Source organism: Heptranchias perlo, chromosome 13, assembly GCF_035084215.1.
Source record: "Heptranchias perlo isolate sHepPer1 chromosome 13, sHepPer1.hap1, whole genome shotgun sequence".
In the NCBI taxonomy this organism is placed as follows: Eukaryota; Metazoa; Chordata; class Chondrichthyes; order Hexanchiformes; family Hexanchidae; genus Heptranchias; species Heptranchias perlo.
Window position 1 is genome coordinate 21,883,645 of NC_090337.1, and position 243,154 is coordinate 22,126,798.

Sequence of the window (243,154 nt, forward strand, 5' to 3'; positions counted from 1 at the left end):
CAAACCATTCCCTATTGAGCATAAATCTTCCCATAGTTTGGTAGTCTTACTAAAGAAAGCCAAAGCATATCTGGTAAGGGTAATGGAATGTCACATCATTTCTCTTCTGGCTTTAAGGTTTAGATAATATGGAACTTTACTGTGGGTCTAACTCATGCAATATAGGACAGTGTTTAATGGTATTACTCTGTGTGTGTGTGTGTGTGTGTGTGTGTGTGTGTGTGGAGGGGGAATTTTATTATATCTGATCTATGCAATTCATAGCCTGGGATTGCTTTTTGCTGACACCAGGTTGAAAAAATGTTCCTTTCCCTTGAACAAATATCCTCACCTTGGTGAACACAAAAGTAAAACCATCTCATTTTAAAAAATTTTAATTTTTTAAACGATACGATATACGATAACTTAAGCAATCAATGATCTTTCATTAGTTTATTTTTTGTCAAAGTACAGCATTAAATATAATTCACAGCCCTAGTGACTGTGGGAAACAATATGCCTTAGTCTTGAAAAGAGAGTCAATTGTTAGAATGTGGAATTAATAAGCAAACAAAAACAAATCAAATAGATATCATTTAGGTGGATACAAGTAAGGGACATGATACTACAATAACTGATAATGAACAAAGCAATTGAAAGTGACACAGGGAATGAGTAACCACACTTGCTTGTATGAATTCATTTTGCAATATCATGCTGCTTGCTAGTCAATTCTATTTCTACCACACATCGTTAAATTTTAAAAAATCCCTAGCAAATGATCCAGCCCCTTATGGGGGATGGCCCTGGGATCCTGGTAGCACTGGAGAATGGTCTTGCGGATCCTGGTGTTTGACATCTGTTTATTTTGGATTTAGTGCTTTTTTAAATAATATATATCCATGTCTATCACTGTCACATCTGTAAGAAAACAAGAACATTCTAATTACTATCAACAAAACAGGGAGTAATTAAAGCTTTCAAAATGTAACCATTTTTTTGTTTGAAAAAACAAATTAAATAAGGAAAAACACAGTGTCTCTCTCTCCCTGGCGACTGTTGGTACTTAAAATGTTTACATTTTCTAACTGTCAACATAACAGATGATAATCAGGTGAGATAATTAGAGGTGGTTTGCTTCAAAATCAACTTTTTTTGAAAGATGAAAAAATGGGGAAAACACTGTTTCATTTCCTGAAGTTTATAGAGCACAAAAGCTACAACAGGTGTCTGATCACTAGTCTCTTTTTCTTCCGTCTCACACATACAGTCTTTCTGTTTAAAAAAAAATCAATATAAATTTTACATGAATAAAGATTTTGAAATTTGTCCTCTAGCTTTTATTCAAATAACTTTTTGAAAAACCTTTGAGCAGAAATCCTTATTTTAGACATTAGAAATTTCAGTTACTGAGGAAAAAAAGGTGATTTTATTTTCAGAAAGCATCACGAGAGATTTGTGGGAACTTAGTGGCCAGATTGCTTTGATAAATTTACAGAGGGAAAACCTATTATAAGCTTATTAAAAATGTGGACAGAGAAATTTGTAGTGGGAAAAAGTAGATAGAAAAAATGACAAAAACATGACAACAGGAAGTTAAGTTGTACAGACAGGGAGTGTGTGCAGACATAAGATTCTTAATATATTATAGATAGATATAGATATCAGTCAACAGTTTAGCATTAAATCTAAGTCACAGATTTTTCAATTGCCCTTTTCTCATCTGAATTTCATTCATGCACAGACATCAAATAATCTTAAGGACAAGTCAACTGGTAGGTTGCCATAGCATGCAACTTATCCTCACTTAAGTCTGCTGATGGGAGTTTGTTAAATTCTCAGTTGGCATCAGTCAATGCAGATCAGAGATGGAATCCTGCACCTTGTGCAAGTTATAACCATAGAATACAAAAGCAAGGAAGTTATGGTAAACCTTTATAAATCACTGATTAGACCTCAGCTAGAGCATTGTGTCCAATTCTGGGCACCACACATTAGGAAGGAAGTCAAGGCCTTGGAGAGGGTACAGAGGAGATTTACCAGAATGGTACCAGGGATGAGGGACTTCAGTTATGTGGAGAGACTGGATAAGCTGAGATTGTTCTCCACAGTGAAACGGCTCTTATCAAAGTCACAAATGACATTCTATGTGACTGTGACCGTGGTAAACTATCCCTCCTCATCCTTCTTGACCTGTCTGCAGCCTTTGACACGGTTGACCACACTATCCTCCTCCAATGCCTCTCCTCCGTCATCCAGCTGGCAGGGACTGCCCTCGCCCACTTCCATTCCTACCTGTTTAGTTGGGAAGAGCAAAGCCATTGTGTCCGGTTTCTGCCACAAACTCCGTCCCCGAGCCACCGACTCCATCCTTCTCCATGGCTGTCTGAGGCTGAACCAGACCACTTGCAATCTTGGCGTCCGATATGACTCTGAGATGTGCTTATGAACCCATATCTGCTCCATCACCAAGACTGCCTACTTGTTTTTTATTTGTTCATGGGATATGGGCATCGCTGGCGAGGCCAGCATTTATTGCCCATCCCTAATTGCCCTTGAGAAGGTGGTGGCGAGCTGCCTTCTTGAACCACTGCAGTCTGTGCGGTGAAGGTTCTCCCACAGTGCTGTTAGGAAGGGAGTTCCAGGATTTTGAGCAGCGACAATGAAGGAACGGCAATATATTTCCAAGTCGGGATGGTGTGTGACTTGGAGGGGATCGTGCAGGTGGTGTTGTTCCCATGTGCCTGCTGCTCTTGTTCTTCTAGGTGGTAGAGGTCGTGGGTTTGGGAGGTGCTGTCGAAGAAGCCTTGGCGAGTTGCTGCAGTGCATCCTGTGGATGGTACACACTGCAGCCACAGTGCGCCGGTGGTGAAGGGAGTGAATGTTTAGGGTGCTGGATGGGGGTGCCAATCAAGCGGGATGCTTTGTCCTGGATGGTGTCGAGCTTCTTGAGTGTTGTTGGAGCTGCACTCATCCAAGCAAGTGGAGAGTATTCTATCACACTCCTGAATTGTGCCTTGAAGATGGTGGAAAGGCTTTGGGGAGTCAGGAGGTGAGTCACTCGCCGCAGAATATCCAGCCTCTGACTTGCTCTTGTAGCTACAGTATTTATATGGCTGGTCCAAATAAGTTTCTGGTCAATGGTGACCCCCAGGACGTTGATGGTGGAGGATTCGGCGATGGTAATGCTGTTGAATGTCAAGGGAAGGTGGTTAGACTCTGTCTTGTTGGAGATGGTCATTGCCTGGCGCGAATGTTAAGTTATCAGCCCAAGCCTGGATGTTGTCCAGGTCTTGCTGCATGCGGGCATGGACTGCTTCATTATCTGAGGGGTTGCGAATGGAACTGAACACAGTGCAATCAGCAGCGAACATCCCCATTTCTGACCTTAAGATGGAGGGAAGATCATTGATGAAGCAGCTGAAGATGGTTGGGCCTAGGACACTGCCCTGAGGAACTCCTGCAGCAATGTCCTGGGGCTGAGATGATTGGCCTCCAACAACCACTACCATCTTCCTTTGTGCTAGGTACGACTCCAGCCACTGGAGAGTTTTCCCCCTGATTCCCATTGACTTCAATTTTACTCGGGCTCCTTGGTGCCACACTCGGTCAAATACTGCCTTGATGTTCAGGGCAGTCACTCTCACCTCACCTCTGGAATTCAGCTCTTTTGTCCATGTTTGGATCAAGAGTGTAATGAGGTCTGGAGCCGAGTGGTCCTGGCAGAACCCAGACTGATCATCGGTGAGCAGGTTATTGGTGAGTAAGTGCCGTTTGATAGCACTGTCAACGACACCTTCCATCACTTTGCTGATGATTGAGAGTAGACTGATGGGACAGTACTTGGCCGGATTGGATATTTCCTGCTTTTTGTGTACAGGACATACCTGTGCAATTCTCCACATTGTCAGGTAGATGCCAGTGTTGTAGCTGTACTGGAACAGTTTGGCTCGAGGCACGGCTAGTTCTGGAGCACAAGTCTTCAGCACTACAGCCGGGATGTTGTCGGGGCCCATTGCCTTTGCTGTATCCAGTGCACTCAGCCATTTCTTGATATCACGTGGAGTGAATTGAATTGGCTGAAGGCTGGCTTCTGTGATGGTGGGGATATCGGGAGGAGGCTGAGATGGATTATCCACTCGGCCCTTCTGGCTGAAGATGGTTGCAAACGCTTCAGCCTTGTCTTTTGGCCTCACGTGCTGGTCTCCGCCATCATTGAGGATGGGGCTGTTTACAGAGCCCCCTCCTCCCGTTAGTTGTTTAATTGTCCACCACCATTCACGACTGGATGTGGCAGGACTGCAGAGCTTTGATTTGATCCGTTGGTTGTGGAATCACTTAGCTCTGTCTATAGCATGTTGCTTCCGCTGTTTAGCATGCATGTAGTCCTGAGTTGTAGCTTCACCAGGTTGGCACCTCATTTTTAGGTAAGCCTGGTGCTGCTCCTGGCATACTCTTCTACACTCCTCATTGAACCAGGGTTGATCCTCTGGCTTGTTGGTAATGGTAGAGTGAGGAATATGCCAGGCCATGAGGTTACAGATTGTGCTGGAATACAATTCTGCTGCTGCTGATGGCCCACAACGCCTCATGGATGCCCAGTCTTGAGTTGCTAGATCTGTTCTGAATCTATCCCATTTAGCACGGTGGTAGTGCCACACAACACGTTGGATGGTGTCCTCAGTGCAAAGACGGGACTTAGTCTCCACGAGGACTGTGTGGTGGTCACTCCTACCAATGCTGTCAAGGACAGATGCATTTGCGACAGGTAAATTGGTGAGGATGAGGTCAAGTAAGTTTTTACCTCATGTTGGTTCGCTCACCACCTGCTGCAGGCCCAGTCTGGCAGCTATGTCCTTCAGGACTCAGCCAGCTCGGTCAGTAGTGGTGCTACCAAGCCACTCTTGGTCATGGACATTGAAGTCCCCCACCCAGAGTACATTCTGTGCCCTTGCTACCCTCAGTGCTTCCTCCAAGTGGTGCTCAACATGGAGGAGGACTGACATCAGCTGAGGGAGGGCAGTAGGTGGTAATCAGCAGGAGGTTTCCTTGCCCATGTTTGACCTGATGCCATGAGATTTCATGGGGTCCGGAGTCAATGTTGAGGACTCCCAGGGCCACTCCCTCCTGACTGTATATCACTGTACCGCCACCTCTGGTGGGTCTATCCTGCCCGTGGGACAGGACATACCCAGGGATGGGAATGGAAGAGTCTGGGACGTTGGCTGAAAGGTATGATTCTGAGAGTACAGCAATGTCAGGCTACAACTGTACAGGGTGCTGGTGAGACCACACCTGGAGTACTGCGTACAGTTCTGGTGCCCTTATTTAAGGAAGGACATATTTGCATTGGAGGCAGGTCAGAGAAGGTTCACTCGGTTGATCCCGGGTATGGAAGGCTTATCTTATGAGGAAAGATTGAACAGGTTGGGTCTATAGTCATTGGAGTTTCGAAGAACGAGAGGAGACCTTATTGAAACATACAAAATTCTGAGGGGACTCGATAGAGTAGATGCTGAGAGGATGTTACCCCTCATGGGGGAATCTAAAACTGGGGGACATAGTCTCAGAATAAGGGGTCGCCCTTTTAAGACAGAAATGAGGAGGAATTTCTTCTCCCAGATTGTCGTGATTCTTTGGAATTCTTTATCCCAAAAAGCTGTGGAGGCTGAGGTATTGAATACATTCAAGGCTGAGTTAGACAAATTTTTGATCAGCAAGGGAGTCAAAGGATATGGGGAAAGGGCAGGAAAGTGGAGTGGAGGTAAAAATCAGATCAGCCATGATCTCATTGAATGGCGGAGCAGTATCGAGGGCCGAATGACCTTCTCCTGCTCCTATCTCTTATGATCTTATCGGCTGTTGCTTGACTAACCTGTGGGACAGCTCTCCCAATTTTGGCACAAGTCCCCAGATGTTAGTGAGGAGGACTTTGCAGGGTCGATTGGGCTTGGTTTGCCTTTGTCGTGTCCAGTGCCTAGTGATCCGTCCAGTTTTATTCTTGTGACTTTTTTAAAGCGAGATTGTACAACTGAGTGGCTTGCTAGGCCATTTCAGAGGGCAATTAAGAATCAACCACATTGCTGTGGGTCTGGAGTCACGTGAAGGCCAGATGGGGTAAGGACGGCAGGTTTCCCTCCCTGAAGGACATTAGTGAACCAGATGGGTTTTTACGATAATCCGGTAGTTTCATGGCTACCATTATTGATACTAGTTTTTTAATTCCAGATTTTATTTAATTAATTGAATTTAAATTCCCCAGCTGCCGTGGTGGGATTTGAACTCATGACTCCGGATTATTAGTCCAGGCCTCTGGATTACTAGTCCGGTAACATAACCACTATGCTAGCGTACCCGTACTTCTACCTCCATAACATCGCCCGTCTCTGCCTCTGCTCATCCGCTACTGAAACCCACATCTATGCCTTTGTAACCCCTAGACTTGACTATTCCAATGCTTACCTGGCTGGCTTCCCATCTTCCATCTCCATAAACTGGAGCTCATCCAAAACTCTGCTGCCCGTATCCCAACTCACACCAAGTCCCATTCTCCCATCACCCCTGTGTTCGCTGACCTACAGTGGCTCCCGGTCCGGCAACACCTTGATTTTAAAATTCTCATCCCTGTATTCAAATCCCTCCATGGCCTCGCCCCTCCCTATCTCTGTAACCTCCACCAATCCTACAACCCTCCGAGATCTCTGCGCTCCTCCAATTCTGGCCTCTTGCGCATCCCTGATTTTAATCGCTCCACCATTGGCAGCAGTACCTTCAGCTGCCTAGGCCCCAAGCTCTGGAATTCCCTCCCTCAACCTCTCTACTTCTCTCTCCTCTAGGAAGCTCCTTAAAACCCACCTCTTTGACCAAGCTTTTGGTCACCTGTCCTATATCTCCTTGTGGCTCAGTGTCAAATTTTGTTTGATAACACGCCTGTGAAGCGCCTTGGGACATTTTACTACATTAAAGGCACTATATAAATGCAAGTTGTTGTTGTTAAGGTTAAAGGGAAATTTAATGGAGGTGTTCAAAATTATGAGGGGTTTGATAGAGTAGATAGGGAGAAACTATGTCCACTGGCAGGAGGATCAGTAACCGTAGGACACAGATTTTAGATAATTGACAAAAAAGCCAGGGTGGGGGAGATGAGAATTTCTTTTTCACAGCGAGTCATGATAATCTGAAATGCATTGTCTGAAAGGGTGGTGAAGCAGATTCAAAAGAAACTTTCAAAAGGGAATTGGATATATACTTTAAAAAGGAAACATTTGTAGGGCCACAGGGAAAGACCAGGGGAGAGAGAGTAATTGGAAAGCTCTTCTAAACAGGCATGATGGCCTCCTTCTGTGCTGTATGATTCTATCTCCCTCATCTGTCCAGAATTTCCCTTCCATTTCCCTCCCACAATAAGGGGGCCTATAGTACAACCCAACTAATATTTCCACTCCTCTTTTCTTACCTAATCTCTCTCCTAATAGTCACCCAATGTTTATTTCCACTTCTGCCAAGTTTGCAGCCACATTTATGTTAGTGCTATTAAATCCCTATCTTTGTATCATAATTTTTTTCAAATTCCCCCAGTTTTTATCCACCCTGAGCATTGCAACACATGCAGTTTTTTGTATTTAACACTACCCTTTGTCCAAGTTAACACCTATTCCTTGATTTCAATTTTTCCCCTGCTTTTAACTGGTCAATTTGATTTTCCTCCTCTATTCCTACTGTATGTTATCCTTATTGCTATTCTTTTTATTTGCATATTTACCTCATTTATTTCTACCTTCTAAAATTGCTCCTTCTGATAGTTTTTATTTACTGCCTCCCAGCTAGTTTAAATGACTTTTCACTTCCCTATTTGTGTTTCTCCAGTTCATTAGCTCCCTTTCTGATCAGACATAGCCCATCCTTGTGGAATAACTCCCAGCTTCCCCAGAACTGTACCAACGCCCTTCAGCCGTGTATTGAGCTCCCTAATCGTCCTATCCTTCCAATTCAAGCATGTGGCTGGGGGAGTAATTCAATGAGTTCCACCCTTAAAGTTCAGTTCCTAACTCCTGCTGCATTTACCAAACTCCTTTTGCAGGGCTTCAAGCCTTTTCTATATCATTAGCTACCACGGCAACCATGATGATTGGCTGCTTCCCCACCTCTCCTCCCCCCCCCAACCCATAATATTTTCCAGTGTTTCCAAAATGTCCCTTACTGTAGCACTTAGAAGACACGTGAGACACTCAGTCCATGTAGTTCAATACAATCAAAAGCAAAACACTGCGGATGCTGGAAATCTGAAATAAATAAATGCTGGAGAAGCTCAGCAAGTCAGGCAGCATCTGTGAAGAAAGAAACAGTTAACGTTTCAGGGCGAAGACCTTTCGTCGGAACTGGAAGATGTTAAAAGAGTGATGGGGGATAGAGGTATAGAGGGACTTTACAACCTTCCGGACTCAACACTGATTTCAATAACTTCATATGCATAACCACTGCTCCCATTTTTTTTAGTCAGCTAGTGCTGGTAATGGTTCTGCTGCTGCCATTTGCAGCTACTCCTGATCAATCTTTTGTTTCTTAATCTTGTCCTATTACCACCCTCCTTGCCTTGCACCATCATCCCTTTTGTCATTTAATCACTCGTGCCCTCCACCCTATCACAGACCTTCTCTTTTGATCTTTCCTCCCCTCCCCTCTTTCCCTGGCTCTGTACTTGCTCTCAAATACTTTTAACTCTTAACATCTTCCAGTTCTGACGAGAGGTCTTTGACCTGAAACGTTAACTCTGTTTCTTTCTCCACAAATGCTCCCTGACTTGCTGAGCTTCTCCAACATTTGCTGTTTTTGGCTCAATACAGTGTCTGAGGCTGGCACTCCTTTCATGGGACTGAGCCCAAAATTTTAGACTCTTTATTTGAGGTGTTACTGTCTGTAATCCAGCAAATGTGGACCCAGTTTTTAGGCCACGAGAGAAGATGGCCCATGAATGACATGATCCAGGCCCCTGGAAGGTGGTGGTCTTGGTAGTGAGTGCCAACGCAGGATTGCAGGATCTTGTTTCCAATGTAAGAATATCACTGAGATTACCATGAAAGAAGATGACCACGTTCTGGTAGGGACCAGGTGGAAATCACTCAGGCAATAGGGTCTTACAGTCTCTAGCATTTGATTCTCATCCCAGACCCGTAGTGATCATTCACCCACACCTGAAGAAAGCTCCAACTAAAAGAAGCAGGAAGAAAGTTCAACCTATGTAAACTGGATCTTCAAATCCTTCATCACAGAACAGTGTCAAAGAGGAATGGCATGGAAAGTCCCAGAGGCAGTCAAAATGCTGGTTTCTGAGCCATAACAAATGGCATAATAATAATAGCATCAGAGACTTTAAAAAAAGTATGAAATTAAACAAAGGATGAGAAGAACAGAGTAAAATTTGTATTATTTGTACTAAAGCAATGTCTACGTTTCTGATGCCCTGCAAAATAGTATCAACAACATACTGGTGCTAACTCTGCCCTGAGTTTTATAGCTATTTAGAGGTTGTCATTTCAGGTTACATCTGGGTTTGAGTGGTGTAACCTCCACTCCCTAGAGGACTGAACTGGAATTTCTTAATGTTTTGCCTTGATAGCTTTGCTCATAACCGACTGGAAAGGGGGCATCACGTGTTATTTCCCAGAGTTTGGTAAAACTAAAACAATGTCAGCATTTACATGACGTCTGATCCCGAACATGCATAACAGTGTTAAGTGATAACACAGATGAGGAAAGATTCCATTGCTGAACTGAGATTCCCACAGTCACTGAACACCATATTCCTTTGAGCTGCAGAGATGACTGAGTTCGTTCAGTTTAATGCAGCTGTCTTGTGTAAACTGATTATAATAAAACCTTACCTGCAGGTATGTTTTTCATTTATTAAAAAATTAGCCCAAGGGCACCCTGAAATTGCTGGCTATGCTAGCCCGATGTGGCTGCCTGTAACAATAAACGCCAAGATCACAGGCTTGACAATGGGAGGGTGAAACTGCCTTTATTTCCCTGTTCAACTGCTTAGAAACCCACTCCCAGTCTACAAAAGATTAACGGTGCAAGCAGCGTAGCGGAAAGGCTAGACTCCCCACTGGTTACTTTCTAACTGGTTTTGTTCCTCAGCGTCAACTTCATTTTATAAACTTGCAGAGGCCACCGTGTTAGTTCTGTACATTCGGAGAGGGATTTACTGAGCTTTTGGGGATATTTCAACTCAAAGGGTTATGGTTACTATGAGATTGGTAACATTGAAGTCTTATTATACAATGCTGGTTGATTAATACAAAAAGTGACTTCTCCTTTAAGAAGAAATGGGGCCTACCTGCAGATGGCACTCATGAAACAATTCCACAGGTCGCTGTAAAGACTAGACCGCCATTATCAACTGCAGGGAATTAGTCCTGCATTAACAAATTTAAGATTAAAACCCTTGTAGCAAGAAAAAAATCCCCTTTTTCCCCAACATTTAGGAGGTAGCCGTTTAAACTGCTGAAATTAATATGCATATATCAAACTTATAAAAACTTACAACAATTTTATATCTGTAATGTTATAGTGCAGATTTCAGGGTACCTCAATTCAATCATGCAGATAACAGCTTCATAAAAATACTTCTAGACACAGTACCCAAAATTGAGTTTAAGGTGGACTGGAGGTGTGTTTGGATGCACTGACGTAACAGGATTTGTAAGCACACGCAGGCCCTGTGTCAAACAATGTTTTATATTCAAATACACATCATACTGAGACAGAACAGTGTAATCCATATCATTTTCAGTTACACACAGCACAATTAACCAAAAACTTCAGATAGCGAACATAAAGTATATTAAAAAAAAGCCCCAAAAAGAGGAAGGTCACACCACACACTAAGGACAAAGAAAACAGATTTGAGGGCAAAGAGAAGACAGTAACAAAGAAAGGGTAAGATACTCCTCAAATACTTTATTGTCCAATCTCCATTACAACATAGAACTAATTACAACAGTTCTCCTTGGGCGAGTAAAAAAGGTTTCTCCTACTTTACTCACAACTTCTATTATTGCACTAATGTTTATAACGTAACATATCTTTCATCTCCTAACCTGTAAAAGACTTGGTGGGGTTCTGGATACAATACCATGAATAATGTACCGAGAATAGTTTTAGCTCAGTACAAAGCAGCTCTTATAAATATTTAGTTGCATCCTTGCGTCCTCCTAAAGAAGGATTAGCCATAGGATGCAATGCCGTTGCTAAACTCCATGAATGTAGGTTCAGTACAACTAGATCACTACCTCAACTGGCATGGCACCCATAAGGGTCTGGAAATTCAGATTAAAAAGCTCCTTCAAGGATTGTGAAAACACAGTACCAAAATAAGGCAGTTTATTCCCAGAATCATAACCATAACTTCCATATGCAAGTTTCCAGAATGAAAAGGTGAGGAAAAGATCAATTTCTGACTGAAATACTTAGGAAGCACCAAAGAGGCATTTAACTATCACAGGAGAAGGAAGTTTTGATCATTTTCTACTTACAGATTTGATTTAACATAATTGGGTCAAATGACTCTGCCGCAATAGAATATATTCGTTCTTTATCAAATTATTGGAATATGAAAGCATGAATATATTGACTTCTAGAGTTACTATCTGAGTTCAGACTGTAAAGTTAATGGGGCAAAGTTTTGCAGAGATTTAACTATGGAAGAAAAATTAAAATACTGAAAATCTGAAATCTATTTGCAGTATTGTTGCAGAGCACAGTACGAGGGTAGCAGTCTACACTTTTCACTATATTTCAAAACTGTGCATTATCTAGAATAATTCTCACCCTCACACACTGACTCAATTCATCTTCAAGAATTCCTTCACTTAGTTTCCATTTTTTAAAAAAAGACAGACAAAATAAAAAAAAGTTCACACCGGTCACAAACCAGTTTTCTAGGTTATAAAACACATACTTTTACCATTTTGTCAAAAATAAAAAGTAACAAAATATTAAAGGAAAAATGGAACTAAAGAAGTAGGAACAGAGTACAGTAGTGTAATGGTCACGTTACTGGACTAATAATTCAGAGAATGTGAGCTCAAATTCCACCATGACAGTTTGTGAATTTAAATTCAGGTTAAAAAAAAAATCAGTAAAATGAGCATGAAGGTGTCAGATTGTCGTAAAAAGAGTAGAAAGCCTGGGCGTCCTTACCCGCTTTGGCCTATACGTGACTATAGTCCCATACCAATGTGGTTGATTCAAATGCCCTCCGTTGTATCAAACCACATGCGGTTTAAGAGAGCTCACCACTACCTTCTCAGGGCAACTATGGATGGACTATAAATGCTAACCATGCCAGTGAATCCCACATTCCAAAAATGAATTAAAAAAAGGTTCAGTTTACAGTACCCAGGTTTGCATTACCTGAATACACCTCAGGTATTCCATGTTTAAAATGAAAGAATTTCCACACTGAGCCTGATTAGTCCTTCATCTTTCAGAGTAAACCTGTGATACCCCCTCAAAATACCTCACTCCCAAAGTTAGCAGCAGTAAGTAAAATACCACAAAACAAAAGACAGACTGAAAAATATTTTTGTTTAAACAGAAAGGGAAAGGGCTTTCAATCAGTATTGAGACAGGTAACACATTCACCAACTCTGAGAATAGAATATAATTATGTCACTCCAGCAAATCCATTCCATTGTTTCACTAATGAAACAGAGAAGTAACACGGCTTCACAGGGGAGCCCATTATGCAAAATTCGGAGAAAATTAACAGATGGGAAATATACCTTGGGTTAAACATGTAAGATTTATAGTACTGATGCCCAGTGTTACCATCGCCTCTGACATTCACAGTACTGACCACCAGAGTTACTGTGTTTTTTTGAATGAAACTACTTTCAAATTTTTTTAAACATGCTGCAGCCCAACACAATGACCTAATGGTCATTAAACATCTGTGGAAAAAGTGAAAATCTCCCCAGTGGATATGAAGAGGGGGCGCTCAGTTAATAATACCTGGAACGATTTCTACACTAAGACTTCTGTTTTCCCCCTAAGTTAATGTAAATTTTACTACTTCCTTTACTTAGAGGTTCTCAAAATATGCAGACAATGAGGAAGTCTAAATTTATAGTCTACTGCTACATGCAATTTGTCAGCAACAGGCCAATCGAGCAAAGTTGTGCTTTTATTAAGTCTGAAGGTGCTCAGGCCATGCATGCACCTGGAAAGGAGGTAAACGCTGCTACTGTTCCTTCAGTACTCCCTCCCTGCCTTCTCTCTCCTCTCCTTCCAGACGTCATGTAACAATACTGGCCACACCGATCTCCTGGAATGCAATTTCCTATGAGGAGTTTCAGTCAGCTCCTTCCTGCTAGCTCACTCCAAAAGCTTGCACTCGCACAGTTCTCTGTAGATCAGTTTTCTTACTTCAGGCATGTCTTTCTGAGAAAACTGAAAGGGTCTTCCTAGAGCCAGGCACTTGCAGTACTAGAGAGGCAACGGAAATACAGTGTCAGCACATTGAAAAAGGTTTCAAATTCTTTGAACAATGAATTAGCGAGTAAAAGTGCTGCAGTTGGCAGGAGTTGGGAAAACACATCACTCATGCCAATTCAACAGAGAACATAGGAACCAGGACAGGTCAGAACAGAAAGGAAAAGGAGAAAAAAGTATTTATATAGCACTATCACATTTCTCAGAAACAGATGTACAATTAATACAATAGGTTAATGTGGCAGCCATTTTGTGCACACCAAGAATGTAGAAACAGCAATGAAATCAATGACCTACTAACTTTTTTTTTGGTAGTGTTGGTTGAGGGAGGAATTTTGGCCGAGACACTGGAATAACCCCCTGCTTTAGCATCTTTGACACACACCAGCGGAACAGACAGAGAGGCCTTGATCTGATATCTCATCTGAAGGATGGCACCGCTGACAGTGCAGCACTCTCCTGGTAAAGCACAGGAGTGTCAACCTTGGTTATACACTGGAGTGGGGCTTGAACCCATAACCCTCGGACTCAGTGCTACCAACTGAGCCAAGATGACACATTGACAAGCTGAAATGGTTTACTTGGGTTCGGTACATGTACCTAAATGACAGGGGTAGGTTGAAGTACCTTTACTTATTTGTACCTACACATTTCAAACCTCAACAACTTATCACTCCTTTTCTCACTCCTCTTGCCTGAGTCTGTCCACTTTGTTCAGGCTCTCGAGGGATGCCATGACAATTTTGCACTTTAGTCTTTTGTAGGATTATTTTCCTCTAGTTAAAGTTCCAATAACAATTTTTGACGAGTGGATTTAGGAAAACGAGTCTACTCCAAGCAGCAATTTTTTCTAGTGTCATAAAACAAGGGCAAGATGCATCCAAACTGATACTGCAACACAACCGGACTCAGACAGTAATGTGTGAGTGTCAACGTAATCAACACGAGTTAGGTTTACCACAGATGGTCAAAAATAAAAGTAAAATCAAGAACGTTATAGGTAGCCAAGGAATCTTTAATCTGTTGTCCGGTTTCAGGTCACCCAACTCCTTGGGTCACTTTAGTTGTCTCAGGAAGCCCTTGGAATGCTCAACAATGGCCTGGACATGTTAAGTTTCATGTGGTCACTCCAACGACGTGACTAGATCAAACTTTTAATCTCAATTTTCTGAGAATAAAAAAAATCAGCCAGAAATCAAATGCTACTCATGTGGGCCACAGCTTCCGAGCAAATGGAGATACTGGAGGGAAACAGGCAAGTTTGTTTAAACAATAATATTAAATAAACTTCAGAGAAATCAGGCCAAAGCAGATGGAACAGGTTTTTAAAACTTTAAATTGATGGGTTTACTGAAATGTGTATTTTAGTAGGATTACAGTAATCCTGCTAATTCAGCAGCATTACCACCACAAGCTATGGCAATCCTTCAGCATCACAGTATGTGTTCTGAAATGTTAAAAATGGCCATTTCAGAGAGTCCAGAATTCCCTGGGTCTTTTGGCACTCAATTTCCTTTTGTATGCTTGTGTGGGGAAATACTGGTTTAACCAAGTATCTTATTGTGACAGGAAAAAAATGGAAAATGCTGGAAATACTCTCACATCTGAAAAGAGAAATGATAGCTTAATGTTTCAAATCTTGTCAAACATTAACCTGTCTTATCAGATGCTGATAGACTTGTGTATTTTCAGCATTTTCTGATTTCACATTTTACATTCTAGCATTTGTAGCTTTTTTTCTTATTTTGAGTTATTTATTTTGACCAAAAAACACCATGAAATCATTTTCTTGCACTACAAAAACTACTGAATTAATACAGTAACATAAGATCAGCCTGTAATTTATTTCATTTGGATTTTCTCCCCCCTCCCCAGTTCCCCAAACAGTCACTTCAAAGTGGGACATCGCATATGAAGCGTTTTGAGATATTTCCAAGACCCCTGATATGGTAATATGTAAATGAAAAGCTTTATATCCCCTCTCTTCCTGTGAAGCTGATATCCATTGCTGGGCTACAGTTCCACTTGGACCAGTAGCTCTACAGAACCCCAAGCATATTCAAAATTTAATCAGTTAAAATCCACTACATGATAGAATATGTTTTGAAAAGCAACGAGACAAGATAAATTCCCCCGCCCATAATGCTGAATATAATCCACCTCTGACCTTGTTCCTAGTATGTATCCAGTCTGCTTCATATGCAGAGGTGTCTATCACTGCTAGGAAGGAACTAGCCTTTACCCTTTACTCTCAGGCGATTTGAACATTTTATTAGTCACTATGCTTCACAACCTCTTATTTCAATTACACAATTAAATCAGGGAAGATGGGGAGTCACCCTACCTGAAGAACAAACACACCACAGTCGCTATCATTTTTCTGTTGAGGAATGCACTATTATGGGAGGGGGGGTGGGTGGGGAGAAGAGAACAGAAGAACACAGGCATTAAATACAGTACATAAGCAGCTCATTTTCTGAACTACAGTAATTTTAAAATCATTCTGCCTTTTTTTAAACCCTCCCTCCAAATTTCTTCCCTGCATTACTGTTACGTCCATGGGGAAAGGCAGTGACATCACAGTCAAACCTATCCCTTCCCTCAAATGACATCCCCACACAAGCACTGCCCAGCCAGATCTACAAACCAACCTTCTATGTCCCAGCGCAGAGGCTCTGAAGTTAATTGTAGCAACTCTATTACCAACCTGATTGAGGGTCAGATAATTCAGCACAGCACAAGGACTAAACATCTAGTCTGTCTGTTTTAGTATCATATCATGCTACTGGAGGAAGTTAGTCTGTTATGAGGAATATGCTAGAAAGCTGTAGTTTACAGCCAATTTCACAAGGAATGAGGGTAGGCAAAGTTTACTCTTTCATATCAAAAGTTTAAACTATCTAATTTGTACAGATTGATAATATTACAAACACAAAAATCAAACTCCAAAACAGGAGAAAGAGCTTAGAAATTATGAAATTTACTGGTGTCAGAGAATTTGACTGCACACCCCATGTTTGGAATGGAAAATACCCCACCTCCACCAAAAGCAATATGAAGACAGAATACTTTAAAGCTTAGTTTTTACTAAGTAAAATAAGCACGTGTACAATTTATGGCTGCATCTGAAGCAGTTTTAGTTGCAATCTGGAAGCTGCTATAGTTGAACCGTATATACTTCTGAAAACTGACAACAATGAAACTTCTGGAGATTGACATGATTTAATTTAATTTAAAAACATCACTTTATTATGACCTCAGATTCTGCAAGTTGTGTTAATTTCAAAGTTGGTACTAAGCCAGGAAAGGAACCACAATGCTCACAGTTTAATCAGGGATCAATTCAGGCTTTTATTACTTTTTGTAAGGACACAAATGATTAAAATTTATTAGGTTTTTAAACATGTGCTTGCACAATACCATACCGTAACTTGAAGAATCTTCTAAAATTTAAATGGAACCTACAAATTGTTTCTTGCAGACATTTTAATTTTAATTTTTAAACCATCTATTTTTGTTTGACGTTTTCCTCTTCGCCATGGACTCTGAACAAGGTCTCAATTATCTCCACGACTATTACCAAAGCTATGCTTAAACTTCAACCGCCTGCTGATGTTTCCTACTTCCTTGGACCACAAGTTGCTGGTCTTGTATAGCCTTGAGGCAGGGTGTCTTTCTTAGTGTGGCAGTAGAAGCAAGCAGATTGGGTTCCATTTCATCTCATGATTCCAGCACTCCATACTGGCTAACTAAAGATACACAAAGTGCCATGAGATGCTCACACCCACTTCAGCCAGATGACAAATGGCGACAATATATTGGGGGGGGGGGGGGGGGGGGTGTACATAAAACTACTGTATAAAGAAAGCATTTAAGCTAATAGCAGCAAATGGATTTCTTATTAAAGCCACCAAAACTCCGAAACTAGACCATATATTTTATTGCCATAATTTTTCTGTTGCTCTCCTCTTCTGGTATCAAGATGTTTCCCTGAGTGACGTGATCATGAAAACATATTTTGGAAGAAGCATGGCAGAGACACAACATCTGAATGAGCTACCCATGAAGTGGGAGAAACAAGATAAACTGACTATAAATTAATTCAGATATAGTGGGGATTTTAAACAACTGATCATCATTTTGATGATATATCTTTTCAGAACTTTTAGGTCCTATATGTGAAAATGTGGAGGCATCAGATTGCATTCAGACAACTTGTCTAAAACAGGTTAGTCAGTCAGTCAGAACCTTACCGTCGTGGCAAAAGCTTTCCACCCTTCCAGGAATGCGGGCCGATTCCTCTCACCAGCTTCTGTCTTTAAATACCTTAGAATGTTCTGTGAAGCAGAAAAGTTGGGCAAAATCAGACGGACAGCAAGAAACAAGAAGCAAAAACGTGCAGCATTTCAAAACTGCTGCTCCAGGATACTGCCTTGGGACTGGAGAAATCAAACCTACCCTCCCCCCTCCCCATTTTAATTCCTTCCCTGAAAGTGTTTACTTCTGGCTGCGATATGATTCCACAGGTGCTAGTTATCCTCCAGTACCTTATCCCATTTGGCTGCACGGGAGACATAGCCAAGCCCAATTCTGTATGGCTCAAGTTATTCACCAAGATCACTAAAAGTAGTGACGCGGGTTAATAAGACCATAAAAAAAACCGAGCACTGGGGTTTATTTCTAGAGGGATAGAATTGAAAAACAGAGAAGTTATGTTAAACTTGTACACACCACACTTGGAGTACTGCGAACAGTTCTGATCTCCACACTATACAAAGGTTATAGAGGCACTCGAGAAGGTGTAAAAAATGATTTACTAGGATAACACCAGAAATAAGAGGTCATACCTATCAGGAAAGATTGAGCAGATTCTAGAAAAAAGGCTGAGGGGCTGACTTGATGGAGGTCTTTAAGATTACGAAAGGGTTTGATGGGGTAGTGATGTTTCCAATTGTGGGGGGAGACCAGAACTAGAGGCCATAAATATAAGATAGTCACTAATAAATCCAATCGGGAATTCAGGAGAAACTTCTTTACTTAGAGAACGATTAGAATGTGGAATTCGCTACCACAAGGAGCAGTTGAAGCGACCAGCATAGATACATTTAAGGGGAAGCTAGATAAACACATGAGGCAGAAGGGAATAGAAGGATACATTGATAGGGTTAAAAGGGTGGAAGGAGGCTCACGTGGAGCATAAACACTGGCATGGACCTGTTGTTGTGCTGTACATTCTTTGTAAGATCTTGCGTATTAATTTTTAAAAATCAGACTGCAGTTCCGGCAATATCACAGATAACGGAGTTGCACGATCTTCATTTTTTTTTAAAGCTACAATTTTCCATTATAAAAAACCCACATCAAAATTATTAAAATAAACAGCAATTTAGTTTAATTCAGCTTTGTGTGGAACTTGATACTGAAACTTGATGCAGCTACACCCTCAGTATGAAAAGGGCAACCAGAATCCCAGGACACCCTACACATATTTCAGTGGCGTTCAGTGTCAAATTCGCACGGTCAACAGACAAATTGTGGCCATTTTTGTTCAACACCTGGAAGCAGTGAGTCAAAAAAGTTTTGATTTCCATCTAAAAAGGTCAGTGTTTCCTTTTAAAAAGGAAAGCAAAGCCAGAGTCAGATCTGACTACTTGAGTCTGATTTTTGTATCGCTCAGCAGTTCGTAGAGCATTCCTTTAAACCAAAAATGTTTCAAGAACAACTTCACTGTAACTATGGATGTGTTGAAATGTCGAAGACAAGAGATTATAACTAGATTATAACAACGTGCCTTACTAGCTGGTGCTATGGTGCCACGATGTACCAATGCACCATGCCAAAATAGGGTGGTACCAGTTTGTGTCCATGATTCTTCAAATGTCCAGCTCCTAATCTTGGCCAGGCCATCATGGAAGTTGGCAAATGGAGCCTGAGGCATTTCCACAGAGGCAGGAAGGTTTAAGAAATATATCAGTACTTGACAACAATTATGCTTTGAGGCTGCTCTCTTGCTCATAGTGGCTGAAGCAACAGAGACACAGAACATATCGCCTAACTATAAAGTGAGAGCACTGAAGTAAAATAATGCCATTAAAAAAAGATCAATTATAAAAAAGTATTGTGAATGAACATTCTGAATTCTGGAGATGTTACCGGACAAATCAGTGCAAAAGCAAATTGTTCCGTGCTCGGTGCTTAACAGTTTTCTTTCTTGTCAAGGAATTTCCTCTAATAACATCTCAGTCTGAGTACCTCTGTTTGGGATTACTTCACTGGGATGATTTCACAACCTTCTGTTAGAATAACTTTATGCCTATAATTCATCAGAACCCTAGAACCAAAGGATTTATCACCTAATTGCCCATCGCTAGCATGTAAAAATATCCTGCTGCTCACCTGATTCTTTTGGGGACACGGTGCTCGCCATTTGGCCCGTCTTCTTCACAGCCCCATTAGTTCCTTTACACCACTTCCTGTTTTGGGAATAACCAACCAAAAAGCTGGAATGTTTTTAGACTTGGATATTAATTGCATTGTTTTGTTCACGCATATTGGGTGTACCCAGGATTCTTATACAGGGATCAAGGAGACCGCCCCCTCCCCCACTCCAAATTTTATGAGATTGACTGTCTAACTCAACCATGGGATGTGATACAGGACTTTCCCCTTCCCCCTTTTCTGGTTTCTGCATCTTTTATCTCTCTCTTTCTCATTCAACCTTTCTGTTCATAACCTTTGCCTCTTTCATTTCCATTTCCCCTTACTCTACTTTCCCCACTTAAGACCCAATTCTCTTCAAGACCTAATACTTTATTTCTTTTGGGATGATGGGCAGCACAATCCAAATAGGTTAAAAATGAAATAATTAACATTTAGTTAGTTATCACAAATAGACGATAGCCTCAGCTAGATCATCCAACTGATTCTTGATACCTTGTTACTGGATTGGCCTACCTGGTTGCACTATGTCGTTTTCTCAGATTTCTACAAAGGAATAAAACAGGAAACTATGCCAGGAGTTCTGCCAGCAGCACATTACAAGGGGAAGGCAGACCAGAGTAACTCAGGAACAAAGGTCAGATGCCGTTTTGAGGCAACATATGTGGGTATACATTACATAAATTAGTGGCCTAGACTCTCCTGTCCCAATAGGATTCCATAAATAAAGCAAGACACAACAGCAATACAATTTTGATTTACTGCAGGAAGTGATGCAAAGGAACTTCCTGTGCATTTTAAGATAGCTTTAAACCCCCTCCCAGTACACATACAATGTTTGAAAGCAATACTTTTACATTGCTAGACAGCATCCTCCATATTTATAAATATTAAACAGCAGTTGTTTAAGAAACACATACAATATTAGATGGTTTGTGAAGAGCACACTGAGGACAACTGGGCGATGCTTACTGTTCTTGCTCACACTCTGTTTGAATCCAATTTAGACTGATGAAATGAAAACTTCCTCTTTCTATCAGTCATATGGAAGCTAAGTGAAGTAAGTTTGAGCAGTCTTGATCCAGTTCTGAATGATTGTGCATCCACATTGCATAATTGGGCACAAATTGGCAATCTCACTAGAGGCCACAAGGGTAGCTGGTTTGGCAAATGGAAAAGTGCCCTTCTGAAATTGGGGTTAGGGCACATTCTTGGGGGGGGGGGGGGGGAAGCAGAAAGAGCTTTGCTCTGAATTCAATCTGTGCTCCACCTGACTTTGAGGTGATGGATGGTGACACTGTAAAATTCTCCATTTCCTTAGTTAAGATCCCTCACCTTGATTACCACAAAAATTCATTCTCCTCCGACAAAGAATAAAATAATTAGCACTCTCTCAAAGACTGATCAATGGGTTACTTGGGTGAATTACAGATGTGTATACTGTTCTCATCTGGTTTGCAGGCCAGTGGACACAACCCAGAAAAAACAATGATGTTTCAATGCCCAGTAAATTCTTTCTCTAGTCCAGTAACTTCAGTTCCATTTGGGGGAGATCACCAACTCACTACCACTAACCCTCATCCTCGATCACTCTTATGGGACCATGACACAAAGTACTGTTGTGTTTTGTCACCCCTACGGGGATCACCCCTACGGATTAATAGAACTGAAAATTAAAACAAACGCAGCTTCGACATTGGGGGAAAAAGTCACCTACTGTTATCCATTACATTGCACTGTAGCACTCAACCAACCAGAAGAGTCAAAGGTTCAAACTCTGAGTTCACAATGAATAAATAAGAACAGTGACATTTAATTATTGTTGCAGTATGGAGCAGGTCTGGGATTTAACACTAGTTTATTAGATTATGACCAGTATATTTAGCGGTGCACCAATAACAGTGATTGACCAGCAAATGGATTCAGACATTAAACCTTTAGAGCTCTGTTCCCACAGACAGGAACCTTCCTGTGGAGCTGTACGTGGATAAAGCACAACACACACAGATTTTGTTTCTATCTCCTTGGTGGAGCATGGACTAATCTTCCGGCTAGTGGCTTTTATATGGCATCTTGCTACAAGGGTACAACGTTTATTTGACCTTATATAGTGGTGTCTGATAACATCCCTTAACTCAACACAGATGCATTTTAAAACACTGGAGGAACAAAATATATCCCAGACGCAAATGTGAAATGCACATATGTAAATTACATATTTCTACATCTAAGTAGCTGAAAGGACCTTTATCATCAATCAGAACTCCACTTGATCATTTTTCAACCTAGAAGAAACTTCTGGAGAATGATATGCTGTGCAAGAAAGGTTCGATCCCTGGCCTGCACTGAATTAACTGATCACAGTGGGAATGCTACAACTGGCTTCACTATCCCTGGACTAGAAAGGGAGGAAAAAGAAAAAAATATCAGGCAGGGTCCCTCCTCTCGTGGTTGATATCCAGCAACATGAAATGTGCATGTGAGGGGAGCGTCATGCCCATTGGTTAAATAATCCATTACTACTCACTGTGTGGACTTATACATGAAACACTGCCACTCAGGAGGGCTCTTACCAGCACTCGTGGAACCAGATTCCAGCATAAGTCACTGCCTTCACTAAAGGAGGACAAAAAGAAAAAGGGATAAAAATGTGACCAGAAATGATTTGAATGATTTTCTTACCTGAACACAGGAATTAAAATGGATGCCTTGAGAATCATAGAGGCAAATTTTCCGATTTGGAAGATCAACTGTTAGCAATGACCAATGGATTTCCAAATGAATAGGGATTAGTAACAGGGCTTTACTGAATAAATCCACCTGGACAGAAAAGAAGAAAAAAGTTCTTCCAGTTAGGCAGGCAGATCACTTAAAGAAAACCAGAGCCGACAGCTTGAGCATCACAGATTAGAGGCTTGGAACCAAACCTATGAGAACGTAACAGAAAAAATGGTACTGGGGGTTTTACAGCTGGCTTTGGGGGGGGGGGGGGGGGAAGGAGGAAAAAGACAACATGCAAGTTTTCTTTTAAAATCTTGAACTGGGAATGTGAGGTATCTTTGTGTAGAATTAGGAGACATGATTAGATGCTCAGGATAGCCTGAATTTAATTTCATACTTAGGAGTGAATGGTATGCATTTTTAGCATGTCTTATCTATTCTGATCTACTGTACTTTAGTATGTTGATCCACTGAATCACTAAAGGAGGCAATCTTAATGCCATTTTGGTCCACGTTGTTGATGGAATTTTCACCCAAGAGGTAGCAACCACAATAAAATGAGACCCCCGATTCATTCATGACTAATTTTTATAATGTTAACACTCCCTGGGGCATACGAGAGTGAGAGCGAGAGAAGCTATTCTGCGCATAGCTTGTCACAGCTCGAGTCTGCAATGGAGAAACACTCTTAAGATTGGGGATTTTAAAATCTACATATTACATTGGTTAAAATTTTCACATGCCTGTCAGGTTAATTGTTACAATATGGAAGTCTGAAACAATGTGCCGAGTTACTCTCAAGGTTCATCCTTTTCAGTGCTCATACCTAGAAGGACCTAAAACCCAAAGCACCAAAACCCTCATAGTAATTAAACTGTAAAATATGAAAGTGCCAGTTTAGATCGACTATGCAACAACAACAACCATGAAAATCTGCAATGTTTTTTTAAATCATGCCGGTGATCAACAGTTTATATTATAAGGGTTTTGCTCGTGTCAGAACAATCACCAATATCCAAATGTCTGTCACAGCGTTGCTGCGACTGGATGCTTTCTAGTCTAATTTGAAGACATGCTTCCATCAAGACTGGTCAAGTAAAATTCCAAATGACATTGGGTCAGTCACACAAGTGGAAGATATAATCTTTATGTAGAGGTGCACAGTGGACAACATTACAATTTGAAAATAAATGTCCCGTTTGAGTATACCAAAGAATTCACCAGTCACAACGCCGATAGATTCCACAACAATTCAATAGCTGCTTATACTGAAACCCCACCAAACCTGCAAAAACGCTGATTGCTGCTACGATCCACTCCACTCCCCCCGCCCCCTCCATGACCCACCTTTTTCGTCCACCGCTTCACTCCATTGTATCCTTTAGTTTGAAGCTGTTTGTAAAAGAAGCTATTGAAGAAGTGAACCTAGAAAGGGGAAAAAGCAAAATTAATAAAAACAGAAGCCAGTTTGAACATGAGATTTTTGCTTCTCCAGCCATCTAGAGTTTACATAGAGCATTACACAATACCCACTTTTGGCCAGATGTAAGGAATCTTACAACACCAGGTTATAGTCAACAGTTTTATTTGAAAATCACAAGCTTTCAGAGGCTTTCTCCTTCGTCAGGTGAGTGTTGGATTCCTTGAAAATTACCGCATATATAGTCACAGAACAATGCCTGGTGATTACATATAATCTTTCCAACTGCCCGTTATCAAGGCAATCAAAGGAATTGAATAGTGTTCAGACAGAAAAACATTAGATACCAGAAAAACATTAGATACCAGACTACTGAATATACAAACGGCCAGAACCAAAGACAGGGAGGGAGAGAGAGAGAGAAACATCCGAAAGGAAGAGAAAGAGAGAGAATGACCAGTTGTATTAAAAACAGATAACTTTTTTTTCACTGGTGGGGTTACGTGTAGCGCGACATGAACCCAAGATCCCGGTTGAGGCCGTCCTCATGGGTGCGGAACTTGGCTATCAATTTCTGCTCGACGATTTTGCGTTGTCTTGTGTCTCGAAGGCCGCCTTGGAGAACGCTTACCCGAAGATCAGTGGCTGAATGTCCTTGACTGCTGAAGTGTTCCCCGGCTGGGAGGGAACCCTCCTGTCTGGCGATTGTTGCGCGGTGTCCGTTCATCCGTTGTCGCAGTGTCTGCATGGTCTCGCCAATGTACCATGCTCCGGGGCATCCTTTCCTGCAACGAATGAGGTAGACAACGTTGGCCGAGTCACAGGAGTATGAACCATGTAACTGGTGGGTGGTGTCCTCTCGTGTGATGGTGGTATCTGTGTCGATGATCTGGCATGTCTTGCAGAGGTTGCCGTTGCAGGGTTGTGTGGTGTCGTGGACGCTGTTCTCCTGAAAGCTGGGTAATTTGCTGTGAACGACTGTCTGTTTGAGGTTGAGTGGCTGTTTAAAGGCGAGTAGTGGAGGCGTGGGGATGACCTTAGCGAGGTGTTCGTCGTCATCGATGACATGTTGAAAGTTGCGGAGAACATGGCGTAGTTTCTCCGCTCCGGGGAAGTACTGGACGACAAAGGGTACTCTGTTGGTTGCGTCCCATGTTTGTCTTCTGAGGAGGTCTATGCGATTTTTCGCTGTGGCCCGTTGGAACTGTCGATCGACGAGTCGAGCGTCATATCCCGTTCTTACGAGGGCGTCTTTCAGCGTCTGTAGGTGTCCATCGCGTTCCTCCTCGTCTGAGCAGATCCTGTGTATTCGCAGGGCCTGTTCATAGGGGATGGCCTCTTTGACGTGGTTAGGGTGGAAGCTGGAAAAGTGGAGCATCGTGAGGTTGTCCGTGGGCTTGCGGTAGAGTGAGGTGCTGAGGTGCCCGTCTTTGATGGAGATTCGTGTGTCTAAGAAAGAAACCGATTCTGAGGAGTAGTCCATGGTGAGTTTGATGGTGGGATGGAACTTGTTGATGTTATTGTGTAGTCTCTTCGGTGATTCTTCGCCGTGGGTCCATAGGAAGAAAATGTCGTCGATGTATCTGGTGTATAGCGTTGGTTGGAGGTCCTGTGCAGTGAAGAAGTCGTGCTCGAACCCGTGCATGAAACCCCACCAGCGGAAAAAAAAGTTATCTGTTTTTAATACAACTGGTCATTCTCTCTCTTTCTCTTCCTTTCGGATGTTTCTCTCTCTCTCTCTCTCTCTCTCTTTGGTTCTGGCCGTTTGTATATTCAGTAGTCTGGTATCTAATGTTTTTCTGTCTGAACACTATTCAATTCTTTTGATTGCCTGGATAACAGGCAGTTGGAAAGATTATATGTAATCACCAGGCATTGTTCTGTAACTATATGTGCGGTAATTTTCAAGGAATCCGACACTCACCTGACGAAGAAGAAAGCCTCCGAAAGCTTGTGATTTTCAAATAAAACTGTTGGACTATAACCTGGTGTTGTAAGATTCCTTACATTTGTACACCCCAGTCCATCACCGGCATCTCCACATCATCACTTTTGGCCAGACCAGATTTGCGCCCCTACCTCTTCTGAAGACATTGATAGATGCTAAGGTACAGTTCAACACAAATGCCAACCACCCTTAGTACCTTACCTAAATGGCTGGCTCCTTGACTGCATCACAGCTGAACCCGATCCTGTCCTCACAGGCAAGTCCACACACGTGCAACTCCAGCAGGGATTGCTGGATAGCAATCAGGGGAAGCAATCTCACTGGTTTTCCCCTTTCTAGCCAGGGGCAATGAGGTAAACTGCAGCACCAGTACTGCCCCTCCAGGTCCAATCAGCTAACTTGGAACAGATTGCAGACCAAACCAGGACCCTTCCTACTATGTACAGATTAGCTACTCATTGCTTTAACCAGCTGAGGCAATGTGGGAGGTGAACCTTTGTGTTTTTTTTAAAAAAGGTATTTTTTTTTCTCTTCCTCAGTGACACTCCCAATCAATCAGGAAGGCAACTTAGGGCTTTGTTGGTACTTTCTAGAGGTGCACGAGGTGGGTCCTGGATGACTCATTCCCACCATCTTAGTTTGTTGTAATTGAAAGATATGGACAACCATGAATTTCTATTAATGAAAGAGTGAGGCAACAACATATTTATATAGCACCTTTAACGTAGTAAAACATCCCATGGCACTTCACAGGAGCGTTATCATACAAAATTTGACACCGAGCCACATTGGGAGATATTAGGACAGGTGACCAAAAGCTTGGGCAAAGAGGTAGATTTTAAGGAGCATCGTATAGGAGGAGAGATAGAGAGGTGGAGAGGTTAAGGGAAGGAATTCCAGAGCTCAGGGCCTAGGCAGCTGGAGGCACAGCCGCCAATGATGGAGCGAAGAAAATCTGGGATGCGCAAGCCAGAATTGGAGGGTCACAGAGATCTCGAAGGGTTGTAGGGCTGGAGGAGGTTAGAGAGATAGGGAGCAGCGAGGCCATGGAAGGATTTGAAAACAAGATGAGAATTTTAAAATTGAGGCGTTGTTGGACTAGAAGCCAATGTAGGTCAGCAAGCACAGGGGCGATGGGTGAACGGGACTTGATGCGAGTTAGGATACAGGCTGCGGAGTTTTGGATATGCTCAAGTTTACGGAGGGTGCAAGGTGGGAGGCCAGCCAGAAGATCATTGGAATAGTCAAGCCTAGAGGGAACAAAAGCATGGACGAGGGTTTCAGCAGCAGATGAGCTGAGGCGGGGCAGAGATGGACGATGTTACAGAGGTGGAAGTAGGTGGTCTTGGTGATGCCATCAACACTATAATAATGCACCTTCCACCAAAGGTCAGCCTTTTGGCCTTTAGTATTATGGTCCATAAACCCACCTTATCTGGTACTGCATCCACAATCAGTTCTCCATACATGTTTATTACCTGCAAGGAAATAGGACACTTGGTTAGTAAACTTAAACAACTTGTTCAGATGGTACCTGCAATCTCACTAATGTAGAATGAAATATATTACGCTAGCACAAGAGAATATACATAGCTGTGAGGGGTGGATGGTGGATACTTAAAAGATCCTAACCCTCCTTTAATCAAGAAATAGCTCACGTTCCTTATTTACACGCCAACCTCACTTACACCAATAAACCAAGCTGTCACTTTTGTGAGGTCCATTTAACTGTCACACAGATCAGTTACAGATAAACATCTCTGGCACAATACATCCTCTTCTCTGACCTGATCATTCAGCCAGTTCTCTCCATAAAGCGTGGCTAGGTCGTCCAAAGTCAAAACGTGCTTGTTGTAAACCACTTGGAAACTGGACACTGGTTTGTTCACCTGTGCCTTCTGGTACTTTCGGATTTCCATCCGGATGAAGACCTTCCTGATGCACATGGAACAGGGAGGATACAATTTAACACTGCTTCTGTACTGCAGATGACCATATCTGCCAGTGTGCAAGGCACTTAGAGGACAGCCTTAATAGTCATATTTTTCATAAAAGTACAAAGAAGAGCTTTTTGCTAGATATACTTGACAGGTACTAAAAAAAGTTTTTTTTTGGTCCAATTTTCTTCCCTCCTTTCCTGAAAGCACTGACTGTCACCAGGTTTGGCTGCAAAAGCAGTGGCAGCCCTCCAGTACCTCGCACAAGTGGTCTTTACATGTAAGCCTAGACCCATCTTGGCTGGCTATTTAGCTGTGGACAACATCACAGCCAAGCCTCACTCATCTTTTTCAGCTGAAAGAAAGAGATAGGTTTGTGCGTTTGGAGGGTGGGGTGGAGGATGGAAGATTGATAAGATTTTTTTAGGCAAGGGTATTAAGGGTTACAGAATCAAGGTGGGTAGATGGAATTAAGATACAGATCAGCCATGATCTAACTGAATGGCAGAACAGGGTTGAGGGACTGAATGGCCTACTCCTGTTCCTCTGGAAGAGAAAGAGTTTGGTCTATAACTGTAAATGGTGCTGCACTTACCCACACAACAACAGTGGCTGCATTTCAGAAGTAATTCAGTGGATATTAAGCACTTTGAAACGCCCCAAGAGACGCGATAAGGCGCGATATAAATGCAAGTTCTTCTCAATCTCAAAATTCCATTAAGAGACACATTCTTGCCAGTTGTTACAATTGTTGCATACAACACAACGAAGGGCATCTGCTCTTGCAGACAAATCATAGCAGAAAGATCTATTTGTTACCGATACAGTTTCTTATGTAACATCTAGCAGCTCCAACACAACACAGTTTAATACTGCTTTGGGTACTTTGCTATAAATCTAACTGCTGAAGTGAGGAAGCAAGCAAAAACAGACATGCATGCAAGGGGGGAGAAGGGGGGTGGGGGGAAGAAAGAGGAGAATAAGGGAAGAGAGAGAAATTAATAGTGTGGGAAGTAAATGAGGGAGTAAAGATAATCATCAACCCAACATAACAAAAACAATGCATTCCTTACATTACACTCGTTTTGAGGCAATTTGTCAATATGTAGCAGAAGCTTCTTTAATGTGTCAGCACAGTACAATGTGCATGCTTTGGTAGTGGACAGTGTTCATTGGTGCTCACCACCATCACTACTCTATCATCTGATGTACTTGGTGCAGCCAAGTGGAGCAGCAATGATTTTGAACCCTGGAGTTTGTGAAATATTTGCTAGATGAAGCTATTTTATCAAATAAAACATTCCCCCTTTACAAAAAAAAACGAATCTCGAGAATGCAGTGCAACTCAAACTTTTCAAATGAAGGACATCAAACAATTCAAGGACTCATCACGAGGCGCTCTCTACCATGCATACCTGTCGTGGAAATCCTGATGAAAGATCTGCTCTAGCTTCATCAGAACATCACCCTCAGTAAGTGGGATGAGACTCCCGTACTTTCTCAAAAACTCATCCAGGAAAGCTGAGAAAAACAAAATAAAGATCAGGAAAGAACATGTCCAACATTACCTACAGTCAGTAAGTAGCCAACCATCTGTTAAATCACGTGGCAGAAACAATGAGTTTTAGTGTTCACTGAGCAGCTGTCTCCCTCACTGGCTGTTGGAAGAAACCTTTGGACCCTACTGGGTTGACGCCCTTATTGTGACAGATTGCTTCTGGTACAGTTTCAAATATAATTTGTAGTTGTGCTTTTTCAACCCTGGCTTCCAGGCAGCGCATGGCTCAGTGAGAGATGCTATGTGCTTACTATTATATCTGTAACTCCACTCGACCCTAAACATAGCATAGGAAGAGGGAGAAAGTGTTATGGGAATGATACGCCCAAGCCACTAAAATTTGATTAGGGTGCCTCCCATGAGAGGGTAGCTGAGAATGTGAATGATAGTAACATTTCTGATAAGGGGAAGATTTTTAAAATCAATCAAAAATATTGTTAAACTATAAAAGGAAGAGATAAACGTCCCCAAGACACAAAATAGTGATTTAGCTTATAAACACAAAAACATGCCCTACTACTCCTTTTTCTCATTATCAAGATTCTGAATACTTCTGATTCATTCATACTGATTAAAACAAACATAACTCTGGAAACGGTCAAGGCAGGCTAAAAGAACATTTTACTTTCAAACTGAAAAGTTTCAGTGACCCTCCATCATTAAAAACCCCACCATACTTAAATAGGTCTGGCCCAAAAGTTAAAATTCTAAATTGGGGAAAGGCCAATTTTGATGGTATTAGACAGGAACTTTCAGAAGTTGATTGGGAGAGTCTGTTGGCAGGCAAAGGGACGTCTGGTAAGTGGGAGGCTTTCAAAAGTGTGTTAACCAGGGTTCAGGGTAAGCACATTCCTTATAAAGTGAAGGGCAAGGCTGGTAGAAGTAGGGAACCTTGGATGACTTGGGAGATTGAGGCCCTAGTCAAAAAGAAGAAGGAGGCATATGACATGCATAGACAGCTGGGATCAAGTGGATCCCTTGAAGAGTATAGAGATTGCCGGAGTATAGTTAAGAGAGAAATCAGGAGGGCAAAAAGGGGACATGAGATTGCTTTGGCAGATAAGGCAAAGGAGAATCCAAAGAGCTTCTACAAATACATAAAGGGCAAAAGAGTAACTAGGGATAGAGTAGGGCCTCTTAAGGATCAACAAGGTCATCTATCTGCGGAACCACAAGAGATGGGTGAGATCCTAAATGAATATTTCACATCGGTATTTACGGTTGAGAAAGGCATGGATGTTAGGGAACTTGGGGAAATAAATAGTGATGTCTTGAGGAGTGTACATATTACAGAGAGGGAGGTGCTGGAAGTCTTAACGCGCATCAAGGTAGATAAATCTCCGGGACCTGATGAAATGTATCCCAGGACGTTATGGGAGGTTAGGGAGGAAATTGCGGGTCCTCTAGCAGAGATATTTGAATCATCGACAGCTACAGGTGAGGTGCCTGAAGATTGGAGGGTAGCAAATGTTGCGCCTTTGTTGAAGAAGGGTGGCAGGGAAAAGCCTGGGAACTACAGACCGGTGAGCCTGACATCTGTAGTGGGTAAGTTGTTAGAGGGTATTCTGAGAGACAGGATCTACAGGCATTTGGAGAGGCAGGGACTGATTAGGAACAGTCAGCATGGTTTTGTGAGAGGAAAATCATGTCTCACAAATTTGATTGAGTTTTTTGAAGGGGTAACCAAGAAGATAGATGAGGGCTGTGCAGTAGACGTGGTCTACATGGACTTTAGCAAAGCCTTTGACAAGGTACCGCATGGTAGGTTGTTACATAAGGTTAAATCTCACGGGATCCAAGGTGAGGTAGCCAATTGGATACAAAATTGGATTGACGACAGAAGACACAGGGTGGTTGTAGAGGGCTGTTTTTCAAACTGGAGGCCTGTGACCAGCGGTGTGCCTCAGGGATCGATGCTGGGTCCACTGTTATTTGTTATTTATATTAATGATTTGGATGAGAATTTAGGAGGCATGGTTAGTAAGTTTGCAGATGACACCAAGATTGGTGGCATTGTGGACAGTGAAGGTAGTTATCTAGGATTGCAACGGGATCTTGATAAATTGGGCCAGTGGGCCGATGAATGGCAGATGGAGTTTAATTTAGATAAATGTGAGGTGATGCATTTTGGTAGGGCGTTGGGGAGAGTTATAGAACAAAGAGATCTAGGAGTACAGGTTCATAGCTCCTTGAAAGTGGAGTCACAGGTGGATAGGGTGGTGAAGAAGGCATTCAGCATGCTTGGTTTCATTGGTCAGAACATTGAATACAGGAGTTGGGATGTCTTGTTGAAGTTGTACAAGACATTAGTAAGGCCACACTTGGAATACTGTGTACAGTTCTGGTCACCCTATTATAGAAAGGATATTATTAAACTAGAAAGAGTGCAGAAAAGATTTACTAGGATGCTACCGGGACTTGATGGTTTGACTTATAGGGAGAGGTTGGATAGACTGAGACTTTTTTCCCTGGAGAGTAGGAGGTTTAGGGGTGATCTTATAGAAGTCTATAAAATAATGAGGGGCATAGATAAGGTAGATAGTCAAAATCTTTTCGCAAAGGTAGGGGAGTCTATAACGAGGGGGCATAGATTTAAGGTGAGAGGGGAGAGATACAAAAGGGTCCAGAGGGGCAATATTTTCACTCAAAGGGTGGTGAGTATCTGGAACAAGCTGCCAGAGGCAGTAGTAGAGGCGGGTACAATTTTGTCTTTTAAAAAGCATTTGGACAGTTACATGGGTAAGATGGGTATAGAGGGTAATGGGCCAAGTGCAGGCAATTGGGACTAGCTTAGTGGTATAAACTGGGCGACATGGACATGTTGGGCCGAAGGGCCTGTTTCCATGTTGTAAACTTCTATGATTCTATACTTATGGGCGAGAAGCTCTCCCAACGTGGAACTGAGCTACATAGATCGCAACGGTCCATGGTTCAATCCAAGGCTGTTGCTGAGATGGCCTGGGTGACAGTTGGGCGCTATAATTGACCATAGTGCCCTTGGCTAAGGAGAGGAGCAAAAAGGTTATCGGCCAAGGAGTTGTGGGGGGGGCGGGGGGGGGGGGGGGTGGGGGAAAGAGGAAAAAGAAAGCAGCCAGATTTCCCACTCCTGATCACCATCCAGTGTGCACGTGTGAATGGTGGGTCAGACTTGGCTGACACTAATGGTCTATGCTCACACATGAAGATTGGTCGCCTCGGCGATGGGACAATGCTACCCCTTCAGTCAGAACCATCAGGACACAAGGTTCAAAAATGGGAAAAGCCTTCAAGTTGAAATATCAAGTGACTAGTCACAGCTGATTCAACATCATGACCCTGAAATTCCTGAGCCTGGGAGGGTGGTACTGGGGGCATAATCCAGTTCCACGGGATATCTGCCCCTTTAACCCCAAGAACAAATTTTCTGATTGGGGGGAGGGGGGAAGAGTGGGCACTTCTTGCTCTTCTGACTGAACATCACTGAAAGAAGCAAAACTGGCAGGATGACATCCCCCCGCCAGAAATTCTGTCTTTCTTGCGGCCAACGAAAAGTACGCCTGATACAGACACATTTACCTGACTAAGGTGGAAGTGGAGCGATCAATTGCCATTGCCAACAGTAGAATCAATTTTTGGCTGAATGGCTTGCTTCCCCCAATGGAGCAGCAAGGTGCTGCTCCGTAATTCCTACTCTCTCCCCCCATGGGTCGAACATCCAGCGAGCACCATAAATGCTGTGGGCGTTCACCCCCTTTATGTAAATGACCTGTCGCCACGAATTTTGGACTGGGTCAATGTTAGGGCCGAGTGGTGGCCAGATATACCACCCTGCCACACATTTCAGGTTCCACATCTTTACAGCAAGATACTACACAGCTTGTCTGCCATGAATGTTGGGAGATTACTTGGAGAACACCAGCTAAAAAAAACTAGTCACCATCAGTAACTGTTTTACAAAAGTGCACACAGTTACAAAGGATTATGTTCAACTTTAACAACCTCTGTTTCTGACTTTTTCTGTACTTTTAAAATATTTTTGTTCAAACAACTTCATAGGAAATAATGCCACGGTGTTACTGAGCCCAAGGGACGAGGAAGGCCACTTAATGCTCACAATTAAAATGAAGCTTCCAGGTTGTAACTTGGGCGTCAATGCAACTCCCTCACAATGTCAGGCTTAGTAACTCCTCTGGGCCTGCCTCCCATCCCACAATGCCACCGACATTCAACCAAACATTTTGCCAGAAACAAGCTGCAGGAAACAGACACGAACAGGATATCAAAGCAGCGGAATTCCTTGATAGGGACTTCTGATCGTAGAATTGCAATATGTGACTCACCAACCATCTGCTAAATATAAGAAAGTTATCCCCCCATTAGAGCGAGACTCCTGCTCATCTTTTAGGGCTCTATTTTCTACTTTGGTAGGCTGAGGATAATCCTGCCCTGTCACAGACTAATCCCTTTCTACCAGATGCCAGTGGGATAACAACGAGGCATACAAGGCTAACACCGACATCGGACAGTGCAACCAGCTGCAGAGACGTGGAACATTTTTTTAAAAAAAGTTTTTTTTAAACCCTTCACTTAAAAAGGTAAAAAGTACAATACACCCTCAATACAGTTCTTTTTTCAAAATAGAGGGGGTTATGGGAGCACTTCCTTTTTAAAGTGACGCACTTTTCTTAGCCCACTTGTATCTCATTTCCAGAATAATTGTGCCAATTAAGAGTCCAACACCCTGGGTCGATGATTAAATTCTACACTGCTCATCAAACTATTCTTAAAAAGTCGGCACTGTATAATCTTAGGAAGAAATAGAAAAAGAAAAATGGTTTTCTTAAACCAGCAACTGTACCATGAATACAGGATATTAATTGTTCACTGGCAACAGAACAGGTCCGAGATTCATTTTCCTTCCCCTTTTCGGCCTGACTTCTACCTGGCTGTTCAGTCCTCACCGATGCATGCCCGGCACGTTCCTCGGTAGATCTATAGTAAATGTGGTCCAGCAGCTGCGGCTGAAGCACAGGACATGGCTCACCACTTTGCAAACATACCGGCTGGCCGGATTCATTAACAGAAGCTTCGGTGTGTGTACATGATACTGGACTCGAGTCCGTTACGGCATTGATGACCTGCATCTCCCCGTCACAGACTGGGGTTTGGTTCGAAAGTCTTCCCTGCGAGACGGCAACCAGCTGGGATGTCCCATCGGTCTTGTGCCACTTATCAGCAGCTACAAGCTGGTTGACACAAGTAGTATTCAACCCAAGAGGGCTTGAGGGAGGGCATACTGCTTTAGAGTTCTCATCGACTGTTTTATTATTAAGTTCAACAAACTCTTCAGTTGAATGAACAAAATGAGGCATTGCCTCCTGCGCTTGTGAAGTGTCCATCCCTTCCCCAACGGGTGTACAAGAAATTTCACAGCAATTAGACAGGCACAAATTCTTCTCTTGCTTCATTGTCTTTGATGTACCACTATTCTGATCTGAAGCAAACTGCACGTTCTGGCTGGATTCTTCACCTTTGGCAGCTGGCTGCGAAGACATATCGCATGCCATTTTATCCAAACATTGGCCGGCCCTTTTTGGATTTGCACAAACAATATCTGAAGATTGCATCTGCTTTAGCTTCTCTTGCCTCTGGCTGCTAGTTTTTTTCCGCCTGTTTTGAGTATTAAATATTCTACAACGGAAGTTAAAGAGAGAAGAAGGTTTCCCATAGAGCAGACAGATTTTGTGTCCTTTCAGCTGCCGCTTTGTCTTGCGAGGTAAATTATTGGGTATAAAATCTCCTTTGCTCTCTTGGAAGTCTATTTTTTTATAACCGTTTGATAGCTTCTGATTTATAATATCCTGAAGTCCAATATTTTCCTTCCGCGGGGATTTGGGGAAAGTCACCTTTGCAGGTGCATCAGTTAGATTTCTCGAAACTGCTTTACAATATAAAATGGTTGGTTTACAGTCGGAATCTGGGGCTACAGCATTGCTGTTCCAAACTTCACAAATTTCATGCCCCTTACTCTCTCCGTCCTCATGGGGTGCCAAAGGTGCTGGTGTACATGCTTCCTCAGTTGGCGCGTCATTGACTCCTGAGGTCAACGACGCCTTTTCCTTGCGCGTCGCTTTCAAGCATTCGGTGCTTTTCACTGATCTGCACTGTTGACAATCCAGAAGGGTCTTTCTTAGCACAGACTTGACCCGTTTTTTCCTGATTGACAACCACAGACGCTGCTTCTGTTGATAATAAAACTGTCTTTGGGAGCACAACGAGCCTTCCAGTCGCTTCCATTTGCTGTGGTGGGACCTCAGCTGCTCTCTAAGGTTTGCCTTTAAGAATCTTTTACAGCATTTGCCATTGCTGTGCTCCTTCATACTCTGACAGTTTGGCTGTGAAAAAACATTAAAACAAAACTTTTTTATATATACGCATATATCAATTATTTCTTAAATATCAGAAAGGGAATGGTGATTTAAAACTTTTTGTTTTGAAAGGGACAGTTGATGTGCACCCTCAATTGGTTTCATGGATCCTACATGAAGCAAGTATGAATTATCTTACAACACCAGGTTATATATAGTCCAACAGTTTTATTTGAAAATCACAAGCTTACGGAGGCTTTCTCCTTCACCTGACGAAGGAGAAAGCCTCCGAAAGCTTGTGATTTTCAAATAAAACTGTTGGACTATAACCTGGTGTTGTAAGATTCCTTACATTTGTCCACCCCAGTCCATCACCGGCATCTCCACATCATAAGATAAGGACAGCATAGGGAGAAATGCAACCTTGTTGTACCACTGAGCAAAATGGACATTTAATTTTTTTCCCCCCAATATTGAGACAAGGTACTAGGTTATTAACTACAGTTGCATTACAAATTACACCATGAACTGGCTAATACGTTAATCACTTTTTCCTTTTCTTAAGAAAAATCTGCTCAATGTGAAAGAAAGACTTGCATTTCCATACCCCCATTGACAACCTCAGGACACCCCAAAATGCTTTAAAGCCAGTTAAGTACTTTTGAAGTGTAATCACTGTTGAAATGTAGGAAACATGGCAGCCAATTTATGCACAGCAAAGTCCCATAAACAGCAATGACATAATGGCCAGATAATGTGTTTTAGTGATGTTGGTTGAGGGGTAAATATTGGCCAGGACACCAGGGATAACTCCCCAGCTCTTCTTCGAATAGCTCCATGGGATCACTTACGTCCACCTGAGAGGGCAGACCAGGCCTCGGTTTAATGTCTCATGTGAATGTGAGTGTTAGTGCTGGGGAATGGAACTCTTCCCACTGCAGGCACCCAGTGTCAGGCAGAACACAGCCAGATGCAGAGTAAAGCTCTCTCTACTTTGCCCCAACAACCTGTGTCAGCCCTAACCTGAGATGAACACCACCTACTGCACGAGTCTGACATTCCCCTCCCCATCCCCCCATTTCCTTCTCCAAGTGAGATTGCCAGTTAGTGCCAAATTAGGGGCAGCTTTGTGCTGAAGGACAATGCCTATTAACAACTGGATTGAAACTGTCCAAACTTATTTCACATAGGACCCATAATTGGCAGACAGAGGAGACTTTCATCCAGTCAGTTTGAGCAGGATTTGAACCCAGGTTCCAGAGGCGAAAGGCCAATATTCCACCCACTCCACCACCCAGTTCCCATAACCTCTCTCTCCAATTTCAAAAGATGTTGCAAATATCATTGCCACAGGCTTTCTCGTACTCTTGCTTGTTACAGGAGGCAAGCAAAGGATACCCTCTGACAACTGAGTAACCTCAGGCAATTGTGCCCTGCTGGTTGTACAACTATTACATTTACAGGATACGTTCTCATCAACTGCGCAACCACACAAGGTATAAAAATTAAAACTGGGCTGCTGGCTGGAAAGGCAGCGTATGTTTAAAATTAAATTTTGTTACAAGAAAGGGCCACTTGCAGCACTGAAATAAGGACAATAGAAATTCCAAGACGAAGCACTCACAAATATCCTACAATGAACTACTATTCCAAAATTTTAAAAGCCATAACTTAAGATGAGGGGCAAACAATTTCATTAGAAAATGTATTGTTATTATGCTTAGACATGTTTGCATGTGTTTTTACAATCTTGAAGCCTTCAAGTTTAGAAAGAATATAAGAGCTAGCTGGATATAGATATTAAAAATAAGAATGTTTTGGAAACTTATGCTGTAGTTATTTGGATAATGAGGCAATCATTCTCAAATTCACTTACATTGACCTAATTATGGTGCTTTACACAGGATGCTCATTTCAGACAGTTACATGTTGTGGAAATACACATACACCATTCTCTGGTTACACAAGGCCATTCAAAGAAAAGGTTATTCAAACTAACAGCCTGTACTGTTTATCCAGTCATTTCTACTGCAGTTTTTTTAAAAAACATAATCATGTATCTTTTATTACTACAGCCTATAATTCACGCTCAGGTTTCCATTATTACAGGCATTATATTCTTGGAACATTCTGATATTGCAATTTTTTGTGAAATTATGGTTGTTAAAGATCACTATCTGTGACAAATTCTAACTAAAATATTTTACTTGCCATCAGAGTGCTCACAAAGCAAAACTCTTAAAACTGCTGCACTAACATTTGTCACCAAATATCCACGGGCCAGCGAGCGAGCTGGTTAATTTGTTATCTTCCAGTGCTGTTCACTTAGAACATAACCAACTTCACAGAGCAGATCGAGGTCCACCACACGTACCCATGCATCTGGATCTGCTCTTAGACCCCACACTCAATCTCAGTGACTGGATTGAAGTCAGTGTGACAGAGGAGGTTAATCACGAGTACCTAAACCACACATTCTTCAATCTGGCTTCGGGCAAATTAAAGAACTTTAGAACAAGCAGTGCTGGCACAAGTCATTTTTAACAGCTCTGGACTTTGATTCTTACCAATAGGGCAGAAATACGTAACTGTGGGGAACATGTACAGCTCTGTATTTTCTTGCCCCACCTGTATCTAAAGCAGCACAATAACTTCTGCTGCTCCAGGATCTAATAATCCAAATTTCAACTTTTGTACTCATTTTACCATATCTTTATACTTCATGGTCAGAACCAGACTGACCACTGACAATTCTTATTAACACTGAATCAAAGAGCACAGAAGGCGGCCATTCGGCCCATAGTATCACAGAGATTGGAAAGAAGTATGTGACACACATCCATACAGAATCCCCTCTGTACACACACACACACAGCCTGTCATCCTCTCCTCCACCCATTCGGCTGTCTCTGCACACTGTGAATCCCCCCTCCTATCCATGGGACTGCCTGCACACTTTATGCATCTCCCCCTTCATCCCCTTATCCATGGGACTGTATCTGCACATGCTGCATTCCTCCCCCCATCCATGAAGCTCTCTGCACTGTGCATTCCCTCTCATCTATGGGGCTTTCTCTTCACACTGTGCACCCCTCATCACGCTGTGCATCTCTCCTCCATTCCAGAGGGCTCGCTCTGCATGCTGAGCATCCCTCCTCCGTTCCAGGGGGCTTTCTCTGCACTGTGCACCCCTCCTCCGATCCAGCGGACTCTCTCTGCACACTGTGCATCCCTCCTCCTCCGATCCAGGGGGCTCTCGCTGCACACTGTGCATCTCTCCTCCGTTCCAGGGGGCTCGCTCTGCACACTGTGCATCTCTCCTCCGTTCCAGGGGGCTCGCTCTGCACACTGTGCATCCCTCCTCCGATCCAGCAAACTCTCTCTGCACATTGTGCATCCCTCCTCCAATCCAGCAAACTCTCGCTGCACACTGTGCATCCCTCCTCCTCCGATCCAGGGGACTCTCCCTGCACACTGTGCATCCCCCCTCCTATCCAGAGGGCTCGCTCTGCAAACTGTGCATCCTCCCTCCTATCCAGGGGGCTCTCTGTGCACACTGTGCATCCCTCCTCCACCGATCCAGCGAACTCTCTCTGCACACTGTGCATCCCCCCCCCTCCTATCCAGAGGGCTCTCTATGCACACTGTACATTCCCCCTCCTATCCAGGGGGCTCTCTATGCACACTGTGCATCCCCCCCTCCTATCCAGGGGGCTCTCTCTGCACACTGTGCATCCTCCCCCTCCTATCCAGGGGGGCTCTCTCTGCACACTGTGCATCCTCCCCCTCCTATCCAGGGGGGCTCTCTCTGCACACTGTGCATCCCCCCCCTCCTATCCAGGGGGCTCTCTCTGCACACTGTGCATCCTCCCCCTCCTATCCAGGGGGCTCTCTCTGCACACTGTGCATCCTCCCCCTCCTATCCAGGGGGCTCTCTCTGCACACTGTGCATCCCCCCCTCCTATCCAGGGGGCTCTCTCTGCACACTGTGCATCCCCCCCCTCCTATCCAGGGGGGCTCTCTCTGCACACTGTGCATCCTCCCCCTCCTATCCAGGGGGCTCTCTCTGCACACTGTGCATCCCCCCCTCCTATCCAGGGGGCTCTCTCTGCACACTGTGCATCCCCCCCCCTCCTATCCAGGGGGCTCTCTCTGCACACTGTGCATCCCCCCCCTCCTATCCAGGGGGGCTCTCTATGCACACTGTGCATCCTCCCCCTCCTATCCAGGGGGCTCTCTCTGCACACTGTGCATCCTCCCCCTCCTATCCAGGGGGCTCTCTCTGCACACTGTGCATCCCCCCCCCTCCTATCCAGGGGGCTCTCTCTGCACACTGTGCATCCCCCCCCCTCCTATCCAGGGGGCTCTCTCTGCACACTGTACATTCCCCCTCCTATCCAGGGGGCTCTCTCTGCACACTGTGCATCCCCCCCCTCCTATCCAGGGGGGCTCTCTATGCACACTGTGCATCCTCCCCCTCCTATCCAGGGGGCTCTCTCTGCACACTGTGCATCCTCCCCCTCCTATCCAGGGGGCTCTCTCTGCACACTGTGCATCCCCCCCCTCCTATCCAGGGGGCTCTCTCTGCACACTGTGCTTCCCCCCCCCTCCTATCCAGGGGGCTCTCTCTGCACACTGTGCATCCTCTAACCGCAGGCCAGCGCGATAGAGCGGACCCGGACCCGGAGGCCGCTTTCAGCTGCTGCAGGTTTATAGACAAAGGCATGTACCAGGGGCAGGGTTGACGGACCCTTCCCTCGGACTCTGACTGCAGCTGTTACCTGAGCGCAGCCGCTACTCCTGCCGCCTCCGGCGTTCCTCCCGGGAAGACGCCATGTGTCGACTCACGCTCCTGCCCAGGGCCCGGCGCGCGCACGCGCACGTGTCTAGGCCCCGCCCCTAGACTCGCGGCGCGCCATTCATGCGTCATCGATAGGAACAACGATCCATGAGAGGGCAGCAAGATAGTACTTGGTGCGGGGCGGGGCGGGGGGGGAGGCAGCAGGGGAGCGCGCCCCCTGTCGGGACCAGCCGACAATGATCTGAAGAGGCTGCACAGCGCAGTGGGAGAATCAGACTGACAACTTGTTGATCGTCGACTCACTGGAAGAATTGCTGCTGGATCCCAAACACTAACCTTTTATTCCAATGTCACCGGATAGATACAGATGGGGAAGGGCACTCAATCCATCTTAGTTCATCCTGTTAGGCCCTACGGTCGTCTCTCTCACATCATTCACTGGTCCATTAACTTACCCAATAACGCATAGCATGTGTTGATCACTCTTTGTGTGAAGAAGACTAAATGTGCCTTTAATTAGTTTGAACTTGTGAGCCTTTGTCCTACTCTCATGGTTTAGTTTCTAGCCCTGTTTCATATTTATGTTTCAATACTGTTTACTATCTTGCTTAACTCTATGAGGTCATCTCCCAGTTACTCCTTTTCAATGATGAAAAGCCAAAGTTTCTCCAGTATTTCCTCATAATTCAGTCCTTTGACTGTAGGGACCAGCCTCATAGCTTGAATGACTCTCATGTCTTGCGGACCAGAACTAGACTTCGTATTCAAGGTGCGGTCTGACAAGAGTACTATTGAGATATTTACTCTTAAGAGAGTTCCAGGTGGGCAGTGGAAATTTGGAACTCTCTCCCCCAAAAAGCTGTTGAGGCTAGATCAATTGATTGGTTTTTGCATGGTAAGGGGTATTAAGGGATATGGTACCAAGGTGGGTAAACGGATTTAAGATACAGATCAACAATTGAATGGTGAATCAGGCTTAAGGGGCTGATAGGAGCCAGATCCTATGTTTCCTTAGTTCCTACACTATAATATGTTAAAATCTGAGAGTTTTTTTGCATTTGTCACACTTGCACTAATTGTGTGACAATTGGTAATATTCCTGTGAGACTTCCCAGAACATAATTTCAATGGGATACGGTTGCAGTGACAAGTGATACTTGCAGTATACACTTTCTCTATTGGTGGTGCCATTGCACTTCTGTTCACTGCATGAAGCCGTCTCAGCCTTTTTGACAAAAATAAATGGCCTCTTTCCAACTTTAGTCTCTAGAGCTCCAAACCTACAGGTATTTTCAAACCTACAGCTTTGTTACTCATTTTATTTTACCCAGGAAATAATTTATGTTATTTTCAGCTTCAATTTTGCCCCAGGCTCTGTCCCTGCCACCTAAATAATTAAATTGTGGCTTTCCGCAGTCCACGAAATATAAATAAATTACCACTTTTAAACATTCTTGCTTATAGCTCCATCTCCTGAATGCGCTGTGACTCTTGCCATCTTTGGGCCTTTCTGGTGCTGGACTGCTTGTTTGATTGCAAATATTTCATTTCACTCTTAGATCTGCCTTTGGGGCTGGAGGAGGAGGGGGAGCACCAAAGAAGACAGGAGTGAGCAGGAGCAGTTGTGGGACGACTTCATCGTCGCTGGGTCAAAATCCTGGAACTCCCTTCCTAACAGCACTGTGGGAGAACCGTCACCACACGGACTGCAGCGGTTCAAGAAGGCGGCTCACCACCACCTTCTCAAGGGCAATTAGGGATGGGCAATAAATGCCGGCCTTGCCAGTGACGCCCACATCCCATGAACGAATTAAAAAAAAGAGGCAGGATGAGGGTGCTGCGCAGGAGGCCTTATTCATACCAGATAATCAGGGAACACATTTCCTACATTAATCTGACTGAGGAACAATGTGTGAGGCACCTATATATCAACAAGGAGGCTGTGAGAAGAGGGAGGATGAGGGCACTGTGCAGGAGGTCTTATTCGTACCAGGTAATTAGGGAATACATTTCCTATATCAATCTGACTGAGGAACAATGTGTGAGGCACCTATATATCAACAAGGAGGCTGTAAAGGAGCTCTGTCATCTGGTGTAACCTCAGCCTTGAATATATTCAACGATTCAGCATCCACAGCCCCCTGGGGTAGAGAATTCCAAAGATCCACAACCCTCTGAGTGAAGAAATCCTCCTCATCTCAGTCTTAAATGACCGACCCCTTATCCTGCGACTATGCCCCCTAGTTCTAGACTCTCCAACCTCTCAGCATCTATCTTGTCAAGCCCCCTCATAATATTATATGTTTCAATTATATCACCTCTCATTCTTCTAAACTCCAGAGAGTATAGGCCCATTCTACTCAACCTCTCCTCAGAGGACAATCCTCCCATCCGAGGAATTAATCTAGTGAACCTTCGCTGCACCACCTCTAGGGCAAGTATATCCTTCCTTAGATAAGGAGACCAAAACTGTACACTGTACTCCAGGTGAGGTCTCACCAAAGCCCTGAACAATTGTAGTAAGACTTCCTTACTTTTGTACTCCAACCCCCTTGCAATAAAGGCCAACATTCCATTTGCTTTCCTAATTGCTTGCTGTAACTGTATGCTAACTTTTTGTGTTTCTTGTACGAGGACACTCAAGTCTCTCTCAACACCAACATTTAATAGTCTCTCACCATTTAAAAAATGCTCTTTTTCTATTCTTCCTACCAAAGTGAATAACCTCACATTTCCACACATTATACTCCATCTGCCACCTTCTTGCCCACTCATTTAACCTATATATATCCCTTTGCAGACTCTTTGGGGTCGATTTTCGGGTGATGGAGAGGGTGCATTGGGGGCGGGGGGGTCTCCGAAAATCGCTGAAATGCCGAGCGGGTTCGGAGCCCGGCTCCAACCCGCTGACTTCCGGGTTCCCCAGTGACACGTCCGGGTGCGCGCACACCTCCCGAATGCGGGAATCCCAGCAGCAAGTAAAGCCGGCGGGATGATAATTTGCATAGTTTGTCCAATAGTTGAGGTACTTGACCTACTAGATTGACTCGACATTTTGGCAGGGGTGCGATTTTGAAGGATCCTCAGCGTGTTTCCCGTGCTGTGGGAGACACTCCCTGTTGCAACAGACATGTTTCAGCCAGCAGCCAGTGGGAGATGCAAATACTTATTTGACAGGTGGGGAGAAAACGTAATTTATTGCAGCAGGGCACTCTGTCACTTCAGACAAAGATTTGACTGCAAGACCTTTGGGTTTTCACTCAAAATTCTTACTTTCCACCCAAAATCTGCTGTTCAAACATATTTAACTACTTTGCGGACCCCCTCAAACTCACACCATCAGGATGGAGGGGGGAGGGGGGGGTGCCATGGCTGCATTCACCACTACATCCGAGGACGAGCAACATCACCAGCCTCGCCAGGCATGGCGTCAACCTCTGTCACTTGGAGCTCAACAACACAGTGCTGTGCCACAGGCACCTGCGCAAGAGCATGGAGGGCAACAACAGAGAGAGCGACGTCGCAGGAGGCACTACCCTCACAACAGGGTCTACAGACTGAGGCTCAGCTTCCTGGACCTCTCTGAGGAGCAGTGCATACGGAGGCTCAGAGTCAGTCGCCAGGTAGTCACAGACATCTGCAGCCTCCTTCATGCCGAGCTGCTCCCGGCTGGGCCGAGCATCATCTCCTTATCTGTCGCTGTCAAAGTCACCACTGCCCTCAACTTCTTCACCTCTGGATCATTCCAGGGTGCCACCGGAGACGTCGCTGGGGTCTCAGTCGTCTGTACACAAGTGCATAAGGCAGGTCTCCGACGGCTTGTTTCGCAGGGCCTCGCGCTACGTCAACTTCCCCATGGACGTCCTCAGCCAGACGGAGAAGACAGTGGGATTCCATTCTGTGGCTGGCTTCCCACGGGTGCATGGGTGAAATCGATTGCACCCATATAGCAATACGAGCACCTCCGCATGAGCCAGGACTCCTCATCAACAGGAAAGGCTATCTCTCCATCAACACTCAGCTCGTTTGTGACTACCACAAGAGATTCCTTCACGTGTGCGCCAGATACTCTGGCAGCTGCCACGATTCCTTCATCCTCCGGGAGTCCAACATCCCGCCCCTCTTCCATGCACCGAACACCTGTCAGGGCAGGCTCCTCGGGGACAAGGGATACCCCCTGCACATGTGGCTCATGACACCTCTCAGGAACCCCACCACCGAGCAACAGCATCGATATAACGACAGCCTCATCGCTACCAGGTCTACAACTGAGCAGGCTATGGGGCTGCTCAAGATGCGCTTCAGGCGCCTTGATCGTTCTGGGGGAGCGCTTCGATATGCACCAGACAGAGTGGGACCCATTATAGTCGTGTGTTGTGCCCTGCACAACATGGCACAACAAAGAGGGGTGCCGCTTGAGGAGGCCCCATCCACATCTGCCACCCATATTGAGGAGGAGGAGCAGGAGCAACCCATGGGCAGAACAGTGGCTCACCAGGCTGCTCATGAGGCCAGGGAGCCACCGATATTTGAACGGTTCTCCTAACATCAGACAGTGTGAAGAGTCCAGTCTTCACACCACCTGGATAGAGCAGCACCCACACCAGCACCGCCCCCCCACACCCCGCACAAAGCAGTCCTGTAACTACACATACACCCACTGTAGAGTGACCCAATGGGTGGCATCAAGTGTCGTTGTTCATGTTGAACCTCATGAAAGGGATTTATTACAGAAGCCAGTCAAGAATGGCCAAGCTGTGGCAGTAGTGGTGACAATAATAATATTTAATGTGAGTTTAACAAAAAGCAAATATAAATAAAAAAACATGACAAACCGTCAAACACCCTTGTGCATCCCCTTCATGCTGACAAAACCTTCGCCTTTTGCTTCCGACTACTTCTCGTGGTGCATCCCCTGTGGCTGCAGCAGAGGTAGTGGCAGGTTGCTCTTGTTCATGCCCTGACCGATTAGATGCTTTGGGCCTACGCCCTCTGGGTTTTGGTGCCTGTGAGGACCTCTTCATAGTTTGGTCCACCTGCACCTGTGCAGAGGCAGACTCAGCCACCTGAAGAGGAGGCAGCATTGTGGGTACTGGTTGAGAGGGGGGCAACGGGTGAAACGTGGGGGCGCTTTGAGTGGTGTCCCCACTTTCATGTCCCCTTTCGCCATCATCCCTCCCCTGGGCCAGGCCCACACCACTCCTACCACTCTGCTGGACGACAGTTTGGAGGACATGTGTGAAGCCTTGGAAGGCTAATGCTAGTGTATCTGCCTGCCTGTTTAAGGCGGCAGAATGTTATTCACCCTGAGTCCGAACGGCCGTCGTCAGGGTCTGAATGGACTCATTTGTGAGGCGTGCTTGAAGCTCCATAGAGGCTAGCTTTCCCTCCATCGCAGACATTCGCGCACTTACACGCGACACTACCTCAGAGATGCCCTCACGTCCCTGTGACAGTATCTCAGAGATTCCCTCCGGTACCTGTGCCACCATTCTACTCATACAGGAGTTGGACTCCTCCATCCTCTGCGCAATTGTGGAGAGTGCGCGTGGCACCTGTTCCAGCACCTCGCAAATGTGCTGCTGCCCCTCGATCATTCTCCTTTTAAAGGATGGCCCCCAAGGTTTAGCCTATGTGTCCAACTGAGCAGAGCTTGGAGAGGAGTGCTCCCACCGACGCGGACTCTCCACAGCTGCCCCTGCCACCCAGTGTCTGCTCGTGCTCACGTGTGTGATAATTCACCATGTGCGACCCCAACTAACTGCGGACTGGGACCCACCGAGGTGTGTGAATCTGCGCTGGTGGATGGCTCGCTCAGATGTGACCGTGCACCCTCAGAGGCCGGCAGGTCCTCTGAGGAATCGCCTTCTGCCGTCACAGCGGTCGCTGAAGGTCCTGTAAGAGAACGGAAGGCAATATTAAGCATGATCACAGATGTGTCATATTGCGATGAGCATACTGAGGTGCTGAAGATGGCGGGGCATGTTAACCTCAATTCATATTGTGTGTGCTGAATGTTAAAGTTCTGTCACCAGATGTTTGTCGGGTGCCAGTCTCGGCATCCCCAACGGACGGGCACTCGAGTGTTCGGCTGAGTTCCAGCGCCTCCTGCTCCGCGCCTGTGAGGACAACGATCTGTTGCGGCCCCCCTGCGGTCCTCACCCTCTCCCGTGCATTCTGGGCTCTCTTCTCCTATGAGGGTAGAAAGTACAGACGTGTGAGTGAGTGATGGTGACGTGGCCAACTGACGAATGCATTGGTTTGGGTGCGGCTGACCGTGAACAAGATGCATCAGAGGGTGAGTATGAGACAGAGCCATGACATTGTATGAGGATTGGGTTGAGTGGTAGTGGTGGGGTGACTAATGGGGAGGTGAGGAAGTACAGAGGAAGTGCAGGTAAGTTGAGGATGAGCTTTGAGTGGGTGTGAGGAGTGATGTGATAGAGTAGTGTTGGCAGCGCAGAATGTGTTGGGGGCGGTGACGTGGAAGACGATATGTAGGAGAATGAGTAAGTGTACTCACTTTGGCTGACCTAGTTAGATCATTGAAGTGCTTCCTGCACTGGATCCAGGTTCGGGAGATGTTGCTGCTGCTGGTGACCTGCTCTTCCACCTCAAGCCAGGCCTTCTTGGTGGCAGAGGTAGGCCACTTCCTCCCGTCCGCCGGGTAGAAGACATCCCTCCTCCTCCTCACCCCATCCAGTAGCACATGGAGCGTGGCATCACTAAATCTAGGAGCAGCCTTTCCCCTCTGCTGCTCCATTGTGCTGTGTGGGTGTTTGCTCCAGGAGCAGCCATTGGAGGACTGCCCCTTTAAATAGAGCTCCTCCAGCCTGTGATGCAGGTGCGCAGTCCACCTGCCGTGCAGCTTTCGGATGGCAAACCCGGAAACCACGTTAAGCAGCTCCAATTGACCTGTGATCATGTGGGGAACGGACAGATTTTATTGGGTGGGTTACCCACACGCCCAATAACCCCCCCCTGCTGCCATCCCGCCTCCCCGCTACTATCGGGGCCTTTGTGTCCTCTTCACAGCTTACTTTCCCACCTAGCTTTGCATCATCAGCAAACTTGGATACATTACACTTGGTCCCTTCATCTAAGTCATTAATATAGATCGAAAATAGCTGGGACCCAAGCACTGATCCTTGCAGCACCCCACTAGTAACAGTTTATCCCTACTCTCTGTTTTGTGTCCGTTGACCAATCCTCCATCCATGCTAATATATTGCCCCCAATCCCATAAGTCCTTATCTTGTGCAACAATCTTTTGTGTGGCACCTTATCGAATGCCTTTTGAAAATCCAAATATACGACATCCACTGGTTCCCCTTTATCTACCCTGCTAGTTACATCCTCAAAAAACTCTAATAGGTTTGTCAAACACAATTTTCTTTTCATAATATGATTAGGCAGAGTCAACATGGTTTTAAGATTTTCTAAGTGCCCTGTTACCATTTCCTTAATAATGGATTCCAGCATTTTCTCGATGACTGATGTCAGGTTAACTGGCCTGTAGTTCCCTGTTTTCTCTCTCCCTCCTTTCTTGAATAGCAGGGTTACATTTGCTACCTTCCAATCCTCTGGGACCGTTTGAGAATCTAGGGAATTTTGGAAGATCAAAACCAATGCATCCACTATCTCTGCAGCCACCTCTTTTAGAACCCTCGGATATAGGCCATCAGGACCAGGGGATTTATCAGCTTTTAGTCCCATTAGTTTCTCAGGTACTTTTTCTCTACTGATATTAATTACTTTAAGTTCCTCGCTCACATTAGACCCTTGGTTCCCCACTATTTCTGGTATTTTTTTGTGGCTTCTATTGTGAAGACAGATACAAAATACTTGTTTAATGGATCTGCCATTTCCTGATTCCTCATTATAATTTCTCTTGTCTCAGCCTCTTTACTTTTGCAACTCCCCTCCTTTTACATATTTGTAGAAGCTCTTACAATCCATTTATATATTTCTTGCTAGTTTACTTTCATATTCTATTTTCTGTCATCAATTTTTTGGTCCTTTGCTGGTTTCTAAAACTCTCCCAATCCTCAGGCTTACTACTCTTCTTGGCAACATTATAGGCCTCTTCTTTTAATCTAATACTATCCTTAACTTCTTTAGTTAGCCATGCTGAATCACTTTTCCCGTGGAGTTTTTATTTCTCAATGGAATATATATTTGTTGAGACTATTGAAATATTTCTTTAAATGTTTGCCATTGCTTTTCAAACGTAATATCCTTTAATTTGGTTTCCCAATCTACCTTAGCCAACTCGCCCCTCATACCTACGTAATTGGCTTGATTTAAGTTTAAGACTCTAGTTTCTGACTTGAGTATGTCACCCTCAAACTCAGTGTGAAATTCTATCATATTATGATCACTCTTCCCCAGAGGATCTCTTACTGAGATATTACTAATTAACCCTGTCTCATTACATTATACAAGGTCTAAAATAGCCTGATCCCTGGTTGGTTCCATGACGTATTGCTCTAGGATACCATCTCAAATGCATTCCATAAAGAGTGTATTACTTGATTTGAAGAAGCTACTGAGAAATGCCAACTTGTTCGATCCCAGAAGCTGATAATGTTACTATGTGTTCAAACTTAGCATTCAATTTCAGTTGATTTAGACGTTCTTTGTTATATGTGGGATGAAATTTGATGTATTGTTTGCTAACCTGTTGCTGTATCTTAATCAACTCCTATGATCTTAGTTGACACTTCAGTCCTCCATCCAAATCTGTTAATCAGAAGGATTAGACTAGGGAAGGAGCTCTAATGATGTCCTGAAAGCACGTGGCAGTGAAGCCATAGATTCTATTATAACACATGGCAAAAATTCCAGCATAGCTATAGTCTGGACCAATTTGGGTCAGCTATTCTTTTCATGGTGTTGTAAACCACCTGAACTCCTCATAGATGGAGCTTACATAACTCACTGAGCTGTCATTTACAATTTTTCACTTTTCTATATCCCTTCTTTTGTTCCTGAATATGCCATTACCATTTCATGAGTGAAATGATGGGTGTGAATTGGTCTCTGCTAACATGGCTTTGGAGCAGAATCCTAGGAATTTTTATCCGAGATGAAGTTTTTCCATTGGCAGAATTTGTTGTGTTCTCATACTTCACAAAGGGGAATAGTGGACAGATTTTTCTCACTGAAACCTAAATCGCAAGGTTCAATATCCAGTTTGTCCTCCAATTTATTCTCTCTCCTATATTTTTTAGATGCTTCTTTCTCACTTGTGCAAGCAACCATTTTTAAGCTATGAAGGTAAGCAGGTGATCTGCTCTAAGGCACCTGCCTACATGACTTTCTACTGGCCGCTGGGAGCAGTGTGAATGTGGGTCAGAAGTAGAAGGACATGAGCTCTTACTTTCCTTCTGTTTCTGTTCAGAAGCACCTCCGGTGTCCTGACTAATATAAGTAGACCATGATGCAAATGACAAAGGGTAACCCACATCATGGCTCAATTCGTCAACTCCTTGCACTGCCCCTCCCTTCTAGGCACCAAATCAAATGAGGGAAAAAGAGAGTTGTGTACACACAGAACTATCTTGTCCGCATTTGCGTTCACAGGTCACAAGAGCTTTCTCCCTTTCCCCCATGAGTGCTGCTGTGCTGCATACTTCATTTGAACTTCAACAACCTCCTCATTCCCTCTCCCATCACCATCTGCCACATGGACTGCAGCGGTTCAAGGCGGCGGCTCACCACCATCTTCTCAAGGGCAATAAATGCTGGCCTCGCCAGCGATGCCCACATCCCATGAACGAATAAAAAAACCCTCATTTACTCACACACCTCAGGAGAAAACTATTGCAAATGAGCAACATTTTAGTCTGTCATTTATCAAAACAGGTTTATTGTTAGAAAGTTTACATGCATGAAACGGACACTTATAAAGAAAAAAGTATCAGAAACTTGAGCACTTCAAGGACAAGGTGTCCTGTTTCTGTACATAAAAGGCAACACAATACTTACAGGTCCTGGAAAAAATACACAAAACACTAACAAGGTCACAATTTGTCACATATATAAAATATATAAATATCAGACCAGCAGTAAATTATCACTAAATAAAACAAATACAAAAACTAAATGGTATAAAACAGTATATTATGAAGATGTAGCAAAATTAAGTTCTCTTTTTAAAAGTAAGACTGCCTACCGTTGATATATTCTTCCTAATTCTCTAATACATGTACTCGAAATACCTTAGGAGTGGCTCACTGGGAACAGTGTCTTTTCAATTTTTTTTAAACTGTCTGAAGTCTCACTCAAGTCACATATCCTTGTCTTCTGCCCCTACCCTGACCACATACCAGTTCGGTTCCTTGCCGGAGGCAGCACACATTATAACCTTTACTTAACCGGAGTCACAAATAATCCCTCCACTGCTTCTGTACTATCAGCGTGCTTGTCTGACATCAAGTCTTGGATGAGCCTCAATTTCCTCCAGCTAAACATTGAGAAGACCAAAACCATTGTCTTCGGCTCCCACCACAAACACCGTACCCTTGCCACTGACTCCATTCCGTTTCCGGCTGAACCAGACTGTTCGCGTCCTCAGCATTCTATCCAACACCGAGCTGAGCTTTTTGCTCCCATTTTCTCTCCATTACGTCCACCTCTGTAACATCTCCTGCCTCCCCACCCCCAGCCCATTTGCTGCCAAAGTCATCATCCATGCCTTTACCCCCTCCAGACTTGGCTATTCCAATGCTCATTCTCCACCCTCCGTGAACTTAGCATATTCAAAACTCTGCTGCCCATAACCTATTTTGCACCAAGTCCTGCTTGTCCATTACCCGTCTTCACTGACCTACACTCGTTCCCGGTTCACCTCAAATGTAAAATTCTCATCCTTGTGTTTAAATCCGTCCATGGTTTCACCCCTCCTATCTATGTAACCTCCTCCAGTGCTACAACCAGTATGCTCTGAACTTTCTGTTCCTCTGATTCAGGCTTCTTATGCATCCCCTTTCCTTTCAGCCCACTGTTGGCAACTGTGCATTCAACTGCGTAGGCCCGGCAATCTGGAATTCCCTTCCTAAACCCCTCTGTCCTCTCCTTTTAAGATCCTCCTTAAAACTCACCTCTGACCAAGCTTTTAGTCACCCCTCCTAATATCTCCCTCTTTGGCTTAGTGTCCATTTTTTCCCTTACTGCATCATTGGCAGCAGTGCTTTGGGATGTTTTCTACATTAAAGGTGCCATTTAAATGCAAGATGGTTGTTGGACAAAGCATGTGACTAAATAATGTCCAAATATTCCAAATGAGTGGTACTGTTAGTGAGGGGTGAAGGTGGGGGATAGGAAAAGAGATATGTGAACGATAAACTATATTCCAAAAACACAGACGGCCAAACCTCCATAATGGATAAGTAATCTTACTTTCTTCATCATTCAGTTCTTCTCCACATACCATAGCACTACACTGCAGTCGTGCCAAAAAATGTGTGCTATCCATTATTTGATTTAACACTTTTCACCATGGACAGTATTTTCTACAGAAGAGTCTGGACAGCAGTGTTTAGAAAATATGACGATTGCTCCATGTGGAATCTATATCAACTGTTTGGAGCGCAGAGGAGATATCCAGACCTTGAGTGGAATGACTATTTAGTGGTGATAATCAATCTGCGAGCTCACAGCATTGCATTACATTCCACAACCCATTTACCAATATGATTAATACACTCAAATCTTTATTATATTTTACATCAGATCTCAAAAGACATTTATACAAGAAAGTATATGTTCAAGCTCTAAAGGGCGTGTGGTGGCAGTTAGAATTTTTGGCAAAATAGCTGCTCAAGAAGGATGGAACTCAATGTCAGGTGCAAATCTGATGCAACTACCAATTAAAATACAGTGGCACCAAATGAGAGTTTGTAGCTTCCTAACCTAACATGCCAAAACTGGCTTAAGCATGCAAAAATTTAAGGCCATGTAAAGATATATGTAAGTTTATGAACCCAGTGTAGTGCTGAGGGTCGGACAACAGATCCAATCTTTCAGGTTCCTCCTCATAAACCAATAGCAGGTGGTGCTTTTCTATGGGGTTCCACAATCTCCCGTAAACAGCAGTTACTCCGGGGAGACTGGGGAACCCCTGCGGAAATTCTACCCTGTTTTATATATAAGATGGAAAGATGCAGGGGTCAACTGTAGTGTTTAGTACATTCTGATTGAATGGGAAGATGGATGAGGTGTATCTATCAGAAAGGACTCCTGCCCGATTGCTGCCTAAAATCAGCCCTGCTCCATTTTCCAGGTGGGCCAGGATGGAAGCTTCATTACTATATACTAAAGGGTTTGAGGAGGGTGGTGCTCCAATTTGAGGCCAATGGGTGTGTTAAACACCAAGTCCCCAGCATGAAACCTAGTGGCAAGAAGGCCATGGGCCATACCTTCAAGTAGGTGAGCCTTTGAAAGGCCCACAGATGTTAAAGGCATGTTTTTCTGGGCCCTTGGTGGTATTTCTTTTCTGCTGTCATTTATGTTTTCATGAGCCTTTGTGCCAGCAGTTATTAATTATTTTTTTGCCTTAACTCCAGCGGGTTTCCCAATGGGAATCCTCCAAGCTGACATGGTTGGTGGAAGAGAAGGGTTTGGGCCGGGAGGAGGGGGGGATACCAGGTAGATCAAGCTGCCTGATAGATGCTCCTTGCCCTCCCCCTGGCACTTCCAACCCCGCACCTGCAGAGAGAGGTGAAATTACTGCGCTTTGGCATAATACTGGTGAGACTCCACTTCCCAAAGGTGGCTGTGCAGGCAGACCCTTGATGGCGTCACTGTGAGATGGGAACGTCTGGCTACCCGTTATGCTAAAAAGTTCTTCAGAAGCACCCCAGTCACAGTCTAGGGTCTAGACAGAGTAGATAGAGAGAAATTGTTCCCATTGGAGGAAGGGTCAAGAACCAGAGGACATAGATTTAAGGTGATTGGCAAAAGAACCAAAGGCGACATGAGGAAAAACCTTTTTACGCAGCAAGTGGTTATGATCTGGAATGCACTGCCCGAGGGAGTGGTGGAGGCAGATTCAATCGTGGCTTTCAAAAGGGAACTAGATAGGTACTTGAAGGGAAAACATTTGCAGGGCTACTGGGATAGGGCGGGGGTGTAGGACTAGCTGGATTGTTCTTGTAGAGAGCTGGCATGGACTCGACGGGCCGAATAGCCTCCTTCCGTGCTGTAACCATTCTATGATTCAGTCATCATACTGCATGAAACAAGGCAACACAGACTGCTCACGAGTTAGCATCGGCTGTTCCCACCAAGATGCTGCTAACCATTTCTTCTAGTCCTGGCACACTTATTTGCCAATGGCATGCATACTTTTCTTCTCAGGGTCTGGGTCAGCAGAGAGGCATATGCAGAGCGGTGCCATCTGCTGTAGGGACACCTACAGTGATCTTGGAGCATAGGGCTGGAACATGCAGGGACAGCCTGAAACTTGACTGCAACTCCTTGCAGGTATGTTCCAATGCTGATCTATGGAAATGATGCTTTGAAGTGGCTCAGAGGTCAATTCTCGCAAGCAGCTTGAGCACCTGCAGAGAAATGTGAAATTACCGTGCTTTGGAATAGTACTAAATGAGGCTACACTTCCCAAAGTAGGCAGACACCTCCTTAACTTCAGCAGCTATCAAATTAGGGGGCGAATGCTAGGCTGCTTCCTTACTTGTTTGGAGACTCATTCCTTCAGCTAAGATTCCTTTCCCTTCATATTTGCCTGGCACTTCTTAATTCCCCATGCCTTCAATCTTGGTAACGGCTGTTGACGAGATGCCTTTTAAGCTCTCTGGAAACTTGTTGAATTTTTCTCCCCCCATTGTGACACTCCCCTATAATTAACTGCATCCCATTGAATTTCACTGACATGATTTTGCTCTTCCTAACCAACAGTGTCTTCCCATGATCCATCTGAGATTGCATCTGGAGTTGTGAATAATTATTTAACTTAGCTTGTACTGGAGAATTGAGTGCTATTTACACTTGACCATTCAGGCAGGATTAGCACTAGTTCTAAACCATTTAGAAGTGACTTAGATAAATATTGTTCCCATAATGTCCACTAATTAAACTCTAACTGGGCTTGAAGCTCTGAAGGAACATAAAAATGAGAATCAAAATTAAGTAAGGTTGTTGATATATGGGGGGGGGGGGGGGGGGGATGTAAAAACGGGACGGCGATTCGCTATCGCCTGTTTTGCGCTACCGCCGGAGATCAATTTCACCCCATGAGGCCTGTGTGATCGAAATGGATGAATCGACTGACAAAGCCCAGCTGATGGAGTTTGTGCGCTACATATGGAAAGATATTATTTATGAGGGCTTGTTATTTTGTCAGCAACTGTTGCACAAAGCAGGAGGAAGTGGCTGAGGTTTCTGCTTCTGTGCTCGCCTGCCCGCCATTTTACATCCATTAAAATGAATGAGTAGAAAATCGTGGGCTGGCGAATGCAGATGAAAACCCTGGGGAAAAAAAAAGCCAAGTATGAGGGGCATCTTAGGACCCCAATTTGCATTTTAAAGGGGCCTGCTGCCTGGCTCAGGGGCCCGCTCTGGATGTCCAGCGGGGGGGGAAGATTGCAGCGGTCACCGCGATGGCTGGAACTGGACGGTAAGTCATTCCCCACCATATTCTGGGCGCCACTGCACTGTCTCCGAGAGGTCTGAAAATCTACTCCCCAGTGTTGATCTGGACATGGAGAGTGTGGGTTGTGGTAGGGCTACAACATCGTAGCACTGATTTTCTAGCCTGCTCCCGCTTCAAATGAGGTTCAGTGCGAGGAGAGCATGGATATGCTGAATTGAATCTGCTGTTTTAATTCCTTTTTAAAAGCGGCTCCAACTTGAACACAGACAAAGCAATGATTTCCTATGTAATTCTCATTCCTATACGTTTGGCCAACGAATTTACAAAATGTCTGCCAACAGTCTCAGAGACTATGTGATGTTCCCTCATTCTTAGCAAGTTATAGATATTACAAACTTCAGATTAATTTGTTTTCCTAAATGCATATGATTGAGAACACACCAAGCAAAGTACTGACATTAATAATAAAATACCTGCAGAACATTATGACTTCAGTTCAGTCGAGGTAATGGGAATATCATATGCAAACTCCAACTGGTCAGTGCACAATATAATGTTAGTTTAATATCCTGGAGTTTTTATTGAAGTTCAGACAGAAATTGCAATCCCACTGCCTCCCTTCTTGTGGTTAATTACTCATTTGCTTTAATTTGGTGAGGGAGGGAGAGTCCGGTATAGTGCAAAGAATAACCTTGTGACAGATATTAAAGTTAACATAAGTGGAGATGATAAAATGGTTCTCTTTAAAAAAAGAAACCTATCATGGTAATGAGGTAATGGGCCAGAAATCACGTAGAACGCAGAGGCAACGCTCACTGCAGCTCCTGTGAATTAAAGTAACGAAAATACCTACTGTGGGCTCTGTGACGTTGAGTTGCTTGATTTTGAACTTTAAAAAAATTGTGCGCTATCAACCCAGCCTCTGAGCAGAGAGTGTTGACGCGCATGGAACAGCCTGTGAGAACAGAAGGCACGCCCACAAAATCTGTCAGGAAGAGACGTCAAGCTCACAGAATCAGGCTGCATTGCTCAAGCAGGCAACAGACTTCATTCATTTAAAGTTAGTATTCTGGATGTCATTATAAATAAAAATTTAATTTTTAAAAATAAAAAGCCAAAGAAATAATTGAATTAAATTAAAGAGACGGAAGGAAAAAAAAAAATTAATTTTTTTTTATTAATGACCAAAAACTATTAAAATAAGGAGTAATATGAGACTCCACATTTTAAAATTTTAATTTTTAGTTGTTTGGCAGTCATTAAGACTAACCTCGCTTTTAAAACTTAGTTTAGACCTGGTATTTTTAAGCGTATCTGTTTGGTGACGTACTTAGTTACTTTCTAGCCGGGCAGATAAGCAAGTTTGCAATTTTTCAATAATTTCTCCGGTTGCGGCGTGCGATGGCCTTTTAATTCGAAGCTGTCAAATCGCTGGTGAACCAAAAGGAGCAAGTTAACGATGTCCACGTTTTAGTGCGCATGTGCAAACTCGGGAACTTGCTCCTTCAATTCGCCATTAAAAATGGAGAGTGCTGTTGAGCTCCTCCGTTATTTCGGGAGCAATTTCTGGTCCAATATGTATTCTCATTACTTGTAAGCTATGCCGATTAATTATACTTTTCTGTAACCACAACTGGCAGTCTTTGGCATTGTTATTACATGTGGTTTGGACAGTTATCAATTTTTCACTCACATTATTCCATGATGTATGTTTTCATAAATCATAATGATTAGGACTCTACCGTGTTTTACCTCAGGTTGTAATTATTAGTCTTCTGTTTGATCTGTCTCTTGAGATTGTTTTGCAGTATCAAGGGAAATATCAGACATGTAGCTCCTCGTTACTCAACAACCATTAAGTTAGTGAGAGACTGCCACAAGCTTGTTTCCTCAATCACAACAATCCAGGGTTTTCTGAGACACTGGTGCCAGGACCGTGAATACCAAATATATTATGAAGAATTATTTAAAAAGAGGAAATTGCAAATTTCAATAAACGCTGCAACACATGAAACTGGAGGAGATGGAGAACCCAGACAGCCCAATCTTCCAGGTAGTCGTACAAGTAGCTCAGCTGTTAGATTAAGGACAGCTTTGGTTGCCATGATGATGATTCCAAGTTTTGTATAAATGTCATTCTCTTTGTGAGCTTCTTGACACCAAATTCGATTGATTATCTTGGTTGGCACCTGAAGTTTAAAAAAAATGTAACATATCAAAGTAGGTTGTCAATTTATACTTACTGCTGTAATGAAATAAAATGGGCTGTTAAACATCAGCCCCCAACCCAAAACTACAGAGAAAGCACTCATGAAGCTGTCAAGTCTATAAGTGGCTGACGATCAGCAGTAGTTAAAACTGAATAAAGATTAAAAGACATTTAGAGGAGCAAAGTGGCTGGCCAATGTTTTCAGGCCGAGTACGTTATGTAAACTGATCAGCAATCCTCGATATGAGAAATTTCCTCTCCCCCCACCCCACTGAGATCTGAGAATGGAATAATTAGGACTGTGCTGTATGTGTGGCACGGTTTGATAGTTTGGTCCTGGCAATGTTTATTTTTAGTTTTATGCGATAATGGCTTTATTCACAACAACAACAACAACAACAACACAGAATCAATTGGAGAAGATATTACTAACCTTTATGAGGCTGTGGTGTAAGCCTGTGGCGTTTGAAATGTTTTAACAGTTGTTGGGCCTTTGCCAGTTGCGGACAGGATTTGAACTTGAATCCGATAAGTCGTCATAGGCCGGAGATTGAGGATGGTCATAAAAGGCTGATCCTGTAAACAATACAAGAATAGATCAGAGCTCAACAATTAAACAGGTAGAAGAGTTACAGTCTGTAATCTAACCAAAGGGATCAACACTGGATACCTGGATGTGTTTCCATCTGTCTCCCAGACTTGTTAAAGACTGTAAAGTACAATTTTCCAACACCAGAGGTCACTATCACAATAGAAAAGTGCTGAGTACAATCAAGGAGCTAATCAAGAATGTTCCAGCAATAAACTTTCAGCGGATCAGTTCTCAGCCTCTGTTGACATTAACATCTGGGCTGTGTTATGATTCTGGCTAGAAATTATGGCAGGATCAAACAGAAGAACTGGGCCAAAGGCAGGTAGGCAAGAATCAACAGGGGAATAACCTGCACTTCCACAGTGCCTAATTGCCAAATTAAGACTTTGTGCTTGTAAAGGTGGGGCAGAGCAATCATCCTCAAAGACCAGTAGTGTGTACATTCAGACCTTTCCCATGATTTTTCCTACATAGAAAGTTTTCAATCTTAGTTGAATTGTCAGGCATGACGCTTTTTCTACAGGAAGAATATAAAAAGTATGTGTCATGGTCAGGGAGGATGTGTCATTAAAGTTTACAACAAAGAAGGAAGTCTGCGTTGGCTCTTTGCTAAGGCAATCTAAAATTATTATTGCTTCATTCTCTCCCTATAATTCTGCATCTTCCTCTGCTTCAAAGATGTATCAATTTTCTATTAAAAGATGCAACGGTCTCTGCTTAAACATCGCCCTGTAGCAAATCATTCCATGCTCTGACGACCGTCTGTAAAGAAATTTTTCCTAACTTCTCTCCTCATTCTCTTACTGACAGTTTTAAATTGATGACCTCTCGTCATTGACTCCCTAACCAGAGGAAATAGTTTTTCCTCATTCACTCTGTAAAACCTGTCATAATTTTAAAAACCTCTTAGCCTTCTCTGTTTCAGTGGAAATAATCCCAGTGTCTTAAATCTTCCTTCATAGCTATAATTTTACATCCTGATGAATCTATCCATGGGCTTTAATGTTCTTTTTATAATGGGGTAAGTGAATTGAATATGCAGTTAAGAATGTTTAATATAGTAAAATAAGGTCATGGAGGTTGTCATCAAAGTGATGAAGATTGAAGTTAAAACATGTGGGACAAATTTGCCCGTGTTCGGGGGATGAATTTTGGGTGGCGGTATCATGCGCCCAATTCCCTGGATGTGTGTTAGCTGCCGAATTGTAAACTGGCAATTTTTGAGTGTCTAAGGCACCCACCTGAAACAGGCATTGGCCCCCTTGAATATGCTATTTTTTTTAGTTTTAGGACCGTGCTGCCAAATTCAGCAGAAAAGCGCCTCGCATATTCCGCCCAGTTTTTTTTGGTTCTAAAGTGGCCTCACCAGCAGTCCTTAAAGGGCCGCCGGAGGCCATCATTGAAAAGGTAAGTAAAATGATTTGGTTTTTACTTAACTTAATGTGGAGCTCGGAGGAGCATTCCTAATCCTCCTGGCTCCGCAGCAATATTACTTGCCCCCTCCCATTCGCCTCTCCCCCACCCCCCCAGCCAAGACTTACACGTGGGACAGTTCCGCGTCGGAGCCGGCCGAATTTTCTAGGGCTCCGACTGGCGAGCTGTATGGGCCACCCAATTAGCATTCGCAGCTAGCCAATTTTATGAAAATGAGGCCCGAGGCTCATTTTGGAGGGGGCCTTGGGCAGACATCTTTGGGTGCATGTTCTTGGCACGTGCCTATTTCGCACCGATTTCCGTGCCAAACCAATTTCTCGGCCTTTACCACTATGCTTCATATGTTTTAGACCAATTTTTTTAAAAATCCAATATTTAGAAGCAGACTGTAAATAATTTTTTTTTACCGTAGTTGAAATACAAGTTAAAGCTTTCTTCCCCTCTCCCACAATTCACACGAACACAGCATCTTACTGGTAACTTACAGGTGGCAGTATTTGAGTTCGGGAAATGATCATGTCTGGTACGACAACTGGTCTGTTAACAGTGGATATCTGTGTCCAATTCAATTGGTGCCCAGTGACTAGCTGATGAGGTTTGCTCTGTGAAACCTGCCAGTGAAACTCTCCAGTGATTGAGCCATTTTCAGCAACAAAAGCAGCAGTTAGTTTCTCTGCTTTCAATATGACCTTTCCAGAAGCTGGACTGGATGTCTGGCGAAGCCCTGGTATCAAGACAGAAGAAACTTAGTACCATTTATTTCCATGTCCAAATATATATGTACATAAATTTCTTTTTACATTGGGGTTTATTTTGAAGTTACTTAAATAATATTCAACAATAAACCAAAATACATGCTGTTGTGGATTTAAGTGTTCCATTCTTAATACTTAATTTTTTTTTCAATGAATAAGAATAGCTTAAAAATGAATTGCAATTAATCAGAACCACACTTAAAATACTTTGCTATAAGGAATTAACAACCCCAACAGAATGGCACTCAGACAAAGCCATCCCTTGTTTCCCCTTTAATTCATTTATTTATTTAGCGGATGCAGACTCCACGTATAATTCCAGCCATCTTAGAGCATTGTCATCACCAGCATGTATAGCCACCAGATAGTTTAGTTAGTGGGCAAGATTCAGCGATGTGGTATGTGGTTTCTATTTGTCCGCAAGGACATTTGTCATCGCCACCAAGGCCACATAGGTGAAGATTTGAAGCGTACTGTCCCTGTGAAGTTTAAGTTTGTTAGTTCTCACCCAGTTTAAAAATAAGGGGTCTCCCATTTAAAACGGAGATGAAGAGTAATTTTTTCTCTCAGAGGGTCTTGAGACTGTGAAACTCCCTTCCCCAGAGAGCGGTGGAGGCAGGGTCATTGAATATTTTTAAGGCCAAGTTAGATAGATTCCTGATTAACAAGGGAGTCAAAGATTATAGTAGGTAGACAGGAAAGTAGGGTTGAGGTCACAATCAGATCAGCTATGATCTTATCCAATGGCAGAGCAGGCTCGAGGGGCCAAACGGCCTACTCCTGCTCTCAATTCGTATGTTTGTAAAGTTTGAAAATGGTTGAGAAGCACCTAATTACCAAAAGGGGTGCCATGCATCAACATTTTCATCACGTCCCCTGTGAATAATCGATTTATGGGTGAAACTAATGATGCAACCAGCACACTGAATCAGAGAATTTTCAGATCCCAGTCAGCTAATTACGACCCCCTTCAATGTTTGAAATGAACTGTGATATAACTCCCCCCTTCAGCGGATTACTGATTGAAACACAAGGGAAATTAAAATATTTGCAAAGGGAAGATTCTGATTTCAAAATGGAGGAGAGGAATATTCTGGGGTGGTGAGCAGCTGCTCTCACATTTATTTTTGTAATAATACATCTATCTTGGATCTTTTATATCACTTCTTATTGACTTGCCAACCACCTATAGACAGCTGGGATCAAGTGGATCCCTTGAAGAGTATAGAGATTGCCGGAGTAGAGTTAAGAGAGAAATCAGGAGGGCAAAAAGGGGACATAAGATTGCTTTGGCAGATAAGGCAAAGGAGAATCCAAAGAGCTTCTACAAATACATAAAGGGCAAAAGAGTAACTAGGGAGAGAGTAGGGCCTCTTAAGGATCAACAAGGTCATCTATGTGCGGAACCACAAGAGATGGGTGAGATCCTGAATGAATATTTCACATCGGTATTTATGGTTGAGAAAGGCATGGATGTTAGGGAACTTGGGGAAATAAATAGTGATGTCTTGAGGAGTGTGCATATTACAGAGAGGGAGGCGCTGGAAGTCTTAACACGCATCAAGGTAGATAAATCTCCGGGACCAGATGAAATGTATCCCAGGATGTTATGGGAGGTTAGGGAGGAAATTGCGGGTCCCCTAGCAGAGATATTTGAATCATCGACAGCTACAGGTGAGGTGCCTGAAGATTGGAGGGTTGCAAATGTTGTGCCTTTGTTTAAGAAGGGAGGCAGGGAAAAGCCTGGGAACTACAGACCGGTGAGCCTGACATCTGTAGTGGGTAAGTTGTTAGAGGGTATTCTGAGAGACAGGATCTACAGGCATTTGGAGAGGCAGGGACTGATTAGGAACAGTCAGCATGGTTTTGTGAGTGGAAAATCATGTGTCACGAATTTGATTGAGTTTTTTTGAAGGGGTAACCAAGTAGATGAGGGCTGTGCAGTAGACGTGGTCTACATGGACTTTAGCAAAGCCTTTGACAAGGTACCGCATGGTAGGTTGTTACATAAGGTTAAATCTCACGGGATCCAAGGTGAGGTAGCCAATTGGATACAAAATTGGATTGACGACAGAAGACAGAGGGTGGTTGTAGAGGGTTGTTTTTCAAACTGGAGGCCTGTGACCAGCGGTGTGCCTCAGGGTTCGGTGCTGGGTCCGCTGTTATTTGTTATTTATATTAATGATTTGGATGAGAATTTAGGAGGCATGGTTAGTAAGTTTGCAGATGACACCAAGATTGGTGACATTGTGGACAGTGAAGAAGGTTATCTAGGATTGCAACGGGATCTTGATAAATTGGGCCAGTGGGCCGATGAATGGCAGATGGAGTTTAATTTAGATAAATGTGAGGTGATGCATTTTGGTAGATCGAATCGGGCCAGGACCTACTCCGTTAATGGTAGGGCGTTGGGGAGAGTTATAGAACAAAGAGATCTAGGAGTACAGGTTCATAGCTCCTTGAAAGTGGAGTCACAGGTGGATAGGGTGGTGAAGAAGGCATTCAGCATGCTTGGTTTCATTGGTCAGAACATTGAATACAGGAGTTGGGATGTCTTGTTGAAGTTGTACAAGACATTAGTAAGGCCACACTTGGAATACTGTGTACAGTTCTGGTCACCCTATTATAGAAAGGATATTATTAAACTAGAAAGAGTGCAGAAAAGATTTACTAGGATGCTACCGGGACTTGATGGCTCGACTTATAGGGAGAGGTTGGATAGACTGAGACTTTTTTCCCTGGAGAGTAGGAGGTTTAGGGGTGATTTTATAGAAGTCTATAAAATAATGAGGGGCATAGATAAGGTCGATAGTCAAAATCTTTTCCCAAAGGTAGGGGAATCTATAACGAGGGGGCATAGATTTACGGTGAGAGGGGAGAGATACAAAAGGGTCCAGAGGAGCAATTTTTTCACTCAAAGGGTGGTGAGTGTCTGGAACGAGCTGCCAGAGGCAGTAGTAGAGGCGGGTACAATTTTGTCTTTTAAAAAGTATTTGGACAGTTACATGGGTAAGATGGGTATAGTGGGATATGGGCCAAGTGCAGGCAATTGGGACTAGCTGAGTGGTATAAACTGGGCGACATGGACATGTTGGGCCGAAAGGCCTGTTTCCATGTTGTAAACTTCTATGATTCTATGAGATACTTGGACATATGGCCAACCCAATGCTTTGTGGGAGTGTTCCCTGACTGGGCAGGCAATTTAATAGGTCTAAGACTCATCCTACGGTCTTTTTATAGATTCTTTAATTTGGCCTAAGGATTTTTCTATGTTTTTTGCCTCTCCTCGGAGATCCTATAGCTGGCTGGTGGGGGAGGGACAATATGGGACATGCTTGATGGACCAGCTGGTCTTTTCCTGTCTGTCATTTTCATATGTTTTGTGTCATTGGAGGTATCTGGGTGAGAACTAACAAAGTTGAAAGTGGAGTACCTCAGGTTATTGATTATATTCCTGTTGATGCGGGTCCAGTAACCCTTTGAAAGGGTTCCAAATTGGTGAGGTGGCTTTTTGAGAACTGGTTAAACCGGGTGGAGTCTATCTTCCGGTTATTGTGCTTGAGTATATTGGATCACCTGGACACTCCAAGGTCCAGGAGTACGTGCTGCGGGACGCACTGAAGTGAGGTACGGACGATGCAAAGGCTCTATGGGGAAAGGCCACCCCACTCTGTATTGTACAGAATGTATTAGAAGACATGTGTTTTGAATTGTACTAATGAGATCATAGTGCGTACGATCTGCATTGTATTGGTTTAAACTGCAGTGCTTGAAATTGTGTCCTTTTACATCGAACTGTGTATATCTTTAAATTTTATGAAATAAAGTATATTTTGAAATATAAAAAAATATTGGATCACCTGGGTGCAGCGCAAAGAGCAAATGTGCTGCCCCCAGGTGATCTAAATTTAAATGGACGGAAAATCTGTCCGGCTTCGTTACTGGTGTGCTATCCTTTCACTGGATTTTCCTCTATGTACTGCGCTCCAGTTATCCCATGTGCTAAAACAGGAAAAAGTGCCTCGGTACCTCTGCTTTTGCGCTGTTATGTATACACATAAGGAACGTGCTGTAACTGTTATAAATTAGATTCTATATAAAAAGATACAAAATCCTACGTACACAAGATTTTTACAGTGGAATGCTGATGCTAGAAGTAGAAAACACAGCTCCATGCAGTAAAAGCATAGAAAGTAAATAAAGCTAGGTACATTTAGCCAAAAAGGAACACAAAACAACTATGCGCTGCACAATCTATCCCCCCCACTCACCATTCCTTGCACAAAGTAGGCGCTTCAACACTTTGATTTTAATTGAACTGCTGCAATGAGGAGTTGTCACATAGGTCACGGCCTGTGTTGCCAGCCCTTGGAGAACGATGGGTTGCACAGTCACCTTATACTCACAAGCAAATAAGAGACCAGTGATAATGAAGTGAGTGCCCTGAAGGGGGAAAATAAATAAATAGCAGGAAGAAGAATAAAGTCTTGTTTTCCTAGTTAAATTTAACATTGGACACAAAGAAGAGCAATTAATAAAGCTGAAACATGTCTAATCTTTAACACACAGCAAGAGCAAATAAAGCAGTCTTTGCTCTGGCTACATTGCTATGCTTCTTATACATTGATCATTAGCCTCAATGATTTCAAACACACAGGTGATCCCAAGTGCAGGTTACACTGAAATTTATCTCTTTTTTAGCAAAAGAATCAAATAGGTCTGACTCAAGCCTGCATCTGGCATTATGTCAAGGGATATAAAATGTGAGTCTGATGATGTCATCTGAAGGTGAAGGGTAAAATTAATTTAAATGGCCTCCAAATTGCTAAAAATGTGCAGCTATTATAATCTGGCCACTTAAGTATAATTTTAATAAAAATGACATTGATTTGTGCAAATGAAAACAGTCACTAACAATAATGTACTGGATTTTAAAGCTGTTGCAGCAATGATTTATTACAAACAGTAAGCCATTATTAGAAAAAGAAAATGTGTTTTAGGCATCAACTCAAAGCAGTTGGACTCAAACTGCAAGTTTATAAGTTTCATCTGAATCTCTTGAACAAGTTACAGTCATGAACACGCTATTAAAAAAGTCTTCAGATTTCAATTTTTTCAAGCTTTTACGTTTCAGTTTTGGCGAAGGAGCTCACATCTTTCCTATTCTCATCATATTTAACTTGGTTCGAGTGGGGTTCAATCACACAATATCAGATGAAAAAAGAGTTTTTAGTGAAAAACAGACTGATCCCTTTTTTTGGATGGGGATTAGGAAAGATTGGGACATTTTACTACGTTAAAGGCACCATATAAATGCAAGTTGTAGTTGTAGAGTTATTGGTTCCTAGTTGGGCCATCCGATGAAAGACTGCACTCTACGGTTTTTGAGTTATTTTGTTGGGAGGGAAGTAGAAGTGTCCAAAGAAAATCTGAAAAATGATCTGGATCCACCTCCCTTTCTCTGTTGACTTTACCAGAGTGACCAATGCTCCAGACCATCCAATCCTCCCAACTGAAGTATGAAGCATAAATCTGGGGGTGGTGGGAGAAGAGGGACAGAGCTAAACATTTCAAATGGGGAAGGAACTGAAAACTAGCGGAAATCTGAACACATCTGTAGAAATCAGCATTAGTCTTGGCCGAGGAGCATCCTTATGTTTGCTAATCCTGCAATGGCATTCCCAAGACTTCTGGCGACCCACATAAATTTAAATGAGAAAGCTGACTAACATCAGCACTTTTATCTTTAAATACATTTCTTGTATCTGTTGTGTGCATTGTGTCTGTCACCTGTGCCATGACAATTGAATCTATCAATTTTCTTCCTCATTGATCAAGTTTCTGGCCCCAAGATTTCACAGGGCCATTTACACCAGTGTTGCCCCCTGAGCTGATGCTATCCTGCGCTGACCTTGCTGTAAATTGCAGGGTTAGCAAATTTAAATATCCATTATGGTTCAGTAGAGCAACTCCCCTATAACACGGTAGTAATGCAATTAGGAGTCCAGCTGTTAAAAAGCCAAGAATGGCTGAAAATTGCAGTAGCAGGCATGTGAACAGCAGATAAGTAGGAGAGTGTTTGGCAGGGTGAGTTAACTGTCAGGTAGCTGTAATGGATGGCTTATGTGTAATTTTGTGTCATTTTTAAAGCATGTCTTCAAGCAGAGGACCTGGCAGAGGCATCGAAAAAAAGTAAAGCTTTGTCAGGAAGCAGAAAAGAGAACATAATTTCAATGAGACCAATCTTCAGACACTCTGGTGATGTGCAGCGAAAGAGAGAAAGACTGCTGGGTGCTCGTGGGAGGAAACCACAGGAAAATGTCTCTATTGTCTCTGGCATTGCACTGATATAAGACTGTGACCCTGAATTTCCTTGGTCATGCTGGGAAACTGGACTAGGATGAATGGGGATGCAAAATAAGGTGGGAACGTGTTACAACATGTCCCTATCCCTTTTTACACCAATTAAAAATATACCATTTTTCAGTGCTGTGAATTGGCACCTAAGTTCACCTGATGGTGGCAGTGTTGATTAAAATTTTTAAAAATTATTTGTTCATGGGATGTGGGCATCGCTGGCGAGGCCAGCATTTAAAGCTGGTTATAATATAATGACCTTCCCTGACCCTGCCAAGATAGGTTTTTGTACGTTAGGTTTGTGCTGAGCCTTCTCCCTGGTACCAGCACATCCTGCAAATTGGTCCGATCTCCCATTGACTTTGCTTTGGGGGCAGCGGAAGATGGAAGACTCTTATAAAGGTTTCCAATCCCTTTGGGGATTGTAAAAAAAACTTGAGTTTATTAAAATGGTTTTAGCAGTAAGAAGGCGAAGTAAATATTTAAGAATCGTAGCAAGGATTTTTTTTAACCTACCTACTGATTTTTATTTCTTGGTGAAAGTTATTTTACAATTTCTCTTTTTTTTTAGGCTTATCTACACCATACTATAATTTGGCCTCTGGATAAGCACCTAACCTACCTTGATACCTGCACAAGATCAGCAACGAGCCTGCATCCTACCTCCTTACCTTCAAACGCAACATGCCAGACTGCCTATGTACATGCTCTTAAAATTTAATAGAATGTTGTTTGTGATCTAAAGTAAAGACCAGTGCCCAGTGTGACTAAATAATTTACTTTAATAGTTAGGTAAATCCTCTGTCAACATAAGAATGATTGATGTTTATCTCAGGTTCTTTAAACAGTGTTGTATGATAGGTTTCAGTGAACAGGCGGTCCATCTGTACTTTATTATAAACAGATGCCAACTTCAAACATGTTGTAATATGACCAACATTACTGGCTGCAATTTCACAGTAAACCATGAAAATAGAAGCATTGCTTTTGACAATTGGCCAACTTATCTGAACAAACCAAAACCGTCCCCCAGAAAGTGTTCAAAACACTGCAAAGTATAAAAATTAATGACTGCATATCCAGAAAAATCTGCAGTTTCCCACATTTCTTCCAATAATTTATGAGAGCCCCATATTATTCAAAGAATTTCTGTCTCTATCCCATCCATCACACAGATAGACATTTAATGATACTTGTCTTAAGAAGAAACATTACACCTTGATTCACAGGCAAAACATTCAGGGGAAGGAAGAGAAGTGCAACTGCACCCATCAGATAAGACAAATGGATGAGGATTGATTGAAGTCCAACTAAACATTTGTAATGGGATTTATTGAAGGGACAGTCACAATACTCTGCAGGAAGACAAGAATCAATTAAGGAAGTAATGGGGAAACCAAAGAATAGATTTTTTTTTAATGTTGTTCATACGTTTGCCAAAGACTACTTTACAAAGCAGCTTTCGTTCAAATAATGAAAGGAAATTGTATTAAATGTCACAGTGGAATTCCCAATGGTCACATTCTGAATACACTTATCAGGAAAGGCTGAACAGGCTGGGTCTCTTTTCTCTCTAAGAAAAAATGTTTCCACTTGTGGGGGAATCCAAAACTAGAGAGCAAGTTATTATCTCAATGGCAAGAGAATGGAAAGTACTGCAGTACAAAGGGATCTGGGGGTCCTAGTGCAAGAAAATCAAAAAGTTAGTATGCAGGTGCAGCAGGTGATCAAGAAGGCCAACGGAATGTTGGCGTTTATTGCTAGGGGGATAGAGTATAAAAACAGGGAGGTATTGCTGCAGTTATATAAGGTATTGGTGAGACTGCACCTGGAATACTGCATACAGTTTTGGTCTCCATACTTAAGAAAAGACATACTTGCTCTCGAGGCAGTACAAAGAAGGTTCACTCGGTTAATCCCGGGGATGAGGGGGCGGACATATGAGGAGAGGTTGAGTAGATTGGGACTCTACTCATTGGAGTTCAGAAGAATGAGAGGCGATCTTATTGAAACATATAAGATTGTGAAGGGGCTTGATCGGGTGGATGTGTAAGGATGTTCCCAAGGATGGGTGAAACTAGAACTAGGGGGCATAATCTTAGAATAAGGGGCTGCTCCTTCAAAACTGAGATGAGGGGAAACTTCTTCACTCAGAGGGTGGTGGGTCTGTGGAATTTGCTGTCCCAGGAAGCTGTGGAGGCTACATCATTGAATAAATTTAAAACAGAAATAGACAGTTTCCTAGAAGTAAAGGGAATTAGGGGTTACGGGGAGCGGGCAGGAAATTGGACATGAATTTAGATTTGAGGTTAGGATCAGATCAGCCATGATCTTATTGAATGGCAGAGCAGCCTCGAAGGGCCGATTGGCCTACTCCTGCTCCTATTTCTTATGTTCTTATGTTCTTAGAGGTCATAAATATAAGATACTCATTAATAAATCCAATAGGGAATTCAAGAGAAACTTCTTTACGCAGAGTGGTAAGAATGCGGAATGCACTACCACATGGAGTAGTTGAGGTGACTAGCATAGATGCATTTAAGGGGAACCTAGATAAACACATGAGGGAGAAAGGAATAGAAAGATATACCGATAGGGTTAGATGAAGAGGGGTGTGAGGATGCTTGTGTGGAGCATAAACAAGGCATGGGGGTGAAGAGGGGGGGGGTGGTCAGCCGATTGCAGGGTCATGTCGTGCCAGGTGAGCTTGTTGGGCCCGGAAGAAACACTCCTGCTCCCTCCGGGTCCACAAGCAGTGCAATAAAGGCACTCGCCTCATGGATCCGGCCCTTCCCACCTGCTTTCACCTGACATGCATCGGAACCATTGGGAAACCCGAACAGGCAGGGTTAAATTCATTTAACTTTTGCAATGCACAAAGAATTAAGTACCTCAACTATTTCAATGAGGTACATTGTCCTTTTAAGTATCAGCCCAGCGGCTTTAAGTGGGGGCAGGACTTCCTGGTATCTGTTGTGCGCACGCATCCAAACACGCCTGGGTCAAACCCGGAAGTGAGTGCGTTGGAGCTGGGATGCGGTCCCGCTACAAAAAGCTGTTATTTTAACCTCCCTCCTGCCCCCAACCCACTTGTTTTTCGGGGTTAAAATTACCCCCATGTAACTACACAGTTGGTACACAGAAAAATCTATCCTCATCTCAAACAGGGAGGAAACTGAAATTAAACCAATTCTAGTTTCAGCTTTTTTAGCTGTGGAGAACAAAGACGTGAGGAACCAAGGTACATGACTGTTACATATGACGTCCGATGTCTTGGTGGCATCTTTTACTGAGGTTCTGAAATGCAATGCTTTGTCCAGATAGAAAATTTTGTTGAACCATTCATTTGTTTTCTAGCGCAAAGTAAACAGGATTTGAGTAAATGGAAAATCCAACATTCAGCTGATCAGAAACAGACCCCATCAAAATGTTTCATGGTTCCAAAAGTTTGTTTGAAAAAAATTAAATGTCTAGAGATCAATGTTGCAAAAATCAACTCGTTTAATCTATGAGGAGAAACACAGAGGAGGTATTCATGTTTTTAATTAGAACATTCATATGCAAGAAATAAAAAAAATTCATCTGTTTATTCGTTGTCTGTTCTTAGAAACCAAGCAGATTAATTTTCCTAACCTGGACAGTTGCATGTTGCTGCATTTGTGAATTGTTCTTGGCACAGGATTCTGGTACCCATGTTAACAGGTAGGTATTGTGATCCTTGAGACTTTCTGCAGGAAACAAGGAAAAATTCTATATTTATATAAAAACGCATGCACACAAAAATCAAAACCTGCTTCATCCAGTCATTTTTTAGGCTCAGAGGGTACCTGAAGATTGTGATGCACAGCTTACACTGCCAGCTGCAAATTGCACTCAGCTCAGCAACAAAGGAGTTCTGTGCATTGGTGTTGGCATGCATGTGCAATGCTTCACTTCCCACCTCGTTAATCTTTTTATGTTAGCAGACAATACTGCCCATTAGCATTAAAAGAATTCAAAAAGTAAGTTTTAAAAGTGCCCAGCTTTTTAAGTGTGGCTTCACACCAGGGCAAAGCCCAAGGAATATGAGGCTACCTGGGGAGTCTCTGCTGTTGCATTTAATGTACTGTCAAGAGTCAAGTTGCCAAACTGACTGCTGATTTTCTTTACCACGATTGCACTGATGCACATTGAAAACCATACTGTACTGATACAAAAGAGGAAGCATAAAGACATCATTTGTTTTGGAGCCTCTTTTGATGCTAAATCAGATTCTTAAAGTAACACCACTTTAGAGCCCAATTTACTAAAATGAGTTACAATTGTGTACTGCTTGGCAGGATTGTTAACCCTTTTGACATTCCAGAAGAACATTATAACTGTGGGTTACACCATTCTTAAGATATCTTAACCATCTCCAAGCACCCGACTGTAAACATCCCTCTTTCGTAACCACATCCTGTGTTTCATTCTTGATTCATGGTAATAGTGAATCTTTCATATCGAAATTTCAATTCACTCCAGGCCTTGGAGTATTGTGGTTTTGCAGGTGGAATTTACAATGCAGAGGTTCACATAATGGGAGCACAAATCAGGGATTTGGGTGCTGAGGGATTAAAAATGATAGGGGGGTTCACCAACCTCTGCAGCTGAATCCCTGTTATATGCTCTACCACATTGTTTCTCTAGCTGAAAGGCACAACAAATGCAAAGATACTACTAGAGCTGTTCTCTTTCTGTGGGTTGCTGTCCCAGTGCTCTGCATATCCAATCTCTGACAGGGAAAATTGCTATTTAACAGCAGACCTCAGGGAAAAATTGTTACAAAAAAAACCTCTGGTATCTTTAACCTTCTATTCCATAGGGAGCTGCAGAGGGAGCAGCTATTTGGGGAAAGAACAAGACAAGCAACATTTTGGGCACATGACATCAACCTCTGATGAAGCTGCTGAGTCAGGCTGATTTCTCTTCATCTATTTGGATATTCGTTTTTTTTTTGTCTCAACATAAACTATTCACAAGGCATTAAACTACCCTTCTCTTTCACATTGGATATTTCAAATCATACTCTACTGAATTGCCACATAAGTGTTTTAAAGATTATAACTTAAACATTGTATCTATGGGCTTATTAGTCTCTTGTATTGTTTCGAACTGCTGGCTAGAAGTAGCCTGGGAGCAGATATTTTCCATACAATTAGGGCTACACTCTTCATTCAGGTCCACTACAAACCTGTGCTTCTTATGAACCGGAACTAATATGTGAAGCATCTGGGATCCCATGATGCAGGGAGAGCAATCTACCCGTACCAGCCTGAGATATTCTGGCCATTTATTTTAATGGGGGGTGGGGGATGGTGATGGGGAAGATGGATCATGGGCTGGCAAGTGAAGATGTGGAAAACCCCAGCCCTGATCCATCTAATAGATAGAAAAAAAAGTGACAATATGTGTGGCTCAGGCTAAATTACCAATTTGAATTTATTGTAAGGCATAAATTTGTACACAGTGATGTGGACATCATACATGAACAAGCAGTGTTGCTCACAATCCATTGTCCTGATTTATAATGCCATCAAAGTAGAACTTCACAAAATAGCTGTTCCCAGGCTCTGTCTAGCTAGCAGTTGTAAAGCACAAAACTGGATAACTGGATGGGGTGGCGGATGCAGTAGTAAATGTACTGATACTATCTCTCTTTATATTAAGATTATGGATCAATTCAGAAGACCATACTTCCCCTTCAAACTGGACTTTCCACACAAAATATTCACAAATACCAAGTCTAGGAACTTTCAGATAATATAGGTAGCATCCTAACACATCTCTAGCTTCAAATAAGGCAAAACTGCCTTTCTGTTGCAAGGCTTCTGGGACCTTGGCTCCTAAACTTCCCAAAGCCAGACTGAACCATTTGTTAAACATGCAAAATACTTGTTCCAATTAAACGGACTAGTTAAGTACCAGCAGTCTCTATAGGTTCAGGTATAAGGTAGTTTTTTTTTATTCGTTCACGGGATGTGGGCGTCGCTGGCAAGGCCGGCATTTATTGCCCATATGAATTAAGTTATATAAAACAAACGCAATTTCTACTTCTGAGGACTACAAGAGTTAATTACAGCCAAAGTTTGATTGGCTGTCTTACCTTCTTCTGCCTTTTTCCAATGCACTTTAACTTGCAGCTGGTTGCCATGGAAATAGGGGACTGCTGCCTCCAGACTTCGAACGTCAAACATCTCATGAATGGATGGAAGTTCATTGGACACTTCATCTGTAGTGCTGGCGTGATTTGATTGGATGTCTGGATAAAGGCACTCAAGTCAAGACCAATTTTTCTTCCTAACCCCCCTCCCAAACTTCGGTTCACCCAAGAACTTGAAATATTTGTATAAAATATTTGTATAAAATGCAAAATGTAGCAACTGCTGGAAAAAAGCTTAAAATTGACATTCAAATAATTTTGCCTCAGCCTCACTGTTAAGATTGTTGTTAAAACATTTGTTGTATATTTTTATGTACTGTAAATTCTTGAAGAATACTGCGGTCTAAAGTCTTACTGTAATTTATTTCAAGTAAACTTCAAAGTGTTGTAAACATTCTCTCTCCCCATCCCCAGGCAGTATATTTACAATGCCCCCAGCCATAAATGTTTGACCCGCACACTGGATCAGACAACATGACTGGCACAGTTCAAATCTCTTTGCACTCTCTCGGCCACATTTCCTATCCTTGGGTTCAAGCACCATTCCTCACACTTAAACCAGATGTTTCAGATTCAAGTGCTTCTCATGCTTCAACCAGTGTTACAATGCCAAATGTCATAACAATTACAGGCCAATAAATGTGAATTCATCACACGTTTATCAAAACCATAATGTGCACACTAAATTATACTTTCTAGCTTTGACAAGGTGAAGATCAGGGAAAAGTACCTAAACTGTCTACTTCATCACAGCATAGGTGCTGTGCACTTGTGTTTATAAACACATGTGAAGGGACCAGTAGCCTAGTTGAGTCTGCCATAACTTCACATTCAATATCACTTGATAGCTCTAAAAATGAGTTATTATTAGCAGGCATGAAGCACATCAGGAAGGAACAGAGGGTGGTTTGATGTTGCCATACTTTGCAGCATTTTGTGACTCTGTGGTATTATGCATTGGAATGCTATTGCACTGCACCACAGAAAAACTTGGACTTATGTCTTTCGGTCATCAACCTGGTGAGTTTTTGATCTCAGCCAATCTATCTGGCGATAAAGATGGGGGAGGATTGAATAAAGATGAGGTATTTGCCCATAGGGGAGGAGATTGGAAAACAAAAGGCCATGTTATCTAAAGGCCACTTTTAACATATATTCCAGCAGTATGAGGAGCATTAGAGAATAGCAGGAAGGGTTTCTGTGCTCTAATCCATAAGAGTGGTATTAATAGCAGGAAGGGTTTCATTGCTCTTACCTGTGGAAGGGGTATTAAAGAAAAACAGGGCTTTGCTGCTCTTAAAGCGTTTTTGTCCCCAGTTGGCCACTGCCTGCATTTGTACCAGATATTCTGTGTTTGGCTGCAGACCTTCAATCTCAACTTCGTTCTTGATCTATAAGAGAAATGCATAATTTGCAAGGTTATAAACTGGTTGGAATGTTATCTCTATTTAATGCAAAGGACATTTCCTGAATATTGTCAAGTTTCTGGATTCTATCAGGGCTTGGACTTGTATTTCTACTGAACCCCATTCTCACTGGTTGGGAGAGTGGAATAACCCAGACAGTAAAAACCTGCAAAGGGAACCCTCAATGTGCTCCGAGGTTGATTCACAAGGAGATACACGGGATCAAGTGTGAAAAGCAGATCCCATTGCAGCACATTTAATCTGCTTCTCAGCCTCTCCATTTCCTTCCCCTGCTCAGACAATTCAATTCTGCCTGGTAGCAAAGTCCAATGCTCTCTCAGCGCATCCTCTAGAATCCCTTATGCTTTCAAATCATAAGTTAGTATGTTGCCAAAACATCTATGACCATTCCTCTGAACCTTCAGTGTATTGAAAAGGTGGAATTCATGTTGGACTTGGGGCAGAATCACCTGCTTTTGCCGGTTGTGTGCCACCACTGCTTTTCTGAACATGTTATTTAATGTCAAAATGCCCCTTCAGGACAATTCCGACTAAATTCAGATGCAATACACTGGCTACAATTGACTTCAGATAAGTGCAACATAGTCGCAACTTCGAATTCCAACCCTACCAAAACAATCCATTACTGAATAATTTTTCCCACCCACCAGAAAAAAAGGCCCAGAGAGAAGATTTAAAACAGCATGAGGGAATCAGAGCAGTGGCAGCAATGAAACAAACAAAAAGAAGAATTTGAATCATGATATAATAGCTGATGCAGAAGAAGGGGCAATGGAGCCCAAGGAATAAAAGCTGAGTGTTCAATTATTTATTGACACTTAATATTTAACTATATATAATAGATTAAGGGGCTACTTAACTTAAAAAAGGAATTAATAAATAAGAGGGAAGGGCAAATACCTACAGTTGTAAATAAATAATAAAATAAAAACTAAGAAATAGAAGTAACTAAAATAAATCAAATTAAATCCATCTGTTAATCACAATTTTGCATTAAAGGTGAATCAGTTAGCGCTAGAAATAGATAAATAAGTAACCGCTGTACAATTAAATAAATAAATATATATATATATATATATATATAAAGTAGATACAGGCCAGGCAGTGTGCTGGCATTGTGACTGTCATGGATGACCACTTGTGGGAAATGTCTATGTCTTTCGGCACTCTGGTTCGGAGTCATTGAGCTGTCACGCGAGGTAGAGACACTCTGACACATAAGGGAAGGGGAGGAATATTTGGTTAAATTTACTCCAGAACACAGTGACACCACACAGAGATACAGGTACAGGAAGAAGAGTGTGTGACTGACAGTAAGCAGGGTGGAGGGAACCTAGAAGAGACAGAGGAGGAACCGCAGAAACTGATGCTGTCCAACAGGTATGATGTACTCGATATTTGTGGGGATAAGAGGGCTGCAGGAGGATGGCCAGAATGCTGAGGTACCGTGGAGCAGGAGGCAATTCAAGTGGGGACAGCGCAGAATAGAAAGCAGTCTTAGGGGATTCTATAATCAGGGAGGTGGAGGGTATCCCCTGCAGTTGTGACCGAGAGTATAGGAGGGTGTGTGCCTACCCAGGGTAAGGGGTATTTCGAAGCAGCTGGAAAGGAACAACAACAACTTGCATTTATATAGCACCTCTAACGTAGTAAAACGTCCCAAGGCACTTCTTAGGAGCGTTACCAAACAAAATTTGACACCGAGCCACATAAAAAGAGATAAAGTGTCGTAAAAGAGGAGAGAGAAATTGAGAGGCGGAGAGGTTTAGGGAGGGAATTCCAGAGCTTAGGGCCTAGGCAGCTGAAGGCACGGCCCCCAAAGGTGGAGTGATTAAAATCGGGGATACGCAAGAGGCCAGAATTGTAGGAGCGCAGAGATCTCAGAGGGTTGTAGGGCTGGAGGAGGTTACAGAGATAGGGAGGGGCGATGCCATGGAGGGATTTGAAAACAAGAATGAGAATTTTAAAATTGAGGCGTTCCCGGACCGGGAGCCAATGAAGGTCAGCGAGCACAGGGGTGATGGGTGAACAGGACTTGGTGTGAGTTAGTATATGGACAGCAGAGCTTTAGATGAGCTCCAGTTTATGGAGGGTGGAAGATGTGGGGCCAGCCAGGAGAGCATTGGAATAGTTAAGTCTAGAGGTAACAAAGACATGGATGAGGGCTTCAGCAGCAGATGAGCTGAGGCAGGGGAGGAGACGCGCAATGTTACGGCGGTGGAAGTAGGCGGTCTTGCTGATGGAGCGGATATGTGGTCATAAGTACATTTCAGGGTCAAATAGGACGCCACAGTTGCAAACGGTTTGGTTCAACCTCAGACAGTGGCCAGGGAGAGGGATGGAATCGGTGGCTAGGGAACGGAGTTTATGGCGGGGACCGAAGACAATGGCTTCAGTCGTCCCAATATTTAATTGAAGGAATTTTTTGCTCATCCAGTCAGACAAACAACGTGACAAATCAGAGACAGTGGAGGGGTCGAGGGAGGTGGTGGTGAGTAGAGCTGGATGTCGTCAGCATACATGCAGAACATGACACTGTGTTTTCGGATGACGTCGCTGAGGGGTAGCATGTAGATGGGAAATAGGAGGGGCCCAAGGATAGATCCTAGGGGGACTCCAGAGGTAATGGTGCGGGAGCGGGAAAAGAAGCCATTGCAGGTGATTCCCTGGCTACGACTGGATAGATAAGAATGCAGTCCCACCCAGCTGGACGACGGAGGCGAGGTATTGGAGGAGGATGGTATGGTCAACCGTGTCAAAGGCTGCAGAGAGGTCGAGAAGGATGAGGAGGGAAAGTTTACCAAAGTCACATAGGATGTAATTTGTGACTTTGATCAGGGCCGTTTCAGTACCGTGGCAAGGACGGAAACCTGATTGGAGGGATTCAAACATGGAGTTTCGGGAAAATTGGGAGGCAACACCACATTCAAGCACTTTGGAGAGGAAAGGGAGGTTGAAGATAGAGCGGTAGTTTGCAAGGACAGTGGGGTCAAGGGTGGGTTTTTTGAGGAGGGGGGTAATGACGGCAGGTTTGAAGGGGAGGGGGGGACAGTACCTGAGAAGAGGGAACCGTTAACAATGTCAGCTAACATGGGGGCCAGGAAGGGAAGTTGGGTGGTCAGCGGTTTGGTGAGAATTGGATCGAGGGAGCAGGAGGTGGGTCTCATGGTCAAGTTGAGCTCAGAGCGGGCATGAGAGGAGATAGGAGAGAAATTAGAGAAAGATGCAAGTTCAGGGCTAGGGCAGGGGGGAACCGTAGGGGAAATTTAGCTTGGTGGGCTAGGGGAGGAAGGCGGCAGAGGCAGCTGAACAGATAGTTTCAATCTTAGTGACAAAGTAGTCCATGAGCTCCTCGCACTTGTTGTGGAGGTGAGGGTGGAGGAGGCAGGGGAGAGGGGTTTTAAGAAAATGGTTTGTAGTGAAGAGAAGCCGGGAGTTACCTTTGCATTCCAGGAAGATCCTGGAATAGTGAGCAGTTTGGCAGAGGAGAGCAGGACCCAATAGTACTTAATGTGGTCCAGCCAGATCTGGCGATGAATGGCTAAACCAGTTGTCCACCATAAACATTCAAGTCTGCGTCCCTTGGACTAAAGGGAGCAGAGATGAGGGCCGTACCAGGGGAAACGATCAGGGAACGAGAGTGTAATGGTTTTAATGGGGACAAGGGCATCAAAGGTGGAGGTGAGAGTGTGATTGAGCAGATCGGCAGCTGCAGAAATATTGTGGTGAGTGGAGGGCTAGACAGCTGGGAATTTGAAAGTACCGAAGTAAGTGACCTGGGGGAAGAGTTTTTTCCAGGGGCGAACATAGAACCAAGTGGGATTGGGAGGGGAAAGGGGGATGTGGGTGGAGAGGGATACAAGGAACTGATCAGAGATGGCCTTATCTGTAATTAACACAATGGGAATAGAGAGGCCACATGAGATGGCAAGGTCGAGGGGGTGGCCATGATTATGGGTAGGGGAGTTTATATGGAGGTATGAATTAAGGGAGGATAGGAGGGCAGTTAACTCAGAGAAGAGAGAGCATGATGAGTTGAGATGGAGGTTGAAGTCACTGAGAATGAGAAGTCACTTGGTGTAGAGGCTTGGAAAAGGAAGGTTAGAACCAGTTGTCGTGGTCTATGTCAGAACCAACAATATAGGAAAGAAGAGGGAGGAAGTCTTGCTAAGGGAGTATCAGTAGCTAGGAGCTAAATTAAAAAGCAGGACCTCAAGGGTGGTAATTCCAGATTACCACGCTAGCCACTGTTTAATTGGCATAGGGATAAACAGATCAGGATAGTGAATACATGAAAGAGTGATGTGGGAAGAAGAGCTTCCAGTTCATGGGACACTGGCCACTATTACTGACAGGTCGCACCTGAACTGGAATGGGACCAAGGTAATAGCAGAAAGGATAAAAAGGACTGTAGAATGTTTTTTAAATTAATAAAGGGGGTGATGGTTGGGGTGGAAATAATAGTAATCTAAAGATAAGAAAAAGAAGGGATGGGAGCAAAGGTCAGAGTACAAAGAGAGATAATGGTAACATAAATACTCAGGGAACAGAAAAGGTTATAGAAAGTACGAATAAAATACCTGTTAAAAAATAAAGCAGGAGTAATGAAAAATAAGAGCATATTAAATTGCCAGTATAACAATGTACACAGCATCAGCAACAGAACAGGGAAATTGGAATCTGTAATTTGAAGTGAGGAAACAGATGTAATAGGGATAACGGAAACATCGCTGCGAACGGTACAGGATTGGCAGTTAAGGTCAGGGCATGTGCAGTTAGTGGACAGGTAGCAGAATGGATTGGAAGATGGCTACAAAACAGAACACAGAGGGTAGGAGTTAAGGGAAGTTTCCCAGACTGGCAGAAAGTGGTGTCCCGCAGGGATCTGTGCTGGGACCACTGTTGTTTAATACATAGAAATTGGAGGCACGGTGTCAAAATGTGCAGGTGATACCAAATTGGGGTGTATAGCTAATAATGTGCATGACTGCAAAAAAATACAGGAAGACCTAAATAAACAGGCTTGCAGGGTGGGTGGATAAATGGCAAATGAAATATAGTGATTTGCAAATCATTGATTCATTGAGCGCTAAATTGGGCCATGTAGCGCCCGTTGTTTTGGCGCTACGTGGCCTCTTGAACATCCAAGATGGCATCTTGGCTGTGCAAGCACGTTTCCAGCATGGTGTGCGCCGGACACCATCTTGGTGTAGGAGATAGCGCATGCACAAATACCGGACACCGGAAGCATATAAGGAAGGAGAAAATGCGTGCAGTGTGCAATGCTGATTTAAAGTGACAGACACCATTTTGGATCTTAATGCTTAACTCAAGGCACAGTCTTAACCACGACCATCTGAATGTGTGTTACAGTGCCTGGAAGACCCCCCCACCAGTGCTATTTAAAGGGACCATGCAGGATTTACAGGTTAGTTGCCGGATTATTGCTTCTGGCTGCTGGTGGATTAGGAAGTGTTTTTTGAAGCTCCCTATACTTACTGAGAGTTGCTACAGTACGTTAGAGCGTGGTTTAGCAGGTACTGCCTTACGGTTCAGAAAGTTACAACCGTGGTTGAACAATATTCCTGGCAACCATGGGTGGTCTGCTAGGGCTCCCGCTGGGCATTGAATATGACTGGCAGCATGCAAAGGCCACGCAGAGCAGGTGAAGCTGCGAGGAAAGGGAGGAGAAGGAGGCACAGGGCACTGAGCAGGAGGCTGTATCCAATGAGGGCCTTCCAGGACCAAGTCTCTTACCTCAACATGACCAAGGAGGATTGCATCTGATGCCTGAGGTTCACCAAGGAAGCCGTGACAGAGTTCTGTTGACTGGTGCGGCCACAATTGCAGCCTCAGAGTAGGGCAAGGACAGCATTGCCGGTGGCTGTGAAGGTTACCATGGCGCTGAATTTCTACAGCTCAGGATCATTTCAGGCCTCTGCTGGCGACATGTGCAACATCTCACGGTATGCAGTGCACTGCTGCATAAGGGAGGTCACAGACGCACTGTACAAGATGAGGAACAGGTTCATCACCTTCCCTTTACACAGGGACAAGCAGAACGAACGAGCACGGGGGTTCGCTCGCATTGCTGGCTTCCCCCTGGTTCCGGGTGCCGTTGACTGCACGCACATTGCCCTGTGTGCCCCACATATCAATTTGGCTGACTTCATCAACTGAGAGGGCTTCTCCTCCCTGAACGTGCAGCTAGTCTGCGACCACATGCATCGAATCTTGCAGATCGATGCCCGCTACCCTGGGAGCAGACACGATGTCTTCGTCATGCGGTATTCCAACGTGTCAGCTATCTTTCACCCGACTCAGCAAGTCAAAGGCTGGCTACTGGGCGCCAAGGGCTATCCCCTCACGCCGTGGCTCATGACTCCAGTCAGGAACCCACGCGCAAGTGCACAGCAGGCCTATAATAAGAGCTATGCTGCTACATGAAACATCGTGGAGCACATCATAGGCCTCCTCAAACAACTCTTGCGCTGCCTGGACTGGTCTGGAGGAGCCCTGCAGTACTCTGCTGAGCAGGTGGGCAGATTTGGGGTGGTATTCTGCATGCTGCACAACCTCACCATCATGAGGGACTAGCTTTTGCCACCAATGATCGGAGAAGACTCTGAGCTAGAAGTGGAGGAGGAGGAGGACGAGGTGGAAGATGCTGAGGAGGAGGAGGGGAGGAGCCGGAAGAGGAAGTGGAAGAAGACGCAAGGGTGCAAGAGGGAACACACGCTTTGTCTGCAAGGGCTCTGCATGCTCGCCTGATCCGTGCCCGCTAACAATAATGTCAACTACATCCCCCAACTCACCAATAGTCCTACACTCCCCACCTTTCCGCTCCCACAAGACAATCAAATCACCCTCCATCTGATTGCACATTGGTTTGCCCCTCAGCTCATCGCACAAATAAAAATCACCAAATTCAAATTCAAAGTCACATCTATCAATGAATAAATGAAATTATGGAAACAGAACAGAACTATTCACCCTTGTGCATTGCCTTAGTGCCTGTTCGTGTGTCTTTACCTATCCTAGTACTCCTATGAGGTGCTTCCCCAGTGGCTGGAGCATGGGTGGTGGAAGGCTGCTGGCCTTCAATGGAGGGGCGTGCAGATGGCCTTTGAGGACGACCTCGAGTAGCTCTGGGCCGAGACTGCACCATCTCAGCATGGGCTGCAGCAGTCTGGCCTGGCTGGCCAATAGGCAACAACAAGCGCATTGGTGGAGTGGCACAGTTGGGAGCAGGAATGCTGTCGTCCTGAGAGAGGACAGTAGGTCCGACTGCCATGGCGCCACTGCCACTCTCCCGGAGCGGTGTCTCAGCAATCCTGGTGATCGGCTGGAGAACGGATTGCTGGAGTGCTGTGATGCCCCGGAAGCCCTGTTCCACAGCGGTTCCCAGAGCCACGATAGCAGCAATCTGAGCAGCAACCGTAGCTTGCAGATCTTCGATGACATCGATTTGTGCTGCAACGGAAGCCACGGCATCGGCCATCAGGCACTGCATCATGGTGGGTTCCACAGGTGTGATAATGGAGGTGACCACCCGTTCCATGTTGGAAAGGATGGCTCCAAGCTCTGCGCAAAGCCTGTGCCAAGTTGGAGCTGGACTCCTCCATGCCCCTTCTCATTGTGCGCAGGCTTTATGGCAGGCTTTCCAGTGCTCCAAGCATTTGGTGGTGTACGCCATCAGCCGTCTTCTGTAGCCTGGCCCATCGAAGTCCTCATCTGACTCCTCTGTGGTATCCGTTCCTCCTGCCCCGTCTGCTGCACACTTGTGCCTGGTGTCTCACCACGTGCAGATCCCTCCTCTAGACTAGCCTCTAAATGACGCGCGCTGTCAGTCTCTGAGCTGGTGGAAGCAAGTGTCAGATCGAGTGACGGTGTGGCTTCAGTGTCCCCCTCCTCCTTGGATGGTGCCGCCACGTGTTCTTGCAGCACATGGTGGCACCGTCCAAGGAGGAGGGGGACGCTGAAGCCACATGGCTTCCATTGCAGCACGTATCTGCAATGACAAAGGGAGCGGGGAGAGGAGCAAGTAAGCCAACAGCATCTGCAGCACGTGAGTCAGAAAAGATTATGGGAGGAGGGAGATGTGGGAAACAAGAAAGAACATTAGATATGCAGAGGCCCCCTTCATCGGGACCTCCAGCACGGCATGTTGTCACGGCTGCAGCGACAGCCAGCCCAATGATCCGAAGCACGGTCTCCTCTGGGGTGGGGGGTGGTGAGGATGTGTAAGCATCTCTGACAACCTTCAGGCCTCTCCTGCTGCTGGCTGTTATGCGCCATCTTCTCCTGCACAGTGGACAGTGTGTCAGTGAGTATCCTGCAAGGTGTGTGGGTGATGTGCCTGTGGTGGTCGAATAGCTGCCAGTGTGTGTGTAACCTATGAGTGGTGGTTGTGTGGTTTGCAAGTGTGGTACTATGTGCGGGTGAGATGCAGCATGCCAAGTGCAACATTGCGTATGGATGGGCAGTGTTTGTTGGTGGGTGGGTGACAGGGGGTGTGATGCTTGGAGCAGTGGTGCAGTTGGTTGGACGTGCACTTGCATTCACTCACCTTGACCACTCGTGTCAAATCATTGAACTTCTTTCGGCACTGCACCCACGTGCGTGGTGCCATGTTCCTGGCGTTCACTTCCTGGGCCACAGCCTGCGGAGCTGCAGTCTGGAGAGTCTCCTGCCACCCTGCAGGTACGTGTTGGCCCTCCTTTCATCCACCCCTTCCACCAGGGCCTCCAGTGAATCATCTGAGAAGCATGGGGCCCTCTCTCGCGCTGGTCCTAACATCCTTTCCCTCCTCCAAGTGGACTGTGCATGTCCCATTTAAAATGTGCACCTGCACCTTTAAGAGGTGCAGGCTGCCGGTGACGTGCGCTGAGCACACCCCATTTCCAGCTTCCTCATTCTCCGTGCAGCCTCTCAGCAGCGCGGGTAGTGCTGGCTGAAGGGAGATATCATGGTAAGAAGCAGGCAGCTCGAAATTCACGTGCTGCCTGCGTAAGGGCTATCGGGCGCGGGGTAACGGCGGATCACGCTACCCGCGCCTGAAAATGGGCCCTATCGAATTGTTTTCCCATATAGCCTCTTAAAATTATTCATTCAGCAAATTAATCTAAAAAAAACTTAATAGAAACAGATCTTGCAAAAGGTGTAAGATCTTGGAAGAAACTAGTTAGCTGGTTTATTACTAAAAGCAGCCAGCGAATGAACTCCATTGACTTGAGTTTCGCTGAACCGCCAACCTGGATGTTGTGGATCAAATTATTGTGGAATGCTGTCGTTCATGGTCTATTATGAGGGATTTCCTCAAATTGTCCAAAGTGTCATTCATGAAATAAATAGCTTTAAGATGATCTCTTCGTCATCCTTATTCCACTTGAAGCAGAAGGGTTTTGATATACAAGTTAGCCAATAATCAGACTGAGCACAATGCCATACAATCATCTAACTTAAGTACTGAATGTATGAGCTTTGTCAACATACATACCATTGAATGCAAAATTAAATAAGAAATGTAAGACTAACTGCATCATCCACATCCTCCTGAGGCTCTGCAGGGAAGTTGAATGAAGTTGAAAACTGTCCAAATAAAACAAAACTATAAAAAGGAAATAGTTTTCTTTCATGCTAGTTAGCTAGTTAACACTCAGGAATGACCCTTTTGTTTCAAGAAACTAGTTGAACATCTGTTCAAAATATGAAGACTGAAGTAGCCAAAACAAAACTGATCTGAGTCACAGCAGTTATTGAAAATAACTCATTATTCCAGAACTGAGCTCTCAATTATATATTAGTCAAAATAAGAAAATACCAACACTGCTCTGAAAGACCATATGGAGAAGCATGCTTTTAATAAAGCAATTAGCCGATCTTGAATAGTTATCAAGGACCACTGTAGGAGAACTTTTATTGTGGATGACAATTTCTCATTCTAGATTGTTGACTGTGACCTGCAGCAATACTCTGGTTGTGAAAACTAGAAGTCAAGTGTTCCATAATTTATTAGAAAATGGTCATGATTGTACTCAGAAATCCTTTTCTTCCTTCATTTTTTTTTGTTGAGGCCGGAGGAAATAAGTTATTAATTTCTTCTGGTATCACATATCAGCGCCAGCAATGCTAACTGTGAACTATTTCTAGATGTGCCAAAGCAATATGGCTGGTTCTTTCTCTGACTTATCCCTCCCCTAGATACCTTGGCTGAGACAGTTAACTTTGGGGGAAGAAAATCACAAGCGTGAAGCCGCATCTACCAGGTTCTGCGTTGAATACTTTTTTTAAAAACAAAAATGTTTAATTTGACTGAAACAATGACATCTTTTTCTACAGTAATCTAAAGTTATCACTGATTTTTGTGTTGCTTGAACTCCCCCCTCAGTTTAACAGAGCTATTGTACCACATATCAGACTTGACCGTAACATTTCAACTCTCTCAGCTGACACAGGTCAAACAGCATTACAACAGGCGTGAAAACAACATTCCAGTAACTGATAGCTATGTGATCCTACAAATTATTCTCTTATGTTTATCTTATAACCAGATGTGCAGTTGAGGCTCTCTGAAGCCTTTTGATGATGCAGTAGGAATACTTTTAAAGTAATTGCTCTGAAGGGCCTTTGAAACATCAAAAAGCATTTTATCAGTTTCCATGGTTACATAAAAATATGCTTGCAAATATACTTTCTGGCACTGGCTCCTTCATTACATACAGAGCCATTCTCAATGTCAGCTGTTACTGTGTGCTCAATTTTGAGTATGTACCATACATACAAGAAAGGATCAAACATTACTCTACACCAATCACACACATATATATCAAATGTGTATATATCAATATAATTTGTTCAGAGCGTATTCAGCCATTACATGAAAGGCATGAGTAGAAATTATATCTAAACACAAGATAGCCATCTACAAACACTCAGTTAACAAGTTCTGACAATGAGTTTCCACTTCAAATGTTATCCTATCTTTCCAGATGATGAACCTGTTGTGCATTTGCAGCATTTTTTTCCCCCCAATTTCCAGCGTTTTCAGCTTTATCATCTCAGCTAACAAGTTATTAGTTAAAACCTCTGTCAGGAAAACAATTTAACGTCAGTGGATGTTTTGTTGCACTCGGTGTTTCAATTTCAGTTCTGCACTATATAGTCTCATAGATTCGGCATCACCGGACACTCCTGCAAGCGGTTCCTATGATCAGAGGTTTACCTTTACCTTCATTGCCCAATCTCTAGTTAATGATAGCATGACACAAGGGTCATAACAATAAGACTCTCAGTTGTGTATACTGGATACTACGATCTTGCACATGTCCCACATGCGTTTCTCTCACCTTCCTGAAGATGGACTGATAAGCACTTTAGTGACTGAGGCCAACTGTAAATAATAAACTGGTTTGTTTTACACAAAATACATGACTGAACATCTTAAAACTTTCTGCCTCAAGTTTACCATGGGACAAAGTAATATCTGATTGATTGCTTCTAACAACCTTCACTGCTATCTTCCAACTGATCTGATCAGTTCATATTGACAACCTCCGATCCTAGTGAACAAAGCTTACTTTTCCTGTGAAACACTAACAAACTGATAAATGGGTTGAAATGCCTGTCAGTTCAAAAAGCTGATGTTTTAACGTGTGTGAACTTAACACAGAAAGCACATCCTATGATCAACACAATCTGCAAATAGTTAGATTAATGGAGGTTAATTTCTTCACTGTTTTCAGCACATTAGCATTGTATAAACTATGTAGGATTTTTTTTTAAGTGAGGAACTTAGGATGGAAGTCATTTACACTGCCTGTGTGGCTGTAAAACCCTTTCCCCGTGCTGCCGTGAGCTTTTTGAGCCGTCTAGCGATCCGCCCACCATTTCCCCACTGGCCTCATTTGCATACCTCAGAGTGAGAGCCAATGGTGTAGGCATTGCCAATTTCCTATTTATATACTGTATTTGCACTCTGGATTGAGATAAATGAGATGCACCAGCTGCCAGGATCATCCAATCAAGGCAGAAATGAGGAGATTGTGAGCTTGAAGAGTCCAGAAACTATATTTAGTGATTTCTGCAAATTGGCAATGCTTATTTTTTTTGCCTTTTTTTCCTTGAAAGACATTTACTTGCTTTTGACTGCCCCTCACAGGGTCAGCTGACCTAAAGATTTGCAGACCCCCCCCCACCCCCCAGCACCATGGTCAGGGCATCTCAGGAGCAGATATGGCTTTTCTTATGGGCGTATGTCATTATCACGGAGGTAGAGGAGCACCAGCGGATGGAGCTAAGCAGAGTCAGGCAGCAATTCAAGAAGGATGCAGCCCACCAGGTTTTAGCAACAGAAGCCCCACCACCATCACCCCCAAGAGAATATATAGCAGCACTGGGCATATCAGGACCTCTCTGAGGAACTCTGCATAAGAAGAGTACGCTTTACCAAAGAGTCAATAGGGTATCTCTGTAACCTGCTGAATGAACACCTCATCTGCCGCTACTCTCATCTGCCTGCACTACTCTCTCAGTGGCTATGAAAGTGACTGCTGCCCTCAACTTGTACAGCACAAGATCATTTCAGGCAGCCACAGGGGGCCTCTCCAACATCAGCCAGCAAGCAGTATAGACATGCATTCATCAGGTCACTGATGTCCTTTACAGCAGAGTAGTACAATCTGTAAGATTTGGCATCACAGCATGGCAGCAGAGAGATAGGGCCATACAGTTTTATGAAGCTGCTGGTTTCCCAATGCTTCAGGGCTGATGAGCGCACAAGCGGAAAACCCCAGGTCTTATTCTACTGCCTCTGAAGTCACTTAAAGAAAATATTTATAAATTCTACAATTCATGGTTTGTGAGTGCTTTGTTGACTAAATATTGGGCAGTACAGGCATTCTCTGGGTTATAGGGAACAAGAGCTCACCCAGAGCGGCCTCCTCCCGCTATCCCCACCATCACAGAAGCCAGTCTTCAGCCAATTCGATTCACTCCACGTGATATCAAGAAACGGCTGAGTGCACTGGACACAACAAAGGCTATGGGAACTGACCACATCCCGGCTGTAGTGCTGAAGACTTGTGCTCCAGAACTAGCTGCGCCTCTAGCCAAGCTGTTCCAGTACAGCTACAACACTGGCATCTACCCGACAATGTGGAAAATTGCCCAAGTATGTCCTGTCCACAAAAAGCAGGACAAATCCAATCCGGCCAATTACCGCCCCATCAGTCTACTCTCAATCATCAGCAAAGTGATGGAAGGTGTTGTCGACAGTGCTATCAAGCGGCACTTACTCACCAATAACCTGCTCACCGATGCTCAGTTTGAGTTCGGCCAGGACCACTTGGCTCCAGACCTCATTACAGCCTTGACCCAAACATGGACAAAAGAGCTGAATCCAGAGGTGAGGTGAGAGTGACTGCCCTTGATATCAAGGCAGCATTTGACCGAGTGTGGCACCAAGGAGCCCTAGTAAAATTGAAGTCAATGGGAATCAGGGGGAAAACTGTCCAGTGGCTGGAGTCATACCAAGCACAAAGGAAGATGGTAGTGGTTGTTGGAGGCCAATCATCTCAGCCCCAGGACATTGCTGCAGGAATTCCCCAGGGCAGTGTCCTAGGCCCAACCATCTTCAGCTGATTCATCAATGACCTTCCCTCCATCATAAGGTCAGAAATGGGGATGTTCGCTAATGATTGCACAGTGTTCAGTTCCATTCGCAACCCCTCAAATAATGAAGCAGTCAGAGCCTGCATGCAGCAAGACCTGGACAACATCCAGGCTTGGGCTGATAAGTGGCAAGTAACATTCGCGCCAGACAAGTGCCAGGCAATGACCATCTCCAACAAGAGAGAGTCTAACCACCTCCCCTTGACATTCAACGGCATTACCATCGCCGAATCCCCCACCATCAACATCCTGGGGGTCACCATTGACCAGAAACTGGACCAGCCATATAAATACTGTGGCTACAAGAGCAGGTCAGAGGCTGGGTATTCTGAGGCGAGTGATTCACCTCCTGACTCCCCAAAGCCTTTCCACCAACTACAAGGCACAAGTCAGGAGTGTGATGGAATACTCTCCACTTGCCTGGATGAGTGCAGCTCCAACAACACTCAAGAAGCTCAACACCATCCAGGACAAAGCAGCCAGCTTGAGTGGCACCCCATCCACCACCCTAAACATTCACTCCCTTCACCACCGGCGCACAGTGGCTGCAGTGTGTACCATCCACAGGATGCACTGCAGCAACTCGCCAAGGCTTCTTTGACAGCCACCTCCCAAACCCACGACCTCTACCACCTAGAAGGACAAGAGCAGCAGGCACATGGGAACACCACCACCTGCACGTTCCCCTCCAAGTCACACACCATCTCGACTTGGAAATATATTACTGTTCCTTCATTGTCGCTGGGTCAAAATCCTGGAACTCCCTTCCTAACAGCACTGTGGGAGAACCTTCACCACACGGACTGCAGCAGTTCAAGAAGGCGGCTCACCACCATCTTCTCAAGGGCAATTAGGGATGGGCAATAAATGCTGGCCTCACCAGCGACGCCCACATTCCATGAACGAATTAAAAAAGAGAATTGGTCTGAGATGCTGAAACTGAGAAAAATGTACACTGTAAAAATCCAAAAATGTAACAATCTGAAAAATGGGTGTCACTCTGCACTGCTGGAAACAACTCCATAGGTACGACATTGTGACCATCAGGCAAGAGTGCAGAAGATTTTGATCTCATGCATGAAATCTCTGCTAAATGTGAAGACAGTTGGTAGTCCTATGTCTTGTGCTCTTTTGGGATTTTATGTATGTTCAATTTTGGTTTTACCCAAATATGACTATCACAACCACTTTGGACCCAATTTAAAACTTACTCCTTCAATTATCTTCCAGTTTTCCTTCTTTGTGAGAAAAACAGTTTTCCTAGAAACCCACTCACTCCAGTACATTTTGTAATGGTGAATGAAGAGATCTTCCTCTTGCGGTGGATCCCAGTGAATTATAAGACTGAAAACACTGTTGTGCCTTGCAGTGAAGTTGCCTTTCCACAAATTTCTTGGTGCACCTGGTGGTGAGGGATCTGTAAGAAATGTTAAATAATGGATAATTAACAAAAAGCTACAAGGAGAAAGCAATCGAATGGAAGAATTAGGTAAGACTTGCTCATGTATAAAATGTCACCAACCCCCCCTGATCTAGATATCCCAGAACACTGCATTTCATTCCCACCCACTGCCTGAGATTACTAGTCAGGTTGGATTAAAGGAAAGGGAGCCCTTAAACACATTGTTAATGACAGATGCTATCTATTGTTATCAAACTCTTTTGTGGAATCTTCAATTAAAATGAAAAAAAGTTAATTATTTGAGTTGCTTCTGCCATTTCCAGTCTCTGATATTAGAATCTGAGCAATATCACAACACTGCTCCTTTGGGAGATGGTAGACCAAGAGGATCAAGTATTGCCTGGACTATGATGGTTCCTGTGCTGCTGGGAGTATGGAATTATCACATGTGAAAAGCAATTGGCTAGGTATGAATCATGAACTTGTAGACCTGGTGAAGTTTTGCTTGACATTTTTGGGGGTTTGGGAGCTGTTTTAGTTTCATGAGTACAATCCATAATAGATCAGATTGATCATTTTGAGCCATGGGTAGAACTCACGATTGTACTTAGTCTATGGAAGAAGCAGGTTTGATTGGGTAACTAGCTATTTTTCAATCTATGATTTCTTATGCAGACACTGTGATGCCATAAAATATTAAGCTTCAATTCTGTACAAAAGAGTTGAAGGAGTACATCTGGGAGGACATTTTATATGTGGTGCAAAAATAAATGCAAGGAATCATAAAACATTGGTTAAAATCATACAGGTGAGGATTATGATTCACAAAAGACTCCATTATTATAAGGTATTGGCCCATTCACACAACTAAGGCAACAAATATAGTGACACCTCATTATTATAGTTATGAATTTGACTATGCTATATTATGATTCTTCTTTCCCTCCTTATGAGGCAAAATTTTGTATCTTGCAATAAATCACTGGCTACAGTGAGATAACAAGCCAGTACACCGAATAATCTAAAAATAAATTAAGCATACATATAAGGTGTCAGTAGTACAATAATTAATAGTCCTCATGGTGGATTACTGGCTACAAACAATGTGTTTTTTTGAAACTCATGGGGATGATATCATCATTTGGGATACACACAATTTCGAAGGAAATCCTATATTGCCAAATTAAAGGAGTGAATTTCAGAGTTGGGTCTCTGAAGTTTTTTTCTCCTGATTTATCAGCTTTTGTTGAGGAATAAAAGGCTGACAGCTCCTTTATCACTTGGGCGACGGCACTAGGTCCTCACAGTGGTCTATTGTCACAAATCAAACTTCAAGGCTTGGCCTCTTGCTCAAACTTGCTGCTGTTTTTTTCCACTGGCTGAGTTTGTTTGAATGGTGTCTCAGAAAGCAACAAAATGACTGAGGCTTTAACTTTTTTTTTGAAAAATAGGCCAACGATCAATGAAATCTTTTTATAGTTAACAAGGAGACCTCAATCAGTAGAGTTCTACTAAAATCCTAATGCACCTGTTTAGGTTGTGATCCTTATTCAAGTCAGGCTGAACTCTTTAGCCCTTTAACCTTAGGGTAAATGTTTCATGTAATGAAAAAGAAAGAGTCAGTGCTGGAACAAAGGTCTATTTTATATCAAGAAAAATAATATAAACCTTTGATAACATCAAGGCCTGGTATAGTTTGTGGCCTGAAATGCTCGGCTGTCAGTTGTATCTTTTCTTCACCCCATTATCAGTATGGACTTGTCTTTCATCAGGAGGACTTTTGGGGTTACATGTGGGAGGCTGCAGGATAGAACCTCTGACCTATCATTTTCTTATTCAAATAAAAGTAGAAATGTAGAAACAGCTGGTCAGCTCAGTCTACAGTTTCTGGCTCTGTAACCCTTTGGCATCTTCTCTTGCCTGGTCTTCCTGCTTGTAGGAAATAAACATCTTGAAACTTTAACACTGTGTCTGTCACAGGTACGTTAGTTCTACTTTTTCAGAACCTGCCTTGCTTGGAAATAGTCTAGACACATGGAGGGGATGGGAGAGAGAGAGGTGGAGAACGAGAGAGTATGCCTTGTTGGGGGGGGGGGGGGGGAGAGAAAAGAGAGAGAGAGAGAGATGGAGACAGAGAGAGAAATAAAACAATATCTTAAATAATATTTGTGTTCTTGCATAACTTTGAACTGCAACAAGTAGAATGTACTCAACTTCGTGCAGTGCAAATGGTAGGCTGCTTGGCTCGATTTTAACTGCGGGCCTGTTATGGGCAGGTAAACAACGATGTGAGTTGTGATCTGATCTGATCTGGCGGGATCAGATGTTGGGCCATCCTGTGGAGGTCCTACGATCGGGAGAGGTGAGATCGAGGGGTAAGCATAATCTTTCCTTTAGGGGCCCAAAGGAGTTCTCCTGTTCCTCCTGGCTCCACAAGAAAAGTAAAATTAAAACTCACCTTTTTGGGCTTCTTCCGATCCACTTCCTTGCTGGGTTGGCCTGTCAGGAAACTCACTGCCGCTTCCCGCTCAAGCTGCCGAGTAAAAATTGCAGTTGGGTCCTTTGGGCAGGTGTCCCAGGTGTCCTTGCCGCCTGCCCAGTTGAGCAGGTTAAAATCATGGCAGGTCAGCTCCTGGGCGGGTAAGTGACCTGGGCGATTTTAACTTGCCCGGTTAAAATCGCCCCCTTTTGTTAAAGGTCTTAGGGTTCAGTTATTTCTAAAAGGCACCCATTTCAATTGAATGTTGAAGAATTAATAATAAAGCACAACGTTAGAAGGTGGCCTGGTGTGGGCTTGTTCCCTAGATCCACTACAGGATGTGGATCTGATCTCAGCCAGGCAATCAGGGAGAAGTAATAAGTAAAAATGAGGCACTCTGCCACAGGGAGGGAAACAATTGGAAGTTAGATTATTTCTAACTTGATCTCAAGCAGTTCTTAGCCTTGGCAGAGGTTGAACTGTCCATTTTCTTGATTGGGGTAGGGTGGGGTAAAAGAGAAGAGCAGAAAAAGAGAGGATAAAATATAGCAGCAAACTGTATCAGCAATACAGTTACACAGGAGAGTTGAGTAGTCAGGTGACTGTAGGGCACACATTCAGAAAAAACATCAGAAAGGTTAAACGCTTTTCATTTAGTACCTCCTGTGTTACATAGCTGGGGATAGTTTCTTGTCAATGATTAATTTTACCATTGTGGTCCACCAATATTTCTAATTTTCAACAGCATAAATAAATCACTTTGCATTAAAACATATTTTAGACTTGGGGGTAACTGTACAAGTCCACACTCCCGATGGGGAGCCTCATGTACTGAAAGCCCATTTCAGAATCTCGGGTGCACATTACCTATGACTTTCTAACCATTAAAATGAATGGTCAGAAAATCACAAGGTGGGTCTGCCCAAATTTCTGATATGCACGGCCAGCAGGCAAAGTAGCTCACCGGACTTGTAAAATTACTCCCTTACATTGAAGTGTATACTGGAGTCTGAATTGGTACTGAGCTTTACAGTTGTCTTCCAATGGCAGGATTGGTATCCAAGACTGCAAAAGATGATATTCCCAACTCAGCTGAATGACAGTCAGGCAGAGACAATAACAATAACAACCAGCATTTATATAGTGTCTTTTAATGTAAAATAAAACACATTGTGAAGGCACTTCACAAAAGAGTGAAGCTGAAGGCTCTTCCACCATTGTGCAGGTTGTATTTTGACTAGTTTAGAGTTTGTGGAAGGTGGAGCATATTGGAGCAGGAGCATATTGGAGTAATCACGCCTACTGATGACAAAAGTTTCAGTGGTGGAGGGGTGGCAAGGGGCGCAGAGGCAGCCAATATTACGCATGGAAATAGGTGGTCTAGGTGATGGAAGGGATTTGGGGTTTGAAGCTCAGCTCTGAGTTGAAGAGGATGCCAAAATTTTGCAGAGTCTGGTTCAGCCGGAGTGAGTGGCCAGGGAGGGGCACGAAAGCAATCGCAAGGGAGCTGAAAACAATTGCTTCGGTCTTCCTGATGTTCAGTTGGAGGGAGTTGTGACTCATCCGTGACTTAATGTCGATCAGGCAGTCTGACAGTATGGAGGTGGCTGCTCAAAAGTTGGGGGAGGGGGGTGCCTAATAACGTGTTCTAGCATATAGAGGAAAGGAAGGTCAGAGAATGGACAGTAGGTAGAGAAGGTGAATGGATTGAATGTGGGTTTTTGAGGAGAGGCTTTGTGTCAGTGGTTTCAATAGGGAGTCATTAACAAAGTCAGCCAGATTGAGGTCAGACAGGAGAATTGAGCAGTCAGGAACTGGGGGGCGAGGAGATAGAGACTGGGGGAAGGTCAGGAGTGGGAGGTAGGAAAAGGAAGCAGAAGAAGTAGTAGAAACAGCTGCCATAAATAGTCTCAAAACAAACAAACAAACAAACAAACAAACAATCTCTTCTTCACAATTCCCCCAGGATTTCTGAGGGAATACTTTAGATCATAGAATCTTACAGCACAGAAGGAGGCCATTTGGCCCATCATGACTGTGCCAGGTCTTTGAAAGAGAAATCCAATTAGTCTCATTCTCCCGCTCTTTCGCCATAGCCCTGCAAATTTTTCATTTTCATGTTTATATCCATTTCCCTTTTGAAAGTTATTATTAAATCCCACCACTCTGTCAGGCAGTGCATTCCAGATCATAAGATCAAAGTGACTTTCCACCCTTCTCCTCCCCCTGCCCCTGCGCGCGGAGTGTTTTAAAAAACAAAAGGAAAGCTGGGATGGTACTGATCTGCTGTCAGTAAATCTCAATTGCACATTTGGCTAATACTATTTTGTGTTTACAAAGCATGCAAAAGCATCTAGTCTATAACATTAGTAAGTGCATAACATTACATCATTTTCTCTATTCCAACATTGGTGAAAATTGATCCGAGGAGCCTGAATGCACTCTTAGTTTCCAAATCCATACAATAACTCTCTGCAGAATGGAATGTGACTGGGGTGGGGAGGGAGGTCATTGATGTCTGATGGCTCTCTGTTACAAGCAAACATGCTTATTATCACTATTCAGCAAAACTCACTCACCTCGTGATGAGTGGAAGTGTTTACTGGGGGTGGTGAAACCGCGAGTTCCATGGATGTTGACTGCAGCTACTCTGAACTGGTACCATAAGTTTGGTCTTGTATTTTTCAGACCAACATGTTCCTCCGTTGTCTGGGGTATTGGAAAAAAAGGAAATGAAGAGCAATTATTCACTTTGGACTTCAGTGCAATATATTTTTGAAACCCATAGGGACCAACATGAAGAAGAATGAGTTTTATTGAGCTTTGCAAGATCTGAAGCATCTTAAAATTAAATCTCAACTTTTCTTTAAAAGTGTCAGAATATGATGAAATATTTTAATAGTAATACTTCACATTACCATGAATTAGCATATTTAGTGGTGTGATCAATAAATAGTTGGACTACTGCCAACTTAATAAAAAAAACCGCTTTCTCACTGTGATGTGCAGATTGCAATGGCAATTATTGCCAGTCAAAAGTATTTATTCCACTGTTCAACATAAAATGTAATATCACAATCAGTCAATAGAAACAGTACATTGCTCATTTCAACAAAGATGACGTGCCTCAGCTCTGACTCTGCTACAATTTATAATATTTTTGGACCTTGTGATCCATGAATTTCCAGTGTGAGACTTTCAACATTGCAGTTAAAGAGTCTATCAGTCTGGGGGATCCCTTGGGAAGCAGTGATCATAACATGATGAATTTCACATTCAGTTTGAGAGCGAGCATCTTGGGTCTGAAATGACTATTAAATTTAAATAAGGGCAATTATAAAGGAATGAGGGTGGAATTGGCTGAAGTGGACTGGGTAAACAGATTAGATGGTATGATGGTGGATAAGCAGTGGCTAACATTTAAAAAGATATTTTATGACTCGCAACAAAAATATATCCCTGTGACGAGGAAAGACTCCACAAAAAGGGTGAACCAACCATGCGTAACTAAGGAAGTAAAGGATGGTATCAGGTTAAAAGAAAAAGCATACAACATGGCAAAGATTACTGGTAAGCCCGAAGGTTGGGAAAACTTTAAAAACCAGCAAAGGATGACTAAAAGAATAATAAAGAGGGAGAAAATAAATGAGAGTAAACTAGCAAGAAATATAAAAACTGACAGTAAAAGCTTCTACAAGTATATAAAAAGGAAGAGAGTAGCTAAAGTAGACATTGGTCCCTTAGAGGATGAGACTGGGGAAATAATAATGGAAAACAAGGAAATGGCAGAGGAATTGAACAGATATTTTGTATCTGTCTTCACAGTAGAAGACACTAAAAACATACCAATAATAGTAGAAAATCAAGGGGCAAAGGGGAGGGAGGAAGGAACTAAAAACAATCACTATCACTAGAGAAAAAGTACTAGGTAAACTAATGGGTCTAAAGGCTGACAAGTCCCCTGGACCTGATGGCTTGCATACGAGGGTCTTAAAGGAAGTAGCTACAGAGATAGTGGATGCATTGGTTGTAATCTTCCAGAATTCACTAGATTCTGGAAAGGTCCCAGCGGATTGGAAAACCGCAAACGTAACACCCCTATTCAAGAAGGGAGAGAGACAGAAAGCAGACCAGTTAGCCTAACATCTGTCATTGGGAAAATGCTAGAATCCATTATTAAGGAAGTAACAGCAGGACATTTGGAGACTCATAATAAAACCATGTTGACTCTCCTTGATTGTATGAAGGGGAAATCGTGTCTGACAAATTTATTAGAGTTCTTTGAGGAAGTAACGGGCAGGGTGGATAAAAGGGAACCAATGGATGCAGTATATTTGGATTTCCAAAAGGCATTCGATAAGGTGCCACATAAAAGATTACTGCACAAGAGCTCATGGTGTTGGGGGTAATATACTGGCATGGATAGAGGATTGGCTAACTAATAGAGAACAAAGAGTCGGGATAAAAGGGTCATTTTCAAAATGGTAATCTGTAACTAGTGGGGTGCCGCAGGGCTCAGTGCTGGGGCCTCAACTATTTACAATATATATCAATGACTTGGATGAAGGAACAGTGTCCTGTGGCCAAATTTGCTGATGATACAAAGATAGGTGGAAAAGCAAGTTGTAATGAGGACACAAAGTGTCTGCAAAGGGATATTGACAGGTTAAGCGAATGGGCAAAAATTTGGCAGATGGAATGTAATGTGGGAAAATATGAAGTCATCCACTTTGGGAGGAAAAATAAAAAAGCAAAATGTTATTTGAATGAAGAAATACTACAAAATGCTGCGGTACAGAGGGATCTGGGTGTCCTCGTACATAAAGCACAAAAAGTCAACATACAGGTGCAACAGGTAATCCGGAAGGCAAACGGAATATTGGCCTTTATTTCTAGGGGGATCGAGTATAAAAGCAGGGAAGTCATGCTACAACTGTACAGGGTGCTGGTGAGACCACATCTGGAGTACTGCGTACAGTTCTGGTGCCCTTATTTAAGGAAGGACATACTTGCATTGGAGACAGTTCAGAGAAGCTTCACTAGGTTGATTCTGGGTATGGAGGGGTTGTCTTATGAGGAAAGATTGGACAGGTTGGGTCTATACTCATTTAGAAGTTTAGAAGAATGAGAGGAGACCTTATTGAAACATACAAGATTCTGAGGGGACTCGATAGGGTTGATGCTGAGACGATGTTACCCCTCATGGGGGAATCTAAAACTAGGGGGCATAGTCTCAGATTAAGGGGTCGCCCTTTTAAGACGGAAATGAGGAGGAATTTCTTCTCCCAGAGGGTCGTGATTCTTTGGAATTCTTTACCCCAAAAAGCTGTGGAGGCTGAGTCATTGAATACATTCAAGGCTGAGTTAGACAAATTTTTGATCAGCAAGGGAGTCAAAGGATATGGGGAAAAAGGCAGGAAAGTGGAGTTGAGGTAAAAATCAGATCAGCCATGATCTCATTGAATGGCGGAGCAGGCTCGAGGGGCCGAATGGCCTACTCCTGCTCCTATCTTATGGTCTCATGGGTGGGAGGGGGGGGGGGGGGTGAAAAACAGGGATGGCATTTGAAAGGCAAAGGACAAAGTTTTAAAATTTTATTGATAAGATGTTTACACGCACTCTCAGGAGTGGTACATGCTATAATAAAGAGTTCACAATAATTGCATGTTAATGCATAGTTTTCGAGTTTGGTGCATTAGGGTGATAGTTGCTCCGACAGGGCAGAGATACTTGTGGTCATGGGGTGGTGGAAGTATGCAAGGAGGGGGCAGGGTGTGAGATGCTGCATTATACTACAGCAGCAGAGGTCCTAGTCAGTATTGTGCAGGGTGCTGAGGCATATCTCCTCAGTAGGTAGCCCTGGTATCAGTCCAGTTATGGAAGCTTTGGTGGGTGGGAAGCCAGCATATAGGAAAGGATCCGTGTCTCCTCGTATTTCCCCAGCTCCATTCATAGCCCAGACATAACTTGGGGCGTATGTGGATCAGACGGGTGGCTGGGGATCCCTAGCGGAGAGTTGAACGTGAGGCCCAGGATATTTTAACTCCCGCCCTCAACAGCATTTGGTAGATCTGTCTTCCACCTGAAACCGGCAGGAGTAAGGCCAGGGCTGGCGGGAGTGGGAATTCGGGCATGAGCCAGACACCACCGGGGACTCAAGGGAACAGACCCTGGCATAAAGTTAGTGTTGGGGGGTGGGTTTGAACTGGCACTGGGAGGGAAAGGCAAGGTCGGGGCTGGGGTGGCCCAAGGACTCCTTGCTGGGCTCGGCGGTGCACACCTGCTCCTCAAAAAAAATGTTCAGAAAAGTTAAATACTTACCATGGCCTTTTCTGGCCACTCTGTTGACTCCCGCCAGGTCTGGCAATTGGGTGTGACCCTGTGCAAGCATCCTGATTTTCTGAGTTTAAATTGCATTACGGTGCCAATTACATCATTAGCCGTGACTTTTGAATGTAAAGAAGGCCCCAGCCTGCTTTGGGCAGGCGGCCCTCCCGGGCCTGTTTTAAGGCCAGCAGAAATGGCATTGGTGGAAATGCAGTGCGAATTCCCAACCACCAGAGCAGTCAAGCTCTCCTGAGTGCCATCTGCCACAGAGGTGGCCAGTATTGAGTTTAGGACTGATGTGTGCCTGTGAGGTGGCACTGTCTTGTAGAAGGTCAGCTGTAATGGGGTTGGTTTGTGTTAGATTTTATAGAGCACGGGATCCTAGATTAAGTGATGAGGCCTAGAGGGAGTGGAAATAAGTCATGTTGGGTGATATGACATTTATGGGCCAGCTGCTGGAAGGACATGACTCTGTCTAGGTGGAGCAGTTTTCCTAACTCAGTGATGCCTTTTTCATGCCATGCCTTGAAGCCACTGGTATGTAGATCTTCAGAAAGGTCACTGCTACACCATAGATGGAAGAGGGCAGGCTTCCCTCCAGATTGCCAGTGCCAGAGATACTATAGGTGTTTCCTGGGGATTTATAAAGAGAAGTGGAGCTGATAAGGTGGCATTTGCCTCTATGCCAATCGAGGTTTTGGGATAAAGTCTTTTTCCAGGGAATGATACCCTGGAATTGGGCTGCCCAGTACTAGTCCTTAAAGTTTGCGAGACTCAGCCCACCTTTGTTGCAAAGTCAGAGCTCTCTCAGGCATATCATTAGCCTTTAAATACATTTTGAAATAATAGTAGAAGGGCTGCTTCATTAATTAGAAATGATCACTTCTTATTTCTGTGCTGCTTAAGATCCAGTTAACCAATCACAATATCATTGCACTGCCAGTCAAGGGATGAGAACCATCATTGATTTTTAAAGGAAGATTACTCATTTTCAATTTCTTACACAAGTGGGTAGAACCTGGAAGGAAATCTAAAGTACCTCGGTAAATAATCTTTAGAAATATTTATTTTTGTAACTATTTGGTTCTTAGCCATTTCATACAAAAAGAATCAAGAGCTTGTCTGGTTTTTGAAGACTGCCTCATATGCTAAGCTTACATAAGCAACCGTCTCCCACTTGCTAGCATCATCTTCACTTGGATACATCCCAGAATTCCATCTTCTCTGCAATATATAAAATACTGGTTCCATAGAAACATTAAACTTGGACATCCATGCAACTGCTAGCTTCCCACTTCTGTCTTCTGTGAAACTCAATTCCTTTCTGGGCTTCAATGGGACACCTGAGGGGCAAAGAAAAGCATTAAAATGTAGTACGCAAACTCATACACACATATGGGAGATGTGTTGTGTCTGTACAAAAGATCAGTGCAATCAAGATGCTCAACAAGTATCAGTTCTTCCATCACTACTGTACCCTCAAATACATTCTCCTCTGCTGAGGAAGGCAAGTTATGTGTGCATTGTATATACGCCGAGACTTGTATAAGAAAAATAGCACCACGTGGTTACTAATACATAGTGTGTAATGTAGAAAATAGGTCACTACTGTCAAAGATTGTTTTCCCCCAAATTACTGGCAGTATTATCCAGTCAAGGTCTTTATATGGCTTCTGTAGTAATGAGGGAGCCGTAAAACAACGTGTGCAATATTATCCTGACAGGATCTTTATGTGTTCTTAATCAATGAGAGAGTCCTGGGTAATATGCTATTTTAGACTATTTTATGAGGTGTGGCGGTATTTTAGAGGAGCCTTATACAGGTTCTTTCAGAGAGAGGCTTTAGAGGCAATGTTGTCACATGGTTGCCCTCAACCGAACTGCAGGTTTTATGGGACACTGTTATAGACAAGTTGTGGGGTATGTATATGGATATATCACAGTGCTATAGGAGAATTCTGTCTTGAAAAATGAGAGAGGAGATTTTCCTAGGCCTGCCTCCAGGATCACCTGAGTGCAGTGTTTATGGAAAATCAGGAGGATTGTAGCATACGCCTGTAAAAGGAAACCGCCCGGTTTTTCTTCCATTTAAATTAATGGAAGGAAAATTAGGTGGATTCCTTTACAGGTGTGCACTCTGACCGGCACAATTTCCCGATATCTGCTGTATACTGGAGGTCCAGTGCTCCTGGGCACAGACCCAAGAAAATCTCCCCATTGATGTGAATAGTCCAATATAAAATAAATAAGGGCTATTTCAGTTATGAATGCTGTCTAGGCAGTGATATAGTATATTACAGTGGACATTCTAGGGATACCACCACCAATTGGGCCATTTTTGAAAAGAGAACTTGGGGAAAATAATAATTAGAAGAAATTTTTTTCTGTCTATTTTAGATATATATTTTGTTTCAACGTGGCCTACTAAGGACACTGGTGGAACTGGCTTAGAGGAGTTATTGAGACTAGTGAAATTAAACTAAATAATTATCAGTAGAGACAGTTATTAACCTAGAATTTCTTTCTTTCTTTCTTTAACTGAGGTTGTTACAGAAATATTGGCTTTCTAACTTTGTGTACTTTAAGTTATCTTCCCTGTGCTCTGGTGGTGGTGGGGAGGGTCTCCTCAACAGCCCCACTTTCCTGGAAATGTCACAAACAGATCAAAAATTAAAAGTGAAAAGAAAAAAAAGTTTATTACTTGATTTTTAAAAGATGTTGATGGCAACTGTATGACTCCAGTAAAGATCGAAGACTCACAGAATGTTACAGAAACAGGCCATGGGCTCCATCAATTCTGCACCAGTGTATTTCTCAACGAGCCACCCAATCTAATTACCCCTTTCTGTTCGCTCCCCATACCCTTGAATATTCCCCTCACCCTCTGTATAAAAAATTATTCTCTAACCCGCTGTCGAATCGTAGAGTTTTTAAAAAGGCCAAGTTGCCCCAATTCCTTTCTATGGAAGGCTGTTTCGAGTGTATAGCAGATGTTCTACTTGATTGGGTATTGTTTTAGGTCCAACTCATTTGCATCTCTGCAAAACCAAATTGTATACTAGAGTACGTGAACAAAGAACAGATCTTATACCCAGCACATAAATCTACATGTTCTTGAATGTAAAATAACGGCAAAAAAAATATTTTGACTTATACTGTTAATACTACAGTGTACATCAGCCATACTCTGAATTATATAGCCCCATAAATACATAACATAAAAATCAACTACATACTAAGGGCAGTGACTTTGCCTTATGCCTGTACGTTCCTTACCCTTGAACATATTTGCTGGTGCTTGGCAGGTCTGGCCACAGCCATTAGAACAACACTTTCGAGCACTTGGGCACTCTGTGTCTGTGTTGCAGCTCTGGACACAGGCTGCTGCAAAGCCCGAGGCTTTCTGTGGTGCTGGACAGTCACCTTGCTTCGCTATCTGAATGGATTTCAGAAACTCACAGCTAGTCAAACATTCATGGTGCTTCTAGAATATAAAAACAAATACAATTCATTGAATTAAAAACACACTTTTTCTAACTGTTTAATAAACAGACACTGAAAGAATCACTCCTGTGTATTTGGGGAGTTGTTTATAACAAAATTTGACACCAGAGTTTAAGTCTGCCTCAGACAGATAAATATCCAGCCTGATGACAGATACAGAATAAATTACAGAAACATATCACAAAGAAACTAGACAGGTCACAGCAATGCACCGTTCATTCTCTCCTCTACCAAGGGTTTTTGTTACTGCTGTTGGAGTCCCTTTATATACTTCTTGCTACCATAGCCATGAGATTTCCAGGAGTCACTTATGATAGGTAGACATTTAACACATTTTTATTCACTTCCTGGTGCTTGAAGTTGAAATATGACTGCAGTCCATCAGGATAGACTTTCCAGGTACACAAGGCCAGTGGTTTTCCAACTTTTCGGTGTGGGTAGTCACTGCAAATACTGACACACTTGAAACAACCTCTTCTCCAAGAAATTTCCCAAAGACACTGCCAGCTACCAAAGGAAAACAGTGTTAATGTTGCAATTTTTTCCTATTAGTACTGGAAACAGAAACAATATTCAACAAATACAAACAGGCTACAGGAACAGAATACAGAATTCTGAGAGACACTCCAAGCACTTAGACACACCAACGTACTGTGTCAGTCAGTAGCAGGGATAAGCTTGCTTTGTCCTGTGCAAAATGGATTTTTGAGACAATCTCTGAAAGGTTAATAGAAAGCTTAAGTTGTTTTGAAAGCAAATTCCAGAGGGCAGGTGTGCAGTAGCTGAAAGATTAGCCTTAGATGGTGGAATGGAAGTAGCTGGCAACAAGCAGTAATTGAGAATGAGGAAAGGAAGATGTGGGCTGGGGCAGAGGGCTGGAGAAATTGTCTATATGGAACGGATCTATTATATTTTGTATAAAACCTGTGTTTTTGGAGGGGTGGGTAAAGGAAGAGGAACATAAGAACGTAAGTAGTAGCAGGAGTAGGCCATATGGCCTCTCGAGCCTGCTCTGCCATTCAATAAGACCATGGCTGATCTTCGACCTCAACTCCACTTTCCCGCCTGATCCCCATATCCCTCGATTCCCGTATTGGTCCAAAAATCTATCGATCTCAATCTTGAATATTCTCAACGACTGAGCATCCACAGCCCTCTGGGATAGAGAATTCCAAAGATTCACAATCCTCTGAGTGAAGAAATTTTTCCTCATCTCGGTCCTAAATGGCCAACCTCTTATCTTGAGACTATGACCCCTAGTTCTGGATTCTCCAGCTAGGGGAAACAGCCTCTCAGCATCTACCCTATCAAGCCCTCTCTGAGAATTTTAAATATTTCAATGAGATCAGCTCTCATTCTTCTAAACTCCAGAAAAGTATAGGCCCATTCTACTCAATCTCTCCTCATAGAATAACCCTCTCATCCCAGGAATCAATCCAGTGAACCTTCGTTGCAACCCCTTTAAGGCAAGTATACTCTGCCTTAGGTAAGGAGACAAAAACTGTACAGTATTCCAGGTGTGGTCTCACCAGAGCCCTATATAATTGCAGCAAGACCTCCTTACTCTTATACTCCAACCCCCTTGCAATAAAGGCTAAAATACCATATGCTTTCCTAATTGTCTGCTGTACCTGAATATTAACTTTCTGTGTACAAGGACGCCCAAATCCCTCTGAATACCAACATTACTTAGTCTCTCACCTTTTAAAAAATATCCTGCTTTTCTATTCTCCCTACCAAAGTGGATAACTTTACACATCCCCAAGATATACTCCATTTGCAAACTTCTCGCCCACTCGCTTAACCTGTCTATATCCTTTTGCAGCGTCTTTGCGTCCTCCTCACAGTACAAGATAGGTGGAAAAGTAACATCAGCAAACTTGGATACATTACACTCGCTCCCCTTATCTAAGTCATCGATATATATTGTAAACAGCTAAGGTCCAAGCACTGATCCTTGCGGCACCCCACTAATTACAACCTGCCAACCCGAAAATGACCCGTTTATTCCTACTATTTGTTTTCTGTCCGTTAACCAATCTCAATCCATATTAATATATTACCCCCAATCCCATGAGCCCTAATCTTGTGTAACAACCTCTTGTGCGGCAATAGATAAAAAATCTGACACTTTTAATCTTGCCATTATAATTCCTGGGCACTATAACTAGAAATACAATCAGAAACCTTTTAAAATCAATTCACCATTATCACAAAACATAACTAACATGTTTCTTTTACTGTGATTTATTCTGTATGGTTGCCACACAATAATTGTTGTGCCTAGCAAGTAACCTGTGTGAGACACTGGTCACATTGTCACATTTGGATCAAGAGGAGACCCGTTGGGGCAAACCGTGGCTGTGGCTTTCTTTGCAGTGTGGACGATCAAAAAGTGCTGCTGAAAGATCCCCAACATTCAGATACCCCCACTGCCAACAAAACATTTGCAATGGTACATAACTGCCATTGTCACAAATCTTTTGATGCCATTTTTTAAATTGCGTGCGGATAAGGTTGTTCTTTTGAAATACTTTTATTCTGATCAACTAACATGGCAGCTGCTCTAGAAGGCCCCGCAAATTTTCACATCGATAATCAGGGCACACATATGCCAAATAACTTTATACTGGCAGAAGTACACTAAAAGGATTACTGATTCCGTCGGCAGCTGTGAATATTGTTTAAAAATATAACTTGGGTGTGCTGGATAGCTCCATTGTCGGAGGACTCCTCTGATCTACTGCTAAAACAAAGCATTGTTTTGGCACAACTAAGTTTAAATTGGGGAAGTAGAACTTCAAAGAGATCACTTTCACTGAGATTTAAAAAGTATAGCACGGGCAAAAACAAACTTAGACAATTTAAGGGGAAACAGTGAAGGAAAACTAAATTGAAAGGTGATAATTAGTTAAATGGGACCACCTGAGTTCAAAGGGAACAAAAGTGAAGTAAAGACACAAAAGAGCACCTGAGTAAAGTTAAACTACAAAAGGAAGCGAATGCGAGAAACATAAGAAACAAAGGGCATCCATGAGAAGCTAAAATCAAAGGGGGCAAACAAGGGTATAAAAGGCAGCTATGGGAGACAGAATGAGGTGTTTGCTGCTGTCATGGTACTAAGGTCCAGGCAGCAGTGGAAAAGGCACCAGCCATCTCAGAAATGTAAATTTTTAATAAAAATGCCATCTTAATTTTAAACTTTTTAATTTAAAGCCAATCAAACTAACTTCATTCGCAACAGTCATCATTGTACCAGCTTTGGGCAGTGATAATTGGTACGTTTAGTTGCCTTTGCTATAGATCTCTCTTTTGATTGATTAGAGTGACTACCCTTTAGCCATACCCTGATGGAAAGGAAGTGGAAGGTGGGCACAACATCGAACTGAGGCTCCTCATTGGATGCGAATGCTGTTATCAAGAGGATTGTAATTTCACTGATTTGTGTAAACATAAAGGGGCCTGTTCTAAGTAAGGTAGCAGATGCTCTGAATCATTACATGTCTGCCCAAGGTCACTAGATGCATGGTGTGACGTGTTAGAGGGTCAGTGGGAGTTCAGCATTTCAGGCAATCGATTAGGTAGATAACGGTTGTGCATGGACATCCCGGCCCTCACGTGAGCAGCATGAACTGCAGTTGGAAAAGCTGAAAAATTGGGGCAATTCAAACAATGCAGGTTATGGGGCAATGATAGAAGTGTTTAAAATTATGAATGAGACAGGATAGATTGAATCAAACTGTTTCCAATTGTTGAGGGGTCCAGAACAAAGCCATAGATACAAGATTAAATGAAGAGATTTAGATTGGAGGACAGGAGAAACTCTACACAAAGTGATGAGGCTGTGGAATTCAGTTCCAGGGTTATTGATTGAGTCAAAAATTATGTCAACATTCAAGATTAGATTAGACTAGACTAGACACATGAAGGAAAAGGGGCTGAAGGGACATGGGAACAGGGTGGGTAAATGTGATTAGAACTATTTGCTCGTGTGGAGGGTTAACACTGGTTGGGTCGAATGGCCTGTTTCTGTGTTGTATCTTCCTTGTTTAAATAGCTAAGGATGAAGCTGAAAAGGTACCTAGAAATCTTAGTAAACTTGATGCTCAACATGTCCAACCAGTGTGGAGCTTCAATCAACAAAGCAAATAGAATGTCGAACTACAGAACCAAAAAAGTCAGAGGAAGTTGTGATCAAACTGGACAGTGCTCTAGTTAGATCGCAACTTGAGTAGTATGTCCAGCTTTAGTCATCGAGACACAAAGGAGACATTCAGGTGCTGGAAGCAGTGCAGAGAAGAGTCACGAGGCTGATCCCTAGAATCAAAGGTCTGAGTTATGAGGAAAGACTGGAGATACTTAGGGGAAAAATTGGATAAGGGCCGTTTTTGGGTGCGGGTAGCATGATGCGCTATTACCCTGTGCCCAATGACCCCTGCGCAGCCAGGACGCGAGTTTCGGCCAGCCTGAGTATCTCCAGTCTTTCCTCATAACTCAGACCTTTGATTCTAGAAATCAGCCTCGTGGCTCTTCTCTGCACTGCTTCCAGCACCTGAATGTCTCCTTTGTGTCTCGATGACTAAAGCTGGACATACTACTCAAGTTGTGATCCAACCGGCAATCAGTGTTCCATTCCGGGCCTTGCACGTGGAATCAATGCAATTCGCACTTTCTACCAACAGTGGCAGCCCAACCTCTTAAAGGGAGGATGTTGCTTAGAAATCTCTTAAAAGTAGCTGGTACCTGTTATTTGCTGAAAATAACAGTCTACTGTCTGCATGGAGTCTGAACTGAGATCAGACATTGCACTTGTAAAACACAGATGCAGGTCCCATCCCCATGTTTAAAAACTGATGAGTTATGTTAAAACATTGAATAAAAGTTGCGCACTACTAAATCCCACATTCTCCAATCTGCATGCCAGACCTCACCAATCTGCTGATCTGAGTTGGTACCAGGCCTGCGAGAGTGTGTGAACCAAGGTTCTCTGCTGATGCGCTAGAGATCTTGGTGCAAGAGATGGACAGGAGGAGGGATATCCTATATCCGTGGGGGCGGGGGCAAGAGGCCCTCCAGGCATATATCCAAAAGGCAGTGGGAGGCAGCGGGGGAACAAAGTCAATGCAGGGTGCACAGCATCATGAACATGGATGCAGTGCAGGAAGAAGTTCAATGCTTTGACGAGTGGTCAAGGTGAGTGAGGTCAACTGTCAAGTGGCATCGCATAACAACTGCGCCACGCACTACAACACCAACACCCACATACCAACAAACTCTTTCCATCAGTACTCAATTCTTCCAATCAGATGCTTCTTCTCAGCCTTACACATTACCACTGTTTCAAGCCACCCACCCACGACTCACAGGCCACACACAATGGCAGCTATTCAACCATGACAGGTACATCACCCAGACACACGTCCCGTTTTCTTGTAGGAGAAGGTGGCACATATCAGGAGGCAGCAAGTGGCAGTGGCATTTAGCCCCTCGAGCCTGTTCCACCATTCAATGAGATCATGGTGGACCTGTGACGTAACTCCATATATCCATCTTAGCCCCATATCCCTTAATACCCTTGGTTCACAGAAATCTATCAATCTCAGATTTAACATTCACAAGTGCGCTAGCATCAACTGCCGTCTGCAGAAGAGCGTTCCAAACGTCTCCCACCCTTTGCGTGGAGAAGCATTTCCTAACTTCACTCCTGCACATCCTGGCTCTAAATGTTAGGCTATATCCCCATGTCCTATATTCAAGTATAGGAGACCTCCAAAAACAGTTACAAATGTCTTGACTGCCAGAAGCAATAATCCAGCCACTAACCTGTAAATCCTGCATGGTCCCTTTAATTCGCGCTGGTGGGGGGGTCCTCCAGGCACTCTAAGACATGTGCAGTTGGTCGGAGTTAAGACTGTGCGTTGAGTTGAGCGATAGACACCATTTGGGACTTGTCACTTTAAATCAGTGTTGCACACTGATTGAAGCTATTTGCTCCCTACTTTACATGATTCCAGTGTTCGTTATCTGCGCCTGCGCTAACTCCTATACCAAGATGGCGTCCGGCACATGTCATGCTGGAAACATGCGTGTGCATCCAAGACACCATCTTGGATGTCAAAGAGGCCGTGTAGCGCCAAAACAACGGGCGCTACACGGCCCAATTTAGTGCCCAAGAGTTTTTCAGTCTGAAGAAAAGGCATCTGGGAAGTGATCTAATAGAGATATACACAAGATAGTAAAGGAAATGGAAAAAGTAAACCAAGAATATTACTACAAGTTTAACCACTATTTAAAAGTTAAAAGGACAAGGGGCATAGATTGAAACTAGTAAAAGATAAATTGAGGATTGATGTTAGGAAATATTTCTTTAGAGAGTGATAGATATATGGAATAAACTTCCAGAACAAGTAATCAAGGTGAAAACTGTGGAATCTTTTAAGAAACAATTGTATGATTGGGGGGGGCGGGGTCTTTTGGATGGATGAACTAAGATGGACTCAATGGGCTTCCTCATCTTGTGATTACTTATTTTACTTTATTAAACTTTCTCATATTTGTTTTCAATATAGCAGAGAAATAAAAATCTAACCTAAGAAAATCAAACAAAGGAAACTGTAAAATTTAAAGTATTTCATTTAATTAGAATTGAGTTGCGTGCTCAGCAGTTGATGTTGGCAGTTTAGAGACGTGAATGCAAAATACAGACTTTAAAAAGTTCACTTAAGAAGAGAATTAAAATAAAATACCAAAGATACATACAGTAATGGATGTCTCATTGTTTTTGGATTTTATGTTTTTGGATTTTATGTCCCTCGGAAGACTGGGTAATCAGAATGTTGCTCAGGAAAAATTGTATTCCCCTCTCCCACTCTCAACAGGGTCAGCGAGATCATATGCCTTACAATTCTGGTAGATAGATGTCTTGATTTTTTTTAATATAATGATCTTTTGGACCCTGGGATCATCTTAAAGGCCTCCAGAAGTCCTTAGAACCCAGTTTGAAAACCTTTTTTGCAAAGAGAATCCAAAGGTCATGCCGCCTAGCAACTCAACAGCCTAACCAAAAGTAACTGGAAGTTTCCATTGCGACCTTCACCTCTCCCACACAGTTAAATAGTTGCTATAGGTTCAGCAGGTCACACAGCTTTAGAGTTGACCATTCTTCCGTGAAAGTTTCTGACCCTGCCTTGACTTAAGGGTATGTGTAGTTCTCATTGTAAATATTTTGCTTGAGTTGAATGCAAACTATCCTAGGAATACAATCTGTCAGAAGATATGAGAAAACTTCGTTCAGAGAGTGACAATTCAGCTCCTGGTTGTGAAGAGCCCTCAATACCAGCAACATGCTTGAATGACAGTTAATTCTCTATGTGCACTACTAAAGGAAGTCTATTAGCAAAGCAGAAAAGAAACTGGTTGCTATTATTAGCCATTCACTAAAAGTACAGTCAACTTGAAGCTGTTGTCAACAGACCAATCATGGTCTATTGGATATATCTGACAGCTATTCAATTGCCAAGTTAAAACAAGTTATTCTCAACCTGCTACTGATCATTGGTGAGGTCACATTTGTCCTATTCTGTGCAAGTTTGGATATTGTAGCATCAGAGGGGAATTCTTGGCCTGTGCTCACCAGGGATCTGAAAACTGCTGTGAACTTATGTCCACTTTGGGGCACAACATTTTTGTGTGCCTGTTACTATGCCCTACCTATAGGATTTAGGCACAAAGTAATTTTTCACATTACAGTTAAATTCTTGTTTTTCCTTTTGAATTTCAATAGGACTGTGACCACAAATAAATAAACATAAGAAACAAGCCCCCGGCACAGAGAAAATAATTGAAAAGTTGGGAGTGATCTGAAGCAGGGTATGATATCTTTTATAAATGTAATTACTAAGAGGGCTTTAGTTTTGTTCAGCCTTCAGCAAACTTGATCTTTGCCAAAAATGCAAGGAAATCAGTGATGGTGCAGTGAGTTGGTACTTCAACATACCATATCATGCTGTAATTAGATAAGGAGTCTCCTCCATATTCCCCAGTGAGTTGTTGCAATTAGAGGTCACACATCTCGTCTTAGGGAGAGAAATGCAAAGAGGAAAAATAAGAGAAATGATTTGGAGCTACCCTCAGATCGTGCTCACATGCCTTCTAGCTGCTGGGTCAAGAGCCCTATTGGCAGAGATAAGGGAACATGTTGCATGATCTATTGAGGAATGATGTACAATACGGTATAATATCAGGAGGGGAGAGGCTGAGGAAGTATAATTAGAAAGGAACTAAATGATTCCCTAGATACATCAGTTACATTGAATCAGTTTTTAGTTAACCTGTAGTTTCCTTCAAACTGTAACTTAGGCACAAAACAGGACTGAAAAGTACAGATTATTAATATAGTGACCTGAGTAATTTATGCAGTCTTCCTGTTTGGTACAACTAAAATGCATTCAATAATTCATTCACTGATTTCAAATTTGCCAATATGGAGCAGTTCAAAAATGTATAAAGCAGACACAATTTACGCTGTCCCTGTGTTACACAATGCCTTCTGGGAATGTCCCCACAACATGCTGCAGAATGGTTTTAATTCACTTACAGATTTTTTATTTCCTTGCCAAAGCAAGGCCCATTTAGTGTTGATGGAATCGTTACCAAAAAATAATTATTTGTAAACTGTGATAGTAACCATAGATGTGTTACTCCTTGGTGTCAATCTGCGAGGAGAGGAGGCTCGAGTGCATCCTTCAGCAGAATTCTTCTCCATCCCAGCTCATTCTTGGCTCTTTACTGTTACCAAAGCCACCTACTGTGCACTTCGTTCATCAGCCCAGATGAGGCTGGACATTCACTGCGTAGGTGAGCCTCAGTGAGAGTGTGACTGAGACTAGGGTTTGAAATTCGGTCTCCTGGTCTGTGATGCCGTGCACCAATATACTTCATTACAGGGCCACCCCATCACCCTCACACTTTTGCAGAACAGAATCAATGCAGACTTCAGTGTTATCCATAAGCTAGCACTTCTAGATTCACATTCCCTTATTTATTTCTCTAGCAGTACTGTAGTCCTAAATTTGCCTTTTATGGAAGCAATGACCATATTATTTCCTGAGATATTCAGGAATTGATATGTGAAGTATGATATTTAAGCTTCAATCTTCTCAAACTTGTTTATTGGAGAGTTTTCTCAACCTCTTCCCCCATGATCCCTAGATGATGATTAGAATGTTTCAATAAATCTGCTACTTTAGAATTCTAAAAAGTAGAAGGTTTGTGTATCTAAAGAAGGGGTTAAACCAAAAGGGTAATTCCCTGATTTGGAAACATTGATCTTTAATAAGCATTCTAGTGCTGGATGTAGCCACAGGGAGATTTGACAATCTCATACTCCGTCTTACTCGCAAGAGTTTTTTTCCCCCAATAGAAGGTGGGTCACAACATTCCAAGCAATACTGGTTTTGCCTGTAGGTGGCACTGTGATAGGTAACTGTATTGATAAGAACTTGCATAATATTACTTAGCAGAAGTAAAACTGCAGCTCTCTCCTGACGAACCAAATATTCATGTAATTGCACACCCTGACCACTGGGTGTAACTGCAGCACTGATTTTCTGCTTTTGTTTCTGAAAACCAAGCTGGCATTAGGGGTGGGTGAGAAATGCTCTGAATATTAGCTTAGATTGCGGCCGCCTAAATTCTCTCCATTTCTTGGCTACTTTGAATCTCCTTTCCTAAAAAGTTTGTAGCATGCTAGATCCTCTGGCCCAACCTTTGATCTTGTGCGGCATGCCTCCTCCAGACCCCACTCGACCATTTGCGTGTTCCCCACCCCACAGCCGGATTTTGTCTCCCTGTCAAACTAAGGCAATACTTTTGGTGGAACTCATCTTTGATAGCGAAACTTTGCAACGCGGGTATAACTGTAGAAGCAGAAAGTCTGCAGGTGTCATTTAGTAATGAGGATTAATCACCTCAGCTGAATGTTTTTGTATAGCTTCATGTCCTGGTTTATATAGATGTGTGTTTTTTTCACAAAAGATGACTCCCTCTTGTACCCACGCTCAATGGCCCTCCTGTATTTCTGGCCTCTCTGCACATAGCATCTAACAGCTTTTTAACCCCCTCCCCTCCACCACAGACATCGTCAACTCGTTTTACGGAGCACGATTCTGACCATCGGAACCACCCTCCACTGAAGTTTTCTGCTGTTCTCGCTCCCTCGTCATCGTTCTCCTCAATACTCATCCTCCTATCCCTATCCTCCTCCCCTTCTGTTCTCTGCCCTCTCCCTCCTTCCTCTGTCCGTCTCGCCCCCTCAATCTGCTTCCTCCCTCTCCCTTGGTCCAATTATGCCGCAACTCTCTAACCCTGCTTGACCTCAGTACTGCACGTGGTCTCGATTTTCTGCTTTCAACGCCACGGGAGATCAACGAGTATAGATTAAAAATAAAATAAAGGTGGGTGTTAGGGATTTTTAAATGACCTTTTTTCTTCTCTTTGTCTAAGTGAACGCAAGGGGTTTGTCATCCTTGCGAAGGTCAGAAACACTTGCCAGAGTTTCATGAACCACTGTGCTGGGATTTATAATGAAAGTATCATAAAGATGCAATTAACTCTCAGCAAACAGAATTCAACCAAGTAACCATTAAACATTCTCCGTTAAACATGCTCCTACCTCACACTGTCGCTGGCACTGGTTTTTATGTGTATCCCACAACTCCTTGCAAGGCTGTAGACACTGAAAAAAAGCAGAACAAAATTAGCCCTCAGCCCATTAGTTTCACTACAATTCATCACCACAGTCTTTTTTACCCCCTTTTTTTTCTACCCAACTCATTAGTATTTCATTGCTATGTGAGTTTGTGATGCTGGTAGGACATTCCGGATGGCACTACAGCCTTTTAACCCTCTCAAAGCTAGTTATGAATACACACATGAAATATAACACATACATCTGCCTGTATCTAACAATATTCCTGTTTTTCACAATTAAACTACCTGAGGCAGGTGGTGAGCGAACCAACACGAGGGAAAAACTTACTTGACCTCGTCCTCACCAATATACCAGTCGCAAATGCATCTGTCCATGACAGTATTGGTAGGAGTGACCACCGCACAGTCCTCGTGGAGACGAAGTCCCGTCTTCGTACTGAGGGCACCATCCAACATGTTGTGTGGCACTATCACCGTGCTAAATGGGATAGATTCAGAACAGATCTAGCAGCTCAAAACTGGGCATCCATGAGGCGCTGTGGGCCATCAGCAGCAGCAGAATTGTATTCCAGCCTTGGTCCAAACATGGACAAAAGAGCTGAATTCCAGAGGTGAGGTGAGAGTGACTGCTCTTGACATCAAGGCAGCATTTGACAGAGTGTGGCACCAAGGAGCCCTAGTAAAATTGAAGTCAATGGGAATCAGGGGGAAAACTCTCCAGTGGCTGGAGTCATACTTAGCACAAAAGATGGTAGTGGTTGTTGGAGGCCAATCATTTCAGCCCCAGGACATTGCTGCAGGAGTTCCTCAGGGCAGTGTCCTAGGCCCAACCATCTTCAGCTGCTTCATCAATGACCTTCCCTCCATCATAAGGTCAGAAATGGGGATGTTCGCTGATTGCACAGTGTTCAGTTGCATTCGCAACCCCTCAGATAATGAAGCAGTCAATGCCCGCATGCAAGACCTGGACAACATCCAGGCTTGGGCTCATAAGTGGCAAGTAACATTTGCACCAGACAAGTGCCAGGCAGTGACCATCTCCAACAAGAGAGAGTCTAACCACATCCCCTTGACATTCAACGGCACTGTCATCGCCGAATCCCCCACCATCAACATCCTGGGGGTCACCATTGACCAGAAACTTAACTGGGCCAGCTATATAAATACTGTGGCGACAAGAGCAGGTCAGAGGCTGGGTATTCTGTGGCGAGTGACTCACCTCCTGACTCCCCAAAGCCTTTCCACCATCTACGAGGCACAAGTCAGGAGTGTGATGGAATACTCTCCACTTGCCTGGATGAGTGCAGCTCCAACAACAGTCAAGAAGCTGGACACCATCCAGGACAAAGCAGCCCGCTTGATTGGCACCCCATCCACCACCCTAAACATTCACTCCCTTCACCGCTGGCGCACTGTGGCTGCAGTGTGTACCACCCACAGGATGCACTGCAGCAACTCACCAAGGCTTCTTCGACAGCACCTCCCAAACCCGCGACCTCTACCACCTAGAAGGACAAGGGCAGCAGGCACATGGGAACAACACCACCTGCACGTTCCCCTCCAAGTCACACACCATCCCGACTTGGAAATATATTGCCGTTCCTTCATCGTCGCTGGGTCAAAATCCTGGAACCCCCTTCCTAACAGCACTGTGGGAGAACCTTCACCACACAGATTGCAGCGGTTCAAGGCGGCGGCTCACCACCACCTTCTCAAGGGCAATTAGGGATGGGCAATAAATGCTGGCCTCGCCAGCGACGCCTGCATCCCATGAACGAATAAAAAAAAATTTATGTAACATTCTGTGCACAGAGATCATACAAATCAGGTACAGTTCGTTTATAAACAAGTCAAAAAGCTAATATAATTTGAATCATCGACAGCTACAGGTGAGGTGCCTGAAGATTGGAGGGTAGCAAATGTTGTGCCTTTGTTTAAGAAGGGCGGCAGGGAAAAGCCTGGGAACTACAGACCGGTGAGCCTGACATCTGTAGTGGGTAAGTTGTTAGAGGGTATTCTGAGAGATAGGATCTACAGGCATTTGGAGAGGCAGGGACTGATTAGGAACAGTCAGCATGGTTTTGTGAGCGGAAAATCATGTCTCACGAATTTGATTGAGTTTTTTGAAGGGGTAACCAAGAAGATAAATGAGGGCTGTGCAGTAGACGTGGTCTACATGGACTTTAGCAAAGCCTTTGACAAGGTACCGCATGGTAGGTTGTTACATAAGGTTAAATCTCACGGGATCCAAGGTGAGGTAGCCAATTGGATACAAAATTGGCTCGACGACAGAAGACAGAGGGTGGTTGTAGAGGGCTGTTTTTCAAACTGGAGGCCTGTGACCAGCGGTGTGCCTCAGGGATCGGTGCTGGGTCCGCTGTTATTTGTTATTTATATTAATGATTTGGATGAGAATTTAGGAGGCATGGTTAGTAAGTTTGCAGATGACACCAAGATTGGTGGCATTGTGGACAGTGAAGGTAGTTATCTAGGATTGCAACGGGATCTTGATAAATTGGGCCAGTGGGCCGATGAATGGCAGATGGAGTTTAATTTAGATAAATGTGAGGTGATGCATTTTGGTAGATCGAATCGGGCCAGGACCTACTCCGTTAATGGTAGGGCGTTGGGGAGAGTTATAGAACAAAGAGATCTAGGAGTACAGGTTCATAGCTCCTTGAAAGTGGAGTCACAGGTGGATAGGGTGGTGAAGAAGGCATTCAGCATGCTTGGTTTCATTGGTCAGAACATTGAATACAGGAGCTGGGATGTCTTGTTGAAGTTGTACAAGACATTAGTAAGGCCACACTTGGAATACTGTGTGCAGTTCTGGTCACCCTATTATAGAAAGGATATTATTAAACTAGAAAGAGTGCAGAAAAGATTTACTAGAATGCGACCGAGACTTGATGGTTTGACTTATAGGGAGAGGTTGGATAGACTGAGACTTTTTTCCCTGGAGAGTAGGAGGTTTAGGGGTGATCATATAGAAGTCTATAAAATAATGAGGGGCATGGATAAGGTAGTCAAAATCTTTTCGCAAAGGTAGCGGAGTCTATAACGAGGGGGCATAGATTTAAGGTGAGAAGAGAGAGATACAAAAGGGTCCAGAGGGGCAATTTTTTCACTCAAAGGGTGGTGAGTGTCTGGAACGAGCTGCCAGAGGCAGTAGTAGAGGCGGGTACAATTTTGTCTTTTAAAAAGCGTTTGGGCAGTTACATGGGTAAGATGGGTATAGAGGGATATGGGCCAAGTGCAGGCAATTGGGACTAGCTTAGTGGTATAAACTGGGCGACATGGACATGTTGGGCCGAAGGGCCTGTTTCCATGTTGTAAACTTCTATGATTCTATAATTTGAAAGAGTGAGACTTCAGTGACAGACAGAGCTTTGCCACTTCTGGTGAAAACAGTGGCATGCTCACACTGTCCATTCTCCAGACTCAAACATTTCCATCACTCTCACCTGTCACATGTTCAAAGTGAGTTAACCTTCTAGTGCTTTCTGATTTGCAGTTTAATATCTATAATATGTTTTGAGGCATTGAATGACAGTCTGAACTTCTTTGTTGCAAACAAGCATTGGACTAATTTTTCAAAGTTGTATTAAGATGGACATCTGTTCTGCATTATCTAAACAGATCATCTGCCACATATCTTGTCTTTATAAGAAGCAGATTAACTGAGAACTTTAAATCAAACTGCCCATCAAAAGAAATATAAAGTTAATGTAATCTAGTGACATATTAAAAAAAAAAATCTTAATTATCCTTTGGACCTCTGGACTAAACAAGGTGGAAAATAATCTAACACAACAATGTCATTTTTAAAGAGAAGATGAAATAAAGTTTGAACATCTACTTTACACCAAGTAGTATTAATAAATGAGACATTTATAACCCCCGTGAAGTTGTACTAACTGGAATTACTTGCTCGTGAGTCATTAGTAGTTTTAACTAATGTTTCCCATAACACGTGTGATATAGTTCTTGTGTGGGGAACACAGAATTTATTCAATGACCACAAGACAATAACCTGACTGTAACTACTTTCCCATGTATCATTGGCAGTTTTAAACAAAGAACAAAAACAGACATATGGGGCGTAATTTTAACCCCCAAGAACGGGCAAGCAGTAAAAATAGTAGATTTTTGGAGTGGGTGGGTTTAACCAAAGCACATTTGGATGCGTGTGTAACAGAAATAAGTCTTGTCCCCACTTAAAGCCGACGGGCCGATATGTAAAAGGGCCAATGTACCTCACTGCGATAGTTGAGGCACTTAAATTTTTGTGTATTACAACAAAAGGTCAAAGAAATTTAACCTTACCTGTTCAGGTTCCCCATCGCCTCTGATTCACTTCAGGTGAAAGCAGGCAGGGCGGGCCAGATTCACGAGGTGAGTGCCTTTGTTGCACCACTTGTGAGCCAGGAGGAGCAGGAGTGCTTTATCCAGGCCCAATAAGTTCACCTTGCTTAATCGGACCCCTGCGGTCGGCCAACCCCCAATGTTCCCCCCCCCCCCCCCAACCAATGCTGGACCCTCCCCCAATCTTCTCCAAGGCTCACCTGATGTCGTCCATGTCCCCCCACCTCTCCGATTTCTCCCGTGGACCACGATCTCTCTCTCTCTCTCTCTCTCTGTGTGTCCGCCCTCTCCGATTCACGGCTCCTTTCTCTTCTGACAGGCAGCTGGCCTGTCAATCTGGCTGCCTACACGTGGGAAACCCGGAAGCACAAGTACTCACCTTCAATTGCGTCACAATCTGTGATCTCAACTCATTCATTTGGCTTCTGGGTTCCCCACGCGAATATCTACGGATGTGCTGGGTTCCCAGCTGAGAGATAAAATCATGCCCATGGTTGCTTCAGCCATCAAACAGGCAGGTTAACACATATTCGCTTTCACTTTGTGTGGGGGTCTCCCAAGATAGGGAAGTTGGCACCAGGGAGGAGCAGGAAACAGTCCCATCACACCAAGCATTCCAGACCCCACAAGCACCAGCACAAGATACATCCACTTTGGGGAATTAGTGTCAAAGTATAGAAACAAAGAAAAAGAAAAAAAAGTTGTTTCATGATGGTTTCTTCTGATCTGGCACTGGAAATTTTCAAGCAACTGCCAATCTGTAAACTTCATTCAACAAAAGCAATTAACCCCCAATTGACCTCCAGATGTCCTATCTAGGCATCAATTAAATTATTTTACTTTAAAAGGGACAGGCCAAGTCAAATGCAACTGCATCTCTGCAGCCCAATAACACACGTGCATTACATAGTATAACACCTCTATCATTATAAAACAGCTATTATTGGAATTTCCATGAGTAATGTCATGGGACATCTGCTAGTATATACAGAAGCCTTGCATCGAACACTTCAAACATTTAAAAGTGTAAAAAAGGAGAAAGAAACCCAACAATTTCCTGCTGGTTGTTCAGACCTTGATAACCTGAATTCTCCCCAAGGTCAGAAGCTGGGGATTTACAAGTCACTACTAATTTATGGAAACTTTCCTCAACAATTAGCAATTCAACTTTACTCTGAAGATTCCAATCCCACTGAGCAAGAGAGTCACGTGAAGCAGTAGTTTGTGCACACTGAAATGGGGCTGTGGCGAGTGCTGTGGCATCTCCACATAGCTCATGAACTTGGGAGTTTCAGTGGGGCAGTTTGGACCCATCTCTGCGTCAATCTTGAAGCACAAAGCCAGAGTCTAAATATGGATGGTTGGCTGGTGAACAAGACCTTAGAATTCACAAGCAACAAATCATTAGTAATTTATCTCATTTATAAGCGGAATGTTGCATTCATCAACTTTGTTCTCGGTATACCACATAAGATGCATATGTGGCTTGAGAACTGCAGATATTTTTCATACTTCAACATCTGTAAGGTCATAAAAACAAATCTGTTCAAATTATAATTTTAAGTAAAAGGTATATAGAATAGGGGCTTTACACTCAGGAGTCAGACTGTAACTCACTTGTGTTTAGCTTCACTTAAGGCTGATCCTCTAAGCACTATGGGCCCGATATTAGGAGGGCGGCGGGTTGGAAGCCGGGGGGGGGGGGGGGGGGCGTCGACTAGGCGCATGGGTAATCACAGCTTGATTGAAGGTACTTACCTTTGCTTCCAGGTTTCGCGCTGGAAAGTTGCGCAGCAGGCGGACTGCAGGCTGGAGGAGCCATATTAAAGGGGCAGTCCTCCACTGACTGATGCTGCAGAAAATAGGCAAGATTACAGCATGGAGCAGCCCAGGGGGAAGGCTACTCCCAGGTTTAATGATGCCTCACTCCAGCTCTTATTGGATGGGTGAGGACAGAGATCTTCTCCCCGGCGGGCGGGAGGAAGTGGCCTGCCTCTGCCACCAAGAAGGCCTGGCTCGAGGTGGCAGAGGAGGTCACCAGCACCACCAACATATCGCGCACCTGAATACAGTGCAGGAGGCGCTTCAATGACATAAGTAGGTCAGCCAAAGTGAGTACACTTACTCATTCCCCTACACTCCGTCTACCACATCACCGCCCCCACCTCACATCTCCTTCTGCACTGCCAACACTACTCTGTCACATCACCCCTCACACCCACTCAAAACTCATCCTCATCTTACCTGCACTTACTCACCTCGCCAGTACTCATTCCCACCACTACCACTCAACCCAATCCTCATACAATCTCATGGCTCTCTCAAACTCACCCTCTCATGCAGCTCTTTCACGGTCAGCCTCACTCAACCTGCCACTACCTGTGCTGCAGCCACAGGGCATGCATCACATATGTGTAGTAGGATGCGTAAGGCAAACGTGTCGTGAGCATGAAGGGGATGCACAAGGGTGTTTGAGGGTTTGTCATGGTTTTTACTTATATTTGATTTCTGATCAACTCACATTACATATTATATTGTCACCAATACTGCCACGTCTTTGCGAATCTTGTCTGGTTTGTGCAATAATGCCCTTTCCTGAGGATCACTATGAAGACCCACAACTGATGGCGCCCATTGTGTCACTGCAGAGTGGGTGTAGGTGTATTTGCAGGGCTCTTTTGTGCAGATGACAGAGACGTCGGTGATGTCCCAGCTGGCACCCTGGAAGGATGCGAAGGAGAAGTTGTTGAGGGCAGTGGCGACTTTGACAGCGATAGGTAAGAAGATGGTGCTCGGGCCAGCCAGGAGCAGCTTGGAACGAAGGAGGCTGCAGATGTCCACAACTACATGTCGAGTGACTCTGAGCCTCCGTGTGCACTGCTGCTCAGAGAGGTCCAGGAAGCTGAGCCTCGGTCTGTAGACCCTGTGGCGAGGGTAGTGCATTCTGCGACGCATCTCTCTCTGCCGTTGGCCTCCCTCCTGCTGTGCAGGTGGATGTGTCACAGCACTGTGTTGTGGAGCTCCACGTATCAGAGGTGGACGGCGTGGCCGGCGAGGCTGTTCGTCTTCCGAGGAGGTCGTGACTGCAGCTACGGCGGCCCCCATCCGGAAGATGTACGTTTGAGGGGGTCCGCAAGGTAGGTAAATATGTCTGGACACCGGAGTAAGTGTACAAGTTTGTGAATATTATTGTTTGGAGGAGGGTGGTGGAGGCCAAACTTTGTCCAAAGTGACAGAGTGGCCTCCTGCAATGAGTGAGGGGGTCTCTCTCCCCCCCCCCCCCCCCCCCACTGTCAAATGGACCTTTGCAGTTGCCACAGGCTGATGGCTGCAACACGTCCATTTCAACTGAGAGTGTCTCCCCCAGTACGGGAAAAACAGTCCCAGTTGACTTGAAAATCCCACCCCTCCTAAAATATCATGTTAATCAGATCTGTAAACGACCTGAAGTACCTAAATAATTACCTTAAGTGGCATCCCGCGGCTTTAGTTGCCGGCGGGAGTCCCACATGCGGGGGCTGTGCGCGCATTTCAGTGCGTCACTGAAGAACCCGGAAGTGGGCGGGTTGGAGCCGGGCTCTGGACCCACCCCAGGAATCCCCGATTTTCGGAGCCCCCCGCCACGAACGCACCCGCTCGGAGGTGCAAAAATCGAGCCCGATGAATCTGTTTTTGGTAATTTAAAGATGTCATTGAAATATTCCAGATAGATTACCCAGGTTTCGGAAAAGGAGTTTTAAAGTTTCAAAGTGTGCGTTTCAGCCTAAAATGAAAAGGAATTGGAAAAAAATGACTAGGAAAAGAGGATTTAAAAATAAGTTGTTTAACTAAACATCTTTGCAAATAGTTTGACAGTCTTGAGCAGTGTGACTTGGACCCCAGAGTGGATACTGGCAGAGACCAGCTAGGGTTATTCCAAGAAATGAGCAGGCCTCGGCATAAGAACATAAGAAATAGGAGCAGGAGTAGGCCAATCGGCCCCTCGAGCCTGCTCCGCCATTCAATAAGATCATGGCTGATCTGGCATTTGTCCCAAAAAGAGACAACAACTTCAATAGTTACGGGAACCATCCCTCATTTGATAAATTGATATTCTAAGGGCTAAGGGCACAGGACTGAAGGCTTGAGCAATGTTTCTCATGTGGAAGCAGGACTACTTTTGTTAAAATTGTTCTCTTGCAAAAATTCTACTTTGAGGCTTGAGGATAGATTCAGAGGTACATTTTTCTTTCGAATTCTATTAATCCTATGATTTGCTAAAGGCAGTGCATTGTGACGTGCGTTATTTATAAGATTATTACATCTCTGATCTGCTTCTTGTTAATCAGGAGTCCACTAGTTTCTTTTGTAAATCATTTTGCTTTGACCCTAATTGGTGGCTGTTAATCCATAGTCAAGGGAAGCTTTAGTCTCATCTCGTTCAAGGTTTTTTCCACTTTTAATTGCAACACCTGGTTCCACATGAAGAACTCAACTTCCGTTTAGTTGATCACAATTTACTTGTTTTGCCTCTCTCTAAATTATTTTATACTATTCTTTAGGTCCACATTCAAACACCAGCCAAGATGGTAGGCAGATCAAATCTCAGACCTCCTTTAATGCACTTGGCTCAGCTGCTCGGTTGTGCTCAAGAACCGCTTGTGCTGGCTTTCCCTCCCTGTCCTTTGTTGCCTTCTTAATAATAAAGCGAATATCAAGAACTTGATGCATGGAGAAATTGTCTTACTGTGAAAAACCCTCACTGTATCACTCTGTGGCAGAAAACAGACCACTAACATGCCATGTAGTGCCTTTCACAATCTTAAAACCAAATAAATCACATTCCCCTCTCAATATTTTTCTTATGAATCAGCCACTTCCTAGAGAAAGGAGAAAATCTCCGAAAGCTTGTGAATTTAAAATAAAATTGCTGGACTATAACTTGGTGTTGTAAAATTGTTTACAACTTCCTAGAGGTGCATTGACTATATGTAACCAATTCAGAATCAGTTCAGATAAGAAAAAGTGATTTAGAGAACAAAGTGCTACAATTAAACAAACACGTTTGAGATTTCAAATGTTGATTTAGCTGACAAATAAATCTGTGACAACACAGAGCTAGTAATGTATGTACACAATGGTTTTCTCATCACTATGGTAACAGTTTCACATAGATATAGGTCCTTTAGTTGATACTTTGCTCATTCAGGCAATATCTGTTATCTCGTCTGTTTAATAGGCGGGACAGTTCAAACATGCACTATAAAGCACTGGATTTCTGTTGAACAAACATTACAGCAGTTCCATTTCACCACCACACACAGTTTTTCCTCAGCCCCTGTAGTTTGTTGCTAAAATGATATTACAACAAATACTTTTTGAATCATTCAGATCGGAGATCATTCATAAGGCTATGGAAAGAAAGCAAGAAAGAAAGCAAGAAAGCAAGAAAGAGAATATACACATGCAAGTAAGAGAGGGAGAATGCACTAATATGGCATATTATCATATTTTCAGGACATCTCAAAAGACTTTAGAACCAATGGATTACTTATTCAAGTGTGGTTACTGTTGTTGTGTAGTTAAACACGGCATCCAATTTGCACACAGCAAAGTTCCACAAGCAGCAAATGAATAAATGATTAATGATTTTGATGGTCTTGGTTGAGGGAAGATTGTTGGCCAGAACCAGGGGCAGTGCTTTCCATGCGAAGGTTCGGTTTGGGGCCCCTACATTTTACTGGACAACCGTCACCTGATCCGCTCGGGGCCCCGTGCAATTGCACAGGTTGCATGATTCTAATGCCGCCCTTGGCCAGAACACTGGGGGAACTCCCTGTTGTTCTTCAAATATTGTCATAGGATCTTTTACGTCACCTGAACAAGCTGACTGAGCCTTGATTCAACGTCTCATCTGAATCAGATCACCTCCAGCAGTAACGCACCAAACTCCGTTTCCAGTGCTGTGCCACAGGGCTCAGTGTTGAGTCCCTTGCTGTTTGTGGTATATATTAATGATTTGGACTTGAATGTAGGGGGCATGATTGGCAAATTTGCAGATGACACAAAAATTGGCCGTGTAGTTGATAGTGAAGAGGATAGCTGTAGACTCCAAGAAGATATCAATGGGTTGGTGGAGTGGGCGGAAAAGTGGCAAATGGAGTTCAACCCGGAGAAGTGTGAGGTAATGCACTTAGGGAGGGCAAACAGTAAAAGGGAATAGGCAGTAAACGGGAATATATTGAGAGGGGTAGAGGAAGAGAGAGACCTTGGAGTGCATGTGCACAGGTCCCTGAAGGTGGCAGTACTGGTAGATAAGGTTGTGAAGAAGGCATATGGAATGCTCTCCGTTATGAGCCGAGGCATAGAATACAAAAGCAGAGATGTACTGATGGAACTGTATAAAACGCTGGTAAGGTCACAGCTGGAGTATTGTGCACAGTTCTGGTCACTACATTACAGGAAGGACACAATTGGTCTGGAGAGAATGCAGTGAAGATTTACAAGAATGTTGCCAGGGATTGAAAATTGCAGCTACCAGGAGAGATTGGATAGACTGGGGTTGTTTTTCTTGGAGCAGAGGAGGCTGAGGGGAGACTTGATTGAGGTGTACAAAATTATGAGGGGCCTAGATATAGTAGACAGGAAGTACCTGTTTCTCCTAGCGGAGAGTTCAAGAACTAGAGGACATAGATTTAAGCTGATTGGCGGAAGGATTAGAGGGGACACAGGGAAAAACTTTTTTACCCAGAGGGTGGTGGGTGTATGGAATTCACTGCCCGAATTGGTGGTAGAGGCAGGGACCCTCAACTCTTTTTTTTAAAAAAAGTACCTGGACCTGCACCTAAAGTGCTGTAAACTGCAGGGCTACGGACCGGGTGCTGGAAGGTGGGATTAGAATGGGCACCTGGTTATTCTTCGAGCCGACGTGGACACGATAGGCCGAATGGCCCCCTTCTGTGCTGTATCTTTTCTATGGTTCTATGTGTCAGCCTAAATTACGTGCTCAAGTCTATACTATCTTGGAATTGATTAATACGTCTTGCAGTTTGAATGGAAAAGTGTTATTCAGTATTCAAACTGAGGGGGAACAATTCTGGTCTGAGCATTCAGACAGGCTCGATTTAAGTGACATCACATTGGCCATTTGGAAATGCAGCAGCAGGTCCCAAATTACTTCAGCTTTCACATTTGATGTTAGTTTTAGTTAAACTTTGCATGAAGCATAACACGCTCGATTTTAAAAGTAATAAACAGGTGGGTTGGGGTGGGGGGGGGGGCATTGAAAATTGCCACCATTTCAAACCCGCCCCCAACCCGCCTATTTCCGGTTTTCACTGGGGCGGGAGGCAAACCTGTTCCCAGGTGGGTCGGGCCTTAAAACCTCTGAGGGAGGAGTCAGGCCTCCATTTTTAACTAATTCCCGATTTCAACCACGGGGGGCCGGGATTCCCGAGCCTTCTGTTTTACCTACCTGCACTGACCCCTCTTCTTCCCCACCCCCCCACCCGATCGCGGACTCTAGCATTTGAGCCCAACATTTTCCATTATACGACTGGACACTGAATGATTTCACAATGTTACTGCTTATTTATTAGTTTGCAAGCCGAGTAAATTTTACTTTTCCATCTTTTAGTCCATGAAAGTCAGCTCACCAACGAAGGAGCTAAATGGACCTTTTTAAACCATCCTTCAGACATGAAATGTAATAAGCAATTCCACATGCCAGTGAGGGAAAAGGGCGAAAGAGGGAGTTTGTAAAACAGGGAGCGGTGAAAGGAGGGATGGGGAAAATAAGAAGAGGAAAGGGGAGTGGAGGAGAATGGAAGAGAAAGAGAGGGAGGAGGAGAGGGTGAGGGAGAAATGGAGGTGAGATGGAGAGGGGAGGTCGTAAGGAAAGCAGATAATGACCAGAATACAGTAGTCTTGAATTTAAATTTTCAGCTTCAATGCTCAATTGAATGAATAAAGGATCCAAGAAACCTAAACACCATCCTCATCAACATCAGATTTTAAAATCACGCTGCCAGATAACATTGCCATGTATTACGAAAGTGGAACTTGATTTGTTTGTGAAATCATCTAGCCTTCCCCTGTCCCTTGAGATTGTGTTGCAGACAAAAAAATTATTTCTATGCTACACAGGAATTCAGTTACTTTTGGATGTACAGCTGGTTATGGAGCTCTAAAATCCTTTGGGACTGTGCAGATACAAATGTCTACCATGCATGTCCTAAAATGACTGTTTATAACAACATTTCGTGACAGAAAGGGCAGGAGGTACAGAAATATTTTGGCTGCTAAATTACTGAGATACTATGGATACTTTATACACACAAAGAAAAAACTGACATGGCAAAATGCAATTAGTGGGCCCCTCCCAGGGGGACATCCAGGTCAGGGAAGTGGACTTGCCCCTGAACAACGCCCTGATTTTAAAGAAAAACGAGATCGGCTCCCTCACACAGGAGGCAGATGGATGTCTGAAGTGGGTTGGACAGGAGTGGCCAGGCACCAGATTTTCTGTCTGTATGGGGGCAGGCGGGGGCTAGAGAGGCCACTTACACCTGCCTGTCCCCATGCAAATTAGGTGGCCTTCCATGACCCTCCAAACTTTGGTGGGGTTTGTGCTAGAGGGCAGTGGCGGGTGCGATCTCGATGTAACTGCCAGTATCTCATCTTGCAGATATTCAGGGTCAAATACTCTAGTCGCAGAGAGGAAGATAATGGGTTGAGCAGCAACCTGCTTAAAAGTGTCGCAGTGGCCCTCAGGTAAATGGGTCTGGGGGTTAGGGTTTGGTCCGGTCGGTTTGAGGAACCGCTGATAGTGGGGGGGCTGTCAATGGCAGCAATGGAGCGGGGTCGGGGGGGGAAAAAGAGAAGGCAGAGCAGCGGTGATCAGTTCCTTGAATGTGGGGTCAGGATCTTGGCTCCACATTCAGGCAAGTTACTTACCTTCTTGGTTGGGCCTAGCAGGCGATCCCTAAGCCTGGTTTCCTGGAGTGCCTCAGGGCAAGCTCATCTTGGAGAGGGAGCCTCAAACAGGAGTTAGGTCTTTTGCATATGCAAATAAGGGGCCTAACTCCTGTTTGAGGCGTGGCTAAAGGACACATTTTTTGTCCTTACCCAATATGGGGGGCGGCGCACTTCTGGCCAGAAATGTGCGTACACTTCCTGCCCGCCAATTTGGGGCCTTAGTAATTAGAGTAGCGCCCGTTTTGCGCAAACCAATTTCTTAGCCACTGTGTGTGGATCAACTAATAAGACAATTCCAGCAGCTGCTCCCGAGGTCTATCCAATGATCTGACATTAGCACATGTCACAGCCACAGTCACAGCTCATTTTCCTTAACAGCTCATTCATTACACTTGTGCAAAGTCTTTACTGGGCATTTCAATTCTTCTTCTGAATGCAAATCTTCCTTGCTGCACACAGAATCAGCATCAGAAGATAATTATAAGCAGATGACCTGATTCAATTAAGATTGTGGCAACTTCAGTTCAATCCCCAGTTTTTAACCCAGTCCAGGTCTACATTCCACAGCAGAGGCTGAATTCAGCTGCAATATCCTCAGCTTTGCTCAGTAATTGCAGTTAGCAGCTTTCTGGGCCCAAACAAGATGCATTAAGAAGCATAGGTAGCTTCTAAAGACATCTGTGCATCCAGGTGTATAACAGGTACAATGTACCAAGTTTTCAGATACTAACAAAGCACCTTGGCCTTGAAAGTAGATTATGGGTTAATGGCTGCAGACACTTAGCCCTTTCATCTGAAATTGCTCTATACTTTTTTTTTTAAAATGGAGGTGTTGATTAGTTTAAAATAAGTGAGTTAACACCTATCTTCAAACAGAGGAATCAGAATTTCAGATAAATGTGTTAAGCCTTCATACCTATTGTTGCACAGCATAATTTCAAGATGTAAGTTTCTGGATACTTACCCAATTATGATTAGTAGAAAATCCAAGTCACATGGACACTCCAATCCCTTTGATCCTCCTCAGTTCCTAGTCCTCAGTTCCTAGTCTCTCAGGATTAAGAAAATATTTTGATTCATCTTTCTTGGATCCAAAGTGGATAACCTAAACCTTTCCCACGTTGAACTCCATCTGCCACAGTTTTGCCCACTTACTTAATCTGTTAAGGTCCCATTGTAACTTCCTGCTCCTACCTATACAACTTACTATGCCTCTTAACTTAGCGTCATCTGCAAACTTGGACATAACTCTATGGGCTAGAAATTGGGCCATGTAGTGCCTGTTGTTTCGGCGCTATGCGGCGTCCCAAAGTGCCAAGATGGTGTCTTGGCTGTGCACGCACATTTCCAATGTGACGTGCGCTGGACGCCATCTTGGTATAGGTATTAGTGCATGCACAAATACCGAACGCCACTGCGTGTAAAGTAAAGAGAAAATGGATACGGTGTGCAACGCTAATTTAAAGTGACAGACACCATTTTGGGACTTAATGCTCAATTCAATGTACAATCTTAACTACAATTATCTGAACATGTCTTAGAGTGCCTGGAGAATCCCCCAACAGCGCTATTTAAAGGGACCATGCAGGATTTACAGTTTAGTGGCTGGATTATTGCTTCTGGCTGCTGATGCATTTGTAATTGTTTTTGGAGGTGTCCTATACATGAGTACTAGGACGCGGGGACATAGCCTAACATTTAGAGCCAGGACGTGCAGGAGTGAAGTTAGGAAACTCTTGTACATGCAAAGGGTGGGAGAAGTTTGGAATGCTCTTCTGCAAATGGCATCTGATAATAGATCACTTGTGAATTCTAAATCAGAGAACCAAGGGTATTAAGGGATATGGGGCTAAGGCGGGTATATGGAATTAGGTAACAGATCAACCATGATCTCATTGAATGGCAGAACTGGCTCAAGTGGCTAAATACCACTGCCACTTGCTGTCTCCTGTTATGCGCCACCTTCTCCTGCAAGCAAGCGGGACGTGTGTCTGGGTGATGTGCCTGACGTGGTTGAATAACTGCCAGTGCGTGTGTGACATGTGGGTGGTTGGCTGACTTGCAACAGTGGTAATGTGTTAGGGTGAGAGGAAACATCCGATTGGAAGAATTGAGTACTGATGGAAAGAGTTTGTTGGTATGTGGGTGATAGGGGTGTAGTGCATGGAGCAATGGATGTGGCTAGTGTTCGTGGTGCATTGACTTTGTTTGCCACTGCCTTTTGGGCCTATGTCTGGAGGCCCCTTGCCCCCCCGCAGATATAGGCTGTCCCTCCATCTGTCCACCTCTTGCACCAAGGTCTCTGGTGCATGCAATCTCGCAGGCCTGGTACAAACTCAGATCGGCAGATTGGTGAGGTCTGGCATGCAGATTGGAGGATGTGGGATTTAGTAGTGTGCAACCTTTATTCAATGTTTTAACATAACTCATCATTGTGTAAACATAGGGACAGGACCTACATCTGTGTTTTACGTGTGCGATATCTGATGTCCATTCAGACTCCATGCAGACAGCAGACTGTTATTTTTAGTAAATAACAGGTACCGGCTACCTTTGAGAGATTGAGACATCCTCCATTTAAGATATTGGGGCTCCCCCTGCTGGTAGAAAGTGTGCATTTACTTCAATCATCATGGAAGGCAGAGATTTCAACACTGCTTGACAATGAAGTACTGAGGCGGGATGAAGTTCTCCTTTCTGCACTGGGATCATTGGGTGTGGTTTAATAGTGGATCGCGCTACCCGTGCCCAATAATAGGCCTTATTAAATTTCCCCCCCTATATTCCTTCATCCATGTCATTGATACACATGGTGAAAAGCTGAGATCCCAGTTCAGATCCCTGGGGAACACCACTTGTTATATCCCGCAATCAGAGTACCCTCCCTTCATCCTTACTCTCCGTCTCCTACCTCCCAACCAATTACAAACCCATGTCACATGGTTACTTCCAATTCACTGCACCCTCGTTGTTGCTAATAATCTGAGTGGGTAATTCAAAAGGAGAAGAGTTAGGGATAGTGATGGAAGTGAAGGGTGGAAGAACAGGGATGGGGTAGTTGAAAGGTGAAAGGGTAGAGGATATGATGGGAGTGAGGGGTGGGGGAAAGCATGAGTGATGGGGGAGGGGATGAGAAGGAAGCAGCTACAGCCACATTTTCCGCACAATTCCACCCACGAATGCTGCCCTCAGCCACTGGTGGCTACTTTCTCGCCCACACCACCCACCGGAAAGGAAAGAAAAAGCAAAAAATGTCAGTGAAAGAAGCAATAAGAACTAAGGAGAAAGAAGCAGAAGAGAAGAGAGACAGAAGCAGGAGAGACAGAGATAGAAACAACTATACAAAAGACAGTAGAGACAGGCAAGAGAGTGACCATATGTTCCCACTTATAACGTGCAATGTCACAGGAGATTGCTATGTGCTTTTGAAAATGCATCTGTAGCATGAAGATTAAAAAAGCACTGCACAGCAACTGCAGAAATACACATCTAAGCATTTAATTTGGATCAACTGTCTTTCTAAATCAAACAGCTGGGATATCAATCATCCTCACATGGTGTCATCAGGTTTGAGTGTACAAATAATTCTTCATGAAGCAGCAGTCCTGATGAACATGCCCTTGTGACCCAGTGACCACCGCCCCCCCCACCTCACCTCAGATAATCCACAAAACACACTTGATAACAATTCAGTGCTTCTCATCTAAAGATGAAAAACTTTATATAACATTTTGTAAAACCGAATAGTGGACTGATCCCCCCCCCCTCCTCCACCAGATTAAATTCAGCTCATAATTATATCCCAAATTAGCAAAAACTGCATCAGAACTTTTTAAAAAGACAAACTCTTTCATGTCTCATTCACCATACTCCAAAGGAAATTTGTTGCATCATACTCATGCCACTCTACGACTGAACACAAGTTGGTGCATGAGTCAAATCACCATCAAATTCCCCTCCTTTCATGTAAAATAAGAGTACGTATTTCCACTTAGAGCCTCTTGTATACTACCCAGAGGAGTTTGGGGATTCAGTATACAAACCCAAAATATATCATGTACCTTTTGAGCCAATTTGCTGGTATTAATCTGAATAAATTTGAGAAGAAGGACATGCATTTTATATAGCATATTTCATGACCTTGGGACATCCCAAAATGCTTCACAGGCAATGAATTACTTTTGAAGTGTAGGCATTGTTGTAATGTACGAAACGCGGCAGTCAATTTGCACACATCAAGGTCCCACAAATAGCAATGAGATAAATGATCAGATAATCTGTTTTAGTGATTTTAGCTGAAGAATAAAATTTGGCTAAGACACTGAAGAATTCCACAGCTGGTCTTTGAATAGTGCCATGGGATTTTTTTTTGGTCCACCAGAGGGTAGATGGGTCCTTCTTTTAACGTCTCATCCAAAAGACGGCACCTCCGAGAGAGTACACCACTCCCTCAGGGCTGCACTGAAGTTAGCCTAGATTATGTGTTCGAGTCCTAGAGTGGGCCTTGAACCAAGACCGACACCTAGACTGAATAAGGAAATACAGAATTTGTTTGATGTGTAGGCTCCCAGTGTAGAGCCAGTTTAAGAGTTTATACTGATGCTCTGACAAAAACACAAAAATAAATTAAAATAGGTAATAAGAAAACTGTCTCAAAATTGGAAGGCAAAATTGGGGAGGTATCATTGGGGTGTGAGCGAGTTTTCCGGCAGAATCAGTTCCTGCAACCTGAAGGCACAACTTAATCTAAAAGCTGTCTAAATGTTGTCAAATTGGCTGCAGGGAGATTTTGACTACATAGAATGATTGTGGATCAGCATCCCTTCTTTGTCTTTGATCTGTAGGAGTCAGGAACCAGTACTGAATTTTTAAGCTGCTGTGCCTACCTGATGCCTAAGACAACAGATTTCAAAAGCTTTGAGGTAAAATGCATATTGAGTGCTTTTTTAAAAAACACATGAGTGAGAGAGGGAGAGAGAGTTCTGATTACATATCTGTTGTAGGTTTTGTTTTGCTTTCTATAAACTTCAGAAAGTGTATTAAGCTGAGGAGGGGGAGGCAGAGAAATTTAGTGGGAGAAGGTGAGATAGGGTCTTCATGTTAATGTTAAATATGTTTTATGAAAATTGAATTAACTGAATTTTGAAGCCAATTAATTATTTCACCTGTGTTTTGTTAATAGTTAGAAAAGGTCAACGCCAATTATTGAAGAGTATATCAATCTGACTTAATACAATGACAGCATTGATAATTGTAAACAATTTTACAACACCAAGTTATAGTTCAACAAATTTATTTTAAATTCCACAAGCTTTCGGAGGCTTCCTCCTTCCTCAGGTGAACGGTATGGAAGCCTCCGAAAGCTTGTGGAATTTAAAATAAATTTGTTGGACTATAACTTGGTGTTGTAAAATTGTTTACAATTGTCAACCCCAGTCCATCACCGGCATCTCCACATCATGGCTAGCATTGATAATGCCAGCAGAGCACCGCCTTCATTTTTCAGAGATGAATGGACAGGTCTTTGAGACAAGCAGATAGGAATGGATATTTCTTTGTAGACAGAAATACTTAACGATCGGGGTTTTCCGCTTCTGTGCCAGCCTGCAACTCTCAGCCCATTAAAATGATTGGTGACGCAGATGCAGAAAACCTTTTTAAACCATGAAGAAAATTCCCTCGTAGTAGTGTGCCTCTAAGTCTGGTAAATTTTGGAGTGTAGTAGCTAAAACAGAGGTAGTTGTGGAACTAAGATTTGCAAAATTTTGCACTACAGTGCTTTTTCAAATTCTCCAGAAATCCCCAAGAAGTGCAGAGCCTGACTTCAAAAGTTTTGTAAATAGCATTTGTAGCACAGAATTTAGTACAAATGATTTGTCAGCACCATTTTCTAAAACTTTTCATGTTTTTTGTGAGAATGTTGGGATTCTGCACTTATGAACCATCAAAGGGCACAGCAAGGACTTTTTTTTAAGTTCAGAGAGGAAATAGGACGGTTATTTTCGTTACAACGATGTCACGTGTAAGTGATAACGTATTTTTACATAACGTCAATGTGAAATACCAGCTAATAGTTATTAGGAAATACTGGGCTCAAGTCCACATAAAGATGGGTGGATGTGACATGAGGAATTGTTTGATGTAAAGTTATTGGTTAGAAACACATTCATTTTAAATCATAAAAGCTATCAACTCTATTGAAGCTGTTGATATTCTGGGGCATCAGTACCCAGCTGAAATCATAATGGCCCAGATTTTGCTGGAGCAGGAACATCTCATGGCATGCCCTGTTTGTTACACTTTTTCCCCTCACCCTTCAGCTCAAAAATGTTTTGTGCCCTGTAAGTTGCTGGAAGAGTGAGCTGATAACGGTGCGTCGAGGACAGCGGGGCATTTGGGACCTTAGTGAATGACTGGACCAACAGTTTATCTCCTTACCCAATGAGATTTAAGGATTGAGAAAGAAACAGAGGAATGACTGAGGAGGAAATAGGGTGAATTAGAATCAAATCAGGTACAGAAAGAGAAATAGAGAGAGGGAAAGAAAGATTGGATTAAGAAAGAAAGTTTATAGAATGAGGAAAATGTCTCCAAGGATCATTCATAATGCAACATTGGGAGGTGAGCTGTTCCAATGAGTCTTCCACGACTTTTAATTGGACATTCATCAATAGTGAGGTGCACAATATTTACATCTGCATTATGTCTGATACTATCAACATAGAAAACTCAACTAAATGTACATGAACACATGCAAGAAATACCCCTGAAAGCAGCATAAAAAATATCCAGCAGCCTGTGGCATGTTTGCTATAATGTGAAAGCGTACCAGCCTGCAACATGGCAGAGATTTTAAAGCAGGAAAATATTGGCTATTCCAGGAGCTTAGATATATAAAAAAAAATGCAAATGCTCAAATTCCGAAATAAAAGTAGAAAATGCTGGAAGTACACAGGTCTGTCAGCACCAGGCAAGAGAAAAGATAATAAATATTACAGATAGAAACCTATCAAAACTCATTCTGAAACTTTAATCTTTCTCTTCCTTTTTCGGGTGCTGTCAGACCTCCTGTATATAGTCATCATTATTTGCTTTAGTTTTCAGGATCTTGACCTGTCCCAAAACCCCAATTATAAAAGAATTGTTTTTTGTGGGGGGGAAAATCAAGAGGGGTAAAAGGAGAAGATTAAAATCAAATAAAAGTACCAATTTCATAAATCAGAACATAAAAAAATCAGAGCTGAATGTGTTTTACTGTGTTGCAAAGTCAACTTACACTTTCACTATGGTTCTCTTAAAAGGATAATCAATTGCTGAACATACTGCAGTACATCATTCCAGTACCAAACCACTTCTACCACGGAGACGGGCGTCAGCTGTAATCACAGTACTGACAGCTCATGTGATCCAGTATCCCCACTATGGGTGTTGCGTGATTTAGTCAAGGCCAGGCCATACCCTCTCATACATGTCTTTAATTTAATCAGCACTGACAAGTATTGCTGGCTGGTATTATTCAACGCAAGGTGGTAAGAGTGCTACTGCAGATCTGTGAACTATCAGCATAACACTGTGTTCTCAATGGAGACATAGGTTCATGAACATTGCAGCACCTACATGAATTCTAACAAATATCTAACAGTGCAAGTAACTGGCACCAGAGCTTATCCTTGAAACCAGATGCTGGTATTTGCATTTATATTTTTATTGCTGCATGAAACTTAAGGCTGTTTGTTAAATTAACTGCCCGGTAACAATCTGTTTTAAAATATACACTACATTTCATTTTATTGCGACCAATGCTTATAGACAAGCCAACATCCAGGTGACATCTATTTGTATAGCTGGAAAGATTTCCAGATTTTGTATAATATTGCATGGCTACTTCTGTATGTGTGAGTGGTCAGAAATGATCCGATCTGGACAAACTTAGCAACACATATGGAAAACTGATCCTGGCCCTCAGTTGATAAGAGTTCTTTTGGAAAAAAACAAAAATGTTCAACTCAAGTTTCCTCTCCATGTTTGCAGGGCTCACTTCATAATAAACATCTTGTAAGTGTGGGAGTGAAGAATTTACCACACAATAGTCCCACAACTGTACTGCCAACTACATTCATCCTCAAAACACTAAAATATTCAGTTACTAGAATTACAATTCAGTAGAATACGGTCAGTTTCAGAGAAAATAAGATGTGCTGAAAAGCAAGAGATTTTTGTGTAACAATGAAAATATTAATCCAAACTAATCTTTAGGGCAGGGAGAAATGATTATGTTTCTTCACAATTCCAGCCCACGTATTCATGATAGCATGGCATATTGAGGGAAATTAAACCCCATGCCATCAAGTAGGATACTCATTGGATTGGTTAGAGAAAAAAAAAGTGAACTGGCCATTGATTGCTCTTCTGAACCTCCCCATGGCTGGCTCTGAATGATAGTCATGATGTGGAGATGCCGGTGATGGACTGGGGTGGACAAATGTAAGGAGTCTTACAACACCAGGTTATAGTCCAACAGCTTTATTTGGAATCACAAGCTTTCAGAGCTTTCCTCCTTCATCAGGTGAGTGTAGGATTCCGTAAATGCACAGCATATATAGTCAGAGAACAATGCCTGGTGATTACAGATAATCTTTTCAACTGCCCGTTATCACACCTCAGCATAGATATAATCAAAGCAATCAAAGAAGTGGATGGTGTTCAGACAGAGAAACATTACATCCCAGACTACTGAATACACAAGCGGTCATAACACAAAGACAGGGAGACAGAGAGACACACCCGAAAGGCAGCGAAGGAGAGAGAATGACCAGTTGTATTAAAAACAGATAACTTTTTTCCGCTGGTGGGGTTACATGTCGCGTGGCATGAACCCAAGATCCCGGTTGAGACCGTCCTTATGGTTGCAGAACTTGGCTATCAATTTCTGCTTGATGATTTTGCATTGTCGTGTGTCTCGAAGGCCGCCTTGGAGAACGCTTACCCGAAGATCGGAGGCTGAATGTCCTTGACTGCTGAAGTGTTCCCCGGCTGGGAGGGAACCCTCCTGTCTGGCGATTGTTGCGCGGTGTCCATTCATCCGTTGTCGCAGTGTCTGCATGGTCTCGCCAATGTACCATGCTCCGGGGCATCCTTTCCTGCAACGTATGAGGTAGACAACGTTGGCCGAGTCACAGGAGTATGAACCATATACCTGGTGGGTGGTGTCCTCTCGTGTGATGGTGGTATCTGTGTCGATGATCTGGCATGTCTTGCAGAGGTTGCTGTGGCAGGGTTGTGTGGTGTCATGGACGCTGTTCTCCTGAAAGCTGGGTAATTTGCTGCGAACTATGGTCTGTTTGAGGTTAGGTGGCTGTTTGAAGGCGAGTAGTGGAGGCGTGGGGATGGCATTAGCGAGGTGTTCGTCGTCATCGATGACATGTTGAAGGCTGTGAAGAACATGGCGTAGTTTCTCTGCTCCGGGGAAGTACTGGACGACGAAGGGTACTCTGTTGGTTGTGTCCCGTGTTTGTCTTCTGAGGAGGTCTACGCGATTTTTCGCTGTGGCCCGTCGGAACTGTCGATCCGGAACTGTAAGAGCAGCAGTCAAGGACATTCAGCCTCTGATCTTCGGGTAAGCATGCTCCAAGGCGGCCTTCGAGACACACGACAATGCAAAATCATCGAGTATTATTATGGGTATTATCCCATCAACTGGAACTGCTCAATAGTGACACTGGGCGGAAAATAGAAGAGAATGAGCACAAAAGTTCACCCAAAATATGAAATCACTTCTCATATCTTCAACAACAACAACAACTTGCATTTATATCGTGCCTAATGTAGAAAAACATCCCCAGGTGCTTCATAGACACGTATTCAGAAAAAAATGGATGCTGAGCCAAAGGAGGAGATATTAGGAAGGATGGCAAAGAGGTGCGGTTTAGGGAGGGGAAGGAGGTGGAGAGGCAGAGAGGTTTATGGAAAGAATTCAGAGCATGGATCCTAGATCGCTAAAGGCACGACCACCAATGGTGGGGTGAAGAGAGAAGGATGCACAAGAAGCCAGAGTTGAAGGAAGAGCGTGTTCTGGGCGGGGGGGGGGGGGGGGTGGGGGGTTGTACAGCTAGAGGTAGTTTAGGAGGTGAAGGAAGGGTTTCAGGCCATGTAGGGATTTAAAGACGATGAGAATTTTAAACTGGAGGCATTGGAGAACCGGGAGCCAATGTAAGTTAGTAAGGACAGGACTAATAGGTGAGTGGGACTTAGTGTGGAATAGGATAAGGGCAGCAGAGTTTTGGATGAGTGGAAGTTTACTGAGGATGAATGATGGGAGGCCAGCCAAGAATACATTGATTCTGGAGGTGATGAAGACATGGATGGGAGTTTCAGCAGTAGATTGGCTGATGAGAGGCGGAGGTAGGCAATATTACAGGAGGTGGAAGTAGCTGGTATATGTGATGGAGAGGATATGGGATTAGAAGCTCAGCTTGGGATTCATTGGGATGCTGAGATTGTAAAAAAAAAATCTGGCTTAGCCTGAGACTGTGGTCGGGGAAGGGATCAAATCAGTGGCAAGGGTATGGAATTTGTGGCGGTGGCGAAGACGATGGCTTTGGTCTTCCCAATGTTTAACTGAAGGAAATTGTGGCTCATTCAATATTGGACAAGCAGTCTGACAGCAGAGAGGTAGTGGAGGGGTCGAGAAGGGTAGTGGATATGTAGAGCTGGGTGTTGGAAGCTGACTCCATGTCTTCCGATTGATGTCACCGATAGTCAGCATGTAGGTGAGGGCCAAGGATAGATCGGTATGGGGGCAGGAAAAGAGGCCATTGTCAGAGATGCTCTGGCTATGATTTAATGAGTGGAACTGAACTGGATAACGGAGGAGAGGCATTAAAGAAGGATGGTGTGGTTGATCAAAGGCTGCAGAGAGGTTGAGGATGATGAGGAGGGAAAATACACCTTGGTCTCAGTCACAGAGCGTAACATTCGTGATTTTGATTAGGGCTGTTTCAGTGCTGTGGCAGGGACGAAAATTTGATTGGAGATTCAAACATTGAGTTGTGGGAAAGATGGGTACAGGTTTCGGAGGAGATAATACATTCAAGGACTTTGGTGAGGACTGGGAAGTTGGACATGGGGTGGTATTTTGCATGGACTGAAGGGTTGAGGGTGGTTTTTTTTGAGGAGGGTGATGATGGCGGCAGTTTTGAATGGGAGGGGAACAGTACCTGAGGAGAAGGAATCATTTACAACGTAAGCTAGCATGGGGGCCAGGAAGGGAAATTGGATGGTCAGCGGTTTAGTGGGAATGGGGTCAAGGGAGCAGGAGGTGTGTCTCATGGACATGATGAGCTCAGAGATGGCATGGGGCATGAGGGGAGAGATTAGAGAAGGACTTGGAATCAGGGCTTGGGCAGGGGGGAGTCTGGGAGGAGGTTTAGCTTGGTGAGCTGGGGGAAAGGGGAAGCAGCAGAGGCAACTGAATGGATGGTCTCAATCTTAATGAGAAAGAAGTCTATGAGCTTCTTGCACTTCAACCTTGTATGCCCCCATTTTAATTGTTACCATTCAGTAAAAGATCACCAGTATGAAGCAAGTTTCTTTTGAACTTGACGTGCCCTTACATCAGCCTAGATGGACTATCCAATGAGCAGCACTGTGCAATCCAATAGTTTTGAATTTCAGTCTTGATTTATAATTTGGCTTTGAAGTGCATTTGAACTGATAACATTAGGGGGGGGGGCGGTGGTGTTAGGGTCAGAAATTCTTGTATGAATTTGATTTCCTTACAGAGTAGCTGGGTACAAACTGGAATATGGATAGCCCTTATGCTATAATAGCCCTTATTCTATAATTGTGCAATCAGAACTCCAGGCTAAGAAGATATTTTTTGAAAGATAAAACAACTAGACTAATGATGTTAAAAAGAGAAGCACACGTGGCTCATACACTATAGAAGAACACAAGCATTTTAATCAAACCAAACCTGACATCATTATGTATTTCCTGGAAATCATTGTTAAATTTGCTGCATTTACAAGATTTATGACACAGTAAACTCTTTACAAGCTGTTGCACTGACACACTAGGCACTTCAGTCACGTCTCTACTTTTAACCTGCTCTCAAGAATCAATGGGTTCAAAACATAGTCCCATACAAACACATCTATCATAAAATGACAGATTCCTTCAGTAATAATTTAACTCAGATTTACACTAAGTGTAGTGGACTTTTCAATATAAAAATTATGCACAAATTCTTAAATGTGCCTTTAAAAAAAAAGTTGCTTTCATATCAGTTACCATTAATCTTTACAGATGGAAAAGTTAAAAACAGAAGGGAAACCATATACACAGTTTCAAATTGCAGTGAAATAACTCGCAACATTCCAGCCACATATTGTACTAAGGTCAATAATTAAAAGGCACAACTTACAATAAAGGGTTGCAGGTGGACTGGATAGTAAGGCAGTCACTGAATCACTGGTCCATAGAAAAATAAATACAATGGTATACTAATATGACAAAAATAAGCAACATACCTACTGTATCTTACATACCTCCATTGTGTTTTGGAGATTTGAGAAAGCTCACCCAAGAAGCTTCCTGCATGTGGTAGTACAGCATAATGAGCATATGCTGTCATCCACACAGATCCATTAAAAAAATGGCATTTGTGTGCATTGGAAAACCATGCCCCCACCTCATTCTGGGCAAAGATTTCCACTGTGCACCTAATGAATAGGTTTACAGTACTTGTGGCACACTTGCTTAAAAACTGTTAAATCTTTAACTTCTTCCAGTTCTGACGAAAGATCATTAACCTGAAACATCCACTCTGTTTCTTTCTCCACAGATGCTGCCCGACTTGTTGAGTATTCCCAGCATTTTCTGTTTTTATGCCTGCACTTCCAGCATGGACTGCTGGATAGCAACCATATAACCATAGAAGTTTACAGCACGGAAGGAGGCCATTCAGCGCACTGTGTCTGTGCCAGCTTCTTGCTAGAGCAATCATAAACTAATCCTATTGCCCTGCTTCAGGAATAGGAATCCTATCTGATTTCTCTAATTTAGTGATATTGTGGCTAACGGTAGAGCCCCCTACCAGCACCCTGGCTGCGATTAGCTAATTCATCACAGATTGGGGATTGAACCTGGGACTATCCCACACCGTTCAGCTGCCTATTGTGCAATCTTCAAATTACAATTTTGCAACTTTTCGATAAAATCAGATGACAGTTAATGACACAATGATGTCATATCGCCAATTACATTATTGCACAGCAGTTTGAAAACCGTCTGCACTTTTCCAGATTAAAATAATTTAGGTTCTGCTTCCCTGAACTAGACAGACAATTCTGGTGGCAAGAGGCAGGCAACCAACCTGCTGTTTAGCCTCTGCCAGTACTGTACTCTAAGCGCACACGGCATTATTATATGGATACTGTGGTAACAATAATGCACAAATATACAAAATGATTGGACAAGAATCTACCGTACCAAAAGAATGAACCTGTTCGCAATTTTTGTGCTAACCTGCACAAATTATTTGTTGACAGGTCTGTGAAGACACTTTGCCGCAAAGGTGCATTAACAATGATAAAATATCATTAACACATCAGTCACTGATTATTTTCCCCCCAAACTTTACTTCAAATTTTATGCAAAGTTATCAACAACATAATCCACCTTGTGTCCAAATACTCCCAACAGGTTGGCTGTTTATAGCACATTAACAGTCACCCTGGCACCAGCACAAATCTGAACCACAGCACATGGCAATGGCCTCCATTTTAGTTTCATCCTATTGACTATTCACATAAATATGTTTTTTATTTGTGCTGCACTTAGTGAAAGGAATGGATGAGAGTCAATAAGATTTTATTAAATTCCAAAACGGCCCGGGCCTCCGCATTCTGCCAGCTGGCCACCCGATAGTTGGCTTTGGGTGAAAATCTATCCCATAAAATATAGTCTGGTGCTGTGCTACAGCATGGTGCAGCATGCTGGGAGAAAGAAGGCTGGCTACACAGCAGGGATTGGTGCTTTGTCATTAACCGACAATGCGTTAACGGTTATCATGAACCAGAGACAGAAACAGACGTAGATAGATTTTTTAAAAATTTGTATTGCATTGTGAATATACAAAGCAGGTGAACATGCTTTCCATGAGATGTAAAGAAAGGAAGTGTTGCAGCATAAAGAGAAGTTAAGCATCTTCATTAAAAAAATATTTTCAATTATACTGAAAATCATCATTGAAAATTAAACGCTCCACACACAGATGTACTGGGAAATGTAATCAATGAGTACAGAATTCTAAATCCAAAATTTTCCAACAGGACTATATTCTATTTCTGCTAATACTATTCCTACAGTTGTAGTAGAACATTGGGATGTGTCACTAATATTTATTCCAGTAATATTTGGAGCTTATATATTATTTCCTTGAAGTTTAGTTGTGGATTCATCAAGATTCTACAATATTCTCAGTATTGTTCAAAGTCGCTTAACCAGTACAATTTATTTTGTTGAAATTAACTCTACTTTTCAAAAGAGGAAACTCTGGCAAGGACGTGATTTAATGTCGTTTGATTTCGAGACAGTAAAGTTTGAAAAGTTTTATTTATAGTTACTATTTTCAGTCCATCAGTCATGAAACCAATGATCTGCCCGTCAGGGCTGGGGAAAAAAATCAGGACCACTAACTGCTTTTAAAAACTATACAGGACACAGTCTAGATTAATTCGGTGACACTGGAGAGAAGGAACCAGTTTGAGATCAAACTGTACACCCAAGTGTCCAGTATAATCTTAAAGGGCACAAAGTGTTTGGTGATGGATCTTTGAAGACATTTTACCAGATGGTGCAATAATATGATCGTGCAACATCTTTATTACATCAGTTACTGATTTTTTAAGACTTTGTAGAAAATTTGAAGTAAAGTTATCTGAAATACAAATCACATTCCAAGCATTGCATGTAGCAGATCTAAGAACTCCAATGGCTGTCACCATAGACATCAAAATTAATTTCTGGAATGGACTGTTTTTGGAGCTGCGCCTACTTAAAGTACTATGTCCATTTGACAGGAACAGAAGCAGCTTGGGTAGGTTTATAAAATTACAAGTTACTGAGTAGTAAAGACGCTCCATGGAAGTGAATATATTTTATGATCAACAGATTAAACTCTTGCCTCAAGAGCATAAGCATTAGCTAGAACATCTTTGGATGTTATATTCTAGGTACTGTTAAACATTTACAAATCCCCAGGTTAAGCCAGATTTGTATATATTGTAGGACAACCTGCATAATTTCAAAGTTACCCAGGAAATTCCACACTTAGGGAGGGTACAAAGCCATTGTACACAAAGCTCTCCAGTCAGTAATTGCCCATCTGGTACATTTATTATGCTTGGGCAAAGAAAGTAAATCATGTAAAGCGATGAAGTGTTGACTGCTGCATGAAAACCCGAGGGTGCAACTGTACAGCGTGAAGCATTTTCACAGGCTTTTTATTCCACCCATGAAGCTGAGGGCATCATTTATGAGTGAGGAAATCACTAGAGAATAAAAATTATATAAAATAATTTTTGCTTTGGGGAAATTTTAAACTCATTTATATTTTGGATGATCAGTTTTATCTGCATAACTGGAGAAAAAAAACTTCCAAAACACCCACAATTTACTGCTTGGAGAACCTCCCATCTCACGCAATGAATTGTTCAATTGAATCCAGAAATTTCCCCACAGAACTGGAGGGAAAACCTGAGGTACAATTGCTGTAGCAATTCTTAAATGCCTTCTAGTAGTTGGCTAGAACACCAACATAGTACTGTGAGCACATGGCCTGCCTGCCATCTCAGATCCATAGTAGAAAGTAAATTGATCAGTAAAATGAGCCAGTACGCAAACATTTACTAGGTGGTTCAAAACACTTACCTCCTCCCCCTACAATCTGGGTATAAAAGTGTACAAGTCACTCCCCAATATTTATAAGGTCAATGAACATGACAGATCAATTTTATAGCATCCGCAAAACAAAATGTTATGAAGTATTGAATTTAAATATCTGAACTACAGTCAAACCTTACGGAGATGGTCTCACAAGAATCAGTCAAAGCAGTTCATCACAAGTTCCAGCTACACTACAGATTAGAACAGCAAGTGTGTCAGTGCACTGTACAAATAACTCAATGATGTTTGTGCACAATGGGCTAGATCCTGCTGGAGCAAGGCATCTCACGATGTATACCGTTAGTTAGACTTTTTCCTGCACCCTTCAGCTCGAAAATGTTTGCACCGTAACTCGCTGGAAGTGCGAGATGATAACGGTGTGGCGAGGTCAACAGGGCAGCGAGGGCAATGGGGCATCTGGGACCTCAGTGAACGGTGGGATTAACAGTGTATCTCCTTAACCAATTAGATTGAAGGATTGAGAAAGAAACAGAGGAATGAAGGAGAAGGGGGTTGAATTAAAGTCAAATCAGGTACAGAAAGAGAAATAAAAAAAGAGAAAGAAAGATCAGATTGAGAGATAAAAAAAGATCGAAAAGAAAAAAAATTAAAATTTGTCATTTTTAAAACCTCTAACAATTCGCTACGTGCAGAAATGAGATTGAACAGCTTAAATTGTTCCCTTTCTGGGCCAGAGAGGTTGATTGGCATTGCATTAACAATTACCACGTCATTAAAACTTATGCTGTTAAGTTCCAGCCCTAACTTTCTGCGGCAAATTTAATGGGCAAGGAATGAGCAAATCCAGCAAGTTCTTAAAAAATAACGGGGAGGCTAACGACGAGATGCTGTTTGTGAAGCAAATGGCTTAAATCGACCAGCAAGTTCTGGAGATTCATAACTCACGGCGTATCTCTTAATCCCCTGAACTTGCTGGCCGATTAATAACAGTTTGCATCGTTAACATGCCATTATTTTTCCAGCAAGATTCAGCCCAATGTTACAGCAACTAAAATGACGTGTGTTTTCCTCTCACCCTACTGACTAACAAAGTAATTCTAAGTGAACTGTGTACAATACAAATAAGAAGTTCGGTACTATCTGGGCTCCAGTTCTAAGCAGATACTTTGGCACAGTACGGCACAGCAATCACTTGTTTGGTAAAATTTTTCCAATAAAGTTTGGAGAGAAAAAGTCATGTTCCATGACATAGGACAAATACATCACTGACCTTATGACATAGGACTCGAAAACAGCACAGTCTACTGCACCTCAGAATGGTAGGTACAACCAAAAAAAAAAATGAAGAATCTGAAAGTATACAGCATCACATAAAACACTAGCTTATTTTAAGTTTACAGGAAAGTTTAGCTTTCTTATGTGTACTGTAAATCAAAATGAGTTATCTCATTGTTAAAGGAATTAAGATTAATTTTAACTTCATTTGCTTTCTTCTGTTCTGTGCTTGAAAAATGATTACTGATAACATAAATCGATTTTCAACAAGCATCTAGGTAAACATGTGCAACAGGAGAGGGAAAACAGTTAAGTATTTGGAATGTTCAAGACCAATACAGCTACAATTCAAAAGGTTAACACTGCCACTGCGCTATGCAAAGAAAAGTAGTGCCAACCTTGATCAAAGTGGCTCACAGTATGTGTCTGGAATTTGTATGTGGTCGCAGATTTTATTGCAATCATTATAACAATTTCAAAGACGTCAGCCGTTGATGGAGCACACTGTCACGCAAACTTACACAGATGGAAGATTTGTTGCATTAGAAGCTACAGGTCATTCCACATCTGCCACCTCAACATGCTCAGTAGACGACAATTCCCTTCCTTGTCAGCATGAAATGATTTACCAGCTTGCTGTAATAGCACTTTTATTGGAAAGGCTGCACTGGAGATCATACTACACTCTACTCAAAAGTCTGAAAAATTAGTAGCAACTGTTGCAAGCTGTAATACCAAAATGACTAAAATCTGCTTATCTGGTGGAACCATCTCCCCACTTCGTGGATTTACTGTTGTGTAAATGAGATAATCAGTCATGAGATAGCTCCTTATCAAGTTGCAAGAAGAGTAAAGCCAAAAAAAATTAATTTCTAAGTTGAGACCTACAATCTTCTTCATACAGAATATGACACTCAGAAAGAACTACCGAAAATTTGTCCCTCAAGGTGTTTACGATGGATTCTGGGTGGCGCATTCAGTGAAAGATTTCCTATTAAAATGTAGAACAGGAGCTTTTTTTCTCCCACCCAGAACTTCTTATCCTTTTATTCAAGAAAAATTCATCAAAAAAGTTAATCAGATCAGAATGGGATACAGGGAAATGTGGCGAATTGGATCCAAAATTGGCTCAGTAACAGGAAACAAAGGGTAAAAGTCGATGGATGTCTTTGTGAATGGAAATCCATTTCCAGTGGTGTGCCACAGGGCTCAGTGTTGGGTCCCTTGCTGTTTGTGGTATATCTTAATGATTTGGACTTGAATGTAGGGGGCATGATTGGCAAATTTGCAGATGACACAAAAATTGGCTGTGTAGTTGATAGGGAAGAGGATAGCTGTAGACTCCAAGAAGATATCAATGGGTTGGTGGAGTGGGTGGAGAAGTGGCAAATGGAGTTCAACCCGGAGAAGTGTGAGGTAATGCACTTAGGGAGGGCAAACAATAAAAGGGAATACACAGTAAACGGGAATATATTGAGAGGGGTAGAGGAAGTGAGAGACCTTGGAGTGCATGTGCACAGGTCCCTGAAGGTGGCAGTACGAGTAGATAAGGTTGTGAAGAAGGCATACGGAATGCTTTCCGTTATTAGCCGAGGTATAGAATACAAAAGCAGGGATGTAATGATGGAACTGTATAAAACGCTGGTAAGGTCACAGCTGGAGTATTGTGTGCAGTTCTGGTCACCACATTACAGGAAGGACATAATTGGTCTGGAGAGAGTGCAGAGAAGATTTACAAGAATGTTGCCAGGCCTTGAAAATTGCAGCTACCAGGAGAGATTGGATAGGCTGGGGTTGTTTCCCTTGGAGCAGAGGAGGCTGAGGGGAGACTTGATTGAGGTGTACAAAATTATGAGGGGCCTAGATAGACAGGAAGTACCTGCTTCCCCTAGCGGAGAGTTTGAGAACTAGAGGACATAGATTTAAGCTGATCGGCGGAAGGATTAGAGGGGACATGAGGAAAAGCTTTTTTACCCAGAGGGTGGTGGGTGTATGGAATTCGCTGCCCGAATTGGTGGTAGAGGCAGGGACCCTCAACTCTTTTTTTAAAAAAAAGTACCTGGACCTGCACCTAAAGTGCTGTAAGCTGCAGGACTATGGACCGGGTGCTGGGAGGTGGGATTAGAATGGACACCTGGTTGTTCTTCGAGCCGGCGTGGACATGATGGGCTGAATGGCCTCCTTCTGTGCTGTATCTTTTTTATGTTTCTATGGAATGAGTTACCAAACATTCAAATGAGATATGGGAATGAAGAACATGTCAATGTTTCTAACTTAAAATGTTACTTTTAAGGATTACTTTTAAAACATAGAGTGGACCATATGCAAGGAATGGGTTTACTGGTAAGAAATATGGGGGGTGAAATGTAACTTCTGTGGGGGGGGGTGGGGGGTGTATAATGGGTAGACACTGCCTGTTTTCCGAACCTGCTGAATTTGGATTTCACCCTCATGGATATCTTCCACAAGTTTTGTGGTTTGTATTGTTTACATATGGTTAGGGAAAGGAAAAATGGTTTGCACCCTCACAAAAATGAAATAATAATTTCATCGTGGTGCGGAGGTTCATTGTGGTGTTCAGTTGTGCAGTGTGGGGATTTGCTGAGCTGACGTCAGGAGCTTTCATCCCACATGGGATAAGACATGGCAGCGTAAGATGCTCTGGGGCAGAATGCTTAGGGCTGAGCTTCATGAAATACCTATAATTTGAATGAAGTGTATTGTTCTATACATTTTTGTAGAGTACATAGGAAAGAAAGTACAACACCAGAATATACTATGCAGGCTGTCCCAAAAACTAATAAGAGATTGGGACTCAGCAGAGCACAATCCATATCTCACTGAATATTGGTGCTCCAGTGTGTTGTGCCACTTCACTGCCAGCTACAAATCGTGATTTAAGTGCTTACTTGTTTATTGTTGTAAACAATTTTACAACACCAAGTTATAGTCCAGCAATTTTATTTTAAATTCACAAGCTTTCGGAGGCTTCCTCCTTCCTCAGGTGAACGTTTGTTGGAAATCACCTGAGGAAGGAGGAAGCCTCCGAAAGCTTGTGAATTTAAAATAAAATTGCTGGACTATAACTTGGTGTTGTAAAATTGTTTACAATTGTCAACCCCAGTCCATCACCGGCATCTCCACATCTTGTTTATTGTTAGTTCAGTCTAGACAATGTAAAAACAACTAGAGTTTAAAAAAATAAAGCTGTTATAGTGCAGACTGTTAATAAAAAGGTAACTCCTGATTAAAATCTCCACTGCTTACACCCAAAACATTTAAACTCATTCCTTCATTAGCCTTGAAGTGAGCAAAGGATCTGTGAGATTCTAGGTTCTATTACATATCCACGACATTTTGCCTTGAAAATTGTAATTATAATTTTTTTCTGCAATTGAAGTAAGCCACAGCAAATTGGGCTGTGAAAGGATTAGGTTTATTTTCATCGGAAGCACATTTACCTCACCTATTATTTTTAGCTGGTTTAGGATGACCAACCCCAACTGAAAGCAATTAGACAGTTTCACTTTTGATGTGAAAATTCTGACTCTGCAAGAGCAATACCCAAATCAGCGAGCTGTGACACTTTAATCTCAGCCCTCTAGGATGGGGAGAGACAGAGATCATAGTGGCAAATTTAACCCGATTTTAAGTGGCGAAAACCAGACGGGCTGCAGTTAAGTTTGGCCAGGAGATCTACCACTGACGTCCTGCTCCATTCCCGCTGTCTTCTATTGTAACCTGCTCTTCTGAGCAGGCAGCAAGGACACTCACCTGAAACCAGTGGGATCTTTTGTTAAATATGCAGATTGGGGTTCGATAATATAAACAGGCCCGACTGCAATTTTAACTGGCGTTCCCGCTAGGTGAAACTAGCAGGAAGAGGAACCGGACCCACCCCAAATACCAGCTTTGTGGAGTGAGAAACAGTTAACAGACCCGATATTAATGGGGAATCCAGCAGCGTGGGAAGAATCCGGCAAGGCCAGGAACACGGAGGCCTTGCCAATCTCAACGGCGGGGCCTCATTTAAATAATCCTCTGCAGACTCCCGCCCGGCAACCAGCCAAATTGACAGCCTGTCCGGTGATGGGAGCACAAACAAGTGGCAGGAGGGGGACTGTGGGGACGGTCCTCGGCAGTCAGTAGAGGCTGAAGGCTCCATGCCACGATCGGGGCCGGGGGAGCCACAGCCAGGTCGAAGGCTTCCTCGTGAGGCCTAGGGGAGCACTCCTGTTCCTCCTGGCCCACAAGGAGTGCTAGAAGGAGCTGATCTTCGGCATCTACCTGGGCCAGTCAGCAGCTCCCGTTTCGGCTCTGCCGCCGGGCAGCTGACAGTGTGTGCCTCCCCCTCACTTACTGCAATGCTTGAGTCACGGTGCCGATGATGTCATTGTGCCACGACTTTTGAATGTTAATTGGGCCCCCGTCTGCCTTTTGCGGGAGCCTCGTCACTGTCGATTTGTGTTTGTAAAAATTTAAATGGGCGGGAATAGGGTCGGGTTGCTCAATCCCGATATTTTAACACCCCCCCAACCCGCCTGAACCTCTCCCGCCCAATCGGGAGGGGGAGGGTTAAAATCAAGGCCAATGTTTCAGGTCCATTCATCAGAATTGGAACTTGGGGTGGGGATCCCCTATTGGTATATGGCTGGTGGGGTAGTCTGCTCCCCTAGGATGTACCTCCTTTCCTCCCCCCTGCCCCCCCCATCACATTCCTGGGCCACGGGAGCCTTCTCTTTGCCAGATTTTCTATGCTTCCCTCCTCATCTGTTACTGTGCTGTAACTGTTTACACCTCTGGACCCATCTTTTGTTTCTTTACTTGTCTCATTATCACCTCATTTTGCCTTGAACCATCATCACTTTTGTCATTTAATCACTCCTGCCATCCATCACAGACCTTTCCCTTCTGTTCTTTTCCCGCTCCCCCACTCCAGCCCCGCCTTTTCCTGGTTCTGCACTTGCTTAAAAGATGTTCTAACATGTTCCAGTTCTGATAAAGGTCATCGACCAGAAACGATGGCCCCGATATTAATGAGGAGGTGGGGAGGGTGTGCGGGAGCCCGGTGGGGGGCAAAGAACCTGGCAAGGCCGGGGACGTGAAGGCCCTGCCGATCATAATGGCAGGACCTCATTTAAATAAATCGATGCAGACTCCCGCCTGGCAGCCGGCCAGATTGACTGCCTTGCCGGAAGCAGGTATTAGCAGCAGGAGGCCGCAGGCGAGGACCCATGTTAAAAGTAGCTTACAAACAGGCAAAGTTTTACAATTTACCTGGGCCTCTTCTGGCCAGTCGGCTCCTCCCACCCTGTTGCTGCTGCCAGGCAGCAGACAGGTTGCCAACTCTTCCTAGACTTATCCCTGGAGGTTTCATCATATGACCTCCAACCACCCTGCCCCCAAGCTCCCATGATTAGTTGCCTAACATGTTCATCCTCAATATGCTAATTGGATGGCGAATAGACTCTTCATTATCTGATTGACTGTTAAGAATCATCCAGTCTTTGCCAGATTTTCTATGCCTTTTCTCCCCCATCTCCAATATTTTTATAACTAATACAGGAGCGTCATCAAACAAAACTTGATACCAAGCCACATAAGTAGATATTAGGGCAGGTGACCGAAAGCTTGGTTAAAGAGGTAGGTTTTAAAGAGCGACTTAAAAGGAGAGAGAGGTAGAGAGGCAGAAAGCTTTAGAGAGGGAATTCCAGAGCTTAGGGCCTAGGCAGCTGAAGGCATGGCCATAATGGTGGGGTCATGAACTGTAATTATGTACAATGTGTTCATTGAACTGTACGTGATGTAACCTGCAAATTGTATAATCTGTATTGTGTATGTTTGGAATGTGATATGACAACTCTATTGTATGTATTGCTGCAAATTTTATGAATAAAGTATATTTTAATGAAAAAATAATAATGATGGAGTGATTGAAATCGGGGATGCACAAGAAGCGAGAATTGGAGGAGCGCAGAGATCTTGGAGGGTTGTAGGGCTGGAAGTTACAGAGATAGGGAGGGGCGAGGCCACGGAGGGATTTGAAAACATGGATAAGAATTTTTAAAATCGAGGCGTTCCCAGACTGGGAGCCAATGTAGGTCAGCAAGCACAGGAGTGATGGGTGAACGGGACTTGATGCGAGTTTGGATATGGGCAGCAGAGTTTTGGATGAGCTCCAGTTTATGGAGGGTGGAAGATGAGAGGACAGCATTTGAATAGTCGTCAAGAGGTAACAAAGGCATCGCGGCACTCCCCCTGTAGTGAGGTTAAAAATAAGTCGCATTGCCGATTACATCATTGGGCCGCAACTGTTGCATGTTAAATAGGCCCCAGCCCGCTTTTAGTGGGAGCCTTGTCCATGGCCTGAATCACCTCCGTAAATATTATGGCGGTCGGCAATGGAATCGAGTTGCTCGATCCCGATATTTTAATATTTTAATTCACTCCCCCGCCTCTCAACTGTCTCCCACCCGTTGGGGGGGGGGAATTAAAATCGAGGCCGGTAACTCTGCTTCTCTCTCCATACAGACCTGCTTCTGCTGAGGGTTTCCAGCATTTTCTGTTTTTATCTTAAAAAGTTAATGTTTTATTAATTCCACAGATAGTGTACAAGCAAGGACTCATCACAATACTCCTCGTAGTTATCATCTTTTAAAAAGTAAGATAAATCCAATGGACTTTGCATAATCCACACTCACTGGATACTAGAGACACACAGCTCATTCAAAACTTAGAGACTGCTGTATTTAAAACAAATCTCATGTTACCTCCTGCTTGTGTCATATACATTAGCTTTAGCATTTGGACTTTAATTTTACACTGTCCAATACAAGATGCTATAATCAAAAGGAAAATAAAACATTTCTAATGCCCTCTAGCTCTAGATATTCATTTCAATTATTTCCTCTACAGCCTCAATACCTCACAAGATGAGGGCCACCCCAGACAACATCAAAGATAGGGGATTACATGTTGTTAAACCACACTAATGTTAATTTAGTGTCTTATGTGAGGTGCTCTCAGCTCTTAGATAACATTCTTTGCAACACTAGTTTCTATTACTACTGATTTCTGTTACAAAGTTGGCCTCACACCCAGTGTCAGAAATGCATGAAAAGAATAAGAAAAGGCCATTACTTCTGTCCTGTTTACCTTTTTATTTCAGGACCTGCGCCAAAGATTTTTGGTTCCTCCCTTCTAATCCTGTTGTAACAAAAATGAAGTAATTTTTATTTGGTAGCAAATAGAGGTCAATACATAAGGAGCTTTAATAAAAGGCTGCAGCCAGAATCATAGCCCAGGTTTAATTTGATACAAATTATCAAGGCTAGTTTGGTTGTCTGTAAAGCTCAGGGTGAAACCAAGCCACATTCGAACAGAACTATCAGTTCGATTTGTTCAATTTTATGTATTACAGCCACTTGTTTTTGAAATATTATTCAAAATGCAGGAAGTACTAGTAAGTGCTTTTGGGGACTTTCGAGAGGAGAGCAGAGTTGAGAGTTAGTTTAGTAGAAGAAAGTTGATTGAAATCTTTGCAGTTAGAAAAGATTACAAAAGAAACACTACATATATTGAAAAGTATTTTATAAAATTGCTTAGTATTAGATTGCATCCTTTTATTGTTTTCATTTTTAGCAGATACAGAAGGATTTCCACTGTAAATTTTACGTATTACATCATTTGGTTAGTCATTTGTTCATTTTTTGTAAAATAAATTTGTTTAATAATTTAAACTTAAAATGAGGTCTGAGGTTGTGATGGTCTATCATTCACTGAAGACTGGAAAGAGATCCTAAGGAGGCATCGTATAATTATAGTAGCAGAAGGCAATTATCAGAAGGTTTGCCCTGTTCATTATCCTGGGTGTGTTACTAAAAGTATACCTAGCTATCAAGACCGATGAAGATACTCTCAAAGATACAGAGAGCCAGGACTCACATACAAGAGTGATCTAAGGTACATAAAACTGCGGTGTCTAGAATAAGGGTAGAAAAGACCTCAAAACACCTGTATTCCATTACTTCCTGCTTCATCAATGACCTTCCCTCCATCATAAGGTCAGAAATGGGGATGTTCGCTGATGACTGCACAGTGTTCAGTTCCATTCGCAACCCCTCAGATAATGAAGCAGTCCGAGCCCGCATGCAGCAAGACCTGGACAACATCCAGGCTTGGGCTCATAAGTGGCAAGTAACATTTGCGCCAGATAAGTGCCAGGCAATGACCATCTCCAACAAGAGAGAGTCTAACCACCTTACCCTTGACATTCAACGGCATTACCATCGCCGAATCCCCCACCATCAACATCCTGGGGGTCACCATTGACCAGAAACTGAACTGGACCAGCCATATAAATACTGTGGCTACGAGAGCAGGTCAGGGGCTGGGTATTCTGCGGCGAGTGACTCACCTCCTGACTCCCCAAAGCCTTTCCACCATCTACAAGGCACAAGTCAGGAGTGTGATGGAATACTCTCCACTTGCCTGGATGAGTGCAGCTCCAACAACACTCAAGAAGCTCGACACCATCCAAGATAAAGCAGCCCGCTTGATTGGTACCCCATCCACCACCCTAAACATTCACTCCCTTCACCATCGGCGCACTGTGGCTGCAGTGTGCACCATCCACAGGATGCACTGCAGCAACTCGCCAAGGCTTCTTCGACAGCACCTCCCAAACCCGCGACCTCTACCACTTAGAAGGACAAGAGCAGCAGACGCATGGGAACAACACATCCCGACTTAGAAATATATTACCGTTCCTTCATTGTCGCTGGGTCAAAATCCTGGAACTCCCTTCCTAACAGCACTGTGGGAGAACCGTCACTACACGGACTGCAGCGGTTCAAGAAGGCGGCTCACCACCACCTTCTCGAGGGCAATTAGGGATGGGCAATAAATGCTGGCCTCGCCAGCGACGCCCACATCCCGTGAACGAATAAAAAAAAAAGGAATGACAAATAAATTCCTTATCGTTTCAAGTGTGTCAGTGTTAACAGCACTAGATGGCACACACTTTCATTAGTTATAAACTCAAAAGAACGAAGAAGTTACATTTTGCTCAAAGTTTCCTTATTTTATAATCACTGGTTCCAGACAAAATACTTTCCTACATCTGCCGTACGGATTCCTCTCACATTTAAAAAAAAATTAGGCACATGAGCAATCCCTAAAGCATGGCACAATGATGAAGGCAGGAGTCCTTTGTACGCAAGTATTAAAAGGGTGAGAGCTAGAACTGAAGGCACTTACACATTACTGGAGAACAACCAACCGCAGATGTGTGGTTCCTCCTCCATTGGCTGCACGCTGTGGTGTAAACCAGCTGACCACAGTAAACTAACTACATGATAGATTCATGATTTTCTGGGATACAGATGTGCTATTGTGTTGCAGCTAATGATTTAATTAAAGTAACTGCACGGAGTATTTTTTAGCATTGATGTATTTTGAATTTTGGGGCCTAGGTTTTCCCGATCAGTGCTATTTTAATGCTGGTGTTAAATTTATTTTGAGGAATTAATGCTGGTGCTAAAATAATGCTGTTTGGAAAATCTAGACATGGTTCTCTATTAAAAGCAGAGCTACAGGAACAGGCTGCCTGACGTAGAGTGTATAAAAGGGACAGTCACACATAATGGTCACTCCCAAAACAAGATAAAAAATCCTGCAAGTTCTGCCTTTAGGTAATCCAAATCTGAATGGTCTATTGACACAGATGATCAGTACACAAAAACACTGCATGATATAAGTAGTTTTTTTCTGATTTTGCCTTGGCTTTTAGGGTAAGATGCTAAGTGAAAGAAAAAAAAAGGTAAGGAGAAATGGGAAAAAAAGTTAAAAATCTAAGCAAAGGAACAAGACGTGCTAGTACATCTGGAGCTTGCCAGACCTTTTACTCAACTAGAAAATGTTTTAGGAACCAACTAAAGAAAGATTACACACAGACTAACCGACATCTATCCCTGCATAAATAAATACTCTGTTGATAATGTAGCCAGTGCATGTATTTTTTAAATTCAAGTTGCATTTGACAAGCTTAATGTGGTATTTTGAAGTGACCAATTGGATAGATAAAGAGAACACTGTAGATGCAGTGTATATGGAATTTCAGAAGGTGCCTCACAAGAGGCTTGTTAGAAAAATGTAGGCATAGTGTATGAGAGAATATGTAGCAGCATGGCTTCGGACAGGAAACAAAGAGGGAAAATGGACACTTAGAAAATAATAATAGGATTTGGCAAAGTCAACATGGATTTATGAAAGGGAAATCATGTTTGACAAACCTATTAGAGTTCTTTGAGGATGTAACTAGTAGAATAGATAAGGGGGAACCAGTGGATGTGGTGTATTTGGATTTTCAGAAGGCTTTCAATAAGGTCCCACACAGGAGGTTGGTGAACAAAGTTAGAGCACATGGAATTGGGGGTAATATACTGGCATGGATTGATAACTGGTCAACAGACAGAAAACAGAGAGTAGGAAAAAACGGGTCTTTTTCAGGTTGGCAGACTGTGACTAGTGGGGTACCGCAGGGATCGGTGCTTGGGCCCCAGCTATTCACAATCTATATCAATGATTTGAATGAGCAGACCAAATGTGATATTTCCAAGTTTGCTGATGACACAAAACTAGGTGGGAATGTGAGTTGTGAGGAGGATGCAAAGAGGTTTCAAGGGGATATAGACAGGCTAAGTGAGTGGGCAAGAACATGGATATGGAACATGTGAGAAATTTTACCACTACTGAAAGCAAGTAGTAGTGCAAAAATAGGATTGAAAACCTCCTGCAAACAGAATTAGTGCATACTGATAAAAGGGCACGATTTTCAAGGCCATATTCTTAATATCAGAAATGAGCCCTCTGGTTTCTCAGTTTAGGAGATCATTTGAACCACTGATTAGGTCACAATGCTATAAATCACTCCCAGGTGTGTGTACATCACAAACATTAGGATATGTGGGAGTAAGCTGCAGACTGTAATTTGAAGCAAAAGATTCAGTTGCTTAAATATAAACCATCGAAAGCCTGCCCTTTTGACTGGATTTCTTCCTTGTGACTCACTATGACTTATCCATCATTATTCTTCAAGTAATCCATCTGAATCCCATCAGTTAGATCTCGGTCAAAGCCAATAAAGCTTTCTGTTATTCTGTATACAAACAAAACATTCAAATATGCAGACTCTGTGTTAAAAGGAAATACAAGATCTAACATTTTCACAAGCCCATATGAAAGAAATAAAATTAAATTGCAAAGTTGCAAAAATGGAATGGGGTGTATTTGGATGACACTATAGACAAAGAAAGCCTCCAGCTGCACTCACCTGAGCACACCTCCTGTGGCCCTCGCACCAAGTTAGAATTTCATCATTCTGCAAAACAAAAATTAATTCATTAATAATCTCCTGTACAATAAACAATACATTCATACAAAGAGAGTAGCAAATATTTAAAAACATGCACAGATTTTATTTGATTGTGCTTGATATGTTTCCTACTTAGTCTTTCTAATTGATTGCCATTACTGGTAAGACTGTGTTGTAATTAAAAACCTAAATTGATACAGTTGCTTGTTAAGGGCCATTTCAAAAATGATCAAAATCACCTCTTCATATTCTGAGATCTTTAGGCTGTTTTTCCACAAAAAGGATTTGGAAAAAAAATTTTTTAATTCTTGTTTTTTTTAAAAAAGGAGTTCTCACACGTTTAAAGAAGGTAGCTAGATGAAAAGTGGTTAATATTCTAAATGGAAGTTGTTTTCCTCAAACAAAATAATAAAGCGGGATTTTAACTGGGAGCAGGCGGGAAGCATCAACCGCCCCATGACATCATCAATTTGAGGCCTGGGCTTTTTTAATTACCGGGCCTTAATACATCCCACCGGTCAGCTGCCCACCAAAACGGGCATAAAGAAGCAGCTGGCTGGTGAAGATCAGGTGGTCCCGGGGATGCCCGCCAGCACTCAGGTAAGTCGCAGGGAGCGTGGGCCGTTTTTCTGGTTGGGGTGGGGGAGGGAGCCTGGTGCAGCAGAGGCCAGACTTTCCTTGTGGGGCTCAGAGGTGCTCTCCTGCTCCTCCTGGCATAAGAACCTAAGAAATAGGAGCAGCAGTAGGCCATACAACCCCTCGAGCCTGCTCCGCCATTCAGTAAGGATTTGTTGATCTTCTACCTCTTGAGCTTATGACCCCAAGTTCTAGACTCTCCTGCCAGGGGAAACAGCCTCTCAGCATCTATCCTGTCAAGCTCTCTAAGAATTTTATACATTTCAATGAGATCACCTCTCATTCTTCTAAACTTCACAGAATATAAGCCAATTCTACTCAATCTCTCCTCATAGGACAACCCTCTCATCCCAGGAATCAATCTAGTGAACCTTTGTTGCACCCCCTCAAAGGCAAGTATATCCTTCCTTAGGTAAGGAGCCCAAAACTGTACACAGTACTCCAGGTGTGGTCGCACCAGAGCCCTATATAATTGCAGCAAGATCTCCTTACTCTTACAAAAATAAGTTTAAAACTTAAATTTTAGAGCCTCCGCTTCTTCCCTGACAGGTTTTACTGAGCAGGCCGACTGCTCAGTTGGTGGTTAAAATATCATCGGGGGTCTAATGACATAATAGGATCCCAATTTGCATGCGTTATTGAGGCTCCTGTTTGCATCAGGTGGGCCTCATAGGCACCTAAAAAAAATAGGGTCCAGTTAAAGTGGCAGGTGGGATCGGGGCAGTAAGTTTTCAGCAGTAATTTTAACTGCAGGCCACCCCGTTCCTGCCAAGCGTGGTGGGTTAAAATCGTGCCCCAGTGTTTCATTAGCTTGTCTCGTTTATCGAGAAACACCTCACACATACTGTGTTGGAAAGACTGCTTGCAGGAACAACTGACACCACTTGACTCAAGGAGGTATCTATAGCAGAACCGAATTTCTAACACATCTATTCTATTCCAAATGTACAGTGTTTTGTCGTGAGGGGGAAGTTTAGATGGTCACACATTCAGTCCCTGATCAGGGTGCCCAACCACAGAGAAATTTAGCTTGGCTGTGTGCTTTTCTGAGGTTGACTTTATTAAATATTATACATTTAGAATAGCAGAGAAAAAATGTTTCCCAAGACGCGAACCCTGCTTATGCATAACAAACCTGACCAGACTTCTGTGATTTTCATTAAAAATTGGTTTAACATCTACGGAACACCACATGCAGAATCAATTTGACTTTACAAAAGCAGATGAATCTAATAATGAGATCACCATATTCACAGCTGGCTGTTTAGCTTCCTTCACAGAGGGAATTTAAAAACCTGTAAACCCTTTGGTAACTTGAGATTCGACGTATGATGACATCATAAATGAAAACACAGTATGCAACAAAAGCTTAAGGCACAACTGTTCGAAAAATGTCAATCGGCATCTATCTCCTAGATTGTTTTCCAAATACACAGTCAACTGATACTATAATTTTTGTATTCCAGTAACAAAACTTGGATGCAATTTGCTGGTAATTTGACTGATTATATTTCAATATAACTAACAGGAACAAAATGTCTTAAAACAACACAGCTATAATGACTACCATATCTTAGGCTGAAGAGCTGGGGTTTAAAAAAAAAAGACTATTACCAGTAGAAGATTTCAGATCACAGAGCATTAGACAAAAGTCCACAGCCCTGAGGGAGGAATTTATTTGACTCTCAAAAGATGGATAGTGATTGTGAAATGGGATCCTAAGTCAGGGCACTGACAACAATTTCTCTCTTGCCACTAATTCTTTTGATCTGAGAATTAAGGCTAGCCCACCAATGAATTGCTTATATTGTAGGTTTCAATTTAGATTGCTATAAGTATTGGCACCATTTGGCAATTTAGTATGTTTCATATATAATTATGAGGCTTTAAAGCTAAATGGACTATTGTTTGAACTTCAAAAATATGATGTTTCAGGTATAATGAGCTGGTATTAGAGGCAATGGCCCCATGTGGCATTACATTGATATAATGGAGATAAAGGGGCCGATTTTCTACCACAGAATCGGCCGATTTCTGGTAGTAGCAGGGTGGGAGATGCATTGGGAAGCTGTTCCACTGCTTCCCCTACATCTGCCGGCACCTCCAGAATTTTCTGCTGAAAGTGATCACGGATGTTGAATACATCTGTCCATATCTGTGCAGATTTAATGACAGGAAAGCACCATCTAATCAATTTCCTATAATTAGCGCCTTAGCAACACTGAGCGTCGGGAATTCTGGTGCATTCCTGACATCCAGTATTGCTAAGTTGGCTGGGGGAGGAGTGGGACATGGGGAGGGCCACCTTGCTTAGGGTGGGAAAAAAAAAGTTTTTTTTTCATAAACTGCAGCCAGCATTATAACTATTTCCTGTCACCTTCACCCCCCCATCCCCCAACATCTGAAGCAGGCAAACCAGAGGCAGTACAAAATCTGCTGGAAGCCCAACATGTAGATGAGCGTGACCGGTCAACCAGGACAGGTGGGCACAAAGCCTGCCCTGCCACCGATATGACGGGATTTCCATCAGATCAGAAAATCCAGCCCATCTGTTTTGTTAAAAATTCAGGTACTCTGTTGTTGGCAGATAATGAAGCAGTCCGTGCCCGCATGCAGCAAGACCTAGACAACTTCCAGGCTTGGGCTCATAAGTGACAAGTAACATTAGCGCCAGACAAGTGCCATCTCCAACAAGAGAGATTCTAACCACCCCCCCATTGACATTCAATGGCATTACCATTGCCAAATCCCCCACCATCAACATCCTGGGGGTCACCATTGACCAGAAACTTAACTGGACCAGCCACATAAATACTGTGGCTACAAGAGCAGGTCAGAGGCTGGGTATTCTGCAGCAAGTGACTCACCTCTTGACTCCCCAAAGCCTTTCCACCATCAGGGTGTATCATCTACAGGCTGCACTGCAGCGACTCACCAAGGCTGCTTCGACAGCACCTCCCAAACCCGCGACCTCTACCGCCTAGAAGGACAAGGGCAGCAGGCACATGGGAACAACACCACCTGCATGTTCCCCTCCAAGTCATACAACATCCCGACTTGGAAATATATCGCCGTTCCTTCATAGTCGCTGGGTCAAAATCCTGGAATTCCCTACCTAACAGCATTGTGGGAGAACCTTCACCACACGGACTGCAGCGGTTCAAGAAGGCAGCTCACCATGACCTTCTCAAGGGCAATTAGGGATGGGCAATAAATGCTGGCCTTGCCAGTGAGGCCCACATCCCATGAACGAATAATAAAAAAAACTCCATGCAACCATGGCCTCTATAGAAACATGGCTACATGTCCCTAACCTTTAGTAAATTAGTGACTAACAATTTTCAGTTCAACATTTCCTGATAATTTTATTTTTATATGTATTGAATATGGGGACTGATCAACACAGTACGAGGAATTTTAACTCCCTCCACCTGGAAGCAACAAGGCAGAACAGGAGTTAAAATCCGAGCGGTACACTTACTGCTTTTTTCCTACCTTGGGGCTAATTTAGCTGCTATTTTCTAGGACCATTGAGTTGCCTGGTTGGCTCAGGTGGGAGCCTTATAAATATATGCAAATCGGGATCCTGTCACTTCGACGGACCCGGATGCAATTTTAACCACCGAGTGGAGTGTCCACTGAGGATGTCCCAGTAAAACCTGGCGGAGATCCTGTAAAGTATAAAACTTACTTTTGTCAGCCCCAGAGGAGAAAAGGTGCTCCTTTGGGCCCCACAAAGATAGTTTGGAACACTGCTGCCACAGGCTACCCCCTTTTACCCTGTGAAGCCACCCCCCAACCCGCCCCGCAACTTACCTGATTGCCCTCCTCCGGGCTGCTCAATTTGCACAGACCATAAGCCGGCGAGCTGCCTCTGCAGGTCCATTGTGGTCGGGCAGCTGGCCGGAGAGATTCAAATGAGGCCCAGCTGTTAAAATGGACTGGGCCTCCCAATGCAGTTCCAGGGCAGGTGGCCCGCATGTCCCGCCAGAGAGTTAAAATCCTCCCTAGTGAGACAAAACATTGATCTTTAGAACCTAAATTAGAATCTTGCCCAGTAAGTCTCTGACTGTAATGACTTTGCACCATCTCATACAAATTCCTCAGACAGTGGACCACAGCACAAAATTGCCCTTAATTCAGCACTAAATTGTCATTTAGAGAGGCAATGGGGTACGTTGTTTTGGGCATTAAAAAAGTTGCACAGGTGACGTACTGGGTGCTATTAAGGTTGGGCAGAGTAGAGGGTAATTTAGTTTGCATCTAGCTTTGCTATAACTGACTTAGATGTATTTGATTCTGAAACTGGGTATCCAAAGTGGAAAAGTATTCCATTCTTCATCTTAAACACCAAGAATGCAGAACATATTTAAAAGTGGTGTGTTTTATGATCCATAGGTTGTCTTTTTTTTAAAAAAACTTCAAGTCCTTCATAGCTTAGTTTGTGACTTGGATGATTACATGCGAAAGGTTTTAAAGGCAAGATTCAGCCAACTTTAACATATCTTTTAATTAGTATAATTTTTGAAGTTTGGTGAGTTTTACCCATACGAAAATGGCAACAAACATCTGGATGTATTACATGGTAGCAATACGTTTAAAAAAACATGTGCACTTCAGTAGGTTCTTCACTAAAATTGAATTAGGTGTGGCAAATTGCTGTGGTATGCTTGGAAACATTTAAGAATGTGGTGAGAAAACACAAAATGTAAGCAAACAGCACACGTGTGTCAGGCCATCCTACTGGACGATCTATTTTTCCTCTGATGTTTGCCCTGATTTAAAGGATACATAAATATTTATTTAATGAGAATTCTGTCGTCCAACCATTTAAAATGTCCTAAACAGGATATCAAGAAGCTTTCTTGTTGACAGAGAACATTAAAGTGCTAAAAATAGGAACAAAATAAAAAGAGCCCAGAGGGAGTGAGAGAGGGGAAAAGGAAGATTTAGCTTCTTGGTGGCAGTGGCTGATCAAAGAGGAGGAGATGTTGACATTTTCTTTAAATCGAACAAACTTATGCCCATTAGCCTTATTCAAACCACCGCACAATCCTCGTGGAGACAAAGTCCAGTCTTCGCACTGAGGACACCATCCAACGTGTTGTGTGGCACTATCACTGTGCTAAATGGGATAGATTCAGAACAGATCTAGCAGCTCAAAACTGGGCATCCATGAGGTGCTGTGGGCCATCAGCAGCAGCAGAATTGTATTCCAGCACAATCTGTAACCTCATGGCCCGGCATATTCCTCACTCTACCATTACCAACAAGCCACGGGATCAACCCTGGTTCGATGAGGAGTGTAGAAGAGCATGCCAGGAGCTGCACCAGGTGTACCTAAAAATGAGGTGCCAAACTGGTGAAGCTACAATTCAAGCAACATGCTATAGACAGAGCTAAGTGATTCCACAACCAACGGATCATAGAATCATAGAAGTTACAACATGGAAACAGGCCCTTCAGCCCAACATGTCCATGTCGCCCAGTTTATACCACTAAGCTAGTCCCAATTGCCTGCACTTGGCCCATATCCCTCTATACCCATCTTACCCATGTAACTGTCCAAATGCTTTTTAAAAGACAAAATTGTACCCGCCTCTACTACTGCCTCTGGCAGCTCGTTCCAGACACTCACCACCCTTTGAGTGAAAAAATTGCCCCTCTGGACCCTTTTGTATCTCTCCCCTCTCACCTTAAATCTATGTCCCCTCGTTATAGATTCCCCTACCTTTGGGAAAAGATTTTGACTATCTACCTTATCTATGCCCCTCATTATTTTATAGACTTCTATAAGATCACCCCTTAACCTCCTACTCTCCAGGGAAAAAAGTCCCAGTCGATCTAACCTCTCCCTATAAGTCAAACCATCAAGTCCCGGTAGCATCCTAGTAAATCTTTTCTGCACTCTTTCTAGTTTAATAATATCCTTTCTATAATAGGGTGACCAGAACTGTACACAGTATTCCAAGTGTGGCCTTACTAATGTCCTGTACAACTTCAACAAGACATCCCAACTCCTGTATTCAATGTTCTGACCAATGAAACCAAGCATGCTGAATGCCTTCTTCACCACCCTATCCACCTGTGACTCCACTTTCAAGGAGCTATGAACCTGTACTCCTAGATCTCTTTGTTCTATAACTCTCCCCAACACCCTACCATTAATGGAGTAGGTCCTGGCCCGATTCGATCTATCAAAATGCATCACCTCACATTTATCTAAATTAAACTCCATCTGCCATTCATCGGCCCACTGGCCCAATTTATCAAGGTTCCCTTGCAATCCTAGATAACCTTCTTCACTGTCCACAATGCCACCAATCTTGGTGTCATCTGCAAACTTACTAACCATGCCTCCTAAATTCTCATCCAAATCATTAATATAAATAACAAATAACAGTGGACCCAGCACCGATCCCTGAGGCACACCGCTGGACACAGGCCTCCAGTTTGAAAAACAACCCTCTACAACCACTCTCTGTCTTCTGTCGTCAATCCAATTTTGTATCCAATTGGCTACCTCACCTTGGATCCCATGAGATTTAACCTTATGTAACAACCTACCATGCGGTACCTTGTCAAAGGCTTTGCTGAAGTCCATGTAGACCACGTCTACTGCACAGCCCTCATCTATCTTCTTGGTTACCCCTTCAAAAAACTCAATCAAATTTGTGAGACATGATTTTCCTCTCACAAAACCATGCTGACTGTTCCTAATCAGTCCCTGCCTCTCCAAATGCCTGTAGATCCTGTCTCTCAGAATACCCTCTAACAACTTACCCACTACAGATGTCAGGCTCACCGGTCTGTAGTTCCCAGGCTTTTCCCTGCCGCCCTTCTTAAACAAAGGCACAACATTTGCTACCCTCCAATCTTCAGGCACCTCACCTGTAGCTGTCGATGATTCAAATATCTCTGCGAGGGGACCCGCAATTTCCTCCCTAACCTCCCATAACGTCCTGGGATACATTTCATCAGGTCCCAGAGATTCATCTACCTTGATGCGCGTTAAGATCAGATCAAAGCTCTGCAGTCCTGCCACATCCAGTCGTGAATGGTGGTGGACAATTAAACAACTAACGGGAGGAGGAGGCTCTGCAAACATCCCCATCCTCAATGATGGCGGAGTCCAGGACGTGAGTGCAAAAGACAAGGCTGAAGCGTTTGTAACCATCTTCAGCCAGAAGTGCCGAGTGGATGATCCATCTCGGCCTCCTCCCGATATCCCCACCATCACAGAAGCCAGTTTTTGGCCAATTCGACTCACTCCACGTGACATCAAAAAACGGATGAGTTTCTGTACTCCAGAACTAGCCGCGCCTCTAGCCAAACTGTTCCAGACAACCTGGAAAATTTACCAAGTATGCCCTGTCCACAAAAAGCAGGACAAATCCAATCCGGCCAATTACCACCCCATCAGTCTACTTTCAATCATCAGCAAAGTGATGGAAGGTGTCGTCGATAGTGCTATCAAGCGGCACTTACTCACCAATAACCTGCTCACTGATGCTCAGTTTGGATTCCGCCAGGATCACTCAGTTCCAGACCTCATTACAACCTTGGTCCAAACATGGACAAAAGAGCTGAATTCCGGAGGTTAGGTGAGAGTGACCGCCCTTGACATCAAGGCAGCATTTGACCGAGTGTGGCACCAAGGAGCCCTAGTAAAATTGAAGTCAATGGGAATCAGGGGGAAAACTCTCCAGTGGCTGGAGTCATACCTAGCACAAAGGAAGATGGGAGTGGTTGTTGGAGGTCAATCATCTCAGCCACAGGACATTGCTGCAGGAGTTCCTCAGGGAAGTGTCCTAGGCCCAACCATCTTCAGCTGCTTCATCAATGACCTTCCCTCCATCATAAGGTTAAAAATGGGGATGTTCGCTGATGATTGCACAGTGTTCAGTTCCATTCGCAACCCCTCAGATAATGAAGCAGTCCGTGCCCGCATGCAGCAAGATCTGGACAACATCCAGGCTTGGGCTGATAAGTGGCAAATAACATTTGTGCCAGACAAGTGCCAGGCATTGACCATCTCCAACAAGAGAGAGTCTAACCACCTCCCCTTGACATTCAATGGCATTACCATCGCCGAATCCCCCACGATCAACATCCTGGGGGTGTCACCATTGACCAGAAACATAACAGGACCAGCCATATAAATACTGTGGCTAGAAGAGCAGGTCAGAGGCTGGATATTCTGCGGTGAGTGACTCACCTCCTGACTCCCCAAAGCCTTTCCACCATCTACAAGGCACAAGTCAGGAGTGTGATGGAATACTCTCCACTTGCCTGGATGAGTGCAGCTCCAACAACACTCAAGAAGTTCACACCATCCAGGACAAAGCAGCCCGCTTGATTGGCACCCCATCCACCACCCGAAACATTCGCTCCCTTCGCCATCGGCGCACTGTGGCTGCAGTGTGTACCATCCACAGGATGCACTGCAGCAACACGCCAAGGCCTCTTCAACAGCATCTCCCAAGCCCGCGACCTTTACCACTTAGAAGGACAAGGGCAGCAGGCACAAGGCAACAACACCAACTGCGCGTTCCCTTCCAAGTCGCACACCATCCCGACTTGGAAATATATCGCCGTTCCTTCATCATCGCTGGGTCAAAATCCTGGAACTCCCTTACTAACAGCACTGTAGGAGAACCTTCACCACACGGACTGCAGTGGTTCAAGAAGGTGGCTCACCACCACTTTCTCAAGGGCAATTAGGGATGGGCAATAAATGCTGGTCTTGACAGCGAAGCCCACATCCCATGAATGAATAAAAAGAAGTGATTTAAAATGTTGCAATGAATAATGAAGTGCAACGTATTAGTAATGATCACATGATTTAATATGTTTCAGCTTCTACCTTACTATCACCTTTATTATCTATCAACTTATGCCATTTTGCACCATCCACACTCAGACAGCAAGTATATAAAAAAGAGCAATGTCTGGCAGTGTGTTTTAGGCTGCTATTCACCCAGAGAATTCTACAGTTTAAGATGTCATCAGCACTATATAATTGCATAGCATAATGGGCACTAAATTGGGTCGTGTAGCACCTGTTGTTTCGGCGCTACACGGCCTCTCCGACATCCAAGATGGCATCTTGGATGTGCACGCACGTTACTGCGTGACATGCGCCAGATGTCATCTTGGTATAGGAGTTAGCGCATGTGCATATAACGAACACTGGACTCATGTAAAGTGGGGAGAAAATGGCTTCAATTAATGTACAACACTGATTTAAAGTGTGATAAGTCCCAAAATGGTGTCTAACGCTCAACTCAATGCACAGTCTTAATCCCAACCATCTGAACGTGTCTTAGAGTGCTTGGAGGACTCCCCACCAGCACTATTTGAAGGGACCATGCAGGATTCATAGGTTAGTGGCTGGATTATTGCTTCTGGCTGCCGAGACATTTGTAACTGTTTTTGGAGGTCTTCTTGGCTTGAATACTAGGACGCGGGGACATAGCCTAATATTTAGAGCCAGGATGTGCAGGAGTGAAGTTAGGAAATGCTTCTACACACAAAGGATGGGAGACGTTTGGAACACTCTTCTGCAAACGGTAGTTGATGCTAGCTCACTTGTGAATGTTAAATCTGAGATTGATAGATTTCTGTGAACCAAGGGTATTAAGGGATTTGGGGCTAAGACGGGTATATGGAGTTAGGTCACAGGTTCATCATGATTTCATTGAATGGTGGAACAGGCTTGAGGGGTTAAATGCCTCTTGATATGCGGCACCTTCTCCTGCAAGAAAGCGGCACATGTGTCTGGATGATGTGCCTGTCATGGTTGAATAGCTGCCAGTGTGTGTAGCCTGTGAGTTGTGGGTGGGTGGCTTGAAACAGCGATAAGGTGTAAGGGTGCGAAGAAGCATCTGATTGAAAGAGTTGAGTATGGATGGAAAGAATTTATTGGTATGTGGGGGATGGGGGGCTGTAGTGCTTGGTGCAGTTGGTAGGAGACACCACCTGACAGTTGACCTCACTCACCTCGACCACTCATATCAAAGCATTGAACTTCTTCCTACACTGCATCCATGTTCATGATGCTGTGCGCCTGGCATTGACTTCGTCCCCCACTGCCTTTTGAGTATATGTCCGGAGGGCCTCTTGCACCCCCGCACCTGCGGATATAGGATGTCCCTCCTTCTGTTCACCTCTTGCACCCAAGGTCTCTAGTGCATCAGCAGAGAACCTTGGTGCACGCACTCTCGCAGGCCTGGTACCAACTCAGATCAGCAGATTGGTGAGGTCTGGCGTGCAGATTTGAGAATGTGGGATTTAGTAGTGCGCAACCTTTATTCAATGTTTTAACATAGCTCAGTGTGTAAACATAGGAATAGGATCTGCATCTGTGTTTTACGTGTGTGATGTCTGATCTCCGTTCAGACTCCGTGAAGACAGTAGACTGTTATTTTCAGCAAATAACAGGTACCAGCTACCTTTAAGAGATGTCTAAGAAACATCCTCCCTTTAAGAGATTGAGCTCCCTCTGGTGGTGGAAAGTGTAAATTGCAATGATTCCACATGCAAGGCCTGGAAAGGAAGGTTGATTGCACCTAAGTGCTCCGGTGGGTTCAAACTTGCGTCCTGTCTGCACAGGGGCCATTGGGCGTGGGGTAATAGCATATCATGCTACCTGCGTCCAAAAACGGTCCCGACTGAATTTTTCCCCCAACGTGCCTATTAACCACACCATCATAGACTGGGATTTTCTGAGTAGGCGAGAGTTTGCTCAAACTGAAGACTAGATTAAGATTGCAACCCATGGGAAAGCAGCGGATCGAAGCAGGTAAATCCCACAGGCTATTTTAACTGCCCGCTTGCCTGGTTTCCACTGGGCGGGCAGGATTAAAATCAACTCTTTTGACTCTGCAGTGTGGAGTCGAACCATTCAAATGAGGAAGGTCCCAAGTTTGATCCCAGGCCTGTGCCGAATTAGGTGATCACAGCTGGGGCAGCGATAGAAGAAAAACCCAGAAATGCACTTGCATTTATACATTATTGCAACACATTCTTAGGACATTAAGTGGAGTTGTTTTTGTTATGTAGTGAACTGCAACAACCAAATTACACATAGCAAGGTCCCACAAACAGCAAATCAATTATTGACCAAATAATCAGTTTTATTGGTTTTGTTTGATGGAGAAATTTTGGTTCGAACTTTGTGAAAATTCCCTGCTCTTCGAGTAGTGCTGTGGGATTGTTTCTGCCCACCTGAGCAAGTAGATGGTACCCCAATTTAATGTATCATCCATGAGACGGCACCATTGACAACGTAGCACTTCCTCAATACTGCATTGTAGCATCTGCCTGGATTATGTGTGCATGTCCGTCATGGGGCTTGAATCCATAATGTTCATACTTAGAGATGAGATTAGTATTAACTGAGTCACGCTGACATTTAAAACAGTATAATTGGCCTCAGTATCCCTGGGCTAGGAAGAGAGGCAAGGAAGAGTAACCAGAGTTCCAACTCCTGATGATATTCAGTGACATTTTGCTAAATGGTGCTCAAATAGACATTGGACAAGGGCAAGATGCGAGTCTCAGATTATATGGCACAATCATCAAGGCAGAATATCCTACTGAAATTCACTATTTAGGTCCGCTTATGAAGAATTGCTACTTGGGCAAGACACCAGAGAGTTGTTGGCAAACACCAAAGGTGGCTGATGCCCATGCAATCATATCTTAAAATGCATCAGCACCTTCAGGATAGGACAGGGGAAAAATGTTCCCTAATAATAGCCAGCTGAATGAATGATGCTAGAAAGACAGACAGTACTTGGTGCTGGAGGGTCTCATGCCACTGGCTATTGTTCCAGTTCTATGAACAGGAACCTAGGCACAGAGAACAGAGGTCAGTGGCAAGAGTACACAAACTACACATTCCTGAAAATGAATCTCACTACAGAAAACAAAACTGATCTCTTCAGAGCAAATGGTACTGGAGAAGAAAAAAAAACAATCAGCTCAGTAGTGCTTAGATCAAGGGATCAGGACAGCAGTGGGTCAATGAGACTTTAAAAGAAAATCCATAAACAGAATGCTTAGCTTTATTGCAGTCAAGAGATATATGTTACCAAGTTGGAGTAAAATCCATATTATAATTACATATATATTTCTTATTTTTACATCCCAAGTAAAACACTGTTTCTTTTTCTGCTGTGTATAGTGTGTTACAAAGTCAATATTCATTACACATGAGTAATTATAGAAACAAAAAATGAATGTGCTTGCTGGGGGAAATATACCTCAAATACATTTATGTTGGCGCTCATCACATATGCAGAGTGTATCTCACTATACTGAACGCGAGATTTGACTGAGCTCTCCTCCACAGCTCATATTCATGACAACTTCATCATAGATTTCACTATACAACAATATGTGCTGAAATTTGAAGAGGTTCCCAACCATGTAATACATATATGGTTCACTTCATGTCATATAAAGACTGGAAGGTAGTCCCTGTAAGGAATACTATTTATGTTTAGTTTGGATGTTAGATGGTTACATTGAGTTTTCTCACTATGGCTGATGTGCCTGCTACTACCTTAGACTCCGGTAGAGGACAAACTAATATTGATTATGAACTGAGAAAATGATAAATATGTGTGGTGGCTTTCAGGTTAAATATGACAATACTTACAAGATCTGAATGGTTCAAGTATCTGCACGCACTAAAAAGACTTTGAAGTAGAAATACAAGCTGGTTACAAATAATGAAGAAAACATAAAAGGGAAAAGTGCAAATGCTGGAAATCTGAAATAAAAACGGAAATGCTGGAAATACACAGTCAGCAGCTGTAAAGAGAATAAGACAGGTAATGATGTTTTGGGTGTGTACTCTTAATCAGAATGGTTGTGTTCTGATGAAGGTATGTGCCTGAAATGTCATAACCTGTCGTTTGCTTGATAGATGCTGACTGTTGTGTGTATTTCCAGCATTTTCTGATTTTAGTACATATAATTAGGAGCAGCTTTAAGAAAAAAATTCAGTCTTGCTAGTTGCTGAGGTTCTGTTTTGTATAACTAATTTAAATCTTAAAAAAATGCTGTATTGCATAAAAAGTAATTAAATATCTAAAGAGCCAGATATTATTTATAACAGTCACTAACCTGGTTGTACATCATTAAAATAAATAACTACCCTGTTTTGTGTACCTCATTTTACTTTCATTGATAACACCTGCATCATAACGTCATTCACTGCAGGAGGAAAATAACTCAGCAACATACACAGCTGTCTTAAACCACATGTTTCAGATTACTTTATAAAAACATGCAAGATTTGTCCTCAGTTTAAGACATCATTAGAACTGCTGTTATCAAAATGCTAGTTAATCTTTGTTCTACCTACTTTAATCTACTTCCCTCTACTGTTTTCAAAATGTGCACTGCTGTTCTGATGACACTGTTCACCATCCCAAAATTTTTGTTTTATTTGTCCCTCTCCTTCTTTTACATCTCTATTCCATACACTAGTTCCCAGCTGAGACTGGTTAATGAACCGCTTCCAGGCCACTGCAAATGTCAGCCTGTAACCAGAAACGAACAGGTGCACAAGATTTTTCTTTCCTTCCTTTGGGACAGTGGCTTGCCCCCCCTTAAACATTGGCACCATGCTTTCTTCATCTCTGCTGCCCCCCCACCCAGGTTGCTGTGGAAGTCAGGAGATTACCATCTACAGAATTGTATTTGACCATTGTATCACTAGTCACTTTTACCATAGCTCAACTATACAATTCAGCAAAGTATGAGATTACAAATATTTACAGAATTCTCCCAAGAAATTAAGATTTAAAATGCTATTTTATATCCTGCTTAAAAGTTCTTACTGTAATCCTCAGTTTAAAAATCAGTGGAGCTGTAGTTTTATCATTTTAAAACATTCATCTTGTAGTGGCTGGAAGAATTATTGATGTTTTTAAGTTAAACGATAAAGGCAGACTTCTTTTCACAAAAATTTAAAGTTACATCACTAATTCAGGAAGATTAGTTTAATTACTGTTCCTAACTACTATGGGAAAGAGTAAACTTAACAGGGTCTTACGCACCACTAACTGCTTTAATCACAGGGAATACTCCAAAGGATTAAAGAATCCCCTCTCTCGCTGCACTGAGACCAGCTTGAAATGATAAAACACCAAAAGGAGCAATACTATGGAACTGCAGAGCTTTGAGAACAGCAGATTATTGTTTCATATAATAGTTAAATCATAAATATCCAAAGAAAACATGGTTTAAAATGTACACTAATAATCAATTTAAGCTCATTTTACTTCACCCTATGCTATAATTAACACACTGTATTCACAACTGAAAAGGTCCAATTTCTCTCTTCTTCCACTAATTTTGAAGTTATCTTATCAGGAATCAAGTGCAATCACTGAAGGGGCTCGGACTCCATCAATTACAGGAGTGAGATCTGGAACACTTTGCCACAGGGCTTGCAAATCCTGTCCAACCCAGGTTAACCCTTTCAGTACGAGGGTGGCAGAGGACACACACATGGAAAGATATTTAGGTTTCAACAGCACTTGATTAACCAAAAATTTTCCAAATGAATTTCACACAGCTCTGTAGTAGTTTCATTAGAAAGGTGGGAAATTTAACAAGTAATTTAGCAATTCAAAAATAATGAACATTATTAGAGAGCAACATTTAGAGAAATAGGTAGGGGAACGGATGCCAAGCCATGGATGAAGAGATGAAGTGTGACCAAAAGCTTGCTCAAAAAGATGGGTTTTGAATAAGTTTTCATAGGCGGAGAATGAAATGGAAAGCCTGAGGGGTTTTGGAAGGGAATTCGAGAGAGTAAGGCTTAAGGTGTTAAAGGCACTGGCACCAATGGTGGGGTTAGCGGGAGGGGGACTGCACAAAAGACCAGAGGACTGAAGGATACATAAAGCCAGAGGAGATTGCAGAAATAGGATGCGGTACTCTTCAAACTTTATAGGAATCTAATATAAATCTATTGGGACTCTAAACTACTGCCAGATATTGCAGCATAGGGGAATTTTGGGCAGTTTAACATTAAAAAGACTCAATTCTCAGTCTGTAGACCCAAACAATATTGGATGTTCAGTTTTTTTTGCATTGTGGTGAGTAAAACTTTATAAAACTGCTGTATCAGTTTCATTTAAGTGTTGTATGTTGTGATATGATTTGCTTTATTATTAATGCAGTGTGTACATGTTCTACAGGCCTATTTCTTCATGCATATTACTACACAATTAAGTTGTAATGCATCGGGATGTGGGGTTGTGTGGGAGGTGGGGGGGCGGGGTGCAGAGAGGCCCCGAATATTCTTGGTGCCCAGGTTTCCAAGAATTCTTAATCCGGCTCTATATGGATTGTCCAAAAGGCACACACGTTCAACTCATTTTAATCTCAAAACTATACATTTGATGTAAAAGAAACTCAATGTACAATGGAACAGTGTGTATTCAACAGAAATGGACTTAGCAGTTGAACATGGTCATGGCATCCACTCAATGTAGTAACAAAATAACCCTGAGCATGGAAACAGTAACTAATCTATTAATGAGTGGTTTACAACATTACTATCACACCAATTTAACAGATTCTTGTGGTTTCTTTTAATTAGGATCTCATCCCACATCACCAATGGCAACATTAAGATACTTCCACATTCAGCGGTGTGTTTGCTTTACAGTTTCAATGAACCATCATCAAAATTAATTAGAATATCTCCAAAAAGCACAAGTATTATTACACACCAGTGTGTGTTGCTCACCATTCTCCCATTTACTAGCAAAAACATCAAGCAGAAATTTTGATTAGAAACACAATTTATGGGTAATTCAGAGGTCAATTTAGAGGCAAATTTTTCTTAAAACTGTCTTCCTTGTCTCTGAGTAACAGAGCCTTGAGTCGTGGGGCAACAACTATTCAGAGAATCAACTCATGGGGATGGGAGGAGGGAGAAGCAAAGGACTGGGGCCAGAGAATCACTGTTAATTTTCAATTGATCAGGAAATTATTTTTCATAAACATGTACTGATTAGGTCAAATCTCTTATACTCCTAGTATGAGGGACTAGAAATTAAATGCTACATTTTTCATATTAAAAAATACCACAGTGATCCAATTTCAGGGTTCACTTAATCAATGATAGCTTTTTATATTATCTGAGCTTTCAATGAGGTTGCATCCTGTAACTCATTATCTTAGAATCACTTTTTAAAAAAAAAACTGTGAATTATATTTTCTCCCTATGCCATGCAGTAGCTACAAACAATCTGCTCTGAGTCCTCTAACAATAGCACTCTGAGCTGGGTGCTAGAAAGCTCACTAGTCTAATCAACGGATGGCGGAGACAATCAAAGAATCGTTACGGCGCAGGAGGCCATTCGGCCCATCGAGCCAGTGCTGATGTACCTCCGATTTTTCTCTGCCCCATCCCCCTCCATGGGTTCATGCTTGATCTCCACTGAGCATCACCCACGGCAATGTGACTCAGATTAGCAACTCAGCAGAGTGGGGGAAATCAATTTTGTGTTGCCCCACTGCAAAAATGCAGAACTTTGGGAGTGCAATGTGTTGTACCACTTTTTCCTTAATTAATCCTTTAAAAAATTAATCCTGCTATAGTTTGATACTGACCAAAAAACTGAGGAAAAAAGGATTTAAAAACTGATTATAAGCACGACCCTTAGAGGGGAAAAGTGTAACTGTAATTGCTAAATATACTGGAGCTACCAAGTTTACTTGGCAAAATAGTGCTACTTTGCCTGTAATTTACTCAGTGCACAAGACTATTTACTGCTTTAAGTGCTTGGCTACTTCATCATACATAATTTCAGCATCATGCACTGGCATGGGTGTGTCAACATTGCCGTGCTATGCCTTGAGATGGTGTATGATTCAATTCAAGGGAGCTAGTTTGTTCAGACAGGTTTTCTGCACACATACTCCTGAAGCTTGTTAACATCTCATTCAAATGTACTAATGTCCTGAAATTTAGTCCAGCCTTTCCCATTGGAAAAAAAAGGAAAACTCCATACTTTCAATCTGAAACTGGATGAAAGGACGAAATTCAGGTCAGCAACTGGGCATGACACAATGTTCTGAAGAACTGACAAATCAGCTGATATAAATCACCTGGGAGTCCTTTATGCCAATTCTGTACCTTTTCTCAGTAGCACATTTTAATATTGGTATATCCCAATTAAAAAGGTACAATTGATAAGTTATGATGAATTGCACCTAATTGTCTTATGTAGCAATGCAAGGCTTAGTAATAAATACATTTTAAAAGCAGCCCTGGGTGAACGAACATAAATAGACCAATTTAAAATAATGTGCATTAGATCCTGTCAATTTTTGTTTAATAATTCTTCTGTAAAGCGTCTTGGGTGGTTTTCCTATGTTATGCAAGTTGTTGTTGTAGATCACAATGTAATTTGCTACGCTACAGCTGACACAGTTTTAACCTTTTGTTTTTGCGGGACATTTAGAAATAGGAAAAAGCTCGCTCTTATAAAGCACTTTTCACATTCTCAAGATGTCTTAAAGCACTTCATAGCCAATTAACTACATTGTTAAGCGCATTCATTTTTTAAAAAATTTGTTCATGGGATATGGGCGTCGCTGGCAAGGCCAGCATTTATTGCCCATCCCTAATTGCCTTTGAGAAGGTGGTGGTGAGCCACCTTCTTGAACCGCTGCAGTCCGTGTGGTGAAGGTCCTCCCACAGTGCTGTTAGGGAGTTCCAGGATTTTGACCCAGCGACGATGAAGGGTTATGCAGGTAAATGTGGTAGTCAATTTGTGAACTGCAAAATTTCACAAACAGCAATTGAGTGAATGATCAGATAATTTGTTTTTGGGGTTGTTGGTTAAGGGAGGAATGTTGATCAGGACACCAGGAGAATTCTCCTCTTCTTCCAATAGTGCCATTGGATCTTTTATGCTCACCTGGGCAAGCAGATGGGCTTCAGTTAAATGTCTCATCTGAAAGACAGCTGCTTTGATAATACAACAACTTGCATTTATATAGCACCTTTAACGTAATAAAATGTCCGAAGGTGCTTAACAGGAGTGTTATCAAACAAAATTTGACATCGAGCCACATAAGGAGATATTAGGTCAGGTGATGAAAAGCTTGGTCAAAAAAGTAGGTTTTAAGGAGTGCCTTAAAGGAGGAGAGGTAAGAGGTGGTGAGGTTAAGGGAGGGAATTCCAGAGCTTAGGGGCTAGGCACTGGAAGGCATGGTCGCTAATGGTGCAGCGATTAAAATCAGGGCTGCGCAAGAGGCCAGAACTGGAGGAGCGCAGAGATTGCGGAGGATTGTAGAAGGTTCAGTACTGCATTAAATTGTCAGCCTAGATTATGTGTTCAAGTTCTTGGAAGGGCCTGAACTGAAGACTTCTTACTCAGAAGCAAGAGCACTACCTTTAGATGCATACCATGCAGTCTCGCAGGCCATGTATAAAGTTTAAATCAATATTCCCATTACTTTATATATATCTCAAGGTGTTGATACCAACAGGTCTTAATGTTCTGATTAACTGGATCAGCCATTTCAACACCGTGGCGACAAGTGCAGGGCAGAGACTGTAATGAGTGGCTCACCTCCTGACCCCTCAAAGCCACTCCATCATGCTGAGAGGTTGTTTCCTATGGCTGGAGAGTCTAGAACTGGGGGCATAGTCGCAGGATAAGGGGTCGGCCATTTAAGACTGAGATGAGGAGGAATTTCTTCATTCAGAGGGTTGTGAATCTCTACCCCAGAGGGTTGTGGATGCTGAGTCGTTGAACATATTCAAGGCTGAGATAGACAGATTTCTGGACTCGAGGGGAATCAAGGGATATGTGGATCGGGCAGGAAAGTGGAGTTGAGGTCGAAGATCAGCCATAATCTGATTGAATGACGGAGCTGGCTCGAGGGGTCATGTGGCCTACTCCTATTTCTTATGTTCTTATTATATTCAAGGCTCAATTCAGGAGTGTGAAGGAATACTTGTCATTTAACTGGATGGGTGCATTCACAACAATACTCTGGACACCATCCAGGATAGAGCAGTTTGCTTGATTGGTGCCCCTCCCACTGAACTCAGTATCCACCCCCTTCACCACAAGTGCACTATGGCTGAAGAATATATGATTTAAAGGATGCACTGCAGCACTCACTTACTTTGACAGCACCTCCATCTCCCATGACCTCTACCACTGAGAAGGATAAGAGCAGCAATGCTGTGGGAAGACCATCACATCCAAGTTCCCCACTCAGTCACATAATATTCCTGACTTAGAAATTTATCACCATTGCTTCCCTGGGTCAATATGCTGGAATTTCCTCCTACTAACATTGTGGGAGCACCATTGCACATCCTGAGAATAAATTTTAAAAAATTTGACTTATATATCAAAGAGACAACAGTGCTAAGAACAACCCTTTTCAAATCTTGGAGTGCACGAGATTCAGACAGGACACAGCAATGAGTAAGAAATGTTGCAAATTGAACTGAATTGCCTGGGCTTTCTGTTCAGATTACTAGAGCTTGTGTACCACAGCATGGGAGCTAATAATAGAGCACCATTAGAAGAGATCCATCCTCTATGTATACAATGATAAATGGAGACCTATAGAAGAGGTAGAGGATTAAAACTATATAGTACCAAAATAATAAAGTAAGTTTCCCTATATTTGAATGCTCATATTTTAAGCTTTGTAGACTCTAAAACTCATGCTTTGGCAAAATAAAGGTGGCTAGCTCAGGCTAAAGATCCATGAATTACCTACATTGAAGTTTATAAATAGGGGCGTAGAGTACAAAAGTATGGAAGTCATGATGAATCTTTATAAAACACTGGTTTGGTCACAACTGGAGTATTGTGTCCGGTTCTGGGCACTGCACTTTAGGAAAGATGTGAAGGCCCTAGAGAGGGTGCAGAAGAGATTTACTAGAATGATTCCAGGGATGAGGGACTTTAGTTACATAGGTAGACTGGAGAAGCTGGGGTTGTTCTCATTGGAACAGAGATGGTTGCGAGGAGATTTGATAGAGGTATTCAAAATCATGAAGGGTCCAGACAGAGTAGATAGAGAGAAACTGTTCCCATTGGTGGAAGGGTGAAGAACCAGAGGACATTGATTTAAGGTAATTGGAAAAAGAACCAAAGGTGACATGAGGAAAAACTTTTTTTTAAAAAAACACAGCGAGTGGTTAGGGTCTGGAATGCACTGCCCGAGGGAGTGGTGAAGGCAGATTCAATCATGGCCTTCAAAAGGGAACTGGATAAGTACTTGAAAGGAAAAATATTGCAGGGCTACAGGGATAGGGCGGGGGAGTAGGACTAGCTGGATTGCTCTTGCATAGAGCTGGCACGGACTTGACGGGCCAAATGGCCTCCTTCTGTGCTGTAACCATTCTATGAGTCTATGACTTTATGACTTTAAAATAATCCTTTCAAGCGTATCAAATGCCAGTCAAACAAGGGGTTTGTTCAGTTGAATTATTATGACCCCTTCACAAAATTAATCCTGGCTGTGAAAGATAGATTTGGGTAGACTGCCCATGACCTTTCCTCAGCCATTAACATATATTGACATATTCCACAATAAAATTATTTTATGTTGGAGCATGTCGCTACATGCCTTTCAGCGATGTTCGGGTGATTATTTTAACAGAGGAATTTAGGATAGTAGTCATCAACTACATCTCCTTGCTTGTAAGATCAAGTTTCGTCAGCATTTATTGAAAGAATCATATTTCTATCCCTTGAAGTGGATACTATAAGAGGGGAACATGATTTGATGAACAGACAAATAGGATTCCATGAACTCAGTATTGGATACTTATACGTTCTTTGCCCTTCTGCAGCAACCATGGCCTGTAAAGCTGTATTATAACTCATCACTGTACTCATCTATCAGGAGGAGCTCTTGTTTTAGATTATGAAAGGTACTTAAATGGTAGAGAAACTTTAGTTAGAAATGTACATACTCAAACAGCAGCACTTCACTTACATATTAATTTTTTTTAGATGGGGAAAAATTACAAAAACTAGTGGATCTCCTGTATGGTGAGATGAAGCATTATGGTAATAATTAAATATATAATATCTGGGATTGGAATTAATTTTGTCAGATGTACACACAGAAACAGTGACATATTAAACTGTTGACTGGTTGCTGGGAAATTTGAGTCATTTACAAAAGCATGACGGATGTTTTGTGCTATGAATATATATCACCTTGAAAGGATTTTGAAAAATATTTTGAACAATTTGATTGGTTTCCTTCTCTTTTATTGGTAGCTATTGCTGACTGTCCATTTTTGATTTGTAGTTTTTTGAACTTCACGGTTGTTTTAATTCATGTGTGCTACATGCAGATTGATACCATTTAGCTGTGATTTGCCAAACAGGTGAAAGTACGACGCAGAAATTGATGAAGTGAGACAGATTAAAAAAAAGTAATGTCAAGGTGTGACAGAAGATGTGCACTAGGTATATATTTTGATTATATTAATAGATAATATCCAAATCTTGCTTCTATTCAATGCCTCCAAGAATCCCTCCCATGTAACATGGTGGTGGGGGGGGGGGGGGGGGGGGGGGGAGTCTGAAGAATGTATCCTCAACTCCCACCCTCCATTAGAAAAGTTAAAGAATATGTACATTTTTAGAGCTAATTAAGTTTAGCATCAGAAAGATTTTAGTCTTTAGGACAGATAATATTGAATTCAAACCACAACATATTCCAAATATTTCTGTAAGAAAATGTTGATTTAGTGCAGTCTTTGAGTGAGATTGACAGGTGCATCATCTTATACCCTCAAATGTCTATGATAAACCATGATATCAAATATGTACACATTAAACTGTTTTTCTACTGGACACAAACTATTTCTACTTCTTGAGGGGAATGCATTGTGTTGCAAATCCAAAACGTAGAACTACAAAGTGAAAGGACATTGATTTGTTCCCCACACAGAAACATTAGCCTTGTTCTTTCTCATAAGAAAAGGGAAGGGTGAGAGACAATCAGAGCAAAAATCATCCCAGTCACTCTTGTACACTGTATAAACAGCCACATCAAAAATGGTATTAGAAAATGTTTCAGAACAGGCGACTTGGCACATTGGAAGTGAAGACTGAGGGGAAAATGGAGACAAAATAAATGTGACATTTAACAAACAAAAAAGAAATTCCATACTTAGTTTTCTTCACAACAGTAACAAAATCCAACAGCAAATATTTCAACTAAAGTTTACAAAATCACCATTGGCATCAGGAGTCTCAGCAACAGCATTTTTATTTTCTGCAGCAGTGAACAGCAACGCCAGTTCCAATCCCATGTTATATGAGAGCACAAGGGTGAAATGATAGACTGGTACTGGGAAGTTCATTGCCATTTCACCTGGAATTATGTTTTAGAAGTCAATAATATAGGACCTTTAGTATACCCTGATCAATGGACCACAGTTTCTCAATTAGGTTAGGGGGCTTGATACACCACAAACTATACTCTTCATAACTCCTTCCCACCAGCAGCTGATAAACTACACTACCAAAGAAAATAACAAATCAGATAGACATTCTATGTCACTAGATCTGCCAGCATTGCTAAAAAAAAAAAGAGATGTGCCACTTTTCTCTATAGCAAAGCTTCCGTGTCCAACTATCTAGGAGGGAAGAATGATCTAATGAAGAATGATACCAGAACTGAGAGGGTACAACTATCAGGGAAGACTGAACAGGCTGGGACCCTTTTCTCTAGAAAAGAGAAGATTGAGAGGTGACCTGGTAGAGGTCTTTAAAATTATGAAGGGGTTCAATAGGGTAGATGTAGAGAAGGTGTTTCCACTTGTGGGGGAGTCCAAAACTAGAGGCCATAAGTATAAGATAGTCACTAATAAATCAAATAAGGAATTCAGGAGAAGCTTCTTTACCCAGAGAGTGGTGAGAATGTGGAACTTGCTACCACTTGAAGTGGTTGAGGCAATGAGGCATTTAAATGGAAGCTAGATAAGTACATGGGGGAGAAAGGAATAGAATATATTGATCGGGTGAGATAAAGTAAGGTGGGAGGAGGCTCATGTGGAGCATAAACACCGGCATAGACCTGTTGGGCTGAATGGCCTGTTTCTGTGCTGTAAACTTCTATGTAATGAATGATTATATCCAAAACATTAACCTTTCTTTTTACGGATGCTGATTGACCTACTGTGTATTTACAATATTTTCTGTTTTTGTTTTAAATTTCTAGTATTTGCAGTTTCTGTCCTTTTATTTAGGAAGGATGGAAATCATTGATGATCAATAAAACATAGGATTAAAAAGCCTGACTACTTGAATTATACTTAAAGATCCATATAAAGAACAAAAAGTTTCAAAAACAATTTATTGGACCAAACTGAGTTGGGACTGAGCCCACCTGAAATTGTCCCATTAGAACCTCTTCAAAAATATATATTTCCAGATCAAGTCGAGATCAAAAGGCAATACTGAATGCATGCTTTTAATGAATAAGCCCTATTGCAGTCTAAGAACAAATTCATGCATGATTCCCACCTACTAGCAGGTTATAATCAATGTTACAATTTTAGTTGAAATAGTAAACAGGCATAATTTTCCTCTTGCTTTTCACAGCACCTTGTTCTCCATTACAGGATAATAAAGTTGGCTGACATTCATTCTAACAAGATCCATAGGTTATGAAAACACTTTTACCCGTAAGGTTTCTCAGATTGCTCCCATACATTCCCACCTGCTTCTGAAATATCTGCCAGTTTATTACAAGTGAGCCCTCTGGCCTTTTGTTATCATGGGTCACTTGTTTCAGTCAAAAGGGTGAATCAACAACCAATGATGAGTTAGAGGAACACACCAAGTGGAACTGTCCACTCCCAAGGCCAAAATTCCCAGTGGCCAAGGCCTCTGCACTAAATGCCAATCACTGACAAGTGAAATTATACCAGTTTTCTTGAAGGACAGAAATAATTTCTGCATTTTTGAAAAGGACTGCCACTGTACTTAGTTCTGCATTAAGCAAGGCAAAGTATCAGAGATAAAGTAAATAAAAGCACAATTTTAAAGAGTTCCTTGGAAAATTACACAAATATTCCATAAGAAAGTAATCAAGCGGAGCATTCCTGGTTTGAGGCAAAGAAACATATCCTGTACTTTGTTGACCTCTACAGTCGGGACTCAGTCTAATTTGTGCTCAAATCAATATTCTGATACTGGACATTCACAGCAGGAAACACTACATCCCCCAGTGAGTTACAAAAGGGGTAGATATATTATTTTTAAAAATCTGAAGCCTCTAACCTGTTCACAGCTATAGAACACAGCTTGAATTTATGATTAAAGGTGGGCAATCAATGCTGCTGCATCTAATTTAAAATTATATCAAAAATGAAATATTCTTCTCTTCACAATAGGTCCAACAATACAGCTTGGATGGAATTATGTATAGCAATACTAGGTGGAAGAGCAGAGTGAAAGAAATGGTTACAACTGGGGAAAAAAAGGATGCAAAACAGGATTCCTCAAAAGCTTTTTATAGGTGTAATTCACACCATTTATTTGCAAATTCTTTTGATTAAGCAAACCAAGAATTGCTCCTTAAAGAAACAGCATTACTCTGATTACAAAAAATAAAATAAATTGGTTGTGTTATCAGAAATGCACTATAATGTGATGAATGATGTCACTGGCTGTTCCTGTGCTAAAAAGCAACGCTACATTGCAATAGCTTTCAAAGTAGCATATATAGTGTCTGTTGAGCTCTATATTTCTCAGCAGCCAACATTGCAGCTGTGAACTGCTGGAGGCATTGAGCCTTCATGAAAATTGGGCATAGGGTGTCATTTTGACTTTGGGTGATGATGTAAAATGGGCAATATCGATTCAGCCGCCTGTTATACATCTCTCCCAATATGAAAATCGGGCGAGATGGATCAATATCTTCCGTTTTACACAATCACCCAAAAGTCAAAATTATCACCATTATCTTTAAAATATTTGCCTCCATTTGTCTGACCAGCACCATATTTAAGGAACTCATTTAACGCTAGTAAAAGTACTTTGTGTATGTCTTACTCTGTTGAACCAAACAGGTGGAAAAGTCTTACACGTGACTTCTGGCCTTTGCTGGTTTAGCTGCCCTTAACTGGGGTGGTAGTGGGAACAAAACAATTAGCCTCATGTCTCCCAGTTTGGGGGGGGGGGGGGGGGAAATGAAAATATCAGCCTGGGCTCCTACTTTGGATTATTATACAGTAAAACCTGCTGGAACGTGCGCATGTGTGGAAATCAAGTGAGGACAGGGTTGTGCTCAGTCGCAATGCCCACTATGGTTGATTAGCTTGCTGATATTCACTATCTGCAAAGATGAAAAATTCTGAGGGTGAGTAACGTGCAGCACAGGATAAATATCAGGCAAAACAGGAGATGTTGGGGAAGATTAGGTCACTGATCTGAAACCTTTCTAGAGCAATTTTTTAAAAATCAACTTCCTGATATTAGAAAGAGAAAAACTAGTAGTTTTGTCATTTGGCATTTCTTCTTTGGTGGACACTGGACAAGTACAGGTTTTGCTCCAGCTTCTTTGAATATGGTTTTCAAATTGGACACGGGCATATAATAAAGAGACAAAACAAATGGCAAAAATGAAACAAAACGCAGAAACCTACAGAAGCCACATGGGTGAAGACAACCGTCTTTGTAAAGTTACAATGTTTCACATTATTTACAGGCACAGCAGAACAACTGCACTATTCAGATAAGTTGTATTGCTCTTTTTACAATGGTTAACAGCCTCCAAACATAGGAACAGGAGTAGACCAATTGAATCACTATCATTTTAAAGAACTCGTTTAGATCATCCCTCAACCTTCCAAACCAGGGTTCAATAGAAATTGCTGACTAACCACAGGTGTGGCTATGGTGACACTGTTTTAGCCACATGCACTAATTTTAGTAGAAAAACCAGGAGTGTGGTAAGCCATACAACAAACTTAGTAGAAAAACGGCTAGTGGCAAACGTATTGGACAACACTGTTTTAAACCCAAGGGAATACAAAGCATGTTTATGCAAGGCGTCCTCATAATTTAACTGTTTAAACCTTGATATCATACTGGGAAATCTGCACTGTACCCCCTACAAGGCCAATATATGGTTAAGTCCCTAAAGCTGAACACAGCACTCCAGATTGGGTTAGCCCAATGCTCTGTACAACTGAAGCATCACTTCCTCACTTTTGTATTCCAAACCCCTTGAGATAAAGGCCAACATTCCATTAGCCTTTTTGATTACTCCTGTACCTGTGCACTAGCTTTTAGTGATTTGTGTACATGGACATCTAAATACCGTTGCTCCTCCACAGCTCCTAGTCTCAGCATTAACAAAATATTCCAATTTGGCTTTCTCGGACCTAAAATGGATGACCTCACACCTGCCCACATTGAACTCCATCTGCTATAGTTTCGCCCGCTCACTTAGTCCGTCTATGTCCCTTTGTAACTTCCAGCTCCCATCTACACTACTTACTGTCCCTCCTAACTTAGTGTCATCTACAAACTTGGATGTACAACTCTCGATTCCCTCATCGACGTCATTAATATATAGCGTGAAAAGCTGAGGCCCCAATACAGATCCCTGGGGAACACCATTTGCCACATCTCGTCAACCAGAGAACACTCCCTTTACTCCTACTCTGTCTCCTACCTCCCAGTCAATTACCAACCAATGTTACAGGGTTACCTCTAATTCTGTTCACTTTCATTTTTGCCAATCAGCTCTTGTCCGGAACCTTATCAAATGCCTTCTGGAAGACAATATCGACAACATTCATAGGCACTACCTATCCACCTCAAAAAATTCAACAAGATTAGTCAGACACGACCTACCTTTCACAAATCCATGTCAACTCTCTTTTATTAGCTCATACATGTCCAAATGCTCAGAAGAGATAGTATCACAACAGAAATGATATTAGTGGATAAATGCTTAACACGTGTCTATGATCTTTTATCTGCGATTTTAAGGTGTTAACCAATTTCAAATACATAGATCATCATCTACATTAAAATAGACACAGGAATGTCATATAACACACTAAAGAGTAAATTCACCAATGACATGCTCTCAGCAGGGAGAGAAACTCAAAGGGAGCACAGGTCGAAGAAATGGTGCAGCAGTGTTGCAGGCTTATCTTGAACCCATGCTCCTTTTGAGCATAGCTCAGCTGGGAATGTGGGATTAGCAAATTTATCCTTTAGTGTTCATCTGCTAATACCACCAATAGTAATTTCTAGCCTATAATTTTCAAAGGGATAGTAATAATTCTCCTCTAGGGAGCTTGCAAACTTTTTAAAAGCTTGAACAGTTAATTTTTTAAACCAGTTAACTAGCATATAAAGCTTCTGTTCTTCAATGACAAGTTTTACTTCTAGAGGTTCCGCAGGATGAAAATAAGTGATATTTCTGGTGAAATTATCGCTCAACATTGTTGTTGTTTAACTATGGATAGCTCCTCTTTATTTTTCGTATAAACCTTGCTGAATTACATTTAAATGTTTAGGCTGATCAATCGTGCAGATCTTGCATATAGTTCGATAGGCAATGGGTAGTTTTTATTCTCCCTTTCCAATTTTCTTTCTCTAGTCCCTCTCCATCTGTTCTGAAGGTATTGGGAGTAATTTTAACTTTACTCATACAAACATATGAATTAAGAGCAGGAGTAGGCCATTCAGCCCCTCTAGCCTGCTCTGCCATTTGATAAGATCATGGCTGATCTGATTGTGACCTCAACTCTACTTTCCCATCTACCTACTATAATCTTTGACTCCCTTGTTAATTCAGCCTTAAAAATATTCAATGACCCTGCCTCCACCGCTCTCTGATGAAGGGAGTGCCACAGACTCACGACGCTCGGAGAAAAAATTTCTCCTCATCTCCGTCTTAAATGGGAGACCCCTTATTTTTAAACTGTGGCCCCTAGTTCTAGTCTCTCCCTCAAGGGGAACCACCCTCTCAGGATCTACCCCTTCAAGTCCCCTCAGGATCTTATATGTTTCAATAAGATCACCTCTCATTCTTCTAAACTCCAGTGTATACAGGCCTAACTTGTCCAACCTTTCCTCATAAGATAACCCTCTCATCCCAGGAATCAGCCGAGTGAACTTTCTCTGAACCGCCTCCAAAGCAATTATGTCCTTTCTTAAATAAGGAGACCAAAACTGCACACAGTATTCTAGATGTGGTCTCACCAATGCCCTGTACAACTGTATCAAAACATCTCTACTTTTATATTCCATTCCCCTTGCAATAAATGACAACACTCCATTTGCCTTCCTAATCACTTGCTGTTCCTGCATATTAACTTTTTTTGATTCATTACTAGGACACCCAGATCCCTCTGTACCTCAGAGTTTTGCAATCTCTCTCCATTTAAATAATATACTGCTTTTCTATTCCTCCTGCCAAAGTGGACAAGTTCACATTTTCCCCCATTATACTCCATCTGCCAAATTTTTGCCCACTCACTTAACCTATGTATAATTCTTTGCAGACTCATGTCCTCTTCACAACTTACTTTCCTACCTACCTTTGTGTCATCAGCAAATTTAGCAACCATACATTCGGTCCGTTCATCCAAGTCATTGATATAGATTGTAAATAGTTGAGGCCCCAGCACTGATCCCTGTGGTACTCCACTCGTTACATCTTGCCAACCTGAAAATTACCCATTTATGCCTACTCTGTTTCCTGTTAGCTAACCAATCTTTTATCCATGCTAATATGTTACCCCCTACACCATGAGCTCTTCTTTTGTGTAGTAGCCTTTGATGTGGCACCTTGTCAAAGCCTTCTGGAAATCCAAGTACACTACATCCACAGGATCCCCTTTATCCACGTTGCTTGTTACTTCCTAAAAGAACTCTAATAAATTAGTCAAACACGATTTCCCTTTCACTAAGCTGTGTTGACTCTGCCTGATTGCATTGAGATTTTCTAAATGCCCTGCTATAACCTCCTTAATAACAGATTCTAGCATTTTCCCTGACAGATGTTAAGCTAACTAGCCTGTAGTTTCCTGCTTTCTGTCTCCCTCCTTTCTTGAACAGGAGAGTTACATTCGCTATTTTCCAATCTGATGGGACCCTTCCAGAATCTAGGGAATTTTGGAAAATTAATACCAATGCATCTACTATCTCTGCAGCCACTTCTTTTAAGGCCCTAGAATGAAGTCCGTCAAGACCTGGGGATTTTCAGCTCAAATCAGAATCAACATTCTTTTTTTGGTTTAAATTAAGAGCAGTGAAAAAGGGGAGGTTATGTATTCGAGATTTTTTTCTGTGATTTTTGTAAATGGGTCCAAAAGGCTTTACAGGCTGGGATGTTCACTTATCAATTTCAGATGAGCATGTTCATTGGAACACCTATTATTGATTTCAATGCACAATAGCATTGCTGTATCCTGTAATTTTAATACAAAGCAAGTCTAACGCAGTGGTTTCGAAATGGGAAACTTCTTGCACATATCAACACACTCATAGGACACTGCAAATATTAATATATTCACAGGGACCAACTATCCTAACTTCTGAAAGACAGTTACCCAAAAGAAAACCATACCATCAATGTAGGAAGTGGGAATAATCAATAAATACAGAAAAAAAATCCAGAATATGGAATTCTTGAGGCACTGTGCTCATGGAACTTGATGTGCCTAGTCCTAGACAGACAGAAATTCGATGGACTCAGACCTGAGGATCCCCTCGCAAACCACGTGTATCTACATGCACCTCAACCTGAAAATCTATGATCTGACATATAAATAGTAGTATGCTGGATTGGACATTTTGGGCGAAATTTTAACCCCTCAGGATGGGCAGGAGAGGAGCAGCATAAATATTTAAAAGTGGGACACCTGACCCCCAACTGGCCGCGAATGCGCCTACTTCCGGTTTAACTGGGTGGGTTGGGGGGCAGGCGAGTAACCTGATCGCAAGAGTGGGTCAGTAATTATAAATGTTAATGAGGCTGCATGCTTCAGATTTTAGCAGCTATTTAGATTTAAGCCTCCAGCATGGGTTTCCCGGGGCTCGGGAAACCCGGCAGCTAAAAGGAGGTGAGAACTGCCAGATCCAGCAGGTAAGTGCTTTTCCAGCACAGCTTGTGGACCAGGAGGAGCACAAGTCCCTCCCCCCGAACCCCCAAACTAACCTGCCGCGATCTTCCCCCCTCCCCGTGATCGGTCGAACCCCCCCCCCCACCCCCACAATCTCTCCCTCCCTCCTCTCCGGTCGCCAGCTGCAGCCTTCTACTGCAGGCCTTCCCTCCTAACAGCCGGCCAGTCTCTTAATCTGGCCGGTTGCTGGGCGGGAAATGGAGAAAAAAATTCAAGTGAGGCCCTGCCGTTAAATTCATCAGGACCTCTGCATTTCATGTATTTCTGGGTTGCCCGGCCACTGACAGTTGCCCTTGCTCTGTCCCTGCAAATATTGGGGCCTTTGTCTCTCTGACTGTAATACTTACTCTACATAAACACATAGCAAATCTAAACGTGGAATCCCAAGGGTCCAAATTACTTCTCCATTCCCTCTCACTGCACAGAATTCCAGTGGACTAATGCCCTTTCTTGTTGCTTGCATCATATAGAATTACTAACTCTAATATATAATGCAGAAAGCATCTGGTTTTTAATGCGCAGCAACACACTAAATCGAATCAATCCTCTGCCATGTTTCTCCTGAGGTAGAAGTCCTAGGCAGGCTATAAAGGCTCAAAAGCAATAAATCCTCAAGGATAGGCAGTATTTATCCCACTATACTAAAGGTGACTATTGGAAAGATTTGTGAGGCATTGACAATCATTATGAGGGAGTCATTTGACACGGGGAGGTACCAATAAATTTGTGCGAGGTCAATGTGGTTCTCATATTCAAAAAGGGCAAATCAGATGTAGTCAACTACAGACCAATTTGGCTTACTTCAAGCCCATGTAAAATAATGCCATCAATGATCAGATGTAAACCTGAAGATTATCTGTATAATAATAATTAACAGTAGTCAACATGAATTCAGAAGATAATCCTGCCTGACCAACCTCCTTGACTTCTTTGAGGAAGTAACAGCCCAACAGAAGAAGGAATTTGACAAAGTTTCACACAAATGGCCATTAAGCTCAAAGCTGTGGGAATTCAGGGTAAATCTTAGCTGTGAATTTAAAAAAAAGCTGAAGGATAGAAAACAATGAGTACTTGTTAAATTGGGTTGGGGGGGGAGGAGCACTGAGTAGGGTGTCATAACACTGATCTGTGGGGCAATTACTGTTTCTAATTTACATTAATGATTTGGACTCAGAAATCCAATGCAAATTGGTTAAATTTGCAGATGATACCAAAGGGGGGGGAGGGGGAATAGTGAAATTGGAGGAGGTATCTCAGAAATTACTGAATAAGCTCGTCAAAATATATAAGTGCGCAGATCAATGGCAGATGAAGTTTAATACAGGCAAATATAAAGTACTACACATGGGAAGGAAAAATGGGGAACACATGAATGGTCTTGAAATGTTGGACTCCAGGGGAATCAAGGGGTATGGGGATCAGGAGGGAAAGTGGAGCCATGGTCTGATTGAATGGCGGAGCAGGCTCGAGGGGCCGTACGGCCTACTCCCGCTCCTATTTCTTATGTTCTAACGAGGAAGCTGAAAAAGGATTATGAATCTTAGTAGACTCAGCGTTCAAAATGCCTAACCAAGCAGAGCAGCAATCAACAAAATCAACAGAATGTTGAACTACATTGCCAAAAAAGAGTAGAATACAAGTTATAGGAAATCATGATCTAATCTGGAAATACGACTTCCATTCCTCCCTCTTGTACACAACACTAACAAACAGGTGGAAACCAGGTCAAACCAGTTCTTAGGCATGTTGACCACTGACCCCAATCAGATTGAGAGGTGAAAGCCTTAAGTTCAAAGGTGACAAGTCTTGTTGAAGCGGGAATTCTGCACGCCACACTTGCATATAAGTGGGAATTGCAATAAAACAAACTTTCACAATTGGAATTATAGGAAGAAAAAAAGGGACTTTAGAAATGGTAGTGTTAAAACGGGAATTCCAATCAAGCGAGTTGCAAACAACAACTGTATATCTAAACCTCACAAGCTTGACGTTGACAGTGGGTATAAAAAGTAATTCCATTTTCCAGCATGCACACTCACTTGATTAACAAAAATGTGTCCCCCAAAAATTCATCCCCTGTAACTAACTCCCAGTTATCTACACCTAAATACATTTCTCGTATCAAGGATATTGTAACACTTTTGAATCACTTTGACCCAGTTATAAACTTTTATAAAACATATGTTTGCAACTTAACATTCGTAACAAGATTGTTTCTCCCCAAAGATAATATTGGGGCAGAAATTGCTTGGAGTGGTGAACCAACACTCCTTGCTGCTCCATAGATTTATTCTAACCCACTAATTGTGGTATTTTCTTTGGGCACTTCCTCTAATAGGAAGCGGAGAAGAGCCCAGCATCGGTTCAGGTGAAGCTGGAACACTGGGAGAAGCAAGAGGCTCACAGTCTCCCCTTGACCAATCAGATCGCAACATTTTGACAAGCTGCGTTAACTGTCTCTGCAGGCTTGGATCGTTAAACCAAGAAGCGAAAGGTACAACATTAAAATCATTGTAAAAATAATAATAGACAGCGGAAAAAGAGAGGATAAGAAATAATTACATTAAATAAAAGAGACAGAAGGAAAAAGTAAAAAAAAATAATTTTTGAAAATTATTTTTTAATGACCAAAAACTATTAAAATAAGGGGTAATGAGACTCCACATTTTTAAAAGTTAATTTTTAGTTGTTTGGCAGTCATCAAGACTTACTTCACTGTTAAAACTTAGTTTAGACCTGGTATTTTTAAGCGTACCTGTTTTGTGGTGATATTAATTACTTTCCAGCTGGGCAGATAAGCAAGTTTGCACTTTTTCAATGATTTCTCTGATTGAAGCGAGCGATATACCTTTAACTCAAAGCTGTCATATCGCTGGCGAACCAGTAGGAGCAAGATCCAGATTTCTGCATTTCACTGCGCGTGTGCGAACACCGGACTTGCTCCTCCATTTCGCCATTAACAATGGTGAGTGCCGTTGAGCTCACCGTTATTTCGCAAATGATTTCTGCCCCATTATCTATTTCCCCCTCCCTTGCTGAACTTGAAGGGGGGGCGGTTAACAGAGAAGGGGACAGAGGATGTAAATGGGTACTCTGGCAGGCTCAGTTCCTAGAACACAACTGATCAAATTTAACATCTACTGCAATGCAATGTTTTGCAATACAGCGCTAAGATTTTTTAAAATAAGGTTTCATTTAAATTATATCAAATACAAGAATAAGATGGCATTAGAATATCAACATCAGTATAAATGTACATTCCTTTCAATGGAAATACTGCTTTTAAAAAAAGGTACAACTTCAAAAACAGCCCTTAAAACATGTGTGTGGCATGGAGGGAGGAGGTGAGGAAAAGGGAGAAAATTATAGGAGTTAAATCAACACAGATTAAGTTGAGTTTTGAGATTAAAATTTTCTGCATTGGTCTTAAAGCAATCACTTTATTTCTGTGCAGTTCATACTGCAGCATGCCAATGAGTCACTGGTTTGGAAACATATTTGGTTATTTTCCTCTTTTTTCAAAAAGAAGTTTAATCCTCTTTTCTAGTAGATTTTTTATGATTGACAAACAAATGAGAGATTGTCACAATTTTGTATATTTTTTTTGTGTAATAAAATTTCTTTAGTGAGTATGACAGAAAAAATGGCCAATCACAGCATGCATGCATTCATGATCTTTTAATGTTTCTGAAGCAGCTGAATAGCTACTTAACCAGTATAAATGAAGAAAAGTTTATCATGGGCCAGGCAAGTGTGTGTAACCGCTGAAGGAAGAATCTGAAATCTGGATTTATATGCAAAGTCTTTCATGTACTAAGAATTTCAGTAGAAACAAGAGAGATTACTTTCTTGGGTAGATAAATCAATCTGAAATTAAAGGGGTGATGTTAACTTTGTCTGCCCAGCAAAAAACGATAGGTTGGCAGTTAAAATTGGCCGACTTACCCGCCAACATCCCGTTTTGTTACCACCGTCTTCTATTTTAACCTACTCCTCCGAGCAGGCGCCAAGGACACCTGTGTGAAGCCGGTGGGGTGGGGTCCTTCTTTAAATATACAGAACGGGGTCTGCTGACATCATCTGATGGGCCCTGGCCGCTATTTTAACTCGGGCCCTGAGCAAGAAAACCATTGTGGCTTTCCTGCCAGTTGAAGCTAGCAGGAACAGAAGCCTGAGCCAGAAGAAGCCCAAACAGGCACTTTTTAAACAAAAAACTTTCCTTGTGGGGCCAGAGGAACACAAGTGCTCCTCCAGGCCCCATAAGGAAAGATTAGACATTCCCTGCTCCAGGCACACCCTCTTCCTCAACGCGAAACACTCCCAAAAAACGCTTCCTCGTCACTTAACTGAGTACTGGTGACCTTTCCTTTGGTCCCGGCCGGTGACTTCCTGCCGCCTGACATTCCGCTCCCCCCTGCTGGCCAGCTGCTGCTTCCCGCCTGTTTCGGGTGGGTAACTGACTGGGCACCTGCAGATGAGGCCTAGGAGTTAAAATCGTCCAGGCCTCCTGCTGCCGAGGTCAGTGGGGTATGGTGCTCACTTCAGCCTCACCACCCGATTCCGGCTCCTTGTTAAAATCAGGCCTTCAGATTATTAAAAATGGTAATATGCATCTTTACACATAATGGGAGATTTTTTTTTAAAAAGAAACAAGACAATTTTATTTTATTCTCACAGATCATGCCATATATGTGCACCTTTCACAAAAAGTTAAATCAACAATGTATAGCAAAACAATAGTTGTGAAAACACAAATGTTTTCATCTGCATTCATTTCCAGGATAAGTAGTTGCTCTGCCCAGACAGACTAGGGTCCAGACACAAGTTACAGAAGCAAACCACTATTGTCATATCGGTTCTGTAGGATTGCATTGCTGATTTGCACTTTTTAGAGTCAGTTTATTATTAAAAATGAAGCAATTTATATTATGCACCAGATTCTAGAGATGCAAAGGTAGATTTTACAAATTCCTGCTCCCGGCATAGTGTTCTGTGCATCGGGAGAACCTATCGAGATATGGAGATCAACGGGCCCTGCAAAATTAATATTAATAGACAGAAAATCCTGTGGGGCCCACTAACCTCCCTGTCTGAATTCCCGATATGCACTCCTGCCATGAAAAGCTCCATGCTCTATTACAGATTTGTAAAATCAACCCAGTAATGGCATAAGGACACACACTGGAGCGTAGTATTTAAACCGTGCTTCAAATGTTACATGTGATGTATTGCTTGACTAACGCAATATGTCCCGCATGTATTCGATCTAACCTGCAGCAAATTACAAACACTGGGAAATTTAACAAAAAGCTCTTGCTTTATTATACTTAAACAATCTCCCCCCACCCCACCAAAAAAAACTAGATCAATGTCATTACACTTCAGCGTATTTTTTTTCTCGGAGAAAGATGAAAGTTTTTTTTCAAACCTGACCTTGAGTTCAGGGCTCACTTTTGTTTTTATCCCTTCTCCCCCATGCATAATTCTGCACAGGTTTCTCCCGACGAGCCCTTAACAAGCAAAAGATGTTTTTTTCTTGTTAATTTCTATGAAACTATTTCAGAACCCTACTAGTAGTGCAAACAGATGAACAGTACAATATCACGTTGTACTGGTATTGTTCGCGCGTTTATGCGTGCCTATTTTTCAGTACAAATTGACAGAGGGTACCATGGCCCATAATATTTTTAAACATTACCGATCATCTGGATTCCTAGGCATTTGGGGAATACTTAAAAAGCAATTTTAATTAAGATGCCAAGGTTCAACGGCAATTATAGCAACATAAAGGGCTCAGGCAAGTTGAAAATTAATCTCCTGAAAAAGGTCACATATGTCTGGTCACATAAACAATGACGTTACTCTCTACTATACAGTTAACTGTCCATGGAAGTTGTCCATTCTTGCCCAACTGGACCAACCCCACTAGCCAAAAAACGGACACAGAAAGCAATCGTATATATGGAGCTGCTTCTGGTGAATCAAAAGACGTGCAATAAGGGTGACATGCCGTGTAAGGTGCAATGTATTATCAAGGCCACTTTGTTTACGGTAGAAAATATGTCAATTTTGTTTTTATTGCATGTTATTCTGAGATCTTTAACAGTATTCTAGGAATTAAATTGCATGATTCTGTTCAGTTTTCCATGAAAGTGGTAAGTCGGTAGCTTTGATTATTATTATGTTTCTTTAAGGGCCAATTCCATGCTCGCAGGGAGCATATCATAGGTGCACAGTCCATGCTTTTCTTCTCATTAAAATTAATGGATGGAAAATCACAGGCTTTGTGCCTGCAATGCACTCTCTATGAGCACCACTCCCTGCTGATAGCACGCCAGCGCAGTATCGGCCCTTTAATATTTATCTGTTACCTTTTTGAAAGCTCAAGATACACAGGGAGATAATAGGCAACAAGAAGCAGATTGGAGATTATTGGGTGGGGTTTAACAGTAGTGTGTGGGAGGGAAGCCTGTGGGATTTATCACCAATTATAGGCATTGCTGTGCTTTGATAGTATTGAGAGATGTTTCTGGTAGCACTGTGGAGGGAACCTATGGTTTGGTAGCAGTGGCTTTGGAATGTGGGGATTGTCTTAGCTGATACCTGGGTTGGGGTCTCAGGGTTTTGCAGTGGAGTGGGACATCTTGTGAGGGAGGGGTGATGAGATTTGGGAGCATTAGGAAGTGCTAGCATCCTAATGCTAGTATCTGTCAGCTTGAGGGTGGAAAAAAAAATCAAAAAAATAGCAGGACTAAAGTGCACTCAGGGTGATCCTAAGATGTGTCAGACTGAGAAGGGGGTTTTCTGCATTGGGGAGTATATCAGGATCTGGCAGTACTGGATAGCAGGGTCCCAGAATCTGGGACAATTGATGGGCTCCCATGGTGTGGCTGGGGTGGGGGTTTGAAGGGTATGGCAGGACTGTGAGACTCAATATCTAGCATCACTGTGAAGGACCAGAGTCTGAAGTATCAGAGGCAAAGGGTCTGTGGTCCCTAGGTGTGGCAGTACTGGGGTGGCAGAGTATAGAATCTGCAGTGCTTGGGCTGTGTCAGAACTTGGAATGGGATTATTGGGTGTGCATGTATGGGGTTTGTGGGGGTTATCAGGATCTGGCAGCATTTGGGAATGGGGATCCTGGGGACTGGAATTACAGGAGTGGCCCCAGGGTTTGGGGGGGTGATCTAGATATTAGAGTGCGTGGAGAGGTTTCAAAGTCTGGGACACTGGGAGTGGACATTTGATGTCTCGAAGCAGTGGGAGGAGGGTTCTAGGGTCTGGGAGCACTTGTAGGTGGTCCTGGTTCTGGGAGCACAGGAAGAGATTCCAGAATTTGTTAGTACTGAAAGTGGAGAGTTGCAGTGTCCTGGGCTGTGCCAGAATGAGGTGGGGGGGGGGGGAAAGAGGAGAATCTTTTATGTGGGAGTAGTGAGAAGCAGTCCTAGGATCTGGAAGTAGTGGGCAAAAAGCAGAGTGTTGGAGCACTGGGATAGGTCTGGCATCTGGGAGCAGCATCCGGGAACAAGGTCTGGCAACACTATGAGGGGGTGTCCCATGGTCTGGTAGCACATAGAGCAGATGGGTTGAGAATCAGTCCCCTGACCCATCTCTTCCTTTTTGGATCCCACCCATCTGTTCCTGGCCTCAGGGCCCCTTGCACTCTCGCCTCGGAGTCAGAATGTTGTGGATTCAAGCCCATTCCAGGATTTAGGGGCATAATCTAGGCTAACACTTCAGTGCAGTACTGAGGGAGTGCTGCTTTGTCAGAGGCAATGTATTCCACATGAAATATCAAACTGAGGCCCCATGTTAATGCTCAGGTTGGCATGAAAGAGCCAAGGCACTATTTAAAGAAGAGCAGGAAGTTCTCCCTGTGTCCTGGCCAACATTCATCCCTTAACCAACACTGCCCGAACAGATTAACTGGTCATTTCTCATTGCTGTTTGTGGACCTTGCTGTGTGTAATTTAGCTGCTGCATTTGCCTACAAAACAACAGTGGCTACACTTCAAAAAAGTAATTTATTGGCTCTGAAGCACTTTGGGATATCCTTAGCACATGAAAGATAAATGGAAGTTCTTTCTTTCTCGTTTGCATGTTTATATTTCATTAGGTGTATGCACGCAAGCTCTCATCCCCTTTTACAAATTTTCACAGGCTTTTTGGAATTCAAGGAAAGAAATACTAAAATAAACTTGAAGTGACAATTCTGTGAAAAAAGGAACCCCTCTCTTCACTGTGTACGATGCTAACTTTCACAAATTTGTTTAAAGCACTTTTTGAACATCAACAGCTGTTGGAAATCAAACAGGTGCTGAAGTATGAATAGGCTATGAAAAACTTTCATCTTTTAAAACGTTTTTAAATAGACTACCAGATTTCAAAAGATGTGCATTCGCTGCGCAACAATAATTGGGACAGTTATTAAAAATAGAAACAATGCAGGTTACTACAAATATGGGGTACCATCAGTTGGTTTTAAAGGAATTCTGACACTTCACACTGAAGATCTTAACTGAAAATTTTAGCAGGTCTTCTTTCTTAGGAAAAGAAACCTTGTACAATATTACAGGTAAAACATTTGGAAACTACTGAATGCAAAGCCAGATTTTGAGGTAATGGTTATTAACATTTGGCAGTCTCTCTGTTTGCGGATTTCTCAGATTCTGTCTATTGCCTAGGTAAAAAAAATCTTCTATCCCTATCTTCTATTCCAGTTTCAGGGACCTCCCTTCTCCTTTTCCTAGTTTGAGGGATGTCTTCCTTCTCACAGTTCCCCTTCTCTCAATCCAAGTTTCAAGGGTCTCCCTTTCCATTGTCTCAGTTTCAGGGGGTTTCGCTATAAAGGGTGGCGTTTGTCTTGCAGGAACCCCACATCAAGGTTCGGTTTGAGGACTGGATCCGCTCAATGTCCCTGGCTGTGCAATTGCATGGGTTCCATGGCCCTAACCTCACCTCTGCCTTCACTGATGATGGGGAAGATCCATTCAGGCCAGTCGTTCAGAAACAGAATACGTTCTGCTGAGAGCTCAAGCAGCCTAGACAGACCAATGCTGTCATCGATGGTCAGTTATGGAGACTGGATCCGTTCAGGGCCTTTGACTGGTTCAGGGTCTCCCTTCTTCCTGCTTCCAATTTCAGGGGGGTCCCCTCTCTGAGTTTCAAAAATCTCCCTATTCCATTTTCAGGGGGTCGCCTCCTTCTCTCTCTCCTAGCCCCAGTTTCGGGGGGGTCGCCTCCTTCTCTCTCTCCTAGCCCCAGTTTCGGGGGGACCGCCCCCCCTCTCCTAGCCCCAGTTTCAGGGGGACCGCCCCCCCTCTCCTAGCCCCAGTTTCGGGGGGACCGCCCCCCCTCTCCTAGCCCCAGTTTCGGGGGGACCGCCCCCCCTCTCCTAGCCCCAGTTTCGGGGGGACCGCCCCCCCTCTCCTAGCCCCAGTTTCGGGGGGACCGCCCCCCCTCTCCTAGCCCCAGTTTCAGTTGGGGGTCCCCCCTCTCTCCTAGCCCCAGTTTCAGTTGGGGGTCCCCCCTCTCTCCTAGCCCCAGTTTCAGTTGGGGGTCCCCCCTCTCTCCTAGCCCCAATTTCAGTTGGGGGTCCCCCCTCTCTCCTAGCCCCAATTTCAGTTGGGGGTCCCCCCTCTCTCCTAGCCCCAATTTCAGTTGGGGGTCCCCCCTCTCTCCTAGCCCCAATTTCAGTTGGGGGTCCCCCCTCTCTCCTAGCCCCAATTTCAGTTGGGGGTCCCCCCTCTCTCCTAGCCCCAATTTCAGTTGGGGGTCCCCCCTCTCTCCTAGCCCCAATTTCAGTTGGGGGTCCCCCCTCTCTCCTAGCCCCAATTTCAGTTGGGGGTCCCCCCTCTCTCCTAGCCCCAATTTCAGTTGGGGGTCCCCCCTCTCTCCTAGCCCCAATTTCAGTTGGGGGTCCCCCCTCTCTCCTAGCCCCAATTTCAGTTGGGGGTCCCCCCTCTCTCCTAGCCCCAATTTCAGTTGGGGGTCCCCCCTCTCTCCTAGCCCCAATTTCAGTTGGGGGTCCCCCCTCTCTCCTAGCCCCAATTTCAGTTGGGGGTCCCCCCTCTCTCCTAGCCCCAATTTCAGTTGGGGGTCCCCCCTCTCTCCTAGCCCCAATTTCAGTTGGGGGTCCCCCCTCTCTCCTAGCCCCAATTTCAGTTGGGGGTCCCCCCTCTCTCCTAGCCCCAATTTCAGTTGGGGGTCCCCCCTCTCTCCTAGCCCCAATTTCAGTTGGGGGTCCCCCCTCTCTCCTAGCCCCAATTTCAGTTGGGGGTCCCCCCTCTCTCCTAGCCCCAATTTCAGTTGGGGGTCCCCCCTCTCTCCTAGCCCCAATTTCAGTTGGGGGTCCCCCCTCTCTCCTAGCCCCAATTTCAGTTGGGGGTCCCCCCTCTCTCCTAGCCCCAATTTCAGTTGGGGGTCCCCCCTCTCTCCTAGCCCCAATTTCAGTTGGGGGTCCCCCCTCTCTCCTAGCCCCAATTTCAGTTGGGGGTCCCCCCTCTCTCCTAGCCCCAATTTCAGTTGGGGGTCCCCCCTCTCTCCTAGCCCCAATTTCAGTTGGGGGTCCCCCCTCTCTCCTAGCCCCAATTTCAGTTGGGGGTCCCCCCTCTCTCCTAGCCCCAATTTCAGTTGGGGGTCCCCCCTCTCTCCTAGCCCCAATTTCAGTTGGGGGTCCCCCCTCTCTCCTAGCCCCAATTTCAGTTGGGGGTCCCCCCTCTCTCCTAGCCCCAATTTCAGTTGGGGGTCCCCCCTCTCTCCTAGCCCCAATTTCAGTTGGGGGTCCCCCCTCTCTCCTAGCCCCAATTTCAGTTGGGGGTCCCCCCTCTCTCCTAGCCCCAATTTCAGTTGGGGGTCCCCCCTCTCTCCTAGCCCCAATTTCAGTTGGGGGTCCCCCCTCTCTCCTAGCCCCAATTTCAGTTGGGGGTCCCCCCTCTCTCCTAGCCCCAATTTCAGTTGGGGGTCCCCCCTCTCTCCTAGCCCCAATTTCAGTTGGGGGTCCCCCCTCTCTCCTAGCCCCAATTTCAGTTGGGGGTCCCCCCTCTCTCCTAGCCCCAATTTCAGTTGGGGGTCCCCCCTCTCTCCTAGCCCCAATTTCAGTTGGGGGTCCCCCCTCTCTCCTAGCCCCAATTTCAGTTGGGGGTCCCCCCTCTCTCCTAGCCCCAATTTCAGTTGGGGGTCCCCCCTCTCTCCTAGCCCCAATTTCAGTTGGGGGTCCCCCCTCTCTCCTAGCCCCAATTTCAGTTGGGGGTCCCCCCTCTCTCCTAGCCCCAATTTCAGTTGGGGGTCCCCCCTCTCTCCTAGCCCCAATTTCAGTTGGGGGTCCCCCCTCTCTCCTAGCCCCAATTTCAGTTGGGGGTCCCCCCTCTCTCCTAGCCCCAATTTCAGTTGGGGGTCCCCCCTCTCTCCTAGCCCCAATTTCAGTTGGGGGTCCCCCCTCTCTCCTAGCCCCAATTTCAGTTGGGGGTCCCCCCTCTCTCCTAGCCCCAATTTCAGTTGGGGGTCCCCCCTCTCTCCTAGCCCCAATTTCAGTTGGGGGTCCCCCCTCTCTCCTAGCCCCAATTTCAGTTGGGGGTCCCCCCTCTCTCCTAGCCCCAATTTCAGTTGGGGGTCCCCCCTCTCTCCTAGCCCCAATTTCAGTTGGGGGTCCCCCCTCTCTCCTAGCCCCAATTTCAGTTGGGGGTCCCCCCTCTCTCCTAGCCCCAATTTCAGTTGGGGGTCCCCCCTCTCTCCTAGCCCCAATTTCAGTTGGGGGTCCCCCCTCTCTCCTAGCCCCAATTTCAGTTGGGGGTCCCCCCTCTCTCCTAGCCCCAATTTCAGTTGGGGGTCCCCCCTCTCTCCTAGCCCCAATTTCAGTTGGGGGTCCCCCCTCTCTCCTAGCCCCAATTTCAGTTGGGGGTCCCCCCTCTCTCCTAGCCCCAATTTCAGTTGGGGGTCCCCCCTCTCTCCTAGCCCCAATTTCAGTTGGGGGTCCCCCCTCTCTCCTAGCCCCAATTTCAGTTGGGGGTCCCCCCTCTCTCCTAGCCCCAATTTCAGTTGGGGGTCCCCCCTCTCTCCTAGCCCCAGTTTCAGTTGGGGCAAACCCCCCCTCTCCAAGCCCCAGTTTCAGTTGGGGGAAACCCCCCCTCTCCTAGCTCCAGTTTCAGTTGGGGGTCCCCCCTCTCCTAGCTCCAGTTTCAGTTGGGGGTCCCCCCTCTCCTAGCTCCAGTTTCAGTTGGGGGGTCCCCCCTCTCCTAGCTCCAGTTTCAGTTGGGGGTCCCCCCTCTCCTAGCTCCAGTTTCAGTTGGGGGTCCCCCCTCTCTCCTAGCCCCAGTTTTAGTTGGGGGTCCCCCCTCTCTCCTAGCCCCAGTTTCAGTTGGGGGTCTCCCCCCCTCCTCTCCTAGCCCCAGTTTCAGTTGGGGGCCTTCCCCCCCCCCTCCTCTCCTAGCCCCAGTTTCAGTTGGGGGTCTCCCCCCTCCTCTCCTAGCCCCAGTTTCAGTTGGGGGTCTCCCCCCCTCCTCTCCTAGCTCCAGTTTCAGTTGGGGGTCCCCCCTCTCTCCTAGCCCCAGTTTTAGTTGGGGGTCCCCTCTCTCCTAGCTCCAGTTTCAGTTGGGGGGTCTCCTAGCCCCAGTTTCAGTTGGGGGTCTCCCCCCCCTCCTCTCCTAGCCCCAGTTTCAGTTGGGGGTCTCCCCCCCCTCCTCTCCTAGCCCCAGTTTCAGTTGGGGGTCTTCCCCCCCCTCCTCTCCTAGCCCCAGTTTCAGTTGGGGGTCTCCCCCCCCTCCTCTCCTAGCCCCAGTTTCAGGGATTGCTCTTACCTGTAAGCTCCTGAAGTTCGCGCTCAGGTGTGCGATGTGCAGCGCGAGGCAGCGCGAGGTGCACCTGGCCCGCGAGACGCTCTCCGAACCGGCGCCGTCCCCAGATCGCCGCGCGCCGCTGCCCCTCGGCAGCAGAAGGCAGAGCAACCCAGGGAGGAGCATCCACAGCCCGCTCGGCATCCCTCCGTCCGGCGCCGCGGGACCGACACACAAAACTGACAGGACTGCAAGTTGCACCGTTCAGTCCTCCTGTTGCTTCTCTGCTGGCTGCTGTCAGATTCTCTGCTGGAAGCAGGCAGGCTCTGCAAATTTGTCTATTAACTGGGACCAAAGCGGCAGCATGTGGGCTCTGGCCCCGCCTCCTCGCTCGAACCACGCCCCCCCCGCGCGCCTCGCTGAGCATCCACACCCACCATCCGATGGTTCTATCCCCCCCCCCACCCATTTTCCCCCTTTCTCTGGATGAATATGTCAAGATACCCAATCAAGTGTAAATAGCTTTTCAGTGACTATTGTTTAATACTCAACGCACCTGGCGTGTCTTTAAATTTGGAGAATATTGGATAGCTCGTGATCATTTCATTCTTTCCTCACCTCCAAAGATACATTGGAATGGAATTTCCTTGAATGGCTGATGGAATGTCTGCTGAGTTTTGTGGCCAGAAGAGGCTATTGTGTTCCTAAGTGGCACTCTTGTGATCCTGATGAATCTTCACTGCTTGGACATAATCACCTATTCCTAGCCACCCTCCCGCTGGTAACTGCCCCTGCTCCGGGTTGATTCAGGCCTGCAATAGCCTATTTAAAGGGCTGCAGCAGCCCTTTAAGAGCCAGCCTAATTTTTGCTGGCCAACTTTTGTAAGGCAAAATTTTGCAGTTTTGTTTAAAGTTTTCAGAAATGGGGTTCCACGGTTGTCTAGGTGCTGCAAAGGACAATGTTGAGCTTGGTGTTTTGGCCTACTGGGTAGTGAATGTTCATGAAATGCACAGGTATGTGTCCCTTCCATAAGCACTATTTCCTGGCTGCAAAACTGTTACCATGGTGATATCCTCAGGGTTGTTGGTCAGTGTTGTCCTCTGGTCCTGATTGAAGTTGAGCCTCTGCCAGGGCCTTACTACAAGATCCTCCCTCTCCCCCGAACTATCCAGGCATCCAAAGAGTTGTTTTAAGATGCAAATAGTCTGTTCCCTTACCCTGGGAGATGCAGGGATACAGTTGTATCTGCGACAATTTTATGACCATGAGTCTAATCCCTGATCAGCTTTGTCCCCTGGTACCATCCTTCAAATCTACCTTCTCTTTTGAATAACAGGGGCACAGAAGATTTGACTTATAACAAAAGAAACGTGACTGCTGCCTGGGAGCATTTGAAGCAGAGGAAAATGCAGGATTATAGGAAGATAACAGGGCAGAGAGATTAGCTTTGGATTGCTCTAGCAAAAAGCTGTATAAACATGATGGGCCGAATGGCATCCTGTTATGTAAACATCTATGCTTATATGGGAAGCAGGTTTTGATCTGTACAATCCTGTGCTGTTGGTCACTGACCACCTGAAAGTTGATGGAGTGGAAGCCTTTTTAGTTCATGAACACCACGGTATTGTATGTAAGGGCCTGGCTGACCACAAAGGTGCCATCTGAGTGCAGGCACCAAATTTAATATTATACATGATGCTTCCAAATGCTGCCCCCCCTCCCCCCCCACCAATGCTATCTCAGGTATTAAGGCATACCTCCCTGGAACAATTTTTGAATTTTATATTGAAAATGGTGTATTCTAGTGATTTTTTTTCTAGTGAATTTTAGAACACTTTTTATTTAATTGGAGATAGATTATTAATGTGGGGAAAATACATTTCTGGTAATCTATATTGTCAGTCACTGCAATACCTTGAATCAGACATTCAGAATTATAAGGGCAGAGCAAATTTTTACCGCAAGAATTCATCAACCGGTTCTTACAATCAATTTTAATCAGCAGTTTCATCAATATTTTGCTGAGAAATCTTCAAAGTTACTGTTCAACTTGCAGTTTTGTGACTAGTTGCTATCACCCTTGTACATAAAAACTCACTCTGTATCATTTGAAACACATGTAAAGTTAGCAGATTAAATTTGTATCTCTTTTCTCAATTAAAATGCTCTTGCTATGCAGTTTTCTTCATGCGGGCAAGTAGCAAAAACAACATGGTCTGCATGCTTCAGTCTGTTGGTAGCTGGTGCCACACAATATAATTGCCACTGTAAAAGATCTGCCTTCAGTGAATCTATCCCAATATGGAGTTCCCCTTTGCAACATAAAGTTTCCACATCAGTAAAATGAAGTTTCTGCTCTGCTCCAAATAAAGTTAGCCCAACTATAACTCTAACCTTAATCCTAAATCTAGAACCCTTAACCTAAGTTTAAACCTAACCCAATATCCTAACCATAACCCTAACTCTAAATATAAATCCAAATCTAACTCTAATTCTAACCCTAATTCTAACCCCAACCCAAAAATACCCTGAACCTTAAAACCCCCCCAACTGCGATCCTAATCACTTCAAACCTGGACCTGAACTTGAACTCTAACCCCAACCCTAATCCTAATTCTGACTATAACCCGAAACCCTATCAATTAAATAGCTTCCCAACTCTAAATACCCCTCCCCCAAGTCTACCCTGACTCAAATCCTTAACCTAAAATAACCCCAACCCTAAAAAAACCCCAACCTTAATCCTAATACTGACCCTAACTACCCCCAACCCTGGCCCTGACCCAGACCTACCCTCTTCCCGTGATCCAAAATATGCCCTGACTTCTAATGCTAAGACTCACCCTGTTAGGGGCTGACCTAACCCTTAGCACTTAAGTAAACTGCATCCCTTGAGCAAACACCCTTTAATAGGGAGCCTTATTCTGGTGGGGACCAGGACCAACCCCACTACAATAACCCCAGATGAGGATATAAATAACCAGATATTGGCAAGAAAAACAGGACAAGAACTAATTTAAAAGTGTGAGCCAAATAGAAGAGGCAGGCTCCAGTGCAACAGAAACTCCATCAATAAATAAGAATATGAACACAAGAAGGGACAACTATCTTCTTGCCTGTATCCCCTAACCTAACCCTAACTGTAAACTCTAATCTCCAACCTCTAAATCTAACCTCTGCCTCTAACAAAGTAACATAACTCTTCACATAATTTGTTTTCAATGTATAATATGGAGATATTAACCAATAGTGGATTATGTTATTTCATTCTGTGGCCCATGATCTATACCAAACATGAATTTCTGGCACACCTTCCAAGAATACAAAGTAATCCTATATTAAGTACAAAAAATCTGATATTAGTTTTCAAATTAAAATATTCTGTTCATCAAAATATGTCACTCCTGAGAAAAGTAAACATTTGTGCACTTTTGCATTCAATATCTGCATCAAGAGCTCCCTGTTTAAATATAGCATGATTCAGATGCCTTCTGTTGTGCCTTAGCTTGGTTCCTGACAGGCATTTCCATTTCCCACACAAGCTACTTTGTAGCCTTTCTGGTTGAGACTATAAGTGGTAGATTATAGTCCGGTTTTATGCTGTTTGTTAGCACCCAAAAGGAGGTCCAAATTAATTTCATTTAGGATTCTTGTAATTGTCAGAGCAAGGAAGTTTTCATTCAGTTAGCTTGAGCTGAATTCAAAGCAATGTTTTGGTGTTGAACAGTGAATCGTGTTAATCAATTTTACCACAAAGTCTCCCTGTTTCTATTCGTCTTATTCAGTCTGTTCTTATATGTAGCTTTCAAATCCAAAATATTGTTTTTTGTTAAATGTTTTCCTGTGTTCAACAAAAAGCACAAAACAAAATCACTCAGCTAAAGTTAGGACTTATTCCTGATAGAAACTTGTGATTCATTTTTGAGAGTTATACCACGTACATGAAAGATTGTAACATAACTAAAGTCTCCTGACTGATAAGATATACTTGGTGAGATATTCAGACCTGAGAATAGCATTGAGGATATCACATACACAAGAAACTAGGTTAATATATTCCAGAATTTTGTAAATTTAAGCAACATATCTGAGGACAGGAATATGCTTCATGAAATCCCAATGTCCAAAATTAAGAGTTGAAACATGAATAAATGAATTATAGATCTGTTAGTCTAAAGATCATTTTACAAGATGCTACCATTCAACACATAAAGAGTGCGGAGACAATAAGGAATGGGCATTGGGGTTTAATTACCTTAGTGGATGAGAGTCATCCAGTCAATATATTAGACTTGGATTTTCAAAAGCCATTTGTTAAAGTTCTGCATCTGAAGATTTTAAAAGATATATAGATATATAATTAGAATCATAGAATCTTACAGCACAGAAGGAGGGTAATTGTTTCTCTATAGATTGGCAGCTGCTTGTAAGTCCCTGACCCCTCCCCAGGATCAGAACAAACACTGGGGAATGCCTGGCTTTTTTTCTTTCTCTTTATAATTTTTTTTTTGAAAATTGTTTTACCTCTGTAATGCGATACTCTGAAATGTGATGCCTAAAGTACAACATCTGACAGGTAATGGATATGTATTAAATGCAGGACTTTTACATTGAATCATAAAATCTTACAGCATAGAAGGAGGCCATTCGGCCTGTCATGCCTGTGCTGGCTCTTTGAAAGAGCTGTCCAATTTAGTCCCACACCTAGCTTTCCCCCATAACCCTGCAAATTAGTCCTCTTCAAGTACATTTTTAATTGCCTTTTGAAAGTCCCGATGGAATCTGCTTCCACCACCCTTTCATGTAATGCGTTCCAGATCTTAACAATCCTCTGTGTGAAAAAATTTCTTCTCATTTCCCTTCTAGTTCATTTGCCAATTATTTTAAATCTATGACCTCTGGTTACCAACCCACTGCCAGAGGAAACAGTTTCTCCCTACTTGCTATATCAAAACCCCTCATAAATTAGAATACCTCTATTAGGTGTCCTTTTAACCTTCTCTGCTCGAAGGAGAACAATCCCAGCTTCTCCAATCTCTTCACATAACTGAAGTCCCTCAACCATCTTCAGCCAGAATTGCCGAGTGGATGATCCATCTCGGCCTCCTTCCGATATCCCCACCATCACAGAAGCCAGTCTTCAGCCAATTCGATTCTCTCCACGTGATATGAAGAAATGGCTGAGTGCATTGGATACAGCAAAGGCTATGGGCCCCGATAGCATCCCGGCTGTAGTGCTGAAGACTTGTGCTCCAGAACTAGCTGCGCCTCTAGCCAAGCTGTTCCAGTACAGCTACAACACTGGCATCTACCCGACAATGTGGAAAATTGCCCAGTTATGTCCTGTCCACAAAAAGCAGGACAAATCCAATCCGGCCAATTACTGCCCCATCATTCTACTCTCAATCATCAGCAAAGTGATGGAAGGTGTCGTCGACAGTGCTATCAAGCGGCACTTACTCACCAATAACCTGCTCACCGATGCTCAGTTTGGGTTCGGCCAGGACCACTCGGCTCCAGACCTCATTACAACCTTGGTCCAAACATGGACAAAAGAGCTGAATTCCAGAGGTGAGGGTGAGAGTGACTGCCCTTGACTTCAAGGCAGCATTTGACCGAGTGAGGCACCAAGGAGCCCTAGAAAAATTGAAGTCAATGGGAATTAGGGGGAAAACTCTCCAGTGGCTGGAGTCATACCTAGCACAAAGGAAGATGGTAGTGGTTGTTAAAGGCCAATCATCTGAGCCCCAGGACATTGCTGCTGGAGTTCCTCAGGGCAGTGTCCTAGGCCCAACCATCTTCAGCTGCTTCATCAATGACCTTCCCTCCATCATAAGGTCAGAAATGGGGATGTTCACTGATGATTGCAGTGTTCAGTTCCACTCGCAGCCCCTCAGATAATGAAGCAGTCCGTGCCCGCATGCAGCAAGACCTGGACAACATCCAGGCTTGGGCTGATAAGTGGCAAGTAACATTCGTGCCAGACAAGTGCCAGGCAATGATCATCTCCAACAAGAGAGAGTCTAACCACCTCCCCTTGACATTCAACGGCAATACCATCACCGAATCCCCCACCATCAACATCCTGGGGATCACCATTGACCAGAAACTTAACTGTGGCTACAAGAGCAGGTCAGAGGCTGGGTATTCTGCGGCGAGTGACTCACCTCCTGACTCCCCACAGCCTTTCCACCATCTACAAGGCACAAGTCAGGACTGTGATGGAATACTCTCCACTTGCCTGGATGAGTGCAGCTCCAACAACACTCAACAAGCTCGACACCATCCAGAACAAAGCAGCCCGCTTGATTGGCACCCCATCCACCACCCTAAACATTCACTCCCTTCACCACTGGCGCACAGTGGCTGCAGTGTGTACCATCCACAGGATGCACTGCAGCAACTCGCCAAAGCTTCTTCGACAGCACCTCGCAAACCCGCGACCTCTACCACCTAGAAGAATAAGAGCAGCAGGCACATGGGAATATCACTACCTGCACGTTCCCCTCCAAGTCACATACCATCCCGACTCGAAAAAAATCACCGTTCCTTCATCGCTGGGTCAAAATCCTGGAACTCCCTTCCTAACAGCACTGTGGGAGAACCTTCACCACACGGACTGCACTGGTTCAAGAAGGCGGCTCACCACCACCTTCTCAAGGGCAATTAGGGATGGGCAATAAATGCTGGCCTCACCAGCGATGCCCAGATCCCATGAACGAATAAAAAAATTCATCCCTGGGGGACCCAACTGCATACTTGTCTCGAGTCAGAAAAACATCCATTCACCATGACTCTCTGCCTCCTATCCCTTAGCCAATTAGGTACCAAGTTACCATCATCCCTTTAATTCCGTGTGCTTCTATTTTCCGAATATGTCTGTTATGTGTGCAAGGAACTAAAAGTAAATTACCTAGTGAGATTGTAAACTGCCTTAACAATAGTTAAATTGACAAGTCTTAGTCTGAGGTGAAAGAGACAGTGCTTTGTACATTTCCATACTGTTTTTTCTGGATTGCTTGCTAATTGCACTGTTTTAAACCGGGAAACCGAGGTGAAGAGCCAAGATCCATAGTGCATGACACAACCATTCTAAACAATATTTGTAAATTTCTGGTGATATTTTTCAATTAGTTGATGATACATAGAAACATAGAAAATAGGAGCAGGAGTAGGCCATTCGGCCCTTCGAGCCTGCTCCGCCATTCAATATGATCATGGCTGATCCTCTATCTCAATACCATATTCCCGCTCTCTGCCCATATCCCTTGATGCCTTTTGTGTTTAGAAAACTATCTTGCTCCTTCTTAAATATATTCAGTGACTTGGCCTCCACAGCCTTCTGTGGTAGAGAATTCCACAGGTCCACCGCCCCCTGAGTGAAGAAATTTCTCCTCGTCTCAGTCCTAAATGTCCTACCTTGTATTCTGAGACTGTGACCCCTTGTTCTGGGCCCCCCAGCCAGGGGAAACATCTTCCCTGCATCCAGTCTATCTAGCCCTGTCAGAATTTTATATGTTTCAATGAGATCCCCCCTCATTCTTCTAAACTTGAGTGAATACAGGCCGAGTCGACCCAATCTCTCCTCATACGACAGTCCTGCCATCCCAGGAATCAGTCTGGTGAACCTTTGCTGCACTCTCTCTATGGCAAGTAGGAAAGGAGACCAAAACTGCACACAATACTCCAGGTGTGGTCTCACCAAGGCCCTGTATAACTGCAGTAAGACATCCTTGCTCCTGTACTCAAATCCTCTTGCAATGAAGGCCAACATACCATTTGCCTTCCTAAATGCTTGCTGCACCTGCATGTTTGCTTTCAGTGACTGGTGTACAAGGACACCCAGGTCCCTTTGTACATCAATGTTTCCCAATCTATCACCATTTAAATAATACTCTGCCTTTCTGTTTTTCCTTCCGAAGTGGATAACTTCACATTTATCCACATTATACTGCATCTGCCATGTATTTGCCCACTCACTCAACTTGTCTAAATCACTTTGAAGCCTCTTTGCATCCTCCTCACAACTCACAATCCCACCTAGTTTTGTGTCATCAGCATACTTGGAAATATTACATTTGGTTCCCTCATCCAAATCATTGATATATATTGTGAATAGCTGGGGCCCGAGCACGGATCCCTGCGGTACCCCACTAGTCACTGCCTACCACCCCGAAAAAGACTCATTTATTCCTACTCTCTGTTTCCTGTCTGTTAACCAATTTTCAATCCATGACACAATCCAAAGCTATGTAGCAGGTGATTAGTGTTGGAGAGATTGATAACCTTCGAAGGGAACTAGATAATTAGGTAGATGGGCCAAGAAATGCCACTTGGAACTTCATGGAGAGATTATAAGGTGAAATACATATTTGCACAATTGTTATCTAACATTTGTACACAATGGCCAAGCCGCCAATATCAAGATGGGAAGGAAAAATAATTGTTTGTGGTTGTCAACTATTCACCGTAAGTATCCAGTCAAAGTAAAGTTATTGTCAAGAGTGTGTTAACCAGGGTTCAGTGTAAGCACATTCCTTATAAAGTGAAGGGCAAGGCTGGTAGAAGTAGGGAACCTTGGATGACTCGGGAGATTGAGGCACTAGTCAAAAATAAGAAGGAGGCATATGACATGCATAGGCAGCTGGGATCAAGTGGATCCCTTGAAGAGTATAGAGATTGCCGGAGTAGAGTTAAGAGAGAAATCAGGAGGGCAAAAAGGGGATATGAGATTGCTTTGGCAGATCAGGCAAAGGTGAATCCAAAGAGCTTCTACAAATACATAAAGGGCAAAAGGGTAACTAGGGAGAGAGTAGGGCCTCTTAAGGATCAACAAGGTCATCTATGTGCGGAACCACAAGAGATGGGTGAGATCCTGAATGAATATTTCACATCGGTATTTACGGTTGAGAAAGGCATGGATGTTAGGGAACTTGGGGAAATAAATAGTGATGTCTTGAGGAGTGTACATATTACAGAGAGGGAGGTGCTGGAAGTCTTAACGCGCATCAAGGTAGATAAATCTCCGGGACCTGATGAAATGTATCCCAGGACGTTATGGGAGGTTAGGGAGGAAATTGCGGGTCCCCTAGCAGAGATATTTGAATCATCCACCGCTACAGGTGAGGTGCCTGAAGATTGGAGGGTAGCAAATGTTGTGCCTTTGTTTAAGAAGGGCGGCAGGGAAAAGCCTGGGAACTACAGACCAGTGAGCCTGACATCTGTAGTGGGTAAGTTGTTAGAGGGTATTCTGAGGGACAGAATCTACAGGCATTTGGAGAGGCAGGGACTAATTAGGAACAGTCAGCATGGTTTTGTGAGAGGAAAATCATGTCTCACGAATTTGATTGAGTTTTTTGAAGGGGTAACCAAGAAGATAGATGAGGGCTGTGCAGTAGACGTGGTCTACATGGACTTCAGCAAAGCATTTGACAAGGTACCGCATGGTAGGTTGTTACATAAGGTTAAATCTCATGGGATACAAGGTGAGGTAGCCAATTGGATACAAAATTGGCTTGACGACAGAAGACAGAGGGTGGTTGTCGAGGGTTGTTTTTCAAACTGGATGCCTGTGTCCAGCGGTGTGCCTCAGGGATCGGTGCTGGGTCCGCTGTTATTTGTTATTTATATTAATGATTTGGATGAGAATTTAGGAGGCATGGTTAGTAAGTTTGCAGATGACACCAAGATTGGTGGCATTGTGGACAGTGAAGAAGGTTATCTAGGATTGCAACGGGATCTTGATAAATTGGGCCAGTGGGCCGATGAATGGCAGATGGAGTTTAATTTAGATAAATGTGAGGTGATGCATTTTGGTAGATCGAATCGGGCCAGGACCTACTCCGTTAATGGTAGGGCGTTGGGGAGAGTTATAGAACAAAGAGATCTAGGAGTACAGATTCATAGCTCCTTGAAAGTGGAGTCACAGGTGGATAGGGTGGTGAAGAAGGCATTCAGCATGCTTGGTTTCATTGGTCAGAACATTGAATGCAGGAGTTGGGATGTCTTGTTGAAGTTGTACAGGGCATTGGTGAGGCCACACTTGGAGTACTGTGTACAGTTCTGGTCACCCTATTATAGAAAGGATATTATTAAACTAGAAAGAGTGCAGAAAAGATTTACTAGGATGCTACCGGGACTTGATGGTTTGACTTACAGGGAGAGGTTAGACAGACTGGGACTTTATTCCCTGGAGAGTAGGAGGTTAAGGGGTGATCTTATAGAAGTCTATAAAATAATGAGGGGCATAGATAAGGTCGATAGTCAAAATCTTTTCCCAAAGGTAGGGGAGTCTATAACGAGGGGGCACAGATTTAAGGTGAGAGGGGAGAGATACAAAAGGATCCAGAGGGGCAATTTTTTCACTCAAAGGGTGGTGAGTGTCTGGAACGAGCTGCCAGAGGCAGTAGTAGAGGCGGGTACAATTTTGTCTTTTAAAAAGCATTTGGACAGTTACATGGGGAAGATGGGTATCGAGGGATATGGGCCAAGTGCAGGCAATTGGGACTAGCTTAGTGGTATAAACTGGGCGACATGGACATGTTGGGCCGAAGGGCCTGTTTCCATGTTGTAACTTCTATGATTCTATGATTCTATGAAGACTGTCCTTGACTGCATCTTAAGGTTATTTGACTAAAAGTTAAGTCAAGTTATTTTAAGGCTGCATGTTACTCATCAATGAGGTCACACTCAAAATAATTAGGTAAGGAGAAAACAGGGATAGTTTAATGGTACCGTTTGTTTGTGATTTGGTTCTATGCAACTGAAGGGTTTAGGGGTAATAATTATACTGTTGTTGTGGGCTGTGGGTTTCGAAAGCTGTGTTTTGAACATTTTCTTCAAAACAATTTTCAAAGTAAAACTAGTCCAGTAATTAGACTGTGATGTGATCTCTATAAAAATATAAAACCTGTATTTCATGAAAACAACGTGTACTTATGGCACAAGTCATACATCCTAATGGGGTGAAATTTGTCTTGGGCAGTAGTGCAAAATGCGTGCTAATGAATTAGCAGCCTGTTTCACACTCAGCCTGATTTTCTTTTCCACTGACTTCAATGGTAGAGCGTGAAACAGCCTGTCGATTCTGTGTCACCCATTTTTCACTATCACTCACGAAGAATTTCACCCCCTAAGTTTCTATTACCTTGGTAATTGATTTCATACAATGTGATGGCATTTCAGCAAAAAAACACACGTCTCTTATGTATAAGGACTTTTCAGAGCACTTTCCAAGGAGTATTTCCTCTCCTTCATCTTTCCTATCCGCTCTGCTGCCCATATCCTACACTCGCACTAAGTCCCATTCACCCATCACCCCTGTGCTCGCTGACCTACATTAGCTCTGTCCAGCAAAGCCTCGAATTTAAAACTCTCATTCTTGTGTTCAAATCCCTTCATGGCCTCGCCCCATTCCTATCTCTGTAACCTCTTCCAGCCCTACAACCCTCCGAGAACTCTGCATTCCTCCAATACTGGCCTCTTGTGCATCACTGAATTCCTTCGCCTCGCTATTGGCGGCCGTTCTTTCAGCTGTCTAGGCCCTAAGCTCTGGAATTCTCTTCTTAAACCTCTCCGCCTCTCTATCTCTCTCTTCTCCTTTAAGATCCTCCTTAAAACCTACCTCTTTGACCAAGGCGTCAAATTTTGGCTGATAACGCTCCGATGAAGTGCCTTGGGATGTTTTGCTATGTTAAAGGTGCTATATAAATGCAAGTTGTTGTTGTTGTTCTGGGAAAGATGAAAGGGAAGGAAATCAACACAGAGTCAAAAAGTGCCTTTTGATGCAAGGCAGAGAAGTGACAAGGTGGGAAAGGGTTCCAAGGAGCAGAGGTGTAGTGGCTGAAAGATTGGTCTGCGATCTTTGTGTGTCAGTTTGATTCATACAATCATCGAATGGTTACAGCACAAAAGGAGGCCATTTGGCCCATCGAGCCCATGCCGGCTCTTTGTAAGAGCAATCCAGTTAGTCCCAATTTCCCCGCTCTTTCCCCATAACCCTGCAAATTTTTTCCCTTCAAATATTTATCCAATTCCTTTTTGAAAGCCATGGTTGAATCTGCTCCACCACCCTTTCAGGCAGCGCATTCCAGATCATGACCATTGGATGCGTAAAAAAGATTTTCCTCATGTCGCCTTTGGTTCTTTTGCCAATCACCTTAAATCTGTGTCCTCTGGCTCACAACCCTTCCGCCATTGGGAATAGTTTCTCTTTATTTACTTTATCTAAACCCTTCATGATTTTGAACATTTCTATTATATCTCCTCTTAACCTTCTCTGCTCTAAGGAGAACAACCCCAGCTTTTCCAGTCTATCCACGAAACTGAAGTCCCTCAACCCTGGAACCATTCTAGTAATTTTTTTCTGCACCCTCTCTAAGGCCTTCACATGCTTCCTAAATTGTGGTGCCCAGAATTAGACACAGTACTCCAGCTGTGGCCGAACCAGTGTTTTATAAAGGTTCAACATAACTTCCTTGCTTTTGTACTCTATGCCTCTATTTATAGGATCCTGGGCTATTTATAAAGCCCTATTTATAGGATCCTGGGCTATTTATAAAGCCCAGGATCCTGTATGCTTTTTTAACTGCTTTCTCAACCTGTCCTGCCACCTTCAAAATCATGAAGGGTTTAGATAAAGTAAATAAAGAGAAATTGTTCCCAATGGTGTGATGGTCGAGAACCAGAGGACACAGAAGCCACTGATTCAGTAATAATACTCTCAGTCCTGTGTCAGAAGGTTTTGGGTACAAGCCCTACTCCAAGACGTTAGCACATATTCTAGGCTGACATTACAATGCAGTACAAAAGGAGTGCTGCATTGTTGGAGGTGCTGTCTTTTGGACGAAACATTAAACCAAGCCAGTTATGCCAGTTCAGGTGGATGCAAGAGATTCCATTGTACTATTTGAAGAATGGGGGAGTTCTCCTGATGTCTTGGTCAACATTCATCCCTAAACCAGCACCACCATGACAGATTATCTGGCCATTTATCTCATTTACTGTTTGTGGGACCTTTGCTGTGCACAAATTGGCTGCTGCATTTGCCTACAATACAACAGTAAAAAACAATGTGGGACCTCATCACACTTTCATAGTACTGCATGTTTTTTGGAACTAGCAGTAGAAAAACAACTGTGTAGTGCCTTGGTGGTTAAAGGTACAGTAGTCCTTTAAAGCAAAAGTGATACTGGCCCCAAAACTGTAGTGCAATGGAGATATAGAAGGACTGTTTTTACAGAAATATTTGATGTGATAAAAGATATGGGCTCCGATTTTAGAATGAAGTAGCAGGAGCGTTGGGGACAGGGGCTCCGAAAATTGGGGCAATCCCGAGCGGGTTCGGAATCCAGCTCCAACCCGCAGACTTCCGGGTTCCCCACTGATGCATCTGGGTTTGCGGGCGCCTCACGAATGCAGAGGTCCCACTGGCAATTAAATTTTACGGGATGATACTTAAGAGAGTTATTAAGAGAGTTGAACTACTTTCCCTTGCTGTGAAAAACACTCCATGTTGCAAGAGACGTGTTTCAGGCAGCAGCCAGTTGGACATTCAAATGCTTGTTTGACAAATGGGGATAAAAGTTGAGTTATTGCAGCAAGAACTCAGTTCTTTCAGACTGGGAGATCTTTGTGTTTTCATTGAAAATTCTTAGTTTCCACTCAGAATTCTTCTGTTCACACATATTAACCAATTTTTCGGACCCCCTCAAACTGACACCATCAGGATGAGGGGCGCCATGGCTGCATTCACCACTACATCCAAGGACGAGCAACATTAGCAGCCTCGCCAGGCAAGGCGTGCACTTCCGCCGCTGGCAACTCCACAACACGGTGCTGCGCCACAGAGGGCAACAACAGAGAGAGTGACATTGCAGGAGGCACTATCCTCGCCACAGGGTCTACAGACCAAGGCTCAGCTTCCTGGACCTCTCTGAGGAGCAGTGCATACGGAGCCTCAGAGTGAGTCGCCAGGTGGTCGCAGAGATCTGCAGCCTCCTTCATGCCAAGCTGCTCCCGGCTGGGCCGAGCAGCATTTTATTACCTGTTGCAGTTAAAGTCACCACTGCCCTCAACTTCTTCGCCTCCTGATCATTCCAGGGTGCCGCCGGGGTCTCTCAGTCGTCTGCACACAAGTGCATAAGACAGGTCAGCGACAACTTGTTTCACAGAGCCTTGCAGTACGTCAACTTCCCCATGGACGACCTCAGCCAGACGGAGAGGGCAGTGGGATTCCACTCTGTGGCTGGCTTCCCACGGGTGCAGGGTGCAATTGATTGCACGCGTATAGCAGTATGAGCACCTCCACACAAGCCAGGACTGTTCATCAACAAGAAGGGGTATCACTCCATCAACACTCAGCTCGTTTGTGACCACCGCAAAATGCCTCTAATCCAATTAAATATTGTTTTGAAAAAGTTAATAATTGAGTTTTTGCACATAGGTTGAAAGACGTACAGAGGCTGCTTCAACGTATGATTCAAAGGAATAATACTATCTGTATCTGGTTATCACTAGAAACGACTTGTATAATGCTGCCTCCATCACAGGAGGTTGAGCGAGCGACCTTTGCATGAAGCCAGCCATATTTCTACTGATGGTGTTCTGCCCAATTCACTTCTGTATGAAGTTATTCTGTACTCATTCTCCTTGGCCTCACCTGAGTGAAATATTACTGCTGGTTTTGTAATGTTTTGAAAAGCGAAAATTAAAAATAATTAAACACAAAAAAAACTTAATATGATGAATCTTCAAGCTCTGTGTGAATCTTTATGGAGGAGTACAAGTAGTCCAGGAGTATATTTACTAAAATATGGATTAAGGGTCAACTTGGTGCTTGTATAGATGGGAAGTGGTTCAGGAATTGGCTTATACTGGAGTTCATTTGTACATATACCACTGTAACTTCGCAGTAAACTTACAACCATACTTCCCCTTTGTACCTCTCTGTCTCCTATTCCACTCACTGTCTTCCTTCATTCTCCATCTTCACCAAGTTTGTCCTGTTTTGTTTTAAACTAGAAAAAAAATGCCCATACAGATGTATGGAGCACACACTTAAAATATACTGCAGTAGAGGAACTACTAGGGTCCTTTAATATACATGTACATAGATACCACATTAAATGTAAGAGATTTAGAACTGAGGGCAGGAGAAAATTCCTCACACAGAGTTGTGAGGCTGTGAAATTCACTTCCAGGGTTAGTGATTGAGGCAGAAACTGTGTCAACATTCAAGATTGGATTGGATAGGTGGATGAAGGAAAAGGGATTGAAGGGATATGAGAACATGGGTGGGCAAATGTGATTAGAACTATTTAGTTCGGGTGCAGGGGAAATACCAATATGAAATGGTTGGGCTTAATGGCTTGTTTCTGTGTTGGAACTTCTTTGTATGTATGTATTTACTTCGTAATAAATTGGCTGTAATTAATTAATTTTGGGATGTTCTGAGGATGTGAAAGCTGGTATTTAAATGCAAGTTCTTCTTCAGTGGTTAAGCAGAGGTTGTAGGATGGCGCATATGGTTCACCATTTGGTCAGCTAAATCTTTTACCAGCTTCATGTTCTTTAATAATATGTCTTTTAATGTACAATCATCTTTGCCATTTCTAGTGTCATTCTTAGATTTTTCATTATTTCTAGGTTTAAAAAAAATGGTTTTCCTCTTCAGCTGCCTGAGAGGCAGTTGGTCCTAATACACAGCTGAAGGATCCAAGGTAGATGGATGTCCCATCCCACTGCAGTTACGGCAGGAATTCATTAAAGCGGAAAATCCCACCCTCTATTTACACTATGTTTATCAAGATAATTAATACTGGGTTCCAGGAATGATCCCTGGAGGCTGCACTGGTCACATGTACTCAATTAAAATTATTACCATGGATAGCTGGCCTAAAACAGTTCTTTACAGACCATTAGAAGTTCAAGTTTTCTGTTGTTAAATATGAAACAGGACCTTATCCATTCTTGGGATGAGACTTTAACCAAGATGCTGTGGGTCAGATGAGCACTAAAAATTCACTTTGAAGAAAAATAGGGAGTTCTCCTGAGGTCCTGGCCAATTTTCCTCCCTCAATAGCCCAAAACAGATTGGTCATTCAGCCAATTGCTTTTTGCTGGATTTTTCTGCATACAAATTGCCCACCGCATTTGCTTGCATAAAAACTGTCACAGTACTTCAAAAAGTAATTCATTGGGGACATTTTAGAAAGACGTGATATGGCATTATACAAATATATCTTTCTTTCTTTGTTTCTTATCATCTAGCCAATTAATAATCTTGGGATATGTCTGCCTCAAATCCCTCTGCTCCACCCAGCAAAAGGAAGCTTTCACTTTATTTTATTAAATTATGACTTTGTTTCAAATTTATTTTATTTAAAAAAAATCTAAATCCCACTACAAATTGAATTCCGGTGACTTTTTTTTCACAAACTGTTCACCCATAGAAATAAGTATATTTCACAGAGAGAGGTCTAGAAAAGGGACTTTTTCTTTGTGGTTAAAAAAGAATTTATTGTAAACCATTCCAATGCATTGCGTCCAAAAAGCATCACACCATATGGTTCTCATCCGCTATGGGCTCTCACATCAGTATTCTTAAAATAAAAACATTAATTCTGATCTGTACTGTTAATTTATATTACAGACATGCAGGATGTATAAAATTCTTAATAAAGTCTTTGGTTAGGGAGAGGAAATGAGATTCCCAAAGACAACATTAGATGTTGCACCAACTGTCAGTACAGCTCTTGTAACCCAAAACCACAGTGGGAATCTGTGCTATCTTTGGACAGCTGGGTGTAGACTCTAGGGTCTCACAATTCTGATTTTCGCAAGATCAGACCAAACTCATTAATGACATTTTGGCCAAGTTCGTTGAGGCATACAGGTCAGTAAAAAGGATTCACACACTGTCTTTTTACCTCTAGGAGCTGGGTTTGAATCCAACCTATACTGATATGATGAGAGCTATTTCACTCTGCTAATTGTTAAGAGTCCTGCGTGGAATCAGTTTAGGGTTCTCACAACTCACAGTTCCGAGTAGGTGTGAGTCCATAACACAAAATTGCCCACAATTCTGCCCCAATTGCCACTAAATTATTAAACTTAAAAAGAGAGGCCATAACATGAATGTATGAAAAAGGACAGGGCAACTGGTCCAACAGGCCCATCCCGCCCAGACATGGTGCAGCCTATATATATCATGAAACCACCCCCCAGTTACACAATCTCCTGAGAGAGGCAAAAAAATCAGAGAAAAAACCTTAGACCTGAAAAAACTCTAGGAAGTTCCTTGCCGACCCCTGAAGACAATTAAGTAAGCTCCAAGAGACTGCAGTAATGGATATCAATAATTACAGCCGTCTCTCATCAACCTTCTATAACTTGAGATGTCTTCAACTCTCAGGAACTCATTCAGCTCCTTTTTGAAGGGCTGCAGTAAATCCATACTTGCTGCACGTTTTGGTAATCTATTCCAGAGGTCGATGACTCTGAGAAAAGAAATACTTCCTGCCATCTAACCTAAATTTTTGCATTTTATACTCCTGCCCCCTAGTTCTCCCATCTCTATTTAGCTCAAATAATTTATCAACCTGGACAAAATCTATTTCCTTCATTTTAAAAACCTCAATCATAATATTTTGAAGTCTACACTTCGCCAATGAAAAAAACCCAAATTCCTTGAATCTATCCTAAATGCTAAGATTCAATATCATTCCAGCTGCCTTCCTCTGGACTTTCTCCATGCCCTCAATATACTCTAACATGTGAGGGGGCCAGAACTGGACACAGTATTCTAATGTGGCCATACCAATGATGCCTGCTATAGGAAATTGAACTGTTGCATTAATGCAGTATAGGTTTTTTTCTCAGGCGGGGCACAGATTTGGGAGTGTTTGCTGCTGACTATGAGTGTTAAAAGTGAAAAAGTTACCATTGTTAACGCTGACATCCCTCGCCTTAATGACCACAAAAAATCATCAAAAATCTACATTTAATTTTTAAAAAATTGTTCTCAGGATGTGGGCAACACTAGAAAGTCTGCATTTATTGCTCATCCCTAGTTGCCCTGGCAACTGAATGGCTTGTCAATATAGGACAGGAGTCACATGTTAAACCAAACTAGGTAGGGTGGTAGGTTCCCCTCCCTAAAAGGACATTAGTGAACCAGTTGGGTTTTTACAACAATCTGGTAGCTTTTATGGTTATTTTTTTCTCATTTAATGAACTCAGTTTCACAACTTACCAGGGTGGGATTTGCACTCATGACCTTTGGGTTGTTAGTCCAGGACTATAACCATTGTTTTACCATACCCAGTATATAAGCAACATTAAAGAATCCTGATGGTACTGATGATGAGGCTGCTTAATTAAATATTCTGTTACTTATTTTACTGTTTGTTATGATTCATGAAAAATTGACCAATATTAATATATGCTATGATTAATTAAGCTTGTTTTGGACTGGTAAGATCAGTCACTTGCCTCACTGAGTTGTTACCCAGATACTTACCGACAGTGACAGGGGATTGAGAGCAGGTTGTTTCACTTAGATTACTGTAGTATGTTGTGAGCACCCACTAGTGGCCACAAAAGTGCTGCACAGTCTGAATCTACAGAGTGAATTTTTAGATCCAACTCACCTACCTGGCTTATATACCTGTGTATATGATGATGGGGGTATGATTTTAAAAAAGATTAGAATATTTTCATTGGGGTGTCAGAATAGTTAAGTAACCCATGCACTAACAAAAAATAGCATCTCAGTTCATTTAAAGCTGATAAAATATGTGATCTGATATGTGCAATTAAAAACTAATGTTTCTGCAAAAGTAAGATAAAAGAATCTGAGTCATGAAGGTGAAAATAACAATTTGCTTACTTTTTCCATCATCACTTTAGTATTAAGGAAACTCCTTTTTAAAAACAGTGTTATCATCAACTCAATTAAAGGACTGTCAAGGCTGATTGAAGGTACCTTTACTACATGTCTGAACATATATAATAAGAGTATTAGCTAATCTTTCCTTTAGTATATCAGTAACAATACTAGGTTGTATCTTTGTGTTTGAGCCCTAAGTCTCATATTTCAGATTGACTCATTTATCCTTAACTGACTAAGTTGTTGTTTATTTACTTTCCCATCCTCAACTGGTTTGCCTATTCTCAGCTTCCCATGTACTGTCCCTCATTGCTTAATACTATTGGATCTCCCGCAGCATTGCTCATGGTGAGTGGCAGATCCACTGGCTTGAAGTGTGGTGTATCAAGTACCAACAAAAGTCTGATGCTGATTTTACATTGTTGTTGGGGTGTATGTACTGCCTGTTTTTGAAGTGCTGGTCCCTTTGTAGTTGGTGTCAAACCTAATGTAAATCTGTTGGTTTTGCTAAGGCTAACATTCAGGAAAAGCCAAGTTAAAAAAAAAATATGCTGTATGACTTCCCAAGATGAAAGGACATTAGCGTCAGATGGCAAGCCAAATTATTTTCCAGTAAATCCTCTCTTGAAGATCGTCCAATTCATACCTTGTGTCTGAACATAGAATCAAAGCTGTTTGTGATGTTCATGACTCTGATTGACTTGAGATCATGTGAAATCACCTAAAATAATTCTGGATGAGAAATAATTCCCTACATAAATGAAAAGGATGGGATGATGGTATTAAATTTAGAAGTAACAGATGTAATTAAGTAATGGCCTGGATTTTGAGGTGAATAAATGGTGCCTGCCGCTCTTTAGATTTAAACTTGCTGAAATGGGGAGACAAAAAAAAGTGCAGCGTCCCCTCCCGGGCATCGGTGAGCCATGTGAGCGGGGAAAGGAACTGTTGTCCCCTCAAACAATCAGATTGAAGCATCCTTAACAAGCCACGCAGAGTGAGAACTGGGAAGTGAAAGCCACAGCAGTAAATTCAATGTAAAATCAGTTAGAGAAAGCAAAATAAAGAGAAGGTAAGAAATATTGAATTATATGACAGAGATAAAAGAGACAGAAAGAAAAAGTAAAACAAAAATGTTTTTTAAATGTCCAACGACAATTAAAATCGGAATGAATGAGACTCCACATTTTTAAAAGTTGATTTTCAGAGCCAGAGAGGTTGTTTGGCATGCAATTAAAAGTTAGCTTAGACCTAAAAAACTGAGCGTACCTTTTTCTGTGTAGATTAGTTTGTTTCCAGCTAGGCAGGAGAGCAACTTTGTGCTGGTCCATTCATTCCAACGGGGATCCAGCCGACGAGCTGTCCTTCCCATGCAGCTTTCGGAGGAGCAGGGCATTTGGTAGAGCAACTTCCGGATTTCCGCGTTTGACTGCGCATGTGCACTTATCGGTAGTTGCTCTTCCATTTATCCTGAAATAACCATGAGCCCTGTTAGCCTCACCGTTATGTTAAGAGCAAATTCTGGGCCACTAGGCTCTATTTTAGCACCCGCGATCGGGTGCGTTCCTGGCGGGGGGGCTCCGAAAATCCACTCACTAACACTTAACGTGATCTTAACCTCACCATAACAGCAATTTCTCTCTTTTCCTGTATAAGAATGGCATCGCCTGGTATTGTCAGCCAGGTTTAACCAGGCCCAATCCTCATTAGCTTCTGTTGTTCCCACTCTGCTACAGATGTGCATCTTCCGGATGGGGGCCGCCGTAGCTGCAGTCATGACCTCCTCGGAGGGCGAACAGCATCACCAGCCTCACCGTCCACGTCGTCCACTTCTGACACGTGGAGCTCCACAACACAGTGCTGTGACACATCCGCCTGCACAGCAGGAGGGAGGGCAACGGCAGAGAGAGATGCGTCGCAGAGGGCACTACCCTCGCCACAGGGTCCACAGACCGAGGCTCAGCTTCCTGAACCTCGCTGAGCAGCAGTGCACACGGAGGCTCAGAGTCACCCGACATGTAGTCGTGGACATCTGCAGCCTCCTTCATGCCGAGCTGCTCCCGGCTGGCCCGAGCACCATCTTCTTACCTGTCGCTGTCAAAGTCACCACTGCCCTCAACAACTTCTCCTCCGCATCCTTCCAGGGTGCCACCGGGGACATCGCCGACATCTCTCAGTCATCTGCACAAAGGAGCCCTCCAAATACACCTACACCCACTCTGCAGTGACATAATGGGTGGCATCAGGTGTGGGTCTTCATTGTGATCCTCAGGAAGGGGCATTATTGCACAAACCAGACAAGATTCGCAAAGACGTGGCAGTAGTGGTGCCAATATAATATGTAATGTGAGTTGATCAGAAATTAAATATAAGTAAAAACCATGACAAACCCTCAAACATTCTTGTGCATCCCCTTCATGCTCACGACACGTTTGCCTTACGCATCCTACTGCACATATGTGATGCATGCCCTGTGGCTGCAGCACAGGTAGTGGCAGGTTGAGTGAGGCTGACTGTGAAAGAGATGCATGAGAGGGTGAGTATGAGATAGAGCCATGAGATTGTATGAGGATTGGGTTGAGTGGTAGTGGCGGGATGATTACTGGTGAGGTGAGTAAGTGCAGGTAAGATGAGGATGAGGTTTGAGTGGGTGTGAGGAGTGATGTGATAGAGTAGTGTTGGCAGTGCAGAAGGAGATATGGGGTGGGGGCAGTGATGTGGCAGATGGAGTGTAGGGGAATGAGTAAGTGTACTCACTTCGGCTGACCTACTTAGGTCATTGCAGCGCCTCCTGCACTGTATGCAGATGCGCGATATGTTGGTGGTGCAGGTGACCTCCTCTGCCACCTCGAGCCAGGCCTTCTTGGTGGCAGAGGCAGGCCGCTTCCTCCCGCCCGCCGGGGGGAGGATCTCTGTCCTCCCCCTCCTCCTCACCCCATCCAATAGGAGCTGGAGTGAGGCATCATTAAACCTGGAAGCAGCCTTCCCCCTGCGCTGCTCCATGCTGTAATTTTTCCTATTTCTTGCAGCATCAGTCAGTGGAGGACTGCCCCTTTAAATAGAGCTCCTCCAGCTGACAGACCTTACTGCGCATACGCAGTCCGCCCGCCGCGCAGCTTAGAAGCGGGCAACCCGGAACAAGAGGTAAGTGGATCCAATTAGCCTGCGATTGCACGTGGGGCAGACTGATTTCACTGGGCGCGTTACCCACGCGCCCAATCGCCCCCCCCCACCGCGAACCTGCCACCCTGGTAATATCGGGCCCATTGTCTCTGCTGACAGACAAAACTTTCTGTTGTTCTTTAGTGCCACCTGCTGAGTAATATGTGAAAGCACAATATCTGGACTTCAAATTCTATTAACAGATTTTGCATAGGCACACACATCTCTTACAATACATAATGATAAATTTCACTCAACATGATATTAAAACTTTATTGCAAAAAAGCTTACTTTGTGTGCTATTCTATCAAAATCATAAATGCATATATGAAGAATGGGTTTGAAAATTTGTCACGTATAAGGGTGACTCTGTGATCCGGCACTCCTCGTGGTGCTCGCAGGGAGTACATCTCAGAAAATCTCGGTAGCTTGTGATGTTCTGCCTATTAAAATGAATGGATGGAAAATCACAGTTTGTGCGGCTGTGGTGCACTCTTTGTGCTGATATCAGAGGATTGCAGAATTAGCCCTGTAGTTAGTGCAATGAGGAGATCGTTCTATATTGTTCCAATGATTAGGTCTTGAGTCTAATGGTGGCTTTTACTACTCTCCTAAATCAACGACTGGATTACAGGAAAAATTAAATTTACATGTTAAATTGATAATGTACCATTGCAAAAAGCTGGCTTTACACAGCTGGGCACTGAAGGTATAGAGCAGCACTTGCAGAGAGTACTGATCAGGAAACTGTAGGCTCACAGTACCTGATGCTCTGTTCATTTTAACTTTATGGATGGAAAATCAGACTTTACGGGGTAGAAATTTGTCCCCGTAGCGTCTGATTTTACTGGTGTAAAACGAGTGCAAAAAGGACCAATTTTGGGGTGCAATGTCCTGTGCCCCGAGGATGCCTGAAAAATGTTCCTACCCAAAATTGGGTCAAGCCATTTTTCAGGAGTCGAGGGCGACTGCTAAAACAAGCATTAGGCCCCTTGCATATGCTAGTGAGGGGCCTAACGCTTATTTAAGGACCCCTACAAGAAATTGGGCTGCACCGCTTAGGTTTTTGGGACGTGGATGTGGCCTAGCCAGCAGCTGTCATTGTAAAGGTATTGTTATCAAATTGTTTGATAATGCTCCTGTGAAGCGTCTTGGGATGTTTTACTACGTTAAAGGCGCTGTATAAATGCAAGTTATTGTTGATGTTGAATTTATTTTTTAAATTATTTCTGTGGCGCCAGGAAATACAGGAGTGCTTCTCCTGGCTCCACAGTACTTCTGCTGGCCGCGAATGCCACCCCGCCCCCCCACCTGCTATCCTCCCCCCCCACCTCTCCTCCGGGTCTTACTTAAGAGCCGTTGCCGGCGAGGCAGGCAGCCTGAAATTGCATTCTTCCGTTGGGCAAGCTGCCTGTGAAGGCCCGACAGGTGCCAGCAGCTCGTCCTGAATATTTAGATGAGGTTTGAGGACCAATTTCTTGCGATCCTCGGTGCCATGCAATTTCCACCCCTATGCAAATGTTACACCGCTGTTCAAAAAAGGGGAGAGAGATAAACCAGGTAACTATTGGCCAGTCAGCCTGACGTCAGTGGTGGGGAAATTTCTAGAGACAATAATCCGAGATAAAATTAATTGTCACTTGGAAGAACGTGGGTTACTAAATGATAGCCAACACGGATTTGTTAAAGGCAAATTTTGTCTGACTAACTTAATTGAGTTCTTCGATGAAATCATGGAGAGGTTTGATGAAGGTAGTGCAGTTGTGTATATGGACTTTCAAAAGGAGTTTGATAAAGTGCCACATAATAGACTTGTTAGCAAAATTGAAGCCCATGGGATTAAAGGGACAGTGGCAGTGTGGATACAAAATTGGCTGAGAAACAGAAAGCAAAGACTAGGGGCTTGATTTTTGGACGTCCGAGCGGGTGGGTTCGTGGCGGGGGGGCTCCGAAAATTGGGGATTTCTGGGGTGGGTCCGGAGCCCTGCTCCAACCCGCCCACTTCCGGGTTCCCCAGTGACGCGCTTAGATGCACATGCAGCCCCCGCAAGCGGGACTGCCACCGGCAATTAAAGCCGGTAGGATCCCACTTAAGGCAATTAATGTGATAGTTCAGGTCGTTAGCAGATCTGATTTGTAGGATATTTTAGGAGGGGTGGGATTTCCAACTAAACTGAGAGTGTTTCCCCAACGGGGGAGACACCCCCAGTTGAAATGGACGTGTTGCAGCCACCAGCCTGTGGCAGCTGTAAAGGTCCATTTGACAGTGGGGGTGAGACCCTCACTCATTGCAGGAGGTCACTCTGTCACTTAGGACAAAGTTTGGCCTCCACCACTCTACTCCTAACAATAAAATTCACAAACTTGCAACCTCAACCCCGGTGTGCAGACACATTTACCTACCTTGTGGACCCCCTCAAACGTACATCTTCTGGATGGGGGCCGCCGTAGCTCCAGTTATACCCACCTCGGAGGATGAACAGCATCACCAGCCTCGCCGGCCACGCCGTCCACCTCTGACACGTGGAGCTCCACAACACAGTGCAGTGACACATCCACCTGCACAGCAGGAGGGAGGGCAACTGCAGAGAGAGATGTGTCGCAGAAGGCACTACCCTCGCCATAGGGTCTACAGACCGAGGCTCAGCTTCCTGGACCTCTCTGAGCAGCAGTGCACATGGAGGCTCAGAGTCACTCGACATGTAGTCGTGAACATCTGCAGCCTCCTTCATGCCGAGCTGCTCCCGGCTGGCCCGAGCACCATCTTCTTACCTGTCGCTGTCAAAGTCACCACTGCCCTCAACAACTTCTCCTCCCATCTTTTCAGTGTGCCACCTGGGACATCGCTGGCATCTCTGTCGTCTGCACAAAAGAGCCGTGCAAATACACCTACACCCACTCTGCAGTGACACAATGGGTGGCATCAGTTGTGGGTCTTCATTGTGATCCTCAGGAAAGGGCATTATTGCACAGACCAGACAAGATTTGCAAAGACGTGGCAGTAGTGGTGCCAATATAATTTGTAATGTGAGTTGATCAGAAATCAAAAATAAGTAAAAACCATGACAAACCCTCCAACACCCTTGTGCATTCCCTTCATGCTCACAACATGTTTGCTTTACGCTTTCTACGACACATATGTGATGCATGCCCTGTGGCTGCAGCACAGGTAGTGGCAGGTTGGGTGAGGCTGACCGTGAAAGAGACGCATCAGAGGGTGAGTATGAGACAGAGCCATGAGATTGTATGAGGATTGGGTTGAGTCGTAGTGGTGGGATGAGTACTGGCGAGGTGAGTAAGTGCAAGTAAGATGAGGATGAGGTTTGAGTGGGTGTGAGGAGTGATGTGATAGAGTAGTGTTGGCAGTGCAGAAGGAGATGTGGGGTGGGGGCAGTGATGTGGCAGACGGAGTGTAGGGGAATGAGTAAGTGTACTCACTTTGGCTGACCTACTTAGGTCATTGCAGCGCCTCCTGCACTGTATGCAGGTGGGCAATATGTTGGTGGTGCAGGTGACCTCTTTTGCCACTTGAGCCAGGCCTTCGTGGTGGCAGAGGCAGGCCACTTCCTCCCGTCCGCCGGGGAGAAGATCTCTGTCCTTCCCCTCCTCCTCACCCCATCCAGTAGGACCTGGAGTGAGGCATCATTAAACCTGGGAGCAGCCTTCCCCCTGGGCTGCTCCATGCTGTAATTTTGCCTATTTTCTGCGGCATCAGTCAGTGGAGGACTGCCCCTTTAAATAGGGCTCCTCCAGCTGACAGCCTATGATGCGACTGCGCAGTCCGCCCGCTGCGCAGCTTTCCAGCGCGAAACCTGGAAGCAAAGGTAAGTGGATCCAATTAGGCTGCGATCGCGTGCAGAGCACCCCGATTTCACTGGGTGCGTTACCCATGCGCCCAGTCGACCCCCCGCTGCCAACCCTCCTCCCTCCTAATATCGAGCCCCAGTAGTGAATAGTTGTTTTTCAGACTGGAGGTGAAGTGTATATATACAGTGGTGTCCCCCAGGGGTTGGTATTGGGATCACTGCTTTTTTTGATATATATTAATGACCTGGACTTGGGTATACAGGGTATAATTTCAAACTTTGCGGATAACACAAAGCTTGGAAATATAGTAAACAATGAGGAAGATTGTAGCAGACTTCAGGAGGACATAGACAGACTGGTGAAATGGACAGTCATATGGCAAATGAAATTTAATGCAGAGAAGTATGAAGTGATGCATTTTGGAAGGGAAAATGAGGCAAGGCAATATAAACTAAATGGTACAATTTTAAAGGGAGTGCAGGAACAGAGGGACCTGGGAATTCACATATACAAATCTTTGAAGGTGGCAGGACAAGTTGATAAAACTATTAAAAAAGCATATGAGATCCTTGGCTATATAAATAGAGGCATAGAGTACAAAAGAAAGGAAGTAATGGTAAACCTCTATAAATGACCGGTTCAATCTCAGCTAGAGTATTGTGTCCAATTCTAGGCACCGCACTTTAGAAAGGATGTCAAGGCCTTGGAGAGAGTGCAGAGGACATTTATCAGAGTGGTATCAGGGGAGAGGGAATTCAGTTACATGGAGAGACTGGAGAAGCTGGATTGTTCTCCTTAGAGCGAAGAAGGTTAAGGGGAGATTTAAATGAGGTGTTCAAAATTTTGAGGGATTTTGATAGAGTAGGTAGGGAGAAACTGTTTCCATTAGTAGGAGGGTCGCTAACCAGAGGCCACAGATTTAAAATAATTCGCAAAAAAGCCAGGGGGAGATGAAGAATTTTTACTCAGCGGGCTGTTCTGACCTAGAATGAATTGCCTGAAAGGGTGATGGAAGTGGATTCAATAGTAACTTCCAAAAAGGAAATGGATATAAACTTAAAAAGGAAAAATTTGCAGGGCTGCGTGGAAAGAGCAGGGAAGTGGGACTAATTGGATAGCTCTTTCAAAGAGCCGCCACAGGCACGATGGGCCGAATGGCCCCCTTCTGTGCTGCATGATTCTATGTGCCCACGATTTCCCGACCAGCACTCCCTGCGAGCACTGCTCTGTGCTGGAAGCGCTCAAGTGCGGTATCAGCCCCACTGTCTGCAACTATGGTTGCCACATGTTCAAAGGTCATACATGTATTGGAAAAGGTGCAGAGAACAGCAACAAGAATGATCTTGTGTAAAGGCTATGAGGAAAGATTAGAGAAGTTTAATCTCTACAGTCTAGAGAGAAAAAGGTTAATGAGTGACCGCATTTAGGTTTATAGAATATTAAGTGTCAGAGATAAGAAGAATCGAGAGTATTACTTTTAAGATTAGTCTGGTCAGTAGAACAACAGGACATACATTTAAATTAGTGAAAAGTAAATTCCAAATAGATCTTTAAAAAAATTCTTTACTTATGGGGTGACAAACATTTTGTATGATCTATCAAGTGAGGTAGTGGAATCAAAGATGTTAAGAGGAGTTTATGATGCTGGACTGGATGAATTGAAAGACTAGAGAGGCTAGTCGCTGAAGTATCTCTAGTTTTGAGGTGCCAAAGGCCTTTTTTTGCCCTTGATTTTATTCCTTGTGTTTTAAATGTCACTTTTAGCTCCTTACACTGACCTTATTGAAGAAGGAAAATGGTGGCTAAAAACAGTGTGAAGAAATTATTTGAGTGACTTGATTGGTTGGTTTTGTGGTAATTGCTGTTTTATGAATGATAGCTTTGAAAAAAAATTGAGTGACTAGATTGCTTGGTTTTCTGCTAGTTACCCATTCCTCTCTTGTACTTTTTGCCACTTTTATTTCATTCACATTTAGTCAATCAGATATTTGATTGGTAACAACAAATAAGTGGTTATCTGAGTCAGCCACAAGTTTTTTTTTACTCTATGTGATGCTTAGGAGGAATGATGTGGAGATGACACTTAGGAGGAATGACACTTTTAAAGTGTGATGCCGTTGAGGACACACTTTCAGGCCTTTGAAAGGTGTGTTTTGGAGGCAAGGATATTATTGATATGAATTTGAAACAGGATATGTAAATTGAAATTGGCATAATGTTCCAATAGATTGTTGTTCTGATGTGCTGTGATATTCCCACTTGGTGAATTCCAATCTTGGCTGGGTCACTGGGGGAAGTGCCAAATGAAGGTCAATTTTGGGAGCAAGGGAAAATTGGCAGATATCAATCTCTCAAGCTTTCTACTGGCTAACTGCGGATCAATATTGACAGATTCATGGGGGTAGATTATTTCGGAATTGCGCCTAAAATGCTTTTGAAATTGGGCTGGTTAGGTTACCCTTCAAGTTTCTGCTAAAATCCATTTGCATAATCACAAACGTAAAATCTCCCATGAACCAGTGCAATCGGGTAGCGTAATAGAACGTAATCGTTTCTTTTTTTTTTCCATTTTAAAAAGTATTCCTTGGTGAATATAAGAGTGGTAACCTGGTGCCGTTTTATTAATACAGCTGAAAATAGGTTTATCACCAAAAATAAGCATTTTTAATAAGGGTGTCCAGTCCTCTGCCTGTGAGTAAGCTGATTTAAAATCACTGAAAATGACTTTAAAAGACTATACTGAGCCATTTATTAATTTCATTGGTTTACATTAGTCAGTTTCTTAATAAATTAAATATTTTTTGATATGGAAAAACTTATAAAATGTGCCTACTAGTGCCTGTGTGCTTAAGAAAATGAGTGCAATTTGAAGAGCCTTCCCGAACCAGCACAATTGGTGGAATCTCGCAATTTCGACCTGGGGGCATGGCCAGTTTTGTGGGCAGGGCCGGATTTGGGTGAATTAAATCTTGAACCAGCGTAAAAGATCACGGAAAACACGTGGTTTTGGGCATAACTCACCTACGTTTTAAATTCCCCGATCTTTTGCACTGATTCAGCCAATTCCGCCCAGATTGGGCTGGAATCTGGGCGCAAATCTAATGGAAACAAGCGGAGGCTCCCCCCGCCCCCCCCCCCCAATGACTCATATATGTTAACATCCTTTTACTTATTTTTCCTTTTCCCTTCCTGTCAGTGGTGCACTGAAAAGTATGTTGAATGCATCCAATATTTATATTTGGAAGTTAGTGTATGCTCATTTTTTCACAGCATGTATTTAAAGTTATACATAGTGTACTCACTTTGTAATTTTGGAGTGTGCAGTATGCCAACTTTTTTTGGCAGCATATTATCAATGGTATACTATTTTTTTATTTTTGGAGGCCGAGGCATGATTGAACATTGAACGTGTTTGTTTAGAACTTGTTGGCGCAGAAGCCAAGTTTAGTGGCGGTGGAGGGACCAGACGTTGGAGCAGAATTCGGCTTGGCTGGGTTTCTGTCCCTTCAGAGCAGGAATGGCTATTTCTGATGGAGGGGTTGGGTACTTCTCCACCTTAGTCCCCTATATCCTGCCTTCAGTTTGACTGTTTCATTGGGTTGAAAGTTTTGGTTTCACACCAGTGTTAGACATCGGTCGTGTCAATTGGGAGTTAAGGCTGGAAATAACTCCAAATCGAAGCAGGTGACACTGCCTCCTCCAAGAGAGTCTCACTGCACTTCGCTCTGGTATCAGGATGAGCCCTGACTTCAGGTTCATGCTGCATCTACACAACAGTTTCACAGCAATGCTACAGTTGCAGTGTAAATGCAGGATGTCAAATTTAAGTAGAGTTTAATACCTTCCTCTGAATTACACTGATACATACAGATTTTGCTGCAAAAATAATAATTTGCAATCAATCATGTAGGCATAAGGCCTTGTTGTCCTTTACTATTATGCAATACTTGATTTGTTTCAAATCCCTTAAACACCATTTTATCTTTCCAAAATATGTATTTTGCAAAAGTGGTATGATGCACTTGTTGAAAGGCAGTTCAAACAGTATAACCATAGTAAGACTTTTCACAATATGAAATTTTTTGCTTATAAAGTAATTAGTACCAGAAAAGTCGTCATCTCCATGCATAAATGATGAAATTTAAGTGCCAAAAATAAAGAAAAACACAACATATGCAAAAACACTCCAGAAACTGAACAGGGCACAAGTGAGCCAGTGGGTTCTCTGCATGGCACTGAGCAATTTTCATTGTTTTATTCTTAAATGATAATTGGTTACCTGCATCAAAGGGCTTAGAAATGACAAGAAAAAACATTTAAATCTAGAAGTTACTAGACATGGGACTAATCTTGTTGCACAAAATAATACACCTATTATCCTTATGCAGTTGGTATAAGGCAGCCCACACAACTACTAGAGATTGTAAAAATATTAAGGGCATTGAATCTTGGGGCACTGTCTCTCTCTGGGTGTCTTTGGATGTGGAGTGGGTGGATTGAAGATTTAGCTCCTGATGACAATGGCAAATGCGTTTTTTCATCTCTTTCAGGTTGTTCTAATATACTTCCATCTTTTTCAAGGAGGTTTCTTCTCTGGAATCAGTTGGACAAGAGAATGTAAACTGATGAAAACAGTGAGGGAAATCAGGTGGTTGGGAAAAGACCAAGCAAAATGGAAACGCCATATATGTAACTATATATAATCATTACAAGTGCATGATTGCAACTACGTGTTCAAAGAATCTCAAATACTTATAATGAAACAATTATAAGCAATACATCAGGATAGCACATCAAGATCCAGGATCATGAAAATCAGTTTGGCAGACAAATCGTCTACTCTCATTCATTTCAGAGCCACTGTGAAGAAATTATCACAAAGTCCTGGAGATAAAAAGGAGATTATTGGTTCTTTTAGACACCAAAGCACAATAGTAACCTGTGGCAAATAATCCTTAAAACCCTTGATTGTATAATAGACTTTAAAAACTTTTTTTCTCTAAACTCTAATCATTCTTGGCACATACATACATGGTGCTCAGTAACTCCTCCTAGTTTGATCCTTTAGTTTAAACAGCACTCACTGTTTAAACTAAATTTAAAAAAGCATCAACTAATAAATTTATTGTAAACAATTTTACAACACCAAGTTATAGTCCAGCAATTTTATTTTAAATTCACAAGCTTTCGGAGGCTACCTCCTTCGTCAGGTGAACGATGTGAAAATGAAATCCTCGAGATGAAATCGCATTTATAATTCACAGAACAATGCTTGGTGAGTACAGACAGTTTTTTCAACTGCCCGTTGCCAAGGCAATCAGTGTGCAGACAGACAGGTGTTACCTGCCAGGTCTCACAGAATAATACACCTATTATCACCTGTCTGTCTGCACACTGATTGCCTTGGCAACGGGCAGTTGAAAAAACTGTCTGTACTCACCAAGCATTGTTCTGTGAATTATAAATGCGATTTCATCTCGAGGATTTCATTTTCACATCGTTCACCTGACGAAGGAGGTAGCCTCCGAAAGCTTGTGAATTTAAAATAAAATTGCTGGACTATAACTTGGTGTTGTAAAATTGTTTACAATTGTCAACCCCAGTCCATCACCGGCATCTCCACATCAATAAATTTATTGTTAGTTTCGGGGCTGGACCTGCTACCCTGTGCTCTCAGTGGGAGCAATACTCACAGTTGGCACATCTGGAAAATCACGGGCTGCTCACCTGCAATTTTCCAATATGTACTTCCTCCCTGCTGGAAGCATGAGTTCATAGCTCTGTTTTAAATTGAAAAGAGAGACTGGTGGTAGCATTTGCCTGTTAGGCAGCTCAATGTTAAAATCTCTGTGGCAACAGTTCAGGGACCTGAGCAAATCAAAGGGGACAGACTGATAATGAATTATTCACAAAGTCAACATGTAACAGTTTATTTCATAATGTTGATGATGCCTTGTTGATACTGCTTTGTATGCTTTAGGATGATGCCAGAGTGTGTCAATGACAAAGTGTATATCATAGTCTTTAGTAAACAGTTGATTTGTCTGCAGAAAGGAAGAATACACAACCAGCACTGAGACCCAGATATGGTTGGTCTGAGTGAAGGCTTGTGAAAGAAATAGTTCAATGCTCATGATGGCAGAAAACGACCTTGTACTAATCGAGCTTGAAAAGGCGAGGTTATATTAAACAAAGTTTATTGGCATTATAGGTACTCAGTAACCTTCAGGATTATTTATTGTACAATACATGCAAAGAAAGCAGCTCTGCAAATCTTGTTCTTGTGTCATTTTCAGCTTCTTGCAAGCCATACAATCTTTCTTCTCTTGAGACAGGTGGCAGCTTTAAAATAACAGTCCCTGCTCACTTAACCCTTTGATTTCACAGAAAGGTGATAGTAGTCATTTCTCTCAGCACTTTTTAAAAATCATTGCAGAATGATGATTTAGACATGTCCTATATTCAGAAAAAAGTGGTTCAAAAGCATTTTTAATGTGTCTGTTTGCAGTCACATGATTTTGTGACATAGGTCAGTTTGAAACTCATTATGCATCACTTGAGCTTGAAAACAGCATGACACAAATGATGTCCTAGAAATTCCACCCCCTTTATTTTGTACGTAAATGCTGGCCTTGCTATCGATGCCCATATCCCATGTCTGTTTACATATTTTTTTTAAATCAGTGTATAATCAAGGCTAATAATTTTTTTTTTGGCAGCAAAGTGGGCAGAAACCGTTTACACCAGTTTTCCAACTGAGAATCTATCTACCTAAATCCCTTTGTATTTTTTGGCCCTTTCTGCAATCCTCCCGCGATATTATAATCTGGGGTGGGGGGGGGGGGGGCTAAGGCTCAGAATTTCCTGGGTTTACACTGACAAAGCATTCTGGGTCAGTTAGACTCAGGATTATAAGCTGTAGCTTTTTTTAAAATTCGTTCATGGGATGTGGGCGTCGCTGGTGAGGCCGGCATTTATTGCCCATCCCTAATTGCCCTTGAGAAGGTGGTGGTGAGCTACCTGTTGGCAGGATCAGCATAGACAGGTGGAAATGGGATGTTTCTGAGCCTGAAGTGTATGGAATGTTTCACCATCCATTTCTGCAGCTCGGAACATTTATTTGGCATTCTGCCTGCGCAGACCTGGACTTGCTTCTCATTGTTTCTGATCTTCACCTCGCCCACTTCCCACTCACTGGGCTCGATTTTTGGGTGAAGGAGCGGGGGTGGGGGGAGGGCTCCAAAAATCGCTGAAATCCCCAGCGAATTCGGAGCCCGGCTCCAAGCCCTGACTTCCGGGTTCCCCAGTGATGTGTCTGGCCACGCGCGCCTCCCGAATGCAGAAGTCCCACCGGCAATTAAAGCCGGCGGGATGATATTTGCATAGTTTGTCAGCTAGTTGAAGTACTTGAACTATTTAATTGACGTGAAACTTTGGCAGGGGTGCGATTTTGAAGCATCCTCAGCGTGTTTGCCGTGCTGTGGGAAACACCCCCTGTTGCAACAGACGGGTTTCAGCCAGTAGCCAGTGGGAGATCCAAATACTTATTTGACAGGTGGGGAGAAAACGTAATTTATTGCAGCAGGGCACTTCAGACAAAGTTTTGGCTGCAAGTCCTTTGTGTTTTCACTCAAAATTCTTACTTTTCACCCAAAACTCTGCTGTTCAAACATAGTTAACTACTTTGCGGACCCCTTCAAACACACACCGTCAGGATGGGGGGTGGGGGAGGGCGAGAATGGCTGCATTCACCACTACACCCGAGGACGAGCAACATCACCAGCCTTGCCAGGCACGGTGTCCACCTCCGCCACGTGGAGCTCCACAACACAGTGCTGCACCACAGGCACCGGCACAAAAGCACAGAGGGCAACAACAGAGAGAGCGACGTCGCAGGAGGCACTGCCCTCGCCACAGGGTCTACAGACTGAGGCTCAGCTTCCTGGACCTCTCTGAGGAGCAGTGCATACGGAGGCTCAGAGTCACTCGCCAGGTAGCCTCAGACATCTGTAACCTCATTCATGTCGAGCTGCTCTCGGCTGGGCCAAGCAGCATCTTCTTACCTGTCGCTGTCAAAGTCACCACTGCCCTCAACTTCTTCGCCTCCGGATCATTCCAGGGTGCCACCGGAGACATCGCTGGGGTCTCTCAGTCGTCTGTACACAAGTGTGTAAGGCAGGTCACCGACGGCTTGTTTCGCAGAGCCTCGCACTATGTCAACTTCACCATGGACGACCTCAGCCAGATGGAGAGGGCAATGGGATTCCACTTTGTGGCTGGCTTCCCACGGGTGCAGGATGTAATCAATTGCACCCATATAGCAATACGAGCACCTCCACATGAGCCAGGACTGTTCATCAACAGGAAGGGCTATCACTCCATCAACACTCAGCTCGTTTGTGACCACCGCAAAAGATTCCTTCACGTGTGCGCCAGATACCCTGGCAACTGCCACGATTCCTTCATCCTCCGGGAGTCCAACATCCCGCCCCTCTTCCACGCACCGAACACCCGTAATGGCTGGCTCCTGCACATGTGGCTGATGACACCTCTGAGAAACCTCATCACTGAGCAATAGCATCGATATAACGACAGCCACATCGCTACCAGGTCTACAATTGAGCATGCTAAAGGGCTGCTCAAGATGCGCTTCAGGTGCCTTGATCGTTCTGGGGGAGCGCTTCAATACGCACCAGACAGAGTGGGACACACTACGGTCCTATATTGTGCCCTGCACAACATGGCACATCAGAGAAGGGTGCCACTTGAGGAGGCCCTATCCACATCTGCCACCCACATTGAGGAGGAGGTGGTGGAGGAGGAGGAGGAGGAGGACGAGGACGAGGAGCAGGAGCAACCCATGGGCAGAACAGCGGCTCACCTGGCTGCTCGTGAGGCCAGGGAGTCATTTGATATGTGAACGGTTCTCCTAACATCAGACATTGTGAAGAGTCCAGTCCTCACACCAGCTGGATCGAGCAACACCCACAGCAGCCTCCCCCCACCCCCCCCACCCCCCATCCCTCCCTGCACACAACAGTCCTGCAACTACACATGCACCCACTGTAGGGTGACCCAATGGGTTACATGAAGTGTCGGCGTTCATGGTGAACTTCACGAAAGGGACTTATTACAGAAGCCATTCAAGAATGGCCAAGCTGTGGCAGTAGTGGTGACAATAATAATATTTAATGTGAGTTTAACAAAAAGCAAATATAAATAAAAAACATGACCAACCATCAAACACCCTTGTGCATCCCCTTCGTGCTTACAAAACTTTCGCCTTTTGCTTCCAACTACTTCTACGTGGTGCATTCCCTGTGGCTGCAGCAGAGGTAGTGGCAGGTTGCTCTTGTTCATGCCCTGACTGATTAGATGCTTTGGGCCTGCGTCCTCTGGGTTTTGGTGCCTGTGAGGGCCCCCTCCAAAGACTGCTCTACCTGCACCTGTGCAGGGCAGACTCGGCCACCTGGAGAGGAGGCCGCATTGCGGGTACTGGTTGAGAGGGGGGCAACGGGTGAGATGTGGGAGCGCTTTGAGTGGTGTCCCCACTTCCATATCCCCTTTTGCTATCATCCCTCCCCTGGGCCAGGCCCACATCACTCCTACCACTCTACTGTACGACAGTTTGGAGGACGTGTGAAGCCTTATAAGGCCAGTGCTGATGTATCTGCCTGCCTGTTTAAGGCGGCAGAATGTTGTTCACCCTGAGTCCGAACGGCCATTGTCAGGGCTTGAATGGACTCATTTGCGAGCTGCGCTTGAAGCTCAATGGAGGCTAACCTTCCCTCCGTCGCAGATATTCCTGCACTTACCCGCGACAGTATGTCAGAGATGCCCTCACATAGCTGTGTCACTATCTCAGAGATGCCCTCACGCTCCTGTGTCACTATCTCAGAGATGCCCTCACGCTCCTGTGTCACTATCTCAGAGATGCCCTCACGTCCCTGTGACAGTATCTCATAGATTCCCTCCGGTACCTGTGCCACTCATGCAGGAGTTGGACTCCTCCATCCTCTGCGCTATTGTGGAGAGTGCGCATGGCACCTGTACCAGCACCTCGCAAATGTGCTGCGGCCCCTCATTCATTCTCCTTTTAAAGGATGGCCCGAGGGTTCAGCATCTCAGTCCAGCTGAGCAGAGCCTGGAGAGGAGTGCTCCCACCGACATGGACTCTCCACAGCTGCCCCTGCCACCAGTGTCTTCTCGTATTCACGTGTGTGGTAACTCTCCATGTGCGACTCCAACTAACTGCGGACTAGTACCCACCAAGGTGTGTGTATCTGCGCTGGTGGATGGCTCGCTCAGATGTGACGGTGCACCCTCAGAGGTTGGCAAGTCCTCTGAAGAATCGCCCTCTGCTGTCACAGCAGTCGCTGAAGGCCCTGTAAGAGAACAGAAGGCATGATCACAGATGTGTCATGTTGCGATGTGCATACTGAGGTGCTGAAGATGGCGGGGCATGTTAACATCAATTCATATTGTGTGTGCTGAATGTTCAAGATCTGTCACCAGACGTTGGTCAGGTGCGAGTCTTGGCGCCCCCGGTGGACAGGCAGTCAAGGGTGCGGCTCAATTCCAGCACCTCCTGCTCAGTGTCTGTGAGGACGATCTGTTGCGGCCCCCCTCCGGTCCTTGCCCTCTCCCGTGCATTCTGGGCTCTCTTCTCCTATAAGGGGAGAAAGTATAGACGCGTGAGCGAGTGATGGTGATGTGGCCAACTGATGAATGAATTGGTTTGGGTGCGGCTGACCGTGAAAGAGATGCATCAGAGGGTGTGTATGAGACAGAGCCATGACATTGTATGAGGATTGGGTTGAGTGGTAGTGGTGGGGTGACTAATGGGGAGGTGAGGAAGTGGTGAGGAAGTGCAGGTAAGTTGAGGATGAGCTTTGAGTGGGTTTGAGGAATGATGTAATAGAGTAGTGTTGGCAGTGCAGAATGAGTTGGGGGCGGTGATGTGGAAGACAGAATGTAGGAGAATGAGTAAGTGTACTCACCTTGGCTGACCTAGTTAGGTCAGTGAAGCACTTCCTGCACTGGATCCAGGTGCAGGAGACGTTGCTGCTGCTGGTGACCTCCTCTGCCACCTCGAGCCAGGCCTTCATGGTGGCAGAGGCAGGCCACTTCCTCCCGTCCGCCGGGTAGAACACATCCCTCCTCCTCCTCACCCCATCCAGTAGCACCTGGAGTGAGACATCGCTAAATCTAGGAGCAGCCTTTCCCCTCTGCTGCTCCATTGTGCTGTGTGGGTGTTTGCTCCAGGAGCAGCCATTGGAGGACTGCCCCTTTAAATAGAGCTCCTTCAGCTGACAGCCTGTGATGTGGGTGCACAGTCCGCCCACTGTGCAGCTTTCAGACGGCAAACCCAGAAACCACTTTAAGTGGCTCCAATTGACCTGCGATCGCGTGGGAAATGGACAGATTTTATTGGGCGGGTTACCCACGTGTCCGATCACCCCCCTGCTGCCATTCTGCCTCCCAGCTAATATCGGAGCCACTGTGAGGGCTTCTCAGGAGCAGGAATTGCATTCACTTTGGGCATACTCTTGTATGCCATTGTCATGGATGAGGAAGTGGAACAGCGTGGATGGAGCAAAGGAGAGTCAGGCACCATTTAAGGAGAATGGGCTCCACCAGATATTATCTCCCCACATAGAAACACAGGTCATATGAGAATCCTTACTGAATTTAAGCAGAGCGGACTTCACCAAAGAGGCAATAGGGCAGCTCTGCCACCTACTGCATGAGGATCTGCAGCACAGCCATTTGCCTGCACTGGTCTCTCTATGGCTATTAAGGTGAGGAATGCCACCACCTTTATAGCGCAGGCTTATTTCAGACACGAACAATCTCTATACTATCAGCCAGGGTGCATTACGGGCATGCATTGTCAGGTCACTGATGTATTTTGCAGGAGAGCTGTGAGACAGGGCTATCCAGTTTCACGGGGTTGCTGGCTTTCTCAAGGTCCAGGGTGCAAACAATGGCACCCACACTGCTTTATCAGCTACTCCAGAGAACCCTCTCATCTTCCTTAACAAGAAAGATTTCCACTCCTTGAATGTACAGATTGTGTATACTGGAAGTTGTGACAATGCATTTATCCTTTGAAATTCTGCCCTCCCTGACCTCTTCAGGGAAGAAAATCAGGTCAATGGATGGCTTATTGGTGACAAAGCCCATCCCCTCCTCCCATGAATAGTGACCCTACTAAGAGTGGTCCGAGCAGCAGCACAGGTCCGCTTCATCGAGATATGTACATCTACAAGAGTGGTCACTGAGAGAACTGTTGGCACCTTAAAGGCATGTTTATGCTGTCTAGACAGGTCGGGAAGGGCTCTGTAGTATGCTTCGACTTGTGTGTCCCCATAGTTGTAGCCTGCTGCGCCCTGGTAGCTACTCAGACTGGCAATAGGTGGGAAGTGGTGTTCCACAAGGATCAGTAGTAAGACCACTGTTGTTCACAATTTACATAAACTATTTGGATTCGGGAATTGGAAGTACAATTTAAAAGTTTGCGGATGACAAGAAATTGGGGGGTGTAGTTAATACAAAGGAAGAACGCGTTAAAATGCAAGAAGACATTAATAAACTTGCAGAATGGGTGTGTAATTGGCAAATGAATTTCAATATAGATAAGTGTGAGTTGGTGAATTTTAATAGGAAGAATAAGGAGGCCACATATTGCTTGGATAATAAGAGTCTAAATGAGGTGGAAAAGCAAAGAGATTTAGGGTAGAGATGTACAAATCACTAAAAGCAGCGACACAGGTTAATAAGGCCAAAAAAGGCAAACCAAGCACTGGGGTTCACTTTTAGAGGGATAGAATTGAAAAGCGGAGAAGTTATGTTGAACTTGTATACAACCTTGGTCAGACCATATTTGGAGTACTGTGCACAGTTCTGGTCTCCATTTTATAAAAAGGCTATAGAGGCAATGGAGAAGTTGCAAAAAAGATTCACAAGGATGATACCATAACTGAGAGGATGTACTTATCAGGAAAGGCTAAACAGGGTGGGGCTCTTTTCTCTAGAAAAGAGAAGGCTGAGGGGTGACTTGATAGAGGTCTTTAAGATAATGAAAAGGTTTGATAGGGTAGACGTAGAGAAAATATAAGATAGTCACTAATAAATCCAATAGGGAATTCAGGAGAAACTTCTTTACCCAAATAGTGGTAAGAATGTGGAACGCACTACCACAAGGAACAGTTGAGGCAAATAGCATCGATGCATTTAAGGGGAAGCTAGATAAGCCCACTCTAACATGTAGGGCTCGATTTTAGGGTCGGGTTACCTGCGGGTTTCCAGCGGGGGGGCCCTGAAAATCCCGATCTCCGATCACGTGACCGGATTCGGACGAAATCCCGGCCACTTCCGGGTACCGCGCTGACGTGCGGGGCTGCGCGCGCAAGCCCCGCTGGTGGGAATCCCGCAGGCAATTAAAGCCAGCGGGGTTCCACTTGAGAGCACTTAACTTGCTCGTTGTGGTCAGTTAATGAGCTGAAGCAGCTGTCAAAAGAGGAAGTGTGGGATTTTACGGTCAAAGCAGTCAGTTTCCCACACTGGGGGAAACAGGACCCTTCAAACCAGGCGTGTTGCAGCCAGCAGCCTGTGCCAGGTGCCAAGGTGCGCTCCACGGGGGAGCGCCCTCACCCACGCAGGAGGCCACCGCGTCACATAGGGCAACCCCTGCCCTCCACCAACCCCCGCCAAGCCAGAGGACAGACCGACACGAAACCGCAGCCCCAGTCCGAGGACCCACCCACCTACCCTGCACAACCCCTCACACCAACACCTGCCAGATGGGTGGTGCGTTGACATCGTCGGAGGACGAACAGGATGACCAGCCCCAGCAGCCTCGCAGTCCACGCCGTCTGCCTCGGAGAGGTGGGGCCCCCAACACGGTGCTGCGGCACACCCACCTGCACAGCAGGAGGGAGGGCAACCGCAGAGAGAGATGCGTCGCAGGAGGCACTACCCTCCGCACAGGGTGTACAGAGCGAGGCTCAGCTTCATGGACCTCTCCGAGGAGCAGTGCATACGGAGGCTCAGAGTCAATCGCCAGGTAGTCGCCGACATCTGCAGCCTCCTTAACGACGAGCTGCTCCCTGATGGACCAAGCAGCATCTTCTTACCTGTCGCCGTCAAAGTCACCACTGCCCTCAACTTCTTCGCATCCGGTTCCTTCCAGGGTGCCACCGGGGACATCACCGGGGTCTGTCAGTCCTCTGCACACAAGTGCATAAGGCAGGTCACCGATGGGTTGTTCCGCAGGGCCTCCCACTACATCAACTTCGCCATGGACGAGCGCAGCCAGATGGAGAGGGCGGTTGGATTCCATGCCATGGCCGGCTTCCCACGGGTGCAGGGTGTAATCGACTGCACCCACATCGCAATATGGGCACCTCCGCATGAGCCAGGGCTGTTCATCAACAGGAAGGGGTATCACTCCATGAACGCCCAGCTCATCTGTGACCACCGCCAGAGATTCCTACACGTGTGCGCCAGATACCCCGGCAGCTGCCACGATGCCTTCGTCCTCAGGGAGTCCGCCGTCCCGCCCATCCTGCAGGCACCCAACGCCGGCAACGGCTGGCTCCTCGGCGACAAGGGGTATCCCCTCCACACGTGGCTCATGACACCTCTGAGGAACCCCATCACCGAGCCGGAGCGTCGGTACAATGACAGCCACACTGCTACCAGGTCTACAATTGAGCAGACCATAGGGCTTCTCAAGATGCGCTTCAGGTGCCTTGATCGTTCAAGGGGAGCGCTCCAATACACACCATTCAGAGTGGGACGAATCATAGTTGTCTGCTGTGCCCTGCACAACATGGCCCAACAGAGAGGGGTGCCGCTGGAGGAGGCCCCATCCACACCCGCCACCCACATTGAGGAAGGCGAGGGCGAGGAGGAGGAGGAGGAGGAGGCGGAGGCGGAGGAGGCGGAGGAGGAGGACGCGCCCGAGGATGTTGGACGACCCATGCGCCGAGCCGCGACTCACCGGGATGGTCGCCGGGCCAGGGACGCACTCATACGTCAACGGTTCTCCTAGAGTCAGACACTGCGAGGCGCTCGCATCTCCTCACCTGCACATGCGAGCGGCCATACCAGCCCCCTCCACTGAAGAGTGCTGCCAGTAATCCTGCACCCACAGCAGTGTGCCCAATGGGTGGCAGCAGGTGTTCGCCGTCATGATGGCCTCCACGGAACGCAACTACTGCACAAGCCGCGGAAGAATGGACGAGAGGTGGCAGGAGTGGTGAGAATAGACTATTTAATATGTGGAATGTGACATCATTTAAGAAACAAAGTACAAAATAATAAACACCCTGGTGTATTCCCTTTGTGATTATAAGGCCTTTGGAATTCTTCTCCGGGAACCCCTACGTGGTGCTACCCCTGTGGCTCCAGCAGAGGTAGTGGCAGGTTGCTCGTCTTCTTGCCTTGACCGGGTAGATGCTTTTGGCGGACGGCCCCTGGGTTTCGGTGCCCGTGAGGGCACCTCCACAGACTGCTCCTCCTGCACCGGGGCAGGGGCAGACTCGGCCACCTGGAGAGGAGGCACCATTGCGGGTGCTGGTTGAGAGGTGGGCGACGGGTGGGACGTGGGGACGCCTTGAGAGGCGTCCCCGCTTCCATGTCCCCGGTCACCATCATCCCTCTCTTGGCCTCGGCCCACATCACCCCTTCCACCCTGCTGGACGGCAGTTTGGATGGCATGTGTGAGGCCTTGCAAGGCCACCCCTAGTGTATCCCTCAGCCTGTTGGTGGCGTCGGAATGTTGCTCACCCTGAATCCGTACAGACGTTGTGAGGGCCTGCAAGGACTCGAAGTGGAGCTGTGCGTGACGCTCGAGGGAGGCCAGCCTGTCCTCCACCGCAGACAGTCCCGCACCTACCCGCGACACTGTGTCGCCGGTACCCTCCTGTGCCTGCGCCACCAATGCCCACATGCAGGAGGTGGACTCCTCCATCGCCTGCGCTATTGTGGACAATGCGCGCGGCACCTCTGCCAGCACCTCAGCAATTAGCTGGTGGCCCTCGACGACTCTCCTTGTCTCTGGTGGCCCCCTGGATTCAGCATCTGGGTCCGGCTGAGCAGAGCCTGGAGATGAGTGCTCCCTCCGTCGCGGACCCTCCGCGGCTGCCCCTGCCACCAGGGTCTGCTCATGCTCACTCGTGCGCAGTGACTCACCAAGTGCTACCCCAACTAGTTGGCGAGGGGGACCCACCGAGGTGCGTGTCTCTGCGCTGGTGGATGGTTGGCTCTGATGTGACGATGCACCCTCAGAGACCGCCATGTCCTCTGAGGAATCGCCCTCCATGCTCGCTTGATCCAAAGACGCACCTGCAAGAGAACAGAGGGCACTTTGAGGCATGTGGACCAACTTGACAGTGCGCCTGATGGCAGGTGATGATACGGTCACTCGCGATCATGGGTGTTGAGTGTCAGCTTTCCCTTACCGGCCGTTTCGGCAGCGACACACTCGCCATCGGCCACCGACAGGCAATGTCGCGTGCGGGCGAGGTCGAGCGCCTCCACCTCTGCGTCGGTGAGCTCCACCACTTGCGGCGGCCCACCTCCGGTGCGTGCCCTTTCGCGGTTGTTCTTGCTCCTCTTCTCCTGTGAAGGCAAAACACAGATGTGTGAGTGGGTGCGTCTTGCATCGTGAGACGCATCGAGCATCGGTGTGGTTGGGTTGAGCGTGGCGCGGAACGGATGGGAGGAAGTGTGGGCCACGTGCCCATCCCATTGCATGGGGATTGGGGTGTGTGGTAGTGTTCGGGTGGGGTCAGGGACGGTGGGTACTTGCGTGCACGGCGAGGATGGTGAATGAGTGGCTGTGAGGATTGCTGATGGAGCGCAGTGGTGGCTGTGCAGGAGGGGGTTGTGATCTGCTTGGCGTGATGGTGGGGACGGGATGTGGGAGGGTGCGTTGGTGTACTCACCTTGCCAGACCTAGTCAGGTCATTGAAGCGCTTGCGGCACTGCTCCCAAGTCCTTGGGGTGTTGCCCCTGCTGCTCACCTCCGCCGCCACCTCTGCCCATGCCTTCCTGGTTGCGGCGGCAGGGAACTTGCGCCCATCCTCAGGGAAGAGTGTTTCCCTCCTCCTCCTCACGCCCTCCAGCATCAGCTGCAGTGCCAGATCTGAAAAACGGGGCGCAGCCTTTCCCCTTGGTTGAGCCATTCTCCCAGACCTCTTGCTTGCAGCAGGAGGGGCTTTGGGAGACTGCCCCTTTAACTGGAGCTCCTACATCGCGTCGACGGTACTGCGCATGCGCAGCCGGCCGGCACGCAGCTGGGGAGCGCAGAACCCGGAAGCAGGCCTTAATGGGTCCAATTATCCCGCGATCGCGTGGGGGACGCACACAATTACCCGTCCGCGTTTTCGACGCTCCCGGAGGACCACCCGCTGGGAACCCGCAGGCCTGCTAAATTCGAGCCCGTAATGTTAGATCCGAGCAGTGTTCTGCTATCACCTCCAGGGACCATCACATCTCTTCCCTTAGTTCTGGCTCCACTCTGGTTATGCTGCAACTATAATGTGGAAAATACATTTTAAAGTTGCATTTTAAATGCACCCATAGTGCCTGAGGTATAATTTTTTTATCAGTGTTAAATGGGCAATAATTTACTAACAGTCTGGAAATTCTCCCATGTCTCTCTATTGTAAAGAAACTATTCTGCTATATTGTTTGGTAGGACCTGAGAGATAATGAGAGATATCTGTGACCTGCTTTCAGCAAGTAATTAATGGCAGTTTCAGTCAAGCTCCAGTTATTTTCACTGCTTAGGAGAATCTTTTCTTTTGCAGAATTTTAAAAGTAAACTGCAAATGGCTGGTTGCTCTGCAAAATTTAAATTGATTATTTAGTTAAAGTGTAACCATCAAGGGGCTGGATGATACATCTGGTTAGAACACTGTTCATTCACCTAAGCCCAATGCTTTGATTCAGATCAAACTATCCAGATGAAAGTTTGCTCTATTTACAGATTGAATCCAGGCCAAACTGACTGTTGGAAGTTTCCTCTATTTTTGACTGTAAAATCATATTGTGGGATATTAGCATATGAACACTTAATGCATTTGTCTGAAATTTCTTCCTCTGCTATTTTAGTGGAGGCGTTAATCCATTTATTTTAAACAGGTTAATGCCTCTGCAAATATAACGGAGGAAGGAATTTCAAACAACACCTTTTGGATGAGACGTAGGACCGAGGCTCCATCTGCTCCTCAGATGGACGTAAAAGATCCCGTGGCATTATTTGAAGAGCAGGTGAGCTCTCCCATTGTCCAGACCAATATTGATCCCTCAACCAACAGCACCAACTTGCTGTGCACAATTTTGGCTGTTGTGTTTCCCTACATTACAGCAACGGCTACACTTCAAAAGTAATTAATTGACTGTGAAGCACTTTGGGATGTCCTGAGGATGTGACGGGCATTACATTAATGCACTTTCTTTCACTCTTTAAATGTGTTACCTGCTTGTATACTAGTGTCCCATGTTGTAATTTCACTGCCTAAGTGCAAGGATCTTGGCGTTTCAATCCAGTTCCGACTTTGCATGAGACAACAACATAAAAGTTTCCTTAATTTGGCACTAATTAGACAGCCGCCCTCATTGAGACTTGTGTGACCAATGTAAATGCCACAAAGGATCATCGGAGAGGAAGAGCTCTTTTGTAGTTGGGATAAAGGCAATCTATGACAGGAAAGTACCCATTATTTAACCCATGCTATACAAGACCTAAGAGTGTTTGATTCTCATTCTAGGTATAAGAATCAGACAAGTAAGGATAGGACACTTCCCAACCTCCTTCATTCAGCACAGAAGGGAACTACTGCTTGTCTGCCATTCATGCATGATGATGAGAAACTGATGGTGGGAGAAGTATATTGTGCTGCCATTTTTAAAACAAAAGGAAGAGGAGGCCAACTTAAACTGCAATGATCTAAATCTGATCACGCTCTTGTACTTACAAATTTAACAAATAATTGAAAGTGCAACTCCAGCCCTTTTGTGGCTGGGTTTAGTTTTGATCAGGTTCCTTTAACAAGGTCTCCAGTTTCATTACTATTTACAGTTCATTTGAATAGCTGCATAACATGCATTTAAAGTGTGTATGGAATGTTATTCACAAACTTTTTATTATATTTTTGTATGTTTTCAAGTGGCTTCGGCTATTTTGCTTCTGAACATGTTGCATGGTAGGACATAGGGTCCCCTTTTATCACCATGACTCTCGCAGAGCAAGTTCCAAGTCGAACAAGGTACTTCCTCAAATGGTAGACATGTTAACCTGAGCCATTTTCATATATCTCCTAATGGTTGCCTCAAGAGCAGCAATAGGCAAAGGCCTGGAAAAGGATCACCTAGTCATCTGTTAAGTAGGGAAATATTGCGTGGCATGGGGGGAACTTAAAGAGAAAATAATACCTGACAAAATGAGGACGGAAAGAAGAAAGGATTAAGAAAGTAACTGGAGAATATCTAAGAAAGC

The 243,154-nt window shown here is 43.7% G+C and overlaps 2 protein-coding genes across 6 annotated transcripts; both read right to left on the bottom strand.

Moving 5' to 3' along the window:
• Positions 1 to 491: 491 nt before the first annotated feature.
• Positions 492 to 40,731, bottom strand: senp5 (SUMO specific peptidase 5). 5 transcript variants are annotated; one of them, XM_067995135.1, is made up of 11 exons: positions 40,627 to 40,731; positions 34,336 to 35,872; positions 29,356 to 29,461; positions 27,791 to 27,938; positions 27,434 to 27,481; positions 23,983 to 24,060; positions 22,597 to 22,734; positions 17,730 to 17,813; positions 15,821 to 15,871; positions 13,411 to 13,470; positions 492 to 900 (listed from the first exon to the last, which is right to left on the bottom strand). In XM_067995135.1, exons 2-11 carry the CDS (start codon positions 35,855 to 35,857, stop codon positions 895 to 897), a joined length of 2,241 nt encoding a protein of 746 aa, XP_067851236.1. In that variant the 5' UTR covers positions 35,858 to 35,872; positions 40,627 to 40,731; the 3' UTR covers positions 492 to 894. The 5 variants fall into 5 exon arrangements, 3 of the variants coding, with proteins under 3 accessions (XP_067851236.1, XP_067851235.1, XP_067851237.1); XR_010965438.1 differs by having other exon boundaries at positions 494 to 900; positions 13,205 to 13,470; XM_067995134.1 differs by lacking the exon at positions 492 to 900 and having other exon boundaries at positions 10,702 to 13,470.
• A 15,678-nt stretch (positions 40,732 to 56,409) lies between these two features.
• anos1b (anosmin 1b) lies at positions 56,410 to 197,988 on the bottom strand. Its single transcript, XM_067994612.1, has 14 exons — positions 197,807 to 197,988; positions 154,145 to 154,192; positions 112,271 to 112,333; positions 101,371 to 101,578; positions 99,253 to 99,437; positions 94,347 to 94,476; positions 89,098 to 89,303; positions 74,044 to 74,179; positions 72,732 to 72,887; positions 70,241 to 70,335; positions 64,522 to 64,693; positions 59,981 to 60,219; positions 57,903 to 58,045; positions 56,410 to 57,449 (listed from the first exon to the last, which is right to left on the bottom strand). The coding sequence occupies exons 1-13, from the start codon at positions 197,984 to 197,986 to the stop codon at positions 57,905 to 57,907; spliced, it is 1,959 nt and encodes a 652-aa protein (XP_067850713.1). The 5' UTR covers positions 197,987 to 197,988; the 3' UTR covers positions 56,410 to 57,449; positions 57,903 to 57,904.
• Positions 197,989 to 243,154: the final 45,166 nt, after the last annotated feature.

Coding starts and splice junctions, on each gene's coding strand:
- anos1b (XM_067994612.1), bottom strand. CDS start 197,986: ATGCCGAGCGGGCTGTGGATGCTCCTCCCTGGGTTGCTCTGCCTTCTG. Junction 99,438..101,370: donor ACCAGCAAATATGTTCAAGG/GTAAGGAACGTA, acceptor TTTGCCCCTCAG/GTGTCCCATTGAAGCCCAGA. Junction 72,888..74,043: donor CTTTAATACCCCTTCCACAG/GTAAGAGCAATG, acceptor GCCTTTATCCAG/ACATCCAATCAAATCACGCC.
- senp5 (XM_067995134.1), bottom strand. CDS start 35,857: ATGAAGGAGCACAGCAATGGCAAATGCTGTAAAAGATTCTTAAAGGCA. Junction 22,735..23,982: donor TGAAGCGGTGGACGAAAAAG/GTGGGTCATGGA, acceptor TTTTCTGTCCAG/GTGGATTTATTCAGTAAAGC. Junction 17,814..22,596: donor ATTTTAATTCCTGTGTTCAG/GTAAGAAAATCA, acceptor TCTGCTTCACAG/AACATTCTAAGGTATTTAAA.